Source organism: Magnolia sinica, chromosome 16 (assembly GCF_029962835.1).
Source record: "Magnolia sinica isolate HGM2019 chromosome 16, MsV1, whole genome shotgun sequence".
In the NCBI taxonomy this organism is placed as follows: Eukaryota; Viridiplantae; Streptophyta; class Magnoliopsida; order Magnoliales; family Magnoliaceae; genus Magnolia; species Magnolia sinica.
The window spans coordinates 57,514,611-57,802,968 of record NC_080588.1 but is presented as its reverse complement, the minus strand read 5'-3'; the positions used below and the strand labels follow the sequence as shown (position 1 = coordinate 57,802,968).

At 39.5% G+C, this 288,358-nt stretch overlaps 3 protein-coding genes across 4 annotated transcripts in view; 2 read left to right on the top strand and 1 right to left on the bottom strand.

Moving 5' to 3' along the window:
* Positions 1 to 90,251: 90,251 nt before the first annotated feature.
* Positions 90,252 to 197,909, bottom strand: LOC131228680 (serine/threonine-protein kinase TOR). Of its 2 annotated transcripts, XM_058224521.1 has the most exons (57): positions 197,643 to 197,900; positions 196,249 to 196,587; positions 196,104 to 196,178; positions 195,524 to 195,696; positions 193,841 to 193,939; positions 193,012 to 193,171; positions 192,658 to 192,801; positions 192,404 to 192,573; positions 192,108 to 192,312; positions 191,834 to 192,031; positions 165,808 to 165,960; positions 163,436 to 163,557; positions 163,208 to 163,307; positions 163,038 to 163,133; positions 162,509 to 162,639; positions 161,286 to 161,388; positions 161,011 to 161,193; positions 160,733 to 160,825; positions 160,597 to 160,632; positions 159,528 to 159,626; positions 159,333 to 159,431; positions 159,077 to 159,239; positions 158,854 to 158,978; positions 158,703 to 158,755; positions 157,586 to 157,709; positions 157,317 to 157,502; positions 145,924 to 146,076; positions 145,700 to 145,852; positions 145,538 to 145,609; positions 145,288 to 145,422; positions 145,087 to 145,148; positions 144,462 to 144,559; positions 132,763 to 132,872; positions 132,489 to 132,662; positions 132,313 to 132,378; positions 108,581 to 108,649; positions 108,334 to 108,444; positions 107,714 to 107,854; positions 107,471 to 107,599; positions 107,198 to 107,363; positions 106,910 to 107,124; positions 106,367 to 106,573; positions 98,016 to 98,129; positions 97,735 to 97,929; positions 97,395 to 97,475; positions 97,177 to 97,251; positions 97,019 to 97,085; positions 96,763 to 96,923; positions 96,428 to 96,601; positions 96,203 to 96,331; positions 95,981 to 96,064; positions 95,816 to 95,877; positions 95,643 to 95,715; positions 95,395 to 95,529; positions 94,813 to 94,986; positions 94,449 to 94,720; positions 90,252 to 90,385 (listed from the first exon to the last, which is right to left on the bottom strand). In XM_058224521.1, exons 1-57 carry the CDS (start codon positions 197,742 to 197,744, stop codon positions 90,367 to 90,369), a joined length of 7,407 nt encoding a protein of 2,468 aa, XP_058080504.1. In that variant the 5' UTR covers positions 197,745 to 197,900; the 3' UTR covers positions 90,252 to 90,366. The 2 variants fall into 2 exon arrangements, with proteins under 2 accessions (XP_058080504.1, XP_058080505.1); XM_058224522.1 differs by lacking the exons at positions 90,252 to 90,385; positions 94,449 to 94,720; positions 94,813 to 94,986 and adding an exon at positions 95,170 to 95,317 and having other exon boundaries at positions 197,643 to 197,909.
* A 53,818-nt stretch (positions 197,910 to 251,727) lies between these two features.
* Positions 251,728 to 266,648, top strand: LOC131229107 (small ribosomal subunit protein uS17). The gene is made up of 6 exons (XM_058224981.1): positions 251,728 to 251,870; positions 252,024 to 252,064; positions 252,799 to 252,899; positions 265,431 to 265,575; positions 266,104 to 266,193; positions 266,294 to 266,648. Exons 1-6 carry the CDS (start codon positions 251,859 to 251,861, stop codon positions 266,385 to 266,387), a joined length of 483 nt encoding a protein of 160 aa, XP_058080964.1. The 5' UTR covers positions 251,728 to 251,858; the 3' UTR covers positions 266,388 to 266,648.
* A 19,363-nt stretch (positions 266,649 to 286,011) lies between these two features.
* LOC131229219 (probable E3 ubiquitin-protein ligase RHY1A) overlaps positions 286,012 to 288,358 on the top strand; it is a 6,007-nt gene continuing 3,660 nt past the window's right edge. Inside the window, exon 1 of the mRNA XM_058225112.1 lies at positions 286,012 to 286,357. Coding sequence (XP_058081095.1) covers positions 286,151 to 286,357 — 207 coding nt within the window. The 5' untranslated portion in view covers positions 286,012 to 286,150. The remainder of the gene's footprint in view (positions 286,358 to 288,358) is intronic.

Below are 288,358 nucleotides of genomic sequence, written 5' to 3'. Positions count from 1 at the left end.
CTAGAGAGATGAGAGTATTAGACAGAGAGAGAGAGAGAGAGAGAGAGAGAGAGAGAGAGAGAGTTGTGAAAATAAGGAGGTGGGAGTGCCTATTTATAGGTAAAAAGTGAAATGATGCAAAAAAGAAAAAAGTCCCAATGGTAACAAAAAAATCTGAATGTCGGGAGGTTATGCCATCGTATTGGCTTATACAGTTGCATACTTCTCTGTGTAACCGACATAAGCTGAAACACCACAATAACATATGGTGTATGTGGTCCAATACTCCAAAATGGCATATGCAATGGCATAATCGCTTATGCAACCACATATGACAACTATATATATATGAGAAATGCTCACACACAACTAGTTGGACCATTTAAATTGGTCCAACTAGCTGTGCATTAAATGTTAAAATTTCTATTTTCATCCACATGTAATGCACCACATTTGAGGATATGTAACATTGAGTTTTACATAAGTGTGCTGGGAATTATGTATCATAAATCCAACCTGTTTATTAAATAGAGCACGCTAATGAAATTTTATGAACTAAAATTTAATAAATTTTCATCACCACTATAGCCACACATGTAACTTGAATATGGATTGTTTGGAGGGAATTTCTAACGGTTCACTTTTCTTGTAGATGATATCGTACCATTGATAATTTTTTTCTCATATTCTTACAATGGACCCTACCCAATTAACAGACCGGATTTGCAAGATATGTGGCGCATCGCCCAAATATATCATGTCTACAACTTCTATATTGTCCCCATTATTTTCTTTGTAAACACTATGCCTCCTCTTTTCTCTCTCGTCATTTAACCGCTTTTTCTTTATTTAATGCTCTCTCATTTAGCCACGGGGTCGGTGCTTTGTGGGCCCTATCATTATCTATGTGTTTCATCCATTCCATTCATTTGTTTTTATCAATCATTTTTGGGCTTTCTACCAAAAAAAAAGAGGGATATAAATCTTAGGTGGTCCACACCACATGAAAACAATAGTCATTAAATATCCACCATTCAAATCCTCCTAAGGTCCACCGTGCTGTTTATTTGACATCCAATCTGTTGATTAGCTCATACAAACCCAGATGAAGGGAAAAAACAAATATAATCTTAATTCAAAACTTTTATGGCCCCCAAAAATTTTTAATGGTCAACGCTAATTCATCACTGTTTCCTATAATGTGGTCCACTTGAGATTGGGATATACCTCATTTTTGGGTATTATACCATAAAATAATCTACAAAAATAGACATACGACATGGATGAAACACATACATCACAGTATGGCCCACAGAGCACCGACCACTAGCTGGCATGGGAGTAGACCATCCGCTTCCCTTCTCTGCAAGCATTGACGCTAGCTGATTAGCTACGGAACTTAGCGAGTCTCGCTACTGAAGTGATGTCACGTTCTGCAGGCCCACCATGACGAATGTGTTGCATCCACACCATCCATTCATTTGGAAAGATCACTTTATGACATGAGACAAAGAACTAGGCAGATCCAAAGCTCAAATGGATCCCACCACAGAAAAAGTGGGGATTGAATGCCTACCCTCAAAACACATCTTCAGGCCACATAAGTTTTTGATCAAGCTGATGTTTGTGTTTTCCTTTATTCCATGTCCGTGTTAACTTATAAACAAGTTGGATATCAAATAGACACCATAGTGGGCCCTATGAAGCTGTCAACAGTGAGTGTTATTCTCCTCACTATTTTCTGTGGTGGGGTTTGAAAAGGCCGAGCTTAAAGTCTTAGAGGGGGGTGAATAGGACTATGCCAAATTAAAAAAATAAATGTGGAATTACAAAGATAAACAAAGATAGATAGCACAATTATAAATAACCTCAAATGCACAAGCATTGAGAGGTTGATACAAACTGAGTTCTAAGGACAACCTTACTGTTCACTCCCCAAGTATAGGGTTGTGATGTAGTAATAAACTCGGTAAGACCGAGGTCGAATCCACAGGGACTGAAACTTGTACGTGATCTGAAACCAAGTAGAACTAGAACTAGACTAAGATGTGATAAAACCAAGTAGAATTTAAGAAATAATTGTGGAATAATTATCTAAAACTTTAAGGAATTCAGAGGAAGGAAACTAGGGTTTCAGAGGATCCACTTATAGAGATCAAGGAGATCTTATGCCTGCATCAAGGATTATGGAATTCAAACTGAACCTACTTGATCTAGTCTTCACAAGATGAAAGGTATATGAGTTAGAATAGATTCCATCATCTAACCATGCCCAGGAGACAAAGCAAACAACAGGATTAAACTAATTACCAACCAATCAATAATGTATGAAGATCATGAAGGTACCGTCATCTTACCATGCCCATGGGACAATGATGAACAACATGGCTTCCTGACTTCATAAATATAAAAAGGGAAAAGAAATATTCAAAGCCATTGCAAACCCATTGTAATTTCAGTCACAACAGACCATTAAAGACTAAGAAAAATATTCCTTGAATAATCAACTAGAATCACATTCAGTTTATGAATTTGAAATTACAGGAACAAAATATAATCTCCCATCTTGCTACAGGCTTCACCTCTTAGCCCCAGCTAAGAAGTTCAGCCACACATTGGCATGATGTGGATGAATCTCTTAAACAAATTAAAATGAAAGAAAAAAGAATAAACAGAGAAAAATACCAAAATCAACCACTTTTCTCATGTCCAGCAGCCCTTTCTTTTTCTTCCTTCAATCTCCGTTTTCCTCTCTTTCTGACGTGCAGCAACAGCCAACCTCCCTGTCTTCCCGTTCGTCTCTCCCCACGCTGCCAGCAGCCAACCCCAAACTCTTGCTCCCCTGTTCCCGTGCTCTCTCTCTACAGCCACGTCTAGCAGAAAGCCCAGCTCACGTCTACGCTGCCTCCCGTTTTTCCTCACTGCCAAACTAAAGGCGAGCCCCATCTCTCCTTTTCTTCTCTCCTCTTATAGAACTGTCATCGAAGAAGGACTTCCGCATTCCTTGCGGAAGTTTCACGAGCCGGAAGCAGTCAAGCAAATCCCGCTGTTGCTCTGATCTTACGCAAGGAGTGCTTGCGTTCGGCCCACGTTTGGTGCGGTTTGGCCAACCATTTTGACGATCTGACTTCTTGGGCGTGGTTATATCAGACCTTGCACAGGATTGGATGGTCTGGATCATGCATCCGACCATCATCATGGATGCATAACGGCCCGAGAAAGCCGGGCGGCTTCCAGTTTTCACAAACATACGCAAGCAGAGCAAGCGCTGGTGCTTGGTGGGGCCCACTTTACTAGTGTTTTCTGGAAATCCATGCCGTCCATTGAGTTTGCAGTCGAATTTCATTGCAGAGGGAGATGATTTTTTCTTCCGATACTGCGGCCCACTGACTCTGTTCTTCAGCCGTCCGACCGGTGTTTGGACTCCCTACATATGCACTGCTTTCGTGAAAATCGGACCGTAGATCAGTGTGCGGTCGATTTGACCTCCTGATCACATTGAACGGTGCGGATCATGAGAACGCACGCTGATATTGGCCCACCTGCAAAGCTAGTTGCGAATCAGCGTCTCCGTTTCCTTGGTAAACACGGACGTCGGGCCAGCGCCTGCTGACCGACTCCGTCCGTTTGATGCACGGCGAGTGCATGATTCCTCTGTACGCCACTCGCATACAAAGGACCCCACCTTGCTGTATATGCAAAATCCAATCCATCCATCCATTTTGTCAACTCATTTAATGCGTAGATACCAACTTTTAAGCATATCCAGATAGCAGGTGGGCCCCAATTCAAGGGTTTACGGGCTAATCTGTCCGTTAGGACACTTGCACAGGGATTGAACGGATGAAATTTGACGTGTACGGTTCATTTATGGTCTTCAGGCCACGTATGGAGTTTTGAACTGATCAGATGGTGGGAACCATATGATCTTGCATTTTGGACACTTTTCAGGCCACTTGAGCTTCAATTTCTCAATTTTCTTGGATCCCTAGCGTGCAAATCTGTCGATCTTGGTCTCCTAGGGTCCGTCCCAAGCTCTGGTGCTTTCAGACCATTAAATCCATGCTTTTAGTACCCTTTCCCAGTCCAGGCTCATGAATACGCCCTGTATCACAAACATGATTAAATCAGGCTGTTAAACCGTACTATGTTCGTAAATCCAGGCAGTAATTGGGTCTGATATGCAATATTTGACCCTCAACACTTACAATAAAAACCAAGGTTTATGGTAGGAAACCTAAATTCTAAAACGTTTGTAAGTATCAAAAACTCAAACTTAGAAGGAGGCAAAAGAAATAATCTAAATTATTACAACATTCACCACAAGTGCATAAAAGAAAATTACACCATTCACCACAAGTGCATAAAGTAAATTACAACATTCACACACATAAACAAATACTATCATCCACCACAACTCCAAGAATTATAGTGGTTCGTTTGTGTGTACACCAACTGTTAGCAAATAGCCACACAACTATTCCACTTCCAATATCCACACCCACGGGATATTGGCTTTCACTATGAAATAAGGTTTTCCAAAGTTCACCTTAAAACCTTGAAAATTGTGTCTTTCAAATGGGCTTACACAATTCCAAAAACCCCCCAATGAGTTTTTCTTGGCTGAATCTCAAAAATTACAAAATGCAGAAAATTGAATTATACTTATCTGAAGATTCTTCTTCTGATGAAATCCGGTAGAACCAATTCGATGTAAACAAAGATGCTCAATGTCTAGTCTCACAAGTGAAAGGGTTCTAAGTCTAAATTAATTTTAAATTAAATCAACCTGGACTAACTTAATTTGATTTTGATCTCAAAAGAGGGTAAATCACAATTCTCTTTTTTTAGTAAAATAGAGTTAAATGGAGATCACAAAATCAAATAATAAAAGCTATTAAAATGAATCTAAAATGAGCACAATATAACTTAACAAATGTAAGAACTTATCTCTCAGAGTGATGGCTTGATTTTACTTGGAATGAATGAAAAACTCTGAAATTCGTCCTCTATTTATAGGTGAAAATACTGATCACTCGACTGGTCTAAGGGTCGGTTCGATTGGTTGAAAGACCAATCAATTTTTAAAATTTCTGGCGTGATAAGATAAGATTGTTACTCGACTGGTCGAGTGGCCTGCTCGACTGGTCGAGTGATGTACTCGACTGATTGAGTGGGACCAAAAAAATCTTACTAGACATTGAGTCGAGCTTGCACAACTGGTCGAGCACTGCTCACTCGACTAGTCGAGAGTTCAACAAAAAATTCTAAAAATTCACAACAAATTTTGGATTAGTCGAGAAACTCTTGGATTGGTCGAGCTAGAGCTTGGACTAGTCGAAGAAATGACCTATAAACTTATGAAATGACCCACATAAAATATGCAATGAATATAACTCATCTTATGGTCAATCTAGGGTCATCCATACCTTGTTTGTGAGTTTGAATAATTGAAACATCGTTCGCTTTACTAACTCATTCACTTGGAATACTTGAAGCTTGTCTTCAAAATCTTAAACTTGAGCTTGAGCTAGGGCTTGAGTTCTTGATTAAAGTACTGAACTTGAAGATTAAACTTGAACTTGTACTTGTACTTGAGCTTGAAATCTTGAACTTTGACAATGCTCTTCAACTTGAATACGTAGAAAAGTTGGATAAAGACGTGGACAACTTTAAAATGCACGAAGTTGATCTATTCATCTCGTCAATACATGATTCTAAATGATTTGGCACAATATAGCATTTACAATCTCCTTCTCAATCCAAATTCTAAATGATTATATAGATTCTAAATGATTTACAATACAGATTCAAATTTGTGACAAAACTAAATAAAGAGTCATGCACCAGTTACCAAATAAAAAATCATGCATAATAAAGAATCATGCACCAAATGTGCAATAGTTACTCTCCCCCTTAATCCATTACTCCCCCTCAATCTAGGCAAGATGATATGTAGAACCTGTATAAATCAAATACATGTCAAATCCAAAAAAAAAATTACACCATATTTTCCACAATCACACATCTCCTACAATCATCATATAGCATTAAAATCATTCCACATTTCTCCCCCTTTTTGTCACAATATGACAAAGGAAAGAAACACAATCTGATGATATAATCAAATAGATATGAGAAGTATAAGAAATAAGAGAGAAAATAACATAAACATGTTCATAAAAATATAATTATGATAATATGTCCACATAAAGTAGCAAATAAAAACACATAAGACCAAGTACTATCCAAGCACAAATAAAGATAAGAGTTAATACATGCCCAAAATGAAAAGTCTAGTCAGAACCAGAAGGACCAAGGATGGAAGGATCAATTTGATGTAATCCCTTGTTAATGCGCCTAAGGTATTTGTGCACATACTTGAATTGAGACTCCTGTGATACAAGCAAACCTTCTACCTTATCTTCTAAGGTTCTCAACCGCTCATCAAAATCAGATGGTTAAAAGTCAGGATCAGCCTCAGAATCAGATTCTAATTCATCAAATAAATCATCAATGTTCACATCATCAGGAGGTAAAGCATCTTCCTCTCCAGCTTCTTCAGCAGCTCCTTCATCATCTGTTGAGGGTCGAATATTGTATATTAGACCCCAATTATTACCTACTTTTACGAACATGATACTGTTTAATGCCATATTTTAATCGTGTTTGTGTTGCAAGGTGGATTTACGAACGTGGACTGAAAAGAATGCTAAAGGCATGGATTTAATGCTTAAGAATTACCAAGGCAAGGGACAAACCCCAGGGGACCGAAATTGAAGAAATTATATGCTAAAAATTTGAGAAAATCAGGCCACTCACGTTAAACGGGCCCAAAAATTGTCCAGAATGCAAGATCATAGGATTCCCACCATCCGTTCGGCTCAAAACTTCATATATGGCCTGAGGACCATAAATTAACCATAAACATAAAATTTCACCCATTGGATCCTTGTGAAAGTGGCCCAAAGTGTAGATCAACCACCAAATCTCTGATTTGTGGCCCACCTGATATCTGGATATGCTTCAATTTTGGTCTCAACCCATTAAACGGGGTGCCAAAATAAATGAACGGCATGGATTTGTCATATACATCACCGTTGGACCCACCTGTGCATTACACTTGTACAGCGTGGGTGCTCCAGCCGCACACCAAGTTTCAAGAACTCGGTCAGCATGTTGACTGAGGATTTCTCAAAAATTTCCAAAGACGCAACAACGTCTAACGCACGATTGCTTTTTTGACTCGTGGGACACACCCCTCATACATCTCGATGATCCGAACCGTCCATTGTGTCTAGAAGGCGGGGTATGACCCTCGTCAAAGTGGAATTTTTGCCCCATATATCTATATGCACGAGGATCATCGAAAAATACAAGATTAATGGTGAGTTGGTTTGATATATTAGACCACACCAAAATCCGATAAAAACTACTCCTTCCCGACTGATTTTTCTATAAGAATTCAATGAATGGAGTGGATTTTTCTTAAAGAGCTTATTAGGGGCCCACCGAGCATCATAGCGTACTCTACTTATGCAGCCCCTGCGTCTGAGAAATCTGAATTTTTCGGCCGTTTGTGGCCCACTATCTTTGATCATATTGATGATCCAAACCGTCCATCGTGTAGCTCGTCTAAAAATGCCCCAAGGGAAGTTATTTTTTTGAAAACAATGTGAGGAAAATGGGGAAGCTTCTTCCCGTCATTCTGGCTATGTAAACAAGGCCTGCGTAAACCGCCTGTCGCTGCGTAGAATTCCACCGACTTCAGCATGCACCGCCGTTTGTGCGTGAAAGCTCTCCACCGCCTCACCACTCCTATAAAAGGAGAGAAAAGAGAGATGTGGGATCACTCAAGCAACCGTGGAGGCAAGGGTGGAGCGTGGGAGCACGAGAGGAGTCTTCCTCCTCTTTTTTCTTCTTTAGTTTCTTCTTTCTTTTCATGTCTTGTTGGGTCTTTATCCTGATTATGTCAGGCTAAACCTCTTAGCTAGGTCTAAGAGGTGAAGCTTGTAGTGTGATGGAGGATTTTTATGCCTTTTGATTCATGTTATGAACTGGTTTTTTTTTTTTTTTTTCTAGTTTGATTATAAGGAATGCCTTTAGTTTTTAATGGTTTGTTGTGACTTAAATTATAATAGATCTGCGATGGCTTTGAGTATTTCCTTTTCATTAATTTGATTATGAAGTTAGGAAGCCCTGTTGTTCACCATCGCCCCTTGGACATGGTTGGATGATGGAATCCTTCCTAACATTCATACATCTTTCAGCTTGGTTGTGGATTGGTTTAATTCTATTGTTTACTTTGTCTCATGGGCATGGTTTTGTGATGGGAATCTACTCTAATTCTCATACCTCTCACCCATTTGAAAACTAGATCAAAGGAAGTTCATATTGAGTTTTAGTGATATATCTTCCAACTGGATGAAGATGGGACTCAAAGTCCAGTTGAGTTTATGAATCAAGCGTAGATCTCCCAGATCTTTACAAGGGAATCCTCTGAATCCTTAGTTTCCCACCTTTGAATTCTACAAGTTTTAGAGTAATATTTCACCATTATTCCTTCATATTTACTTGATTTGGATTTTATCTTTTTCTAGTTCTAGTTCTGGTTGCTTTCAGATTACGTACAAGGTCAGTCCCTGTGGATTCGACCTCGGTCTTACCGTGATTATTACTGCATCACAACCCTATACTTGAGGTGCAAATAAGTTTTTGGCGTCGTTGCCGGAGATTGAGGGTTACATTTTCTGAGATTAATTAGTTTTAGAATTAGGTTAAGATTATATTTTTTTTTCTAATTATTAAGTTAGAATTTTTCCGTTTGATTTTTAGAAACTAACTTAACTTTCCTGTTTTGTAGGATTTTATAATAGATCTTCTAAATTGGTAATCTCTTTCTAATTTCTCTAAATTTTTTTTTTCTATTTTTAGAATTAGGGTTTTATTTTTAGAAACTTTCTAAATTTAGAAACTAACTTTCTTTCTATTTTAGGTTTAGAACTTTCCTAATTTGTTTTAGAAATTTTCTATTTTCTAGTTTTAGAAAATTTTCCCTTTTTAGAAACTAGTTTTCTTTCTATTTTTCTTTTTAGGATCTTTCTATTTTTAGACTTTCTATTTTAGAAACTAACTTGTTTTGTTTGTTTTGCAAGTTTCTAACTTAGGAACTTCCAATCTGGTAATTTCTTTCTAATTTCTCCTTTATCTAGATCTCTTATTTCTATAGGATTTTTTTCTTTTATTTTCTTTTAGGATTAGATTTTGAGTTAGGGCTTCACCATGTAAGAGTGTGAACGTGTGTATGCTGAGATAGTTAAGAAATCTTGGGAAAGGATGTATGATGATTATGATGGGAAACATCTCATGCCTCAAATATTTTTTGAAAATTACTTCAACCAATCGAAATATGATGCTCCACTGATTAAGAAGTCCTTCGGTGATTATCTGCGGGAGAATAATTGCACTCCACGAGTTAAGAAAATAGTACGTGATTATTGGAATGATGACGCGTATCAACTCCCGACCTATGACCTGTATGACTATAACCAGTGAAAACATCAACATTGGAGAGATGAATGCCAATTGATTTTAATGACTACTCCCTTGGATTCCTTATTTATGAGACTCAACCGGAAATAATTCAAGAGGAGTCAATTAAAAAATACATAGGCGCTCAAGAACAATTCAACGAATATGTCACACAAGCAATCGCAGATATGACAAAATCATTAGAGGCGATTGAAACTGCCATTCAAGAGTGTCAGTTGCATCTAAATGAGGAGGAAGAGGCTAGTTCATACCAACTTCAACCCGATCCAGAAGCACAATATGAAGAAAGTGATCATAACTCGCTTTTGGAAGAAACTGAAATTACGAGTGAGGAGTTGGATTCCATTAATAAGCATATGGTTCAATTTGTCGATGAGTCGATCTCAATGACTGTCCAAAGGAATGATCAAGAGACGTGGGTGTTTTTCAAATATAATGATAGTGACATACTTCACTCACATGACACACATGATTTTAGTAATGAGGTAGAGGTTAGTTTATTCGAACCTCAATCCAATTTAGGAATAGAATGTGAGGAAAGCAATCCCATCCCAAGTGTGTACTGCACAGAATTAGACGAAAATGAGTATTGGGATGAGGATTATGAATGTGCAGCCCAAATTTCCCTGGAATCAATCTGAAGTATGGTCCAGGTCAATGATCAAGAAGTACACGAAATGATCGGTTATAAAGATTTACTCCACTCATCTGACATGCCTGATTTAAATGTGGAGGATGATCCCCTTACAACTGACTTTTCTAACTCTTGTAAGACATATTTGGATCACTTCCCTGAATTGAATGATGATATGATTTAGAAGAGGGAAGAGTCGCTCGATATGACTCTAGAATTTGAAACCACCCAGTTGAGGCCACCATCTAAGTTGTACACTTTTGATAATTGAATGCCTCTACTGAGTAACTTCAATGAAGATAGTCCTCACATCAATACTTTATCTACTAAACCTGAATCTATCTGTGTAGGGCTAGAGCAAGAGAGCGTACCTCCATATACTGTTAAAGATGATGGAGTCCTTGAGCATTTTATTACAGATTTCAATATGGAATTTCTCAACTCTTTGGACGATTGCTTGGCGCACTTTCCAGATTCAAATGATCCTATGATTAAAGAAATAGTGGATGCCTCGCAAGAAAATATCTCGATAGTTGTTACTAACCGAGAGAACCCTTACTCTGAAGCCCCTTCTTCCCCAGATCCTGACTGTTTACCATTAAGGGAGGAAGAGCTGAAAATTGAACCGAAGTTTGAAACTTCAGAATGTGTCGAAACTATATCACTTTCTGAGAAGTTTTCTGAGTTTTATTTACTTGTAGTCTCTAATTCACCATGAGATACTAACTTTGAAACTTTTTGTCACAGGTAAATCATATATACTTTGGATACCTCAGGCAAATCAATGACAATTTTTTAATGAAGTCCATAAATTTCTCTGGACATTCGTACTCCAGGGTATCCAAGCCTATTGCAAAAAGAGCTTTTGGATGATCCTGTTGAGAAGCCTACTGAGAAATTTATCCAGATATTGGCCGAAAGAGGAACCTTGCGGCATTACTGAGTAGTTTTTCCCCTGCTTTTATAGGACTAGGACAGTTTCCTTGATGTCGTTCTAGGATAGTCGACTTTATGCCATTAGGATAGTTTACTTTTTTGTTGGTTTCACTCTTGTGCTGACCCACTCTTATGCTGCGATCTCTTTGGAAAAAGTTTCTTGATTCCTTCGTCCAGGTACTATCTTTCCATCACTTCTCCCTTATTTTCGTTGTCTTATGTGCATTACATGCTTACATCTTTTACATTGAGGATAATGTAGATTTTAGGTTGAGGATGGGAGATTAGGTTACCTAATCAGTGTTTTCTTAGTCTTGAGCAAAATTTGTGAAAATTTTTATGAATTCAAAGTGATATTGAAGGATACTCTTGATATAGAAGTATAAGATACTTGATGTTGGCGATTTACGACTCTTGGAATCAGGTAGCTGTTGGATTTCACAGTTAAGTTTTAATTATTAATCCATGATTAGAAGTTTTAAACATTGATTGAGTCATAATTTCACATTTCACATCTTGCTTACACATTAATGTTTCAATTCGATATTAAAAGGTTAACTTGGTAATCACTAAGCATGGAATGAACCAGCCTGGGAAATTTGCCCATCACGCTCAATAAGAAGATAGAAAAAAGAAAAAGAAAAAGAAATAAATACTCAACTCCAAAATAGTTGCCTATGGAAAGGGTTGGGCGAATGGTCTTCACCATAGGTTTGCTCCCTATAAGTGAAGGTTCAATTCCCCAAGGTTGACACGGCACGAAAGCCGCCAATGAAAAAGATGATCTGTAAGGAAAGTTTTGGTTTAGGTTTTGGGTGTCCTGAATGCTCTTGTTGGTTATCAATGATATCATGAAGTAGAGAATTGAATCTTTGAAGTTGATACGTCGAGGTTACACTATACACCTATGGATCTTTATGTTTAGAAGTTTTCTAATTTGTGGATTAATACTTTGAACTTGACTATGAAGTTTACCATGCGCTTGAGTCCAAAAGAAAGTAATGCCCAACATTCATGAATCTTAAAATTCTAGTATCTGAATTATTTTGCAAAATTCACTCGAGTTCGTAGAAATGATCCTGTATTCTCAACTTATTTTTCGCATACTTTGCTCGGGACTAGCAAAATGTTGGTTGGGGGTTGTGTTGAGAGTTGAATATTGCATATTATACCCCCGTTATTACCTGCTTTTATGAACATGATACTGTTTAATACCCTATTTTAATCGTGTTTATGTTGCAAGGTGGATTTACGAGCATGGACTGAAAAGAATGCTAAATGCATGGATTTAATGCTCAAGAAGCACCAAGAAAAGGGATGGACCTTAGTAGACCGAGATCAAAGAAATTACACACTAGAAATCTCAAAAAAATCAGGCCACTCACGTTAAACAGGCCCGAAAATTGTCCAGAATGCAAGATCACAGGTTTCCCACCATCTGTTCGGCTCAAAACTTCATATATAGGCTAAAGACCATAAATTAATCGTACACATCAAATTTCAGCCATTGGATCCTTGTGAAAGTGGCCCAACGGATAAATTAGATACCAAATCTTTGATTTGTGGCCCACTTAATATCTAGATATGCTTCAATTTTGGTCTTAACCCATTAAACGAGGTGTCAAAATAAATGGATGGCATGGATTTCTCTTATATGTCACCATAGGACCCAACTATGCATTGCACGAGTACAGCGTGGGTGCTCCAGCTGCGCACCGGTTTTCAAGAACTCGGTCAGCAAGCGCTGACCGAGGATTTCTCCAAAATTTCCAAAGACGCCACAACGTCTAAGGCAAGATTGCCATTTTTGGCTTGTGGGCCCCACTCCTCATACATCTATATGATCCGGACCGTCCATTGTGTCCATAGACATGTCATGACCCTCTCCTAATGGACTTTTGGCCCTATACTTGTGTATGCACGTGGATCATCGAAAAATATAAGATTAACGGTGAGTTGGTTTGATACAGTGTACAACATCATAATCTGATAAAAACCACTCTTTCCTAACTGATTTTTCGCCAGGAATTCAATGAACGGAGTGGATTTTCCTTCCAGATCTTATCACGGGCCCACCGAGCATTACAGCGTACTTTGTTTACGCAGCCCCCGTGTCCGGGAAATCTGGATTTTTCGGCCATTTGTGGCCCACTATCTTTGATCATCTTGATGATCCAAACCGTCCATCGTGTAGCTCGTCTAAAAATACCGTAAAGGACGTTATTTTTTTGGAAAAAATGTGAGGAAAGTGGGGAAGTTTCTTCCTGTCATTCTGACTGCGTAAACAGGGCCTGCGTAAAGCACTTGTCGCTACATAGAATTCCATCGACTTCAGCATGCACCGCAGTTTGTGCGTGAAAGCTCTCCACCACCTCACCACTCCTGTAAAAGGAGAGAAAAGAGAGACATGGGATCACTTAAGCTGCCGTGAAGGCAAGGGTGGAGCGTGGGAGCACGAGAGGAGTCTTCCTCCTCTTTTTTCTTCTTTAGTTTCTTCTTTCTTTTCATGTCTTGTTAGGTTTTTATCTTGATTATTTCAGGCTAAACCTAGCTAAGAGGTGAAGCTTGTAGTGTGATGGAGGATTTTTATGCCTTTTGATTCATGTTATGAACTGGTTTTTTTTTTTTTTTTTTCTAGTTTGATTATAAGGAATGCCTTTAGTTTTTAATGGTTTGTTGTGACCTAAATTGCAATAGATCTACGATGGATTTAAGTATTTCCTTTTCATTAATTTGATTATGAAGTTAGGAAGTCCTGTTGTTCACCATCGCCCCTTGGACATGGTTGGATGATGGAATCCTTCCTAACATTCATACAACTTTCAGCTTGGTTGTGGATTGGTTTAATTCTGTTGTTTACTTTGTCTCATGGGCATGGTTTTGTGATGGAATCCACTCTAATTCTCATACCTCTCACCTCTTTGAAAACTAAATCAAAAGAAGTTCAGATTGAGTTTTAGTGATATATCTTCTAACTGGATGTAGATGAGACTTGAAGTCCAATTGAGTTTATAAATCAAGCATAGATCTCCCTGATCTCTACAAGTGGGTCCTTTGAATCCCTAGTTTTCCACCTTTGAATTCTACAAGTTTTAGAGTAATATTTCACCATTATTCCTTTATATTCACTTGATTTAAATTTCATCTTTTTCTAGTTCTAGTTCTAGTTACTTTCATATTACATACAAGGTTCAGTCCCTGTGGATTTGACCTCGGTCTTACCGAGATTATTACTACATCACAACCCTATACTTGGGGTGTGAACATCATCCCTATCAACTTGGCCAGGTACCAACCTCAGATTCATCTTGTTAACGTTGGAATTGTTGAAGGGTAGATGGGAAATAAGAGCTTCTCCAACAAGCATGACCACAAGACTATGAATAGCTAGGGTGGTCATCAGATATGCAAAAGGAATATCACTATGTCCAGGATGAAGACGAAACTGAATTATGATTTAAAAAATAAGAGACGGAAGATACACTTGAATACCAGAAACAACTAAGTGAAGAATGTGCACTATGAAAGATGTTAACTCAGTTTTGTTACCAGACCGAGGATACACATTTGAAATAAAGATTTGATGAAAAATTTTGTATCTGGGTAACATATTTTTAGAACTGAGCGCAATACCGAAATTCCATTTCACATTAATGTTGCACAAAACTCTAGTTAGCATACGTTTTTCTGATTCAGATGGTCTCACAACTAATGTAGAGATAGGTATTCCTTCATCATTCACAGGAATATCCATCAAACCAGAAATCAAGTGACGGTCTACTTCAACTGGACATTCTCTAGTTGTCACGGTAAAGGTTAAGTTTTCAACAGAGAAGTCACTGATATAAGCATACATGGCTTGTGCAATGTACCGGTATGCAGAACCGCTCCAATTTAATATGTTAGCCCATCCTACAGCTTCAAGGAGGGGAATAATATTGAAAGGGCTTAAAGGGTTGGAATTAGCAGTCCGCTCAACAATAACATTGCAGAGACGAATATCCCACACATATTCAGGGTTCTCTTCCGGTGGTCGAAGAGTACGCACCGTAATTGGTGTGGAATGGGAAGAAGAAGGACCATGAGAGGATCTTTTCTTTTATCTACTTTCCATTTCACAATGCACAAAAGAAATACAAGAAAGGAATGAAGGGTTTTACCCAAATCTGCTAGAAAACCAAAGAAACCACTAGAAATCTTGAAATAAACCTCAAAATCAAGGAAATAGAAGTGCAAAGATACTAAATTCAAAAGAAAAATGAAAAAGATGCACTAACCAAGTTACAATTAAAGATGGGTTCAACCGATCGTGAAAGGGCTTGTTGGAGAAGATGAGAAAATAGACAAAAAAGTGCTTTTTTCACATTTAAAACCCCTAAACCCGAGCTACTCGACCGGTCATGCCACGACTAGTCGAGTGTGTACTCGACCGGTCGTGCCACCACTGGTCGAGTGTGTACTCGATTAGTTGTGCAACCACAAAAATTTTCATTTTTTTAACAATTTTTTATTTAAAAATTCTAAAAAAATAAAAACATGCAATATAGTACAAGAAAACACAATTAACTTAAATCACATTACACATACCAATATCTAATCTCAATTTATCAAACCTGTTTCTGTCAAGTGATTTTGTAAAAATGTCTGTAAGTTGATTTTCAGTTTGAATATAATCCAATGAAATAATCTTATCTTCCACTAATTCACGAATATAATGATATCTAATGTCAATATGCTTAGTTCCTGAATGCTAGATTGGATTTTTAGAAATGTTGATTGCACTAAAATTATCACAATACAGAACTATAGAATTTTGTGTAAATCCGTAATCATTTAGCATCCTCTTCGTCCACACAAGCTAAGTGCATGTATTACCAGCTACAATATACTCAGCTCAGCTGTGGAAAGAGATACGAAACTCTGTTTCTTACTATGCCACGAAAGTAGACAGTTTTCGACATAAAAACATCCATCGCTAGTAGACTTGCGGTCATCAATATTACCAGCCCAATCAACATCCGTATAACCGGCTAATTGAACATTAGTATCATGTGGATACCAAAGACCAAGATTGGTTGAACTTGCGACATATCTCAAAATACGCTTAACAGCAATCAGGTGGGATTCTTTAGGGTCAGATTGATACCTAGCACAGATTTCTACGTTGAATGCAATATCGGGTTGGCTCACAATTAAATATAATAAACTACTTATCATACTGCGATACAACTTAGGATCTACACTTTTACCTATCGAATCCTTAGAGAGCTTCAGAGTCATACTCATAGGAGTATCGAAATTTTTTCCACTCTTAAATCCAAACTTTTTCACCAAGTTTAGAGCATACTTGGTTTGAGAAATAAAGATCTCGTCTTCAAGTTGTTTCACTTGCTGACCTAAAAAGTAGTTCAGTTCTCCAACCATGCTCATTTCAAATTTGGACTTCATTAAATCTGCAAATTCAACAGACATGTTAAAATAGGTAGATCTATAGATAATGTCATCAATATATATCTGTACTATCAGTATGTGATCATTGTGTTTCTTTACAAATAGTGTCTTATCAACACTCCCCATTACAAAGTTATAGCTCAATAGAAACTTAGTCAATTTCTCGTGCCATGCCCTGGGAGCTTTTTTAATCCATAGAGTGCTTTTTTCTGGTGATAAACATAATCAGTATGTATAGGGTCTTAAAAACCCTTAGGCTATTTAACATATACTTCCTCCTGTAGATCACTGTTCAAGAAAGAACTCTTAACATCCATTTGATAGATTTTAAATTTTTTTTTATAACAAGCAATATATATAAATAGTCTGATAGATTCAAGATGAGCTATTGGGGCAAAGGTTTCATCATAATCAATGCCTTTTATCTGAGTGTACCCTTGTACAATCAGTCTAGCCTTGTTTCTTATAATGTTAACTAATCCATTTAGTTCTAATAATATGTTTATCATTAGATCTAGGAACTAAGTACCATACATCATTCCTTATGAATTGATTAAGTTCATCATGCATAGCCACTATCCAGTTTTCATCAGTAAGCGCTTCTTTTACATTGGCCGGCTCAATATGGGATATGAAGCACACATAATTACAAATATTTTCTAATTGTCTACGAGTGCGCACACCAGTGAGAGGGTTTCTAAGTATTTGATCAGTTGGATGGTCTTTAACTAACTGTAGTTCAGTGTTATTTTGACTAGATGAAGAGTCTGGTTTATCAAACAAAGAGACTTCATTATCTTATGAACTTGAGACAGGTATATTCAAGTGATCATCTATAACCACATTAATAGATTCCTGAATTATACCAGTCCTCTTGTTGAGAACACGATACGCTCGACTGTTTAGAGCATACCCTCGAAAAATTCCTTCGTCACTTTTAATGTCGAATTTTTCTAGATTTTTTCGGTCCTGTAGAATATAGCACTTGCTGCAAAAAACTCGAAAGTATTTGACAGTAGGCATCTTATTGAACCATAGTTCATATGTAGTCTTATTATTTGACTTTCTAGTATAAACACAGTTAATAATATAACAAGCCGTGTTCACTGCTTCAGCCTAAAGATTTTTAGGAAGTTTCATGCTATTTAACATCACATTAGCCATCTCTTGAAGCACATGATTTTTTTCTTTCAAGAACCTTATTCTGTTGAGGTGTCTTAGGAGCAGAAAATTCATGCGATATACCATGATCACTACAGTACTTCTCAAAACTGCTATTGTCAAATTCGGAACTATGATTACTACGGATTTTAGAGACATATGATTCCTGCTCAGTTTAGATACGCTTGAGTATCCTTTTCACTTCATCGAGAGTTTCAGATTTTTCTCTCATGAAAACTATTCATGTATACCTGGTAAAGTCATCTACTATTGCCAGAGTATATTTCTTACTGCATCGACTCTCCGTTCTAGTAAGTCCAACGAGATCCATGTGGACGAGTTCAAGGGGTTTGGATGTGGCACTAGATTTCACTTTCTTGTGACTACTCCTAGTTTATTTTCTAATATGACATTCACCATAAATTTTATCCATTTTCTTTAACTTGGGTCGACATCTTATTACTTCACATTTGCTTAGTCTATAAAAATTACAGTAGTGTACATGTCCTAGGCGTTTATGCATAAATTGGTCTCATCGGTCTGGACCATGTAACACGATAACTTAGACGAGCTTGAATCACTGACTATATAGCAGTTCTCAGATGTTCTAGGACTAGTTAATATCACAGAACCATTCTTATTAGAAATCTCACACCATTGGTTGGTAAATTTGACGCTATGTTTATTATCACAAATTTGAGAAATGCTTAAGAGATTATAATTAAGGCCCTCTATAAACAAAACATTCTCAAATGGAGAAAGATTAAAGAGTTGAACCGTACCTTGGCCAACAATTCTACAGTTGCTACCGTCACCGAATGTGACTGACCCATCAGTCATATCTTTGAGATTGGTGAATAAATCTTTATCACATGTCATGTGTCTAGAACAACCACTGTCTAAGTACCACTTTGATTGACTCGAAGCCTTGAAAGTGGTGTGGGCAACTAGACAACTAACCTTAGGGACCCATTTTATTACTGTTTTGGGTTTTGGAGCATAATTGGTTTTTCTATGCTTGTAGTTGTTATATATTCTACCATTCGAGTTAGATTTTAGAAGCTCCTTGAGTAAATATATAATTTTCTCAGCTAAGGGGTTATGATCCGGATTTCTATAATTGATATGGTTGCTTTTAGGTTTCATAGCTTGAAAAGTTTTAGGATTTTTGAAACAATTTTGATTCAGACTTTTTCCTTTTGAGTTAGTGGACTCCCCTTTAACAAACTTAGGAGGAGTGGACTTACTTTTAGGAGGTATATTTCTATCGTAGCCCAGACCAGATCTATCGCCACATTTTCATGATCCAGTTAGCAATCTTTCCAGTTTAGGATCACCCTGGGCATACCTCTAAGTATCCTTTAAACTCAAGAGAGAAGAGACTTCTAGTTTTAGTTTTTCATTTTCTGATTTAAGGTTTTCAACTTGGGATGTTTTGAAATCTAAATCACACTTAGTTTTTTCAAAACAATAAGAAAAATGCGATTTTTGTAAAACTAAGTTATCAAAATCTTCTTATAACTTTAAAAACTTTTCTTTTTGAAGTTTTAGTTTTACAGATATCATGCAACTTTCCACGTGTAGGGCATTATAGGCATCTTATAAATCATCATCATTTTCAGGGTCGCTTCTCAGATTTTCATCATAAGTTGAATTACAACTATCTGAAGAAGTGACTCTAGCTAGAGTCATTAAGGCCTTGACCTCATTAGTAGATCGGGTTTAGAATCATCTGACTCAGAAGAAGCTTCAGAGTAAGATGACTCATCCCATGTGGCCAACATACTTTTCTTCTTAGGTTTGTCCCTCTTTGCACATTTGCTTGCCAGATGTCCGTATTCATAGCAGTTGAAGCATTAACTATCTTTAATAGATTTTCAATTTTTAGATCTAGTCCTTTTCTTTTTATAAGGTTTTTGAAAATCTACCCTCTTTTTGCTTTTAAAAATTTAAAAAACTTCTTCGCTAATAGTGCCATATCATCTTCAGAATTTTCACAATCAGAATTACTAGCATTATCTTGAGAAATATTTTTAGAAGACTTAAAGGATACAGACTTACCTTTAGGAGCCTTAAAATTTAACTCGTAAGTCTACAAAGAACAAACAAGTTCTTCAACCCGCATATTATTCGTATCACGAAGTTCCTGAATGGGAGTGACCTTATAATTGAACCTATCAGGCAATGAGCATAATATCTTTGCACAGACTTTACTTTCTTTGACACTATCACCAAGACCCCACATAAAGTTGACTATGTCATTTAACTTAGTAAAGAAGTCCATAAAAGTTTCACTTTCTTCCATATGTATCTCCTCAAACTGAGTGGTGAGGATTTGAAGTTTAGATTTCTTGACTATAGTCGTACCCTCGTGTGTCATTTCTAGAATGTCTCAGGCTTTCTTTGTAGTATTATAAGATATAATTCTTTTGAATTCATCTGGTGATAGTGCGTAAGTGATTGCATTTAAAGCCTTTGTATTGGCATTACTCTCATTTTTCTGAAGAGTGGTCCATGAATAATAAGGTGTAACTTTAACAGATTTAGTTCCATCAGTACCTAGAACTTCAGATGTGGGTGGGTTCCATCTAGTCACTGTGGCTTGCCATAGACTCTCATCTATAGACTTTAAAAAGATCCTCATTCTGGCTTTCTAATTGGTATAATTGGAGCCATCAAAAGGTGGAGGCCTAGTAATTGAGAGGCTATCAAAATTTGACATCTTATAAGCTCATATCGGTTCGCTCAGGAAATAAATCCAAATAATAAAAACGTGTTATTAGGCTTTGATACCATTTGAAAAGGCCGAGCTTAAAGTCCTAGAGGGGGGTTGAATAGGACTATGCCAAATTAAAAAATAAATGCAGAATTATAAAGATAAACAAAGATAGATAGGACAATGATAAATAATCTCAAATGCATAAGTATTAAGAGGTTGATACAAACTGAGTTCTAAGGACAACCTTACGCCAAAAACTAAGGTTTATGATAGGACAACCTAATTTCTAGAACATTTGTAAGTATCAAAAACTCAAACTTAGAAGGAGGCAAAAAAAATTAATCTAAATTATTATAACATTCACCACAAGTGTATAAAAGGAAATTACATCATTCACCACAAGTGCATAAAGTAAATTACAACATTCACACACATAAACAAATACTATTATCCACCACAACTCTAGGAATTATAGTGGTTCGTTTGTATTGACACCAACTGTTAGCAAACAACCACACAACTACCCCACTCCCAATATCCACACCCATGGGATATTGGCTTTCACTATGAAATAAGGTTTTCCATAGTTCACCTTAAAACTTTCACAATTATGTCTTTTAAATGGGCTTACACAATTCCAAAAACCCCACAATGAGTTTTTCCTAACTAATTCTCACAAACCACAAAATGTAGAAAATTAAATTGTACTTATCTGAAGATTCTTCTTCTGATGAAGCCTGGTAGAACCAATTTGATGTAGACGAAGATGTTCAATACGCAGTCTCACAAGTGAAAAGGTTCTAGGTATAAATTAATTTTAAATTAAATCAACCTGGACTAGCTTAATTTGATTTTGATCTCAAAAGAGGGTAAATTACAATTCCCTTCTTTAATGAAATAGAGTTGAGTAGAGATCACAAAATTAAATAACAAAAGCTATTAAAATGAATATAAAATGAGCACAATATAGGTTAACAAATGCAGGAACTTATCTCTCAGAGTGATGGCTTGATTTTTTTTAGAATGAATGAAAAACTCTGAAATTCGTCCTCTATTTATAGGTGAAAATATTGTTCACTCGACTGGTCTAAGGTTCGATTCGACTGGTCGAAGGACCAATCAATTTTTAAAATTTCGGTCGCGATAAGATAAGATCGTTACTCGACTGATTGAGTGGCCTGCTCGACTGGTCGAGTGGGACTAAAAAAACCTTGTTAGACTTTGAGTCGAGCCTACACGACTGGTCGAGCAGTCTCCAGGACTGGTTAAGAGTCCAACAAAAAATTTCAAAAATTCACAACAAATTTTGGACTGGTCGAGAAACTCTTGGACTGGTCGAGCCAGAGCTTGGACTAGTCGAACAAAGACTAGTACTAGACATGGAAATGACCTATAAATTTATGAAATGACCCACATAAAATATGCAATGAATATTACTTATCCTATGGTCAATCTAGGGTCATCCATACCTTGTTTGTGAGTTTGAACAATTGAAACATCGTTCACTCTGTTAACTCATTCACTTGAAATACTTGAAGCTTGTCTTTAAAATCTTAAACTTGAGCTTGAGGTAGGGCTTGAGTTCTTGATTAAAGTACTGAACTTGAAGATTAAAATTGAACTTGAGCCTTGAACTTGTACTTGTACTTGAGCGTGAAATCTTGAACTTTGACAATGCTCTTCAACTTGAATACATAGAAAAGTTTGACGAAAACGTAGACAACTTTAAAATGCACGAAGTTGATCTATTAATCTCACCAATATATGATACAGATTCTAAATAATTTGGCACAACAAAATTTGACAACTCTGGGTGCTAGATTTACAATATAGCATTTACAGGGTTTACTTAAGCTTTGGATCTACATCATTCTTTGAATCATGCCTTAAAATGATCTCTCCAAATGTATGAACGGTAGGGATACAACACATACATCATGGTGGGCCCCACAGAACGTGTGACATCGCTTCAGGTTCAGCAGCTAATTGGCAACCCCAAGTGTTATGACTTCTGAGCATTAATTTCCGACCTTAAAATATGTGTACTATTAAGTGTTTTGGAAACACACATCTCATGGACTTCCACTCCTTTTTTTTTTATGAATATACTTAATATGTATGTAAGATCCACTCGGACCATTAGATGTATAATCAAATAATAGGCCTAGTGTCAATAAATCAAGCTAACCAGCGATTCAAATGGGCCACACCAATGAGAATAATTAGGAGAGAGACATCCACCCTTGATTTTTACAAGGCCAATCACGATGAAACTTTGAAATCTATTCCAACCATTAGATGTCATACCAAACGTAAGCCTAGGTCCCAAAAATTAGATTTATATATCATTCGTGTGAGCCACACTAGGGGAAACTGTTTCGAGGGTGAACCTTTCTATGGAATCAGCCAATAGTGTGGTCCTCTTGAACTAGGGATGGACATAAATTTTGAGAACTTACTTTAAAATGTAGTGACATATGTGATGGTCGGGGTTGATTTTACATTAACACCATGATGGCCCACCCAAGCCGTGGCCACTTTTCTATGCTAAAATGAAAGTAGTAGGTAATGAAAGCATTTACATTAATTAAGAAGAAAGTTTTCATTAAATGCACAGCTAGTGTGTGTGTGTGTGTGTGTGTGTGAAGGTATTTTATAACAGTAACGACTGTTACAGAAAAAACGCAAAACGGCCACCACTGTTACCTTTATAATATAGGTCGTAACAGCTATTACGGCCCCCGTAACAACTGTTATGGTCTCTTTTTTTATTGAAAGAAAGAACCTAAAAAACCTGTATATATATGCCCCATAACGTTGGAAGATAATCGTTGCAGAGCAATCATATGTTCATCTAGCCACTGAGTCTCGTTAAGTGAGACGGTTGTGAATGATGGACTAATCTTTGACAATCTTGAGAGAAAATTGGAGTATGGATGGGTTTCGTCGGCTTATAAATCTAAAACAATGAAAGCGAAAGATAATAACTAATGACTATCTCATTTGGAGGAAAAACGGTCATCGGACACGATCATCTGGTTCATCTCTTTGTTAGCTTTGGAGCATGATGATCATTGTGGAGCATTCGAATGTTTGTCTAGCCATTGATTCTCGTTAAGCGAGACGGTCATGAATGATGGACGAATCTTCAACAATCTTGTAAGAAAGTTGAGAGAGTGGATGATCAAGGGTTTCATGGTCTGATTCGGACCCCGTAGGCAAGACGGTCATCGTGGAATGGTCAAATATTCATGTAGCCACTAATTGAACTTCGTGGACTTGATGATTGATGAAATCTTTGAGCTTGTAAGCAAGAAAGTTAAAGCGTTGGACTGGAAAAGTAAATGTGTAAAAGTAAAGACATAAAATAAATGACAATAAAAGAAAAATAATGATATAAAGGTAAAATAAGGCATTGGCCTCAGTTGGATTGGTGAGAGCCTCGAGCTCTTCGTTCTTCCACTAAATTTATAAGCTTGAAAGGTAGTTGTAGAAGAGCGATCTTTGGCATTGTGAGAGATTAAGCTACCTAGTTGTGCGATCTTGTGCAAATCTCTTGAGCCTCCACGTAAGTGTGGCCTTTCACATTCGGCCACTGCACAGGAAGATATCTTCTTCAACCAATAATGTAATTGTGTAGACTATTTCAAGCTATATAGAATGCCTTCACCAACAAGTTATGTGATTATGCACATTTTCCTAGGCTATTACTTTAGCTATGGCCATTCTAATCTTGCCACGTGTATATGAAGATGTTGAAAGTTTCCTTGTTTGTCAATATACGTGAGTGTTGAGTCTGTCTGTCAAGCGAGCCCTAAGATGAAGACATGAAGACCAAGACTCTTCAAAGATGAAGACTCATGATAATGCTTAACAGGTAATCTATAGCCTCATCAACTCACAACAAACCTTGACAAGTATATGTCCCCATAAAAAAAATGCAACTTACTCTTATTCTGGGTAGGTTAGAGTTAAATTGCACCTTGAGTATTATTGGAAGAAAGAAACTAAACTGGAAAAAAAAAAAAATCACATGTCCCTGTTGAGTGCATCGAACTACGATCGAGGACATCTTCGATGCCATCAAACACCGTTCGATTGCATCGAATACACGTCCATACTATTCAGCAACAAAATGAAAGAAATGCTGGAATTATCAATTGCTCGAATGTTGTTCGATGGGATCAAAACCTATGTTTCGATGACATCGAATGGTATTCAATTGCATCGACCTTGGACTTGCTTCTTCCAAAATCCAAAATACTCTAAGTGCATCTCGATGCAATTGAACCTTTTCGATGGAATTAGGAGTAAGTTATCAATGACATCGAAGTCTATTCGATGGCATCGAAACTAACTCAGTTTTGTCCAATAAGCTTTTCAGAAAAATCCTATTTTCATCGAGTCCATTGAAGACCATTCAATGCCATCGAAATTCAAAATTCGATGGCTCAAAGGTCTGATTGTTGGAATCGAACAAGGGACAAAACTATCTAGTAACCTTTGTGTATTTTTAAAAAAGAAATCTCGATGCCATCAAGTGGTCCCTCGAGGGCATCGAAGTGCACATTGATGACCTCGAAGGATGCTTTATGAGAACGATCAGACTCTGAGCTACACCCATTTGAAAACAAAGTGTAGGAAGTTGATGCAATCGAAGGGTATTCGATGGAATCAAAATTCAAATTTCAATGACATCGAATACCCTTCGATGGCATCGCGAATGTCAGATTTCTACCCATTTTTTAACCATTGGGATTTCAACTTTATAAATACACTAGTGTTGCTTCTTGTAAAATGAGCTAGAATTTAAGAGAGTTTGAGAGAATTATTTTAAAAAGATTATACCCTCTTCCTCATTCCCTCTTTCTCATTAGAGTTCATCCTTCAATCTTGGCATAAGCATTATCTCATTATCTTCACTACTTATATTGAATTATGAACTCTATCATTCATTGAGTCTCCAACTGATCTCTTAGGTAAATCCTAGTGTTAAACTCTTGAATGCATAGCTCATGGGAATCTTCTTTATGCATTTCAATCATACCATTTGAATAGAGAAGAAAAATAAAAATCCTAAACCTCATAACCTCGGAGCATTGATCGAAGCATCAGAAGCAGTTGCAATTCAATGGAGCTAAAGATCCTTTATCAACATTGAAGACCTTCGGATTGCGCAAAAAGGGACTCACTCACTTATCTGTAAGTATATGAGTCCATTGAGTCTAAAGCTATTTCCTTGTGTAGGATTAGGATTCAGAGTTTGAGTGTTAAACTCGGTAAGACCTATTTGTAGGCCTCCGACGGGAGAATACGTGGTCCTTATGTAGGACAAGTTTCCTTATGTAGGCATGGGCTGTCTTATGTAAGACTAGTTGCCTTGTGTAGGCACCTAAGGCAACTTTGTGTAGGTACCTTAGTTAACCTTGTGTAGGTTATGAAGGTTTATGGTTAACTTGATTTAAAACCATTGGATAGTGAAATCTGGTACACTCTAGGAGAGAGTGCGTCCACTGAAGGTAGAGTAGGTAATTAGCTGAACCACTATACATGATTGTGTTTGGGATTGCTTATTGTGCATTATTCTAATTATGCTTATGATTATCAAATGTCTTTTATGTTGCATGATTTGGTTAATGTATAAATACTGATAGAGATCACGTCCCACACACTATCATATACACTATCCCTTATAGGCTTGTTCTTCATATAAAAATCTTGTATAAGCCTATGTGATTTAGACCCTCTATTAGCTTAGAAGCCATAGAGTTACTTTACCTTAATCTTTCGATTAAAGTTACGCATAGTTCGTTCTTAGTTGAAAATAATTTTGAAAATGTCTTATTCACCCCCCTTCAGGACATTTGGACATACTTCATAATTCAGTAATAGCGGTTCTACTACAATTTCAAATGTTGTCTCTATTACTTTACTAGAGAACGTCACTTTGTTGGACTCTTGCATTTAATGCTTTTTTGGAGATTTTACTTTTGTTGGACTCTTACATTTAATGATTTACTGAAAATTTTGCTTTTGTTGGACTCTTACATTTAATGCTTTATTGGAGTTTGCTTTTCATGGACTCTTACATTTAATGCTTTATTGGAGTTTGCTTTTCATGGACTCTTACATTTAATGCTTTATTGGAGTTTGCTTTTCATGGACTCTTACATTTAATGCATTTATTGCTCCTTTTTCTTTTGAACTTGAACTTCATCACGTGTGGGTTGTAGATACCTTCCCTCATCCATTTGGTTGACAACCAACCTAGCCTATTATTCTTTCAAATGACTATGATGGTCATGGTGGATGTAGGCTATAGCTGACCGTTACGGCTGCTAGCTATTAGCATTTTTGTTACATTTTAATAGCCAACTTTGTCATTTTAACAGCTAACTTCATTTTACTTGAGATAATTTCACCACATGGCATCTTTTGAGTTGTTTGATCTGACCGTGTCAAATCGGGTGTAAGCATTGCCCCCGCATCTCTTTATATTAAAAAAACATGTAAAGAGATGTTGAATCATGTTGTTAGCAGCTCCATGTAGCTTAGTTATCAAATTGTTGGGTATTCGACACCTTGGGCAATCCATAGGGTTGCCCATTTTTTGGAATGCCCGATGGGACACATGCTAACTTCGTTTCAACAATATATCAATATGAATTTTTTTCTAGAGAGAAAACTATTGCCTGTTAATCAAATTGCTTATACTAATCATCCAACGACATATCTGCTAGAAAGGCTAGTTGAACCCTACCCAAGGATGGGCAAACCAGATCAGTGATGCCAAGTTATGCACCCTCAAGTCGGCATAAGAAAGAACAACCCAAATGGCCATCCCAACAACCATTTAAACCAGGATTTCCCATTCAAAGGGGGCACTATGGGTTAGGGAGAATCCTGGAGCCAAATAGCTAGGGGACAACCCTCTGCTCATCCAGCCCATGATACACTGCTATAGCCGAATAGCTCAGGGAGCAAATCCCTACACCTATGGCACTGCAGTACAATGTTGGAGTTGAACAGCTTAGGGGAACCTTCCATGCCGCTGGTAGCACATCAATACTATGTCGGAGCCAAACAGCTTGAGGGGCAACTGCCCATGCTTCCAACTCCTTTCATAAATTCCACGACTTAAAAACCGTTGTTGGAAGCATAACCACGATGTTTACTCAAGCACCCTCAAAAGCAAAATGAAGAGATGAAAATCGACACAGCCATTTCCCAAAATGGCAGATGCAAACATTGTTATGACCGATCTAAAAAAATTGGAACAACAAAAAACAACAGATAATGGATCAACAATTAAAAAACGGCTTCTAGAGCAACAACTAAATAAAATGGGCAAATGAAATCCAGAGACACTTTAAGGAAAATGATTAAAGTCAATTCATGAAGAAAATCCACCGAAATATACGCCACCAAGACATGTTATGTGAACGATGTTGCCAAAAGATCTATGCAATCAACTGACGTACTGCTTCAAACAAACAATACAATGAACTGCCATGGTTACATTGCCCGCATCAAAAGCCAATTCCTTGTAATGATAATCCGCCAAAAGATGTGTCACCTAAACATGTGTTATATGAACATTGCTGCCAAAAGGTTTATGCAACCGACCGACATACCATTCCAAACAAGTTATACAATGAACAATCACCACTGCATCGCCTGCATGAAGAATCATTAATGCTAACACAGCTAAATAACAAAAATGCCACGACCACTTTAGTCAACAAGAAAATTTCCATGGCCACATAGGCCACATGAAGAATCATCGCGACCACCTTGACCGAATTTAGTCACATAATGGCCTCACGAATCGATAAGAAACCAATTAACAACCACAAAGGAATCCCTATCAACCGCCCTTAAGTGTCGAATACTCGATAATTCAATAACTAAGTTGCATGAATCCACTAACACAATTCAACATCTCTTCCCATTCTTTAAATATAAAGAGCCATGGAAGGCAATGTTTACACTTAATTAATCTAACACAGTCGAATCAAACGGCTCAAAAGATGCCACGTGACAGAATTATCTCAAGTAAGATGAAGTTGGCCATTAAAATAATGAAATTAGTTATTAAAACGTAACAAAAACAAGAACAGCTAGTAGCCGTCACGATCATAGGAAAGAACGAGAGGCTAGGTTGGTCATTAACCAAATCAATGGAAGGTAATTACAACTCACACAGGGTGAAGTTCAAGTTCAAAAGTAATAAGAGCAAAAAATGCATTTAATGCAATAATTCAACAAAAGAAAACTCCAGCAAAGCGTTAAATGCAAGAGTCCAACAAAAGCAAACTCTCCAACAAAGTATTATATGCAAGAGTCAAACAAAAGAAAAATCCCCCACCCAAGCATCAAATGCAAGAGTCCAACAAAGAGAAACACTCGAATAAAGCAATAGAGGCAATATCTTTGTCTACACATGGCGAGATCGGAAAGGCCATTGCTAATCTAATGGCCTAGGAAAATGTGCATAATCATGTAACTTGTTGGAGACGACATTCTTTATGTCTTGAAATAATATGCAAAATTATGTTATTCACTAGAAAAGATATCTTCATGTGCATGTGGCTGAATGTGAAAGGCCACACTTATGTGGAGGTCTAAGAGATTTGCACAAGATCGCACGATCAGCTAACTTAATCTCTCACAATGTCAAAGATTGTTCTTTAACAATTGCCTCTCAATCCTATAAATTTAGTGAAGAATAAAGAGATTGAAACCCTCACCAATCTAATAAAAGCCAATGCCTTATTTTACCTTTTATATCGATCCATTTATCTTTATGTTTTTACTTTTTCAATTCAATGCCTTTACCTTCCACTAGGAATAAAATAGCATAGCTTCACCCCTCGAGAAGATTTCTTAGTAGACTAACCAAAAAAAAAACTTTCTTACTTTTGAGCTTAAAGATTTCATCGATCATCGAGACACGGTTTGATCAATAGCTAAATGAACATTCGGCCATTCTATGAGGACCGTCTTGCCTACGGGGTCCTGATCAGATGATGAAACCCTTGATTATCCACACTCTATCAACTTTCTCACGAGGTTGTCAAAGATCCGTCCATTATTCATGCTCGTCTTGCTTAATGAGACTCAGCGACTAGATGAACATTCGATCATTTCGCAACGATCATCTTGCCTCCGAAGCCAACAGAGAGACGAACCAAGGGATTGTGCTTGACGACCGTTTTACTGCCGGATGAGACAGTCATTAGTTATCTTTTCCTTTCATTGTTTTACATTTATAAGTTGAGTATAGTGACATATATATGTGTGTGTGTGTGTGTGTGTGTAGTTTTATAGGTTACATGGCCAAAGTATTTCTTTTATTAATATTGAAATATAATTAAACTAAGTGAGTTATCACGGGCTAAATTAAAAGTCATTACTCAACGCAAAAAGAACTCATGATATGGATGAACCTTCCCCTTCACAAATTGCATGATCTTTTGCAATTGGTGGCTGAATAAACGACTCAGTTCAGCTGAACCTGATTTCTTGGTCTATTCGGCACCCGAGGTCACAAGACATTCAGTTCAAATTGAGTTAATATTGATTCTAGCATATCGAGCACATATGCACACATATATAACACTTGCGACCGAATTCAAAACCAACACAACCATATTCACAGATCGAGCAAAGTAAATTGTAGTTCCATGTGTTGTAGCTCTTTACTCTTGATTAGGTTGTCAATGGGCCAAGCTTAGAGTTATCTTTGGCCTAGATTTTGAATTATTTAATTTGGGCCTGTCAAGCTAGGCTTACTCGATTAGTTTAGTCAATTAAAAAATATAACTAAATGAACCTAACACCATATAGGGATGAGGTTCATTTAGAAACAGAAGGTTTTTTGCGTGTGTGCATGGGGGGGGGGGGGGTCTGGAATCTCTTTTAGTTAAATGGGCCTAGTCGTTTGGGGTAGAAGATTCTACTTGATGGAGTATTATTGCTGCCATGTATGGCCTTTCTCCTGTGGGTTGGATCAAAGAGTCTTCCTTGTATTGTGCCTCTTTTGTGTGGAAAGGGATCGCCAAAGTTGCCCCTGTTGTGGAAGAGGGTTGTAGTTTTGTAGTGGGTGATGGCTCCAAAGTAAGGTTCTAGGAAGATGTATGGTGTGGGGATCCTCACTTCGGGCATCTTTCCCTAACCTTGCAATTTTTTGTCAGGTGAGCTAATATCTCTATCGCTAGTTGTGCCTCTAGCTAGGGGGTGTGAGTTCCCCTTTGCCGTAGGAGCTTGAGCTATGCCAAATTCAATGTCTTATTGTGTTTGTTTTCTCGCCCGCTGGGTGTGGGGCTATCCCCAAGGGTTGTTGATTCTTTGATCTAGTGACATGGGAAGTTTTGCAAGTTCTCGATCAAGTCGCACTATCATCGCTTGTCCCAGAGGATGCAGGATGGAGCATGTTCTTATATAGCTTTTGTTGGGCCTACGAAACACCCCCCAAAAGTGACACCATTCACTTCATTAGTGGGGAAGAAGATCTTGGCGGTTAACGATCTTCACAAATGGAATATGATGCTACCCAATGTTTGCATTCTCTATTTGGAGGTGGAGGAGGTAGATCATTTGTTCATTCACTATCTTTCGCAAGGATTGTTTGGTCTAGAATTCTCCGAGAGGGAAACATTTTTTGGGTGTTGCCAAGGTCCATTGATATCTTATTTAGAGCTATGGGTAGGGGTGACAGATCCTTAGGACTCGTAAATGGAGCCTAGTGTTGTTGGCTCTCCTGTGGTTTATCTGGCTCGAGAGATAACCAAACTTCCAGGAATGAGAAGAACTCAACTTCAAAAGTTTTCAATTGAGTCTTGCTCTATATTTCTGATTGGGTGGGTGGGGTTGTATAGTTTTTCTTTCCTTTTATTTTCTCTCTTTTGTTTATTGTTCCTGTTTCTTTTCCGCTTTGGCCTTACTATAATTCTCTTTATTTTTAAAAAATAAAATAAAATTACATACTAATTATCAATATTTCCACTTATTATAAGGCTTTGCATAAACTTAATTTGTTTGAGTTGAAGTTCATGAACAGATGTTTGAATTTCAACATTTCATTAATTCCTTTTGCCCGCCCATTTTCTAATTTGAGAAAGAGTGATAGCCCTTAACACAGTTAAGGCACTGCAAGTTGAGTGCCTTAAGTTTTCATTTGGACATATTAAAAGTCTTACCCAATTGATTTGAACTGTCCACTCAATCCAGCAAGCTCTTCATTGGCCATCATGCAAAAAAATACACTTATATGATGTTTTAACACAACCAAAAAGCACCAGCAATGGCAAGTTGATGAAGATTCTTAGCAACACATGCAAAGATTCAAGAGACAAATGCATGGCACAGTTGCAAACATCCTAGGAGACCACACACTTTCTTCAACTTTTCTCAACATACAAGCTCTAAGGGAGAGTCACACATCTCATATGGGAATTTTTATAGCTTTTGAGAAAAAGAAAAAAAAAAAAAAACTAATGATAGATGAAAAGATAAAATAATGCCCCCACCTATGGTGTCTTTTATTGGTAATCCATAATTTGGTCTTCTTTTTTTCTTTTCTCTTTTTTTTGAAAGGCATCCATAGTTTAGTCTTTTAGTTTTATCTTCAAACGATAATTCTAAAAATATCAACTACACTAACTATTGCCACATGGGTGACTATGCGGGCCCAACACATGCGAGTGCATTATGATCATACTCCTATCCATCAGACGTATGGTTTTGTGTGGTTTTGCATGGATCCAAACCATCTAATGTTGAAGAATAAGCACATGAATTGGGGTTGGGAGTTGAAATGCAACTTAAACACAGAGCTAGCTAGTTCTCCCCAAATCACATCAAGGCATGACAGTAAATGAAAGATAAAGCACTATCTAGACGCAAGCCAACAGAGTAGTGGACCAAACCACATAGATGGAGCGGATCAATACACTACACAATTGACATAGCCAATACAAGCAATTCCCACAATAACATGTAGCCGGTGGTGGTGTGCACCAAGCCCCCCTCCAAAATTGACCTTTTTTTTTCCTCAAAAAAGCATGAGTTAGAGAAATCGGAGAACATCCAATTAACCATTTTAAAAAGAAAATAATGCAACTAGATCAAGGAAGAAACTTGCAATAAAGTTCAACATACCAGACTGAAAGTTCAAATCACACAAGAGATAAGATGTCATGGTTGTCAGCAAGCTCAACAGTCCTCAAGTCTTATACTAGATATCACCTCTCCCCTCAACAGACAATTGTTGAGAAACAAGAAAATTTGTTCGAAGAAAACATCAATCAACTGTATCTTATTACCTAGGGCTTATACCTTATTTATAATCCTCCTTGAGAAAATCCCTAGCATAATCTAAGGACCCTAATAATAGAATTCCTTGCTAGCCCAGATCTCTAAACTAAGAACACCCTTAAATATTAAAAAAGGAAATTAGAAACAAGCTAAAGAAGAAAATTGGGCCTTTTCTTGTGCACAAGTGTGGAGCGTGTGTGCATTGGATGTGACTTGATTGTATCACAAAAGCTCTCAATACAACTTCCTTTTGGGGCATTTTTCTACCATCTTCTCCCAATTTCTTATTTCCTCATTCTAGAGATAGGAAAGCCCGGGTGGACCCACAACTGCACACTGACAACCATTTAATCACAGGGGACCACTGCAGATTACGCATTGCATGAAAATCAACATGATTGTATGAACAAATCCATCTTATTGAAGGCAAGAAAAATGGACAGTAAGAGGAGTGGTGCCGACCGTCCATGTTGCAAGGCCTTAATCAGGCAGGTCCCATCATTCGATAAGGGCGATTTCAATCTAGTGCAATTCACAATGGACCCTCCTATCCAATGGTCAAACATGATCAATGGTAGGATCACTTGAGGAACACCTAGGATCAACAGAGATGGATCGATTCCAAAGAAATTTGAAGAAAAAAGAGAAGGTGAGAGGGAGGGGAAGATGGGGAACTGAAGAGAAAGGGGTACCAACCACGAGATCTAGGGCCGTAGTTCTTCGGATGAGAGTTCCAGATGTTGGTGTGTGTAATGAGCTCGGGTTTCAAGGACCGAGTAGGAACTCGGCTCCCGAATTCCTGGGTGCCACGTATGCCCTAATGAGCTCCATATTCCAAGGCATCTGGGTTTATTATTAAGCAATGACAGGTTTAGCAAACCATAAGCATGAGAATATCATAAAATATAAATACGGGTCACTAAACAGGTAAGATATCCAAAATACAGTACTAAGAAAATCCAACCGGGAACTAAACCCACCCAGATAAATATCCCATTATGACTAGGGCCCTGGCCCATGTCCCGTGACCATCCAACCATAAACTAGAAGAAACCGCCGAAGTCTGGGAGTGCGTCCGCTCGTCGTCGTCGTCTGCACCGACATCATCCAGTGCGTCCCGCTCCAAGGTGCCTGCATCTATACCAGATTCTGGTTGGTGTTTTAGAACACCGTCCCAGAGTGGGAGTGAGTAGCTAACTCAGTGGTACCATTAGCAATAGGCCACACAAATTATCATGCACAGAATACGTTTAATGAATAGTAAATAGTATAGAAACCTAGATACTGTTGTTAATGTAAATGCATGGTTACGATATGATGCATGCTCCTCACCACCAACGCTCCCTCAAGCGACAACATCTCACGTTCGCAATGATCAACACTCTCTCAATTTGTGACCTCGACTACATAATCACCACAATAAAATTTAATGTCATGAAATATGTTAACCTGGTTAGTTAATTAGGTTCATTCATTTAGTAGGTTGGGAAAATCGGAATACCCTTGGTGGAATTATTGCCCTAACCCGATCGCGCGACTCAGGAGCCGTGGTCATGCGACTCTTACAACCCTTAGCCCTATATGGGGTCATCAACTCGAAAAGAAGTATAATCACTGACGTAAATAATTGAGACTTAAATGTCTTACTCGCGATCACTATAGGGAGGTCGTCACCCCAGTATAGGCCGACAGCACGGGCATAGTGTCCCATACCACCATCCCCGCCTCACGAGTCTACGTGTTCACTAGTCACTATAGGGAGGCTCGTCACCCCAGCGTAGACCGACAACATCGGTAGTGTCCCATACCACCATCCCCGGCTCATGAGTCTTGTGGGCCGTAAATTTCAATTAATAGTAGGCGTAAAAGTCTTAAGGTACTTCGGGTTCACATAGGCGTGATAAAAAATAGTTAACATACAAGGATGGCCGATCTAAGAGTCAATATGCCCCCACAAGTTGAACTGTAAACTGAACGGCCTGAGACAATTTACAACTTAACTAGTCGGGCCAGATTTACCTGTGGGTTGATCCAATGATGGGATTTCCAAATAATTTTCGGTTATTGGCCAATTCATGAGAGGAAAAGGTCACAAATAGATAACATAAATTTAGCAAATTCAGGAATAATTTCACAAATGGTAACAAAATTCAGCATTCTAAGTATATGGATAACAATACACGAATCTTCACCAAACTACGAGGATCATGTTCAACATATTCCAAAAATTGTAATAAGATGGACAGATATGCAAAGCTCCACCTAAATTTACAAAGTATGCATATCATAACCTAGCCTATACATCACATGGGCAGTTATATAACAATACACCAAAGTTTATCTTCCATATATCAACATGAAGCACTCAATTCAGTCGCACATCGAATATTAAGGCAAGTAACTCAACCAATCAACCGATTTGCAACATTTCATGCCTTCACTCAAACATAATTAATCATATAATCAGAAATCAATCACTAATTACCAATTTATAGCAATCCATGTTATCATTTGAAGCATAGTAGTTAACACCAATTCACGAAATCAATAATCAACTAGCAACAATTTGGAAAATTTTAAATATTTGCACCTTACATGAGCATGTAAATGCATAAGTCACGTATTTGGGGTATTAGGGCCAAATTCCCTCCCATAATTTTAATAATTTCTAGTCCAATATCCTATATATGTAGTCCAAATGAAAATTCAACCACATGCACTAACAATTCACCAAACACATTCATTAAGCCTACACTAGGCGCGATAATCTGCCAGCTAAAGGTAATGGTCCACACCTATTGTCGACTGGAAGCCTTTGCGAGCGTCCTAACGTCGTCGAGTCCACAAACTCGACGTATCGGGCCCTAAGTTGTAATAAAATGATGGTAGGATGCATGCATGTGGCTGATCATTAGGAAAAAAATGGGTTGATGTCTGATTCTTACCTTAGATCGAGCGTCGCTCAGTTCTATGGCGATAGGATCGAAATTTTGGACTTACAAGGGTGATGGGTGCGGGGAGTTACGATCTTCAAGTACCAAGGTGCAATCCTTCACCCTCCCTTCTCACTCACTCTCTCTCTCTCTCTCTCTCTCTCTCTCTCTCTCTCTCCCTCTCTCTTTCTCAGAATTTTAGCTATTGAAATCTTAGCAAATGAGGGAGAGAGGGCTTATAAATACTCAAAAATTATGTCTATTGACCTCATGTTTCAAGAAATGCCTCTAATGGCCCTATGGGACACAAATCTGGCTGTAGGGGCTACCCTGATGGGCCCCTGGCCCATCTAATTCCTGGAATAGGTGCCCCATGGCCTGATGAAGGGCTGGTAAAGTTTGACAACAAACGGATGCGGGGTTTTGCCAGAATGGCCCGGTTTGCGATCAACGGTCACCGATCCTAGATCAATTGTCAGATTTTGCACACAAGTGCAAAGAAATATCTTCAACCTATGGTGCAAATTTAGGTAGAATCTGACAGCTGAAATGTCCTAATGTATTATCCTAAGCGGCGGGGCCATTTGTCTTAAAATTCAGATCTTAAGCCTGTGCTAAGGCGAGTTGCACTTTACAAGTGCTAACTTAACAACGTGAATTATCTATTTTTTGGCATTGTTTGAGTCTATCATCCATGATGGACCACAAGCCCAGTGGGATGGACATTACTCTATAATTTTGGAACTAGTGACCCCCTAACGAGATGTTTAGAGCTTGTTCGGGTAATCGGGGCATTTCTGAAATAAATTGGGTAAGGGAATTTTTTGGGCGCAGTTGTTGAGGTATGGATTAACTAAGTTTACCGTATGGCCTATTCGAAATTAGTGAAAGTGAAGATTTGCTCATGATTACTCTAAACCGTCAGTTTTAAGCTAAAAGAGTAATTAGGTTGATTTGGTCTATTAGTCAAGATCCGGGCCCTATCTGACTCGGCTTTGGGTAGATCTTTTAATTTAGTTACGATTGACTTAATTAATCAGTGGTAGGTCGATTAGATTTAGGCCCTATGTGAATATATCATGGGGATAAAGTTGATGTTTAAGTGATCAGTTAGTTCATTGGTTTTCTACAGTTGATCAATCTTATTTGTATGGTTCTTTATCGGTACCAGCCGTGTGTAAGCTCACCTTGAGCATTAATGGTCCATGAGTGGTGACGTGGTTAGTTATTAAAAAGAAAATTTAAAGGACTTTTTGACAAATCCCAAAGTAGCAAAGATTCGAGGTGTTACAATGTGGCTCATCTTTTCTCGTTGCAGTTCCAAGCCCTACCTTCGAGAGAGATGGTTCAAATGGTGAAACAAAGCAGGCCTTAAAAAACCTAATCCTAAATGCCAAAAGAGATCGCGTTTATACTCTCCATTTGAGTTTGGAGTAGTCACCGATATCGCCGAGATTTTAACAATCTCCCATAATTTCATAAAAAATATACAAAATAATATTATCGTAATATTTTCAAACTATACCAGGATTTTAAAATAAAATTTTAACCAAATAATGCCTCAAAAAAATTAAAATAGGATAAGATATCTTTCAATGGATGTAAGTGCTAGCACGTCTTTTTCTTTTCCTTTCTTTTTTCCTTTCCCTTTAATGGCTTACTTGATTTGTCATTATTTCTTACAAGGTAAAAGGAATTATATTATCATTACAGTTTTACCTCAGCTAAATCAAGTAAAGGAATGGCCGGTCAAATACAAATGTATAAAGGAGAAAAGCAAAGTAATTACTAAGATTTTGAATTGAGCTAATATTTGTATTTTCCCTTAATTCAAGAATTGTGCCACCTAATTAATATGTCCAATGGCGAATAAACATCATAGCGAGCTCCACAATATTGCCCACCTATGGTAGACCTCAGAACATATTAAGGGGGGTAGGTTTTTCAGGTCGGTTAAATACAGATGTGTTAAGGAGACAAGTAGAGTAATTACCTAGGTTTTAGATTGAGCAAATAGGTTCACTGGTGAATAAACATCACAATGGGCCCCATAATGTCACCCGCCTGTGGTGGGCCCCATAACAAATCAAGGAGAGATAAGGGGGGAGAGATGCACTCACTTAGGTTCGGGGTTTTTTGGGTTGGGTATTGAGTATACATGTAACAAGTTTCGGTTCTGATTCTAAATTCCTATTTCTTTCACTTTTCTCATTTCTCCTCCTCTCTTCTATCTTTTCTCTTTCTTTTTTCTCGTTTCCTCTCTTTTCTTTCTTTCTTTCTTTCTTCTCTCATATTTTGCCTCTTTTCTCTTTCTTTTTCTCTTTTGCTAAAATTCTCTAACAACTAAATCCTTTTGGTTAGAAACTTGACTAAGGTTATGCTTAAGTTAGTTAACTAACTAAGGTTAGGAGGTAAAATGCATATACTGGTTAAAAAGGAGGAGTGGGGTGAGTGACTAGCTAGGGGGTGAAGTGTTATGCATGGAGAATGCATGTAGGTGAGGTGTTATGCATGTGAGATGTATGTTGGATGAGTGGAAAGAGAGAGAGAGTGGGGGTGGTAGTGGAGGGTGAAGTAAGGTGAGTGGCATGTGAGGTAGGATGATTTAGTAAAAAGTTTTAGAATTGGTCATGAGCCCTATCTTACGTGGGTTTGACTAAGTCAAATCCCACCACCATGGTGGCGTGGTAATGTGGAAAGTGGAGTCAAAGGTCTATCCTTATGGTCTGTGGTCAAGGCTCTCTTAAGGGCTTGGTGCTCTTTTCACATATGGGCGGGTGCGTACTTACTCACGAGGGTTCACACGTGCACGGGATCACACGGGTGCAGGAGTATGATCACACTCGTATGAGGGGTCACTCACATACTCTTAGAGGTATAGACACGAGCATGTGGGGCACGGATGCACATGCATGGAAATACGATGCATATGCGCGAGAAGTCAGGACACAAGCACGAAGAGAGCCACCGCACATGGATGGGCATACGGAGCACGCACATGAAAAGTGTAGTTACAAGCGCATGAGAAGCCAGAGCAAGTTTGGAAGTTTGGTTTATTACAATATACCCCCTTTACAAAAAATTGTCCTTGAGATTTCAAACAAAACGTAGAAATCAAACAATTAAGGTCTTAGAAACATGACAACGCTCTAGGTCACAATTATCACATAAAAAAGGGCATTCCAAAATCCAATATCACTAAGTTCTTCAATCCGGGATTCTGAGTTTAGAGACTTTAAGTTCTCAAATCAAAAATCCCGATTCCAGCTAAGTTCGCAAGCCAAAAATCCTAGATTGATCATTTTTAAGTTCTCCAACTGGGACAATAAACTTTTTGTCTCGAAGTTTCATATCAAAATAAGAATCCTCTTTATCAATCTATGTTATCACACCAGGGATCCTAATTAAAATTTGATTAAGTTATAAAACAATGGTTTATTTCAGGATCTCCCAAAATCTTATACTCGAATACCAAGCTTATTGCCCCTCGTGTCAAAATTCTATTCCAAGTATAATAAATTGTGCTCGAGGCTTATGTCTATTCTCTAATGGGTGTGCATTTAGTATGCTCGTAGACATTACATTGCAATCATTACTCTTTTCATGTAATTAGGATAAAAACCTCCAATAAAATAACCACGTTAATTTATTTTGAATATGATGTGACATTGAAGTAATGTAAAAAGATTAACATTATGATTTTTCTCATGAATAAATCAAACATTGAAAAAAATGTCATAATTACAGTCAAAAGCAACCGATGTAAGTAACATGTAAAGTAATTTATAATCATTGTCCATTTCCTTATATTTCCTTTACATTGCAACAAATCAAATGGGCCCTACCAATAGTAAAGTGGTGAATTGTGAAGCCCATGTGGTATATGCATAACACCCTATCCATCTAACATATGAAACATACCATCGTGTTTACACCACCAAAAAATCTAACCGACTGAATCACCAAATGGCTACACATGAATTTAAATGGTTTTTAGTGGTGCATATTAGGTTGGTCTGGCACATATTATCATTTGATCTGTTAGAATTTTGGTTGTTTTGGTCATCAGGGTATGGTGCATCTATTGGACTAGTTGGATATTAGATATATACCTTGAGGATCCCATAACTCTTAAATCCACTTTTTAAGTAAAATTTCAAATAAGATAGGTGATTTCTCTTATCAAAAACATTACTTCATGTTTATAATTCACGGAATAATTATTTGGTAAAATCCAACTTTCTAATGAATTTTTCCATAAGAAAATTTTAAAAATAAATATATTCTTAAAATAGAAATTTCCTAGTTTAACTAAATGAACTATAAGTTATGGTTCACTCAGCAATTAACTTCCTACCTTTTATACTTTTACAACAACCAATTCATCCAATAGACTGACCCCACCACAGGGATCACCTTATGCGAAAATTACCTTACAGTCATTCACCAAGTGAACTAAATTTGTAATAAGTTCAATTGATTGACTATAAGTTATAGTCAACTGAGCTAATGACTTGACCTTTCATGTGTGTGTGACATCAAACTTATTGAATAGGTTGGCATTACCATGAGGATCACCTTGTACAAAAATCAGCCATATCCACTTATCAAGTGCACCGAACTTGTATTTTGTTATTTGTCAATGGCTAAATATTATTTTCTATAGTATGGCCCATGATCGGTAGATATCATTATTTTTTCTAGAAAAGTCTTTAAACAGTTTTGATTTATAACTATAGATTTTTGTCTTTTTAATTCTTTAATGGGATTAATGAGACTTCTCTTTGTATGTAGCTCGCAAAGCATGGTGGTAGAGTGATCATATAACAAAGCTTTGAAAAGATTATTGTGATGATTATATAAAATTTAGATTATACATCTGTTGTCCGAGCACATGTTAGGACGTTAGCACAAAAAAGAGACATATCTAAAGCTCATGTAGGTTATACCATAGGAAAATGTGACCATGATGCCATCCTACTAAGAGTTGTCTCTTTTTCTCTCAACTTCCCCTAACACTGGGAATATATGTATTTTCTACCTAATATGTATCATAAAATGTTACGATTTAAGGTTTGTACTCCATATTGGACTTCGAGCTTTCATTTTGTACAAATGGGATTGGAGATTTTACTATGACAGGCTTATGATGGATGAAATATGTACCAAAACTCCTCTAAATTTAAAGACTATCTATAGAATACTTGGTATTCTATTGATTGAGTGGAACCTTTATTATGTTTTTATTATTAGTCATTTCTTGGTTAGTTATTTAGGTGTATGTTAGGTAGCAATAAGGTTAGCAAAATCATCATTGGATTTTATTAAAAACGCAACAGAATTTGATTGATTTAAAAAAAAATTTTAAAAAATCTATTGTTTAGTTAACGTTAAGATCTTTATAGCACCCCACCCTAGCAAATCTTGCACTTATTTGAATCCAAATAGATGACTCAAGAGCTTGGAACCCTTAGGAAACCTACCCATTCAATCCAAAACCCAATCCACAATAAGGGCCAAGGTCCCACAAAGCCATTGAATTGCTTATAAAAATTTAAAGGAAAACTCCACCTAGGGGACAATAAAATTGTCGCCTGAGTCTATTTTGACAACCTGGGACCACAAGGGGTCATTGCGGAAATACCTCAAGTTCTTGTAATTAAATGAATAAAAGTTTGCAGGAGCAATAATAACATTGCCACCCAAGCCCATTTTAGCAACTCTGATCATACAATGAGTCACCTCAAGGGTTATTGAGCTCCAAAATGTGAAATTTATGTGAATGTGACAATAATATCGTCGCTTAAACCTTCACAAATTTAGGAATATCCTAAAGCATCACTCTCAGGATCTCCTTGAATAATTGTAAAATTACTTGTTTTATCACTTATTAAAGAAAATCGATGATGTAACGTGTCCTCCAACCAATCAGATCACTTCACATGGCGAGTTTGCCCCTCAAGTTTCACTCTTGGAGAGAGAGAGAGAGAGAGAGAGAGAGAGCATTAAAAGATAACAAAAATAACACTTATAGGACTTAAGAGTGAGTGTAGAGAAGAGTATGGAAGTAAAGACGAGAGTGATTAAAAGAGAGGGGGGGGGGGAGTCAATATCCATCCAAGCCACCTTTAAGGTTTTAAATTGACAGAGTAAGGTAAGGTTCTAAGATCTATGACTATGTCATCTTAGGAGGAGTGTCCTAGTTCTCCTTTCCTCCTCTCACATCTCCACATGCACGGGCGGCCATCCGGTTGTCCACTTTAGTCTTTGTCCTTGCATTTGCTCATCCTCCCTCTCATTCACCCACTACTTATAGTTTAAGTAACTCTTGTTGTATGCTTTACACTTTATCGAACTCCCGAATCCTGGTATATCAAAAGTTAAGTGCCGCTTGAACATCTCCTTTATCATTTACTGATCATTGCATTGTATTTGTCCTTTTTCTCTTTTGCAACTACTATCTTCCTAAATCCAACTTAGGTGAGACATCATGATTTTCTTAGTGTTAGTTTGGGTCTGTAATGGTCTACTAACTGGTTTCTGACACTGTTAATAACTGGCTAGTTAGTTAGTATGAGGCCATTTAAAACTCTGAAAATTCTTAAAATCCTAAATCCCATAAAGCAAAAACCGTACATAATTATGGGCAAAGAAGGGTGCCTAATCCTCTCCTTCTCCATCATTGAGCTCCTTATTTAGAATCCTCAATCATAAACATTGTCTAGAAGTCATGTTTAGTTCGTCCTAACCTGAAGCAATTCTACTCGTCTAACGGATCATAGATTTTAGGCATTTATCGCCCAGTAGTATCACGCCATGAAATTTGAAATCCAAATACGATGACTCTAATCTTGAGTTCCAAGGTGTGAACGAAGTTTCAATCAGTCATAAATCAATATTAATCTTCAAGTCATTATTTACTGAAACCAAGCCACATTTAAAACATCTCATCATAATATTTAAAAATTTAAGCCTTTAAAATATCTTCATGAGATCCAAAATCTAACTAATTTTTTTATTATAACTTTCCAAATACAAAAATAAACAATAACTAAATTTCTAAATTGAAATGACCATCTAGGTATTCTTAATTTCCAGCTCCTCTCTCATCTTATAAATCTGTAATTATTGTTGATTAGGTGAGTGAAAAGCCCAATGAGATTATTTTCACCATGAATTTGATACAGACTTAAGAATGAAAAGAAAGAGATGGATTAACAAAATAAACTGTCGAGATAAAATATACATAATAGAAATACAACTCAAAACAAGGATTAAAGATGTTATGAATTCAAAATGGACATAATGGAAACATGATAATCATATAACAGAATGCAATGCAGTCATGATACAATACAAACAAGATATGTAAGATGTCATGATACATGAGATATTTAACATATGCAATGCAAGTCATCCTAGGTATGATCCCTAAGGAAACCCTCACTTGTGGATCCCCTAAATCAAACACCAATATTATCCTTGCCATACAGGGCAAGGAAAACCCTCGCTCATGGATCCCCTAATCAAATATCATCATCATCCTCACCATATAGGCCAAGGGAACCCCCTGCTCATGAATCCCCTCAATCAAACATCATCGTCATAATTCTAAATCCATCATCAAAACAATTTCAATGTGTTTCATAATGAGCGAATCAAATCATTCACCAAGCACTCATTGTCTTTTTTTTTAATGCAAGTCATGCAATTCAAGAATATAGGTTCAAGCACTCACAATCATGATGCATGTAGACACAAGAATCGACATACAATGTAAATTGCATATGTCGAAATACATCAATGATTCTAGAACAACACAAGATACTAATATACAAGATAAATTTAATAAAATTCGATGATGGAAATCAAGATTTAGGAAAGATGACAGTAGATTTATCATCAACAATATAAAATCAAAAGCACATCTCAATACTTAAGAAAATAAATTATATAAAATTGAGAGGAACACCTTAGAGTTAAAATGGGAGAAAATGGTTATTCTCAATCAAGTAAATGCATGTTTAAAGCTATAAGGAATATATTCGAGGTAAGAAGGCTAAATCTAAATACATATAAGGAGTAAATAAATGAGTATCACATGAATGTAAAGTGTAAGAATAGGAAAGATCCCATACCAAGGATCGCAAAACACACAATAAATGGGGAATAACACAAAGAATATGAACTTAACTTGAATTGAAAAGTACATACTATAATTGAGAAGGATGGAACTTAAAGATGGAAATCAAATAATGAAAGATCACTTGCATGATTTGTTAAACTCCTTGACCTAAACCCGACTCAAATTGAGCTTAATTTGGTTTGACTTGGCTTGACTTAATTGTGACTCAGTGGTGAAATGATTGTGGTTTGATGCAACTCTATGTGTTCTGGATGTTTAACGATTCAGCTAGGCTCCTAGCTTCCTTTCCAAGAACTCCAACAGTGCAAGGATCAAAATTGGCCCTAATTCAACTCGACTCAGTGTGACTCAGTTGCAAATCAGTAACTTACAATATTATTACAAGGTCTTTGATCCTTCAAGGATTATTTTTGAGTTAGATAAACTCAGACTTAGCCAAAACCTAGCTTGACTCGCCCATGACTCGGTGGGTCGACTCTACCCTTATTCTTTCTCTTTTCTTCTATTTTCTTCCTTCTTCTTTCTTTTATTTAGACCTATGTCGATTACTGTACATTAAGGGCATGTTTGGATTCACGTATAGTATTGTTTTGCACTGTAAATGAGTACGGAGCCAGTATTCCACAAACTGTAGTAGCACAATGTATGTCTTAAAGGTCATAAACTACCACACTGTTTGTTTTTTACCAGAATTCGTATATGTATTAATTGCGGAATTCAGTGTCAATGTTTGGGAAGAGACTCTTCATCAGGCCCAACATGTGTAATTAACAGAGTATAAAATATATATATATATATAAGGCAACTTTGTTAATATCAGGTCCACACATTATGTGGGACCCACCATGATATGCGTGCGGGGATTCCAAACATGAACGATCTCATGTGACATGTTGCACCTGCGATTTCTAACCCTTTCAGAAGTAACATACGGTGGATATCCAATCACCGTCACTTTCGTGGTGTGGTCCACCTCTGATTTATAACCCTCTCAGGAGGTTTTCAACGATGGATATCCAATCACCGTTGAACTCATGAACGTGGTCCATATGTGTTACATAGCCCTATCCAAAGGTTTGCAATGGTGGATATCCAACCTTCCTCATTCAAGTCATGATCGTGGTCCAACTGTGATTTATGGCCCTCTCAATATCGCAGCACTATGCATATAATGATCTAGACCAAGACCCGCAGTAACTGTACATTTGAAATAAGATGACCAGTGGTGGGGTCCACACACTGGAGGGTTCATTTCTTTTGGGGAAATGAAAACAGAACTAAATTAAAAATGTAAAAACTGTTAAATGCAACTTAGTCTTACAAAACAAACAAAATAAAGTTTAAAACAAAGTAATAGTATTAGAGAAATGAAGCAAGGACAGATATCTCCTTCAATCAGTTAAAATGCTTCCATCAGCAGGCCTATTACATTTCAAACCTCCCCTATGAGATGAGGTTTGAAACAATCCATCCGACCACCACATATATTACCAACCCCCTATTAGAACTTTTGTAAGTGCTATGATTTCTTACTCCTTTGATTGTCAAATTTTGTTGTGCCAAAACCACAATATGTGTCTTGTGTAGCACGTTGATATATATATATATATATATGTTCAAGGCACTGCATCACAATGCTCCAAGTCAAGAACAATGTTCTACTTCAAGAAATGCAAGATCAAGTACATTAATTCACCTTTAAGCTTCAAAGTTCAATAATTTTAAAGTGACATCAAGACTCAAAGTGAAGTACGATTCAAGTACTACAAAGTCAAGGTTCCAAAGATCTCAAGTTCAAGCTTCATCAAGCATCGAGATCTCAAGCTTCATGAACTTCAAAGATCGTTCATCATCTGAAGAAAAGAATGTTCAATGTTCATACTTCATGGTTAAGGTATGAATGACCTTAAATTGATCTTAGATAGGTCATTTTGAATACATAATTCAAATTGAATCTTTTTATAAGTGTTTGGTCTGTTCTTTGACTAGTCTTGGACTCTGTTTGACTAATCCTAGCACTGGCTCGACCAGTCCAAGAAATTTCAAAACCAGTCCTAAGTTGTTGCAAATTTTTAGAATTTTTTGGTTAAGCTACGACCAATCTTGGAGACTGCTCGACCGATCGTGTGAACAGTGCACGACTCATTCAAGACTAGTCCAACATCTATGACTCAAACTCCAGTAATGAATTCTGGTTCCTCACGACCAGTCGTGGAGGACTCATGACCGGACGTGAAGTGCCTACGACCAGTCGTGAAATGGTTTTATCCGATCGCACTTAAAATTTAAAAATCTATTTGTCCTTCGACTAGTTGTAGTATCCACAGGACTAGTCATAAGTACGATTTCTGCAACTATAAATAGAGCACGAATTTCAAAGTTTGATATCCAATTCAAGTAAAATCAAGGCATCACTCTGAGAGATAAGTTAGTATTCATTTTAAGCTAAATTGTGCTCATTTGATATTCTCTTTTTATTAGCTTCTTATATTTGATTTTGTTTCTGCATTCCAATCTGATTTGAAAGGGGAATTGTAATATTCCACTTCTTGGAATCAAAATCAAATAGAGCTAGCCCAACTTGATTTATTTTAAAATCAATTAGAACCTAGAACCATTTCATATGTGAGTATTGGACATTAAACTTCTATATTCGAACTTCTACTCTGACTTGGTTCTTCCGGGCTGCAACAAAAGGAGAAATCCAGGTATTTTACATTTGTGTAAATCTTTTATGTTTTTGGTTTCTTTGAGATTAAGCCAGAAAAATCTCTAAGTGTTGGTTATCTGAGGAGAGCCAGAAAAATCAGAGTGTGGGGTTTTTTGAATTGTGTAAGCCCATTAGAAAGACACAATTGTGAGGGTTTTAGGTGAACCTGAGAAAAACCTATTTCATAGTGAACGCTAATATCCACTGTGTGAGGATATTAAGAGTGGAGTAGCAAGCTGTGTGGCTGTTGTTTAACAGTTGGTGAACACACAGCCGAACCACTATAATTCTTTGTGTTTGGATATGTGATTTATTTTCAATATCTTTTATCATTCAATATTGTGGGACGTATGTGTGGATGTGAATGTTGTAATATTTACATTTCAAGTATTGTGAGGAATGTTGCAATAGTTTAGATTTTCATTCTTGCTATTTCCTTTTATTCCTCTTCAGTTTGAGATATTGATACTCAAATCGTTCTATTAAGGTTGTCCTGCCATAAACCCTTGATTTTTATAGTGCAAGGTTGTCCTTAGAACAACATTTGTATCAACTTCTCAAGACTGGAATTTTGAGGTTGCTTTATATTTCCGTATTGTAATTTGTTTAAAGTGTTATCTTTCCTTTATTCATTTAAATTTTGCTGTTATAGTTTTAATTTGGCATTATCCTATTCACCCCCCCCCCCCCTCTAGGACACATCGCTGGGCCTTTTCAACTTTCAATATAGGGAAACCATCAGCCGAAGAATCGTTATCTGTTTTCACATCCGAAACGGCAGCATCGAAGAAATGCGGCCCATCAAACTGATCTTCATCTATAGCCAGAGAATGAGTACGTGAAGATTCAGTCTCAAGTCTCCTGGAAGGTCCCTCATTACGGCAATTATGACTTATAGCCTACAATAAATTTTAAGAAAAAATTATGAAAAAAAAAAGTAATCTCAGACCGATCAGATGAGTGATTTCAGTTAGAAAAAATCAGGACAAACAAACCACCGATGGTTCGTCTATCCAGATTTATCAAGTATATAACATACCTGAAAGTTAAGCCAAGCTGTTGCGGCCTCCTTGAACAATTAGTATGACTGATGTGTACATCCTGAATATCGATCCACCTACGCTTTTGCATCCTCCCATTTGTCATAAAGGCCTGGAACTCTTCCCACAAAAACCACATAATATTTCTTCATGATTTTCTGTAAAAAAAATAAGGGCCATTAAAATCGTCAAACATTCATGTTGTGAACTGACTATAGCTTATATAAATGGATCAGTATCCTAAAAGATGTTTGAAAAAATTACTATGTGGGTGATATTTTATAGAAGCAGTCATGAAAATTTTCTAGATAGTTATACATTTGAAGTCTCACCTCAATAATTCACACTCATATAATAACTCAACATTCGAATTCCATATCAATGTGGAATCTGATATTTTGCTGCTATAGTAGGATTTATACATACCCTGCTTATTGATATAAAATGTGTGTATGTTTAATAATCAAGAGAGGGCATTGTTATCATTCAGATATCATAAGAGACAAACAACAGTTAATATCAGAAACCTGGACTTTTAAACAAATATAGCACCTAGGATTGAAACAAGAAGAACATCTCAAAGCAATCAAATAACCACAACAATGTAGACATCACAAATGCAGTTTATACATTCATTCAGAGGAAAATTCCTATGTTGTACCTGCACTAATGAGCAAAATACCAACCCTAGTTTGAGTTAGATAATAGAAGAAACTGATTATCGAGATAGGTATATCAATGATGGTCCGACCATCATTAAGAAAAGTTTGCAACAAGTCCAACCAGCAGAGTGTTGGATGCTCATCGAGCCCCCAAATATCCATGTACAATCCACTTGAAAATATAAAATAAAAATAGATTTTAAAAAAGAGTTTAGTTGTTTACGTTTCTAATTTCAACAAAGCAGAACAGTTTCAGACAGGCGGGTTACGGTCTAAGAGCTTCTTGACCCACTCCTTGCGCCTCTCATGCCCCATTTTGATGAAAAAATCTGCGCTGACAATATCTTCTTGCATCAACCTACCTGCGCTAACCTGATCTTTGTGGCTCAGACCATCTACTTCCTCTAATATGTCCAACAACTTTCATAGTCGGGTCAGACTTTTGTCTTGTGCCATTGTTATGGTAAGGGTCTTGACAACCTCTATCATTTCCCCCATTCTATCACATATGTGATCACTTGGCTTTCCCTTTCTTTCTCAGGATATGCCAGTAACGGTGCTTTAGCAATTTCTAGACCCATGCGAGGTCTCCATAGGCCCTTTGTAGACCATCTTTGACTACTATTGTGATTCCTTCATTGAGATGAAATGGCATGCCACTTACATAGTCATCATCCTCATCTGAAGATAGGCGAACAGTTCCAATTCCATTGTCATCAGAATACTCATCAGATTCGAGTTCATCTCTTCCGCGATGTTGCCTGAAAGAGGAGATGAGTACGCTGTGCTGGTAAATGCACCATGAGCACAATCATTACCAAATATATGTGCCAAATCATTGTAGTGCTCGATGTGTTTGCCATGCACTCTCTCGGCGTATGGATGAGACTGCAAAATAATCATATGTGTATATAAGAAACTTTGAAGATAATTCAATATATATACATAGCAAAAACCGCACGATAAAGGTGTATTAAAGGGACATTGGGTTGAGTGAAATGCTCATGTCACTTACCAAATTATAGCCATCCTAAACATCATCTGTTACCACAACCATTTTCAGGTCCGCATCCCACCCGAAACCACTGGCATTTAGCATATTCTGGACTGGCCAATAAAAAAATTTTAAGTTCAGAGATGGTTGGAAATATGCTTATTCTCTAACTCCACCCCACATCTGTTGAATATTTCAGTGATGGTTGCCTTATAGGCTTCAGACTTAAAACCAATATCACTTTTATGACCCAGATTGACTTGCTCAACTAATACATCAACTAATGCATTATCCATTGGATCAGTCCACTGAATGCGTGATGTTTTCTTACTTTCTCTAGTTTTTCAAGTGCGGACACTCGGAGACATGGAGGACGGAGCTTTTTTAAGTGTCGTCGAGCTTGTACCTCTTCTTGGGTGAAGTTGTACATTTGGAGGGGGAGGCAGTCTCATTCTTATCTTTCCCCACCTTGTATGAGCTTCGAAGAAAATTCATCTTACCTACGCGGCAGTAATAGTCAATGGAAATACAATCTTATGATTCAAATTAAAAGACGTAAATTACAGGTTTAGATAGATCCAAGAAGATTATAATAGCACATACTGCAATAAAATTTAAACTAAGTGCTCACATATTTTAGAATCCATATAAAGAGTCAGAAAATGTAATGAAACAAACACCCCAACAAAACACATCAAAGATAAATTTATCCAAGAATACAGTACTGCTGTTAAAATAATAGCATAAAACAGTGACTTTAAAAAAAAGAAAATCAATGTCGTTGTCGTGTTCGAGGAAGGCTGTCATTCCACATCCTCTCCGCAATCTCATCCCTCTTTTTTGTCTATTTCTCTCTCACGCGGTCTGTCACAGTAGACATTGCGTGCTCCTCCTATATAATAGATACGTCTATAGGGGATGGTAAAATTTCTTCCATCTTCACCACTAAAATAGATACTATCTCTAGTATCCTCAACTGTTTCTTGAAATCCATCTTCACCACTAACACGGATGAAGTTGTGCATAATACAGCAAACTATAATAATTTTTACTTGCGTTTTAAATTTTAATTATGGTGTTATGCGTAGTATATGAAATTATCCTTTTAAAAAACTGAAACATCGTTCAATTACATTTCATAATTGAGCATGACAATAATTGAAGACTTCTTTCTAATTAGCAGGCTTCCTTCCATTACAAAATTCATTCAAATGATATCGTACACCTCGATAAGGTGCCATAAATCCTGAAGAATAGGCATATCCCGCATCAACAACATAGTATTTTCTTACAAAGTAATATATAAATATTAAGCACTAGCTAAATTGCATGCAATATATTTATATCAAACTTGCAACAGTTATTCCTTACCATGAGGCACAAGGAAACAATCAGGGCGACGAGTTAATGCATTTTGCAAACTACGAGCATCGGAGGCGAAACCATCCCAACCTGCTAGCACATATACGAATTTCATATCGAAAGTATAGGCTCCCGTTATATTCTAGGACAAGAAACCTTTTCGATTTCGAAAGGTTCTTGATGCTTCTTTCGACAAATAGGCCGGTATGTGGGTGTCATCAAGTACCCTAATGCAGTCCTACAAGAAACATTAAGCTGACTTTTAGGTTTATATTATATAAACAATAATTTAAAGGTATTATAATTGTATATTTTCGAATTATATTACCTGAAAATAAGAGCTCCACATTAGATTATCAAATATCTCTTTCGGTTTATGTAAACCAGAAAACTTTACGTATTCCGGATAAAAGCCTATTACAGCATCAAGAACTCTATTGAAATGTCGACTCACAGTTTCACCAGACCATGCGAACCAATTACCAATGACACAGTTTCGCACGTTGTGGCCAATAGTATGAAGGAACACGACGACTTATTTCTCTAAATTGTATCTCCTTGTATCAGTCAGCAAATTCCTATCTATTAACAAAGAACATAGCTCAAAGAACTTATCACGACCCATTCTTAGGTGTGTAAGACAATCTACGTCGTTCTTCTTTATGATTCCATTAATAAATCTAATTCTACTTATATGATAATCTCGAGGCAACGACTTCATACAATAACGACAATAATATTCAGCAGCTCTCATAACACATGCAGAGGCTGTAATTGCAGTTAATGTTGTTGCAATTTCTGTTTCATTCCAATCACTATTGAAGGAGTCCTCTCGCTGTGAGACCCCATGAGTGATATGGGTTCTGACCTGTTACTTTTTCAAGTTACCCTGCTTGTAATAATTTCGATAATAGAAAATTTTCAAATGTACAGCAATGTCAAAACACTGTTTATATTAATATTCTTACAAGAAGTCTATAAATAATGTATCTATTACATAATATACATTTCCATGAAGATAATAATAATTATTCATGGATCAAACATAACAGAAGTTAATTTATATGCTAGTTTATTCAAAATATGAAACAGTAATCGGGCAACGAACATAAATAATGCAATAATTACAGACGAAAATCAATATTCTCATAGCTACATCAAGTTTAGAATAAACAAACCAATATACCACGCACTTGTTAACAGTTTCAAATGAAAAGTACTGATAACTTTGAGGGTCAGCACTCTTGCAAGACTGGACTACAGGAAAGGGCTACAATTAGTCCTGTTTAAAATGTAGATTTCACGGTGCTATATGGAAATACCCACAGTATTCCTGGAGTAACTATCACTCATGATATGGATATTCATTTGAAAATAAACGAAAATATTACAAACTTCATGTTCACAGGCATAATTTCTTAGTATTAATCCCAAAGAATGTCTTCTTATATGCTGCGTACAAAACATATAAAATGAAGAATAGTGATGATCCTTTACAAATCTCATTGACGTTGAGATTGGAATCTTACCTCCACTGTCCTTCAGCACCTGCGACTTAGGGGAAACCCCAACAATATTTCAGAAGAAACGGAAGCTGGTTCTTCATCCGGTAAAGAAATTCTTATATAGTCATTCCCGATATGGTTCTGACTGCGGAGGAAGATCATAACTCCCAGTCACATTGACATGTACAAGTCATGTTAGAAGTATTTTGAGGTGAATCCATCTACGGAATTTCCTCCAGATCCGCAGAAATGTCACGGTGGTACAGCAGACTATAAAAACTATTTTAGATGTACTGCGTGGGTTGCCCGCATCATAGAGGGATTAAAAATCTTGGTCTAACACCCATAGAGATGTGACTACAACTCATAGGGTGTATCATGGTATACACAAAGATGAAGAAGACCAACATGCAAGGGATAAGATCCATCACATGGCTTTTTTAGATCCTCTCTTCCCCAAAAATGCAATGACATTCCATTACATGCAGAAGGTTTTAAAATTACCTATACGCAATACTTGGATACCACTGAATCTGTGAGAAGATTGTTGTAACAGTTGAAAGCGGGATGGAATCAGGGCAAGTTCACGGTGACTCGCCGATCTACCAATACTTAGACAAGCACATAATGTTCGTAGAGAACAAAGAGGACCACACATAACCATCCATGTCTCAGATCTTCTAGATCTGCAATAATATTCTCAAGCAAGATGATCAGTGAGGAAGAAGGGAATGGATGAGGGAGGTAGTATCTGCACCTGATGGAGTATGTGTGCTGATGGTCCACAAGACTGAAACCTTCGGTCTTTATTTTTTCGCTGCATGGCGGTGCAGTGCAATGACTGTAATGCACTGCATGATGTGTTGAACTCTGACAGGAGATAACGCGTGGTAACTGAAATCTGGTTCAGTGACGTACTCGAGTGTCTTGTCCATGACCGCTTTTAATTCGAATTCAAACATTAGATAACGTATGGCCCATGTCTAAACACAGTGTAACACCACCTGGGCCATGAATCCAAACACGCCCTAAATCGACTTAATTTAGTGCAAACACATTGAGTCAACAAGTTGTAATCAGCAGAATCTGTTTCTTCTTTCTCTTGTTTTATTTTTTTTCTTTCTCGCTTTTTCCAACAGTGCCCTGATTCTCCATAGAGGGAAGGTTTTTATTAGACTTCTTAGGCTTCTGGACTCAACCGAAATCAACTTGACTCATTCAAGTTCAATGAATCGAACTCTGCACTCGGTTTCTCACTTTTATATCTCTCTTTCCCTCTCTTTGTGTTTCATTGGTATGGCCTGATTTCTCTCATCAAAAAGGAACTTATACATCCTTCTTAGATCTTTAGAAGCTTCTAGAATTTGAGTTGCAATCAGATTGGCATTCGAGTGGTTTACACATAGAAACTTCTACATTTTCACACAATTATTGATTGGATTTTTACTCTTATGGACAAGATCTAATATATATATATATATATATATATATATATATATATATATATATATTTAATTGTTGTGATTTTTAAGGATCAGATGGGCCATTTAATGAATGAATTGAATCGTGAATCGGTGACTGATCAAAGATAGATGGATGGTGGGTTTTTGTAACACCCCATACTTTCCAATACTCAGGTGTCACCGCATAACCAGATTTGGAATAAATGAAAGTCTAGCTTAAGCACACGCTCATGTGTATTCTAGCTTAAATCTGACAGTTGAAAATCCATGATTAGGCCATCCATCCGTAAATTTTAAAGATGGACCATCACGCCATTAAAGGAACCATTTCTTTTTGGCTTTCAATTCCACTAATAGACAAATCTAACTGACCATCTCAATTTTAGAACTCTGGGCTATGAGATCTACCATACATGAGTCCACACCTTCATGTGGGATGATTTAATACTTAATCACACGACCTAACCACCTGAGCTGTGGACCTACTTCATCTATGGATTCCCATCCTAACTTGGACAGTTGAGGTTGGTGATCAGTGCAAGTTCCACATTAAATCTATAGACTCCACCCTAGGACAAGGCATGCGCACCTATGTTATGCTTTCACTTATCCGATCCGCCCATTAGCCCCATAACATATCATTAGATGGAATCCACCAAGTGATCACATACTTCAGAAACTCCTAACACCATTGATAGTAAAAAATTAGTCGATCTAACCATCGGATCATTTGAATAAGAGATCAAAGATTGTTAGGCGGCATTCATGTGGGATGGCCCACATAACAATTAACCAATGGGTGTCCTAATCACCCAAACAAACCCTTAGTGCCCTTTTGGCCATTGATAGTCAAATCAGGATCTATCCAACCATTGGGTTTATATGGGCCAACAATTTGAAACCAATAAGACAGTAGGATTTCAAAGACGTGTGATTAACTACTAGGGATTTATATGGGCCGCACCCTGCAGCAAGTGGGCCGCACGCTGCACTTATGCAGGTGGGCCGCACCCTACACAAATGATGGTAGGCCGCGCCCTGCACACACAGGTGGGCCACATCCCAGCAAACCCTGTGGGCTGCACCACACACTACTATGGGCTTCACCAAGTGCACCTCAGTGGGCCGAAATCAGCCTCAAACTTGGGCTGAGATCAGCCACTTGATCTAGGCAGAAATCAGCCCAGAATTTGGGCCGAAATCAGGTCCGATCCAGCCCCAGTTTCAGGCCATAGCTAGGCAGCTATGCTAAGCCTAAACTGAGCAAGTTCAGGCCCTGTTCGGGCCTTGTTGTGGAACAAACCCAGGCCCAGTTTTTGGGCCGCTTATTGGACCAAAAGTCTAGTGGGCCAAATCACCGGGGTGCGGGCCCAATTCCCATATTAATGGATCCTTATAATCCCCACGCAATTTCGATAATTTATATGGTCAAGAGCCTTGGTAATACTTATCTAATACAAACTCAAACTCTAGGAAATTACTTGCGTAACCTTGGGCCGCGAGATACACACGGGAATTCTGACCAAGGATGGGACTACAATTCAAGTGATGATTTTTTCCCCTTGAGCTTTCCATTTTCCAATTAGCTTAAGTAATAGTTTTTATTTTAATTTCGGTTGATAATTTATACCTTTAATTTATAATTACATGTGCTAGTTGCTGAAATTGAATTCTTGATTACATGCTAAATTTTTATCCTATATGAACGTGAATATGTTGCACTTGTATAACTTCTCATGTTTATGGATTGCTAATGTAACTTGCATTGGTATATTGTGAAAAAATCTCACTTATAAATGTACACCCATACTTAGGATATAACTCAATTGATGGTGATTGTAATGGACCTTCGACTTAGTGGTTATTGAATGGTGGTTTAAGTCGAATATTAATGTAAGCCTACCATTTAGGGGTTGTTTTGTCTAAGTGATTTTTTAAGGATGGTCTTTTATCGTATGATTTTGATATCTGCCCTATGTGGCTTAATTTCGATATTTGCCCTATGTGACTTGTTTTGTTATTTGCCCTATATGGGTTTGATATATTATTTTATGCAATCATGCAATGGTAAGCCCCATATACTAAATATGATTGGTCACTAGTCGATTGGGTTCCTTTAAACATCCTAAGGTGAAAATCTCATGAGCCGGGGATGGTAGTCATGGGACACTATGCCCGAGCTGTCAGCCTACGCTAGGCTCCGAGCTCCCCATAGTGACCTTTGAGCTTATTAAACCTGCTGGTTGTAAACGAATTAATAATGATTGGGTTAATCATGCATACATAGTATCAGGAGATAACGGGTGGTTAATTTTGTATGTTGTAGCACGTGCCTAATAGGATTTAACTGAGTATTGTTTCGCTAGCTATCAGACCATCGACTATCGACCCACTCTCAGTGAATTTGGCACTACGCATGTACTACTTACTCTCGCTAGTGACCGGCCACATTGCATGGGCTTTACCCAAAAGCCGAATGGATGAGCATCCCCAAGTCGATGTGCACTCATACATCCATGCATCTAATAAGACTGCATCATATATTGTTTTGTATGCCTTATGTGTTTCAATAACTATGCTTGCCTAGTTAATGTGACAATGTGTAATCTTGAGGAAAATTTACACTAAGTTGGCTACTCATCCATCAAATATATAACCATACAGGTAGCCCAATTGGCTTAAATGATATTCAGGTTCAGACTGCTGAAGAGTCGGGTACAAGTGTTAAGGATGCAGGGCTGTATTGCCAAGAGAAGCTGCGCGATCTTGCGGCTTAGATTTATATGCTTCTTTTTATTTCTCATGTATTAAGTCATGTAAATCTTGTATTTATTAATTTCAGAGACATTGGTTTGTATAAGACATTATAGGCAATCTCTTGTATATTTTAAATGTAAATGTAAATTTTCCTTTATGTTGATTTGTCCATTATACACAAAACTATTAACTCTGAAAGAAAAAAAATTAAATATATGGAATTTGGCTCTTTAAAGGTTAATACTTGGGTTTTTGGGAAACGAGTCAGATACTCGGGTCCTGAAAACATGGGGCATTACAGTTTTATTAAGAAAAAGACACCCTTTAATGACATATTCTATTTCGTTGGTCATTTCTTTGTTCCGCAACTGATGGATGGCCTGAATTCGTCATATGAAACTTGAGGAGACGAAATTTCAGAGGTTTTATGCTAGTTTGGTTGGTGGGTTTGAAGTTTGAAGCGTTTTGCCACCGCTCGACATCGAGGAAGACGGCGTGAAATTCGAAAAGAACACATACATAGCCCTCAAACAATCCAACCAGGATTCCATGTATTGGTCGAATATGGCAAAGGATTCTACTGTTGGATTTGATTGGTTTTTCTTGCTCAAGCCATTCAGAGATAAGAAGACTTTTTTATGAAAGAATCATTTCTCAGCAGAGACATTCACCACAACTAGTTATTGTCAAATGAGGTTAGGTTAGACGGGTGAGATTTGGTGCTTCGATGGTCTAGATAAAGTACCTGATATGAACGGTCTGGATCCTTCGCTTGGACGACTTTTTTTTTAATGAAAATCTGTTGGGTCGATTCTCTTTTGGATCACAATTGGGTTGACTTCAAAATGTGAAAATGGAAGGAGTTAGAGATGAAAGGTTATTGCCGCATGTTGTTGCAACATCTCTTTTTTATATATAGATGTGGAACCCACAGTGATGTGGCAAAATCTACTCCAGTCATCAGTTTTGCTGGATTATGTTGGGCCATTGGCCCGGATATGAGGCGGATCTGAATGTTAAGTGGGCCGCACATGGCTACAAAAATACTCACTGTTGAACACTTCCCTTAAGTCGTTAAAATAAGAGGGTGGTGTGTACACTAATTATTATAATTTTACCCTTTTTGTTGTTGATACTTCTGCCTGTGTAGAGTATGATTGCATCGTCTAATTAGGATGGAATTTTGACTGTAACTCGCTATTTGACGTGCCATTTCCAACAGTCCTAAAATGGACATTGATTAATTTCTCCTTTTGTGAGCAGGATTCATTTTGATGGTCTATGTCAGTCCATGGTCTAAAACAGTGTATATGAAAGTTCTATATGAAAACTGACCGATGGTTTTGGTGTATACCCAACAAGCTTTACAATGAATGGTTTATTTCGACATTTGGGTGGTCCAGTTGGCAGATTCGAACCTGATAGATAGTTAGATGACGGATTATGATCAAAGTAATTGGATGGTTATGACCTTAATCATGTATATGAATTGTTGTATGGTCGATTTCTTAATAAACAAGTGCAAAATAGGTTTAAAAGTAATACATGAGAAATGCATGTACACAGTTGTGTTCAAATAGCTTGTACAGGTGTGTAAATTCTTTAAATCATAATTTCAACTGTAGGCTAGGCCTATACTACGGTGATGAGTAAGATGGATGGATCAGAATCTAGATTATATATGTGTATGAGCAGATAAAAAGATCTCGGGGTTGATTTAGTGTGATCAGAGAGTCCAAAATCAATGTGGATGATCGGATGTTTTTATCTAGTGATGAATAGTTGTTTCAACGTTGGTTTGATAAATGATCGAGTGAGATGATATATAAGAGTTTGAAATTCATTACTTTGTGTACCCGAGTCTAAGAGTGTGTACATACTCATCCATTCATACATATTTACAAAATACAACATGAAATGGCATTCATGTACTACTCATATGCATAAATTTTTGGAATATTACAAGTAGTGACTCTAAGTCTTTCAAATATACTAGTCTGAGTCCATGTCATACCCATCCAAAACTAAGTCAAAACACGAGACACATTTAGTGCGTATGCCTGTACGCCCACGATACAGAGATTACAATCTTCCATCTTAATAATATTATATTTCTATAATATCTAGACTTATGTTGCATGTTTAGATCATGCATTGAAGCAATGCACATGCTTGATGTAGATTTTTTTAATTTGACAATGTCGATTATCCAAAATATGAGATATTTTCCCATTATATCCTAAATTGAGAGAGATTGAGAACCCATGTTTGCTTGAGTGTCATGCCTCAAAATCCGGTACCCGAGTTGCAACCTGAATTATAATTTAAGCACTTGCAATCATAATTTCATTATATATATATATATAACATAAATCCCATACAAAAGTTTGATTACAACGATTTTATGAGTTTTCACTATACACTTTTTTCTTCAGTACAAAGGTTATGGCTCGATAGACAGTTAAATCTTTACTCTACTTCGGTCCTTAAATGAACTTGATGCCTTGAGATAGTATTATAGTGAGGTGAGCATAACAGCCGGATGGGATCATATCTAAGTTTTGAAATATTCTGAATATATATAGAATTAACAATTTTTAATTAATTTCAAGCATAAGGACAATTTCATAATACAAGAGATGATGGCATGCCATACTATTAATACATAATAAATTAAATGAATGTCATATCACATCCTAAATACTTTTAAGGATATACTAGGGCAAAGTACTCATGATACTTTTAGGAATGTCCAGGACAGAGCACCCATGCATATACTTTTAAGACCATTTTAGGGCAAAGCACCTGTTATACTTTTAGGAATATCCCAAAGAAGAATACATATGTTACTTTTAGGGAACCTAAGGCAGAGCACTTATGAGTATACTTTTAGATAACTTAAGACAGAGCACCGATGAATTACTTTTAGGAATTCCAAGGCAAAATATCTGTGAATATACTTTTAAAGAAACATATGTAAATCACCTGTGAGTTACTTTTATGAATTCTTAAGTAGAGCACTTATGAATTACTTTTAAGAATTCAAAGGCAAAGCGCCTCTGAATATACTTTTAAGGAACCCAATGCAGAGTACCTGTGAATTACTTTTAAGAATTCAAAGGCAGAGCACCTGTGAATATACTTTTAAAGAACCCATGCAAAGCACCTGTGAATTACTATTAGGAATCCCAAGGCAGAGCATTTGTGAACATATACTTTTAGGAAAACCAAGGCATAGCACCTGTGCTTTCAATTCTTACAAAAATAACAATGCATTTGATGTAGAAATAATACATGATAAGGAGATATCAATTACAAGTCTTTATCCAACTACACATCCCTTATAGTTTAGACTGATTACAACATTACTTGGAATCAAATTTAATAAAGATTTCCGGTCTTAGGCTAGATTCATTAATTTTTATAGTCTTGACTATATTTATGCTTTTTAATCTATTTGGTTTCAATTCCAGTCTAGGTTTGGGGTGAAATTCCTACCTTATTAGACTTTTAATTATCATTACTATGTTCATATTCATAAGATAACTACATTAAAGGGATCACCTACCTGTTTGACATGAAACGGATTTGACTTCTTGCAAATCGATGTGATTTAGTTGCAACCCAATAATTAACCTTCGTGCACAAGTTCTCTCGCTAAATCTTATCCAATTATTAGAGGTTCTAGTTTTGTTGGACCCATAACTGGCTTAAACCAAATGAAAGTTTAATGAGTTGACTCAATGAGTCAATTGAATTAGAAGGAAAAACCATTCAATTTTAGACTTATAACTGAGATAGAAATTGTATTACACAACATATCCAGTATATCATCGTTGACTAACCGATTTAGCCCCAAAACTTGGACCGGCTTGAGGAGCAGCCAGCGAGTTGACTCAGTCAAGTCGACTCGCTTCTTCTCTTCTTTTTCCTTCTCCCTCTCATCTCCTCCTTTCTCCTTCTTCCTCCCTCCCTCCACGACTAGAGAAGGATTTGGATAGACCGGACCTGGACTCACTTCAAATTCAAAGTAAGTTAAATCAATGTAGACACACAACTCTCTCTCTCTCTCTCTCTCTCTCTCTCTCTCTCTCTCTCTCTCTCTCTCTCTCTCTCTCTCTCTCTCTCTCTCTCTCTCTCTCTCTCTCTCTCGTTTCAACTGTCTATGTGAAGGTTTCCACAGAGAGACAGACAGAGAGAGAGAGAGAGAGAGAGAGAGAGTCCTTTCATAGAGCTTTATAGTTCTTCTGCAGGCTTCTGGAATATGGTGGGATGACTCGACGTCGAGTCGATGCAGTTGAGCAGTTCAGGCATGGTTTTTACACGGAAAATATCCACTTCTCGGATGATACACACGCGACGGATCTTGATTTGATTAATAGCTAATTCTAAGGCCCAGTTAATGGACGCTTTGGATATAGAATTACAGATTCTCACAAGAAGCAGTGTCTGACGGTTTTAACAAGGAAGATAACCACCCTCTGATGGTGGAATCGTGATCAAGGGATATCTCTTCGAGCTGATCATGTTGGACGGTCTGGATGGGCCCCACAGAGCTTGTGGATATGAAAACTTTAATCTCCAATGGTATTTTCCTGGTGGGTTCATGGTCCGAACAGGTTCAACTATTTACCACTGCATGTGACCATGAAATCTACTATTAAGCGCTATGATGATTTTGTCTCAATTCCTTGTGCATCAACCTATGAGAATGGATGGTTCTAATCGTTTTGGAATCAAGATTTTTGAAAGAAGATCTAGAGTAGATCTTGGTCAAAGATTTCAAACGCGAACATGGTTTCCGTGTTATGTCTTGACTCGGTTTTGAATAGGGTTGAAACACATCAAATTGACAAGGTGGGGGTCCCACGTAATTTTTTGAGTAATCCACACCGTTCATCAGTTTTATCAAATCTTGTTTGGAGAACGATCCAAAAATGAAGTAGATTGAAGTTTCAGGTGGGCCACACCAGATGAAGCTGGGTAGGGAATACCTACCATTGAAACTTTCTTGGGGCCTACCTGATGAACGATTTGGATTAAAGTGGGTCCTACTGTGATGGACAATCCATGACAGAGATGGGTGTGGGCTTGTTAGATTTTTAAACGATGGAAGAGAATGGAAGAAGAAGCTGGAGACTTCTTGAGGATTGGCTTGGTCAACGTTACGGTCAACAACGCTGACTTTGTCTCACTTTTTAGACAAGATGGTCTGTGGACCCTATTTGTGATGTTTGTAAGATATCCATGCCGTCCATCTTTTTTCGCCCGTACCATATTAGGATGTGGCCAAAAATTGAGTTAGATCCAAAACCCTAAATGGGTCACACTACATCAAAATGAATAATGTAATATTCACCGTTAGAATCTTCTCATGATCCACCACGATGTTTAGAATCTTCTCATGATCCACCACGATGTTTTCATGCTATATATACCATTGATAAGGTCATACCTATTGGAACGAATTGACAACATCACAACATTATTCTGGTTGATGAATAATGATTTAAGTCTAGGTGTTGACGATTAGGTGGTTTAGATTTACAAAACGGATGGTTTTGATTGGATCAGTGTCTGGTTGATAGCGATATAAGGGTCCATCTTGAGATGTGACGGTTGGATGGTTTAATAGGTCTATCATGAGTATTCTTAATGGTCTAGATCGATGGTAGATCAAGGGAGTAAAGATATGTAAGCTCTGGATGTATAAGAGGGTGAGTAGCTCTTTCAACGGTAGGTTTAATGAATTTTTTTTTTTTTTGTTTTTAACACACGCACAGACAACCCCACACACTCACGCCATAGTGGAATTTCACCACCCATGGATACTCGAACCCTTGACCGGTTGTTGAAACTCCTGAGAGTCTACCACCCGAGTAAGTGTAAGGATCCAGGTTTAATGAATGGTTGAGACCCGGATATGTGAGGGCACAAAGCTTATTATGTTACCTGTATGTGAGCATGCATGTGTACATGTGCACACATTTACATGCATTTTCTCCGTATCAAGAATTTATATTAAAATATACACGTGGACGAGCACTCATGTTCCTACTTGGGCATGAAATTTTTTTTGTATTATTACATTGGGGATGGGACTAAGAGACGCACCATTGTCCATTGAGAAGAGGGAAATAGGATCTCTCCCTCTCTCTCTCTCTCTCTCATTCACGCCCAGGTGGTACGGACCACTAGAAACAAATGGGGACGTTAAACCTCTGACAGTTTTCTGTCTTTTTACATGTAGCGCGGACTACTTAATACATTTTCCTCCCGATCTCTCCCTTTCTCTATCCACTACACTTACCTATCCAATCTCTCCCTCATCTCTCTTTGGGGGCATTTGGATGGTAAGTTACTTATGTCATACATAGCTTATCTTGGTTTCTACTTTTTGAGCAAATAAATATGTTTGGTAAACAGCATACTTATCGGCCAAAAAGTAAAAAATTATGTTTAGTTTCCAACATCATAAGCAATATTTTTCCCTCAAGTCTATTTGGTATCCTTCACATCCACTGTCTATCATATGAGGCATCCTTTGATGTGAATTGAGTAGAAATACACAAGAGGAAGTGTAGAGAGAAAATGTGGTAGAGAGAAAAGGTGGGAGAGAGAAAAAGAGAGAGATCTGTCTAGGGCAACTCTTGTATTGTGTTAATTAGTCTAATGATAAACACACACATATGTTAACTTTGAAAGAAAGATAAAATGTTCCACAAGAGTACAAAATGTATATACATACGCACAAATAAAATTACATATATTTTCACACTCTTCTCAAGCTGAAGCATAAATATTAATCATGCCCCACTTGGAATACATATAAAGAAGATGGTAATACTCAGCATGGACCATTGCTCCCCCTCAAACACAACATGACAGGATACAAGATTTTCAATTGATGATTGTCTATAGATAGTAACTTGAACCTTCTTGGAATCTTCTCTTCAAGTAAAAGGTCATAACCAAACTCGACAACTATCAAATCACTAACTTGTCATTCACATTAAAAATTTTCTTACAAACATGTGTAACTTGCACAATAAATGAGTGAACTACATTCACCATACTTGAGAGAACACACACAATAGCATGTGGAGACATGTGTGCAATATGCACAACACAATATGAGTGAATTACACACACAACTAACAACAATGGCTTGAAAAAGGAAGAGATGATGAATTGAAAGAGAAGATCTACTACTTGTAAAAATCCCAAATGGCAAGTTGAGTCAAGCGTTATGTCAACACCTTGTATGCGCAACATACTTTTAAGCATGGAACGGGCAAATTAACTTCGCAATCACCATCAACATGATTTTACTCCGCATTTCGCCTCCCCATGACATCAGATCATGAATACATGAAGAAATTTTAGAGAAAACCAAAAGACTGAGGGTCGACAGTACCCATTTCTGACAAAAGACGTCGTAGCATACTCAAATCTCGACAAAACTTCATGACTCTTATCACGCCCCAAACTCATAAATCAGGCTCACAGAATTCCCGATCACCAAATTCGGTGCCGACAGCATCCTTAGTATCCCATTCTCGGCTCCCAACACCCATACACTACATTTCGATCCTGAGATCCTACAAGGAGGATTTTCCAACCTACATTTATCTCGTAAGAAGTATAACCACAAGTTTACCCAAATTACAAATGCAACATCATCACATATATACTAATATAAATAGTTGAATACAGTATTGAAAGGGAAATACATATATTGCATATCGAAGCTTCAGAAGACAGTTGCACGCTCTAAGCTCAACGCTGATGTGACCTAACACCACTTTCATGCATCTATCATGCATAAGCTTATAAAGAGCTTAGAGAGTGGTGTAAGTGTGTGCGCAAGGTAAGTGTCAAGTATGCAATATCAGAGCAATGTGAAAACATGCATGCTGGTAAATCCATAAATACCATCAGCCTTATCCAGGCTATGCGATGGAAAAACTTAATAAGCCAATATCATATACTGAGAAAGCAATGTAGATTAACTCTACAATGCGGAGACATAGTGAGCCAAATATCATATATTGAGGATATAATGCAATATGCAAATGCTGACGATTCCACGAATACTGTCAACCTCATTTAGGCCATATAAATAAAGAAACATAGCAACCCAAAATGTCATATGCCGTGGATGTAATGCAATATGCGATGCGAACGAAATGACCAAGCTGGAGTGTGAAGTTAGGGTGATAGTACGTAATATCGCAGGTTATGGGGTCCATCACAAGGGACTTCTATCCAAACCAGTCACATACCTAAATTTGGATAGCCATACTCAATGTGGTAGACTCTGGATCTTAGGTTGGTCGCGTGCCCCAACTGAAATCTTGGGCATTGCAAAGGTACATATAATAATTAGTTGCGCACCACCGGCCCGAGTGGATAGTGAATGAATGAATGAGTAAAATGCTGAGTATGCAACTCCTGCTCAATAAGTCCACATATCAGTACCGTACATCTCTAGGATCATCACCGGGGTCTAGTACACTCTACGCGAGCTTGTCGCCCCTATCCGAGCGCATAACTGGATAAGTAGAAGAGACCTCACTATCTGCCTGCCAATATCGGACCCGACTCGTTAATAGCGGACTCATTCCTCAAGCTGGTCAAACTCAACCTAAATATTGGCCCCTCACTCAGGCGGGTATGATCACACCCCCTTCCAACCGACCACGACACAGTGATAAATGCAGCCTACTAGTATACGGCCATCATGCGCTCATATATATCCACTCAGTCTAGACGTTGGAGCGTCTCCTGGCTACGGAGGTTTAAGAGCTTTCACCCACAGACATCTAATATGCTCAGATGTTAAAACCAAACATTTTCGTTGTCCCATCTGGCCATCCACAACATGCCTGTAGAAGCCATGGCCCTGATGTCGTTAGGGTGTATAGTAGTCATATCCCAAAATGCAAGATGCATGAGTCACACAATCCAATTATGCATTGATCCTGCACATACCGTGCACTCATGTGGGACAACTCCGCCTATCAAGGAGTCCTATAAACAACCTTCCCTATGGCATATGCAATGGTCAACCACATCTCATAACAAACATGCAGATGATGTATATGGGCATGTATCATGATGCTATGTTGTCACGTACTCATAATCGGTATCGATAACCGGCACCGATAATCGGTTTTGATAATCGGCCTCAATAATCGGCATCAATAATCGGCTTATATGCAAGGCAGGGTCCATAAATGAACAGCTGATCTAAACCATAATATAAAGATCGGCCATCGGCCGTGAATATGTCAAATCCAGTAGTACGGAGCCATCCATCTACGGCGATGATGGACCATGCAACATCAATGGGGCCTAAAGATTTAGGTTAACCCACTTAGAGAATGATGAGAATGGGCCTAAGGGAAGGTCATAATGTGGACATTTAACCATCATTGCCCATCAATGTGGACATTTAACCAACATTACTCCCAATGAGTGGCCCATATAAAGTCTAACATATAGTGGGCCCATGGCCTCACATAAGGGCCCAATACACATCACATTGGGCCATATCACATGAGCCTTAAATATATCACAATGGGCCGCATCACATGGGCCTCATTACATGGACCTCATACACATCAAGTGGGCCGCATCACATGGGCCTCATATACATCACAATGGGCCACACCACCTGACCTGGGCCTCAAATACATCATAATGGGCTGCATCTCATGGGCCGTATACACATCATAATGGACCTCATTACACGGGCCTCATACACAACAAGTGGGCCGCATCATGGGCCTGATGGGTAGCCCATAATCCAGGAAAAATGGATGGGCAGCCTGGATATACAACGCATTCATCAAGGTGGGCCGCTACCCTAAACGGTATGGGTTAGAACACATACATCTAGGCCCCATGGATGCACGGTGTGGATATACATCAAGATAGGGTCCACATCCAACTGGACTGGACGACATAGATGAAATACGTACAGCATGATGGGCCCACGTCCAGATAGGGACAGTTTGAATATAAAACAAATACATCAACGGTGGGCCGCACAAGTGGACGGCATAGATGAAACACATACAACATGGTGGGCCCTGTGATTACACAAGAAGTGGGCCCATCGATCATGGTTGGATGGTGTGGTTTACAATACATACATCAGTAAGACCATAGTCCACGTCCAAGGACTGGACGGTGTGAATGAAACACATACATTATGTGGGTCCCACGTATGGAGCCACGTGCCACCAGGGCAGGCCCCATGGATGGACCAAGTAGATAAAACACTTACATCAGTGGGAGCCACTGTCCTTTGCTGGACGGTGTGGATTTCACACATACCACATGGTGGGGTCCACGGACTGACAGTGGATAAAACACCACATCATGGTGGCATTCCACCGTCCAGGTTGCTGGATGGTGGAGATACCACACAAACATCATGGTGGGGTCCACACGTGCCATCAAGGCAGGCCCCACAGCTTGCTAACGCCAACGTCAATACAGCAGCTATATAGTTGTCATGAGGTACACCAGTCGATCAACTCCCACCGTCCAAGGGCTGGACAATGTGGATACAACACATAACCTCAAGGTGAGTCCCACTGTCCTTGCAGCTAAATGGTGTGGATGCACCACACGTACATCATGGTTGCTCCCACCGTCCACGTGGATGGTGAGGATACAACACTTACATCAGGCAAGGGCCCCACCATCCAGACCATAAAGCACATACATCACATGGGCTCCACCGTCCAAGGTCTGGACGGTGGAGGTAGCACCATCAAGGTGGGGTCCACACGTGGCCACCCCACAAGCATGGATGAAATACATGAATCGTGGTGGGGTCCACACGGACCAAGCTGGTATTTTTGTTTTCCTTGCATCCACGCCTGTTGTTGGACGCCAAGCTGGACGGTACACCTGGCCCATTTGGCCCATGATCTCTCCAAATAGACGGTGAGGATATAGTGTACATACATCAAGGTGGGGTCCATGTGAGTGGGCCACCCCACAATCCATGAGATTAAGCTGATATTTGTATTTCCCTTCATCCAGCATCCAAGATGGACGACATGGATAGAACACAAGTCAGGGCCCCACTGTCCAAAGCATTTGGACGGTTGGATGGCATGGATGAAAAGCATACATTAAGTGGGCCACAAGAAGATGGAAGGAGAAGGAGAGAGAGAGAGAGAGAGAGAGAGATAGAGAGACGGGGAGCGGATATTGTAAGACCCGTATCCTAGACTGTACCATTCCGTAGGCTTCCCCGGTCCTCCCGATCGAATTTCGGCAACCCGCGACCTGTAATCAGCGTTTGCATGATGTTAAGTCTTATCCTGTATATCTATGTCGGCTTGACCTAATACTTGTATCCTAGTGACCACGCCGTCGCCGCGGTTCCAACGTCGCATCTCTCGCGCCTATGCGATACCCAAGACAGGAGTTGTGGGCCCATATTTTTTTAAGGAAAATACCGCACATTGTGAATTTCAAGAGAATCTCTACAACCCATCAGATCAATCAATCAATCACAAGTCAAGTACACAACTCATCCCTCTTTTACCAACAAGGCATGGCTCCCATCTCTCTCATTCCTAAAGTAAACTCTCTCTCCACCCATCCCTTTCTTACAAAATCCATTCCTCCCATCCCATCTCTCTTACAATACCCTCTGCTCTCTCATTCTCTCCACCATTTCCCAAGCTTCCATGAGAGAAAAGCTCCAAGGAGAGAATAGCCAAGTGTGGCCCACTTCCTACCCTTAAATCCTCATCTCCACCCTACAATCTTCATCATCTTCCATTAAAGAAGAAGCTAAGGAGCTAAGGAAGCCATAGAACCAAGAAGATTAGCAATCGGTGGGTGTTTATAGGATTATATTTGCATTTTTTATGATGGGCCAAGTGGGGCCTACCGATCGATGGTATGGATCTTACTTTGGACCCTAGGTGTAGCCGATGGCCCACCATGACTCATGTGTTCATTCCATGATGGGGATATTCTCCATGGATCCGATCATGATGTTTATTTTCCTAGTATGGAAGGATCATCTAGACCTTGCATTTTGGTGGAGAAGGGATCTCCACCGTTGATTTTGATTGGTGGACCCACTTGATGTATGTCTTGTAATGCATGGAAGGGAGGGCCCATAGTGCCGAGGTCTCTCCCATCACATGCGTCTCTCTCTCTCTCTCTCTCTCTCTCTCTCTCTCTCTCTCTCTCTCTCCATTTGAATGGCCCACCTCGGAGCATGATATTACCCATGCCATCCATCACCCGTGTAAGTGCATCCAGGTCGTCCAAGGCCTGGACGTTGGTTTTCATTCAATAATAATAATAATAATAATAATAATAATAATAATAATAATAACACAATAAATAATATATATATATATTAATATATATATGTGTGTGTGTGTGGTATATGTATCATAAGGTGGGTCATACGTGGGACCCACCTCATATGGACGCTGATTGGCTGGTGTAACTCACACCAGCTATATAGCTGATGACGTTAGCAAGTCCCGTGGGACCCACCAGACGTATCTACAGACCATCCATCTGGACGGTGGCCTGGCCACACACCAACTATATAGCTGATGAGTTGATGTCACCAAGCTCTGACCCCCCCCCCCCCGTGGTATGTGTTATATCACAACCATCCATTTGATGGCGGACCCCATCTTGATGATTGTGTTGTATGAGCATCACCGTGATATATGTGTTTACCAATGATGCCAGCAACATGGGCCCCACCCCATGTGGAACGCCACCGTGATGTATCTATTAATCCTGGTCGTCCATTTAACGTTGGACGGCCAGCAATTGCTGTATTTTGCATCAGCAAGTTCTATAAGCTCCCGCCGATATATGTGTTACATCTAAATGGTGAGTCCGTCTTAAGGCCTGAGACTAAAAATGAGGTAGATCCATATGTCAGGTGAAAAACACTACAGAAAACAATGGAGGATTGAATGCCTACCATTAAAACCCTTTTGGGAGTACAGAAGTTTTGGATCAGTATGAAATTTATTTTTTTCCACTTAAATCAGGTCTTTGTGACCGTATGAACAATTATATGAAAAATAAACATTATGATGGGCCCTGGGAATTTTAACAGCGGAAAACTTTATCTCTACTGTTATTTGTGGTATGGTCCAGATGATCTTTCGATATGATTAAATTTTGTGGAAAACACTCTTATATGATCTCTAAAAATATATGAATGGTGTAGATGGTGTGACCCATTGTTGCGGCCCATCTTGATGTATATGAGGCCCATTGGTGCGGCCCACTTGATGTATTTGTGGCCCATCTGTGAGGCCCAATGTAATATATTTGTGGCCCATCCGTGAGGCCCAATATGATGTATTTGTAGCATATGAATGAGGCCCGATATGGTATATATGTGGTCCATGTGTGAGGCCCGATGTGTTATATATGAGGCCCATTATAATGTATATTTGGCCCAAGTAATGACGCCCATTATGATGTATGTTTGGCCCATTATGATGTATATTGGCCCACGTGATGAGGCCCGATGTGATGTATATGAGCCCCGTATGATGAGGCCCATTGAAAGTATATTAGACCCTTGTGTAAGGCCCGTTGTGATGCATTTGGGGCCCATGGGTTGAGGCCCAATGTGATGTATATAAGGACCATGAGTAAGGCCCAATGAGACGTATGTGAGACCCTTGTGTGGGGCCGAATGTAATGTATATGAGATCCATTGCGATGTGTGATTCCACCATGATGTATGTAATGGTGTTTATGGTGGGCCATGCCTTAGCAGCAATGATGGTTTAACATCCACATTGTAAGATCAATGATGGTTAAATATCCGCATTGTAACTCTCCCTAGGGCCCATTGTTAGGCCCAAACTTGTGTGTATAGGCCGTCTAGGCCATCTTCGTTATAAAGATAGTTCATTACCATATAACATGCTTAGTATAACTCCATGATTCATGCCCATACGCATCACATGTATGCTTGATATGAGGAGTGACTGATCATAGCATATGCCATTGGGCAAGTTGTTATGGGACTCACTGATAGGTGGAGATTGTCTCATATGAGTGCACGGTATGCGCAAGATTAATGCATGACTGGATTGTGTGACTCATGCATCTTATATTGTGTGTTATGATTACTGTACCCCGTAACGACATCAGGGTCGTAGCCTCCACAGGCATATCGTGGATAGCAGGATTGGACACCGAAAATACTGTTATTAGCATCGAGGCGTCATAGATGTCCCTAGGTGAAAATTATTAAACCTGATGATACCGTAAGACACTCCAGCGTCCAGACCGAGGGGATACATGAGCGCACTAGGGCCGAATACCATGAGGCCGCGTCTCCCACTGTGTCGTGGTAGGTTGGAAGGGGGTGTGGCCTTACCCGCCCAAGGGTAGGGGCATTACTAAGCTGAGTATGACCAGCTCGTAAATGGGTCCGCTATCAATGTACCAGATAGGTATTGGCAGGTTATTGACTAAGCGAATAGCGAAATTTCTTACGCTCACTTGGACTGTACGCCTGAGAAAGGGGCAATGTCATTTGGAGTGTACTAAACCCCGGTGATTATCCAGAGTGAGAACCGTACTGATATTTGATGCTCCAGTGATGAGCTGCATTGATATGTGGATTCGGATGAGGATTGGTATGCTTGAGTTGCATCGCATCGCATGGTCTTGATATGGCTGATAACATCCATGTCTTGCACTACATAGCCTAGGTACAGCTGATTACATTCATGGACTTACCAATATATTTCACATTACTCTGATATTGTATTCTGAGCATGCTTATATTGTGCACACACTTTCACCACCCTCTAAGCTTTCTATAAGCTTATACACGATTGATGCGTTCAGGTGATACTAGACAGTAGCTAAGCAGGAGTAAGAGCGTGCTGCAAAGCTTCTGGAGTTTTTTATTATTGATGTTGTATTTCCCTTTATGCACGTTGTAACTTAAAGCTTTTTATCATAGTGGATTTTATGATGGTGTCTTAGTTATTATTCGTGGGTTATGCTTATGGTTATACTTGCTACGGAATAAATTCATACTGAAAAATCCTCCTTGTAGGATCCTAGGATTGGAACCTGGTATATGGGTGTCGGGAGCTAAGAATAGGGTACTACGGAGGTTGTTGGTACCGGGAGCCGAGAATGGGGTACTACGAAGGCTGTTGGTGCCGGATTCGGCAATCGAGAATTTTATGAACCCGGTTTCTGAGTTTAGGGCTTGACAGATATGGGAGGGGCCCCGTCACTATGGGCCCCTCTTTGTTCACAACACATACATCAAAATGAGTCCCATCACAAATGGGTCTTATATCAAAATCAAGATATAAGGCTATGAACACCCACAGAGTTCTCTCCTCCTTGGCTCCTTGGAATGCTAAGCTCTTAAGCTCTCCTTTTAATTGAAGTTAATGAAGGTTGGATGGCTAGGATGAGAAATTGGGTGGTACGGAGTGGGCCATACCTAGCTTCTCCTCTCCTTAGGAATTGCTTGGACGTTTGCTCCCTTGGTAGCTTGGGAGTGAAGAGAGAAATGAGAGAGAGAGTGATGGATAGGAGAGAGGGATGGTGATGGGTGTAAGGAAGGGATGGGTGGAAAGAGAAAAGTTAACTTGGATGGGAGAGGTATGGGTTGTCATGCCTTATTGGTAAGAGAAGGATGGGTGTTGTACTTTGTTAATTGATGGGATTGATTTAATAGATTATAGAGATTCTCTTCTCGGGATTTGCAACATGCGGCCTTTTCTCGAAATAAACGCGGGCCCACAACTCCTGATATGGGTATTGCATAGGTGCGCAAGATACTGTGTTGGAACCGTAGTGACGGTGCGGTCGCTAGGGTACAAGTCTCGGGTCGAGCCTACTTAGATATAAAGGATGCGACTTAGGGTTGCACGTAAATACCGGTTACAGGTCGCGAGTCTCCCAAATTCAACGAGGAGGATCGCAAAAGTCTACAGAACGGTACGGGCTAGGATACGAGCCTTACAGCTCTCCCCTCCTAATAAAAATTTCATCCTCAAAATTTACTGACATCACAACTAGACATAACTCATAAGGGAAGGGACGAGAAATCATAACATTATATATATATATATATATATATATATATATATTGGAAACAAATACAATTGAATAGCACCTGTGAATCTCAGGATCTTGCTCCCCAGACGCCTTATCTACACTATGATGACCTCACTGATCCTCGGATCCCGGTAAAAAACGATCAAGACTGGAATACTATGCAGCCTCACAATCTCAACGGTAGGGAGTTATATAAGAAAGTTTCTAAGTTATTCGAACTCGCGGACCTAATCATTCTATGTTCTCAACAATCATAGAGTGTAGGATAGCTATCAACAGATATGTGATGTTATCCTCAGGCATTCTCAAGTTACGCTCTGATACCAACTTCTATCATGCCCCAAACTCAGAAATCGGGCTCACAGAATTCCCAATCACCGAAACTGGTGCTGACAGCATCCGTAGTAACCCATTCTCGGCTCCCAGGGCCTATACACCAGATTCCGATCTTGGGATCATACAAGGAGGATTTTTCAATGTATATTTATCTCGTAAGAAGCATAACCACAAGTTTACCCAAATCATAAAGGCAACATCATCACATATCTACTAATATAAACAACTAAATACAGTGCTAAAAGGGAAATACATATACCGAAAATCGAAGCTTCAAAAGACAGCTGCATGCTCCAAGCTCAACGCTGTTGTGACTTAACACCACCTGCACGCATCTATCGTGCATAAGCTTATAGAGAGCTTAGAGAGTGGTGTAAGTGTCACGCCCCAAACTTACAAACTGGGCTCATAAAATTTCTCATTGTCGAATTCGGTGCCGACAGCCTCCGTAGTACCCCATTCTTGGCTCCCAGCGTCCATACGCCAGATTCCAATCCTGGGATACTACAAGGAGAATTTTTCAATGTACATTTGTCTCATAAGAAGTATAACCACAAGTTTACCCAAATTACAAAGGCAATATCATCATCACATATCCACTAATATATAAATAATTGAATACAATACTGAAAGGGAAATATATATATATATATATATATATATATATATATCAAAGCTCCAGAAGACCGTTACACGCTCCAAGCTCAACGTTGCTACAACCTGACACCACCTGCACGCATCTATCGTGCATAAGCTTATAAAAAACTTAGAGGGTGGTGTAAGTGTACGCAATGCACGTGTCAAGCATATAGATATCAGAGTAAGTAGAAATACTGGCAATCCATAAATCGTATAATATCAAAGAAATGCGGAAAAATGCTGGTAAGTCCGTAAATATCATCAGCCTTACCAAGGCTATGCGATGCAAGGCATGAATGCTAACGGTCATATCAAGGCTATGCAAAAACGTAATAAGCCAATATCATATACTGATGATGCAACGCAATATGCAAATCTGCTAAGTCCATCTAGGCCATATAAGTGCTGAAACATAACAACCCAAAATGTCATATACCGCAGATGTAATGCAATATGTGATGCGAATGAAATGACCAAGCCAGAGTGTGAAGAAGGGATGATAGTACATAGTATCACAGGCTACGGGGTCCTCCACAAGGGACTTCTATCCAAACCAGTCTCATACCTAAATTTGGATAGTCAGACTCAATGTAGTAAACTTCTGATCTCAGGTTAGTTGCGCGCCCCAACTGAAATCCTGGTCATTGCGAAGGTACACATAACAATTAGTTGCAGACCACCAGCCCAAGTAGATAGTGAATGAATGAATGAATAGTTAAAATGTTGAGTATGCAACTCCTGCTCAATAAGTCCACATATCAATATTGTACATCTCTAGGATCATACACTCCAAACCAGATTGTCACCCCATCGCGCGCTACCAGTTAAGTGGAAGATACCTCACTATCCACCTGGCCAGTAGTTAGCCAATACCTACCCGGCACATCGATAGCGGACCTATTTATAAGCTGGTCAAACTCAACATAGTTTTACCCACTACGAATCAGGCGGATAAGGCCACACCCCTTTCCAACCGACCACAACACAGTGGGAGACGCCGCCTACTGGTATTCGGCACTCGGGCGCTCATGTAATCCACTCGGTCTAAATATTATAGCGTCCTCTAGTACCAAGAGGGTTTAGAGATTTTCACCTAGGGTCATCTATGGCGGCCCGATGCTAGTAACAGATTTTCGGTGTCCCATCTGGTCATCCACAACATGCCTGTAGAGGCTACGGCCATGATGTCGCTAGAGCGTACAGTAATCACAATGCAAGATGCATGAGTCATAGAATCCATTTATGCATCAATCTTGTGCATACCGTGTGCTCATGTGAGACAATCTCCGCCTATCAGGGAGTCTCATAATAACCTACCCAATGACATATGCAATGGTCAACCACATCTCATAACAAACATGCAAATGATGCGTATGGGCATTTATCATGATGCTATGTTGTCACATAATCATAATCGATAGCAACAACCGGCACCGATAATCAGCCTAACAAAGGGCCTAAGGGAAAGGTCACAATGTGAACATTTAACCATCATTGCCCATTATTGTGGACATCCAACCAACATTGCTTCCAAGGAGTGGCCACATAGAGCTTAACATATAGTAGGCCCATGACCTCACATAAGGGCCCAAACACATCTCATTGGCTGCACACAATGGCCTCATGCACAATATAATGGGCCTTACGCACGAGCTTTATATACATCACAATGGGTCTCACTCAAGGGCTTAATATAATCACGATGGGCCTCGCTCATGGGCCACATATACATCTCATTGGGCTGGACATATGGGCTATAATACACGGGCCTTAGATACATCATAATGGGCTACGACCCATGGGCGTCAATATACGACATAATGGGCCGTAACCCATGGGCCTCAATATACATCAAGTGGGCTGCATCAATGGTCGCACCAATTGGCCTCATATACAATGAGTGGGCCGCATTAATGGGCCGAACCAATGGGCCTAATGCACATCACTATGGGCCTCACCATATGGGCTGGAAATACATCTCAATGGGCCACATCATATGGGCCAGAAATACATCACGTCAGGCCTTGTCCATGAGCCTCGAATATATTACAATGGGCCACAACCCATAGGCTTCAAATACACAATAGGTGGGCCCTAAACATGAGCCTAATATACATCACAGGTGGGCCTCATATACATCAAGTCAGGTCGCATCATATGGGCCTCAAATACATCACAATGGGCCTCTTACAAGGGCCTAAAATACATCATGTTTGGCCACATAACTGGCCCTCAATTACATCACATTGGGCCACAAACATGGGCCTCAATTACATCACATTTGGGTCATGCCAATCAGCAAGTGGGCCAAAAAACTGATGGACGGCAAGGATAAATCATAAATATCATGGTGGGCCTCGAAATGATCTAGAAATGAGGTGGATGGTGTGTATATACAAAACATCAAAGTGGGCCACACGTCCAACCTGATAGACGGTGTGAATGCCACACGTGCAGGGCCCATTGTCCCATCTAGACGGTGTGGAAATAACACTTACATCATGGGGATTCCCACCGTCCAGGGACTAGACGGTGTGGATGAAGTATATACATCATGGTGGGTCCCACCGTCCACGTGTTGGATGGTGCTGGACACCACATACATCATGGTACGCCCTACACAGCACCGTCCAGATGGACGGTGCAAATATAGAATGCATACATCAAGGTGGGCCCCACCCCCACACGTGCAGCACATGTGGGGTGGGTCCCACGTCAATCTGGGTGGTTGGAATATAACAAATGCCTAATGATCTGACCCAGAGAAATAGATGAATGGTCTAGATGTATCACATACATCATGCAGACCCATAGAACTGCTGACCTCGTCAACAACTGATACGAGGTGGGGTCCACATAGATGAACGGTCTGGATCATCAAACCCCACTTGCTAATGTCAACACACCAGCTATATGCTGGTGTGAGGGTTGATGGCCCACCATCCGGATGATGGACGGTTTGGATCATATCTCATGGGATGGTGGGCCACGTGGATGGAATCCACGGATGGATGAAATGCATATAGTAAAGGTGGGTCCCACGTGAGACCCACCATAATATACTTTATATTATAATATACATATTATATACACACACACACACACACATCAGCGTCCAGGCCTGTTGGACAGCCTGGACGTGATACAACATCAAGGTGGGTTCCCAAGTGAGTGGGCCACCCCATGATCAAGCTGATATTTGTATTTTTCCTTTAATCGGGTCCGTCCAAATGGACCATCGGGTGGGCCCACTCGGTGGACTGTATGGATCAAGTGGGACACACTCCATCAAAAAAATGGAGAGAGAGAGAGAGAGATCGGAATAGCGAAGGGACCCTGCCACTATGGGTCCCTCTTTGATACAATCATACATCAAAATGGGTCCCACCATATGTGGGCCCTAAATCAAAAGAAAATGTATTATAAACACCCACCATTTTCATTTCTACTTGGTTCGATGAAATCCCTAGCTCCTCGGCTTCAATTTTAACGAAGGATGATGGAGATTGGACGGTTGGATGGTGGAGATGGGAGGTAGGAAGGTGAGCCACACAAAGCTCTCTTAAGGAACTTCGACGATTGCTTGCTTGGAGAATGAGAGAGAGAGAGATGAGAGAGAGAGGTTGTAAGAGAGAGAGAGATGGGTGAGTGATGGAGTGATGGGTGAAGTGAGTGATGGGTGTACTTGATGGGTGGAGAGAGAGAGAGAGAGTTGACTTTAGGGGTTGCTCTTGTACTTGACATGATGGGATGTGTACTTGATTAATTTGATAGAAATTCTCTTAGGTTTTGTAACACGCGGCATTTTTCTCGAACTGAACGCGGGCCCACATCTCCTAGCCCGGGTATCGCCTCGGCGGGCGATGCGGGGTGTCAGAACCTCGGCAATGACGTGGTCGCAAGAATATAAGTCTCGGGTCGAGCCGACTCTAGAATACAGGATATGACTCAGCGTTGCGCACAAATGCCGATAATAGATCACGGGTCACCGAAATTCGACCGAGAGGACCACAGAAGCCTACAGAACGGTACGGACTAGGATACGGGTCTTACAGTAAGTGTGTGCGCAAAGTAAGTGCCAAGTATGCAATATCAGAGCAATGTGGAAATATGCTCGTAAGTCCATAAATACCATCAGCTTTATCCAGGCTATGTGATGCAAAAACTTAATAAGCCAATATTATATACTGAGGAAGCAATATAGATCAACTATACAATGTGGAGAGATAGTGAGCCAAATATCATATACTAAGAATACAATGAAATATGCAAATCCTGACGAGTCCACAAATACCATCAACCTCATTTAGGCCATATAAATACAAAAATATAGCAACCCAAAATGTCATATGTGCGGATGTAATGCAATATGCAGTGCGAAGAAATGACCAAGCTGGAGTGTAAAGTCAGGGTGATAGTACATAGTATCGCAGGCTATGGGGTCCATCACAAGGGACTTCTATCTAAACCAGTCTCATACCTAAATTTGGATAACCAGACTCAATGTGGTAGACTCCTGATCTCAAGTTAGTCGCACACCCCAACCGAAATCCTAGCCATTGCAAAGGTACGCATAATAATTAGTTGCATACCACCAGCCCAAGTAGATAATGAATGAATAAATGAATAAAATGCTGAGTATGCAACTCATACTCAATAAGTCCACATTTTAGTACCGTACATCTCTAAGATCATCACCGAGGTTTAGTACACTCTACGCCAACTTGTCGCCCCTATCCAAGCGCACAACTGGGTAAGTGGAAGACACCTCACTATCCACTTGCCAATATCGGACCCGGCTCATCGATAGCGGGCCCATTCTTCAAGCTAGTCAAACTCAACCTAGATATTGCCTTCTAACTCAGGCGGGTAAGGTCAAAACCCCTTCCAACTGACTACGACACAGTGGGAGACGTGGCCTACTAGTATATAGCCCTCATGCGCTCATGTATATCCACTCAATCTATACGTTGGAGCGTCTCCTGGCCACAAAGGCTTAGAGACTTTCACCCACGTACATCTAATGTGCCCAAATGCTAGAACCAAACATTTCGGTGTCCCATCTGGTCATCCACGACAAGCCTGTGGAGGCCATGGCCCTAATGTCGTTAGAGCGTATAGTAGTCATATCCCAAAATGTAAAATGCATCAGTCACACAGTCCAATCATGTGTCGATCCTGTACATACCGTGTACTCATGAAGGATGACTCCGCCTATCAGGGAGTCCCATAAATAACCTACCTTATGGCATATACAATGGTCAACCACATCTCATAATAAATATGCAGATGATGTGTATGGGCATGTATCATGATGCTATGCTGTCACATACTTGTAATCGGTATCAATAACCGGCACCGATAATCGGTATTGATAATCGGCATCAATAATCGACCTCGATTGTTAGCCCCAAACTCGAAAACTAGGCTCACAAAATTCTTGATCGTCGAATCTGGCGCTAACAGCCTCCATAAAATCCCATTCTCAGCTCCCGGCACCCATTCACCGGGTTTCAATCTTGGGATCCTACAAGGAGGATTTTCAACATCAATTTGATTGGTAATGAGCATAACCATAAGCATAACCCACCAACAATAACCACAAGAACATCATCACAAAATCCACTATGATCAAAAACTTTAAGGTACAATGCGTATGAAGGAAAATACAAGGTAGTAATAACGGAAACTCCTAAAGCTCGACTGCATGCTCCTACTGCGACTAAGCTTCAGCTACGTCCTGGCGTCACCTACATGCATCAATCATGCATAAGCTTATAGGAAGCTTAGAGGGTGGTGTAAGTGTGTGCGTAATGTGAGCGTGCTCTGAATGTAATATCAGAGTAAAACGAAATCATACTGATGACTCGATGAATGCAATCAGCCATACCAAGGCTATGTGATGCAAGGCATGAATGCAATCAGCCACATCAAGGCCATACGATACAAGGAGTGAATGATGTCGGCCATACCAAGGTCATGCGATGTGAGATGCAACTCAAGCATATCAGTCCTCATCTAAATCCACATATCAATGCAACTCATCACTAGAGCATCAAATATCAGTACAGTTCTCACATTGGACAATCACTGAGGTCTAGTACACTCTACACCAGCTTACCACCCCTATCCGAGTGCACGATTGGGTAAGTGGAAGAGACCTCACTATCCACCTGCCAATATCAGGCTCGGCTCGTTGATAACGGACCCATTCCTCAAGCTGATCAAACTCAACCTATATATTGCCCCCTCACTCGGGCGGGTAAGGTCACACCCCTTTCCAATCGACCACAACACAATAGGAGATGTAGCCTACTGGTATACAGCCCTCGTGCGCTCATGTATTCACTCGGTCTCGACGTTGGAGTCATCCTTTGGTACCATCAGGTTTAGAAATTTTCACCCAGGGATATCTATGGCACCCCGATGCTAGTAGTAGTATTTTCAGTGTCCAATCCTACCATCCACAATATGCCTGTGGAGGCCACAACCCTGATGTCGCTAGGGCATACAGTAATCATGTCATATAAATGCGAGGTGCATGAATCACACTATCAGTCATGTAGTAATCATCCGCGTACCACACGCTCATGTGGGGCAACTCCGCCTATCAGGGAGCCCCATAAACAATTTGCCTGAAGGCATATACTATGATCAGTCACTCCTCATATCAAGCATACATATGATGCATATGGGCATGAATTATGGAGCTATACTAAGTATGTTATATGGAGACGAATTCTTTTCATAACAAAGATGGGCCTAGACGGCTTACACACTACAAGTATGGGCCTAACAATGGACCCTAGGGAGAGTTACAATGCGGACATTTAACCATCATTGCTCTTACAATGTGGACGTCAAACCATCATAGCTCCCAAGGCATGGCCGCCGCCATAAACATCATTACATATATCATGGTGGAATCTCACATCGCAATGGGCCTCATATACAACACATTTAGCCCCACACAAAGGCCTTACATACATCTCATCGGGCCTCACTTGTGGTCCTCATATACATTACATTGGGCCTCAACCCATGGGCCACAAATACATCTCAATGGGCCTCATATACATCAAGTGGGCCACATCACATGGACCACACCAATGGGCCTCACATACACTAAGTGGGCCACATCCATGGGCCACACCAATGGACCAATATACATCAAGTGGGCCGCATCATATGGGCCGCACCAATGGGCCAATATACATCAAATGGGCGGCATTATATGGGCCGCACCAATGGGCCAACATACATCAAATGGGCCGCATTATATGGGCCGCATCATTTACACCATTCTTCTATTTTAGAGATCATTTTAGTGCATTAACCAAAAAGAAAGGGATCACATCGGAAGATTATCTAGACCATACCACAAATAACATTGGAGATGATGATTTTCACCGTTTAAATTCGTGGGGCTCACCATTTTGGTTTTTTTTCCAACCCGATCATAAGGTCACAAAGACCTGGATTAAGAGGAAAAATAAATTTCGTATTGATCCAAACTTTCGTGACCCCAAAAAGGGTTTCAATGGTGGACATTCCAATCCCCTCATTGATTTTTGCGGTGTGGTCCACCTGATAATTAGATCTGCCTCATTTTTAGTCTCAGACCTTAAGATGAGCTTGCCAAATGGATGGACGGTTTGGATGGAATACATCCATTAGAGGGACCTATAGAACTTGATGTCGTCAATCCAGCAACTATTTAGCTGGTGGATGGACGGTCTGGATGGAACACATTCATCATGTGGGTCACGCTTGTCCAGATGGACGGTGTGGAATACAAAACATACAACACAGTGGGTTTCCACAGATGGATGGACGGTATGATAAACACGAACATCAAGGTGGGCCACTGCACGGATGGTGCAGATACAACATGCATCGTGGTGGGGCTGTACATGGCACCATCAAGATGGACGGTGTAGATGAGACATGCATATAAGATGGGGCCTACAAAGCACTGTCTAGCAACTGGACGGTGTGGATACAATATACATCATGGTGAGGTCCACGTGGTGGCCCACTAGAGATTTGAATCTGTTTACGGATGGACGGTTAAGATGAACACATACCTCATCATACGGGACCCACAGATCAAATAGACGTTGATACAGCAGTTATTGCTATTGTATACGTACACCAAGACAATCTACTTTCCACAGCAGGTGGGTCCCACGTGGGGCCCACATAATATACATTTATATCGTGTATATTATATACATATATATATATATTATTTTATATTATTTTATATATATATATATATATTACAAGGTAGCATCCAGGTACACACGTCCAGGATTGGATGGTGTGGATACAACACATCCAATGCAGTGGGTCCCACCATCCAAGGTCTAGACAATGTGGATCCACACGTGTGGCCTGTATAGCTGGTGTGAGATACACCAACCAACTTGCTCCGTATCAGGTGGGTCCCGTGTGCGGCTCACCACATATAATATAATATTTTATTATTTTTTTTGAATCAACACCAACGTCCAGGCCCTGGACGGTCTGGATGCACTTACATGGAGGTGGTCTTCCACCACCGGGTGATAGACGGAATGGATAATATCATGCTCTAAGGTGGGCCATTCAAACAGGGAGAGAGAGAGAGAGAGAGAGAGAGAGAGAGAGAGAAACGTGAAGGGGAGGGACCCCGCCACTATTGGGCCCTCCCTTATACAATGCATACATCAAGTGGGTCCCACAATAAGTGGGCTCTTAAAACAAAAATCAACGGTGAATCATCCACCCATTGGCCTTCTTCTTTAGCTCCTTGAACTCCTAGGCTCCTTGGCTTCGATCTTGATGGAGGATGATGAAGTTTTGATGGTGGGGATGAGAGATTGGGTGGTAGAGAAGTGAGCCATACTTGGGTTGCTTGGGAAGCTTGGATGTTGGGTGCTCTCTTGGAAGTTGCTTGGAATGAGAGAGAAATGAGAGAAAGAAGAGCGATGTAAAGAGAGAGGGATGGGTGTGTAAGAAGAGGGATAGGCTTGGTTGAATTTTGGGTAAGAGAGGGATGGGTGGAGAGAGAGAGAGAGTTGACTTTGGGTAAAGTTGTGTAGGAGAGGGATGGTTGATTGTACTTGTGATAGGGTGTGTACTTGACTTGATTGATTGATTGGATAGGTTGTAAAGATTCTCTCAAAATTCACAGGAGAAGCATTTTCCTCAAAATGAACGCAGGCCCACATCTTCTAGCCTGGGTATTGGATCAGTGCGTGAGTCACGGCGTTGGAACCGCGGCAACGGCGCAGTCGCTAGGATACAAGTTTTGAGTTGAGCCGACTCAGAATCACTAGATGCGACTTAGTGTCAAGCGTAAATGTCGATTATAGGTCGAGGGTAGCCGGAATTCGACAGGGAGGATTGCAGAAACCTACGGAACGGTACAGACTAAGATACGGGCCTTACATCGATAATCAGCCTATATGCAAGGCGGGGTCCATATATGAACAGCGGATCTAAACCATAATATGAAGATCGGCCCTCGGCCATGGATATGTCAAATCCGGTAGCACGGAGCCATCTGTCTATGGCGATGATGGACCATGCAACATCAACAGGGCCCAAAGATTTAGGTTAACCCACTTGGAGAATGATGAGAATGGGCCTAACAAGGCCTAAGGGAAGGTCGCAATGTAGACATTTAACCATCATTGCCCATCAATGTGGACATTTAACCAACATTACTCCCAAGGAGTGGCCCACATAGAGCATAATATGTAGTGAGCCCATGGCCTCACATAAGGGCCCAATACACATCCCATTGGGCTGTATCACATGGGCCTCAAATACATCACAATGGGCCGCATCACATGGTCTAATACATATCACAATGGGCCTCATTACATGGGCCTCATACACATCAAGTGGGCCGTATCACATGGGCCTCATATACATCACAATGGGCTGCACCACCTGACCTAGGCATCAAATACATCACAATGGGCTGCATCTCATGGGCCATATACACATCACAATGGGCCTCATTACATGGGCCTCATACACAACAAGTGGGCCGCATCATATAGGCCTGATGGGCAGCCCATAATCTAGGAAAAACGGATGGGCAGCTTAGATATACAACGCATTCATCAAGGTGGGCCGCTGCCCTGGATGGTGTGGGTTAGACCACATACATCTGGGACCCATGGATGCACAGTGTGGATATATATCACAATAGGGCCCACATCCAACTGGACTGGACGGCATAGATGAAATACGTAGAGCATGATGTGCCCACGTCTAGAAAGGGACGGTTTGGATATAAAACGAATACATCAACGGTGGGCCACACAAGTGGACGGCATAGATGAAATACGTACAACATGGTGGGCCCTGCAATTACACAACAGGTGGGCCCACCGATCATGGCCAAACGGTGTGGATTACAATACATACATCAGTGGGACCACAGTCCATGTCCAGGGACTGGACGGTGTGAATGAAACACATACATTATGTGGGTCCCACGTGTGGAGCCACGTGCCACCAGGGCAGGCCCCATGGATGGACTGAGTAGATAAAACACTACATCGGTGAGACCCACCGTCCTTTGCTAGACAATATGGATTTCACACATACCACGTGGTGGGGTCCACGGACTGACAGAGTGGATAAAACACTACATCATGGTGGTGTTCCACCATCCAGCTTGCTGGACGGTGGAGATACAACACAAACATTATGGTGGGGTCCACACGTGCCATCATGGCAGGCCCCACAGGTTGCTAACGTCAACGTTAATACAGCAGCTATATAGCTATCATGAGGTACACCAGCCGATCAACTCCCACCGTCCAGGGGCTGGACGATGTCGATACAACACATAACCTCAAGGTGCGTCCCACTGTCTTTGTAGCTAGACGGTGTGGATGCACCACATGTACATCATGGTTGCTCCCACCGTCCACGTGGACAGTGAGGATACAACACTTACATCAGGCAGGGGCCCCACCATCCGAACCATAAAGCACATACATCACATGGGCTCCACCATCCAAGGTCTGGACAGTGGAGGCAGCACCATCAAGGTGGGGTCCACACGTGGCCACCCCACAAGTATGGATGAAATACATGAATCATGGTGGGGTCCACACGGACCAAGTTGGTATTTGTATTTTCCTTGCGTCCAAGCCTGTTGCTGGACAGCAGGTTGGACGGTGCACCTGGCCCATCTGGCCCATGATCTCTCCAAATGGACGGTGAGGATATAGTGTATATACATCAAGGTGGGGTCCATGTGAGTGGGCCACCCCACAATCCACGAGATCAAGCTGATATTTGTATTCCCTTCATCCAGCGTCCAAGATGGACGGCATGGATAGAGCACAGGTCAGGGCCCCACCGTCCAAAGCATCTGGACGGTTGGATGGTATGGATGAAAAGCATACATCAAGTGGGCCACAAGAAGATGGAAGGAGAGGGAGAGGGGGAGAGAGAGAGAGAGAGAGAGACGAGGAGCGGATATGGGAGGGGCCCCCCGCCACTATAGGCCCCTCTTTATTCACAACACATACATCAAAATGGGTCCCATCACAAATGGGCCTTACATCAAAATCAATATCTAAGGCTATGAACACCCACCGATTTCAGTCATCCTTGCCTCCTTGGAATGCTAAGCTCCTAAGCTCTCCTTTTGATGAAAGTTGATGAAGGTTGGATGGCTAGGATGGGAGATTGGGTGGTAGGGAGTGGGCCACACCTAGCTTCTCCTCTCCTTAGGAATTGCTTGGACGTTTGCTCCCTTGGTAGCTTGGGAGTGAAGAGAGAAATGAGAGAGAGAGAGAGAGAGAGAGAGAGAGAGAGAGTGTGTGTGTGTGTGTGTGTGATGGATAGGAGAGAGGGATGGTGATGGGTGTAAGGGATGGGTGGAGAGAGAGAGAGAGTTAACTTTGGATGGGAGAGGTATGGGTTGTCATGCCTTGTTGGTAAGAGAAGGATGTTTATTATACTTGGTTGATTGATGGGATTGATTTGATAGATTGTAAAGATTCTCTTCTCAGGATTTGCAACGCGTGGTGTTTTGTCGAAATAAACGCGGGCTCACAACTCCTGGCCTGGGTATCGTATAGGTGCGCAAGATGCAGCGTTGGAACTGCGACGACGATACGGTCGCTAGGGTACAAGTCTCGGGTCGAACCGACTTAGATATATGGGATACAACTTAGGGTCACGCGCAAATGCTGGTTAGGGGTCGTGGGTCATAGGAATTCGACGGAGAGGATCGCAGAAATCTACGAAATGGTACAGGCTAGGATATGGGCCTTACAACTCTTATTTATGATGATTGCTCTTTATCAATCACGTCTACTCCACGTGAAAAAACTGCTCAAAAATACTTCAGAAAACAGCACAGCAAGAATAACGAAATTTGGACTTTTTTTCGATTTTTCTCTACTTCCGCGGAAACACCACGAAAAACCTCTCCAAACAATGTAGAAAAATCACAATCATCCCTCTGCAATCAAGATCTACCAGATCCCATATGTTCTTGCACCAAAAAAGGCTATTAGGTCATACACTACTGATGTAACCCGTATGTACGGATGACATCAACAGTGGACCTCACGATCGTAGGCTATGATGAAGACTTGACAATCATAGGCTCTGATACTGAGTAGAAATAAGTGAGAGGAAGTGTAGAGAGAAAACAAGAGAGAGAGAGAGAGAGAGAGAGAGAGAGAGAGAGAGAGACCACTATGGCAACTCTTGTGTTGTGTTAATTAGTCTAATGACTAACCCACACATACACATACACACTAACTTTGAGGGAAAGATATAGTGCTCCACAAGAGTACAAAATGTACATACACATGCACAAATAAAATTATATCTATGTCGAAAAATCATTCATTGTGTGGGTTCATTGTGTGGGTTCACCTTTGATGTGGGTCGTCCATCATGCGGGGCCCACTTTGGATGTGAGCCATTCATCATTAAGGGCTGGCCTTTAATGTGCAACATTCATTATATAGGGCCCACCTTTGATGTTGGTCTTCTATAATGTGGGGCCCACCTTCAATATCCATTGTCCCTCTTATGGAGCCCACCTTCGATGTGGACCGTCCATCATGTGGGCCCCACATCCAATGTCAGTCATCCATCGTGCAGGGCCCGCCTTGGATATTGGCCACTCATCATTAGGGATGACCTTTGATGTGGACCATCCATCACATGAAGCCCACCTTGATGTGGATCATCCATCATGTGGGGCCCACCATTATTAATTGCCCATCCTGTGGAGCCCACCTTTGAAGTGGACTGTCCATCATGTGGTCCCCACCTTCAATGTGGGTTGCCCATCATGCCGAGCTCACCTTTTTTTTTATTTTTTTTTACACATGCACACACTCACGCCACACGCACACACACCCCACACATGCATGCCATGGGATTTCACCACTGTGGGTACTCGAACCCTTGACCTGGTGTTGAAACTCCGGGGAGTCTACCACCCGGGTAAGAGCAAGGACCCCCGAGCTCACCTTGAATGTGGAACATTCATCATTAGGCACTAACCTTTGATGTGAACCATCCAGCATGTGGGGCCCAATTTCAATGTCCAATGACCATCATGTGGAGTCCAACTTTGACATGGACCATCCATTGTGTAGGCCCCACCTTTGAAGTGGGTAATCCATCATACCAGCCAGTTGAGGATGTGGGTTACTTATCATTATGAGCCGACCTTTGATGTCAACCATCCTTTTTGTGGGTCCACATTAATATGAAGCCATCCATCATGTGGGGCTCACCCTTTGATGTGGATTGTCCATTGTGTGAGACCCACCTTCGATGTGGATAGTCCATCATGTGGGACCTCCTTTGATATGGGCCGTGAGAGAAAGAAATAGAAAGTAGTGAATTAAAAAGCTTTAAAAAATGATCGGGATAAGTATCTTTTAGCACATAAGTTACTTTTTCTACTTACACATAAGTAGATAAGTAACTTTGGTTTAAGATCAATTATAAATAACTTATTTTTTACTTATAGTTAATTAATCACTTTAGCTTATTAAGTAAAAAACCAAGATAAGCTGCTTGAGGCATAAGTAGCTAACATTCAGTAATTTAAGATCCAAACGCTTCCTTAGCATAAGTAAAAACGTATCTTATTTGGTAGTATCCAAACAACCCTTCCAATCTCCATACCCATAGTATACATGGCAAAGAACTTCAGTGAAAAAAGTAACTTGATCACTTACCATAAGTTTTTCAAAAAAAAAGTTAACTTATTTAGTAGTATCCAAAGAGCCCTTCCCATCTCCATACCCGTAGCATACATGATGGAGCCATCTCCCCCAGCACACCTGGCAGGGACACGTATTATTTGGGACCTTCCATCTGGCAGAAGTACATGGATGACTAGAGCTTGAACATACAATTACCTCCGATGGTTCTAGCCCTTCGATTACTGACCTTCAAAACTACGGTAGATTACAAATTTGGTGGACAGCCGGCGATAAAGCGGATAGACAGGATTATCAGGTGGGTGTGGCTTTAGAAAGATGGTCCATCCATGGTAGGCCTGCTAGACGGACGGTCATCACCCTGCCACGTGAACTGAGTGGAAATGACCCTGCAGTTGTGCGATTTCACCGGCCCTTTAATTACCATGCCATATCCCTCATCCAAGCTATTTGCATGTGCCGTTGCATTTGTGAGAAATCCGGGGCGACCATGAACATGCCCGCCCGGACCGGAAAATCAAGTCGCTCCCTGCCGATTGGCCGGACCACAACTGTAAACTGAATGTACTATTAGTCATACAGATGTTTCCTCGTACACAAGTGGCCAACCCATATTAGGCTGGCCTGGATGTTAGGACAGCTCCAGTCCATCTTATGACTGTTTTATCTGTTGAGTGGCTCAGATTTCGCACGTCTGCCATGTTGACACATGAATTGCTAATAGTCTCCCCCACACTAATGGCTCTGGTGCTTCACATCATACAATGATCCAACCATTGAGATGGTGGACCCATTATGGATGCCCCATGTACCAAAACTCTAGATTGGAAAATGTTAGACCTGAAGGCGGACTACGTACTGACATTGCCAAGTAGCAGGTCGCCACTGGGGCCCCACCATGATGTGTTTTATCCACATCGTTCATCCATTTTGCCAGCTCATTTTAGGGCATGAGCACAAAAATGAGGAAGACCCAAATCACAGGTGAAACCACACCACAGGAGTCACTGGTGATAGAACACCCACCGTTAAAAACTTCTTGGGCGTACAAGTTTAGAATCAAGCTGATGTGTTTTCCCTTCATCCAGGTCTGTGTGGCCTAAGGAAGTTTTTAATTGTCTTTGTTCAATCACCACTGTTTTCCTGTGGTGTGGTCTACCTGAGATTTGGATCTGCATCTTTTTTGGGCTCATGCCCTAAAATAATGATCCAAAATGGATGGACAACTAAGGATAAAACGAATACATCATCGTGGGGCCCACGGCACTGTCCAATAGTGACATTGCTACCGGCAGTGGTAGGGGTGTACACGAACCGAGTTAGCTCGGTTAGCTCGCTCGACTCAAAAAAGCTCGATTCGACTCTGTTCGAAGCTGAGTTCGAGCTGATTTTTTGAGCTCAAAAATGAGTTCGCACCAAGTTCGAGCAGGCCCCAGCTCAACTCGACTTGGATCGAATCCAGCTTGAATCGAACTCGCATCGAACTAGTTCATTGACTCGGTTACTTTGCCATTGATGTTGCTCACCAATTGTTTGGTAAAATGACTCAATGAAATGTGGCTGGTGGCAACGAAGGTTTGACTGATGGCAAGGAAGGCATGTGCATGAAACAAATACCTTTTTTCTCTGTTTTTTTTTTTTGGGTTTTTATGTTATTTAGGTGTTTGAGAAAATACCTCTAAAACCATTGCCTCTGTAAAACAGTGGGATTTTGATGTTGCATTTAAGGTGTTTGTGGAAATGCCTCAATAGCGAACTCGGTTCGATATTGGCTCGAACTCAGGCCAAGCTGGCCCGAGCTGCTGACCGAACCGAGCCAAGCTGGCCAGTCAGGCTCGAGGATCAAGCTGAGCCGAGTTCAAGCTGGGGTCAGCCGCTGTTCGAGCTGAGTTGAGCTGAGGCCAGATTGACTCGGTTCAACTCGATGTACACCCCTAGGCAGTGGCAGTATACAATCAAGTCCCTCCCTCAACTGTCTATTTTCTGGCCACCGATTGATGATTCTGGCGCACGGACCATCCATAACAGGCACAGTTATCAACGGTATCGAAGCATCTCAGTTTGAAGAGGGGAGCACTTGTTTAAGCTGTCCACTGCAGGGACAATATACAAGCTAGTAGCAGAGAAACGTGAACACAGAGAGTAGATGGTGCACTTTTACATTCAACGCTTTCTTCCCCCCTAATACGTCACTTGCTTAGCATCCAATCTGTGCAAATGGTGTGCCGAAGCTTGACGATCACATGCAGCAAAAACCAGGCCAATCCACTAATTATGTGGGCCACACCTATACATTGAGCCGCACCATTGCCTTTCCATTGATTTTTATGGTGTGGACAACCTGATGAATGGATCATCCAGGTTTTTTCACCCCAGATGATCTTAACAATGTAGCTCACCTTTCGTACAGTTTGGCCATGGCTCATCAAATGGGGCCCACTCAACTAACAGTGAATACCACTTTCAGGTTACATCCAAAACCTTATTTCCATAAGAGGGTGGACAACCCATTTTCTTCATATATATATATATATATATATATATATATATATATATATATATATATATATATATATATATATAAAATCTAGAAATATTTACATATACACAGCCTTTCCCAAACAGGAGAAATTACATAAAAAATGAGGTCTTAAATCAAGATGGCTACATCACTAATCCTAATATATGTACAAGCTATGTACAAAATACAGCACCGCTTCTCTACTGCTCACCAGAAAGGACACCACCTGCAAACATGCCACACGAGCGCTCAAAGTTAAACACAACAAAACAGCTAAACTAGTCGCGTCATGAAAAAACACCTGACAACCAAATTGATCCTCCGCCAGTTTGATGATCCATACACATGCACAGAAAAATTGTACACATGGCATACATGTGCCACAATCCAAACCATTGAAACCATGGCCCTCAGTGGACGAGTCACAACAAGGAAATCGCACTGAACAGACAACCCTAGTAGGTAGATTGGCCAACATATGATCAACTTTAAATGAGAATAGTCCGCAGTTGGAACTTAACATACATCCATTAATTGGAGGTCAGAACAGTTCGATCAATCTGTGTGTCATGTGCACAACAACTCAACACGCTCGTATGGCTTATCATTCCTCCAAAACAATGTTAACAAAAGATTTGGAACCAGAGCATAAGAGCGAAACAACTATCACTAAGAAAACTTTCAATGCAGAGAATCAGCCCCTTGGTCGAGTGGAAGGATTTGCACAGATAAATAGCTTATTTATATTTAAAGTTATTTTCAATCCTACACATACTACTAATTGCAGTTCTCTTTCATGGTATAAAAGGGAATCGTCTCAGGAAATCCTACTGTACATTCTAATGTATAACAATCCACCACTCATTAGTTGGGTCACATCTGTAGAACCATCGATTGCAGTGAAATAATATGATCTCCAAGTCTTGTGATGTCAAAATTCCCTAAATGAAAGATTGCAAGTGCATTTTTGTTTACTGTTTAATGAAATGTGCCAAGAGGCCAAATGAGCCGAAAGATCCTACACAAGCTAGTCTCCCTCTCACCTTCCAAACTTACCAATCTAATCTAGGTTGGGTTGGGTCAGGTTGATTTTGAGAGGTCCCAGACCTGACCCATTTAGTTATACACATTGAACTTTTGGACCCAGACCCACTTATTGTTAGGTTGGGTCAACCCAATCCATTTGCACCCCAAAACATGCACCTATTGCAATAATGCTGTAAAAACACTAGAAAAGGGCCATTACATGGTTGAATGTCAATTTCTATCTGATAACTATGACGGTGGACCTGCTGCAGGACAATTAACCACTTGCTCTAAAAGCTCAAACTGTTAGAGTATGGAGAATTAATCCCTTTATCTCATAAGCCCAGGCCCCACATCTCATGGGTTAGGACCTCGGCCGAACCCCCTTCGTGAGCCCCAAATCACATGGGCTGCCCACCCCGAGTGGCCCCGCATCCCACGGGCTACCCCACTCGAGCCCGGCGTGAAATGCGCATTAATCACTCCTGGTAGGGAGTCTTAAACACGAGACCTCCCCAGTGGGCCCCAAATCACATGGGTCACTTACCCCAAGTGTGCCCCTGCATCCAACAGGCGGCCCCACTCGAGCCCAGTGTGAAAATGCCCCTGTATTAGGACCTGATCCCCGGGAAGATGTCAACTGGAAAACTAGAAGAGTAATGTTCACATACAACATTATATGCGGACTTATCGCATACACGCTTCTTCCTTGCCAAGCATCACTTTCAGATACCTAAATGCAATTGGATGTACTGGCTTCAATGGGTATAGGAGGAACCCTAACAACCCTCTCGATTACCAGAAATCACAAACCCTATCCTCTTCCAAAACACAAGCACAAAAAAAAAAGTTCTATTCACCATGCAAAAATGAGCTCACAAATTCAATATGAAGCCTTGGATAGGATTTACAAGAGAAGGTTAACCTAATACTGTTTGAGAGGACTACAACACCCCTGCTTTAGTTACTTTAGTAGGTGTTATAAGGGTTATTTTGGTCATTACAATAATAAAGAGACTAAAAGGAATAAAAGCAAAACATTAATGAAAGTAACCTCCACACATGTGATTACGAGGGGCCCACATGCGTAACACCTGTGATCCAATGGGGCCACTAGACCTCTTGCATGTAACACATGAGAAGAGCTTGATTGCATCAGCATCCAAGATGAGCAAAAGGTACGCAGCACCAATGTTTTAAATATCGACCAATATATCCCACGATATATCTGTATCCTACCTGTGCGATACGAAACGCATAGGTAGTGCCGATATATCCCACATGTATGATCTAGTGAGCATTTTCAATTTCCGATCCTTTTTTTTAATTACGTTAAATCAGTATCAAATGGTCATAAATCCATTGGTTCTTCATGTTTTGCACGAAAAATCATGGAGTTGGAGCTTTGATTTCGATATCCATTGGTTCTTCATGTTCTCCATGTTTTTTTCAAAACATTCATTTAACCAACTATCAATTGAGACTAATATCGAAATATTTAAGAGTATTTGATGAGACGATCATTACATACACTCTAATTTTGAAATTTGAGTGTAGGTGGTTTGATTTGGGAAAATTTTGGGAAATTTTAAATTTTCACAATTTCTCCCAAATTGCTTGCAATGTTGCACTCCAAACATGAAATTAAGCACGTGTGAGGGCTGGTCTACTGATTTGTTAAGTCCTAGTCAATTTTCGGAAAATAAAAATCATTTTAATTAAAAATTATTAAAATATCAATTTGAATATAGTTGCATTAGTTCAAGAGTGTTTAGGAGTGTTTGATGAAATGATCGTCACATAAACTCGAAATATAATGCACTCAATTTGAATTTAGTTGCATTAATTCAGTTAGACAGCGCATAGCTTAGGACCCTATACAGAGGAAACCTATTATGTGCACTTCTTTTTTGAGATGTTATGATTTAAAAGTGTGTATTAAGGTCTTTTTTAACAATCCCTGAAGTTTCATTGAAAATTCAACCATTTCCCCAATGTTTCCCCATGTTTCCCAAAAAGTGTGATAGATTACTCGATACGGACAATATATCCCGTGCGATAACCGATACGTATCTATATCCTAAGGATGCAATACATAACGTGATACCAATATTTCGAATACTAGGCAGCACCACAAAAATCACCTACGGCAGAAATCAGACTGATCTACTAATTAGGTGGGCACAATTGTACAATGCGTTAGACATCACATGTCAATGATTTTGACAGTATAGCCCACTGCCCACCCGATGAGCGGACCATTCTGGCTTTTGCCCCAGATGATCATTATGATTCAGCTCACCTTTTCATGGCTCAGATGTTCTACACAGGTCAACCATTCTATGTGGAAATTAAAATACAACATTGTATTTGAACATTTCTCAAATTAAAATACTATATTCATGTAGAGATTTTCCAAATGTTGGACACTGATGGTGAGAAGGATTTAGGGCCTTTGACAATGCTTGAGAAATCATAAATTATCAAGTTTGAAACAATAGTTTCAAATTGAAGGACAAGGTTACAGGAGTTTAGATTATTATTTCTCCCTATGAATCAGCCTCATACCACAGTTGACACAAAATTCCCAACCAAAATAAGGAAGAGATTAGAGATGAAGTTGCAATCAATAACCCAGGACTCGAGGAAGTGGTGGAACCCTGTGAAATGAAAATGGAAGTGACAACAGCAGTTAAGGGATTCGTTTCAATTTCAAATTTCAGTTCAGTGGACTAAAGACCAATCTCATATGAAAACATAAAGGCCAATACTGATTACTGACAAAGGTTCACTCGGTCAACAAAAATAGCACTTTCTCATTGAAAATTTTTCTTCTCTCCAAAGGGTGTATGGAATTCCACTGGGAGGCTGAACCAATTAGAAATCTTCTTCTTTTGAATCATGTTTTATATTATAATCAGAATTTCAGAATCAAACCAGATCCTTTTGGCACTTTCAGATGCCGATTTTTGGTTTACAAGATCTCACCAGAAGAGAAAATTGGATGCCTCTGCAATGAGTTAAAATATCCTTAGTCTCCATAGGTCCCTTGACCATCTTTCATTATCAACCATTTCTCTTATGTTTGTTTAATTAATTTTTTCTTCCACTTCATGGATTTTCTCAAAACAATAACCCTTTTTCCCAAAATGAATTATGATAAGAACTGCCAATATGATGAAAGCATCACAGAGAATCGATCTTGTGTATGGAACTTGGATGATCACAATTTGCAATAAGGGCGAAAGTTGACAGATACATACCCCACGTAGTTTTGACACAAATTTTCATGTGATGTCGCTTGTATAATCAACTTTTGAACTTGCAGTTTAACAGATAAACCATGGTCAACTTCACGCGTATCCCCAGAAATCAAGGTACCATGGTCTACCGTGTGTTGAATAGAGCTGGCAATGCTAGACATTGAAGAACCAGGAGAAAAGTCGCGTCCCGTAAGTTTGTTGCTCATCCGAGCCATAACAACAACCGCACGATCATTTAAAACCTCATTTGCATCACCAAGTTGATTGACAGCCTACAGACACCCAATTGAAATAAAAGCATATAACACACAAAACCACAAATTAAGCAATATTCTCAACGTCGACAGCATTCAGTGAAAATTACCTGAAGAAGTTCCCTTTCTCGAGCACCCCTTACAGGTTGAGTAAGCTCCTTAGCGGGTGCAGAGTCATCACTATTCACAACTGCCTGAGCATGGGTATTCGCAAAATTTGCCACTTGAGGGACCTCATTAAAATTGAATAGTCTCCAATTTATAAGAGGGTCATGTACGAAGGCCTGAAAACAGGTGAGAGCATGAGTTGGCACCTCAAGATGTCTTAAAGACTAGCTTAACTAGGACTTTGATTTTCTGATAAGTAGCCACGAGGACACGCATCATATTTGGGAGCTGTTAGAACAGAACCTTAATTTATCCTTTTCTGTATTATTAACTAATTTATTTATATCATTCTGTTCTGTTCCCATTTATCTCGATCTGTTTTATAGAACTAATATTTATTTTAAAAACACCTTTCAAGATACTACATCACTGTTCAGAAGTTTCAGTGTTCGGTATGAAATGGTTTCCATGTTCAACAGCTTGTGCGTATGTCAGACACCAAAACTCCTATCAAAATCCAAGTTACATAGTTTAAAGATACAGCAATATATGTAAAGGAAACAAAAAAATCTAGCTTCCCGTACCTCCATCATGGCCATGACACTATCCTTATTTGTTCGGAGAACTTGCATCACATTTTCACAAGTTGACCTGAAGTTCCCTTCAATGCCGCTAACCTCCATAGCCTTCACAAGCATTCTAGTCAAGCGAAAGGGAACCTGTTTTGTGAATAATGAGATTAGAGAACTTGACAACCGAAGAAATTTCAACTAAATCACATATGAAAAAGGGAAGAAAATGTACAAAACATTATTTGGCAGATGGAGAGTACTTTTTCAGGAAACTTTTCCCGGTTCATTGAAGCCTCAAAGCAATCTCCAAAATCGATATGCAAGATTTTTCCACTGCGAAACAATATAATTGGCATTTTACTTTCTGAAATCTCAAAAATAAAACTCGTAACACATAGAATTTCTAGAAAAGGACAAACAGATATGACAATACCTGTAACGGTCCAGCATAAGATTACTAGGATGCCGATCACCTAACCCAAGAAGGTAACCTACCTGGAGCAAGTGGAAGTTTCTCTATGAGCATTACCAACATGGCGTGAAGGAAATTCCGAGAAGGAAGAAGTCCTGGGACCACATATAGAGGTGAGGGACATACCATACTCATCACAGCCAGGCTTCTTGTATAGTTTGTCCGACGGTCTAGCCAAACCTCAGAAGTTTTGCTTTTTAACCAGAGTACCTGCCAATCAAGAATCAGAACTCATGAATGTAAGAATTCCCCACACATATTCTGTGAATGCTCGTAAAAGTTCTCAATCTGCACGACAAAACAAAATTGGTTATGAAAGGCATATCCAAGTTACAAGTAAGAATATACCCTAGCTAAGTCATTTCCTTCAGTATTTAGCAGTGCATGCTCAAACACTTCCACTTTAGCAATGAGTGGCAGGTGGTCATAATCAGGGGCAAAAGCCAGCATCAATCTGTGCTCTTGATTTAAGAAGATCTGAAAACCATGATCAAATATAACAATAAGTGGAGGGTTGCTGTGGTAGAGAATAACTTGTAGTCCTTGATGAATGAATGATAATAGTTGACACACCTTTCTGGCATCTCTGTATTCCCGAATTAGATGGTGCAGTGTGTCACAGTTTGGAACCCATCCTATCAATCCACTGTTTGGGGACAAGGGAATAACAGCATAACGTTGAATAGAAAGATCCTTTTCTCCAGTGTCTCTGGAGTTCTCAAGAAGAGTATTCACCAGACCAAAAAGCTAGAAAAGAAGAAGGTTAGCTCCAACAAAATATCTACCTGTAAGCAACTAAAAGAGACTGTAAAAAACCAAAGGAGATCTAAGAAAGTAAATTCAACTTAATATATTATGACTTCACTGACAAGATTCATAAGTGGCTTCTGTTAGAAAGGGAATCAGACCTGCATGACACGCTCATCTTGCCGCAAATCTTCATGACCCTTCAGCAAGAAAGCATAATCTTCTCCATCACTTCCATGAATTGTCAATTTTCGAGGTCGCTGTTTAGATGTTATGACAACAAGTTGCGGTGCAAATGTACGTATTGTCACCAGAGTTGATCCTGAATCCAAAGATTGGTGTGAATTTGAATGCAATAGAAAGACGAGGAAAAGGAAAAAAGAAACATTGGATTAAGGGAAGTCAAAGCCCATTAACCTGCACGGTATGTTCCTGGCACTGCAAGCTCCAAATTGCAACAATTGAGCAACTCTGGGGAAACAGACTGCATTCATGAAGAAAAAGAAAACTAACACTGCATCAAAACAAGTACAGGAAAAATCCATTAACTGGAAAACTGATTACATAATTCTTGCCTGCAAATCTAGGGTAGTAAGACTGGGAAGCTGCTTATCTATGCGTCTGAAAACGTGATAGTACAGATCCCAAGCCTGAAAAGATATATTCAAATCACTAGTAAGAATGAACAAACAAAACTATACTTCTCAATGAACTGAAAACAATGTATTATGAAGTACAGGGAAAAAAAAATTTCCCTTCATCCATTTGAAATAAGTAAAAGACTTTCTAATACCTGAGTAAGTTCTGCGTCTTTCCCGGTTCTCTTATACTTCAAGCAGCATTCATGAGCCTCCAGTAATTCCCGACCATATGCCTGCTTTCAAAAGAAAATCTTATGAAGGTCCAACAGCTAAAGGAAGAATAACACAGAACAAGGGGATCCATTAAATGTTTAAAGGAATGGTAAGGAAAACCTTGTTCGGTATGTTTTGATATTCAAAGGTCTAATATGTCAATTCCTCAATACAAAAGAAAGTAACATAAAAAAATTGAAGTTGCAACCTAGGCACATTAGTCTTTATGAATCAGAATACAAAATCCATGGTCAATCTTAAAAGTGATAAAGCAACCACCTGAATGAAGGTTGTCTCTTTTATGGTTCTCTCCCCGCCCTCCTCAAGCACTGCATGTAATGGCTCCAACACATTTAGCATACCCTCAATGTTATGCTCGCCAAAGTACAACCGGCTAGCCTCTTCCAATGCCTCATGCCACATCTCATGCCAGAGAATGGCAACCCTGATCAACTCCTTAGATACAAGCTGTGCCTGTATAAAATATCAAACAATAGTCATGTCACAAAATCTAGCCTGCATACAATGCAGAGAAATTCCCAGATTTATTAACATTTCACCTGATCGACGAGTACACCACTGTGCTGCCGTACTTTATCAACCACTTCCTGAGCAGCTTGTTTGCGCAATGAACTTATTGATTTGCATGCCACCAGAAGAGGGTACATAAGAGCCTGTAGAGGAATAAAGTTACTTATGTGTACATAGGCTCCACAAGAGAAAATATAGCAGGTAGCAACACAACACACAAGCAGAACAGAAATGACTGAAATGTGCTTTAACATGAAAAGACACGTAAACAGAAATTTTTTTATTGGAAACCCACAACGCTCACATAACTGAAATATAGTTGCACAAAGAGTGAAGCAAAGCAGCAACAGATTTGGGTGTGGGATTACGGAAACATTTGTTTCAAAATTTAAACGATATTAGATAGGTAGGAAGTGGAAGCAGAAGTTCAAGAGTCCGAAGGACGATTATAAGTGGGTGTGGCACCTAGTTAGAAGGATCCTGCAACTAAGAATTGAACCAGAGAAAATTGAATTAAACAAACAAGTTGCGTGAGAAAAGATTAAAGTGCGAATTGTGAATTTGTTTACTCAATATTTCCTTCTTTTTTTTCTTTTCTTTTTTTTAATAAGAATTGGCAATAAGAAGAAAGGATGAGAAGAACAGGAGCAAAAGAGAAGGATGTGATCAGATTTTTAATCATATTGTACAAGCCAATGTTCGAAATATCGGTATCGCGCAATGTATTGCACCCTTGGGATATAGATACATATTAGTTCTCGCACGGGATATATCGATTGTATCGTATAATTTATTGCACGTTTTGGGAAACATGGGGAAACATTGGGAAAATGGTTGAATTTTTCAATAAAATTTCAGGGATTGTTAAAAAAAGACCTTAATACACAATTTTAAATTATAACATTTAAAAAAAGGTGCACGTAATAGGTTTTCTTTATATAGGGTCCTAAGCTATGTGTTGTCTGACTAAATTAATGCAACTATATTCAAATTGAATGCATAGCATTTTTAAATATATCAAGACATGTATGAAACATCATGGTGGGCCCCACCACGAGCCCCACAGGACCGTTCATCTCTGGCTAGGTCTTGGTGGGATGCGGATTGCCTACTGACGTTGTCAGTTGCCAGTAGCTACTGGATGGTGGTCTATAGGCCCCACCATAATGAATGTTTTTAATCCACTATGTTCATCCATTTTGCCAGATACTTTGATACCATAATCCAAAAAATTAGGCAGATTCAAATCTCATGTGGACCACACCACAAGAAACAGTGGTATTTGAACGCTCACTTAATGTTTATTTGCCATCTAACCAGTTGATTAGGTCACACAGACCTAGATGAAGGGAAAGCACAAATATTAGCATGACCAAAACTTGTGGCCCCCAAGAAGTTTTTAAGAGTGGGCATTCAATCACCCACTATTTCATGTGGTGTGGTACACCTAAGATTTGGATCTACCTCATTTTCGGGCTAATGCCCTAAAATGAGCTAGCAAAATGGATGGACATACACATAAATCATTATGGGGCCCACAACACTGACCGGTACCAACGTTGATACTAGGGGGTCTCTCTCTCTCTCTCTCTCTCTCTCTCTCTCTAAGGCAGAGAGAACAACCAACCCATCCAAACAAAAAAATGCATTTTAATTCAAGAATATGAGATGAAAACCACGTCTTAATGCGAGCACGCATATGGTTAACCCACACCAAACTTGTTCACCTATTCCTTTGTGAAACCCATAATATCAACAATTTAGATTACTAACCAGAGCCTACTCATAAAGACCTGGGGGCCCAAGGATCATATGGTTCATCCAGTGTTCCTAGTATTGATACCACCGATATTATCACTAATACCTTGAACTATATTGTTGACTAAGGGAAACATTGGGGAAACACAAGGAAATGGTGGAATTTCTCAATGAAACTTCGAGAGTTGCTAAAATACACATATTTGCATATTTAGGAATCAAACAATTGCAAAAAAAGTCGCATACACAATAAGCTTCTCTCTTTAATGGGGGTCTAAAACCATGGAATTTTGACATAGGAAACATTATAGAAACATGGGGAAATGGTGGAAATTTTCAATGATACTTCAAGGGATGCTAAAATACACATATTTGCATATTTAAGAATCAAATAATAGCGAAAAGACTCATATTTGCATATTTAGTGTTAGAGTTCCGACTCTTATCTCACACCACTATGATGTAATCCTGAGCCACAACAAACCTAGATCAACTCTAGGTATTAGAAATTCAGATCTAACACTAATGTCAAACTGCGCACTTTGCGGAAGCACGTTCAACGAAAACGGAACAATCACAATAAACAGAATAACCAAACAATCAAGCAAACAGTCAGAGAACGCAGGATATTTTACATGGAAAACCCTTGCAGGAAAAAACCATAGCACAAAGAGACAAAGATCTACTATAATCAAAACCTTAAGAGTTTACACTACTCACCTTCTTCAATTACAGGATCACCCGATCTCCCCTTGCGATGCGCACCTGGGAAAACCCTAACCCCTTGAGAAAATCTATTCCCAAGCCTTTACAAGTGTCTAGAACCCTCTCACCTTGCAAACCCTAGCCTTTACAAAGAAAACACCCCTAGCCAACCAAGCCCTAATCGGAATTAAATACCCCAATTTGCACTAATCCGCGTAACCCGTCGGTCAGACCGAATGGAACATTCGGTCAGACCGAAACAAACCGACTCACACTATTTGACCAAACCAAAAACGTGCAAATCTTCACAGCGTGCAAACTATGAATCCATCCATAATTTGGTTAGACCGATGATATACCGGTCAAGCTGAAACATGTCTTCTCCGCACTGATAGATTGGCAGAATCTAAGGCATCCCGCACAACAATCTCCCTTGACTTGCATTTTGCCAAGTCACTCTAAATATCTCTCGTGCAACCTCCACCTTGAGCGTAGACCGCTCCCTGTATTCTTTACCTAGAATGTAGCTTCATCTGCACCCCTGTGCAAGGGTGCCCAATCTCATCAATGCTCAGAGAGATTGATCAAGCCCAAGCAATGCTTGAACTTCTCTGTGATCATCGGCTTTATCAACATGTCCACAACATTCTCATCCATATGAATCTTCTGAAACAGAATCTCTCATGAAGTAATAAGTTCCCGTATCTTATGGAACCTCACGTCGATGTGCTTGGCTCTTGCATGATACACTTGATTCATCGCTAGATGGATAACACTCTGACTATCGCAATGCAACCGAATCGCCTCTGCTTCAATCCGAGTTCTCCTATTAGACATTTCAACAATAATGCCTCCATCACAACCATATATTCCGCATTGATTGTAGACAACGTTATCATAGACTATAGTATAGATCTCCAACATATCGGTCCGCATGCTAATGTGAAAACATATCCCTTAATTGACTTCCTATTGTCCAGATCACCTGCATAATCCAAATCCACGTAGCATACAACTACACCTGAAGCTCCATATCCCTCGAACATGATTCCAGTGTCGACTGTGCTCCTAAGATACCTTAGAATCCACTTAACAACATTCTGATGCTCATTTCCTGGATTCATCATATATCTGCTAACCATACCAATTACCTGTGAAATATCCGATCTCGTGCAAACCATTGCATATATGAGACTCTCCATTGCACTCGTGTACAACACCCATGACATATATGAATCCCCTCTTCTGTACTTGGACACAAGCTACCTGACAACTTAAAGTGACCTGCTAGAGGCGTGCTAACTAGCTTAGCACCTTCCATGTGGAACCTCTCTGGCACCTTTTGCACATATCCCCTCCGAGACAGCCACAACTTCCCAGACTCTCCGTCTATATGTAGGATCTTCTTTGCAACACCCAAATCCTTCATGTCAAACTCATTGCTTAACAGATACTTAAGCAAGAGTATCTCCTTATCCCTTGTAGCAATCAACATATCATCAAAATAAAGCATCAGTAGAATATAGGACCCGTCCTCAAGCACCATGTAATATACACAACAATTGTAGTCACACATGATATACCCAATCTCCACTATGTAGGAATCAAATCGCTTGTACCACTCCTCGGAGACTGCTCCAGCCCATACGATGACTTCTTCAGCCTACAAACATAGCCTTCCTTACAAAGCTCCTGGAGTCCTTCAAGCTACCTCATGTAAATGACTTCCTCTAAGTTCCCATAGAGGAATGTCGTCTTCACATCAAGCTGCTCCAATTCCAAATTGGATTCTGCTACCATAGCCAGTAGCACCCTGATTGACGTATGTTTCACGACCGGAGAGAAAACTTCATTGTAATCTACTCCTTTCCTCTACGAGTATTCCTTTGCTACAAGTCATGCCTTGTACTTTTCATCATTTTTTCTGTTAATGCATCCTTCTTCTTGAATACCCACTTGAACCCTATAGCCCTCTGACCTTTTAGAAGTTCCACCAACTCTCATGTTTGATTCAAATATAGAGATTTCATGTCCTCTCCCATGGCCAACATCCACTTGTCGCCATCCTTTCTAGATTTTGCCTCATGAAAGGTGGAGGTATCTCCACTTCCTGTGAACAATGTAAAAGAAACCATGTCCTCGAACCCATATCAAACTGAGGCTCCAATGATTCTTTTCTCCTTATTCCTAGCTATACTCTCCTGGGTATTTTGCTGATTGTTTTGGTCATTTTCCTGCTCCTGCTAAATTTCACCTTCAGTAACATACTCAACTGGCTCCACCTGCACCGACAATTTTCCAGTTTCACCATGTTTTTACGACTTCCCTGCAACGTCCTTGTTGGCCTTTAACATTGATGCCTCATCAAGGATGACTTCTCTGCTAATGGCCACCTTCTGTAAAACTGAATCCCAAAGCTTGTAGCCCTTAACACATTTCTCATACCCGATAAAGATGCACTTCCTAGATTTGGGATCCAACTTCGTCCTTTGTCCACTCTGCACGTGGACGTATGATAGACACACAAAGATCCTCATCCCCGAGTAATCAACATCTTTACATGTCCAGACTTCCTCTGCAACCTTGGATACCAGCGTTGTAGATGGTGACCGATTTACAATATAGCATGTCATGTTAACAACTGCCCAAAAGCTTTTAGGTAGCTACGCATGCAACCCCATACTTCTCACCCTCTCCAATTGAGTTATGTTCATTCTCTCTGCCACCCCGTTCTACCGTGGGGTCCATGGAGTTGAGAAGTGCCTTGTGATGCCATGTTCCTTGCTAAATTTCATGAGTTCCGCCTCTCTGTACTCTGTACCGTTATCCGACCTAAGACACATAACCTGTCTCTCGGTTTTCTTTTCTACTTCCGCCTTCCATTTCTTGCACTTGGTGAACACCTTAGAGTTGTGCTTTAAGAAGTATACTCAAACCTTCCTCAAGTAATCGTCTATGAAACTCACTATGTATCATGCTCCTCCCTTAAACGGTACTGTCACTAGCCCGTAGACATCGGAATAAATATAATCGAGCACCCTGCTACTATTATGTGCAACAGTCTTGAACATTACCCTGCACTACTTCTTATAGATGTAATGCTCATAGAAATCCACCTTGCTCGCCTTAACTCCTTTCAACAGATTCCATTTATAGAGTTTCATCACGCCCCTCTCGCTCATATGCCCTAGTCACATATGCCACGGATCAGTGTCATCTATGACGGATTCTACGTAGGTGGTAGCGGCCTCACCTATAATCGTGCTACCAACCAACTTGTACAAATTTCTTGTTTTATATCCATTCATTAACACCATTGCACCTCTAGTGACCTCGATTACACCGCCAAATGCGGTGAACGTGCACCCATTCGTATCTAAAACCCACAAGGATATCAGATTTTTCTTCAGATCCAAGGACATGCCTGACATCACCTAGAGTTTGTATGACTCCATCAGACATCCTTACCTTGATAGTCCCTATTTTGATGGCCTTACGTGGTGTATCATTCCCCATCAAAACACTTCCACCATCAAAGGACTTGTAGGAATCAAACGAAGTCCTATCCGGGCACATATGATACGAGCATCCTGAATTGAGTATCCATGTATTTACGAGATGACTCGTACTTGAAGAGACCAAGAGGAGGTCTCCTTCTGAGCTCTCTTCCGCTACGCTAGCCAATTCACCTGTGTTCTTTTTACCCTTGCTTTCTAAGTCTTCCTTCTATTTCTGGCAATCTCTCTTAAAGTACTCATATATGCCATAATAAAAGCATTTGTCCTTAGCCTTTGATTTCGATCTAGATTTTTTCTTCCTATCAAACCGAGATCGCTCCACGGATCTCCCACGTCCCTAACCCCCTTTCACATGAAAGTACTCATCTTGTTCAAAATGAGAGCCATGATGATTTCTTGCAACTTCACTGTATTCTTCCCATACAACAGAGTAGTGACAAGATGATCGTATGATGTGGGAAGCAATGCTAGAAGTAGCACTGCTTTGTCTTCATCCTCAATCGTCACTCAGAGACCTAACAACTCACTACATACACCTTCATAAATGAATTCATGTGCGCCAGGAGATCGGATCCTTCATCCGTAGCTCGAAAAGTTGTTTATTCACAAACGACTTATTAGTGAGGGACTTCACCATGTATAAATCTTTTAGTTTCTTCCACATCTTCAAGGGAGATTCCTCATCTAAAACGTTGTACATGACTTTATCTAATAGACATAGATGGATAGTGCTCATAGCCTTCTCGTCGAGTTTGCTCTAGTCATCATTAGACATCTTCTCAGGTTTAGTCTCCAACAACGCTTTGCTCAACCCTTGTGATATAAGGATATCCTAACCTTCCGCTGCCACAAACTAAAATTATTCTTCCCATTAAATTTTTGTATCTCAAACTTCGCCCTGACATCTTCATTGAATTCCCGAACGTCCTAAAACCCGACACTCTGATACTACGTTGTTGGAGTTTCGGCTCTTATCTCACACCACTATGATGTAATCCTGAGCCATGACGAACCTAGATCAACCCTAGGTATAAGAATTTCAGATCTAAGACAAACTTCAAACTGTGCGTTTTGTGGAAGCACGTTCAACAAAGATAGAACAATCACAATAAACAGAATAACCAAACAACCAAGCAAGCAACCACAGAATACAAGATATTTTACGTGGAAAACCCTTGCAGGAAAAAACCATGGCACAAAGTGAGAGAGATCCACTATAATCAAAATCTTGGAGTTTACACCACTCACCTTCTTCGATTACAAGATCACCCGATCTCCCCTACGATGCGCATCTAGGAAAACCCTAGCCCCTTGAGAAAATTCATTCACAAGCCCTTACAAGTGTCTAGAACCCTCTTAGCTCGCAAACCCTTGCCCTTAGAGAGAAAACACTTGTAGTTAACCAAGCCCTAATGGAAAGCGAACTTAAATACCCCGATTTATGCTAATCTGTGTAACGTGTCAATCGGACCAAAACAAACCGACTCACTCTTCGGTCAAACCAAAAAATGTGCAAATCTTCACAACATGCAAACTGTGAATCCATCCCTAATTCGGTTGGACCGATGATATACCAGTCGAATCAAAACAGGGCTTCCCTGCACTGACAGATTGGCAGAATCCAAGTCATCCCGCACAACATTTAGGAATTAAATAATATTTTTCCCTTTAATGGGGCCTAAAATCATGTATCGTTGACTCGGGGAAATTTGCGAAAAATGGTGGATCCATCCAGCCACAGCCGCAGCCGCAGCCACAACTAGCCACACACACACACACACACACATCCATCCAACCATCCATCCATCCATCCATCCATGCATGCATGCATGCATATACACACATACAAACATGCATTTCATCACAAAACCATGCACCCATAAAAAACTGAAATGGAGTTTTTCTTTTAATAAACAGATTTTTTGGTGATATCAATACATTGGCGATATTATCGAAATATCGTCGATATATTGGCGATACAAGCGACACCTAGAACTTAGACGGTTGAAAACATTGGCGATACAAGCAACACCAGGAATTTACATAGTTAAAAATATGGTGGTATTGATACATCGGTGATACTTAGAGATATGTCACCGATACCTGGAATTTCTAATACTAGTGTTATCGGTATCGCCAACCTGGAGCATGAATAGTATTGAGGATATTATCGATAATGTTAGGAATACCCTGAACAAGTGGGTCATCACAATCATATTTGGGGAATCGGGGAGATCAGCTTGTTAACCAATTAAAAGCAAGCTTCAGAGGACGCACTTGACTTGCACCAAAAGCAATTGTATCAATTTCTTCATGGAAGCTAATTTAAACATATCCTAGAACTTACTTGAGGCAATGAATTGGAAAAGAAAAGCAGAGGAAACCATTCAAACAATAACCTGTGGATGAGCTCGTCCTATTCGCACCAAAAGTGACTGAATCAACTCCCTCACAGCACGATTATTTGAATGTATCCTGGCAATTATCTGAGGTAGAACAACCAGCCATGTCTCAATTTTAACATGTGAAAATCCTCTCTGCAATGCCATTTGAACCTCGGAGGTAGCTCCATGGTTGAACCACAATGTGAGAAGACGAAGAATATCCTAGGAACACAATAGCCAACCATCAGAAATGTCAAAGAGAAATGTAGTGTGATAAAAATACTCAAACAATAAATGTATTAAAGAAATGGCACTAAAAATAAAAATAGAGCATCTAAAGTAGATAATTTTTGGGTAAACTGTACTTTTGAATTAACACACATCAACCCAATAATCCAATAATATTGAGTTGATTGTTTAGAGCCTCATCATAAAACCATAGCAAGCTTTAATGAAAAAGTAACTGATGTTTCCTTCTTCTTTTTTTCTTTTTTTCTTTTTTTCCTTTTTAATAATGAACTAGAAAGCAACCTACAGGAAAAATGTTTACCACTTTACCTGCAGACTATCATCAGCTCCTTTAGAAGTGGCTGCACAAGCTATTGAATGAAAATATCCAGTAACTGCTGCGACAACATACTGTCCAGCAATAGCAGGGAAGCCTCTTAAAGTGTAATGAGACATCACTGCAGTATTAAATAAAGCCCATGTATGCCATGCTTTTGCCCAATCTGTTGCACACTGAGTGGCACTCCTAAATGCTATGAGGATTTCTACAGATCATGACAACTAATTAGTTGCAAGAATGATAGCAACACAATAGGAACAGCCAAGAAATGTTATCACCTTGTATAGTCCCATCATCCAATCCAGGGGAAAGTGCCCACTGCCAAGTTCCAAGTTTAAGATAGACACGAGCAAGAAGAGTAACACTTGAACCTGAAGCAGGGGCTGAGCCTGCTGATGTTACTGCTGAGATATTTGCCGTGCGAGCAAGATCTATTGATAAATCCTGTGTAAGGCAGACGGAAAGTAAACATTATATAAAAATATCAGGAGATAATTCAGCAAAATGAGGAGCTAGGGCATTCTATGGAGGAAGAAGAAATAGCTGCATACCTGCAACCTAGAAAAAGCTTCCTTCCGCTTCAGATCCTCCCCAAGAGACCATTGATATTCCAAGTATGCCAGCATGACTTCAGGAGGTCCATGTGATGGTGAATTTTCAGGAGATAATTCGGGGTCATACTGAATAAGAAAAAAAAATGAGGAAATTTTTTAGGTTGTCTAAACAGTAAAGCAGGAATATAACATCAGAATTAGTATGTAAGACTTTGGTGACAGTGGGCATGAACAACTGACCTGTAAAAGTTTGACCAAAGTAGATCGGGCCTGGCTAATACGACCACTTTTCCGGCAAAGCCTAGCAAATTTGAGCCAAGCCTCTGTGTCTTTTGTAGGTGGGAGAACAAGAGCTCGTACCGCCAGCAGTTCTTGCCAAACCTATATGGTATTTCCCAAAGTGACTAGTTTTTGAGGAAAATAGGATCATGTTGTGCATAAAAGTAAATGGTGCAGCACAAAATCCTGAATCCAATGCAAGACTAAAAACTTCAATCCAACAAGGAACACAAGAAAATCCAAGTCCCTGCACTCTGCAGCGCACCTCGCCAAGTGGTGGAAGTCTGCATGGAATAGTTGGTCATTTACCAAGATTTTCCACCGACTTAGTTTGTATGTGAAAATACAGTAACATGCCACAATAGCAACACGAGACTGAAATTTATATAGGGTACCAGATGCATTCCATAAACAAACACATGAATTGGAAATACATAAACATCAGCTACAAGTACTAAAATCTAAATGTAAGATGAAGCCAATAGCAGGATTATTTCCTGATTTCCATAAATAATACCACTAATTTTTCGACCGAAACAGAAAAAATCATGTGGAAGCAGAAGTGAAACAGTAATACCAACCTCAACATTTCGTTTTGCTCCTTGTATCCGATCATTCCACATATTAGGGATAAGGGCCATTCTTCCTTCAGCAACAGGGTTCCCCACAGGAAGAGTACAGTAATCAATTACCTGTGGTATGGTGGAAGACAACTTTAAGCCTGGTAGTCTTATGTCACATGTTCACATGCAGAAGACTTCTAGACTAAGCTTGCTTAGTCAAAATCAGCACAATTAACACATTTCAGAAAGCAGAGGATGAACGGACCTCTTCTAACTCTGACAGCTGCTGAACACGGACCATATTGCTGTAAGCACGCTCGTAGCTTTCCAGAACCTAAACAACAGGAGAAATTATAGTCTAAACAATTACTTATATGATGCAAGATGCAAGCTTAACCAAGCAATAAGTACAAGATTCACCTGTAAGCAGATAAAACGCAGATTTGCAGTAGAATTTGGAAAGTTGTACAGAACCTTTCAAATCACGAAATATGCAAGACATCCTAAGCAGTTTTCAAATCACCTATAGGTGACCTTTTTGCTTGCATATAGATCATTGACAACAAATTTTCAAACCATCCATTTCAAGCTAATAACAAAACTGCTTAGGAGTGTCTGGCAGGATTTTTTATTTTTTATTTTTTATTTTTTTTAATTTTTTTGCCCTGAAGATGAACAGCCTGCATGTTTGAAAGGAGGGGCCAACATTTTCAGATTTATGGGGGCTACTACGGGTTAGATGTGGCACTGCATATGAATGGCTGGAAATTAATGCCAAGCATTTTGTATTTCAATATAGCAATGGTAGCTCATACGGGCTAGTTGTTCTGCTGAATGAAGCTTTCAAGAATCAAGGCCCTTCTTGTGCCTTCTGTAGTAGCCATCTATAATGATGACATATGGCTGCAAGAAAGGCAATGAGGATTCAACAATGAGAGACCCTCACATCACTCCTCTTGCAGAGAGCCGGCAACCGCATTGGTCTCTCCAGTGATATGAATATATAGAGACGAGAAACCAACACACGGGATTCCCTGATAACAAAAGAAAGACTCCATGGTTATGAGTCCAACAAAGATAATGTACGGATGACATTCAGAGAATCTCCTTCCATCAGAGGACCCTAGATAGAAGAAAAAGGATTTAGTGAACATAGCTTCCACTGTGTTAAATTCCATGAGACTGGAGAAGGCCTACTTAATATTACCTTTATCATCAATTGATTCGTAAACACAACCCCAAAACCAGAGCGACCCACTTTTCCAGGTATGACTGTCAATGGACCGAGCCCGGGAAAAGCAAAATAAAAATTTTGAATAGGCCCAGCCTGAAAGCCCAAATAATTTAAAATCCAGGCTGAACCTGAACGAGGACCAGCCCGGACCTACCATCAAAGTTTAGCATGAGATGGCCCGGTGGAGAGGCTTGCTGCCTAGCTTCAGGCTTGACAATAGCAGAGGGACTAGTTTTCAAGCAGAATTTTTTATCTCATTGACACTTATGTTACTAACCCAATTCATGTTGAATAACTGGAAGAAATGACTCTAAACATCTCTAGCCAGTAGCCATAGCACAACAAAGAAAGAGGTGGTTGACTGATTCCTCCACATCCCAATGCATTAAGCAAATTCTTGAAAAAGCTTTATGACACTCATAGACTTCTCCGAACATTCACAACACAAGAGATTCCCACCTCATTTGCAGTCAACACCAAGGACTTCACTGAAAACTCACAACATGAGAGATTCCCCCTTGCCATATCCTAGAGCCTGAGTGCAGCCGGCTGATAAGAAGGATCCGCCCAAATGTAGGCAACTCCCAGCTGAGTACAAGAATCACAAATAAAGTAGAAAACAATATCCAGAATTTTTTATTCATTTTAAAGGTTCCTTGAGACTACTCATGTCAGGCCCTTAGATAGACTTCTTAGACATACAAAGAAGAAAGGCTCTTAATGTCATTGACAACTAATGACTTACTACAAAAATAGAAGAGTAATCAAGAAAGATGCTCAATGGATAAGAGAGATCTAAAGGGATTTTACCTCATGGCTGGCTAATTGATTTTGCATAACTAGCTACCTAATTAGGAGGATTGGGACTCCTTGATGATGGGCCAACTGTGGGGCTAGGGCTTAGGCCTGGCCCATGGATCTTGGGCACAGTTCAGCTTGCATCAGTCCTTCCCAACTTGAAAGAACTCAACTCTAATAAGTTAATGGCCTGATATTGCTCACAGAGGTTAGGATTCAGAGCTGAAAGTTTGTAGCCATGATCCACATGACATCGGAGAGAAGTTGTCCTTACCAACAGACTAAAATCTTATGGTTACAACCTCAGTGTGTGGAGATAATTTGGTCATCAAGAACTTCAATGATTATGTTAGTAGGTGACAAAATGGTCGTAAGTGTGCTAGCTTGTTCCTCGATACCATTATCAATATGGAACCCACGATAGATCGAAAGATCTTCCACATTGAAAGTACGATTGATAGGTAAATCTGGTAGGAGATCTAAAACATAAGCATTAGCACTAATCTTCTTTATGATTTTAAACGGTCCTGCACTACAAGCAGTGTTCGAGTTGTCGGTATCGCTACAAGTCTCGCTGACCGGAGATAAAGATATAATATTGTCATCGCCGATAATATCGCCGATAACCGGAAATGCAGGGGAAAAGGGGGAAACATGGAGAAAATGGTGGAATTTTTCAGTGAAACTTAAGGACATGCCTAAATACACAAATTTACATATTTAGGAATGAAAAAAATGCAAAAAGAATGCATTAAATAATAAGTTTCCATTTAATGAGGACCAAAAGGCATGTGTTGTCGTAAGAAATCACTCAAATAGTAACCAAAATAAGTTTATAATACAAATGCAAGCTTACAACAATTAAGACATGCAAAAGTAAATTAATTAAAAAAAATGCACATTTCTAGCCATATTTCATCCCCACATAGAGTAACGAGGTAGCTCTTAATCATTGTCCGGATCCCATGGCAGTTGAGAGTAGTACCATTGCCCAACATGTTGGCAATACTGTTCATAGGTCATCCTCTGGTCGTACCAATTGAAGAACTCTCTTATGTACCTCTAATAGTCATCCTCCCCAAACTGTACGAGTACGCCTAGACGTGGGTATTGCATAACATACATTGACGGAATTTGCTCAGCAGAGTGCTGAGGGAACAGATCAAGTACAACCCCGACTCCTTGATAGTATTACTGCCAGTCATACGGGTACCTTGAATATCCTCCTTTCAAATGGTCATGACTCGAAGAACTATCTTTCAGCTGCCTGTACCCATGGGTAGATGAGCGTGACTGAATGTTAGAGTTGTCATGACCATACCCGTGATATCCCCCATGAGCATAAGGTGGGACGGAGGTGGAACTCCCCTGATCTGAACTATATGTCCATAGATGACAAGCTACGTGTGAGAGCATCAGCCGCGGCGCATCCGGCTTTCTTCTTCAAACAACGTTCGAACATATATGTGGGCTCTGATGCTCTTACCCTGGATGGTGGACAAGATCCATGATCCTCGTCCTGAGTGGCATGGTCAAAGCTCTGTTCCTCAGTGAACTAGCCAATGGATCGTTGGCTCTGAGCTGTCGTGTACCCCCCACCACTGCCACCCCCACCTCTACTAGTAACACCTAAACTAGTGTCGGTGCCTCCGTCTCCTTCCTCATGACCGTCATCATCGTCGTCGTCGTCCCCAGGACCAGTGTCGAGTGGGGGTTGAGTCTCATCATCATCACTCACTACGACTTGATGATGGGAATGGGGGCGTGAAGATGCTTCCTCGCCCTCATTGGAATGTGTCGAACTCCTCACCAAAGGATTAAAGGAGTTTATATCCGTTTTCTGTTGGCTTACTACCTAATCAACATCGATACCAAGAGACATTACTCCCTCGGCTACCTGTGGAGCAGGGCCTCCCTCTGCATCATCTAAATCAACTAATTTGACCCACTCATAAAGTGGGTCCTCATCATCACCTCATATCTGTGCCATGGTATCTATAAACAACAGGTCGAGCGTGTCCACATTTTCCTCCATGTCTCGGTCTACCCACAACTGCCTCTCTCTTAACTTCATATTTTAGTGGCAGTAAACGAGCTTCTGCAACTTCTCATATGTTAGCCTGTTCCTCTTACTGGTGTGTATGAGTGATCATGTGCTCCAATTTCTCTCACACAGTGAAGAGGATACAAACTGTGCGAGAACACGAACTGCCAATAACTGCAGTGCGGGCATGTCGACTCCATACATCGCCCACCACTCACCTATATATCCATGAGGAGCTTGTTTTAGTATGAAGTTTAAACGAAAAATGCAATTACCTAATTATGTTACTATACTCACACAGCATCATCGTTTCTGTCGATGCTTTTGCTAGTGTGGATGAGAACGTACCCCTAGAATCCCTAAACCGCAATAACTGTAAACACAGATTCACGGGTTATTATTTTTAATCACCCATATTTCTAGAAACTATTAAGGATGAAAATTTATTTTATCAATTACCATTGGTGATTACCGAATTCTGCTTGCGCTGTCGATTCTGGAAACAATCGTTCGAACACCTCGCGGACAGCCATCGTCAAATCTTTGTTCTCATGGAGCCGATGTTTATAATGAAATTTGGGATTCAAGTAGTATGCTGAAACCCAAATATTAGTTACTCAATTGCATTAACATGCAAACAGAAGTGATGCTTAAAGTGCAAGTGCAAGTGATAAAAAAGATAGGTAAACATAACAAACTTACCAGCTTGGTAGAGTGGATGCTCGAGAGTCCCGATCCATCGATGATCGATGATATTGATCACCCACTGATACGAACTGGGGATTGCAGTCATTATCCCCTCCCTCATAATTCTCATAAACTCATACATTGACCCCATCGAAGGCCACACATTGACCCCACTGATATGAAATGGGGATTGCATTCATTATCCCCTCTCTTACAATTCTCATAAGCTAATACATTGACCCCATCGAAGGACACATCTCATTATCTACAGCTCGTAGGACCTTGTAGATCGGATGCAGGATAGAAACGACGTTGTGAACTTCATCCCAAAAGGAATCGAAAAGCATCATCTTCGAAACGTTCATTGCACCCTCAGTCTTCCTCTAATTCCACTCGAAGTATCTCTTAGATCTGAACAAATTCCTAAGACCCATACGGTGCCTGTATAAGCTGTCGAGTGCAATGAAGTTCGTGGCGAACTATGTCACGCCTGGTCTAACGATGTCCCCTCCACAACACTCACGCATTGCAGCCAACAACCATGAGTGATTGTATACAAAGTTTATCACTCTCCTCGCATCCTCGATGGTCCTCCTGACAGAATTCCTCTGGCCTATCCCCTCGAGCATTAAATCAATGCAGTGTGCTGCACACGGGATCCAATAGAGATTGTACCTCCTCATCAATTTCTTCCCCGCCTTAACAAACGCACTATCATTGTCCGTCACAACTTGGACAACATTCTAGGACCCAACATCTTTAATCACTCCTTTTAAGAGATCATATATGTATTCGTGATTTTTTATTTTGGCTGATGCATCAATGGATTTGAGGAAAACGGGCTGCCCGCTACAGTACACCATGAAATTGATAATGAACAATTTCGTGGGTCCCGTCCACCCATCACACATAATTGTCACACCTTATTGCTCCCAGTTCGCCTTGAGTCCACATACCCAAGCCTGCATCACTCCCGATCGAGGTAGACGCCAAGAATCTCCTGTGGTGTGGGAGGCTTCACGCCGGGCCCAGCACGCTACACTTCTTCAATCATATTTTTGAAATGAGGATTGGTTGCTGTATTTGCTGGTACATGGCTCGAGATGAACCACCTAGATATAGCGCCCCCCCACTTTCTCCCTGAGCCCCCTGTTCCACATATTGTTTAATCTCTTTTGATTAGTGCCTGCAATGGGGGCATCCATGACACGAATGCTTTACGTGCTCCCACCAGCCTCATGTCAGGACATCCAAACGACGGCCTACTCTCATCAAACCGTCTTTTTTGCCCCCTCCCACTCTGAAGCCCGAGACTCACGAATCACTTGCCTAAACTCCCTCCTATCTCGAGCCGTAACACAGTCATCAGGACATGCGATCCCTTCCTCGTTGTCGTCATCTTGCTCGTTGATAGCACCTAGGCCCCGTCCAGTGCCTCGTAGCTTCTCCCTCAGATCTCTCTCCCAATCCTTCTACTACAGCTTGTGTGACTTCGCTTCAGCCAACACTCTTCTCATCTCCTTTCTTACTGGATTTGTCACACTTGGACAATCTTTCACATTTTTGTATCCCCCTGCCAAACGTTCCTTCAGCCTAAACACTCTCCCACTCCATATCACTTGGCCACAGTAGTTGCATATGGCTCCATATTTATTCCCCTCCACTGGTCATCCATGTTTCCACCTAATGTCCCGTGCTCCTCCTTTTCCCATTCCAGATGACATTTTGCTCCCGATTGATACTATATACAAATACAATGAAACAAAATTCATAGAACTCCATAATGAAGGACGGATCAGATTGTCAAAGCTTAATTGGACCACACCACAGGAAACGTTCCTAGGGCCCACATTGATGTTTAAATTTCGTCCAACCCGTTCATAAGGTTAAAAAGATATGAAGGAAGGAAAACATAAATATCAACTTTAGCAAGTGGACCACACCACAAGAAAAGTGGCGATTGAATGTTCACCATTAAAAACTTCGTAGGGCCAATGTAATGTTTATTTGCCATCCATCCTGATGATTAGGCCGTAACTCATAAAGGCTTGGATGAAAGGAAAAAACAAATAGTAGGTGTCCTTTACGCAGGACTAGGAGAGAATTAGGAGCTACCCAGGTAACACAGTAGTGGGTGTTATCCTTACCGTGTGGGGCACACTATCATCCTTGTGATAAATCCATCCCATTCATCTGTTGGATCATATCGTTATAGGACATGATACCAAAAGGTAGATCGAAATCTCATGGACCACACCAAAGGAAACAACAATAATTGAATCCCACCGTTAAAACCTCTGATCGTGTACTGAGTAACTCATACTGAGTAAACTTTGTGGGGCCCACCGTGATTTATTTATTTTATCCACTCCGTCCATTCATTTTATCAGATAATTTTAAGGCTTCATTTAAAAAATGAATCATATCCAAAGCTCAACTGGACCACATCACAGGAAACAGTGTGAATTGAACGTGTACCATTGAAAAATTCTTAGGGGCCACGGAAGTTTTGGATCAAGCTAATTTTTTGTGTTTTATCTTCATCCATGTTTGTATGGTCTTATGAAGAAGTCTGATGACAAATAAACATCACTGTGGGGAGCCTAGAAAAGTTTCAACGGTGGAAATCATTATTCCCACTGTTTCCTATTGTATGGTCCACTTGAGCATTGGATATGCTTCAATTTTGGTCTTAACCCTTGAATGAGTTGGAAAAATGGATGGACGGCGTGGATAAACCACATACATTCACGATGGCGAGCCCAACAGAGTTTACTCGGTAGCATACTGACGCACGCAGTCCGACTTTGCACCACTTAGGTGAGTCCGAAAGCAGATTGGCTGGTGTACCACGCACTAGCAATCTAGCCAACGCGGCTTAGGCGGGGCGCACCGTGATGTTTGCGAGAAATCTACCTGTCCATCCGTTTTTTAAGCTCAATTTAGGACTTTATATCAAAAGTGAGCATGATCAAATACTCGAGTGCGCCTCACTAAAGGAAAAGGTGAGTGGGGAAATTCCTACCATTGAAACCTCCCTGGGGTCGACAGTAATGTTTAAATGCCATCCATACCGTTCATAACGTCATTCCTACTAGGATGAACTGAGAAAACCGATATTACCATGATTCAAAACTTTTATGGCTCCACGAATATTTCAACTGTGGACGTTGAATCCTCAACTTTTCGGCCCACCTGAGTATTGGATCCGGCTCACTTTTAGTCCAATGATCTAAAATGATCTTACAAAACGTATGGGCGGGGTGGGTTTCTCAAAAACATCACAGTGGCCCCACCTAGGTTTCTAGTGCAACAACTTCTTGCAACCAAGCTGGTGTAGCCGTGTAGGTATGTGTCATCTCTCCAAGTTGTACAGGAGATCAAAGTTACAGATACATCATGTGCCCCACAAATCACAATAATGTATTTATCATATCTACACCGTTCATACATTTGGCAATATCATTTTAAATATTAATCCTAAAAATTACTAATTTCCAAGGTTCAAGTGGACCACACCACAAATAGCAATAGGAACAATGATTCTCACCGTTAAAACATTCGTAGGGCCCACCTTAATGTTTAATTTCCATCCAATCTATTCATAAGGTCACACAAACCTGGATTAAGAGAAAAAACAAATACAATACTGATCTAAAATTTCTGTGAACCCCAAAAGGGTTTCAATGGCTAGCGTTCAATCCTCCACTGCTTTTTACAGTGTGGTCCACTTGATTTTTGGATCTGTCTTATTTTTCGGATCAAGACTTATGACGAGCTCACCAAGTGGAAGGACTGTTTGGATATAACTCATACCTCATGATGGGACCCACAAAACCTGGTGACGTCAACACACTGGTGTGGGGTACACCAGCCAATCCACTTTCGGTGAGTCCGGGATCTCACCATATCCCCTACGACACGCGGATTAGGTATTATACCTGCCTGTTCGGAGCTTGGGACAGGCGGAGGATCCGATGGCCACTGAGAGGCCACCGTGATGTATGAAATTTATCCACACTGTCCATTAATTTCTTCATACTATTTTAGAACATTATCCAAAAATTATAGAAGATCTAAATCTCAAATGGGCCACACAGTGGTAATTAAATTACTACCGTTGAAAAATTCTTAGGGACCACAGAAGTTTTAGATCAAGATTATATTTGTTTTTTCACTTCATCCAGGTATATATGACCATATCAAGGGGTTGGATGTAAAATAAACGATACAGTGGGCCCTATGAAGGTTTCAATGGTGGGCGTCCTTAGTATCGTTGCTTCATATGGTGTGGTCCACTTGAGCCTTTGATATTTATTTTTGGTCCAGTATTCTAGAATGATATGAAAAGATGGATGGACGGTGTGGATAAGAATCAAACATCACAATGGTCCCTCAGTGGCCCTTGGATCCTCCGCCTATCCCGAGCTCCGAACAAGCAAGGTAGTACCTAATCCGCGCCCATCCACTACACTCCAGTGGATTGCAAAGTGAGTAAATTCTGTGAGTCCACCTTGATTTATGTATTTGATTCGTTCCTTGTATCAATTTTACTAGATAATTTTAGGGCCTGACCCCAAAAATGAAACATATAGAATGTTCAAATGGACCACACCGCAGGAAACAGTTGAATTGAACATCTACCGTTGAAAAATTCTTGGGGGCCACAGAAGTTTTGGATCAAGCTTATATTTGTATTTTTCTCTTCATCCATGTCTGTATGATCTTATGAACAGGTTGGAGGACAAATAAACATCAGTGTGGGGCCTAGAAAGGTTTCAACGGTTGAAATCTTTATATCCATTGTTTCCTATGGTATGATCCACTTGATCTTTAGATATGCTTCAATTTTGGGTTCAACCCCTAAAATTAGATGGAAAAACAGATGAACGGCGTAGATAGACCACATACATTCAAGCTAGGCCCAACTGAGTTTACTCGGTACGATAAGAGCGTATTGACTAACTTAGTACGAAATGCGATTTCCCACTAAAACTCGAGAAAGTGCTAGTGCGAGAGGGATTCTTGCTCGAGGGAAAAAAAAAAAAAAAAAAACCTAAAGAGGGGTTTTGCGGGAGATTTGAAATCCCTAAATCATCCCAAATCCAAAGTAAATCTCGCTCAAATCTCTGATTTTTCGCCGAAATTGAGACATGGAGCTTTCAATTGAAACCGAAGAGGGAGATGGTGAGATTTTTCTTGCCTTTGGAGTGCGTGTACCGGCTCTGTCGATCGAAAAGCTCCTGTTCCGACTTCCGATTAACTAGGTACGAAAATCACTCTGAATTTTTTTCCCCAATTTTTACGTATTCACACAATTTCAGCCCCGATATTCCGATTTTTCTTCTGATTTTTATCTATTTATCAAAGAAAAGAGGTAGTTAGCTACAGTTTTCTCGTAATAGGTTGTGTGATTGGTGGCTAAAGTCGATATTCCGATAATATCGCCCGTATTTCGATAATATCTCCCGATATTTCGTCGATAATCTAAAAAGAAATGAAATATTCCAATAATATCGCTTGTATCAAAAAAATCGCCGATATTTCGCCGACAACTGGCAGAGAAACGAAAAAAGGGGTTTTCGGTGTTGCAGCGCTGGCAACACCGATATTATCATCGATATTATCGACTTTTCGCCAATAACTTAAACACTGACTGCAAGGTTGGAGCTTCTTTGAGGACCAAATGGGTAATTGTTCAGGACGAATATAGACCATAACTTTCATTACTCATGACGATATTGCGTTGAACTTCATCATGCAACTACTGCATATGGTGGATAAAGTCATCAACTTCTGCGCTTGGTCTCGACTCTATGGTTAGACAAACCAAATCGACAAGACGACGCGGACGTATACCCATTATTGCTTCAAAAGGTGACATCCCCGTGGACCTATTGATTGAGTTATTACAGGCAAATTCATCCGTGGGCATTAATAGATCCTACCTAGTTATATGATCGTGGACAAGACACCATAATAACTTGCCCAAGCTATGGTTGACCACTTCCGATTGACTAATGATCTAAGGGTGATGGTCGCTAAAGAACTGAAGCTTGGTCTACATTGTTGTCTAAAGAGTCTTCCAAAAATAGCTCATGAACTTAGTACCATGATATGACACGGCTGTCTTCAAAGCCCATGAAGACAAACAACCGCTTGAAAAAATAATTGAGCAATCCTGAGGGCATTTGTCATATTTGAACATGATATAAAACGAGCCATCTTTGAAAATCGATCAATTACCACAAATACTAAATCGACTTTTCAAGCGGTCTTTGGCAAACCCATAGTGAAGTTCATGTTGACATCTTCCAATGGAGCATGTGGGATCAATAGCGGTTGATACAATCCACTATTTTTCTTTTAACCCTTAGCAAGTTGGCAACCCTGCATGGCTGGCAGATCTCTATGACATACATTGTTGTCAAATAGCATAAGTGATTATATGTGACCCAAGGGGCCTGTGCGCATATGCGATCACAAAATCACACATGCCATCGCACAACCTTCCAAAAATTTTCCATTTTTTCATCGCATAAGTGATGCCATAATCGCATAAGAGATTGCATATGCCATTATGGCATATGTGATCTATGCTCCCAAATCGCATAAGCGATTATGTGATCGCATATGACAACACTGGTGTCATCCGACTTTAAATGATGCTAAAAGTATTTATCTCTAACAAGGGCTAAGGTCCTATCACGGCCTAAGTGACCACTACATCCAACGTGTAAGTCCTCACGATGTACTCATGGATAGATGAGGCGGGTAGGCAAAGTTGGGTCCCACGGAACAAGTAGCCATCATGAATGTTGACATGAGGGTATCTCATACGCTCTCCACAAAGAATGTCTAAAATCCTTATCTTCCATATAGTCATGCCGTATCTCTTCGAATCTTGGAACAATAACAGACATCTACAACAATAAATACGCATGACGGCTCAACGCATCATCAATCTGATTGTCCTTACCAACCTTATGACAGATGACAAAGGAGAACTTATGTAGGTGAGCACTCCACTTGACACGACAAGCACTCATCCTCTGCTGAGAGTTTGGATACTTGAACGCTTCATGATTAGATTATAGGACAAACTCCTTGCCAACCAAATAGTGGGAAACTCAACACTGTCGATATTGGAAGCATCGCAATCACCTCAAATATGTTCTCAAAGTCCGGAAGGCACAAAATTGGACCTTTTGTCATCTTATGTTTGATCCTATCAAACACTCTTGTTGCTACACTTGTCCATCAAAACTCTTAGTTTCATGCAATTAGTTATAAGAGCCATAATGTTGCTTAAGTTTCACATAAATTGTCTATAAAATATGAAGATGCGATGGAAACTACGAACTTCGGAGATAGTGGTAGGTGTCAGCCAATCAGCAATGACTTTCACCTCAAAGTGTCCATCTCAACACCTCATGACGAGACAATGTACCCTAAGAAGATCAGGGATATAATTATGAAGGTGCACTTTTTAAGGTTGATGTACAAGTGCTCACAGTGAAGGATTCTGAAGACAAGACCTATGTTATTGAGGTGCTCCTTCCTCAACTTATTGTAGATAAGAAAGTTGTCAAACTAGACAATGACAAACTTGTCAGTGGAGTTCAACAACTGAGTCATGAAGCGCATGAAAGTGTGAGGCACGTTTGTGAGACCGAATAACATGACTAGCCACTCGTAGAGACTACCCTTCGTTTTAAATGTCGTCTTCCATTCGTCACCAAGTCAGATGCAGATCTGGTGGTATCCACGATGAACATCAATCTTGGAGAAGACACTAGCACTCGATATCAAATCCAGCATATCATCAAACCGAGGAATGGAGAAGCAGTAGTTTACCGCGATTTTATTAATAACTCTACTGTCCACGCACACACACACACCAACTTTCATCCTTGTTAGGGGTAAGGAGGGTTGGCACAACACATGGACTTAACCTCTTTCGGATGTAGCCTTTTTTAGCAACTCATCAACTTAACGCTTCAACTCGGTCTGCTAGGTTGGACTCATTCTAAGTTACGTAAGGGTGCTATGAGAATCAAATATATGGCGTTCTAAATATCCTGCAGCGGAATAGGAATATGCGATCACACATGATCGCATATGCGATTCGACAACAATGGCCACAGTTTCAGCAAGGGAGTCCCCTAGCTTTGATGCAGGCTCCACAAAGGGTTGTTCCATCTTGATGTGATCGTTGTAAAACTCAGGGTTGTTCGGATAGTAGAGGTCCTCCTTACCACAATAATAGAGGTTCCTGGCTTGCGAAGACTTACTAGAAAAGTGTCCTCTTTGTCCGCAATGTTAGCAATGAACATCCCACCATTCCCGCCTAAGGAGAGGATTAGGATTAGAATCTCGCCCTCTAATGCCATGTCCTTACAGACCTTTGGTATGAATTTTGCAGTGGAGGGTGTTGTAAAGGTTAGGAATGCCTTACAAGCAAAGTCTGCATCTATTGGCACGGTCGAAAAGGGTAGGGAGGTGTTCGGTAGCCTTACAACATAGTCTGATTAAGATGTACATCTAGACCTTTTCTCACAGAAGGTTCTCGAGATGGATAGCCAAATCATCAGTGTCTATTGCCATAGTTAGTGTTTGCAATATTGATAATATTGGCCGACATATCGACTGATACTATAGTTATCGCAACTCAGGGATATGAAACCCCAGGGGAGTACCAAAAATCCCCGATGTCGCTCAATATATTGTTATGTATTGTGCGATATCATTGATATTGCGATATATCACAATTCCAGTGATATTGTCACAGTCCCTTTTGATTTTTTTCCTATGTATCGATGTTATCTATTGATATTGACAGATATTGTCGATAACATCAAGGAACAACAACTGTGTTCAAAGAAAACACCCAAAAAAAAAAAAAAAAACTCCATTTCTCATCTTCTTCCTTCTTTCTTCCCTCTTCTAAACATCTCTAAGGTGGATTTCAGTCCATCCTCTTGAATCTTTTGGGAGAAAAATAAAGATTTCAAGCAAAATCAAGATTAAAGTGGATTTGGGGCCGATTTGATTCGATGAGTATTTTTTGCTTTTTAATCATTTTTTTTTGTTCAAATCATATCAAATCAGTGCCCAAGGTTAGAAACGTTTGATTCATCATGTCTTGCATGGAAAATCACCGATTTGGGAGAAGTTGGGGAGAAATAAAAAAATTCCTCAATTTCTCCTAAATTGGTTGCAATATTACCCTCCAAACATGAAATCAAACATGTATGAGGCATGATCTACTGATTCATTTAGTTTTGAAGATTTTTCGGAAAAAAAATTAATTAAAATTAGTTTTATATATATTCAAATTTTCACTTCTATCAGTGGTCAATTGGGCCCAATTTTATATTATGTAGGAATGTTTAATGAAATCATCATCACATACACTCTAATTTTGGGATTTGGGGGTAGGTACAATTTAGGAGAAATTGGGAAAAATTAGAAATTTCCACAAGCTCCCAAATTGGTTGCAATCTTACCATCTTACTAGTGTTTCCATACATGTTTCCTTGCATATATAGATTGTATGAATAAACCTTGAATATACTTGCATTAGTCCAGTCAAACAGTGCATAGCTTAAGACACCATACAAAGCTTAAGGCCCCATACAAAGGAAACCTATTATTTGCACTTGTTTTTTATGATATTATGATTTAAAAATGTGTATTAATGTCCTTTTTAACAATTCCTGAATTTTCATGGAAAAATTCAACCAATTTACCAATGTTTCCCCGTGTTTCCCAGAAAGTGCGATAAATTTCACGATACAAACGATACGTCCCATGTAATAACTGATACGTATCTATATCCCAAGGGTGCGATACCAATACGATAAGCATTGGCCGCAACTATTATTCAACTCATCGAGCCTTCAGATGAACATTATCGACTAACTCAAAATCCTGCATGACCATCTCACGATGGATCACTTGGCGTCAGTGTTCAAGTTGTAAGTATCGCTACAAGTTTCACTGACCGCGGATAAAGATACAATATCGTTATCGTCGATAACCAAAAATGCGAGAGAAACAAGGAAAAACATGGAAAAACAGTGGAATTTTTTAATGAAACTTTAGGAGATGCCTAAATACACATATTTGCATATTTAGGAATTAAAAAAATGAATACATATTAGTTCTCATTTAATGGGGGCTAAAAACATGTGAGCTCTAATGCAGGGCATTTTCACAACGGGCTCGAGTGGGGTTGCTTGTGGGATGCAGGGACACATTCGGGGTGGGCGAGGCCCACGGGGGAAGTCTCGTGTTTGAGACTCCTCACCGAGGGTGATTAATGCGCATTTCACACCGGGCTCAAGTGGGGTAGCTTGTGGGATGCAGGGACACGCTCGGGGTGGGCGGCCCATGTGATTTGGGGCCCACGAAGGGGATTTGGCCGAGGTCCTAACCCATGAGATGTGCAGCCTAGGCTATGAGATAAAGGGATTAATTCGCCATACTCTAACAGTTCGAGCTTTTAGAGCAAGTGGTTAATTGTCTTGCATTAAATTGGTATCAGAGCGGGAGGTCTCGAGTTCGAGACTCCTCACCGGGGGTGATTAATACAGGGGCATTTTCACATCGGGCTCGAGTGGGGTCGTCTATGGGATGCAGGGGCACACTCGGGGTGGGCGAGGCCCACAGGGGAAGTCTCGTGTTCGAGACTCCTCACCGAGGGTGATTAATGCGCATTTCACATCGGGCTCGAGTGGGGTAGCTTATGGGATGCAAGGACACACTCGGGGTGTGCGGCCCATGTGATTTGGCGCCCATGAAGGGGGTTCGGCCAAGGTCCTAACCCATGAGATATGGGGCCTGGGCTATGAGATAAAGGTATTAATTCGTCATACTCTAACAGTTCGAGCTTTTAGAGCAAGTGGTTAATTGTCCTGCATCAAAATCACTCCAATGGTAACCAAATGAGTTACAAATACAACTACCATACAATAACTAAGACATGTAAAAATAAATGAAACTAAAAAAACACACCTGTTAGGACTCTTAACATGTTGGCAACACCATTCCCATCACAGGTCATCCTATGCTCATACCAATCCATCCAACCAACCATCACATCCATCCATCCAATCCATCCATCTCATCCATCACCCACACTGGTTACCTAATTTGGATGGTTTAATTTCGCTACTTGTATGCCACGTCTACAAATTCTAAGAAATTTCTAAGTGCTTGCGTGCCATCCATTACCTTTACCAGAGTATTAAACTTTGGCCTACAAGACATGCATGATTTTGCCCCACCATACATGCCTACTCTGTGGGCCCCACCATGATGTATATGTTTTATCCACACCATCCATCCACTTTTCCATAGAGTGTTAGGGCATGTGCTTGAAAATGAGGCATATCCAAATCTCAATTGGACCACACCAAAGGAAACAGTGATGATTGAATGTCCACCATTAAAATCTTCATGGGGGCCACAAGTTTCGGATCAAGCTAATATTTTTGTTCTCTCTTCATCCAAGTGTGACTGCCCCGATCAATAGGTTGGATGGTAAATAAACATTACAGTGGGCCTAAATAAGTTTTTTAATGGTGGGAATTTAATCATTACCGATTTCTTGAGGTGTCATCCACCTGAGATTTAGATCTACCTCATTTATGGGCTAACACCTTGACATAATGATCTAAAATGGAAGGATGGCAAAGATAAAACATATATATCATTTTGGGGCCCATGGAGCACTGTCCAGCAGCGGCATCGCTACCAACAGCATCAGTATGCAATCCATGTCCTTTACATCTGTGCTTACTTGGGCAGAGCATCGATGTGGTAGGAGCCTGACCATAGGGCCCACCTTGATGTATGTATTGTATATCCACATCGTCCATCTGTTTTGCCTGCTTATTTCAGGGCATGGTCCCAAAAAATAAGTAGATACAAATTCCAGGTGGACCACACAACAAGAAATAATGGTCATTGAATGCCCACCATTAAAAACTACCTAGGGTCCACCATAATGTTTATTGACCATCCAACCTGTTAATAAGGTCACATAAACCTGGATGAAAAGAAAAAAAAAAACAAATATCAACTTGATCCAAAACTTTTGTGTCCCACAAGGTTTTAAATGGTCAATAATCATTGTTTCCTATGGTATGGACCATGTGGTCCACCTGAAATTTGTGTCTGCTTCATCTTTGGGACCATTCCTTAAAATAAGCTGGCAAAACAGATGGATGGTGAGGATATTCAATGCATACATCGAGGTGGGCCCTACAATCAAGGTCCCACCCACATCATTAGTTCCAATGTCACTCAAGTTTACACAATCTTAAAACTATGCGCACGTGGCATGAACTTCCTAGCAAAAGGAAACTGTGCAACCCATCATGATTTTTGTGAGACATCCACCCCATCCATCCATTTTGCCAAATCATGTTAGGAGAAGGGCCAAAGATGAGGCACATCCAAAATTCAAGTGGGTCGAACAATAGGAAACAATGATGATTAAATGTCCACTATTGAAACATTAGTGAGGCCAAGTTTCCAATCATGCTAATATTTTACTTCATCCTAGTAAGAATGACCTTAGGAATGGTTGATGGCATATAAACATCACGATGTAGCCTAGAGAGGTTTCAATGGTAGGAATTTCCCTACCCGCTTTTTTCATGTCATGCGGCCCACTTGAGTTTTGGATATGCCTCATTTTTACGCCCATGTCCTAACATCAGGTGGCAAATCGGATGGATGGGGTGGATTTCTAACAAACATCACAGTGGGCCCCCCACGTCCACATCTAGCTTCCCATCCCAGAAAGTTCCTAACGAAAGGCTTCTGTAGGTCGCCCCTAACTAGCGATGTGGATGGGACCTGGCCATGGGGCCCACCACAATGTGTTGTATATCTACGTCGTCCATCAGTTTTGCCAACGTATTTCAAGGCATGGGTCGAAAAATGAAACCAATCCTAATCTCAAGTGGACGACAGACCCCACCACAAGAAACAGTGGTCAATGACCATTAAAAACTTTTTGTAGCTAGAAAAGTTTTGGATCCAACTGATATTTGTGTTTCGCCTTCGTCTAGGTCTATGTGATCTTCTGAACAGCTTAGATGGCAAATAAATATAACAGTGGACCCTAGGAAGTTTTAATGGTGGGTATTCAATGACCATTGTTTCTTGTAGTGTGATATACCTGAGATCTGGATTTGCTACATTTTTGGCCCATGCCCTAAAATGAAATGGTAAAACAAATGGATGGCATAAATAAAGTAAGCATACATCGAGGTGGACCCCACGGTCACACGCATCACACGATCACAAGTTGCAACTTAAGTTACGTCGTAAAAAGAAGGGAAAGAACGAATCCGAATTTCTTTTACCCTAAAATGCTGTTTTGCATCCATAAATAAAAGGGGAACAAAATCCCAATTTTTTAACCCTAAAATCACGTTCCAGGAAGGACAAAATAGCATGGGACAAATTTTCGGCAAAAAATCCAAACAACATTAGAAAAAGCTCGCCAAAATCCCTAGATTTTTGGGGTTATTTCATACTTTTGAAGAACGACACTGATCTGCAATGTGGGGCCTAGGCTATGAGATAAAAGGATTGATCTGCCATGCTCTATCAATTCGAGCTTTTAGAGCAAGTAGTTAATTATCCTGCATCACATCTTCATCCAATTATTCTAGTTCACATAGAAGTTGTGACTCGTGATAGACGTGCTGGGCATGGTGCTCTCTGCAGTGGCAAAGGTGGTAGATTCCCAATGGGTGTAGAGGCAGTCGTGGTGGTTGAAGATAACGTACATGTACTCATTGACGCATGAAAAATGATATTGTGAACTTTTACTGGGATATTCATGGAAAAGCCAATGTGGAGGTTACTTTTTCCAATGGTAGACCCACTACTCTTGCTTCATCTAATCCCGGTGGTGATTATATAAATGTTTCACTATTACAGGACGAAAATGCACGGTTTCTATCTTCTAGTGGCTCTACATCCAACAACGCTCCCTCCACCTCTACAACACTCTGGCTCGGTAAAGCATGTCTTTTGTCATCTTCTACCTCCTCTTGGATCAACAACTCTGGTGAATTCGACCATAACTTCGATAATCGTAGTCCATTTTCTTCCTTTAATTGTATTTCATCAAATATGTCAATTGCTTTAACTGATGTTACATTATCTTATGTCATTAGAGTTAGTACTACTTGGCCTAATGCGTCAATCTATGTGTCATCACTTGTCAGTTCTATATACATCCAAGTTTCCATTTAGCCTTTTAACTATAAGTAAATTAACAAGGTCTTTAAGTTGTTACTTGTCCTTTTTTCTTTTTCTTTTTTCATTTGTTATTGTGCGTTTCAAGACCTCAAGACAGGCGAGACGATTGGTGGAGGTCATGAGAGAAATGGTCTATACTACTTGGAGAGATAACCATTAGGTATGGCAGTGTTTCCTGCAAATTCTGCAATCTAATGGCATCGACTTTTCGCACAACGCTCTCCAGAATATACAGACTATCTTCCCATCTCTTCCCAAGATGTCAAAGTTAAAGTGTGAAGCATGCAACATATATAAACATCATAGAATTCATTTTCCATCTAGAATTGATTCAAGAAGTGATGTTCCATTTAAAGTCCACAGTGATATGTGAGGACAAACTTGAGTTCCTAGTTTGCCAAGTTTTAAATACTTTGTTCTCTTTATTGATACAACTCTAGGATAATATGGTTATATCCAGTGCTTTAAATATCGACCGAAATATCCCACGATATATCTTGTATCCCACCTGTGCGATACGAAACGCACAAGTAGTGGGATACCCCCATGTTCGATCCAATGAGCATTTTTTTTTTATTTTCAATCCTTTTTTCTATAAATCATGTTAAATCAATGTCAAATTATTACAAATCCATGAATTTTCATGTTTTATATGAAAAATCATGGATTGGGAGCTTTAATTTCGAGATTTGGAGGATAAGGACCGAGCTGTGTGTAACCTAATTTAGTGATTCTTTATTTGCCTTTGAATGTATTGCTTGTGTTTCCCAGATGCCTTCTTACATTTATAAATTATATGAATAGATTTTTAATTTACTTGCATCAATTCAATTAGACAACGCATAGATTAGGACCCCATACAAAGAAAACCTATCATTTGCATTTTTTTTTTAAATGTTTTGATTTGTAAGTGTGTATTGATGTCTTTTTTAACAATCACTGAAATTTCATTGAAAAAGTCGACCAATTTCTCATGTTTCCCCATGTTTCCAACAACAGCGATATATTACGCAATACAACCGATATATCCCATGCGATAGCCGATACGTATCCATATCCCAAGGGTGTGATACGTAACACGATACCGATATTTCGAACACTGGTTATATCTAATAAAGCTTTGGTGCATAAATCTTTCATGTGTTTCGAAATTTTATAATGAAATAAATAATCAATTTGGTGCGAGATTGTGTATGTTTAGGTCAGATAATGCCATGGAATTCGTTTCTCAAGATTTTCAAACATACAAAGTAAGGGCATCATCCATCAGACCTCTTGTGCCTATACACCCCAACATGAATAGACATTTGGTAGAAGTGACTTGAGCCTTTTTACTAAAAGTGAATGTTCTGCGGACCTTCTGAGGTGATGCAGTTCTTACTACATGTCATTTTATCAATAGGATGCCTTTATCAATTTTATATGGAAAAACATTGTTCCCTATGTTGTTTCCCAATCAACCAATTTTTTATATTAGTCCCAAAGTGTTTGGTTGTACTTGCTTTGCTCATAAACTTTTTCTGGGATTTTTTTTTAGGAATGTTCTCATTCTCAAAAGGGTTATCAATGCTATCCCCCACTCTTAAGGAGCACTTTTGTTGTTAATGTCACCTTCTCTGAAAGTGTTCCATTCCATTTAAAGATGAGTGTACTGTCAAAGCCACATCTATGGAAGCTCTCTTGCCAAAGGTATTTCTTTCAAAATTCAATTTTGAGATGCCACAACCACATCAAAAAGATTTCATGCAAACTTATTATAGAAAAAGGAGAAAAGACGGCATTACAAACTATTCCCTTTCAATTGACACAAGCAGCTATTATATCACTAGCTACAAATCATAATTGGCCTCTCTTTCAACTGGATGTGAAGAATGCATTCTTGTATGCAAATCTACACAAAGAAGTCTACATGGAACAACCTCCTATGTATGTTGCTCAGGGGAAGTCATCTAAAGTATGTAGGTGAAACAAGTTTATATATAGGTTGAAGTAATTACCACAGGCTTGGTTTAAGAATTATGGTAATGCAGTTGTATCATTTGTATTAAAAATGAGTTAGAGTAGATTACTCTATCTTCTCAAACATCTACCTCTGGGCCTCTGGCTACATAATACTTGTTGTGTATGTATATGATATTATAGTGATTGGTGATCACTTGGAGAATATTGAAAAGCTTAAGCCGTATCTACAAACTCAGTTTCAGAACAAAGACCTTAGACTTCTTCGATATTTTCTAGGCATTGAAGTGCCAAGATCAAAAGTTGAAGTAAATCTATGTTAGAAAAAATATACTTGTGACCAGTGTTTTAAATATCGATGATATCAGCCGATATATCCCACGATATATCTTGTATCGCACCTGTGCAATACGAAACGTAGAAGTAGTTGGATATATCCCACATGTTTGATCCGATGAGGATTTTTATTTCCGATCTTTTTTTTTTGTAAATTATGTTAAATTAGTGTGAAATTGTTACAAATCAATGATGAAAAATCATGGATTGGGAGCTAAGATTTCGAGATTTGGAGGAGAATGACCGAGTTGTGGAAATTTGAAAAAAATCAAATTTTTCCCAATTTCTCGCAAATCGGTTGCAATCTTTATGTCCAAACATAAAATCAAACATGTATGTAACCTGATCTAGTGATTCTTCTTTTGCTTTTGAATGTATTGCTTCAGTTTCCGCACGTCTTCTTCAATTTATAAATTATATGAGTACACTTTGAATATACTTGCATCAATTCAGTTAGACAATGTATAGATTAGGACCCCATACAAAGAAAACCTATTATGTGCACTTGTTTTTTTGTAATGTTTTGATTTGTAAGTGTGTATTGATGTCTTTTTTAACAATCACTGAAATTTCATTGAAAAATTCAACCAATTTCCAATGTTTCCCCATGTTTTCAACAACAACGATACATTACGCGATACAACCAATATATCCCATGTGATAACTAATACGTATTTGTATCCAAAGGATGCGATACGTAAAACGATACCGATATTTCGAACACTGCTTGTGACTTGTTAAAAGAGACGGGGATGTTAGGTGCCAAACCAGTTGATATACCAATGGACCCTAATCTAAAATTTGAAGCTGAAGAAGGAGAATTGTTAAAAGACCCTAGTATGTACACAGACTTGTTGGCAAACTCATCTATTTAACGGTCACAGGGCCTAATATTGCCTTTTCAATCAAGAGTGGTGAGAAAGTTCATGCAAAGTCCAAGGATACCACATCTAGCAACAATTATGAGGATCCTCAGGTATTTGAAATTTTCCCTAGGAAGGGTATCCTATACAGAGCTCATGGTCATCTTAAGGTAGCCAGTTATTCAGATGCAGATTATGTAGGGTAGAAGGTTGCGGGTTATTGCACCTTCCTAGGCAGTAATGTAGTTATCTGGAAATGAACATAACACAGTTGCCAAGTCAAGTGTTAAAGTTGAATATAGGTTAATTATACATAGAACTTGTGAACTTACATGTTGAAATCTCTTCTCAAAGAATTGGGATTCAAAGTTCAAGTCCCAATGTCATTACATTGCAGCAATCAAGTTGCGACACATATTGCAAATAATCTTGTGTTTCATAAGAGAACGAAGCCAACAGAAGTTGATTGCCATTTCATTCGAGACAAGATATCTCAAGGACAGATCCACACAGCTTATATTTCGTCTCATAATCAAATTGTAGATTTATTCACCAAGGCTCTTGGAAAATCTCAGTTCAACAAACTTGTTTCCAAGTTGGACATGCAAGATATTTATGGTTCAGGTTGAGGGGGAGTGTTAATGGTTATGGGTTTGGGCCTACAGCCCACTTATTGCTTAGTGTCTTTGGTCTTGGGAAATGCTAGACATTACGTTTATTGTATTATGGCCAATTTCGTCATATTTGCTTTTATTACCTAAAAATATAATAGTGGGGGGCGTGTAAACCTAACCCCATCTTTTCTCCTCTCTCTCTTCTTCTCTTTCTTTCTTCTTTTTCCATCTCTACACAAGTCTACAATTTCAAAAGTGTCTTGAGCCTACTCATGTTAGGCCCTTAAATAGGCTTCTTAGATGTACAAAGAATGAACGTTCTTAATGTAAGACAACTAATGACTTGTTTGAAAAATAGAAGAGTAATCAAGAAAGATGCTCAATGGATAAGAGAGATCTAATGGGATTTTACTGCATGGCTGGCTGATAAATTTTACATAGCTAGCTGCCTAATTAGGAGGCTTTGGCCTCCTTACTGATGCACCAACTTTAGGGCTTGGGCCTAACAAACATTGTCCTTGCCCATGGATCTTAGGCCCAGTTCAGCCTGCATCAGAGTCCCACCTCATCTGCAAAAACTCACCAATTACTAAAAACAACAAACTTTTTTTATTGAATGAAAATTGTTTGGGCTGTTTTCTTTATACGATTCTTTGGAGGAGTGATTCTTCTAATTGTTCTAGTGAGTTTTGCTCCCAAAAGGTTATCTGATTCATTTAAGGTCACCCACCTTTGGTTAGGAGACTATCTTTCTGTTATCAGAGTTCTAGAAACTAGTGGACAGCTGGAAATCCTTTCCATGGACTATTATCGGGTTCATTTATAGATCTTGTGCCAAACTAAGGTGAAGATTTAAAAGTCATTTGGCACAAACACTTAATTTTTCCCCTCTTTGCCACATCAAGATGCCTCAAAGCTAGAGGACAAAACAATAGAACATAGATTTCGCTAATTAGGCCCTAAAACGAGGTGCATTCTCCATCTATAAGCAAGAAGCCTTACTAAGATAGTACAACTAAGTAAGGACAAAAGTTTCTATTGTCAATTAATTTTTATGCAACCAAAAAGAATTAGAAGGGCATTAGAAAGTAAGTAAACAAAAAACAAAAAACAAAGGAGATACCAAATGAAAATGAATAAGCCTACAAGCTACGCAGTTATTGAGAAACTAACCAATGCTGCAAGCTCTGTTGCCAAACATTTCCTCGCCCTCTCTACAAATTCACGTGCTTCATCGTACTAGAGGGAAACAATATAACAACTATAATCAAAACAACTCCGAAGTCGCTATGGGAACCAAAGCAGAGAGAGAGAGAGAGAGAAGAAACAAAAAAAAAAAAAAAAGTTACCTTTCCACGACGAACTGATAGAACAGCCCTGAAGAAGGAACCATTACTACTTCCATCACCACTAGCGGCAGTGTTCCCTAAAATCCGAAACTTGGTTTCATCACCATCATCCAATCGTGAAACATACTCCGCCATCTGATCCCACTCCCCCATATTCCAGGCAGCACTAGCAGCCTAACCAACCACATCAAATATACGAATAACAGCCACAAAAATAAGAACAACATAGCATTCTGCACAGTGTGGGCGCCAGAGAGGGATAAAAAACACAAACCATTGGTGCCATTTCCAGTCGAGCTGCAGGTTCAGCTGGGGTCCAATACTCCTTGCAGAGGTTATTAAGCTCTTCCCAACGAGCCAACGCAGCAAGGCATCTCATTCGCCCTATTAAAGATATACAGCAGTATAAGAGTTAATACCACATTTCAAAGGCTATAAATGCAGCATCTTCTTTCTATCAGTAAGTATAAGCCTCGATCTATCAGATTGTGCAGCAATACCAGCATATCAGTTAACCAAATGCAAGAAGCAAGAAATAGAAACCATTCAATAAAATGTATAGCCTAAGAGGAACACGACAGATGAGGATGATGATGATGATGATGATGATGATGAAATGTGTGTGTGTGCATGCGCATGTGTGAGAAATGCTCACATCCAACTTGTTGAACAAGTTACCATCCACAATGCATAGTAGAAAATTTTCAATGTCAATAGTGTGCGACATCCAACCGGTCCAATAGGTTGGACCCACCATGAGGATCACCTTGTGTAAAAAGGCCACTTTTGAATTTTGTTATCTATCGGTGACTATACATTATTTTTATGGTGTGGCCAACCTAATGATAGATAGGGCTGATTTTGGTGTGGCCAACATATTGGACAGGGTGGAGCGCACGCTCATAGAGAGAGACAAGACTGTCCTACAGATTTGGGGGCTCAGGACAAGATGATTGTCATCACACAACCATGGGCTGAGCTAAACCATGAAGCAGATTTTATGGTTGAATTTGGCTTTGGGTGTAGGCTCAAACAACTCAATGACTCAGTTTATTTTCTATAAAAATAATAATAATAATAATAATAATAATAATAATAATCAATTAAGGAAATAGAAACACTACAACTAAGATCTAGCAAAGGAGAACTGATGTCAAGTGGAACTAACTTGCCACTGTTCATGCCAAATCAAAACACAACTTGGCACCAATCTTCTTGCAGTTTCAAAAGCAAGATGATTCGTGGACAAATAGGTTGTTAATGGGACAGGCCCAAGCCAAGGAAAATCTTAATTTTGAATAGGCACATAGCCAGTTCAAAATCCAAGCCAAATGACCTCACGACAAGCCCATTGAAAGCGATACTGACGAACCGACATGAGTTCAATTAAGTCACAAGCAAATTCATGAAGTTTTGAAGCATCAAATACATTGCCCAAAGTGAGATCGGAGTTATGTACATGGTTGATCTACCAAAAAATAATGTTGCATACATTTTACTTCCCACAAATGTTCATGCAAAATATAATAGCGAGTGTGTTTTTTTTCAAGAAAGGCAAAGAATCTGATGCAAGACAATTAACCACTTGCTCTAAAAGCTCGAACTGATAGAGCATGGCGAATTAATTCCTTTATCTCATAGCCCGGGCCCAAAATCCATGGGTTAGGTCCTCGGCCGAACCCTCCTCATGGGCCCCAAATCCATGAGATCTGCCTCACACAAGCCACCCGCCTCACATGGGCCCCAAATCCATGGGTTATGCAGGCCACCCACCCCAAGTGTTGCCCTGCATCCCACAGGCCACCCCACTCGAGCCTGATGTGAAAATGCCCCCGCATTAATCACCCCTCATAAGGAGTCTCGAACACGAGACCTCCCGCTCTGATACCAATTTGATGCAGGACAATTAACCACTTGCTCTAAAAGCTCAAACTGATAGAGCATGGCGAATTAATCCCTTTATCTCATAGCTTAAGCCTAAAATCCATGGGTTAGGTCCTCGGCCGAACCCTCCTCGTGGGCCCCAAATCCATGGTTCCACCCCCTCGTGAGCCCCAAATCAATGGGTTCCACCTCACACGGGCCCCAAATACATGGGTTATGCGGGCCACCCACCCCGAGTGTGCCCCTGCATCCCACAGGCCACCCCACTCGAGCCCGGTGTGAAAATGCCTCCGCATTAGAATCTCAAGCCAAGAGGCAAAGAAGACAACCAAGAAATAGAAAAGGGAAACTAAAAACAAAAACAGAAGACCACCCTTCAATAAGGGTCCCACTCCCTTATCAATAAAAAGACCTCGGAAACTGCTATAGAAGGAGAACCACTAATATTCCTAAAACAGTGGTTATTCCGCTCCCCCCATGTGGTCCATCATAAAGCAGCAAGGCTAATCTCCAGCTACTTCCAGCATTGCCCATAGGCATGCCACCATACCAAGAAGCAAGGAGGTTTGTTGTGGAGGAGTTAGGCGTAGCCCAGGAGATCTTAAAAAATTGCAAGATATTGGATCGCAAAAACGACACGTAGGGGTAGGAAATAAATAGATGATCAAAAGATTCTGCATCCATCTTGCATAGGGTACAAACATTTGGAAGAATCACCCTTGCTTGTGTAGATTATTGACAGTGAGGACTCTGTTGCAACCCACTAGCCATGCAAAAGTGGCAACCTTAGTCGGAGCACTTAGGACCAAATGTAACCACAGCTGTTGCTGGTCAAATTAGACCTCCTGATACAAATGGACTAATGCAACGAACTAACAATGAAGAGGCAAGAGTTGTTTCTCCGCCATCGCAAGGAGTCGGGCTCTTCCAAGTTCGAGTTTGATGCCCTAAAGAAGAGAGAGAAGTTCGGAGAGCTCTTCCAACTTGCCATCATTCAAATTATGCCTACAGGGAGGGACCCACACCCTTTCTGATTCAGAACCAGCAAAATAGTCGTTCACGAAGATATTATCCATGGGGCATAGAGCCGTGAGGCTGGGAGTGGGACAGACAGACCTTAATAGGCTCTCCCCTATCCAGAGGTCATCCCCAAAACGGATTCTGGTTCCATTACCCATAGAAAACCCACAATTCCCCAAACTTTGAGATCCAACTGCATGATAGATTTCCAAAGGAACTACACTCTATAAAGAGAAGTGTCTAGATTTCCAATCGTAGATTAAAGCCCCGTACCTGCTATGATGGATCACCATAAATTGTCTTCTTCACACACAAAATGCCAAATCCATTTGCCTAACAAGTTCAAATTCATATCCTATCTTAAGACTGCTCCCCCTTACTTTATAGGAGTGCAAACTTCATTCCAACCAAGGTGGAATTTTTTCTTGGAAACTACTCCGGACACGAGGAAATCCCTTCTCAACTTTTCTAACTTTGACAACACTGCCTTAGGACATTTAAGCAAAGAGAAATAAACACGCAGGAGGCTTGAGAGGGCTGCTTTAATCAAGGTCAGCCTACCCCCGAGGGACGGGTGTCTACTCTTCCATAGGGATAGCGTTCGCTCCAGTCTCTCCATAACTTGTCCCAAAGGTACTTAGGAGGTTTACCCATACACAAAGGCAGCCCCAGGAATGTGGAAGGAAAGGAAGCAGCCTGGCAGCAAAAACCCATAGCTAGTTGAAACACTTCAGACTTCAGAAGATGGATTCCAGAGATAACATTCAGAAAAGTTCACCTTCAAGCCAAAAAGCAACTTCAAAGCAAGTGACAATCTTGCAATGAGATGATTGTCGACCATATGATCCCTTGCCTCACAGAAAACAATCATATCATCTGCAAATTTAAGATGAGATATATGGGATTAGACGTTCTCTACCTTAAAGCCTTGGAATAGCCAACTTCCTGACCCTTAGATAGCATCTTACCAAGCGCCTCAGAAACATTGTTGTCAAAATCGTCATCATATCGCAAATCATAATAGGGGTTGAATTGTATCGAATAGCAAATCGTATTGTAAATCGTAAAAAAAAATTATGATTTTCTTTAAAATATGAAAAATATAGATAAATCAGAAAAATAAAATAAAAATAAAGTAAAAATAAAAAATAAAAACTTAGCAATCATTCTTTTGCCATCAATATGCACTAAGTAATATAATGTCATAACAATGTTAAATGATTCTTATCTTTCCTTTTCTTTTCTTTTTCATTTTTTTTTTTTTTTTTTTTTTTCGTCTTTCAAGAAATTTTCCTTAAAAATACAAGGATCCTTTAATTATTTATGCTCTTGTTACCCTTTTTTAATGTAAAATCGCATTGGAATAGCAACATTTGATTATGTAAACCGATGAAAAGAGATACTTTGATTTCTAACCATCATTCCACAATACATAAAGTCAACATGATTGTGACCATCCATAAAAAAAATTCCAAGTCATACATCAATTTGGGGTTTCGACCAATTTAGAATTAAGAAATCATTATAATAATAAAAAATCTCTATGATGTAACGTTGAAGAGAAGATATATCATTGAATCTCTTATAAAGAATAAAATAAAAATAATTTAAATTTTCTAAACGATTCTTTTTTTTATTATTTGAAAGATTTTTTCTAAATGATTCTTAAAGCACACACCAATTTAAAAACATAAAATGAAAGCCAAGTGAATCTTAAAATAGAAGAAAACAAATATACTTTGAATCGTAAATCGTGGTATTCATATAAAAAGGGATTCAAAGGTGGGATTCAAATCGGTTTGCTTAAGATTCGACCCAAATCGTCAATCATTAATCGTAAATTGTAGGATTTTAACAACACTGAGAAAGAAGAAAGGGGAAAGGAGGTCACCTTACAGGCCTTTAGGGGCTATAAAATAACCCAAGGGCGAGCCGTTAAGAAGGATTGAGAAACGGGTTGAACGTATACAGGCCTGGATCCAATTCTTCCATCTAGCCCTAGATCCAACCCTAGCCAGCAAGTAATCTAGAAATTTCCAATCAACATGGCTGTATGACTTCAACAAGTCTTGCTTGCAAACAATGCCTTGATATCCTGCTCGATGGCAAAGTCAATATACTCATGATGCACCAAGCACAATCTAAAATATGTCTTCCCGCTATAAAAAGCACTCTGGGAGAAGAGAATCTTCAGAAGGAAGGCACAAAATCATTGGGCAAGAATCTAGGCAACAATCTTATAAGGGTTGTTGATCAGGCTGATAGGCCTGAAATCCTTAAGATTTTCAGCAACTTCGATCTTATGGACCAGCATTAAAAAGGTGTGGCCCATTCCGACAGGTAAAAACCCCAAAATAAAGAAACAGAAGATCAAAGCTTTCAAGTCACTTTTAATTACCTCCAAGAAAATTTAAAAGAATGAGAGCGGGTAACTATCCAAGCCTGAAGCCTTATCTCGATCGAGAGATCGCAAAGCATCCCAGATCTCATCTTCTAATATTTCCTTCTCAAGCTACTCGTTTTCATATTTAGAAACGGAAGCGAAAGAAAGGTTGTCCAGATTTGGTCTTTCAACTTTATCCCCAAATAGAAGAGAGGCATAAAAGGATGTGGTTGCATCTAAAATCAGCACTTTATCTTTAGTTCTACGGCCGTCCACCATAAGCGAACAAATTTTGTTTGAACAAGCTCTCGCACTTGCCAAGCCATGAAAGAACTGGGTATTTTTGTCCCCCTCCTTGAGCCACGTAGCCCTCAAACGTTGATGCAACTTGATTTCATCTTCCTTCAATCAATTACTATATTTGGAAAGAAGGTGATCCTTTTTAGCTTTTCCAGATCCTGGATTTTCTACAATAAGGAATTGGTTTCCTGCTCTCAAAGACCATATAACTCCTAGCTCCATGTCCTCAGGTTCTGCTTCAACATCTTCAATTTACGGAAGAGACGAACACCTGAGGGACCCCTCTACAATGAAGGACCACCATTGGGCCACCCGATCATAAAAATTGATGAGGGCATCTAAGCACCAACAAGAGTTTATCGGAGGAGGAGAGTTGAGGCCCCAGCCCCAACTTCATTATAATTTAATGATCATTACCTGGGGCCCAATGGACCCAATTCAAGTTCTTAACCGCGTTAAAGACCTCACATGCATGGTTATGCATCTTTAAAGACCCCACACGGGGAAGATGCATGTAGGCTGCATTATTTAGAATTGATTAATACATCTTTGGACTGTTTGGACATCACTCAGTCTGACCTAGACCACATCTGGACATTACAAACGTTAGACCATGCAGTTGGATATTTAGGACACATCAGTTTAGTGATGTGAACTATTTAATATGTTCAGAGACTCGAGTTTAGGTGTAAGAAAACTTCAATCTGCACATCCGAGCCATGGACACGTTGGACCAGATTCATACAGGTCATCGATCACATGTGGACGTACATGTTGCACGTTGGAAATCATCCTTGTGTCGTGTGATACATCTTTATTTCTGCCTTATTTTACAGTTTAATTTTAATTATTAGATATTTATGTTTTAATCTTGACCGTTAATAGATTTGGACGGTCTAGAATAGTTCTAGACCTAGGGTTTGCTTAGGTTTCTTATATATATTTGTTTGAAACTTGAAATGATGAACATATTGAATGAAATTTCTCTACATTGCTTCTTGAGCAAAAAAAAAAAAAAAAAAAAAAAAAAAACTTCTTATGAATGGAATTTGGTGTGAAGCCATTGGAGTGATTCCAAGTTTTCTTATTCCTGTCCAGGTATCTCTCTCTCTCTCTCTCTCTCTCTCTCTCTCTCTCTCAAACACTCTTTTCCCATTGAATTTTTCTCTTTTTTAACAAACCCTAACTCCACCACCATCAATCCAACTGACCCAATCCCACCACACTGTCCGTATGACTATACAGACGTTCCTGTACACTACATGGATCTGTTCGTACAGCGTCCGTACAGCTGATCGGCCTTCCCCCTTATTGATCATTTCTATTCTTCTCTATTTTATAAAACCCTAACCCTAGCCTTTTATAAAAATCTAAATTCTCAGTTTCTTAATTTCCAAACTTAAACCCTAATTCATTCAAACCCTAACAAAGCGCAAGTGAATCCTCGAATCTAGAACGAATCCTATGCTAGATGGAAGTTCTACCTTCCATTGGGTCGTATTCGATCAATAGTCTTAAGGATCTATTTTGCGGGATTGTGATGTAGTCTTGAACTTGAGCTTAATTAAATATTTGACTTCTCTAAATTTATGGTAGATTGGCTTTATTTTATGCTTTGATTTACTATGGTAATTCGTTAATTGATTTATTTACATCATCCTAGCCTAAGTCATTCGTCCTGCATCAGAAACCCTCCACTTCTAACCAAGCTAGCTCGAAGTGAAAAGTTTAGGGCCTCAGTTCTCCATGTCAACTTCTAACAAGTTAGGGTTGTGATCGTATGAGGGGTTGGGGAGATTAACTCTAAATTACTAGAGGATAGCGCTCCAACCATGGAAGAGAAACTAGGAAGTGATTGATTCTGGACATAGCATGCGATTCCCAACCGTTACACCAGGCGAACCAAGCACCCGCGAGAGGAAGGTCAGCCAAGTTGTGGTTGAGATCCAATCTGAAAAATCACCCATCCTGTTGGATGTGCAATCAGCATTCAACTTCTCTTGGGGGAACCTCGCCGCATTGAAATTACCTCATATACACCAAGGGACTTTCCACCTATTAATGTCGTCTGAAAGTTCTTCCCAAAGCAAAAGTCTCTGGTTAGGCGAATTAAGTTCATAGACACTCGAGAAGAAGCCCCATCTAAGCCTAGATTCGATGTTTTTCAACAAGACTGGTGTCAAAAATTGCCAATAGCTCTAGCTTCCTTGTCCCAAATTTTTGCATCCCACATAATGACTATGCCCCTTGCTATACCTTGGGCATAAATAGAAAACCATTTAACAGTTCTTCTACCCATATAGTTTGCCACCTTTGAATCAAACAATCGAAGCTTGGATTCCTAAATAATAATCACGCTCGCTTTAAACCTTCTACGAACATCCCAAACAAGCAGCCGCTTCTACTAGCAACCTAGCCCTCTGACATTCCAAGAAAGTATCCTCATTGGAAAATTGATCTTCCCCGGCATTCCCTCTTCTCGCGCCTCGAACTGGTCTCACCTATAGAGGGGAATGACGAGTCCAAGCGTAAAACCTCTCTAAAACCTTTAGAGCTCCTGGCGTTCTTCCTATGATTGAGCAAGTGATCTAGTTGTCGACCTCCCTCTAGTCTCTAGCACAAGCTAAAACAAGGCCATGTAATCTTCGTCTCTATCATTAAAGATCATAGCCAGTCATCTGCCCACATGGCCCCTCACATCTCTGATCCAACGTTTATCTCTAATAATAGATACTAAGTTCCCATTTTCTTCAGCCAATGCATCGAGGATAGAGCAACGATGGGGCTGGTTCTGAACATCAAGCCATCCAAATCTCTTAAGGGAAGGAACAAAAATCAATTCGAAGAAAATGTCCAAGTCCATAATCTAGGGGTGCCTGACACTCTCATTCGCAAGACCTGTATACTCGGAATCAATCAAAACATCCTAAGCAATAGGAGTTGAGACCAAGGCCAAGGAGATATGATCAAGATCATTTTAGGAGAGAGGTGACGCAAGGGATGATGAGGGAGATGATGGGATAAAAGGTTGAGCAGAGAAAGATGAGGGATTGGATTGAGGTGTTGATTGGTGGGATGAGGGTTAGGAAGATATCCAAGATGATGTGCTAGGGATTTGGGTAAGGCAGTTCACACTTTGGGGGGTGTGGAAGGAGTCATCGGGACTAAGTGGAGGAATGGTCATGAGAGGGGGATGGGGGTTGCGCAGCAGGATAGTTCATGATTGAAATCGCTTACCCACAATGGGAGAAGGGAAGCCGAGGCCTTCAGGTTTGTGAAATTGACAATAGAAAGCTAGATCCATGGCAAGATCTCCAAGCGAACTAGAGATCAGAGATTCATCGCTCAGGGGAGGGTTGGGCACACCAGTTACTATGACAATGGAAGAAGAGAAGGTCTTGGGCCCAACAAGAGATAGAAAAGACTCGGGCTGAATAGGATCCATGCCTTGCACTGAATCTTTCAAAGGTCCTAAGGAATGACCCATGTCGGAAGTAGCTCGCAATAGAGTCGAAATCACAAAGGAAGCAGCTAAGGATCCAACAGCTAGACAAATGGAGTTGCCGGTAGAAGAGCATTGAGAAAAGGAGGGTTGAAGTTGCAACGCTCCACTATCATGCACCTGCTCAGAAAACAACAAGTCTCAGGCACCTCGAGGCTAGCACACATCTAACCTTCAACTAGCAACAGAACAGGGCCATTAAGAGAGGCTCATGTTTGGGCCAAAGGAGCCATCTCAGCCATAGAAGCATTTTGCACCATAGAGGGAGCAGTTGATTAGGGACACTTGTCACTTGTTGCATTCAGCAAAGGGGTCGAGATGAGCATGGGAATTAAGACGATATTTGAATTTGAAAAGAAGTGGCCACGTGTCGGCTCCTTATAATGTTGGATCCTTTCCGACCTTGACATGGTCTATCCTTTACAGACACGTAGCATGCAACTCTAACAAGTGCTAACAGAAGGACGGTGTTGACACGATGGGAATAGCTAGGTGCCCAAACCATGACATGCGCTAAAATGTGCCGCAAACGCTAACATACACCAAGTGAATCTACACACTAACATGGGTTGGACCAGTTGTCTCGATCGAATGACTGGCGATCCTACCAATGTCGCCAGTTGTTGATGATCCCCACCCTTGGAAGCTTATTGAATATGGAGAGAAGATCTCAGTCGAACACGTAGATGGCGTCGAAACTGGTGCACCACAAGAGCACCCCTGAGATACATCTTCACCTTCAATCCTCATAGAGGTAGTGGAGAAGCCACAGTTTCCAATAGCCTTTGAGAATGAAAGAAGAGGGGAATAGAAATCTGCGACCTCCTCGAAGATGTTGGCTTGGACAAAGACTTTTCCCCATTTTAATTGAAATCGTCTTCGACAAAGGGGTTGTGCTCTTCTTCTTGACCAGAGTTCTAGGGATATATTTTCTAGCCGGACATGATCCTAACGCCAACCAGTAGTCCTCAAACCAGAGCTCTAGGGAAATATTTTCCAGCCAGACCCACACAGTAGAGCTGCCAAAGGAGTGGTCTGACTGCTTGACCAGAGAGACGAGAGGACCATATTTGTGAATGTTGGTGAAGATGATTTTGTTCACGTTCTCTGACTGCTTCACGGAAACCCAGCATTCTGAAGAGGAAAGGAGTGGGACCTTATCCTCCTTCCCTAGGATAGAATAGAGCTCAAGCCACCTATACACATCAAACAAGAATGAACCGGCTTAAGAGAGCGCCAACCAAACTCCATTACAAGACTTGCCAGGCAATATCGATCGTCTGGGGATGGACCACAACCATAGGCCCCTACGAAGACGACACCTTCCAACCCCAACGCTCCACAGGAACAAATGTGGTTGGTTGATCACCCTCAGAATATGAATGGGGCTCCCTCTGCTGATTAGAGGGGGGAGAAGACTGGACAACCTCCTTATAGGATTTATGGCTCTCCCTCACACCCGACGCAAAGCAGGTTTCCCGAAGAACTCTATACACACCTTCGATGCAGCCAAATTCATCCGATGTCCAAAAACTTCTTTAGATTGCTCCTTAACAGGGTTGTTTGTAGGGCCAAAAAGAGCTTTTCGAATTTTAATCTCCCTTCCTCCGAAACTGCAGCCATCAACTCCTCTAATGACCTTTTCCAGTTCCTCCTCCAAGGTTATACGGACAAAGACAAAATCCCGTATGATTGTCAAACCCTTAATTCTAGGAATCACTACCTCTTTCACATAGCCAAAATGGCCAAAATTTTGGGAGAACTGGATATCCAACCAATCTTCAGTGAAATTGTTAACAAGGAAGGTTGAAAGTGAATGAAGGGAGCTTCAATTTATACCTGTAGAAAACTTAGATGGTTTCTTTCTTCTATGCTTCACCTTTATCCATTTCTCACCTCTACCAAAAGGTTCTTCCAAAACAGGAGAACAGATGAGGGCTTCCTCTGCTATTCCTTTACCTTTAGCATTGCAGCGCTACCTAGACAAAGATGATCTTCAAGAATGATGCTTTCCACCATCTTCCGCCTCCCCGGATACTTCATGGAGTTGCTACCATTTTGGATGAGCAAAAGGCTGGTAATGAGCATGGAAACTAGTGGATCGATAGCGGGAGACATGCTTCTAGAAGGTATTCCACAAGACGGAGAAGGAGACTCTTGCAATCCTCTTTTTACCTCGAGGGTTGGTTCTCTAATCCTTCGCAGAATCACGAGATGCCTTTCGAGACAGGCCAGAAGGAGCACCTTTTGATGCATTAACTTTATATCGTGAGCGGAGATTTCTATCTCAGGATTGAGACTGAGATCCTTACTCATCCTCTGGAGAGTTTGAGAAGAATCCTTACTCAAACAAAGGAAAATTGTTATAGGACAGATATCAAACTGACCCTGCAGTATGGGCTATGATGGGTAGTGATCGGGAACATAAGAATAGAGTTAGCATTTTATATATAAGAATGTTGAGATGGATGTGCGGGAAGACTTGGAAGGATAAGATCGAGAATGAGGTCATTTGAAGCATCATATGATAGTAGATTGGGGTGGTCCAATCATGTGCAACAAAGACAATAGACAATGCTAGCTAAAATAGTGAATGTATTCTACTTCCTACAAATGTGCAATATGTGTATATTTCATCAAAACATAAACCATGATTGCAAGTAATGAAAGCATGTGCCTATGCCTTAAAAAAATTATGATTCAAAAGCCCTTAAAAAAATTATGATTCAAGGAAAAAATATATAGGCAGTAGAACCAAGGAGTAAATGTCTTAAATTAACACTTTTAGCCTCTGATAAAGCAATCAGACTAGCACATAACTATATTCTAAGACTAAACAGATAATTAAAACACGCCAATTAAGCTGTCAAACTTGAACACTGACCTAATGTAGCATCCAAAATGAGATGTGGACTGGATGCCTGAGATGCTTTCACAGTGTAGGCCTTTAGAGCATCATCCCATCGTTGCAGTTTTTCATACCTAAAACATAGATATTATAATCTGAAATTTTATTTATTTAAAAAAAAAAAAAAAAAAATCTTTCCAGCAAGATCGCAAAGCACAATATGCTGGAAGAGGTATTCTACGCCAGGAAACACACCCTAACTCAACTATGAATAAAAAATTTTTTTTTTTTTTTTTTTTTAAAAAGGATAGGAGATCTTATAAGCCCACACACATATAAGCCAGCCCATCTGCCCACCAGCACATGTGCCAGCATGGCAGAAGGGTGAGAGATAGATCCACCCATCAGAGATGGGTTCAGCCATGTAGATGCACCAGCCTATAAAAACAGGCTACTCCACTCATCATATGGGTCGTGATTTTAGAAGTTCTTGGGCCGGGGCATCTAATTCTACACTGAGTCCCATATGTGGCCAGCTTGGATCTCAGATCCATCGCAGTGCTGACACATGTGGCGCATACATCAGCTACCTTACATACACGTCTGAGCTTAGCAAGCATTTATGAGAAGTATATTTGTTATTTGATAGCTTAAAATATACCAAGATTCCTTCAGTTGAACGTCCAAATTTTGCTGGGCATAAGTCAGTATCCCAACAGCAGCCTGAAAAGCAAATCTCAGTCAATAAACTAAGAAAATATAACATGCATCCAAAGGGGGCAAAAGGATCCTAGGTAATGAAGCATCCCCAAAACAGACAACTTGATAAAACATACTTTCAATCTCAAGATAAAAGACAGACCTCATGCTGGTGCAACTGATTATTTATATGTATGAGAGCTTCAACCACAGCAACTGGATTTGCATCCATCTTCTTGGAGTGTGCACCTTCAAACTCCATTTCTTTGTAATGTAGAGCCTTTGCAAAAGCTCGACACTGAAGAAAACGACAGCTTTAATAAATACAATGAATCATATCTTCTCCAATAGATGACAAATAGTTATATCTGCATTGTGGCAAAACCATAAGATTCCTTCAACTCTAAACTTACCTTCTCTGCAAGAGCACCAAGGAGCCGGATATCGATGGGAAGAGGTTTCTCATCATGTTCCATAAACTCTGCCTGAAAAACATCAGTTTAAAATTCATCTCTCAGTATTAAATCGTGTTACCCTTATCACAGTGAAGTAATGTATTCATTTACAAAATATACCAAGTTAAGTAGTGTTGCCAGAATTTCAGGTGGAATATTTGGTGATGAAAAGGCCATCTCCAGACTCCGAACTAACTGTTGTTGGTTAGTTTCATTTAGCTGTGTCCAGCAACTCACAAAACCAGCTGCAAATAGCTCACGCCCAACAAAAGGCTGCCAATGCTCAAAGTCAGAACCAAAAACTGAAAAAGCAGACGATAAAAGTGAAAACGGTTGTGATGCACCTGCAGTTGAGCCAGCCTTGCACAGGTACGTAAAGCTGGAGATGGAGATTCCTTTAGTAGTTCAATACTAAAATGTCTCATCCACTCTGCCCAATCTTCCTTAGTACTCCGCTGAGAAGCCTCCCACGCATTGCGTAATCGGCCATCATTAACCTATAAGAAACTCAGAAACAGTTACATATGTTTCTAGCGATAAGTTGGACTCAGCTGGTTTTAGCATAAACCTCAAGTATCAACTCATTGATTTTAATTAACCTAATTAATAGACTATTACATAGTGCCTGTGGGAGTTTTGTGCTCTCACTGCCAGTCAAAATCCCAGATAAAAGAGGTTTCAGGTTGGCAACCTGTGTGAAACTTTTGCAACATCTTTTATCATGAATCCGGAGAAGCAAAAGCAGCAGTGGCACGATCTACAACACCATCCCATGCAAATAAAATGCCAATCAGACAGCCTCTGTCATCAGCTCCTACCAAAGCCCATGAAGACCGAGACAGGTGAATCATGAAAATATGTCAGTGCCGACTCTAAACTCGAGAACAAGTTCTCTCTAAGCCAGTGGAAATCGATGCACCATAATCCGATCATCCCGTGGGAGACCACAAAGTGGTTCCAATATTTGATTGAAGATCAAGCTCATCTAAGGTCTTTATTAATTATCTAGCAAATCTAATCATCCAGATTGAAGACCTGGACCATATCAGAAGCCCAGTTTGATCTGAGCATATATTTAAAACTGAATCAATGTTCAGATTAGGCTGTAGGGTCAAGTCCATGAGGTTTATTATTTTATTAGTTACTAGAGTTGGAGCTACTCATTACTAGTTGAACACACTTCCTGTTAGTATTTTCGTCACTTAATTTGTGAGCCACAATGAGAGCAAGCCTCCAAAACATCTTCCTTTCTTATCCTACACCTCCCCCCCCGGACACGCTATGAAGAAGCCTTCAATGGATCCCGGCATTACCCACTCCATCCTAAAGCTTCCAAAGAATCCCACCCACATGCCTTTAGCGAAAAGGCAATGAATAAAAAGGTGGTCAACCGATTCACATCACACATATACATGACACAAATATTGGGAACAACCATCCTCCTCTTTTGAAGATTGTCGACCGTTCTACTCCTTTCCACCAACCATGCAAGGGCCACCACCTCTAGGATAGGCTCCAAAATGCCGGATGAATAAAATATGCCCACGTTGCATCCCATTCCCATGAGAGGCCCCATGCACCAACCTATAAAAAGACCGGGCCGAAAACTGCCCCGATCTGTCCTTATTCTATACCTACCATAAAGTCTCTCTTGCCATTCAATCTGAAGGATTTGGTCCCATTTGAAAGTACATCGGGATAGCTTTCAAACAAACCCATGATTGTGAAATTGTGTTGTCATTAGAGCGAATGATGGCCAATTTACAAAAAGCATTTATAGTTTTAATGGGATTCAGGGATATTGATCAGGACATCCGAACACCATACCAGAGGAGGAGAGTTAAGCCAGTCTCCATATGGCTAGAAAACCATTACATGGGGCCCACTTGGTCCAATTCACATTCCTAGCCACATTGAAGACCCCACGTACATGTTTGTGCATCTTTGAAGACCTCACACTGGGAAGATGCACCCGAGCTGCATATAGGAGCTTCATGGACTTGATGATCAGACTATTGGATCATCATCATCGGACATCTTGATCGTGGAACCCCATGGACCACGAAATAGTTTAGTTATTTAGATTATTTACATACTTCGTTTTTTTTTTTTATTACTTATATTTGTATTAACATTAGGGAGTTAAGAACAACTTTTAATTTATTAAGCGCCTTTATGTTGAGAATCTTATTTAAGAGCGTCTTTTTGTAAAAGGTCTTTTCTGATACTATAAAAGAGAAATATGGGTATATGAAGCCCTAATACCATTATTTTGAAGAAAAAAAAACTCCACGTTTTCTCTTCTTTATGTGATTTGAAGAACACTTCATGTGATTTGGAACTTGGGTCTGGTGTGATTCCATTCCCCATTCAACGGAGGTTCGAGGCTTCCATCTATCATCTTTCTTCTATCTTCCTTTCTATCCAAAAGAGGTATTTTCCCAAAAACTTCATGTCTCTTCTTTCTTTCCTATCCAAAACCATCCAAATCATGGAGTGTGTACTGACATGGGTGTGTACTAACAAGTTAACCCAAAAAATAAAAAAATAAAAATAAAAATGAATGGTTTCTATGGAACTTCATAAGATCTTTTATGGTTTCCAGCTTCGAAAACCCTTTTCTTCCTTTTCCTTTTAATATATCAGCAGTTACTTTAAATATTAAAAAAAAAAAAAAAAAAAACCATCCAAGTCAGCTTTTTCTTCAACTTTTCATCATCCAACTTGAACCCCAACCGAAATTAACCATTGAGGACCCCAAATCCCTAACTTCCCTTCATCCAAAACCTTAATTCCCCTTTACCAATACCCAAATCCATGAATCCCCTTTAACCAATTCACCCAATTTATTCCTAATTTCATCTTTTCCCCAAATTCATAAAAAAAATAATAATAAATATAAATCAATAACTAATTCCAAAATCCTCAATTCCCATGAACCCTAATTTTTCAAATTTCATATTTTCCCATTCCTAACCCTAATCATAGAACCTACAAGTCAGTCCCTTGAGTGTGGAACATGCCTATACTAAATTGGAAGTTTTATCCTTCCATCAGGCCTAGTTTTAATTGATTTATGTAATTTCTTAGCATGCGGGCATGTGACTTATGTTAAATCAGATTTTATTTCCTATTATTTACTCTTAATTTCACAGTAGGTTAGCATCTTTTGTTAATTGAATTACTTTATGGACTCTTTCATAATTTTTGTTGCATGCTAGGATTAAATCATGCGTCCTACATCAAATATTTTAGTCATATTTAATATATTATTGAAATAGATGGCCATGATTACAATTTACAAGTAATGAATGGTTAGGCAGATATTAGTATTTCTTTTTCTCTAAAAAAAAAGTTCTTAAACATGTAAAGACACTTTTATGAAGGATGAATTATTATTTTGATTGAATTTGATGAGTTCATTCTAGTTTCTTATTGTTTCCTGCAATGGGATTCAATACTCGTATTGGTATGAAGCCCTCTAGAGCCCAATTGGGGCAATGCAATTGGGGTTGCATTGAGCAATTTTGTGTATTTGTCCTTTTAACTTCTGTTGTTTTTAAATGGTCATTGCCGGCAGGGAGTAAAGCAAAGTGGTGGCACATTGGTGAAGCATTTGAGCGTCCACATTGGTGAATTCATTAAGGGGGTTTAACTCCAACAAAGGGGGAATCCTAGAAAAGATATTAACTTCTGATTTTTTAAGACAAGCTATATTTTTGCAAAACATAGACAGAAATTTAGGGAACAGCATAGACAAGTTATACTTTTGCAAAACATAGACAGAGAAATTTAGGGAACAGCATTCGTCCAATGTTACCTGGATCGTGGAATGCACTGGTATGTAGTACAGGAACTGGTAAGCTGAACACTACCCACGGTAGGGGTAGGATACTGTGGGTCCCTCCAGTACACATTCACAAAGTATATGCAAGTTTAATTCTCAAACAAATTGATATTGTAATTTTTGTATATAAACATCAGGGGGGGTGGAGGGGACTAATTTTATTGAACAAACAGGCCAAAGAATTACAAAGCAACCCTAGAGATATAAGAGAAATCACAAATACAATCACCAAGAGCGGTGAAGATTGAAGCCCCTTTCACTACATCCAACATTACCAAACCACCCACCCCCCCCCCCCCCCCCGGACTAATTTTTTTGAACAAACAGGCCAAAGAATTACAAGGCAACCCCAGAGATATAAGAGGAATCACAATCACCAAGAGCGGTGAAGATTGAAGGCCCTTTCACTACATCCGACTTATCCTAACTAAAAACTCCCAATACATTCCCAAAAAAAATTGCGGAAGCACTAGTTATCCACCCCCACCCCCCCAAAAAAAAAGCCAGCAAATAATGGCATCCTCCATAAACTCCTTCCTCTCTTGCCCACCTCACCCCTGTGCCACCACTAAAGGAATATCTCAATTGACTTCAGCATTAGCCAAGCCACCCCAAAAATTCCCACATCTCCCTCGTGAAAATGCAATGGACGAATAGATAGTCAACTGATTCTTCACTCCGCCAGCAAAGCAAGCAAATGTTGATGATGACCATTCCCCTCTTCCGAAGGTTATTAACTGCAAGCACCTTGCTCCACCCCACCAACCAAGCCAAAGAAAAGTGGTATGCACACCTTCCTCACACGAAGGAAACCAACTGAGCGTACTATAGAAGGACTGAGCGAAAAATCTCCTGCATTTTTCCTTGAGCCATACTGACGAATCTAGATCCAAAAAGGGCAGGATGCCCAAAAGCCACAACGATAAACTGATAAACTACTCTTCCAGCAGGTTCCTACGACAAAGGGGAGTTAAAACCACCCCGGAACAGGATGTTATAATAGCAAAGAGCTATAGGCACATCCAAGTTCAGGGCTAAGCTAGCCATTCTTGGATATTCTTCTTGCAAACTTCTCTCACTCAACCAAACATCCTTCTAAAACCTCACCCTTTACCGATCCCCCATTTAGAACCACACCCCCTCCTTGAACCGAACCCCACACTCGAAATAGCCTTCCATACCACCGTAGCCTGTATAAGGAAGACAACTTCATCCACCACCCGCTTTCTTCAATTCCAACTTCCTAAGTATTACTTCCTTCCACAGGCTTACCTCCTCCATGCCAACACCATTTGCCCAGATGTGCCATAGTCATGATCTCAAGCTTCCTAATTCCTACTCCCCCTTCTTTAATTGGCCTACAAACCTCCTGCCACTTCATAAGATGGAACTTGTTTTTCTCCTCCACTCCAAGCCATAAAAAGACATGTCTACAACTCTCCAGTTTCTTCAATACACCCTTGGGGACACTTGAACAGAGATAAGAAATAACCGGGACGTTCAATAAGGCCACTTTGATCAAGGTTATCCTTCGCCCTAAAGAAACATATCGGTGCTTCCAAGATGATAATTTCTCAAATTTCTCTATTACCTTACCCCTCAAACAAGCCCCCACTTCCATGAACAACTCTTGAACATAGAATTTCAACGACACGGTCCAGCCCACAATTGGTACCAAGCATCCTCCCAACCAAGCATTTACCAACTCTCCCACTTGCAAATCTTGGCCACCAAGCTATCCCCGAAAGACTTCCTAGGGAGGATGATCTTGTCTGCATCTACTTGAGGCTTGAGCGAGATCAACACCTCCAACTCGTTGTGGTACTTAATACTATGTACCCTCACTCCAACCAACAATTGCTTTCAAACAAGTCTCCCACCTCGTCAATAGAAGTTCCAACTCTTGTTGTTGAGACCAGACACCACTGGAACACCTGTCAGGCATTAGCAAGCAATGGAGGATGGACATTGATTGTAAACTTGCAAATTTCTAGCTTCTCCAAACCCATCTCGCCTTTCTTCAGAATTAATATGTGTGTGTGTGTGAGTGTGTTGGTCTTAAGACCAAGCAACACACGACTCTTGTTGCCCTAGCCATCTCTCCTCTTCTCCCCTTTCTTTTCTCTCCCTACTCTAGATTTCTTTTTTTTTTTCCTACTTGGTATTAGAGCGTCTGATCCGGGACCTGAACGCAACCTGAGGTAGTGGGGCCCACTATTGACATCGTCCATATGCGCGGATGATGTCAACAGTGTATGGGTGTTAGTCTTTTTGAAGCAGAAGCTTGGAATCTGGTAGATCGGGATTTTAGAGGAATAATGATGTTTTTTCGCATTTTTTTTGAGGTGTTTTTCATGGTGTTTCAGTAAAAATGAAGAAAAAGTCGGAAAAATCCAGATTTCGGACCTTTTGCTGTGGTGCTTTTCTGAAAGAGTTTTAAGCAGGTTTTCTCCAAGGGGTAGGTGTGATTGATCAAGAGAAATCACCACGAACAAGATTCGTCAAGTTTCGTCGAGGTTTGGGGGTAATACGGCGTCTTTTGTGAGAGATGGGTGTCGTAGACTCTTATTTTATGGGTTTACTTGCTAGATTTTCTTTCTTCATGATCTAATGTTTTGGGACTATAAAATGCGTGTAAAATCGTGTTGATGGTGATTGCGATGTTGATGCTCTCATCACGGTGCTTAGAAGGTTCGGCACACACAAGGTCTTCGACGTTATGCTCTGCTCAACTTTATATGAGAGTTTTCTTACAAATGGTGGATCTTTCCTTCTAAGTTCTTCTTCTCTTCCTTTATCAGGCTCTATTGTTTATTGCGTGTGTAGTTGCACGTGATGCACCCTCATTTTGTTGCACATGATGCACACAAGTCACCACACGCTATTGTGTGTATTCGCTCGAGTGTTGCACGTGATGCACACTCAATTATTGAGCAAGTTGCACTTGTTCGTGAGAGAATTTGCAGGTGGAGGACAAGTTTGTGACTCGATGTTTTTCGAGTTTAGTTGTGGTCATGTACTTGAAGAGAAGATTCAATGGATGAAGAGAGTGCAGGCTATAATTTATGTCCATGTTGTGTTTGAGGGGGAGCAATGATCCACACTTATTAACTTCATTTTCTTTATATGTATTCCAAGCTGGGCATGATCAATATACATGCTCCAGCTTGAGGGGGAATGTGGAAGTATATGTAATTGTGTGTGCATGTGTATGTTTGTTATGTACCCCAACGGAGCACTGTAACATTTCCTTCAAAATTAATATATATATGTGTGAGTGTGTTGGTCTTAAGACTAAGCAACACATGACTCTTGTTTCCCTAGCCATCTCTCCTCTTCTCCCCTTTCTTTCTTCTCTCCCTTCTCCGGATTTCTTTTTCTTTTTTTTCTACTGAACCCACTTCCCCTGCTAACCTTCCTCTCGTTGAATCCAAAGCTTCCCTTCACATCCCATTCCTTTTCTTCCCCTCTTTGTTGTTATTAGCTACTCCTTTTCCCCTTCCGAAGCTTTTGTAACCATCCCCTCTCCTTGTGTATTCCATAGTTCCTCTCTACGCACACACCACCTTACCTAGAGATCTTCCTCTTCCCCCTGCCACCATCTTCTTTCCATCTTTCCTTACGCCTCATGGCTCTCTCATCCAGCCCCCTGCGCACTTTCCAAGAGATCTCCCTTTGCACCCCCTTTTCAATACAAACCCATTGCCTCTTGAGCTTCACCCCATCAAATCTTTGATCGCCTCGCGATTCCACCCTTTTCCTTAACATTAAGGTATTCCATAACGATAATGTTGGTCATAACAACCATTACGACTTTTTTCTTTCTTTCAAAACACCTAGTTTTGCCCATGATACAAGGCTGTTACAGCCATTATGGGCAGTTATGGGATGAGTCTATTTCTTCATCAAGGGAAAACATTGTCTGGAATTTGATTTGTAAAAGAAATCTCTACAAAAGGGAGATTGCTGAGTTTACATCTCTCCTCGCCGGAATTTCTACCTTCAAGCCAAACTATTCTTCAAATGATAATATAGTTTGGACAGTCGATAAATCAGGTCTGTTCTCTGTCAGGTCTTTTTACAGCTATCTAGCTTCCGCCCCCACTTATGAAGATCAAATCTCCACTGCCCACATCTGGAAGTACGCGGCCCCTCCTAAGATTATTTTTTTGGATGGCTGGTGGGAAAGAGGAAGGTGCTCACGATAATCTGAAAAAAAAAAAAAAAAAAAAGAAAAAAGAAGGGGGGGGGGGGAGATGATCCTTCCCAATATCTGTCTCTGTTGTATGTCCGCCGAAGAAACAGTCGATCATTTATTCCTCCACTGCCCACTTATCCACCAGATCTGGTCCCTTCTCCTTAATCCCTTCAACATCTCTTGGTGCTTCCCAAATTCTTCAGCTCGTGTTTTGAAGGCCTAGCATGGGGTTCGTATTGGCAAGCTCCGAACTCCAATCTAGAGGATAGCCTTCCTGGCTATTTGGTGGTCCGTTTGGGAAGAAAGGAATGGTAGATGTTCAGAGACATCTCTAACTCAGCTGAGTTTGTTGCAAGAAGAGCTAAGAACTCTATATCTGAATGGGTTTCTTATGTTGATTCCCTGAGGGGATGTAATCTTCTATTTTTGGGCCCTTAAGTTATCAGTTTCTTGTTGGGTCAGCCTATGTTTTTCTTTTTCGGTTTTTTCTGTTCTTTTTTTTCCTTTCGAAGGCTGCTTTTCCGCTACCTCAGTTGGCCAGCTCCCTCCCCTTTCTGTATCTCCTTTTCTCTTTCAATGAATTTTGCGTTATCTCTAAAAATTTATTAAAAAAAACAATTAAAAAAAACACATAATTGTGACCACTTTTACCATTGCGTTACAACCATTATGTAACTATTTTAGGATGCCTTGCTTGAAGTCGATCTCCCCCTTGGTTCTTTCGTGCCCTCCGAACTTTCTCGCGTCGATCTCCCCCTCATCCCACTTTGATTTGTCAAATCCTACTCAAATTGTGTTTTTTTTTCATGGGAGTTGGTTTGGTAAATTAAACTTCCTAAGGGAGCATTTGGCGCAGGGTATTAGATGGGATTATGTAGGATAGAATTGCATTTGGTCCGTGCAATTCCATCCAGCATTTGGGGAAGATGGGAAGGGTTGGGATTAGGTGGGATGGAATTGTATTTAGTCCCATGGAATTGCATTTGGTCCCATGCAGGATTTTCGTGGATTTTGAAATCCATTATACATGTGGGCCCTACATTGATGCATGCATTTATCCATGTTGTCCATCCATATGCACCGTTTACACATGATATTCTGCTTATATATGTGCACAAGTGAACGACATCCATTGTCGATTTGGTCCGTTGATTACAATTCCATGGTCCACCAAACATTATTTTGCTTAATCCGTTGTTTTCCGTGGCAAAAAATTTATCCCAAACATGGGATTGGATGGCTACAATACCATGGTATTTCCAGACATGCAATCATTGTGCAATAATCATGTTAATCCTATCTAATACAATTCAATACCATCCAATTCCATGGACCAAACACGCCCTAAGGGTTTGTTTGGTCCATGGGATTAAATGGTATGGAATTGTATTAGATGGGATCAGTGTTTTAAATAGCGGTAGCGTGTTGCGTAGCGTTCAACCCTCCGTAGCGTGTAGCGAAATAGCGTAGCGTATAGCGTAAGCTACACAATACTTCTATTTTTTTATTAAAAAAAGAAAAGAAAAATATGATAAATATTAAATAGTAAGAAAAAAGCAAAATATATAAAAGTCACTCTCTTCAAAAAAAAAAAACATGCATTACAGTGGACCCCACGCATGTGGGCCATGCCATACACACACCATAGTGGACCCGCGCATGTGGGCCATGCCATACACACACAACAGTGGACCCCACGCATGTGGGCCATGCCATACACACACCACAATGGTCCCCACGCATGTGGGCCATGCCATACACACACCACAGTGGACCCCACGCATGTGGGTCATGGCATAAAACACCACAGAGGACCCCCACACGTGGGCCGTAGCATAGAACACTACAGTGGACCCCACGCATGTGTCCCACGTGATGGTTGGATGAGTCAAATCCATGCCATAGACACCACAGCCCCCATAAAAAGAAAAAAAATTTGAAAAAAAATGAAAAAATAACACAACATTTCAGTATAAATAAAAATAAAACTCATTAACAAAGATTAAAGGGCTAAAACATACCTTGAATAGAGATTTAATCAACTGAAAATTGATTTTTGGGAGTTACGTGTCCACGCGGCTGCGAAAAGAGGGATACGCGATTTCTCACTTGTTTGGGCTTCAATGCTTCTGAAATTCCTGCAAGATGATGCTCTTGTAATTCCGATTGAACTCCAAAAATCGGATTTGAGGAAGGGCTCTTCGAAATCTTGGAATCAAAGCTTCAAAAATGAGGAACCTGCGGCTGCCGCGGCACCGCGATAGGGCTGTTCGAAAGCCCTAATACGAATTGTTTTAAGTTTTAAAAACAAGTCTTATAATATGAGTCTAACACCACCTACTCAAAAAGAAGGATGGCCAGTCACCACCATTTAACAACAAGTTTTTAACTAAAATGACTTTTAGTTTAAAATTCTTACGGTAGTCCTAAGGCGTACGCTATATACGCTACACGCTTCTTATGTGTAGCGTACGCTACAGCCCTGGTAGCGCACGCTACTGCGTATTTACACTATTCCGCACGCTATGTAGTGTTTTTTGTACGCTATGCTACGTAGCGTACGCTACACGCTACGCTACCACGCTATTTAATACACTGGATTGGATTAACACCATTATTGCACAATGATTGCATGTTGGGAAATACCATGGCATTTTGGCCCATGGCAAAAACATTGGATTAAGCAAAACCCCATTTGTTGGACCATGGAATTGTAATCAACAAACCAAATTCACAATGGATGTCAGCCACTTGTACACGTATATAACTAGAATGTCACGTGTAAAGGGCATATATGGATGGACGGCATGGATAAAACACATGCTTCAATGTGGGGCCCACATGTGTAGTGGATTTCAAAATCCACCGGAAATCCCGCATGGGACCAAATGCAATTCCATCCCACCTAATCCCATCTAAGCCCACATACCAAACAGGCCCTAAATTTTATTTCGGTTAGATGTGGACCTTTTATTTTAGTTGGGGATCTTTACTGGTTTTCCTTTTTACAAATGAGGAAAAGATGGAACTCTACAAAAAGGAAATATAATTTCCAACATGTGACACACTCTTCACTCTGTGCTTAGATCCTATTTTATTTGAATTATTAGTTGAGTGTGTTTTTCTTTCGCATTCTTATAGGAAAAGGGTTGTGACATTTTAGGAGTAACTACTTTGACTAGGGTTTATTGTATAAAGTACCCTTTTTTTAACACACCCCACACACTGACGCAATAGTGGAATTTCACCACCTATGGATACTCGAACCCTTGACCGGGTGTTGAAACTCCTAAGAGTCTACCACCGAAGCAAGAGTAAGGATCCTTGTATAAAGTTCTCGAGGCATCAAATTTTTAATAAAGAACAGACTAGATGTTTAGGAATACCGTTCGGAAAAAATAAAAAAATAAAAAATGATGAGGTGTTTTAGAATGTTTCCTTGTTCCTCTTTGTAGATAATACCATAAACTTGGATTCCTGAGTTGAGCTCACTCTTCTTTTCTCTTCTCACCCTCCTTATTTTGATATCACTACTGTTCTGTGCGGATCATCTTCTCACCAGCTGCAATTTGTATGCATCATACTTTATAACATGACATCACAGCATCTAACAGTACATTGTTGACATGCTCAAGAGTATAGACACAAGGATTTACAAATAAAGGAATCCAGCATGAAAGAAAAGAAATTACTTGATGATTTCTGAGTTGCCTGTGCACCTCACTCCCTTCCTCATAAGGGTCGTTGTCCACATCATTTACGGGATCACTAATAACCTCAACAGGAAGCCGTCGAGTCAACTTTTGGACAGATATACTATCCAGAATTAAAGGCTCACGTCTCCGTAGGCGACCTTCGATTTCGTCAAAATCTTTATGCTGTAAAAGTAATCAAGTATGTATTCACATTTGCTACAGGCTAGAGATTCAGCAGATAAATACAAAAGGTGAAAGAAGAAAACCCGCAATCGATGTTTCAGCAGAAGTTTGTGGATCGATGGTATGAAAATCGTGAAGTCCTCCCCAAGAGCATGCGCCAGGCAGCAAAGAGCATCAACAGCATCCTTGCGTAGCTCATCGTTGTTTCTAGAAATTTAAAAACTTCAACAGTTAAAGAACAAATAGATTGAAACCAAATAGGGAAGGGAAAAAACCAAAAGACTACACTTTATAGGGGAAAAAAAAAACAGATTTGGCTGCATAAAAATTATCAGACATCTCTTGACCTTAAGTGATCATGGACAGTGAACAAAACAATCTTTCACAAAGGAATAATCAGCTCTAGAACATATATTTTATTGAGAAACTATGAAACAGATTTGGCTGCATAAAAATTATCAGACATCTCTTGACCTTAAGTGATCATGGACAGTGAACAAAACAACCTTTCACAAAGTAATAATCAGCTCTAGAACATATATTTTATTGAGAAACTATGAAACAGTATGTCAACTAGGATTAAAGAGCAGCAAAGGATGCATGAAATGGCACATACGTTTCACGATGAATTATATGGCACAACAGTGCAACCAAAGGAAGTTCCAGCTATCATCAGATGCACAGGTTTTCGTCACATTAAACAAAAACAAATTGCACAGAAACCTGTATATAGCTCTCTTTTTTACTTTTTCACCTCTGCCCAATCAATCAAAAGAAATTTGTCACTTTGTCCCCGTCCTTCCCATAAAAATCTCATTGAAGCTTCTCAACTCATTGAGCACCACTCCCAGCAAAGAAGACTATTCTATACTGAACCGTCAGATAAGTACGTAAAATAAATCAGGATGTATGCAAAGGCCCAAAGAGCTTCCTCAAGAAGGCTGCATTTGGACGGCATGTGGTTAGATGCATGATGTGGAATGCAGCGCTATATTGCACCAGTGCTTCTTAACCAACATGTGGTGACAGTAGCAGCAAGCTGTTCCACTAGCATAAATTCCAGTAGGAATACAAACAAACTAATAAAGTTACTGCCATGCAAATCATGCTGTAAATTAATGCATAAGAAATGAAGATGAGTCATATGTCCCATAAATATCAAAATAAAGAAACATATCAACAAAGATGGGAATAACTGACCCGTCCAAAACTAGCTTCAAATGATGCACTAGAGCAGATATGTGGCCAGTGACCTGACACAAAAATGAAAATAATGATAAAATAGGATACGATTAACACAATATAGCATTTGCTTAACACCTACTTGTGAAATCAATCAAAAGCTACCAACCTGAACCCGTGGGATCAACTTCGTAAGGGTCTTGATAGCGGCACGTCTTATATCAATGGAAGCATCAACTTTAAAAAATCGAATAAGTGCAGGAAGGAGAAGATGCATGTGTTCATCCAAGGTCCCTACATATTTATGAGAAATCAAATTGGTCAACAAACTTCAGGGAGATGGGAAAATGTGATAGATAATAAGGCAACAAGAAAGAGTCAAGGGAACCAACCGCCAAACACTTCAAGGGTATGCAGAATATCAAGAACATAGCTGTAGTCATTGCACCGCTCTGCATCACTTAATACTTGAATACAGCATGGAAGAATAACAGGAAGATAGGTTCTAAACTCATCATTCAGTGCTAAGCAAAGCTGTTCCACTAGGTGTAGAATCTGGGAAAAGGAAATCACTCTGGCATTAAAAGGAAGGTTAAACAATGTGATATCATCATACGGAAGAGAGATTCATCAGAACACCAAACTTACTGGTGAGCCTTGCACGGGACGGTTAGGGGCAGGCAAATTAAAGGAAGACCACAGTTCAGATATGAGGAAGAGCAACTCTGGCAAATACTTACGTATGTGCTGCACAGGAATCACATGATCAAATATTTTCAGAAAGAATCTCAAAAGTCAACATCTGTACAGAAGAATGACAACTATCATAAGATCAAACCATACCTGACGAACAATAGATACCAAGGTTCCAAGTTTCCAAGTTATGAACTCCTTCAGTCCATCTTCACATGTGCGAACAGTATGGAAAAGATCAGGCAAAACCTGCATACAGAAAGGAAGGATTATCTCAAATTTTCATTCAAGGGTTCAACCTGCCCAAAGCCTCAAAGTACAGTACATCAGTCCACACATTGAATACACAACATTATCAATCATGCTATCATATGTATTTCATTACATTTTTTGCAGATTTACATAACGTCTGAGCATGCCCCAAGTCCACTTGCTTGGACTTGAGGTATGTATACCACCAAAACCTGCATTACGTTTCTTTGAACAGCATGTCCAACACCAATGGCAGTGCTCCTTCAATATAACCAGCACACCTATTCACTGTATTGACCAGTAAACAGAACCTCTTCAAAATTTACCTTCATAAGACAGTGGACTGGCCACGATTACAAAATTTCATAGCCAAGATATCAGTTTCGATATGGTTCATTGTCAAGAAAACCATCCACATTCGCTATACCAGATGAGTTTAAAATATACACACACACACACACACACACACAAAATCTACAGCCATATTATACAGAGGCCACTTTCAGCTGACTGGCAAAGAAGGAGATAATAATTGTTTCACAATTAGTTACATTTCATTGTAATGAAATATATATATATATATATATATATATATTTATCTAGAGAGAGAGAGAGAGAGAGGTTAACAGACAAGGTATTCAATAATGGTGATGGTGGCCGTAACGGCAACTGTAATTACCATTACGATGTGGGTCATGGCCCCCATAACAGCCATTACAGCCTTTTTCCTTTTTCTTTTTTGAACATTAAAACTATATCAGCCCTGAAACAGACGGTTATGGGCCATTTTTTACAAAAACAGCCATTACGGCCCTGTAATGTGTAAAGGTTCCCACTATTGCCAGTACATAATGACCATAACAGCCCTTACATAACCATTTTTAATACCTTGATTACAGTAGACTGAAGGAAGAAAAGAAAAGGGGAATAAAAAACTAGAGCTCAAAAACAAAGTTAATGGTCTCACCTTTGGCAAGTAAGGGACACAGCCAAGACCCATTGACTATTTAAAGAAAAGAAAAGAAAAGAAAATTAGAACAACAAAGCAGAAAATATAGTGATACTGAATCAAAAGAGACAATATTTTACTTTGGATAGCATACCTTGAATATGAACATAAGAGAGCCTACCACCTTCTGGTGATAACTTGAAAGTGAGGCATCCCGAAGAATCCGCATAAGGGAGTTGATGGCAACCTACTCGCCATAAATCAGGTTTTAAAATAAGCAAGAGAAGACATTGAAAAAATGGCGTTTCAAAGCCAATTTAATTATAAAAATTTAAAAATTTAAAAAAAAAGTTTTTTTTTTAAAAAAAAAAAAAACAACAACAACAACGACAACAACAGAAGACAAGTGTGAACTTTTTGTTAAATACATACAGTAGCGTAATAATCCTCAGATGTTGCAAAAGATGGTCCAAGATCCATAGGCAACTCTTCCATAGACCGAATATGTTGACCAGTATCACTTGCTGCACGGGTAACTTCTCCATGGGATCCTGGCAAGCTTTGCTGATTGCGCTTATGTACATGGGGGTCCAAAGCACCCATGATCCCTAAAACCTGTCAAACACTCAAAAAGGATATAATTCAGCTGCAGTAACCATAATAAATAAGTTCAGCAGACCATCTGAAAGAAATATATATATATATACCTTCAGAACCTCCTGTCTCGTGGACCATGCCAACTCACCATTCAACAATTTCAATAGTAAACCAAGCAGTTGTGGGTACTCTTTGTATGGAGCAATCACATAACTGCCAAATGAAAGAAATCAATCCGACATTAATCGAAACTAAGGATTATTGCTACGAGTTATCTTATTTAAAGGGAAACTCAAAATGCATCCCCAGTTTAGTTAATATAAATGTTCAAGGATCAAGAAGCAGAACAGTAGAGAGTTAACCTGGGCTCGGCTTTTGTAGACACAATCATGGGGAGTTCTCATTAAAAGAAATTAGAGAGGACCAGTTTGGACCAATACTTGCAAGGAAAAATAAAATTCACAAAGGTAGAAGCCCCTTAGAGATCACTTTTTGAGAATTGAAAATCTTTTCTTTTGTTCCTCATAGCGAAAGCATATCATTTTATTTATTTAATGTCAATCAAATGGAACTTAGGGCTTGTTTGATTTTCTAGTACATTGGTAAATACCCTGCAAAGGGGTAATAATTATTTCCTTACGCATTTACAACATTTTCACCCGTACTTGATTTGACTACCTACTTTTTGGACACTAAAACCAAGAACATTGCAAAATATATGTGGGTCCCATTGTGATGCATTTCACTTATCCACACTGTTCATCCATTATGCCAGCTGAATTTATAGCATGAGCCAAAAAATGAGGCATATCCAAAACTCAAGTGGACCACGCCATACGAAAAAGGGAATCGAATACTTACCGTTAAAAATCTCTTGGGGCCAATGTTTCTTTTGGTGTGGGCCACTTGAGTGTTGGATCTGCGTCATTTTTTGTCTCATGCTTCAAAATATTGTGGTAAAACAGATAGGCGGAACGGATATATCATATACCTCACTGTTGGGTCCAAAAAATTAAACTAGCTCTTTTGAGCCGGTTTCCCATGCAGAAATTTGGATGAATTTTCAAACAGGTGAAAGGGTAATAATTATTCATTTGCAAGGTATTTACACCCGGTTTGAAAAATCAAACAGGCCCTTAAGAAAATTTCGGAATTGAATTGGTGACTGAAAGAAGAAAGAAGATGTGTCCTGAGAACTGGTTATCGAGACTCTTAGAAAGCATGCCATTTGGGGCAAGCTATTACCAATCATAGCTAAGACTGGTCAATGACCATGCAATGTCAGGTGATGTAATATTAAATTGAGAATAGCAAATCAGAGGACATAGCATACCCAGTGCTCTGTACAACTTGACCAAGAGTTGCGACAGCCACTTCACGCTTTATAACAGCAGCTCCATCCAAGAGGGCTTCAACAATTAATGGCATTAGTTCACCAAGATATTGCTTCATTCCAAAACCTCCCTATAACAAGGACCACAACAAACGAATTAAGATTACACCATTGCTAATAGAGAAAAAACATTCACATGGAAACATGACTGGTAAGTGATTATCCTCACATCATGTGGTCCCCAAAGTGTAATGCAGCAAGCAAGTATGCTAGCCTCTATGAAAGGAGGTAGATACCAAAATGACAACATGATCACTACTTGTTACAAATTAAAGTAAACAAGCAAAAACTCCTAGAGCAATGCTTCGACAATTTAGCATCAAAATAGAACTTTTTCATCAGTCCTTTTCATACCACCCACATAAAAGGCAAGCTAATTTAAAGCATCAGACTTGATGAAATTGGAACTTGTACCATAGCACACTGCATGATTCAAAATATAACCCAAAAAATAGGGAAGTAAACCCACCACCCTAGCAAGCTCCCCAACAGTTTTAAGAACTCCAGTGACAACACCAGTATTAGCATTTGGCCCGGTGCCTTCCCTTAGCTTCACCACAAGTGCCTGAAATGTGACAACCTCACTAGATGAGATGGCATACATTTAGCTTGTACTAAGGACCAAATCACTGAGTTGACCTTGTGTATCGGAGCAATGTATGGAAGTATCAGTCTTTCGCAGTTGCGAATTAGGCGGCCCAAGAGTTTAGCACTTTCTTCTCTGCATTTGCTATCAGCACTGCTTAAATAGCAAGAGAAAAGTCATGATCTGAATATTTCAAAGATAATGATGTGAAACAAATAAAAGGGCATCCATTTCCCCATAAATCAATAATATTATTGGCAAGTAGATATCTTTCAGATTACCTTTGCTCAAGATGCATCAACAATTGTATGAGATGGCGACGAAGTGCAGGCAGAACATATGCCGGATTCTTTTCAGACAATCTGCCAGCAACTGATATAGCAAAGTCTCGAACACCAAAATCCTATGACATGGAAAAGAAGGCAAAAAAAAAAAAAAAAGAAAGAAAGAAACATAGTGAACATGCCCCTATGTTCATAAACATTTTTCAAATAAAGATAACAGTTCAAATGCTCATAGAAGAGCCATTGGCAGGTTGTAAAGATTGAATTGGAGGAAAGGAGAGAATGGTCCAACAAAAAGCGAGAGAAAAAAGAAATTCAACCGTTGAATATATGGTCTTCACTTCCTAAACAATAGAATAGATCAAAGGCCTGAAATTGACTGAAGAACAGGTCCCCCAAGTCAAAATCAATGTGCATAAAAAGGTACAAACTCCACAAAAGAGAACTGATCACCAACAGCCAGCCACATGGTAACTTAGCAGGCAGCCCCATCTCAACTGCCTGCATGTCACATCAATGGGAGATTGGATCCATGCAAAATGAGACCCACCATGAAGGTCACCTGCCTCAAAAATCAGACCAATCCACTCATTACGTGGGCCACACCCGTGTTGTAGCAGACCATTGACCACCCATTGATTTCAACAGTGTGGCCTACCTGATAGGTGGATCGGCCTGATTTTAGCAGCAGGTGATCTTTGAGGTGGGACCCACTGTTTGCAAGGTTTGGACATCCTGCGCAGCAGAAGTGATGTTGAAGGGGAAGATGGGGTTGCATGCTAAGCATACAGCCAGCAGTAGGTGATCACTTCTCCTTCAGAAGATCCCTCAGGCTATTGGTATCACTACTCCTGAGCAAGTTAGGTGAAGACTAAATAAAGAGCTGGAACATAAAATGTTACAAGCAGGTGGGAAAAGGTCTGTGAATACAATTTAGAGGTCATAAAGCATACCAAAGATGTTAACTTCCTCAGAAGATAAACTCCCACATCACCATAGATGGATGGCTGCATTATGGTCAGACCTCAACTAGCAACATGGAGGTCATACTGTTTTTAATACATCAATATAGTGCGCAGGGCCCAGAACATCAAAAGGGCATCACAGACTATTATCACTTTTTCATTTTTTTTCAGAGGTGCAAGTGCAACTTGAAGACTTCGCATGAGGTCAACCCAATGTTTTAAATATCGAAAATATTTGCCGATATATCCCACGATATATCTTGCATCCCACCTATGCGATACGAAACTCACAGGTAGTGCTGATATATCTCGCATGTTCGATCCAGTGAGCATTTTCAATTTCCAATGCTTTTTTTTTTTTTAATTATGTTAAATCAGTATCAAATGGTTATAAAACCATTGGTTCTTCATGTTTTGCATGAAAAATCATGGAGTTGGAGCTTTGATTTCGATATCCATTGGTTCTTCATGTTCTCCATTTTTTTTCAAAACTTGCCTTTAACCAGCTATCAACTGAGACTAATTTAGAAATATTTAAGATTATTTGATGAAATGATCATCACATACACCCTAATTTTGAAATTTGAGTGTAGGTGGTTTGATTTGGGGAAATTTAGGGAAAATTCAAAATTTCCCCAATTTCTACCAAATTGCTTGCAATGTTGCACTCCATACATGAAATCAATCATGTATGAGGGCTGGTCTACTGATTTGTTAAGTCCTTGTCAATTTTCGAAAAATAAAGATCATTTTAATTAAAAATTATTAAAATATCAATTTGAATATAGTTGCATTAGTTCAGGAGTGTTTAGGAGTGTTTGATGAAATGATCATCACATACACTCTAAATATTATGCATTCAATTTAAATATAGTTGCATTAATTCAGCTAGACAGCACATTACTTAGGACCCTATACAAAGGAAACCTATTATGTGCACTTCTTTTTTGAGATGTTACGATTTAAAAGTGTATAGTAAGGTCTTTTTTTAACAATCCCTGAAGTTTCATTGAAAAATTCTGTCATTTTCCCAATGTTTCCCCATGTTTCCCAAAAAGTGCGATAAATTACTCGATACAGATGATATATCACGTAAGATAACCAATACGTATTTGTATCCCAAGAATGTGATATGTAACGCAATACCAATATTTCGAACACTGGGTCAACCATTCTAGTACCGCTCACCCAAGCACGATTAGCTACAGAGTTCTGATGGGATCCAGAGGTCATACTTGACGTTGCAGGTGGCATATTGTCACTTATGAACATGACAATTAAATTACTCTCAAAAAGGTAAAGGAAAAAAATTGGGGTCTGGTTTCTCTTACATCTGCTCCAACCAACACCAATTATCACATTTCCAAGTAATTGTTGAAGATTTGATTAATACAAAAATTATACCTCATCATTTAGAGCAACAAAGATAGCACTCAAACTATCAGCCTGTGCCAAAAATTCATCGAAACCTCCATTTTCATGCAGAGATAGAAAGACTGACTGACGAACACTAACATCAGCATCTGCAATGGCAGCAATTAGAAGTTTCTCCACAATCTGCAGAAAGCTCAGAGTTAATGATCAAGATGTACGAGCAAGACCATTTTGCAAATACATCAAAATTTACTTCACATAATCTTGCAAAGTTTTCATGACATCGAATAAAAAAAAAGAGATAAAAATATCACTCTGAAAAGCTCCAAAGGCTGAGACATAACAGTAAAATTAATTATCAACAACCACACATTGCCTGAAGAAAATTTGAAACCTTAAAGTAGTAACAACTGGACAATGTTTTAGGTAAATTTATTGAAATAAAAGGCACATTAAAAAAGGTGGATGATGTTACCTTATAATTCTACGAACTCCCACTTGTTTCCTATTTTCACAGGTTTCTTTGGAATGTCCCGAAGTTAAAAGGACTTAACATGATCAGTGGAGTTGTATCCAACTCAGTTTCAGCCATGGCCAAGGGCTCGAGACACGCCAATACAGAAACTTAGAACCAAGTTTTGCCACTGTAGAGCACACGTTTTCTCTTAGGCACCAATTTATCCTAGATTTTTTTTTGAAACGCGGTAATTTTATTAAGAAACAGCCAAAGCCAAAAGAATTACAAATCAAACTAAGAAAGAGGAAACAAAAAACTTTCCCCTAATACATTTCAGGCTATTGCCCACTCCATTGCATTTAATTTTGCCCTATTGAACACATCCGATACCCTCACACACTGATTCCTAAAACAGCAACTATTCCTTTCCCCCCATATGCACCACAAACTGGCCAACATCACCATTCTCCAAATTATCTTGCTGATCTTACTCACGCCACCTCCATGCCATGCTCACAAAAAACTCTCTATTGCATCCCACACCAACCACGACACCCAAGACAAATGCAAGAAGCTATCCCAATTTCCTTATGCAAATGGTAAATGGATAAAATGATGATCTACTGTATCCTCATTTTGAAGGCACATTAAGCAAACATCCAGGAGCACCATCCCTCTCTTGCGAAGATTGTCAACCATAAGCATCTTATTTCTTCCCACAAGTCATGCCAAAGCCACAACCATGAGCGGAGTGCCGAATTGAAGTTGTAGGGCGATAGTGACCTCCTCCTGAAGACCCATGGTACTCTCTAGCATGCCTTCACTGAGAAACAACCGGTTTTCCCATTGGCCCACACCATCTCATCCTTTGCTCCCGGTGACAGTTTTACACTGCACAGTAACTCCAAAAGCCTGACAAATCTTTTGTCTCTTCATCCAACAAATTCCTATGACGTGGGGTACCCAAATCACTCCTGAAAATGAGAAACAGTGAGCCACCAATATTTTCTACCTCCAATAATATTCTCGCTCGTCTTGGAAAAACTTCCTTCAGAGTCTTTTCACCCAACCAAACATCCTCCTAAAAGCGGATGTTCTTTCCAAGATGTTCCATAGCGATAGTGATGGCCATAATGGCCACCACCACTACCATTAAGTCTTCTTGTTTTTTCTTCTTTTGAAAAGGAAAAAAAAAAAAAAAAAACTGTTTCAGGACCGTTTCGAGTCATTTTTTCTGTAACGGTCATTTCGGCCTAGTAATGCACAAAAGTTATAACTGTTACTATTACGTAACCATTTTGGCATACTTACGTAAACATTTTGGCATACCATGGTTCTTTCCATCGCCCAAGGAAAATCCCCCATTCTCCATAAACTTCCACCTCAACATTGCTACTGATTTCCATACTGCTGAAGTCCTATATAAAGATATATCCCTTATCCACCACCACCATTCTTGAACCTCATACTTCCTTTCTATCACCTCTCTCCATAAGACTCCTTTTTCCAGCACCACACCTCCAGATCCATTTCCCTAAAAGAGCTCATTTGTTCTTAGCTTCCAAAGCCCCGCTCCTCCTTCCTCAATCAGCTTACATATCTCTTCCCATTTTATTAGATGATACTTACTTGCCCTCTGCCATAAGAATCCCGCCACAATTTTGCCAACCTATCAAATACTAATCTCAGACATTTGAAGAGGAACATGAAATAAATTGGAAGATTGGACATAACCGATTTTGTGAGTGTAAAACTTCCAACCATGGAAAGATCTACTTTTGCATCTCGAAAGCTAACCCTCAAATCTTTCAATTTCTTTATCGCACAGTCATTTTGCCAGCTTTCCTATTCAGGGTGGAAGCCCAAGGTAGATGGAAATGAACCAGCACAGCAGCTGAATATGCTAGCAAAATTGCTTGCGTCTTCCTTTGAAAGGCCAACATCCTAGCTGTTATTGTTCTTGACTTCTTGTAGTCTAATCTTCTTAATTTACCGATTTCCCAAAGTGAAGTTTAGGCTTAGTCAATCTTACTGGTCATTGGATGTCCATCTTCCTCTCATAGGCTCATTTGGGGGGGGGGGGGGGCACATGATCAAGCAGTAACCCAAGTCATTTAAACAATGAGGAAGTAGTAGTCAGTAAACAATTGGGCTTAGTTTATCAGGGGAGAGTGAGAAGATTCACCATATTTGAATATAAAATGACAAGCACAAGAATGAATTAGATCAATCAAGGTCAGAGATAAAGTTTTGTCTATGATTATGGATTAATTCTAGTCACATGGCCTTCATCAATATCTATGCACATTATCTTTTGCACTTAGAACATTGAATGATGAAGTATTAAATTGATCTCCAAAAATCTGAATGAGAAAACAGATTAGGCATCCAGCTAACTCATTCAAAGTCAGCAAATCGCCAAAACTGAAGCAGAGTCATCCCATTGGCTCAATTTTGTAAGAGATGAAAGAAAACTAGACTCGGCTCAGACCAACTTTGATCCATGCTCAAGGTAAGAACATCAAATATTTTCATATTGACATGGCCGACCTAGTTGAGTTTCCACACCAGCTGTCATACCAAATCGAATCAGCTTGTTCTGATAAGGCCATGTCATAACTGAGTCCGAGAAAGAATTCACGAGGTCAATCCTAGTCAACTGGAGTATGGATGTAGGCTCTCAAACCACAGGTACAACTTTAATTAAGAGGAATTCCTGCGGGCGAGTTCCAAGGGGAGCCACATCTGAGACTTGCCAACATTTTGGATAACATTCTGGACATGTTAAGCACTTTTAGACATCTCATTTTCACAAAGAGGCAAATATCTTGAAAAAACAGATAATCCAACCTATATGAGTCAAGATACATAGTTATTTAGAAACATGAAGGACCTCATATGATGTTGATGGAGTGCCTTTAATCTGGTGCAGTGTTGTTCAGTCAACCAAGGAATTCTTGGGTCGACCGAAGCACATTGTGATGTTCCCAATCGACCGAGATCTATTTTGGTTGGTTGAGAGACTTTGTTGATGTCTCGGTCAACCAAAGGTGCGACCGAGCGGAATGCGTTAGCGCAGGTTTTTGTTTCTAATTTCATATGAAAGTGTATAAATAGGCTTCTAATTACGCAATTAACGTAGAACGAAAGGAGCCTAGCATGTTTTCGAGGGTTTTGAGGAAGCTAGGGTTTCTCATCTGTAAGTTGTTCCATCTCTTGCAACTTTCTGATTATAGTGGATTGTTTGTCACTTGGTGTCGTGGTTTTTTTTTCCCTGCGAGAGTTTTTTCACGTAAAATTCATGTATTCTTTGTGGTGGCTTGAATTTTTGTTTCCCTATTGTGTCGTATGATTCCATCTGAGGTTGCTTCCACACCGGACAAGTTGTGTTAGGGCTTGTTGCGCCCCCAACAAGTGGTATCAAAGCAAACGTTGGGTTTTCAGATAGAATCTAAGACATGGCATCGAGGGGAGAGAATGTGAAGTTCGAGACAAATTCACAGGTAAAAACAATTTTGAATTATAGAGGTTGAAGATGAAAGCCCTCCTAATTCAGCAAGGGCTACAACAAGCACTCATTGGCAAAGTGAAAAACCCTAAAACGATGAAAGAAGTGGATTGGGATGAACTTTATCAGAGGGCGATTAGCACAAGTCAATTGTGATTGGCCGAAGAAGTCCTTCATAATGTCGTTAATGAGACGACTGTCACGGGCCTCTGGGCGGAAGTCGAAGAGCACCTACATGACAAAGTCGCTCTCCAATCGTCTATATCTAAAGAGACAACTGTACAATCTGAAGATGCCGGAAGGGTCGGATTTCTCTAAGCACATCAACGCCTTCAACAAGCTGATTTTAAACTAACAAGTGTAGAAGTAAAGATCGTTGAAGAAGACAAAGTCCCAATTTTATTGACCCCTACTCCGGATTCCTATCAATATCTACTAGATACTTTGTGTCATGGTACGAATACCTTGGACCTTGATATTGTTATCTCATCCCTTCAGTCGAAGGAGCTAAGAAGGAATAACGGTGGGGAAGTTACTTCTATGGTTGCACCGGTTGCCAAGGAAGGATGGTCTGAGCGAGAGATGGGGAAGTCACAATCGAGGTCCAAGTCAAAGGGCAAAGAAAGTTGAAGTGTTGGAATTGTGGCAAGACGGGACATATGAAAAAGGATTGTACGAATCCCAAAACCCATAAGGATGAGAAATAAGATGATTCGCCAAAGGAGGCCAATTTAGCAGAATCTAATGTAGGAACGAGTGGTTGTATCGTGTTGTCAGTCTCCATGGTCAATCACTTATTAAATGAATGTAAGAATGAGTGGATTTTAGATACGAAGGCATAATACCACGTGTCCTCATTGAAGTTGGTTCACCACATATAATGAGTATGACGGCGGCCTAGTTCTTATGGGCAACGATCATTCGTATAAAATTATTAGAATTAGTTCAATTCGCATCAAAATGTATGATGGGTTGGAGCATACTCTGACTGATGTGAGGCACGTTCCAGATTTAAAGAAGAATTTGATATCTCTGGGAGCTCTTAAGGCACTCGAATTTAAATTCACAGGTTATGAAAGTGTCATGAAAGTTTCAAAAGGGGCACTCTATAGCGTCTCGATTTCATATAACCAATTATACGCACACCCAGACATATATACATCCACCTCACAAGGAATATAGTGAAAAATTAAACCAAATGAATCAGTGTAACTGGTACAAGTAATTAAATTTCAGGGACGAAATTTTGTTCAGGGGGGGTAGATTGTAACACCCCGAACTTTTCAATACCCGAGTATTGAAAGTTCTCAAGTGTTACCACGAAATTTAACTTATTATGTACATGTGTACGATACCAATCTAGCTATCCTAACCTTACACCCATTCTCCAACACAAATCTGACAGTTGGGAATAATCTCCATTCATAAATCAAGTCATCTAACCGTTGATTTTGAGATAGGGTCATCATATACCCAAGTCTTCTTACTTGTCCATAATAACCAACTGTTCAGTTAACTATTCACCGCTAGGTAAAGATATCTGACCGTCCACTCTGAGTTTGGACCACCTGATCATAGTAAACTAGCTACTTGATCTCAGCATCCACTCATACACATATCAAATTGAGATTCTGATCCGTTCATCTTGTTCACCGCCTATGAATATGCTTAACCCACCATCAAAACTACGATCTGAGAAACTTATACATGTGAACAAGTCATTTGAATCTAACGGTATACATGTTCTACTTCTTGATCACTCCAAAAACTCACTTGTGATCATCCGTTTACAAAACTGACCGTACAACCACTTATATACATGATCAAAGTACTAACCATCAAGTTTTTCTATTTTTAACATGTCATATGACTATCCATTATGTTGGTTGATATATGTACATTCCCTTAATTAGTTTGGTGAATAATTCCTTATTCATAATGATTTAGATATAAGTTCTTTTGTAAAAATTACTTAGAAACGTGCCTACAACGATGTAGAACCATTAGATTTTCCAAAACTCTCATATAAGTAATAATTACAAAAATGTCATTAACCTAGACTCCTGAATTTTAAATCACATGGTTCCCATGATCGGTTTGATGTGAAATTTTATATCATGCCAATGTATCATAAATTAACCATACATGTCAAATTTCAGCCCTTATATCATCGTAAAAGTAACTCAATTAACAAATCAGCCCCTTAACCGTTGATTTTTAGTGTCCATCAAGTGAAGAAACCCCATGGGTAGTCGTAGTAAGATTTTCCCTTCATATGAACGACCTGGATTGCCATAATATGGACCAAGTGTGAAATACGAAAACCCCACTTTGATAGGCTTTTCCTTAGGTGCAAAGTTATCCTTTCAAGGCCTACCGACTCCTTATAAATCTGGATCTTTCAATTTAACCACATCCTTCTGTCCATCGCAACTCAATTTTGGACCACACTTTGGTCACATACGACTACGAGGTTATACAAAATTTAGGCCCCGATCTATAATCCTACACCATTGAAAGTTGAAGCCAGTTCCTTCATTTTGGTACAAAAGGTGAAATTTTAGATTTGGACTTTTTCCACCATCAATCAACCACCAAATTTTGTCAAACCGTTTGCTTATCCTAACTACACATTTCCCCCAAAAATTGGACCCTTACCATTCAGTGTGGACCGTTAATTGAGATCAAGTCCGTTTTGGCACCCGTTAAGAGAATTTTCAAGATAGGCCCATCTAAATTTCGGATTACCAAGAAAATCACATACCTTGGCTCTATTCGACGACCCTGACACAATGGACGAATTAGATTTAAAGAAAGATCGTTAGAAAAGAGAAAATTAGAGAAACTCAATCCAAGTGGGATGTGAAACACACCCCTCTCACACGCCCACTCCTTTTAAAAGGGGTGTGCATTCACCTCTCCACTCACGCCCAAGGATAAAGAGAGAGAGAGAGAAAGAGAAAGAGGAGAAGCCTAGACGCCCTTTTTCTTCTCCATATGTATAGTGTCTCCCTCTTGCTCAAGCGATGTCGTAATTCATGTGGATGCTTTTCATGTAGAAGCTTTACTACATGAATATCTACCTAGGGTTTAGATCTAAGACCAAGGTGGGGGATTCCTTTAAGCTTACCTTGATTTAAGTGGATATAATTCATCTTGCCTTTTACATGCTTTGCTTTCACGTTACTATGATTCTCTCCCTGCAATTATTTAATTTACCACCAACAATTATTTATCCTTTGGGAATTATGGTTAAGATGTGATTTTAATTATGTGTGATCCTTATTAATTTACGTGGGGCAATTGATACAAGCCTTGCCCTTGCCTTAACCTATTTTACTGAGTTAGCCCTTGCTACTCTCCTCTTTGTTGAGTTAGCTATTGCTACTCTCTTCTTTGTTGAGTTAGTCATTGCTACTCTCCTCCTTATTTTGTTAGCCTTGTGCCATCTACCTTTATGACTCGGGCATGTGTCTTGGAATTCCAAAACTCTCATGATTCAAAATATTTCTCTATCAATGCGAGTAATGTGTTAGAGGTATCACAACTAGTGATTCAAATATTTATCGTGGACGTAATGCGTTATGGGTAGTGGCCCTCTTAATCGACACGTAATTCCGTGAGTTGGTTGGCGTGGTGCACAATCGATGTAAGTAAATTATCATGCGTTACATCACTATTCGAGATTGGATGATGCAAATAGTCACTCCATGAACACATCGTGTTACGTAAATCCCCCAACTGCGTTGTTATATCGCCTTGAGATGTTCCATAAATCCACGTTAACGTTGGACACGCTGGTGAATCTCCGTAGTTATGGGATGCGGGGCGAGTCAGATTTTTTATGAATTGTATTCCACATTATGATGATCACTGTATATGATGAGTCGCACACACTTTGCTAGGTATGCATGCATATATATATTGGTTGCACATACTGATACCACTCGTAGTGGTGAAGTACGAGACGTATCAGAACCCTTACACTACTTTTATGAATCTTTTGAATTATTGTTAATCTTAAAAGATAAACATCACTATGAGTAGGGCATTGACTATCTCCAACCATACAGATGATGCAGGTGATGTACAGATTGAAGACCTAGAGGACCATCTCCCTATGGAAGATTATACTAAATGAATAAGAAGATAGTTTTATATTTCCGCTGCAAATTCGATAATGTAATAAGCTCCCATTGAGAGGCCATTTGGTAATTTGTTGAATTCTTTTACTCTAATGAAATAATAAATACAGTCGATTTTATTCTTGTGAATGGTTACCTTCGTGAATGTAACTGGATGTGATCTAAATGGAAGAAAAAAAAAATTTGTGCGATTTTTAAAGCATCCAATTTTTACATTATTAACACCCGAAATTCTCAAGCACGAGTATGTACTCGGGCCACAGAAATTTCGGTATGTTACACACTGTTATGAAGGCACAAATAAGTGGAAACCTTTACGGGTTGATCAAGAGCACTGTATCGAATGGAACTGCAGCTTATGTAGCAGAATCCACGTCAACACGTGTTGCATGCGAGCCTAAGCCACATGAGCGAGCACGGTATGAAGGTACTTCTTGATCGTGGTTTGATTCCTGGCTTTAAAAGTTTTGATTTAGATATATGTGAGCATTGCATATACAAGAAACAATCGAGATTATCTTTTAAAACTGAAAATTATGTTAGTAAATGACAGCTTGATTATGTGCACTCAGATGTGTAAGGGTCGTCGTCCGTTATTTCTAGAGGATCGCCATTCTTTGTTACATTCATTAACGACTTCTCTAGAAAGGTGTGGGTTTATTTTATGAAACAAATCCGATGTTTTCGCCACTTTCAAGGCATGGAAGGCAATGGTTGAAAAACAGACAACGAAATGTGAAAATTCAGAGGACCGATAACGGCGAAGAATTTACTTCTAAGGAATTTAATTAGTACTGCAAGAATGAGGGGATCGTAAGGCATACACCAAAGTAGAATAGTGTGGATGAACGTATGAATCGGACTCTTTTGGAAAGAGCTCGAAGTATGTGAGTAATGCTGTGTTAGGCAAGGAGTTATGAGTTGAGGCCATTGACACAGCTTGTTATTTAGTGAATCAATCTCCATCTACGCTGATCGATTGTAAAATTCCAAAGGAAGTATGGAGTGGTCAGGGAGTTGACTACTAAGGGTTGCACATGGTTGGTTGTCATGCTTACTCTCATGTACCATCAATTAAGAGAGACAAGCTAGACCAAAGAGCTAAAAAGTGCACTTTTGTCGGCCATGATGATGGGGTGAAAGGATACTGATTATATGATTGGGTTTCACACAAGATCATATTTAGCCGAGACATCAAGTTCGTTGAGGTTCCTTGTTTCGGAAGGATGAGCACAAGGAAATGGAAAAATCAGATGTTGATGTTGAAACGGATAAAGTTGAAACACTTGAATAAACTAAGCCGCAGACAGAGGTACAGGAAGAGGTGGTGTCACCGCCTGTCAGGAGAAATCCACCAAGAGATCATAGGGTACCGTTGAGATACGGGGATGACTCAAATGTTGAGTTTGCACTCATTAAAAACAAGGGGGGCCCGTCTACCTTCCAAAAAGCATTAGAAGACACATGCTAAGAAGTGGATGGCAATGATGGATGATAAGATAAACTCTCTGTACAAGAACGAAACGTATGAGCTGGTGGAGCTACCCATTGGGAGGAAAGCGATCGAGTGCAAGTGGATTTTCCATAAGAAACTGGATAGGTACAAGATCAGACTGGTAGCAAAGGGTTATGCACAGAAAGGTGTCGACTTCGGTGGGATATTCGCACCAGTGGTCAAGCAAGTATCTATCAGATTCGTGTTGGCATTGGTTGCCCAATACAATCTGGAATTGGAATAACTAGATGTGAAGATTGTGTTTCTACATGGGAAACTTGAAGAGCAAATCTACATGAAGCAACCTAAATGGTTCGAGGTACAAGGAGTAGATAATAATGTAAGCAGGTTAAAAAGGTTGTTGTACGGCCTGAAACAGTCACCTAAGTAGTAGTACAAAATGCTTGTTTCTTTCATGTTGAGTCAAGGCTTTATCAGAAGTGAGTTCGATAATTGTGTCTAATTAAGATCACCAAGTGATGGGGAACTCATTATTCTGGTATTGTATGTTGATGATATGCTTATTATTAGCCATAACATGTCTAAAATCAACATATTGAAGGCTCACTTATCTAGGACATTCGAGATTAGGATCCGGGGGCTGCAAAAAGGATTCTCGACATCGACTTACATAGAGATGGGGAAAGGAGCAGGCTATGGTTGTCTCAGGAAGAGAATCTCGAGAAGGTCTTGGTCAAGCTCAGGCTTGAAAAGGCTAGACCAATTAGCACTCCTCACACTGCTCGCTTTCGGCTTTCTTCGAGACAATGTCCTGCGCCAAAAGAAGAAAAGCAATATGTCTCATGTGTCCTACTCGAGCATGGTTGGCAGTCTTATGTATGTCATGGTCTGTACTAAACTAGATATTTCACATGCGGTGGGTGTTGTGAATAGATACATGTCAAACCCCAGCAAGCAACACTGGGAAATAGCGAAGTGGCTACTTCGTTACATACAAGGTACAACGGACTACGTCTTGACATTTAAAAAATTTGAGGAGAGCCTAGTAGGCTATGTGGATTCATATTATGTTGGTAATATGGACAATAGAAAGTTGACTTTCAGTTACTCATTTGTGATAGCAAGTGGAACGATTAATTGGATACCGAAGCTTTAGTCTGTGTTGCACTTTCCACAATCGAAGCGGAACATATGGTAGTGAAGGAAGCATTCGAGGAGGTTGTTTGGTTGAAAGGGATGATGAATGAGTTGGGGCTTCAGCAAGAAGTCGTGCCTATCCATTGTGATAGCAAAAGTGCAATCAATTTGACTAAGAATTCGGTATACCATTCCCGAACTAAACACGTTAATGTTCATCATCATTTTATCTGGCAGATGCTAAAGGAAGGCGGTGTTACTCTTAAAAAGATTCACATCAGTGAGAATCCGATAAACATGCTTACAAAGGTTGCTCCTATAGAGAAGTTCAGGTTTTGCTCGACTTCTCTAGGCTTAACAAAGAAGGAATTAAGGTGGAGTGTGCACAAGAAGCTGCAATGATGGATCTACTGTGAAGAAATTTAGAGATGGCGATAGTAAATTGGAATAGTGGAGTTGGAGGATTAAAGCCACGGTGGAGATTGTTGATAGTGTCTTTAATCTGGTGCAGTGTTATTCGATTCACCGAAGCACGCTGTGATGTTTCCAGTTGACTGAGATCTATTTTGGTTGACCGAGAGACTGTTAATGTCTCGGTCAACCGAAGGTGATGTAGGATAATTAATCACTTGCTCTAAAAGCTCGAACTATTAAAGCATAGCGAATTAATCCTTTTATCTCATAGCCCAGGCCTCACATCGCATCGGTTAGGACCTCGACCGAACCCCCCTCGTGGGCCCCAAATCACATGGGTACCACTTCACATGAGCTACCCACCGTGAGTGTGTCCCCGCATCCCACAAGCTACCCCACTCGAGCCCAGTGTGAAATGCACATTAATCACCCCCAGTAAGTAGTCTCGAACACAAGACCTCCCTCGTGGGCCCCAAATCATATGGGTATCGCCCACGCCAAGTGTGCCCCTGCATCCCACAGGCAACCCCACTCGAGCCCGGTGTGAAAATGCCCCTGCATTAGAAGGTGCAACCGAGCGCAATGCGTAAGTGTGGGTTTTTGTTTCTAATTTCGTGCGGAAGTGTATAAATTGGCTTCTAATTACGCAATTAGGGTGGAACGAAAGGAGCTTGGCACGTTTTCAAGGGTTTTGACAGAGAAGATATGGTTTCTCATCTGTAAGTTGTTCCATTTCTTGTAACTTTCTTATTATAGTGGATTGTTTGTCACTTGGTGTCATGGTTTTTTAGCACAAGAGTTATTCCACATAAAATTAGTGTATTCTCTGTGGTTGCTTCAATTTTTCTTTCCCTATTGCGTTGTGTGATTCCGTCTGAGGTTGCTTCTACACTGAAAAAGTCCTAATAGGGCTAGTTGCATCCCCAACATATGACACATTATTTGTTGTCTGCCCTTCTAGGCCTCTCTTTGTGTTCTGTTTATCTTTCCTAATAACAATATCAAGAACAAAACGAAAGAGAAAACAATAACACCAACAACTAGAACTTGGGGTGGTTCTTTATATGGTCAAGGAAACAAACCATTGAATGAAAGCAAAGAGGAGGCCTCTAAGTGATAAGTCAAACCTCATAGTGGATGTTTTTATGAAAGCAAAGTGGCAAGTAGCCGTTTGGGTAAAAGCCTCTAATACATTTGCCTGTTAGCCTTTGGGTGCGCTTGACAGCAAGTGGGGAGAGGAGTATTTCGTGTATTTGAGCTGACGACCTCTCGTCTCATCTTCTCTTTAATCATCCATGTTGTATTTTTGTTTTCACTTGAATACAGTAAAATTCATTCCATCAAGGAATAATAATAACAATAATAATAATAATTTTGAAAGGTAATAATAATGAATAAATAAATAATGGTAGTAATAGTAATAGATATCTTAATAGTAACACTACTAATAGTAAGACTAATAACAACAATACAAATATTAATAACAATAATAATATGAATAAGAATAACAACAACAATAATCGAAGGAGCCAAGTTGGATTGTCATGACTAGCATTGTCATGACTAGCAAGACAAGTTAGGCTGTCATGGCTTACAGAGAAAGCTGGCCAAGAACTTCAATATACAATATACATAAAAGGGTATCGGTAAACTAAAGTATTGAAACCCTAGTAAATTTCAAGTAAGGACCCATTATTTGATTGTTTCCTTGGTATCCAACAGTATCCCCATACACATGGCACATGCTTATGAGATCCAGACCATTCATCAGTTGGGCATTTCCAAGGATGGACATTGATTGGGCAATTCTAATCATCGAACTTGAAGACTTTTGACAGTTTGGATTATGTTTGCTTTGGCATTTGGTTGTTTTTCCTTCATTTCATTTACTTTAACAAAATGACTCTATTCATCAAAAACTGAATTTAAATAATAATTATAAATTAAAAAAAAAACTAGAAGGCTTTTTTTCCTAAATGATAACAGTAATTTTAGCGCGCGCGCGCACACACACACACGACATAGGCAAAATACAAACATTCTCCCTACCATTACACATACCCCATTCCATAACAAAACCCTTAGCCCTCGCTATTACCCACTTAGAACTATGGCTAACGTTGCAAAAACACCTCCCGTTTCTCTCCTCCAAGATCGCCCAGAGACCCACCATCAAACACAGCCGCCATGAAGCCTTCTTCTCCATTCCTACCTCCAAACCATGCCAAGCCATCAAAAAATTTCCAACAAAACCTAGCATCACCTAAGAAACATTGAATATGGTGAAAAAACCATTCCACACCTTGAAAGCGAAAGGGCAATGAAGGAACAAATGATTGACCGATTCAAAGTAAGCACCACACATCAAGCAAACACTGGGAAAGCATAAGGGCAATGGAGAAACAAATGATTGACAAATTCAAGGTAAGCACCGCACATCAAGTAGAAATTGGGTAAGATCATCCCCCACTTTTGAAGATTATCCACGATCAAGACCCTTTCCCTACCAACAAGCCAATCAAAAGCCGCAATCTTCAAAGGCATTGTAGGACCACACATGCTTTTTATTCATAAATACTCCCTCCAACTCGAGCTTGTGAAGCATTATCTAGAATGACCTAACTGAGAACTTCCCTTATTTATCCCTTCACCACAACATATGGTACTCTTCCCCACTAGTCAATTGATACAAATGGAGAAGATTAAGAAGCAAAGCCATTTCAATTAGACCTTCATCCGAAAGGAACAACCGGCGCGGTGGAGACCACACCACAGCATTACCACGTAGCAAGGCACATTGTGCACCATAATTATACGATTCGAAAACAATCGAGCAATCAAGCAATTTTTTGGAACAAGATTTACAACAGCGAATCTCTAACCCACACATCTTCCCAAAATCAAATCCTCTCCATCCTCAGGAATAAAATCACACCTTCATCAAATCTATGCTTTACTGAGAGGATCCCTTTCCAAATCGCCAAAGCTCTATATAAACATGATTCCTTAGTGCACCAACCTCCTACACCACAACCATATATATTTAGAAGCCATGGCCCTCCATAATGCATCTTCTTCTGACCCAAACCTCCATAACCACTTGCCCAACCACGCTCTATTCGCCACCTTCAAATCCATAATTCCAGACCCTCCCTTACCATAAGGCTTACACACCTCTTTCCAATTTAATAAATGGAACTTGGAGACCCTTTCCGCGCCTTACCAAAGGAAATCACGATGTAATATATCCAATCTCACAAATACCAACATCGAATAGTGATGAAGTGACATAAAGTAAATCCAAGTTTGGTAGTGTTGCTTAATTAGAGTTATATGACCCTCAAGGCATGGATGCCGGCACCTCCATCGAGCTAACTACCTTTCAACCCTTTCTACTGCTACTTCCAGGGAATGCCAAAACGGTTGCGTATCGGCCGTTACGGCCGATACGTAACGGTAACGGTACACACCGTTACCCGATTCGGGGCCAAAACGGGCCCAAAACGGGCGTAACGGGCGGTTCGGGCGTAACGGTCATGGGCGTAACGGTCGAAAAACGGCCATTTTTTTTTGCATTTTAAGGTCCGTTTTTGATGTTTTTTCGAAATTTCTTGCTTCCAAACTCCTCCTCACTCCTTCTACTGCTAATTTCGACCAACCTTGGGTGAATATTTGAGGAAAAAACACATTATATTGGCGGATTTTGTTGAATCAAAGCTTGGTGGGCCATTTTTCATAAATTTGTCAAAAATAGGTATTTATACTTTTTTTAATATGTTTTGCTATTTTAATTATCTCATATGCTGTGTGACTCATCGTAGAACAAGTTAATATGCCTTTTACAGATTTGGGGTGCCATTTAATATTTTTTTAATTATTTTTTTTATTTACGCATGAATTTTGCCCCTTTTTTTTCAAATTCAAAAAATCAATTTTTAATGATTGTTTTGCTGTTTTAATCACTCCATATGATGTGTTAATCATAGTAGAACATGTTAATGTGCATTTTACAGATTTGGGGACCCATTTTATATTTTTAAATATTTTTTCTATTTACGCATGAATTTTGCCCTTTTTTTTAAAATTCAAAAAATCAATTTTTAATGATTGTTTTGCTGTTTTAATCATTCCATATGATGTGTTAATCATAGTAGAACATGTTAATGTGCATTTTACAGATTTGGGGACCCATTTTATATTTTTTTAATTTTTTTATTTACGCATGAATTTTGCCCCTTTTTTTAAAATTCAAAAAATCAATTTTTAATGATTGTTTTGCTGTTTTAATCACTCCATATGATGTGTTAATCATAGTAGAACATGTTAATGTGCATTTTACAGATTTGGGGTCCCATTTTATATTTTTTAAATATTTTTTCTATTTACGCATGAATTTTGCCCCTTTTTTTAAAATTCAAAAATCAATTTTTAATTATTTTTTTGCTGTTTTAATCACTCCATATGATGTGTTAATCATAGTAGAACATGTTAATGTGCATTTTACAGATTTGGGGTCCCATTTTATATTTTTTAAATATTTTTTTCTATTTACGCATGAATTTTGCTCCTTTTTTTTAAAATTCGAAAAATCAATTTTTAATGATTGTTTTGCTGTTTTAATCACTCCATATGATGTGTTAATCATAGTAGAACATGTTAATGTGCATTTTACAGATTTGGGGTCCCATTTTATATTTTTTAAATATTTTTTCTATTTACGCATGAATTTTGTCCCTTTTTTAAAAATTCGAAAAATCAATTTTTAATGGTTGTATTACTGTTTTAATCATGCCATATGATGTGTTAATCATAGTAGAATATGTTAATGTGCATTTTACAGATTTGGGGTGCCATTTTATAATTTTTTAATATTTTTTCTATTTACGCATTAATTATGGCCCTTCTTTTTTAAATTTAAAAAATAATTTTTTAATGATTGTTTTACTATTTTAATCATGCCATGTGATATGTTAATCATAGTAGAACATGTTAATGTGTATTTTACAGATTTGGGGTGTCATTTTATAATTTTTTTCTATTTTCGAATTAGTGACTTTATGTTTTTATTTGCTTATATTGGACAGGTTTTGCCTTGGAGCTTCTTAGGGTTTAGTTAGAATATAAAACCATCTTTATTAACATAGGTCATACACTCATACTCAAATCTAATTATCTAGTGTCTACCTAAGCCTAAAGAAATGTCTGGATCTGGCCAACAACAAGTTAGTGATGATATTGGATGGCAACATTGTGAGAGGGTTGGTGGTACTAGGCACCAAATTAAGTGCAAGTATTGTGATAGACTAGTGACTGGTGGAATTACCCGTCTCAAACAACATTTGGCACATCGAAAGGGTCAAGTTGCGCCATGTAGTAGAGTACCGAAAGAGATAATGCTTTTAATGCAAGCTAGTCTGGATGAGTCGAAGGGTAAACGTGCTGCTGTACAAAAGAAGAAAGATAATGTTTTGGATGCAGCTCGACAGCAGGTGTTTGGTCCTGAATATATGGGCGTTCATGATGAAGATATTATTGATTCTGATGAAGATTCAGATCGGGAAGTAACTATAGCTAGGAGAGAGAGCTTGCGTCTAGCTCGTGAAGAGGAAGAACGTCGCCGCATGTTTGGCACGCAAGGGTCAGTGCTTGATACAGGGGGGGGGAGTGGGAGTGGGAGTGGGAGTGCGACTGGAAGTGCAACTGCTTCTGCAGGTGGGGGTGGGGGTGGGAGTGGGGGGTGTAGGTTTGGTGGGTTACGACGTGTGTTTGGGAGTCGACGACAGACATCTTCACGTGATGCCCCTATACGTTTGGATGAAGAAGTAAATGAGCCTATGAGACCCTCTATTGATCCAATCCTGTTTAGGAAAGAATCAACTAAACAAAAGAAGATAAAACAAATGTAGAGTAGAACTTCCGTTGAGAAATTAGGTAAAGCAGCAGCAAAGTTATTTATACATGCCAACATACCTCCTAACGCGGCTAATTCTCCATATTGGCAGGTGGTAATTGATGCAGCAACAGAAGTAGGTGAAGGAATAAAAGCTCCCACGGCTAAGGAGATTAGGGGAAAATGGATAGATGCAGAGTATGCGGATGTGAAAGCATACGTGGCTACCTTTAAACCTGTATGACAAGCCGGAGGATGATGATCATGTGTGATGATTGGATTGGCCCAACTAGACGCAGCATGATCAACTTCATGGTATACTGCCACTTAGAAACTATATACCACAAGTCAATTAATGCCACAGAAGTAACAAAAGATTCTAATTATATTACTAAACTAATGGATAAAGTTGTAGAAGAGATTGGAGAGGAGAATGTAGTGCAGATTGTGACAGATAATGAAGCATCATATAAGCTTGCAGGACATATGTTGATGGATAAGAGAAAACATCTTTTTTGGTCACCATGTGCTGCCCATTGTATTGATCTTATATTGGAAATGTTGGGAAGAAGAAGAATGTTAAGGAAATGGTCGAAAGGGCAAGGGAAGTGACGACGTTTATTTACAACCATAATCAAATAGTTGCAATAATGAGAAAGTTTACGAAAGGACGAGAGTTGTTGAGGCCTGCGGCGACTAGATTTGCAACAAACTTTATAGCATTAGAGAGTTTATTCCAGCATAGAGAAGAGTTGAGTGAGATGTTCGCTTCCCGAGAATGACTCAACACAAAACATGAGAAGAAGACATCAGGAATACCGGTCGAAGTTGTGAACACCATACGGGACAACAAATATTGGAAGAAGGTCAAGGCGATCCTAAAGGTGATGGAGCCACTAATGAGGGTACTCCGTCTTGTTGAATCCGATGAAGCACCTACCATGGGCTTCATATATGATGCCATGGATAAGGTAAAGCTTGCAATTCAACGTGATTGTAGAAGTTGGCAGACTTATTGGAAGATGATCGACAAGAGATGGACAAACCAACTCCATCACGATCTTCATGCAGCAGGTTACTACCTAAATCCTAGGTATAGATATGCCCAATCATTTGTTGCGGATGATGAAGTTCGTGTCGGGCTAAAAAATGTGATAAAGAGATTAGAGCAAGACTTAGATTTGCAAATAAAGGCATTAAATGAATTAGATACATTTGGAAATCGCCTTGGTAGCTTTGGAGATGATCTTGCACGAGCATGCAATATCTAGATTGCAACCGGCCGAATGGTGGATTAATTTCGGAGAGAGTACGAAGGCTCTCCAAAAAATTGTAGTAAAAGTTTTGAGCAACATCTTCCTCTAGCTGCGAAAGGAATTGGAGTTGTTTCGCGCTCATTCATTCAAAGAATAGGAATAGATTGCAGACTAGAACATTAGATAGACTTGTCTTCATGCACTACAATATAAAACTAAGAATGCGACGACATCATAGGAGCATTACAACTGCTGATGACGGAGACTACTGTCCAATAAACTTGGATAATATTTATGATGAAGATGACCCACTTCTACCTTGGTTGGAAACAAGGGAAAAACAAATTGAAGAGGATAGTGAAGAATTGGAAATTGATGACCCAGAAATACGCAGAGCGCAACAAGAGAGTCGTGCAGATGTGTTGGACCCAGTAAGAGGGGCAGCGTTTATGCCACGTACAGATACGGCTCAAGATCAACAAAAGAGTACGAGCAGTGGTAGCGTGACCGTGTCGGATGAAGACGATGACCCCCCTGCCCCTGGTGCTGGCACTTCTGGTGTTGCTCAGTGCCCTATACAGCCGTCTACAGATCATGATGTCGATGAACATAGACGAGGTGGTACACGAGGTCGGACTTATGAGTGTACCGAGTCACGATACAGCTAGCAGGAGGTGGGTACATCTACTGGTGCACCGGGTCCGAGAGGTTCGAAACATCAACAGGCTCATCGTCTTGGTTATTATGATGGATATTCTTATGGTGAATTGAATTATGATGGTTATACTGAGTCTGTTCCATCACATTCATGTTGGAGTAGTCCTCCCGATCAATATCCATATGATTATAGATATCCAGATCCAAATCCAAGTTACTCATCACAGCAGACACACTCTCAACTCAAGATTCTCAACAGCCTAAGTATGGGCACCAGTATGGCTATTCGACAGGCACTAGTGGATATCCTTACTCCGGGTCAGAGTCGTTGCCTAGTCAGGATCAGTCATCCTCTAGTTTCGTTGATCTAGTATTTCCTTCTGGCACTGGATATTATGGATATGCAGCACCTACACCTATTAGACAGCCTCAGCCTGATGGTGACGATGACGATGATGTGGAGGTCGAGCAACCACAAAAAAGCAGATTTTCATTTTGGTGGTGACTTGTGAGTATATATTTGTGTTAAGGTAAGTATTTGTTGCAGCAGACAGCTCACAACAGTATTATTGCAAGAAGCCATGCACACACTTGACACTGCCGAACTTGTATTTAAAATAGCTCCCCTGACAACCAATCAAGTAATCCTTAATCAAGTTGCAGGGGAGTATATCAGACACTACTAATTATTTTTTTTAATATTCTTGACTTGAGGATGGATGACAGGTCATAGACAGGAATTACACTATCACAGTCACGTGCATGGTGCACCACACTGCACAGGACCACAGGTATGTTCGAGAAATTCCTCAAAAATAATTGCAAACACCTGATGTAAGATATTTTCATTTTACATTCATTCTAATATATCTATCATTGATAGTAGATAGTTAGAAAATTAAATATATGATCAAATTCAGGTTATCTGGTTCATAAATTCATCAGACAGTCCGATACAACTTCTCACCAAAGAGTGGACCGTTACACCACCATAAACATGTTCCAATTTATAAATGAATGCATATTTGGAATGCTTAGAATATTCTGGATTTAATCCATATTTTTTCATATTTTTTTGGCAAAAAAAAAATTTTGCGCCGTTACGGGCCGTTACGCCCCCGTATCACCGTTACGCCCCCGTATCCGTATCGGTTTTGGAGGACACCGTTACGCCAACCGATACCGATACGGGATACCTTGGCTACTTCTAACAAATGTTTCGCCGTCTTGCCCATGCACAACAACAACCCAAGATAGGTGGAAGGGAAAGATCCCCCCTCGCACCCAAAGACACTAGCCAAATTGAAAAGATCCTCCCTAGGCAAGTGAACGCCAAACACAACACTTTTAGTAATATTCACCTTCAACCTAGAAACCACTTCAAAACGTCGAATGATTATCCTCAAATTTTTCACCTTGACCTCATCAACATCACAAAATAAAAGCGTGCCATCCGTGAACTGAAGATGAGAAATCGAAGGGTTCGTCTTATACGCAGAGAAGCCACGAAAGAGACCATTTTGTTGCCCATGTTCAAGTATTCTGCCAAGCACCTCGACTACCACCACAAACAAGAGAAGGGATAACGAATCCCCTTGCCTCAAACCTCTTGGGCTAGCAAAAAAACCTTTCGACAATCCATTAACCAATACCAAAAAACTAAGAAAGCCAATGCACTCCTCTACCCAACCCATCCACTTCCCCCGCATCCGATTCTCCCAAGCATGGAGTTCAAACAAAAAACAAAAACAATCCACATTATCGTGGGCTTTCTCAATATCTAGCTAACAAACAATGCCCTGCAATTGTTCCTTGTATCTAACATTTATACACTCATGAGCTATCAGAGCACTATCCAAAATTTCCCGAGCTTTAATGAAGGCACCTTGAAACTTGAAAATTACAACTTCCTTCTAAGTCTAATCACTAGAACCTTAGCAAGGATTTTATAGTGTTAAGAAGAAGGAGAGAATTTGAGAGAGCATATAGGGCTAGGTCCAGCCCACTCTTATTTATAACAATAGAAGAAAAGGTAAAAATTACATGTATGCCCTTATATGAAGGAAAAACTAAAAGAAGGGTAAGGGGCAAATAAGGAAAGCATGAAACAAAGATAAAAGGCGGAAAAATTAAGGATAAAGGTCCATGACATATAAGACCCATGTGTATTTACATGTAGGCCCAATCATAGGGCCACACGCACATATACCCACTCTCCCTCAAGCCGGGGTGAAGATATCAATCATGCCCAGCTTGCCAAGAACACGTCGTCCAACTTCCATTGTAAGAACCTTTGTGAAGATATCCGCCAACCACTCCGAGGATGGAACAAATGGAGTGGAAACAACATCTACAGCAACATTCTCACGAATAAAGTGGCAATCAGCCTCAACATGTTTTGGGCGTTAAGAAAAACTGGTTTAGAAGCTATATGAATAGCAACTTGATTGTCATAAAACATAGGCACAGGAGTCTTTGCAGGAAATCCCAATTCAGAAATGAAGCTTTTCAAGTACATAACTTTGCATATTGTATTCGTCATAACATGATACTCGGCCTCAACACTGGACCACGCCACAATTGTTTGCTTCTTGGTCTTCCAGGTGACTAAATTGCCACCGAAAAAAGTACAAAAACGTAGCGTAGAGTGACTATCATCTGGAGAGCCTGCCCAATCTGCATCAGAGTATTGTTCAGCATCAAGTTTATGATGACAGCTAAATAAGAGGTCATGTCTAGGAGACAATTTAATGTAGCGTAGGATGCAACGAATTGCTTCAAGGTAGCTATAACGTGGAGCAGGCGTTAACTAACCAAACTCACAGCGTGAGATAGATCCAGACGAGTAATCGTCAAATATATCAATCTCTCAACCGGAAGAATCAACAAGGGCTTCAAATCCAGCAACCCATTATTTAAAACCATAAAAAATGAAGAAACCCTAGACAAAGAAGAAGAAAGAGATTTGACAAGGGACAATTAACCGCTTGCTCTAAAAGCCGGAATTGTTTAGAAGATGGCAAATCAATCCCTTTATCTCATTAGCCCAGGCCCCACCCACATCTCATGGGTTAGGACCTCGACCGACCCCCCTCGTGGGCCCCAAATCACATGGGTACCGCCTCACACGAACCACCTGCTTCACACAGGTGGGGCCCGCCTCACACGAGCCGCCCACCTCGAATGTGCCCCTGCATCCCACAGGCAACCCCACTCGAGCCTGATGTGAAAATGCCCCTGCATTAATCACCCCCGGTGAGAAGTCTCAAACACGAGACCTCCCGCTCTAATACCAATTTGACGCGGGACAATTAACCACTTGCTTTAAAAGCTCGAACTATTTAAAGCATGTCGAATCAATCCCTTTATCTCATAGCCCATGCCCTATATCTCATGGGTCAGGACCTCGGTCGAACCCCCCTCGCGGGCCCCAAATCACAGGGGTACCGCCTCACACAATTGGGGCTCGCCTCACATGGACCGCCCACCCCAATTGTGCCCCTGCATCCCATAGGCAACCCCACTCGAGCCCGCTGTGAAAATAACCCTACATTCAGATTTGTCCATCTGTAATGGGGATCACATTGGTGGGGATATAGGTAGATACGTCTCTAGCTTGTGTTTCAATGACAGGTAACACAGTCGAGCTACCTGCACCTATCCGGTCCAATCATTTAGCGACTCTTTCTAAGAGATGAGAATGTAAATGGAACACATCCCCTAGGAAAGCCTCACGGCCTGGTGGTCCGGGTAACAATAATGACATTTGTCGATATGCCACCGCCTATTTACTAAGATCATCATAGATTATTAATGCGTGCATTCCATTATCACGTAAATATTCCCCCATGGCACACCCAGAATATGGAGCCAGAAATTGCAAAGGATCAGGATCTGAAGTGGTGGCTAGTACGAGAATGGAATAGTCCAAAGCATTGTTCCCCTAATCTCTTGCGGAAAGCGAGGCGGCCTTATCCTTATACAGGCAATGGTTTGCCCCTAGCAGCTCAAGAATTGGCTCCAGCAGAGGCGGCTCATACTACTCACCCACTTGGGGGGGATCCCGACTTGGCGTAACTTTGGGCCATTGAGACTGCAACTAGAGATTGCCCAAAATAGGGGGATGATGTAAAGCGGGTTGGAGAACCTACTTAAGATGAACCAGAGAAAGCCGATCGGAGGAGAAAACGATCCGAACCATCGGAACCTTAAATCAGTCGTATCTCACAAACCGGGATGAGTTTTTCAACATATTTTATATGATTTCGGGGTGGGAGAACCTACTTAAGCCAACCAACCCCGCTACGCAGGGTTGCCCACATCGAATTTGTGAGATTCCATCAGATCGACGGTCAAAAGTCCCATTTAGTTTCGTTTTTACTATAAATAGTAAGTTTTAGTTCAAGTATAACTTTGATCCTTTGAGTTGTAGAAGTCGTGCCCAACATGAAAAGGGCTTAGAAAAGTTAGGAGAATAACATGGTTGGGCCAAATTGGACACTTGCTATTTTTGGCCGAAACCATGAAGTCTAATAGGAATAGAGGTCGTCTATAAATAGTAAGTTTACTATTTATAGTAAGTCACGTTTTTAGGTGTTTGAGTTAGAGTCTAAGTCTAAAACTCCATCTTAGGTTTGAGTTACTTATTTAAAGAGTTGTAATTTCGTTTTTTTATGATCAATCAAGTTATTTCGAATTTATTTGGAAATACTTTTGCTTTTATCCCTCATGGATTCAAGGAAGCTTTGTGAGGAGTCTAGAGAGCTCCGTGGATTCAGAGTAGTTATCCCCTGAGGAAGACGGTGATCAACATCATCCCATCCCTCCCTGCGCCAAGGGAGTACTCCAAATATCAAAGAGGTGGAGAAATCCTAGAAGAAGAAGAAACCCTAAAAGCACTTAGGCTCTGATACCACGTTAAGAAGAATGAAAGAATTTAAGAAAAAGAGAGCGTATGGGGCTGGGATGTCCAACCCTACTTACTTATAATAATAGAAAAGGTAAAATTACATATATGCCCTTATATGAAGGAATAACTAAAGGAAGGCTAAGGGGCAAATAAGGAAAGCATAAAATAAAGATAAAAGGTTGAAAATTTAAAGATAAAGGTCCATAACATAAGACCCAAGTGTATGTACCCAAGGACCCAGTCATAGGCCCGCACACATGTACCCCCACAAGATGCTTCGGATTAAGCATATGGTGTATAATCCTTCAAATTTTTTGCTTCCTAAACCTTAGGAATCAACGCAATGAATGAGGCCCGTATTTCTTCGAAAGCTTCCCTCAATTGTGATACTCTCTCGAACTCCATCACATCCCCTTTCACACTTTCCCAGAAAAACTAGAAGAATGCCAAAGGGAATCCATCCGACCTCGGCGCTTTGTTCCCAAGGAGTCCATAGCTTTCTTAACTTCAGCTTCAGAAAACTCCACTTCAAGCAAAACCACTTCCATCCTTAAAATGCTTTGGAAATGCAAATTATCAAGAATTGACCTTTTCCACCCTTCCATTGTTAACAACTCTTAATAAAATTGCACTACCCTATCACAAATCCTTTCCTTCTCTTCCACCCTTTCATCCTTTACTACAATGCTACTCATCTTATTACATTTTACCCAAGCAGTTGCCATGCTATGAAAAAATCTTGTGCTCATACCACCCTCCTTTAGCCGAGTAGCTCCCAGTCTTTGTTTCCACTAGGGGTGATTAATGTAGGGGCATTTTCACACCGGGCTCGAGTGGGTGACCTGTGGGATGCAGGGGCATGCTCGGGGTGGGCGGCCCATGAGAGGCGGGTGGCTCATGTGAAGCGGGTAGCTCATGTGAGGCAAAACCCATGTGATGTGGGGCCCACGGGGGAGTTCGGCCGAGGACCTAACCCATGGGATGTGGGACCTAGGCTAGAAGATAAATGGATTAATTTGCCACGCTCTATCAGTTCGAGCTTTTGGAGCAAGTGGATTGTTGTCCTGCATCAAAGGTTAATTTAAGTTTGTTGATTGATCTCACACATTACTTGAGTTCATGCATTGGTCCTACATCACAAAGCCTTGAATTTGTGTTTCCTGGAACAAGATAATTTACACTTTAGTGTTCCTACAAACCTCCTGAATCTGATCCCTCGTCCTTTGAGCCCAAACCCCTCACATTCCAACTTAGGATCTTCATTTGGACAACGTTTTTGCCTTCCAAGCATCATAAGAAACGAAGGAACTGAGATGTACCAGTTTCTATTGCCTTTTAGGGAACAATGGGTCTTCTTAGGAGAAATAGACTATTCCTTTCGTCTTCAGCGAGCCTCCACAAATTGGAACAATTCACAGTAATCTTCCTCTCGGTCCCTACAACCCCGATCTGTCTACCCACATGCATTAGAGCTTCCCTAATCCACCTCTTATCTTTCACCACAGTAGCACAGCAACGTAATTAAGGATAAAAGACTTTTGACCAGTACAAATGGATAGTTGTGAGAAAAGCCCAACCAATGGTCCACTTAGAAGGGAAAGTCCCCCAATCATCATTAGGATCGTTTGGCAAATTAGATATTTGTGGTACAGCCCATCAAAGGTAGGGCTCACTAGATGAACAGAGAAGATATCATAAATGTGTGCCATGTGTACTTGGATGGTGTCAAATATCTAAGAAAGAAAATGGCAAACACTAGATGGTTTCTCGTAATTCAAATAATCACCATCGACGTCGTTGTCTTAGCATTTCTCTCAATAGTTTGTATTGTTATAATGGTAAATTAGCAAAAAGTTTTATAATTGGCTACCAGTGGACATCAACATTCCTTTTTCACACAATTCCTATAAAATAAAATAAAAAAAAAAATCAATTTTTCACCCAGTCTATATAACCGCCCATGGCATAGGTTCATAACCTTCTCATAATTCAAATCACCTTTTAAATAAGATAGTGGATCTCATCAAAATTTAGAAAAATGCCATTCTTCAAAAAAAAAATTTACAAATGCCAGCTAACATGAATAAAAGGTAAAAGGAAGCAGAAAGGCCATAGGTCATAGCATAACCAAATAATGATGGACAAAAGAATAATAAACATGCACAGATCCATCCATTCCAAACACATAATAGCAGTAGTAAATGAACTGAACCATTTCAAGACAAACCTCCTCAACAAGGCGACGACGCCTCCCTCCACCAGTTCGATTGGACCTACTTGAACTAAACTGTGTACATGCTGTTCCAGAAAATGAGTTTGCAACTAATCTGCAACAGCATAGCGCAGCATCTCTTCGCGTAGCACCATCATCGTCATCCAAATATATAACAACCGAGTCTCTTGCAAACTCGAGAAGCTCATGGCCCTAGACCATAAATTGTCGACAAGTTGGAAGTGAGTGGCAAAAGAAATGCATAAATAGAAAAATAAGATGAGACTACCTTGAAATTGAAACGAGCAAGAGTTCTCAAAGCAAGTTGCACAAGGGTTGAACCGGTAACATCTGAAACTTGCTGAGGAGTGTTCATCAAATTGCTACGAGTAACCATAACACCCGGCCTTGCCTGGGGATAAGGGGACTTGGAAAGGGCTATTGAAATGCAATCAAGCAAGCGCTCTTGTATGGTAGGCAGCAAAGATGGGATACTGAAATGTTCAAAGCCAAATCATGGGAGACCAAATAACTTCCAAATAGCTAGAGATAAGAATTGAAGACCAGCCAGGTTTTGAAGCATACCTGTCAGTTATCTGTCCCAAGGCTTCTACAAGAGTGGGAGAAAGCCCGGCAGAAAACATAGCATCCAAAAGACTACGAAGATGAGTTTCCATAGCAGGCCCCATGGCTTTCGCAAAGCTTCCAATACAAGCCAAGGCCTCAAGGGAAGGTCTACCTCTACGTGGAGCAATCTATGGATCAAATATGTGTTACAATTCAACAACCCTGCTTATAGTCAAAAGGTGAAATTTGTTAAAAACATCTACATCACATACCGCATCACGCAAATGTGACGTAATTGTCGGCAAATAATAGACGAGCTCCCCATCCAAAGCACCAGCCATCTCTCCCAAAGCAATGAACCCACTGGCACGCTCAGCTGGGATACGCAGAACAGCAAGAATATGATCCATGCAAATCTGTGCATGAAATGATGAAACAGTAAGCAAAAGATACAGGTAAGGAAACCCAGCATCGTAGTATCGACACTTCCTCCATTAACAAATCAGCAGCTAATCAACTAAAATTTAAAATATCAATAGCTTAACCCAATTTTAAAAGAAAATTCTTATGAAGTAACATTCCTAGAATTTTCAAAGCTATGATGAAGCAAAAGATAGAATGAGAACCTTTAAATAGTTAGTCACAAAACGGTCACGCAGGAAGTGTGCAATACGAGGAAGTAATGATGTTATGCTGAGGCGAACAAGACGATCTCTGTGTTCTAGGTATTTTAGAACAATGTCTGCCACTTCTCTATATCTTGACATCATGAACTCGCCCGTGTTCCTGACAAAACATATTAGGATAAGCTTCAAACTGTTTGCTGATACAATATATCTGTGTGTGATTGTTAAGAAATTTAATTCGCTCCTCGTGATCAACCCATGCAATAGACTGTTAGATAGTTCTTGATTGTAATCAACCTGTGTAACAGTCTACTACATGGCGCCAGTGGAAGTTTTGTGCTCTCATTGCCAGTCCCAAGCCCGGATAAAGGAGAGTTGCGTCAGGTTGGCAGCCAGCATCAAACTTATGCCATAACTTCCATCAGGAATCTGAATGGAACAGGATTCATATAGCCGACTCCAATTAATTGAGATAAGACTCAGATGATGATGACAGTTGTTAAGATATTTATTGTAATTATTTTATAAAAAAAACAAAAAAACAAAAAAAAAACAAATGACATTATGCACAGTGAACTCCAAATTCTGTAATTTGAGAAAGTGGACCCACGTTCCATCACTTCCATCAAAAGTCAAAGCATACATATTTAACAATAGAAATATGGAACTTAAAACGGTCACTATTCATCCCAATATTCCATGTAGTAACTATAGAAGAGGTCCAAAAGATGCTTAGTGTATGGCTAGTGAAAGCTAGAGAACCAGAAACTATCACAACAAAGAACGTGCAAATCATAAACGAGAACATAATTGGAGGCTCCCAAACAACCTCAAAAGTTCTCCAACTGCTAGTAGTGAACCATGTATGCTGTGAACAGAAGCATTTTTTCCAAGTCCATCTTGTGTAGCCTCAAACATACGATAATACCTGCAACAATAAAAGAAGGACCAATCAATAAGAAGAGAATAACAAACTTTTCATCCAAATACAGAATATCTGCAATAAGGAAAGTGCAGGAAAATAATCAATGTTTCAGAACAGCACAAATAAGCATTGACCAAATTAAGCAGTACCATTTCAATATTTCAATCAATAGCCGATGAAGATATGAAAACCAAAATAATCCACAGCAGAATTTCATAGTCAACCCAAAATGGCATGAGAGAAGATCACGTTATTCAAAAGCTCCTTTTTCATGAATTCAAGAGCACTATGCACAACCACAAATGGAATTTTCAAAGAGAGCCACATTGATGACTAATGATCATCATACAATGAAAGACCCAGGGTCGATTTCCACATGTTAGAAGGGCTTTAAAAACCGGTAAGCTTCTCTATGCCTTCAAGCTCCAGAGTTTATTTTATGAAGCTAACTTTCAATGTGCATCAAACATGATCTGGACTGTATGTTCTCCCTGATGGAGAATCGTTTAATTAGATGAGGGGCTTCTTTCTTCTTTCTGAATTGGTGAGTAAGGTATGTAATAAATGGTTGCTTTGTCAATCATTGACTTTTCCACTTCCTGAATGAACTGTTGTTATATAGTTAACTGTTAATGGGTAACAAGATTTTCATCTTATATACTTTTACAGGATCCATCATGCATATACCTAATTAGGCGGAAATGATGTAACATGGATGTGCATTTTTCTCAGAGCTTCAGTTTCTACAGCCGGTGTTAATGAAAACATGGAGTGGGTACCAAGCATTGAAGTGTTCACCACAGGTTTATCTAAAATCAAGATAAAGTTTTTTGTAAAATAAATGAAAATAATAGAAGTCAGAAAAAACAGTTTACAAAATAGTATCAATAGAGTTCCAATTAGCATCAATTAGCCAGTAACTAAATGTCAAATGCTTAGTTGCTATACAAGTTACACCTCCAGTTAATACCATGTAATCTGGAATGAGCATGCCACATGGGGCCATTCAGATACAAGCAAAAGTTTGTTCAACGTAGGACATCTAGGTCATGCTATCTTCAACTCACTATTCTATGCCATGCTTGCCAAACACCTGGAATAGGGAGCTGCATAGCACATGTGGGGAGCTTAAAATGGTTGATGGCATACGTTGCATTTATGACACGTGCAATGGTGGCACACGTGGCACATGTGGGTCACACATGTGGTACATTTAGCACATGCGATGCATAGGCATGGAACATTGTGTTCCCACACACACTAAACTAGGGATAAGCTTTCCTCATTTTTATTTCATCTTTTTGCAAAGACATGCTATCCTTTGCAAACTGTCAAATTGTGGGAATAAATTTGTCCATATTTTTATCGGCTCCTGTGTATAAATGGGTTATCTACCCCAAACAGCAAATGCCAGCCACAACCTTCCTTGCATCCAAATGGCCCCTTGGAATGTGATATAAAATGATAAGCTCCAAGGCAAAATTAGAATCAGACATGTCACAAGCAGAAGTTATTAGATGGTGTAAACCAATTTAATATTTTGATTGATGATATAGTTACATCATAAATTTGCATGGTTCCACATACCATTGCACACGCCAACGCGTCTCCCGCTTCTCAATAACTCGGAGGCAAGCGCGCAATGCTTCTACGGCCCGTTCCCGAACAGCCAATGTCGGATCCCTCAATGCAACCCAGATGGCATCAACAAACTCAGGCACATGAACATTGAAAACAGTTGATGCATTTTCTGCCATTTCCTATAACGAATATCAAACAAGTAATGAATCCATAGGATCTGCCAATGTGTGTAAAACATAATAATGGAGTGATATGTTGAGTGTTTTGCAGTAGCAACAGTCATTGGATGTTTTTTCTTTTTCTTTTTTTATTGCTAACCAAATTTATTGAAAATGAATGAAGGTAACAATGGAGGTACCATGCTGTAGGTATCCAAGATAAGTGAAGTGTCCCACACACCTTCCTTGGCATAAGATTTCAGCATTCTCAATGATTGTTAAGAGTTCGACATTCATGGGATATAAGCTAACGCTTCACAAATATCTCGAACTCAGCATGTTCCATCCAACCCACCATATGTGTGTGAGTGTGAAGGAGAGTCTGATCCAAACAAATGGAAAACAAGAAGAATAAATATAACACTCACTTTCAAGATCAAGACAGCTGCAAAACGGCGATACTCAATTCTTTCCCCACGAAGCCAATCTAATGCAATTTTAACCTAAGAAACAATAAACTTCAGAAAACTAATCCAAAAAAATACCCTCAAACAAATTGAGTAAGCAGAAAACCTGGCGCTCCACGTCGTCTGCAGTCATTGCCCCACCAGCTCTAGCTAGATGGCCCAGAACCTTACTTGCGAGAATAAGGATTTCAGGATCGCGCTTTACATCAAACACAATACGCATATAATTGGAGAACTTAGAAACCTTGGAAGCACTCTCCCCTAGTTGCACGTCTATCAGCTCGTCAATTGCTCGTAATGCTCCCAAATTTTCAGCAACATCATTGCTTTCCAAAAGGCCAAAAATACGGTCATACAACTGATCCATGAAACGAGAAAAGGCTTCTCCACTGAGATCACGAGCTTCTTCCTCAACATGTTTACGCAGAGCTAAAGCAGAGCCATCCTACAGAAAAGACAGATAAGAAACAAGTCTGGCTGACATGATAGTAACTCCAATGCGTATGATCCAATAGCCAATCTTCACTAAAACAAAGTGAAACATATGAATAGCAAACAAATTCATTAGCAGTAAGTGTTTTAATGAGACAAGTAGGTGAATGCTGATTGAAAAAAAAGACATTTCGCAGAATTGATCATGGAGACAATGTGTACAAGATCCAAACCGCTCCTCTGTCACACTCCACCATGTATCCTCAATTCGTGAAGCTAGGATCATCCAAATGGCCTGATTTCTGGGATGGTCAATAGATGGCCACAGATATTGGATGAGTGGCCATGTATATGCATGCCATGTGCTTTTGGTGTTCCCTTAAAAAATTAGTTAGATATAGTGGAGATGACTAAATCATAAATACTTAATGAAAATTAATAACCTCATCTTTGCCATTTGGATGCACTCATTGAACTGAATCGTAATAATTAGCACACGAAAGTGAAAATGACCTAATGGCAGTTACCTTCTATTATCCATAGCACATGATTAAGCTCCAAATTGCAATTCTCTTACTTTCAAGTAGGGCAACAAACAAAAGTAATGGGCGATTTAATGGCAACTCTCTTATTATAAATAACCAAGAAACATCAGTGCAATATGATCTCTTTTTTTACCGAATATTCACAACTCAATTCAAATGTGACAAGGCTACGTTTGGATGAGAATTTTCTTTATATTGCAGAAATCAAACAGGCAAAGCGCCAAAAAAAAAAAAAAAAAATCCTATCTTATGGTAGTCCCACTTCATTTAAAATGAAAATTCGGCTACAAATTGAAATGCGTTGTGATTGGAAATAGAAAAAAAAAAAAAAAAAAACCCTGCAATAACATCAAGAAACAGCCAACATTTCTGATTGAAAAATGTGTGTGTGTGTGTGTGCATTCTGATCATTTGCTTCGACTTTCTTCTACTCGGTCATCACACCCGAAATCAATAATACATCCAAACGTGCTCTAAGCTAATGGCAATGAGGGAGAAAAACTGATGAAGAAGGAGGCATCACCTTGGGATTACCACGCGTGCAGAGGTCGGCGAGGATCCGATTGAGAGCGTCAGCGCTTCCGCTGCCGCCTCCGTAGCGGATCGATGCTGAGGCAGACGCCATGGCCGTGACTCGGAAACCCTAACTCGGTGCACGCATCGAGTTGCAGGCGGAGAGAGAGAGAAAGAGAGAGGAGAGAGAGCGAGGTAAGAGTGTCTGGCTTCTGTAAAACCTTGCTCTGTCGCTCTGACTCGTTGGTTCTTTAGATGAGAGTAATTTTCTTCCTCTTCGAGGGCATTCTCTTTCCGACCTTGGACCCGCCAACGGGACGCGAGTTTCCTGTGACGCCTGGTACGGAGAGTTCCGGTAACACAGGGCTCTGTGAGGCCCACCTCAATGTCCGTGTGAAATCTATTCCGTCCATCTGTTTCACAAGCTGATGTTCGGACGGGAGAAAAAAAAATGAGGCAGATCCAGAATTAAAATGGGACACACCACGCGAAACAGTGGGAATGGAAACATCTACCGTTGAAACCTCCGCGAAGCTCACCGTGATGTTTGTATGCTATCCAACCCGTTCTTAAGATGATTCCCCGCCAGAGACAAAAAAATTCGGCCCGATGCAAAACTTCCGTGAGCCCAAGCAGGGTTTAGCGGTAGGTGTTCAATCTCCACCGTTTCCTGTGGTGTGGACCACTTTGAGTTTTGGATCTGCCCTCGTTTTAGAAATGCCATCCAGACAACTTGAGTTTCACGCGGACATTATGGTGGCCCGCAGAATTTGGGAAACTGGAACGGCACTGGTTGGGTAGATCCCCGGATCCACTTAGGTGAGTGGGAAGGTGACCATGGGACTCAAAGCGATGTATCTGCCTTAAAACGACACCGTCCAACCATTTTGACAGCTCATTTTAGGTCATGACCCCAAACATGAAGCTCACTCAAATCTTAGGTGGACCACACCATAGGAACACAGTTGTGATTGAATCCCCACCATTAAAACTTCTTGTATTCAACCAGAAAGGTTATTTGTCACCCAAGCCGTTGATAAGATCAGATGAAGAGACCACACAAATATCATCTTTATCTAACAATTTTGTGGCTTACAAGAAGTTTTTTAATGGACAAGTACTGGTCGATCTGAGATTTGAATATGCATCATTACCTAAAATGAGCTTTCAATACTAATGTAGGGCCTCGATGTAGTCACATACATCATAGTAGGCCCCACGGTCAAGTCCCACCCAACTGGACACGGATTTCATGCCAAAGCCTTTGGCAAGAAGTTCCTTCACAAGGATATTGAGTGGGGCCACCACCATTGTTTTTAGAAAATATACTCTGGTAACCTATTTTGCAAGATAATTTTAAGATAAGCTACCAAAAATGAGGTGGATCAAAGACTCATGTGGGCCACACGAGAGGAAACAGTATGGATTTAGTTAAAACGGTTGAAACATTCTTATGACCATGAAAGCTTTGTTTTTGGCTAAATTCTTGTTTTATTTTCACTTCATCCCCGTGTTAACAACCTTATAAATGGTTTGGATGGCATATAAACAATAAGGTAGATCTCGGGAAGGTTCAAATGGTAGGTATTTCTTTTCTCAATTTTCTTTCTCATGTGGCCCACTTTAGTTTTGTATCCCCCTCGTTTTTAGTAGCTTTTCCTAAAGTGACCAAACGGATGATTGGAGCACATTTCCCAAAAACATAGCGGCGGCCCATACGAGCATCCCTGCGCGGGAACTTGTCCGCATCCCACCCAACTCGGTGGATACGGGGATCCATCGAAGCCACGCCCTACTGGAACTCCCTGTAACAGTAGTTACGGAAAACTTCCGGTCCTACAGACGTGCGGGGCGCAAGTGAGATGGTGAAGGAACCACATCTCACATGTGCAAAACTATTGCACGTGTGTGAGATCTGGCTCACTTATCCGGTGAGACAATCATGAGGCATCACGTTGAAATCAGGATCATCTGCTCAAATGTTCGGTCACAATTTACATGAGAAAAATGAACGTCCTTTACAAATTTAGACCAACAGGTCATATTCAAATAAGATTGCAGATCATCTGATGAGCGGACAAGACTATTTCTATGCCCAGAACATGATCATAAACGAGAAAAATGAACGTCCTTTACAAATTTAGACCAACAGGTCTTATTCAAATAAGATTGCAGATCATCTGATGAGCGGACAAGACTATTTCTATGCCCAGAACATAATCATAAACGAAGCCTGTATGATGAACGGTCAAGATCTCGCATACATGAGCGATGTTGGCACATCTTCTGTAATGCTCTTGACCATCTCACTAGCGAAGAACCACCGGCTAACATAGCTTAACCATCTTCTTCTAGAACGCGGGTTTGGTGAGGCCGGTAAACACCGACTTCGGTGAGGCTATCACCGCGGGACACACCTTGATGGATGCTTTGTGTATCCACGCCGTCCATCCGTTTTTACAGCTCATGGGCCCGAAAATTGAAGTAGATCCAAATCTTAGGTGAACCACACCACACGAAATAGTTGTGATTGGAGAAATAGTTGTGATTGAACATCCACTGCTGAAAACCTACTAGGGCCTAACGTGTTGTTTATTTGTCATCTTGTTTTGATAAGGTTACACAGACCATGATGAAGTAAAACACAAATATCAATTTAATCCAAAACCTTCGTGATGAACATGCAGTTTTTAATGGTGGGCATTCAATCACCACTGTTTCCTATAGTGTGGTCTAACTCAGATTTAAATCAGCTTCATGTTTGAACATCATGCCTCGAGATGAGCTTAAAAAACAGATGAACGGCGTGGATATACAAGACATACATAAAGGTGAGCACCATAGTCATGGCCTCACCTAACTTGGTTATTCCCGGCCTAACCAAAACTGCGGTCCTTCTTCTATGCTCAAAGCCGTGCGAGACGCATGGGTGGATGAAATCGGATTGCTCAGTACGCTCTTATTGTACTGAGTAAACTCTGTTCAACCCACCTTAAGTGCATGACATTTATCCACACCGTTCATCCGTTTTTAAAGATCAATTTAGTCGTTGATCCCAAAATTGAAGCATATAAAAATCTCAAGGGAACAATAACAAAGGAAAGAGTAGAAGCATTGATTTCCTCCGTTGATACCTATCTAAGGCCCCAAGTGATGTTTATTTGTCATCCAAGATATTCATAAGATCACACAGACATGGATGAAGGGAAATCACAAATATCAGCTTAATCTAAAACTTTTGTGGTCCCTAAGAACTTTTCAATGGTAGAATTCAATTCACACTATCTCTGGTGGTGTGTTCCAATTGCCCTTTGGATATGCTTCAATTTTGGAATAACTCCCTAAAATTATCTGGTGAAAAGTATGGACGGAGTGGATAAAATGTATGTATGACGGTGGCCCCTAAGAGTTTACTCAGTACACTAAGCGTACTGAGTTACTCAGTACGCAATCCGCTTCCGAGGAGGATGGCATGGGGTGGGCTCCACATTTAATGAGGGTCATGAAACGGTCATAAACATCACATTAGAGGCACCGAAATTATCCCCCAGCGATCTCTAATTGAAGTAAATTTGGTTGCTCTGCTGTGCACGAGTTAGATCTATACGTGAGATTAAAGCCGTCCAATGTGGGATGGTTTTGTGCATTAGTTTTTCACTGTTTTGAAAAAATGAAGACTATTCGACGACAACATAGAGTCATCTAGACCATCCAAATCGTGTCCCATCGTGGATTGAGTATAACCAAAGAAACTCGGTGATCAAGAAGTTCTAACCATCCGATTAAGAACTATCAAATGAATGATTAACAGCAAAATAGTGAGTGGTCCAAATTCGAACCGAATACCAGATTGTTATTATTATCTTATCATCGCAGTTTTCCTGTTACTCTTTGTCCACAATTCCTGCACCCATTTAGACGGTCTGGATTTCCATATGACCACTCTATGTGTACAGCTGAAAGTAGTCGCACGTTTTCATAAGGTTATAAGGTGCAAAACATGCATTGGCAATGTAATAAATAACGGAGGTCTGCTATATTGTTTATAAATAATATGGAGTCTTTTCCCTTTCACTTGGGCCTATTTGATTTTCCATGATATACGTAAACCATGGTAAACAAGTAATTATTACTTTTTCATCTAGTTCGTAAAGGTAAGGGTAATTCCACCCAATAAGGGATACAGAAAATATTGACTTAAATATGTGCATCCCACTATAATGTATATGATATATCCACATCGTCCATTTATTTTATTATAACATTTTGATGCGTTAGATCAAAAATGAAACTGATCCAACACTCAAATGGCTCACACGAAAGAAAACAGTGATCTTAATTCTTATACCGCTGAAAGTTATTTCCTTAACTGGGCCCACATTGAGGTCTTTTCATCATCTAACCCATTCATAGGCTCACATAGACATGGATAGGGGGAAAACACAAATACCAGTGAGTTTTCAAAACTTTTAAACGCCCCAAAAAGTTTTTAATGGTAGGTGTTCCCGTTGTTTCCTATGTTGTGGTCCACTTGAGCTTTGGATCTGCCCCATTTATTTGCTCATGCCCTAAATTTAGCTAGTATAACAAATGAGCGGTGTGGATACATCACGTACATCGCGGTGGGCCATTTAGGTAAATGGATAATAAGGTTGACCTTGATGTATCAAGCGAAAAGATATGCTAATTAGTTAGGTAAATAATTATTACCCATTTACATGGTAATTACAGTTGAGCCCAAAAATCAAACAAGCCCTTAAGGCATCAACTCTAAACTATTAGATTGGAAATTTGTTATACTCTACAATATCGGATTGGGAATTTGTTCAAGATAACCTAATTAATAAGCCAAGCTTTTTGTATGGAGCAATGTCAATAAATTGCAACGAGGATGATGGTTCTAGCCTTGTTTTGGTAGGGCTACCAATGGGTGGACCTTATGTCACGCCCCAAACTCAGAAACCAGGCTCACAAAATTCCTGATTGTCGAATCCGGCACCGACAGCCTCCGTATTACCTCATTCTCGACTCCCGGCACCCATACACCAGGTTCCAATCCTGGGATTCTACAAGGAGGATTTCTAACATGATTTTGATTCGCAATGAGCATAACCATGAGCATAACCCACGAACAATAACCACAAAAACTCCATCACATGATCCACTATGATAAAAAACTTTAAGGTACAATGTGTATAAAGAAAAATACAATATAATAATAACGGAAACTCCTAAAGCTTGACTGCACCTCCTACTGCGGCGAAGCTACGGCTGCGTCCAGACGTCACCTGCACGCATCAGTCATGCATAAGCTTATAAAAAGCTTAAAGGGTGGTGTAAGTGTTTGCGTAATGTGAACGTGCTCAGAATGCAATGTCAGAGTAATCGAAATCATGCTGATGGGTACATGAATGCAATCAGCCGTACCAAGGCTATACGGTGTAAGATATGAATGCTATCGGTCATATCAAGACCATGCGATGCGAGATGTAACTCAAGCATGCCAATCCTCATCCAAATCCACATATCAATGCAGCTCATCACTAGAGCATCAAATATCAATAAAGTTCTCATTCTAGATAATCACCGAGTTTTAGTACACTCCAAATGGCACTGCCCCTTTCCCAAGCGTGCAGCCCAAGTGTGCGTAAGAAACATCAATATCCGCCTGGCCAATAGTCTGTCAATGCCTATCTGGCACATCGATAGAAGACCCATTCACGAGCTGGTCAAACTCAGCCTAACAATGCCCCCTAAGTTAGGGCGGGTAAGGCCATACTCCTTTCCAACCGACCACAACACAGTGGGAGACATGACCTCCTGGCATTCGGCCCTCGTGTGCTCATGTATCCACTTAGTCTCGACGTTAGAGTCATCATTTGGTACCATCGGGTTTAGGGGTTTTCACCCAAGGACATCCATGGCGCCCCGATATTAGAAACAGTATTTCTAGTATCTAATCCAGCCACCCACGATGTGTCTATGGAGGCCACAGCCCTGATGTCGCTAGGGCATATAGTAATCACAATAACACAAATGCAAATGTGCATGAATCACGCAGCCTAATCATGTATCAATCATGCGCATATCATGCGCTCATGTGGGGTAACTCTGCCTATCAGGGAGTCCTATAAACCACCTACACTAAGGCATGTGCAATGGTCAATCACATCTCATAACAAATATATAAATGATGCGTATGAGCATGTATCATAATGCTATGCAGTCACAAACTCATAATAGGCAACGGTAGCCGATATCGGCAATCAACATCAATAATCGGCCTCGACGCAAGGCGGGATCCATAAATGGACGGCTGATGATGGATCAATTAAAATCAATGTGGTCAAAGCGTTTAGGTTAACCCACTAGAGAATGATGAGGATGGGTCTATAGGGCCTAAGGGAAAGTCACAATGTGGACGTTCAACCATCATTGCCCATCAATGTGGTCCTTTAACCAACATTGCTCCCAAGGAGTAGCCCACATAAGGCCAAACATATAGTGGCCCCACGGCCTCGCACAAGAGCCTAATATCATCATGAGCCTTAATTACATCAAATGGGTTGATTCAAATGGGCCGGATCAATGAGCCAGATCAAATAGGCCAAGTCGAATGCGTCGATCAAATGGGTCAATTTAAATGGGCTGAATCAATGGGCCAAGTCGAATGGGCCGAGTTGAATAGGCCGATCAAATGAGTCAATTTAAATGGGCCAAGTCGAATGGGCCGAGTTGAATAGGCCGATCAAATGAGTCAATTTAAATGGGCCGAATCAATGGGCCAAGTCGAATGGGCCGAGTCAATGGGCCAAATCCAATACACCATTCATCCATCGTTAGAGATCATTATAGAGCATTATAAAAAAATATGAATCATATCCAAAGGATCATCTGGACCATACCACAAATGGCAGTGGTGATAATGATTTCCACAATTAAATTCCAGTGGGCCCACCATAGCATTTAATTTCCATCCAGTTTGTTCATAAGGTCACAAAGATCTGGATTTAGAGGAAAAACAAATATCATATTGGTTCAAGGCTTCTGTAATCCCAAAAAGGGGATTTCAATGGTAGACTATCAGCTCCACTGTTTTCTGTAGTGTGGTCCACCTGATAACTGGATCTGTCTTATTTTTCTTCTCAAGCTCGAGGACAAGCTCACCAAATGTATGGACGGTTTGGATGAATCACATACATTAAGGTGGGGTCCACATACATGGCCCACCAAAGAACTGATTCAGCTTCATTTATTATTATTATTATTTTGAAACAGTCCACCGTCCAGCCATCTAGACGGTTGGAACATTACACATACATTAAAGTGGGGCCCACTAGCATGTCAGATGGATGGACTACTTGGATGGAACACATCCTCTATAGTGGGGCCCACGAACAAGTCCAATGGATGGACGGCTTAGATAAAACATATACATCATGGGTGGACGGCTGGATGAAATCCATCCATCAGCGGTGAGTCCCACCTGCCAAACCTTTGAACGGTGAGGATTCGTCCTCACATCAGCTACTATGCAGCTAAAGTAGGTACGGTGGGTCCCACGTGGGAGTGGCCCACCATGCACATATATATATAATAAATATATTATATTATATATCATCCAGTCCAGCGTGCAGCAGCAGGGACGCTGGACGGTCTAGATACTCGATCCATTCACTATCAAGGTGGGACCGCGTGGTGGCCCACTAGATATATATTATAATATATCATATAATACAAAAGGGGAGGGTGATATGTCCAGCGTGTGGGACTTCCCACCTTCTGATGTGGACGGTGGATCTCTCCTGAAATGTGGTGGGCCGCACCGTTTGATGGACGGAGTAAATTTAACACATATCAGTGGGGCCCACTCCATCCTAGGGGGAGAAAGAGAGGGAGAGAGAGAGAGAGAGAGAGAGAGAGAGAGAGAGAGAGAGAGAAGATGACACGTGAAGGGGAGGGACCCCGCCACTATTGGGCCCTCTTAAATACAATGCATACATCAAGTGGGTCCTACAATAAGTGGGCCCTTAGGAATCGAAATCAATGGTGGATCACCCACCTATCGACCTTCTTCTTTAGCTCCTTGGACTCCTATGCTCCTTGCCTTCTATTTTAATGGAGGTTGATGGAGAATGAATGGTTGAGATGAGAGATGAGAGGGTAGGAAAGTGGGCCACACTTGTTGTTTTATGAGAGCTTGGGGAGGCTTGGACGTGGAATATTTTTTTGTTGCTTGGAAATGGATTCGAGAAATGAGAGAGGGAGAGGTGATGGATTGATAAGAGATGGAGTGATGGGTGATGGGTGATGGGTGGAGTGATGGAGTTGTAAGAAAGGGATGGGTGGAGAGAGAGAGTTGACTTTGGGAATGGAAAAGGGATGGGTTGCTTGTACCTGTGGTATGGTGTGTACTTGATTGATTGATTGATTGGATAGGTCATAGAGATTCTCTCGAAATTTGTAACGCGCGGTGTTTCTTAGAAATGAACGCGAGCCCACATCTCCTGGCCCGGGTATCGGATCGGTGCGCTAGAACCACGGCGACGGCGCAGTCCCTAGGGTACAAGTTTTAGGTCGAGTTGATTTTGGTATGCAGGACTCGGCTTAGGATTGCGTGCAAATGTCGGATTCAGGTAAAGGGTTGCCGAAATTCGACCAGGAGGACCGCGGAAGCCTACGGAATGGTACAGTCTAGGGTATGGGTCTTACACCTTATGTTTGGATTTGAATTAGTAAGGGTCAGGCTTATCAAGCCATGTCTATTCAAAATATAGATTTTTTATGTGTAGGTACGGTCCATTGCCAGCTTTACTTTATTGACCATTAATGTAAATATGATCAATGAATTCTATATTTATAAACTAACGAGTGATACATTTTTATTTTTTTTTACGATTCCTCTAGGATATGGCTAGCTTGTTGGATAGCTTAGAACCATCTAGATCAACAATAATCCAAGTAGTTTGCAAGACAATTTTCATTTGCCATAGTTATGTTTGATGCACATATGAACTAGATTGCAAATATCAATTTACGAGTGAGTGATGTTTACGTACATTCATGATAAGGAGTTGACCTCAAATTGTGATGTTGTAAAAATAAACAAAAGAATAAAAAATAATTACTCCATGAAAAATTAGAATATATATTTAGTGTTCTAACTTCTCGACTCATATAAGGAAATTTTTTAGTTTACATGATTCATTTTAATGATTTGATGGGTGTTCTACACATGGGGTGCTCTAAAATATTCATATATCAATGATCTTAATCGCATTGATTTTTTCTTGATTAGGACGGTGTTGCACGTGGATAAGCACATGCCAAGAGTAGTTTTATAGAGCCACATAAGTTTAGATCACATTAATTCCCTTATAAACAGGTTAGATGCTATATAATCATCACTGTGTGCCATATGAAGATTTTAAGTAGGTATTTTCATTCATCGTGTCTAATGTGATGTGGTCTACTTGAGTTTTGAATAGGCCTCTTTTTTATTTGGCTTGTCATGTCTTAACATGAGTAGCCAAAATTGATGGATGGGGTGGAAATCACGTGGATGTAATGATGGATCCCACAAAGCTTTTGGTTGCATGGGATCCTTCAAGCAAGGGCAGCACAGGTTGTAAGAAATTTGCATCAAAGAGAAAGAATAGAGTAACATGTATGTATATGAGTGGAATATATGTAGAGATTTGAGCCCCCCAAGTAAGATGTGTGCATATGAGTTGAATATATGTAGACCACTACCTACTTGTGTGGAATACCAACTTGTGTGGAACACTTGAATGATGCATAAGGTGGCTGTCATAATAAACTTGCTATGTAAAAATATCAAGTTCATCAAGTCGATATACTCACCCCTTAAAAAGGTTGAAAAGTGGACTTTATAAGATATTTTATGAATTGTTTATTATTTTCCTTATTGGTTGACCATCTAATGATTAGACTAAGATAATCTATGAATGTGATCATATTCAAAGGAGGTGTGAGGTTATGCACCACTTATATGTCTCACCCACAATCATGTTAACATTTGTGAATACTGTGTGTAAAGATAAACTTAGGGCTAACAAACTTACAACTTTATGCAATCATGCGTATGTATTTAATAACTTTGGACATCACTAGTAAACTTTAATATATGAAATAGATAGAAGATAAGTGTAAACATCACTAATAGATGATTTGAACTTTAAATGGAAGATTTTAAGCTTTCTAGCCTTTATTTTGAACTTTGATAAATGGTTTACCAACTCTACGACAACTTATACATCCACACACATGCAAGCACAAGTGCCAAAAGATAATACGCATATGAGATACAAGTCTTTTGATTAGATATAATACATTGTCTAGATCCTAGGGTCAAAAAAAGTAACACATGAAACCTTGTATGAGCCATGCCATATAAAAATAAATTGACAATTGCGGAAAAAAAAAGAAGAAAACCTTGTTTACTTTGTACAATATAGACAAGCGATAAATTCGTACAAATTTATAGCAAGATCATGATACTCGCAAATTAATTCAAAAGCTAAATTCTTGCACAAGTGTTCCACACATGCACGTGACCCTCACATGAATTAGCACGAGTTAGTACGCACATGGAATGGAGCAAGTAAATCTCCGCCCAAAGAGAGCATGAAGTGTTTAGGGCACATATGTTAGGAGGACCCTGCACCTAGTGGTGCTAACCGTGAACAAGTCTCATCTCATGTGTACTTCACATATGATTATTAGTGATTTTATCTTTAACCATCCATTTCTCTGGCCCAAATACCACTCACCTTGTGCTTAGATTTGTGTGATATTACATTTTATGAATAATTATAATCAATCACATCTAATGATCATGCATATGGGTGCAAAATTGATAAGGTGGAAGCCATAAAAACACCACAGTGAGCCCCACAAATTATTATTATTATTATTTATGCTCGAGCTCCATGATAACAGTTGTTGCAAGAAAGTGCTTTTCCACCATGGTATGCATGTACCAAAAAAGTTACATGTAATACAATAAGGAAGTAGGCTCTTGCAAGCTACCACATATGCTTTATAACTGCGCTCATTACAAGAAAAAAAATTGGGTACCTCCTATTAGGTACTTGGCGGGGTTACTTTCACCAACGCGATGGGAATGGATCGGCATGTATGAAATTCATGCAATTGATTATACATGCACCCCTCGTCGAGACTCGATCAAACAAATTAGGATAATTCAATACTCAATTGGGCCATCCTCAAATAATTTTATAACCAATATTACTAAGTTTACACAATACACACCACTTGAATTTTAAATTATGGTAAACTTTAGGTAACGCTTTCATCCAATGAGACACATTAATGGGGTTGTTAACATATAGCTTACGTATCTTAAATTATTTTGGACAAGTTCGGAGCCAAGCCTACTTAAATATTTACATTTGTTCGGCCTAAGTTGGCTCATTGAAAGCTCTAAATGTCAAGTAAACTAATTAAATGGCATATAAATGCTATGGTGGTTCATTAAAAAACTAATTGTTGACGTTTTATTCCAAATTGTTTCACATGGTGTGGTTTACCTAAATTGTGTGATTATTGGTTTAAAGTTCAATGGTCAGAATGAGTCAACATATCCAATGGACGAGGTGGATCTTATGAAATTTCATCCATGTGGCTCTTGGTTTGCAAAAGTAACCTCCTAGCTATCAAAAACACCCTAGCGTAGCTCTTATTAGAATGAGTAAAATATTTGTTAGTAATTTGTTATGATTCATCCACCCCACAAATAATATTAATGTGTAATTATATGGACAATAAAAATAGTTGCTCGACGAGAGATGAATAATATGTGTAAACTTATACTAACAACGAGTAATCTTAAACAATTAAATAAGGAATATCAAAAAATAGTTAAAAGTGAAATGATGAGTGATCCAAAAAAAACATCATTTGCTTAATATCATATTCCTAATGAAAGTAATTGTTATATCTATAGTTGAGTTATCCATTTGGATGGTTTGGATCATCTTACGACATTACATGTGTTGTTACGCCCCAAACCCGGAAACTAGGCTCACAAAATTTTCAATCACCGAATCCGGTGCTGACAACCTTTGTAGTACCCCATTCTCGGCTCCCAGCGCCCATACGCCAATTTCTGACCTGTGATCCTACAAGGAGGATTTTCAACGTACATTTGTTCCATAGCTAGCATAACCACAAGTTTACCCAAATCACAAAGGCAACATCATCATCATCACATATTTACTAATATAAACATTTAAATACATTGCTAAAAGGGAAATACATATATATATATACATATTTAAAAAAATCAAAGCTCCAGAAGACAGCTGCACGCTCCAAGCTCAATGCTGCTACGACCTAACGCCACCTGCACGCATTTATCTTGCATAAGCTTATAGAAAGCTTAGAGGGTGGTGTAAGTGTGTGCGATGCTCGTGTCAAGCATATGGATATCAGAATAAGCGGAAATACTGGCAATCCATAAATCGTACAATATCAGAGTATGCAATGCAGATTGTGGCAAGTCCATAATACCATCAATCTTATCTAGGCTATGCGAAGCAAAAACATAATAAGCCAATATCATATACTGAGGAAGCAATGTAGATTAACTATGCAATGCAGAGACATGGTAAGTCAAGTGTCAGATACCGAGTCCACGAATACTGTCAACCTCATTTTAGGTCATGACCCCAAAAATGAAGCTGACTCAAATCTTAGGTGGACCACACCATAGGAACACAGTTGTTATTGAATCCCCACCATTAAAAATTTCTTGTATTCAACCAGAAAGTTTATTTGTCATCCAAGCTGTTGATAAGATCACAAGGACCAAGATGAAGAGACCACACAAATATCATCTTGATCCAACGATTTTGTGGCCTACAAGAAGTTTTTTAATGGACAATTACCGGTCCATCTGAGATTTTGAATATGCATCATTACCTAAAATGAGCTTTCAATACTGATGTAGGGCCTCGATGTAGTCACATACATCATAATAGGCCCCATAGTCAGGGTCCCAACTGGACACGGATTTCCTGCGAAAGCCTTTGGCAGGAAGTTCCTTCATAAGGATATTGGGTGGGGCCACCACCATTGTTTTTAAAAAATATGCTCTGTTAATCCATTTTGCAAGATAATTTTTGTTTAAACTATATAAAAAAAACGAGGTGGATCAAAGACTCATGTGAGCCACACGAGAGGAAACTGTAGGGATTCAGTTAGAACTGTTGAAACATTCTTATGACCATAAAAGCTTTGTTTTAGGCTAAATTCTTATTGTGTTTTCACTTCATTTCTGTGTTAACCAACTTGTAAATGGTTTGGATGGCATATAAACATCAAGGTAGATCTCAGGAAGGTTTCAACAGTAGGTATTTCTTTTCTCAATTTTCCCTCTTGTGTGGCCCACTTTAGTTTAGGATCCACCACGTTTTTAGTAGCTTTTCCTGAAATGAGCTCACCAAACCGATGAATGGCACCGTTGGAGTTGAGGGAATTGCAGGAGCAGTTGGATGAGCTCCGGGAGTTAGGTTTCATTCGTCCCAGCAGTTCACCTTGGGGAGCCCCGGTATTGTTTGTGAAGAAGAATGATGGTTCAATGCGACTCTGTGTAGATTATCGTGAGCTTAACAGAGTCACCATCAAGAACCGGTACCCGCTTCCCCGTATTGATGACTTGTTCGATCAGTTGCAGGGTGCACAGTATTTTTCCAAGATAGACTTACGTTCCGGTTACCATCAGATTCGGATCCGAGAGGAGGACATTCCTAAGACGGCTTTTTGGACACGCTATGGTCACTTCAAGTTCCTGGTCATGTCGTTTGGATTGGCCAACGCACCTACCGTATTCATGCAGCTGATGAACAAGGTTTTTCGGTCGTTCCTTGATCAGTTCATGGTGGTATTCATTGATGATATTCTTATATATTCGAGGACCCGTGAGGACCATGTTGAGCACCTGCAGATTGTGCTTGAGACCCTCCGTGCCCACCACCTGTATGCGAAGCTGGAGAAGTGCAAGTTTTGACAGGAGGAGATGAAGTTCCTTAGTCACGTTATGACGAGAGAGGGTGTCGCTGTAGACCCCTCGAAGGTTGATGTAGTGCGTCAGTGGAGCCAGCTCACGAACGCGTCTGAGATTCATAGCTTCCTTGGTCTAACAGGATATTATTGACGGTTTATCGAGGGTTTCTCCCGTATTGCAGTACCGCTGACCCGGTTGACGCAGAAGGGAGTCGAGTTCGTCTGGAGTGACGCCTGTGAGAAGGCATTTACGAAGTTGAAGGACTGCCTCACATCCACTTCTGTTCTCACTCTTCTTAATGGAAGTGAGGGTTTCGTTGTTTTCACTAATGCCTCCAGAGTTGGCTTGGGTATTGTACTGATGCAGCATGGGAAGCCAGTGGCGTATGCCTCGCGCCAGCTCAAGGTCCATGAGTTGAACTACCCCACCCATGATTTGGAGCTCGCAGCAATCGTCTTCGCACTAAAGGTGTGAAGGCATTATCTATATGGGGTCAGGTTTGAGCTCTTCTCGGATCATAAGAGCTTAAAGTATCTATTTTCGCAGTCCGAGTTGAACCTGTGACAGAGGCGATGAATGGAGTTATTGAAAGACTATGATTTTGACCTTTAGTACCACCCGGGCAAGGCGAACGTGGTGGCGGACGCGCTCAGCCACCAGCCACAAGGCCTGGTGGCACAAATGATGATGCGTGAGTAGCAGATGCTCGATGATGTATCAGAGTTTGACTTTAAGTTTGGTCTGCAGTCTTCCATTGTTCAACTTTCGAGCTTGTCGATTCAACCCTCTTTGGTGACTAGGGTGATCGAGGCTCAGCAAACGGACGAGTCACTTCAGGAGTACCGAGCAGAGGCCGCATCCGTGGAGCAGTTAGACTGGCAGCTTGGTTCCGGCGGTGGATTACGCTTCAGAGGCCGGTTGTGTGTCCCGAACGTGCCAAAGTTGCGTCGTGATCTGATGATCGAGGCACACCGATCGAGACTTACTATCCACCCAGGCTCCATAAAGATGTATCGTGATATGAGGAGGCAGTACTTTTGGCAGAGGATGAAGTGCCAGATTATGAGTTTTGTGGTCGAGTGTGACACATGCCAGCGTGTCAAGGCCGATCATCAGAAACCCCCTGGTCCCTTACAGCCGTTAACCATTCCAGAGTGGAAGTGGGAGCACGTATCAATGGTCTTCATCGCAGGTTTGCCAAGGACTCACCGCGGTCACGATACCATCTGGGTTATCGTTGATCGTCTGACGAAGTTGGCTCATTTCATTCCAATGCGTGCTTCCTAGTCGATGAACCGGCTTGCAAAGGTGTTTATTGAGAAGATTGTGAGACTGCACGGTGTTCCAGTTTCGATCGTTTCAGACCGAGACTCCAGATTTATGTCTCAGTTTTGGAGGAGTTTCCAGCAGGCGCTGGGGGTCACTTTACGTCTTAGTACTGCTTATCATCCACAGACGGATGAGCAGACCGAAAGGGTCAACCGGATCCTTGAGGATATGCTCAGGGCTTATGTGATCGACTTTGTGGGTTGTTGGGATGAGCATATGCACCTCACCGAGTTCACATATAACAATAACTATCAGGCGACTATCGGCATGGCTCCTTTTAAGGAACTTTATGGTAGACCGTGCAGATCTCCTAGTTGTTGGGTCAGGGTAGGAGAGGGTCGTCTCTTAGGTCTCGAGCTTGTGCAGCAGACGTCAGAGGCTATTGATGTTATTAGGCAGAGGATGCCCACAGCTCAGAGCCGGCAGAAGAGTTTTGCTGATCATCGGCGTCGACCCCTCGAGTTTGCAGTCGGGGACATTGTGTATCTCAAAGTCTCGCCTATGAAGGGTATGGTTCGCTTTGGTGTGAAGGACAAGCTCACCCTGAGATTCATTAGACCTTTTGAGATTACCGAGCGTGTAGGCGTTGTGGCCTATAGGCTGGCCTTACCTCCTAAGTTGTCTGCAATCCACGACGTGTTCTATGTTTCTATGTGACGGAGATGTGGGTCGGACACTATTCCTATGATTGATTGGCAGACACTTGAGGTCTGTGAGGATGCTTCCTATATTGAGCAACCGATTCCTATTCTTGATCGGAAGGAGCAGATCCTCAGGACCAAGGTCGTTCCCTTGGTGAAGGTGTAATGGGGTCATCATTCAGAGGCCAAGGCGTCTTGCGAATATGAGGCTAAGATTAGAGAACGTTATCCCCATTTGTTTGATGATTGATTGATATATGATTGTTTGTATTGCCTTCCTTATATGATGATTGCTATATGATGGTGGTGTTTTATCTTTATTTTGTCCTGGATTGGTCAATTTTGAGGATGAAATTTCTTTGTTAGTGGGAAGGGTTGTGAGACCTGACTCGAGTTCACATGTATGCATGTGTGTGTGTGAGTATGCATTTCGTTCATTTTGGTCTCGCGGTCCTACCGGTTAAATCCCGGTGACCCACGACCTTCGGGTAGTGTTACGGTCATCCTTGAGTCTGGTCACGTAGACCCGACCCGGATCGATCCAAATTTAGTACCATAGCGACCGTATCGTCGCCGTGGTTCCATCGACGCGTCTTGTGCCTTCATCTGACTTATAGATCAAAAGTTATGAGCATTTCATCATGTGGCCCACTTTTGTACAAAAAAATATGTGGACCACTTGTATGACACAACTTTTCATGCACACCACCCACACAAACTACACAATTGCATGAAATTTTTACCACCCATTCTAGACACCACCCAAACCTAGCCTAAGTATAACAACTTTGTTATTGTCACCATAGGCCATCATTTGCTTTCTTACAACATAATCATTACTCCCCTACAAATCCTCTCTCTCTCTTTCTTCTCATTTTCTCTTCCATTTGCAAAATTTCAGCAATCTTCTCCTCATCTTCCCTCAATTTTCCAGCCCCTTTCTTCCTTAATCCCCTACCATCTAACCTTTGAAACCCCAGCTCCACCATTGATCCATTTTCCTTGGTGTTGGAGGATCTTAGTGTGGAAGTTTGGTGATCATCTTTGAGGTGGGTGACTATGCTTTTGCTAAATTCCTTTCTTTTCTTTAATCTCATTATTTCTTCATTGATGGATCACATGGAACCCACCAATCCATGGTGGGGATCCAATTTGATCCCATGGATGTGGCCCTTTGGCCCATCCTACATGCATGTCATGATCCATGATGAGGCCAGTCTCCATGGATCCCATCATGATGTATTTAATGATCCACTCCATCTCAAGGTCATCTAGACCCTAAGGATCATGTTGGGAGGACATCCCAACCATCCATAGTAATTATAAATCATGCAAGTAGTGATTTTATGTTGCATGTACAATCAATGTAGTTGTATGGGTATGATTCATTCTTGGGAGGGCCCATTAGTGGTGGGGCCCTACTCCATGACTGAATTATATTTCTTCTCCATCTTTTCTTTCCTGTCTGTATAGTAAATCTGATGTATGTGTGGCCCACTTGATGTGCCATGCAACTAGGCCCAAGTGGTTAGAGGTCCAAGCCCACCTTGTTGCCCCATATTGTTGGCATGTTTTGGACAGCCTTTGGGTTTGATTTTATGGATGATCTTGGAAGGGGCTTGGGTCTGAGAGTTGTGTGACCCATCCAGGTGGACCCCACCTTGAGGAAATGATGATTTATTTCCCTTTTAATTATCTTTTGGGGTAGTTTGGACAGCAACATGTTGCTGTCCAAATCTGTCTGAACATATTTTGGGCCAACTTGAGGCCAGGATTTGGGGCTTCTGGTGGAAAATTTTATACCAAGTAAAATATAATTTTTGAAGATGTATATCTTACCTATAATCATGCCAAATTCTAACCCCAATTGACCTCATTTGGATCCCCAAAAAAGTAGGCCAATATGGGTACTTGATGAAATTTTTGCTGTAATTCCAGCAAAGTTGCAATTTGGAAATGTAAGATTATAAAATAGTTTCTGATCAGGTGGGCCATTTTGGTGGACCCTACCTTATACTACATATATGTGGAGAGGTTTAAATTCAATTTGTCTAATTTTTGGACATCCAGGGCCCACCCCGTTGGATGTACAAGATGGGATCAACAACTTTTCTTTTAGCAGCAGATTTTTTTAGGGATACCTTGTTGTTCATGAATTGCAAGTGTTAAATAAAATATTTTTACTATTCCAAAAATTCTAAAATTTTGCAGAGAAATGTCCCACCCATGGTAAGACCTAGCTAAAAAATTTTAGAACCAATGGGCCCCATTTGGTCATCCAAAAGGGCGGGCCAACATACTAGACTGCCAGAAATTTCTGCTGTGCAGTCCAGCAGCATAGTCCCGTAAATATAAAATTTTACAAATACTTTCTAAGAAGGTGGGCCATATTTCTGAGTCCCACCTTATTTTAGACTTTATGAGGGACCTTGGGTCCAAATTGCAGAAATTTTGGAGGCCCAGAACCCACCCATTGGATGGCCCAAATTCAGCACAGTTATATTCTAGCAATATTCCACCCGGTACAGATTATATTCTTCAAATTAATTAAAATACTTATGGGAATCCTAAAATCATAAAAATTTACAGGTAGGTGGTCCACCCATGGTGGGACCCACCTACTAAATTTCAGGGCCAATGGACCCCTGTGCACATCGTGGCAAGGGCCGGACTGGCCCACCACGTTGGGACGTCCAGGTTAGTCCGATTATCTGGACAGATTGTTTTGTTTAAATTAATTAAAATAATTAGAAATACTCGAAAATTCTGAAATTTTGTGGCAGTGTGACCCACTCATGGAAGTATCACCCTAAAAAATTTCAGGCTTAATGGACATTCGAGCTGACCGTGGTGCAGCCTGCAAATTTGGGACATTTTTTGGGCCAAAAACCCTGGGCCCATAGGGCTGCCTACACATGGGACATCCCTGCCTTAGGCTACTGCTGGGCCTGCATTCCAACAGCCTGACCCATTTGATATATGTGTCGCATATCCTCTCTCATATGGTGGGGCCCACAGTGATGTGTGTGGGCCATCAGAGATTAATTATACTAAGAAATACTTCTATTGTTGACTCCAACCAACCCAGAAATTTGGGTGGGCTGGAATTTGGCATTGAGCCAAATAATTGTTGCCTATAGATGTTCTTTTGGGGCAATATGGCCCACTAGATTTGAGGAGGATTTAAGTCAGTATCTTACCATCTTAATTATATATATGGGCTTAATTAATTAGTGCATGATTAAAGGCCCATCCTAAATAGGATTCTTCTTGGGCTAGTCTCTTAGTTAAGTATGGGCCTTATAGCCTTGGTTGGGCTGGAACTTTTGATAGGCCCATTGAACCCTTGGGTCCTATATTTACCATGTGATTGTGATGAGTCTTATGGGCCAAATACTCAAGTAGTTGCGCCCTTGTTTGGCCACTATAATAAATCCATATTTGGGCCGAGATGTGAGGCCCAACTTACTTGTGTTAAAAATATAAGGATTTTCCATATGTTGAGATGATGGGCTGCCCATTAGGCCCACCACAATGAGTGAACCCATGACCCTTATGGTTGGGCCCTAACCTTACTTAAGGGCCCACTAGGTTGCTTATATTTTGGGCTTAGTATATGGCCCACTAGGTCATGGATTAATTGTGCCTTAGACCTTTCTTCGCATACGTAGCAGGCTACCTTTTGGGACCCAGTTGAGGTTGGATGTCCTCCTTAGATGCCCTAAGGTAGGCCCATAGAGGCCCTTATAGGTGGTTGAAGGCCCACCTTGGGCCTGGCTAGGACCGTTCCTCCTTAAGATTTTGACTCTCTTAGTTTGTGGGTCATCCTAAAGTATTGGGCTCTTACTAGAGAATTTTTCTTCTTCTTAGAATACCTGTCTATGTTCTTAAACCTTAACCCTCTTTAGGACAGAGGAATACATTTTGCAGGTAGCATACTTACATCGTTGTGACCCATATGCATCATCTATATGAATTGATTGCATTGTATGGTGGTCATTGAGGGATGGAGTTTCTCCCCTTGTGCACATTGAGTGCCAGAAACTCATGCATGATCTGTGTGTGCGACTCATGCATTGGCATCGCATTTCATGATGATAGTGCCCTTGTTTCATTAGAGCCTTGCCTCTACAGGGACATTTGTGGATGACCGCATGTGTGGACACCAGAAATATTACTTGAGCATACCAGGTGCATAGGATGCCCATGGGTGAAATTTCCAAAACTTCCATGGTACCAAGGATCTGCTCCAACGTCGTGACCGAGTGGAATATATGAGCGCACGAGGGCCTTATACCGTTAGGCCGCGACTCCCACTATCGTGTAATAGGTTGGATAGGGGTGTGGCCTCACCTGCCGGTGTGAGGAGGCATTGCTAAGCTGAGTCTGACCAACTCTTAAATGGGTCCGCTACCATCAGGCCTTCCTGGTGATTGGTTGTCCACAGGCGGGTAGTGAGGTCCCTTACGCTTGTTTGATTGTGCGGGGTCTGTAGAGCGACAGTCATTCAGCAGTGTAATGGACCCCGGTGATTTCCTTATGATTGGAAATATACTTGACATATGGTTTAGTTATGAGCACTGGCATTACTTGAATCGTATTAGTATTGGCTGTGCAAGCCCCTTCATGCATTGCCTTGGTATGGCTCTCAGTACTCATTGCATGATATTCATGATAAGGCTTAGTAAGGATAGTGATATTCCCATTGAGCATGTTCTTTCCTCCTATCTCCTATTATTCTTCTGTGCACCATTGTCACACACTTTCACCACCCTCTAAGCTTCTATAAGCTTATGCACGATTGATGCGTGTAGGAGACTCTAGGCAGGCGTCGTAGCAGCAGAGCGTGGAGTAAAGTTGAGCAGTAAGGACTCCAATGTTGCTGATTTATCTCTCTTTTCTTATTACCTTATGTATGTTCTTTTGAACCTGATATAAACTTGTAAAAGTTCAAATTCATAGTGGATTTTGCGATGTGTGCCTTTGTTATTCTCAGATGTACTTACTGTGATCTTGGGTATGCTCATATTAAAAAATGATTATACTATTATGAAAATCCTCCTTATAGGATCCCAAGATCGGAACCTGCCTCAGGAGCCGATAATGGGGTACTACAGAGGTTGTTGCAGCCAGAACCGGCCATCAGGTTCCTTATGAGTCCGGTTATCGAGTCTAGGGCGTGACAGGCGTCCCACCAGGGGGTGGGCCCTGTCCAGGTGGGCCACAAAATGGATGATTGACATGGTTAAAACATATATATCATGTCGGGGTGGGCCGGCAGCTGGACGTCTGGCCCACTTGTGGCTAGCAGTCTGCTGGGCGTCCAGCAGATGGATAGCCCAGATGAAATGCATAAGAGGTGGCCCCACTGCAGACGGTCCACCAAGGAGTGGGACACGTCCAAGTGGGCCACATGTCATCATAAGAGAGAGAGAAAGAGAGGGATCCCACCACTATGGGCCCCTCTATGCTTACAACCACACACATAAAAATGGGTTTCACCATAAATGATGTAAAGATCTAAGGCTATGAACACCCATCTTAGATCTCTTCTTCTTGGATCAATGACAAGCTAAGCTCCTCGGCTTCGACTTTGATGGAGGTTGATGAAGTTTGGATGGTGGGATTGGATAGTAGGGAGTGGGCCACACCTAGCTTTCTCTCTTCCTCCGTGGAAAGGCTTAGACGTTGGTTGCTTGGGAGTGAAGAAAAAAAGAGGGAGAGAGGGAGGAGATGGGATGGAGTGATGGATGGGAGAGAGGGATGGGTGAAGTGATGGAAACTTTGACTTTTGGGGTTGCTTTTATACTTGGGGATGAGATAGTAATGGGTTGAGTGATGGATGTACTTTGATAAGTGAGGTGATTGATGTGATGTTTTGGCTAGAGATTCTCTTAGGTTTACAAAGTACGGTGTTTCTTTGAAATATGTGCGGGCCCACATCTCCTGGCCCGGGTATCGCATTGGAGCGCGAGACGCAGCGTCGGAACCGCAGTGATGGCGCGGTCACAAGGGTATAAGTCTGGGGTCAAGCTGACTCTAGAATACAGGATACGACTTAAGGTCACGCGTAACTGCTATCTACACATCGCGGGTCACCAAAATTCGACCGAGTGGATCGAGGAAGTCTACAGAAGGTTACGAGTTAGGATACGGGTCTCACATGTGTGCTATTGAAGAATTGTCATATTCTTTAAATGGTGCATAAATAAAATAGTAGCTCAGCTCGAGCTAGGTTCAATGATTGATTTTGCATGGAATAGTCTATCATGGCATGTGAAAGCTTAGTGGAGATAAATATTAAATAGTTGTCTTGAGAAGGGTGATTAAGACCAATTAAAATTCATATCATTTAACACAGTTATTTACTTAAACGAGTATGTCAATTTAAACTAAGTGAGACAATTAACTCTAAGGCTTTCAAGTTAATAGAGAGTTTAATTATATAGATTGCATGAAATATACCAATTAGACAACTAATATTTAAACGATAGTATACATGTGTGTGAAATGTGTCAATCATATCATTTATCCAATCATGCTACATATAATTCAAATAAACAATCATACAAGCATAAATAGTAATGTGCTCAATCAATCTTAAACATAATCATATATAATGGCTCGGTTTTCTTACTCTACTTACAGCGGAAGCATTTTCTTTAAGTGAACCGGATCTCACTATCAGGGCCTGTTTGGCCGCATGAATTAAGATGAATTATAAGGGATGGAATTATGGTCGAGCCTGCATTTATGAGCTATAGTGGATTGTCGATTGCATATGGTGTACACCTCTATCCCATGTGCAGTCGGTGAAGTGTTTGGGTTTTGTGAGATTGCAACCATCCCATGAGTTATCTCATATGGGGTTGTTTGGATTTCCCATGACTCAATTGGATTTCAGAAATAGCGTCACTCCCTGCAACTTCACCCACTATACGGATGTCATGTGGGACCCACCGTGATTTATATGTTTTATCCGCTGTCCATCCATTTCATTAGATAATTTTATGTGTTCAATCGAAAATTGAAGCACACCCAAAGATCAAGTGGACCACACCACAGAAAGCGGTATGAATTGAACTTCTCATCAGCAACAATCCTCATCAGGTATGGATGTTGAAAAGGCCAAGCTATATGTCCTAGAGGGGGGGTGAATAGGACAATGCCAAATAAAAACTTATAACAGCGGAATAATAAAGAAAATGATAGCCAAATTAAATCACAATGCAGGAAAGAAAAACAACCTCAAAATTCAGATCTTGAGAAGTTGATACAAACGTTATTCTAAGGACAACCTTACACCAAAAACAGAGTTTATGGTAGGACAACCTTATTTCTAGAAAGGTCTTTGTATCAAGTCTCAAATCGAAGAGGAATACAAAAATAAATATAAACTGAATTGAAATAACTTGTAATTAAAGATGTATTGTTCTAGGGACAGCCATACACCATAAAAATGGCAGGGCAACCTTACTGGAACAACTTTCAAATGAAATTGAAAATCAAGCTTATAAAGGAATAGCAGAAAGTAAATTCTAAGCTATTACAACATTCTCACAAAGCTTGAAATAATTACAACATTCACCACCATACATACATCCCACAAAAAGAATAAAAAACTAGAAGAATAAAACAATCAACCACAACTCAAGGGATTATAGTGGTTCGCCTGTGTGTTCACCAACTGTTAAACAACAGCCACACAAAATGCTACTCTACTCCTAATATCCTCACACAGGGGATATTAGCGTTCACTAAAAATAGGTTTTTCCAGGTTCACCCAAAACCCTTACAATTGTGTATTTGTATGTGGGCTTACACAATTAAAAAAACCCCACTTTCTGAGTTTTCCTGGCTTTCCTCAGATAACCAAAATAACAAGATTTTTCTGGCAAATCTTGAAAGAAACCAAAATAATAGAAAGGAATTTACAATATGTAAAATACCTGAAAATCTCCTTCGTTGTAGCAGCCCGGTAGAACCAAATCAAAGTAGATAATTGAATGTCCAAGTTCAACATCCAGTACTCGATTACAATGGTTCTAATTCTAATAGATTTTAAATTAAACCAAATAGGGCTTGCCTTAATTGATTTTGATTCCAAAGAAAGGGAATAATAATTCCCCTTTATCAAATCAGATTGGAATATAAGAAATAAAATCAATTAAAATAAAGCTAAGGAAAGGGAATATTAAATAAGCATACTTAACTTAGATGGAGCACAGAATTATCTCTCAGAAGTTCGACGAAGATTGACTTAAATACTTTAATTAAATCGATAATTTCTTCTGATATTCGTGCACTATTTATAGGTGAGAAGATCGGGTCTTCGACTGGTCAAGAGTGCTCTTCGACTAGTCGAAGCAACAACAGATATTTGAAAAATCCGGCGGGATATGCTCTGACCGTTCTATGACTGGTCGTAGCTCTCATACGACTGGTCGTAGGTTTCCTTCGACTGGTCGTAGGTCCTGTAAACCTTCGCTGGACTTCGAGTCGAAGGTTTTACGACTGGTCGAAGATCAGTCAACACTGTTCCTACGACTGGTCGAACAGATTCCTGGACTAGTTGAAGGCTAACAGATTTTATCCGGAATATGTAACAAACTTACGACTGGTCGAGGAATATCTTAGACTGGTCGAAGCAAGTCTAGGACTAGTCGAAGAAGACCTAAGACTGGTCGAAGAACAGACCAATCACATGAAAAATAAACATTCGGTTTATTTATTCGAAATGACCTACTTCTAAGGTCAACCTATGGTCAATCAAACCTCAAACATGAAGTATGGACATTGAAACATTCGGAACTTGAGACCTTGAAGTATGAGCCTTGTAATCTTGATGTAGATTAAACCTTGATGTAGCTCAATCATGAAAGTGTACAAACTGCTTTGAACTCTTCTTGAAGTCTTGCAGCTTGAGTCTTGTCTTGTGAGCTTTGCTTGTTGTGAGCTTAGCTTGGTCATGGAGTCAAGAATGTTGATCCTTGAGAGAGCTTCACTTAAGTAGGTTATATATAACATAGTATAATAGTGATTTTGGCACTACAAATTTGACAACAAAGAGGGATAGAAACTATAGCACTTACAGATGTTCAGCGGGGTGAGTTGAATTGCACTCCTGAACAATTGTTGTCTTGCTTTCTCAATCTCAATTGGGAGAGTTTGATGGACCAGAGCGTACCGTTTGAATTTGCTTTAAGCTCGATTGTCTCATCGCATGCGGCATCGAATGTTGTCGTTCTTGTTGAGAGTGTTGTCATTTGGAAACTGATAGAGCGGTTGGGGAGCATATGTGTCTCTGGCAAGATCTCGCCACAGTCACAGACAATGGGTGCCACCAGCCATGCTTCTTACATTGGAGGAAATAACAGTACTAACACCTCATGTTACAGCACGCCTCTAAATTCCCCACTTAAGCTCAATCTCTCCACGATGGATCATCAGGCCAGGGGAATTTTGCCTGTTCCGGGGGGTTCAATAGCGGGCCACCTGAGTCTAAACCCTTTCTCTGTTGATCCTGGCTTTGTAGACAAGGTTGTCAAGTTCTCCTCCTTCGACTAAAGCTAACGCTGGAATCGGATTCGACGGGATAGGGAAATCTCTCGAGGAAGAAGGGATGGGACATCACAGTTTCCTAGGCATCTAGCAAAATTCCTCACTTGAACCAAGGGTTATGGCAGTACGACGCATTTCATATTATCCAAACACGCGCATGGATTACGGACAGTGGATAGCCTCATCCCATCCCACCTAATCTCATCCAAAACATTTGTCCAAACAGGCCCTCAGAGGTTTTAAATCAGATTCGCCTATAACATTTATAACCCTATAAAAGGACCGCGGTCCTACATAATAACCTAGCATACACTTCCACCGGAGGCTCCCACAAGAGACTTTAGTTGGTTTTCTAGCCGCTAACCAATAATCATGTTTCTAATCTAAGGACCTAAATTTACTCCCATCAAAGGCTCCCATGGAGACTAACATATATACACTCATATTTATAGATTTCGACCCTACACAAGTGCCTATATCCTATGCAATAATCATTTGAGTTTAGGTCACAAACTCTTACCTTCAATCATATATAAGGAATGAGAGTATTGACTCATACATGAAACTTGTTTGTCGAATTGAGCCGAGTTGATGCGTCGTTTTTGAGTCGCTTATTTAAATATCTCTCGTACTTGAATTCGCTCCTTAATTGCTCTTCTGATCGTTGATGTCGATGCTTGTCAGTGCCTTGGCTCAAATATCAAATATCTTACATATGATGCTCTATTTGAGGTGACTGAGATGATGAGAGGGTGGTAGAATCTCCTATAACTAATGGGGTAGTTGAAATTATAGGGGATTCACCTATAAGGTTCTTATAAAGAATACATATAAATAATATAGCAATAAGACAATGTTTGATCTCTATAAAACAGTGGAGTTCAAGTTCATCTTCTCATAAGAAGTTTGAATCCTCATTATATTGCTAAAGCTTATGAAGATGACTTGAAACTCATGAAATTATAGGTACAGAATGTGAGATATCAATGTTGAATAGCCCAACATTCTATTGTATAAAAAAACTCTTCATTTTGCCTAAGAATATAACGCCCTTTTATAAGAAACCGATTTGCAATGACTAGTTAACAGAACTGTCTATCCGATCGAGAGGCCATTTGATGAGATCAAAGGTCCTTCGATAGGATTAAACGGTCCATTGATCATATTAAAAAGATTAAAAAATTTATCCATTGGGTTGTTAGATTGATTCTTCGATCGGATCGAGTGGTCCTTTGATTTCATTGAGTCTCATCAACGGCCTATCAATGGGATTGAGAACCACTCGAAAACTATTATTTTGGTCATACGGTTTCACAGTAGCTTCACATCCCTCATAGCAGTACTTATCATATTCTAATTAAGCTTATAAGACTAAAAGATTGTCAATAAAACTTACCTATTAAAGTTATAATTATTTACAAGTTCAAGGGTTGTTTTAGGTCAAGGTTAAGTTCACCAAGACACCTTATACATATGTTCTTCTTTCCCTTGATGCTTCAGTCTTCATGTTTCTTCAATCTTCAACTTTCAATGACTCAATTGACTCCCTGACATATAAATGCACGTAATTGACAAACAATGTGTATAAGTAAGTGCACTAATAAGCAAACAATGTACATGCCCAAGCTGCATGCATAAGTTGTAAAATCCAGACTGTCTATCCAGTAAGTCCTACTACCAACTAAGCATTGAAAATTTGTAAAATTTACACTCATAAAGTGGTTGATATTTTTTTAAAATAGGCGTATGGCTACGAACAACATAAGTCAAGTTTATATTAATATCATGTATTAGCTTTCTATCTAATCAACAATTCAAATCATTTATACATGTGAGTCTTTTATGCATGTGCTCATAGGTTAAATAATAACTTCAACGAGAGTGCACTTTCAAGATAGTTTTTATATTTTAACCTCAGAGAGTAACAATGGACATGGTAATATAGTATAATTATTCTACTTGTAGGTATTGATTAGAGAGTTAATGCCTTCAAATATCATAATATTTATGAAAATATCACCCGTGCGAAACCCCTTAGAGTGGTGGTATTAATTACTAAATGATAAATATACTTATATAAAATAGTTGTCAATATAACGTTACATTCTCATGCATTTACTTGTAATTCTTAGAAAGTTAAAATCCAACCTTAGCAAAATTCGGGTACTATAAATTATTATTAATGAATAAGACATAGCATGGAAGTTACATTATTTTAAAGTCTTGTTTATGAAATTAGTTTCTTGTTAAATAAATAATACATAAAAATATTATAAAATTAAAAATCAACAAATAAAAATAAATTTTAATTGGGGTTGTTAGATCAAAACATTTTTAGGGCACAATCTACTCACAATAAAGCTTATGATTTAAAATATCCAGAACGACATGTATGAAAATTATGTTAACCAAGGTAGTAGTAGAAAATTAGTATGTACTGATTGATATAAATAAATCATTTGTATCCATTAATTTTACAACGGTGCTAGCTTTATATAATCAAACATAAGCTGGCTTAAGTAGCAGATGATATGATGAATTAAACTGATGCCAACATGTATGAGATATTCGGTTATGCATAGAGTTTTTTATCATCATAAAGATGGATAACTGAAAAATCAATGCAGCTTATTAAGCAAACAATGAAGTTATAAGCATGAGCATACATGTCACTTATAAATATATACTATTTCGTAATTTATTAGTGGAGTATTTCAAAAAAGTAAAATAAATAAAAATAAAAATCTTATTGATTATATGTGGCCCACTTTTCTTTCGTCCATTTACAAGTGTGAACCATCTTTTTTTATGCATGATAGGTACACATGGCACTATTGCATGACAGGTACGCATAGCATAATAGTGCCATTGTGGGATTCAGTCTCTCTCTTGTATTTATAAAAAGAGTGATTATCTTTTGAGTCTTTATGCAACGTTTTTTCTCGCTTTTTAAAAATTATTATTTTTCTCATTCTTCCTGAACATACAAAAATGTATAGTGGTGCTTTTGGTATTAGATTTCGCTCAACATGTACATATTCACAAGATTGAATATTGAATCACTGTATCTTTGAGATAGCGCATTGTAAACATTTTACAACGGAGAAAATCTATAAATGGGCATAAACTATTTTGAAATGAGTAACCTAGTTAGATCTAATCTAACAAGAAAATAACACATACATCGACCATATTACTGCATTCGTGATCATCCAGACAGATGTCATATTTTATTTTATTTTATTTGTCTTAATTTAAGTATTTTTTTGTACAAATTTTTCAACTTTCATTGGACATGACAAAATCATGGATGAAATAATAAATGACATTTAAAATTTTAATTTTTCAACTTTCATTAGACATGACAAAATCATGGACGAAATAATAAATGACATTTAAAATCATGAAAGCGAAACACGTAACATGCATTGTGGACAATTTTATCTTATTTACAAATTTTTTGAATTTCAAGTATAAAGAAAGTAAATAATTTTATTTGATTATGCATCTTTTATTTCTTATGTTGGTTTTTTATAATTATTATCCCTACAAGCACTAATAATTTTATGTATATATAGCATTTGCGGAATAATTCTCCATTTAATTATGATTTTCCATCTTCTTACTTACATTATATTGATGCATAACAAAATTTGGGTCATTTGTTATATAAAAAGTCGTTTACACTTTCTACACATCCTATAAAAATTAATAGTGACATGTTAATCATGCATGAAACTAGTAATAGCCTGTTTCATCTTCAATCACCTATCTAAACTAATATTTTGATAATGTCTAGCTAAGCATGATTGATTGCTTGCAAGTCTGCGCATCAAATGTTTATACACTTAAATGTAATATTCATTTGCCTATTTATTGACATTGAGCATAGTTTACTATAAACATGATTGATTAAAACAACTTCAACAAATAATAAACATTTAAATTTAAACATAGATATTTCTCATAGACATTTATAGCAAAACTTACTATTTGTTCAACATGGTGACTTAGATAAAGTTTTCAATATATTTTTCTTTGTTAATATATGATCATAGTCTATCATCCTTTGTCTCAATGACCTTACTCTAATTTAACACTTTTCTATTATACTTTTAATTTTATAATGTTTGTTCATTCTGATCATTATAAATACATATTTTACTCATACCATAATAATATTGTGTAATATAATAATAATGGAGTCACACATATGATTGACAGATTTACAATGATGTAAAAGAAAAACTTTAATTGTTTACGGAGAATTGTTTATATGAGATGTGAGTCGCATGTCGTGATAAATCCGATAAATGCATATGAGACTATTATGCGAAAGATTTTCTTAATTATTTGTTCGCTTATAATGCTAACATGATTAGAGTTAAGAAATTTTACTAAGCATGGAGCCATTCATACCAAATTTGTTGACATATACAATTGTACGTGATTTGCGTATATGGTTTTTCAAATGACAAAAATAAATATATAAAAAAGTTCATTTTTTTCATATATATACATATACAATGAATAAATAATTTCATACAATACTTTAAAAACAAACATCCTCTAGTCCTCCAATCAATTCATGGGGTGCCTTCCATGAGCACCCTTCTCTTGGTCATCCTCCCCCAAAATCAAGTATCCCCCCTACTCTAATACTTCAATCATCTTACTAAAATGCTCTTCCTCTCCTTGTAGGTATTAAAAGCCTCCTCGACCACAAAGTAATCCCATATGCTGGCTCAAGCGAAGATTGAATGAAGATTGAATCGTCTATAAAAAATGTTAAAAATATATTTCAGTAAAATCCAATCTCAATGACAACCATTGATTTGAAAAGCACCAAACTTAATCATCTTTCAAAATTTTGCAAATATATTTTAACAATAACTGGGGCTAATCATTATCACTAATAATATTATCAATAACCATAAATATAAGGAAATATGAAGATAATTGTAAAATTTTTCTATGAAACTTTAGAAGATGCTTAAATACACATATTTACATATTTATTAATAATATTTATTAAAAAAATACATAAATAATAAATATTTATTTAATGCGGACCTAGAAATACATGTTGCCCTAAGAAATCAATCTAATAGTAACACAATATTCACATAAATTTTATTAAAATAATTAACAAGCAAAAAAAATGCATAATTCATCAATACATATATGAGCACATAAACATAATACACATGCGTGATGATCCAACTACTCATCCACCTAACCATTTATTCCATTAAGCATTCCACTAATCCATTCATCCAACCAAACATCAAACTATCCCATCCATCCATCCAACCATCCATCTATCTAAATCAACCATGCATCCAATCATTCCATTCATTCAACCATCCATCCATCCATTAATTTAAACATCCAACCATTCATCCTATATATTCATCCAAACATCCATCTATCTTATTTATCAATCCATCCAACCATTACATTCATCAATCCTTCTAATCATCTAAACATCTATCCAATTCATCAAAACATCCATCCATCCATCCACCCATCCCATCAAATCATCCAAACATCCATCCATCCCATCTATCCATCCATCCACCCATCCCATCAAATCATCCAAACATCCATCCATCCCATCTATCCATCCATCCACCCATCCCATCAAATCATCCAAACATCCATCCATCCCATCTATCCATCCAATCATCCATCTAACTATCCCATCCAATTATCCAAACATCCATCCAACTATCCCATCCATCCATCCATCCCATCTATCCATCCAACCATTCATCCAATCATCCATCCAAACATCCATCCATCCCATCTATCCATCCAACTATCCCATCTAATTATCCAAACATCCATCCAACTATCCCATCCAATTATCCAAACATCCCATCCATTCTATCATCCCACCGTCCATCCATTCCATCCATCCAACCATCAATCCAGTCCCATCATTCAAAGATCCATCAATCCATCCCATCTATCCATTCAAGCATCAAATACATCAATCCATCTATCATATCCAAGCATCAAATACATTAATCTATCCATCATATCCAATAATCTAAATAGTCATATATACATCCATCCCACTAAAGAGAATGGCACGCACAAAGGAGGAGGAAGAAGTGGAAAAATAAAAGGAAGAGCCGGAAGAGCTTCTGGAAGTTTTTTTTTTTTTAATTGTGACTAATTCACGTACACAATCAATATTTCTAGCGATAACTGGTGAAAATGAGAGCCTTTTATCAAAATTTTCTCTTGTGTGGTTGTGTACTCAGTGAAAAATTATAATAGTTTGCGATATTTTGACGATATTTTTGTATATTATCGTTTTTGGTGAAAAAACGCCAACTCATAATATTCTTAAAAGATACGAGAAAATGAGATTTCAGTGTTGTCGAACCAGTGACATCGAAATTATCGATGATAATATCAAAATTTCACTGAAATTAAGAACGCTGATCGCGGCCTTTGCGTTGCGAAATGATGGACTGAATCTCTATTCCTAAACACAAAAAATATCTTTCGCGGAGTTTTAACAGTGATCACGATAACTAGATCGTGAAGCACAGACTAGATCACCATCCCCAACAAGCTTGACTAAGCCTTGATACAATGGATTTAATCAATCATCCATCGATAAATCAAAATCGTGATCATGGCTGCTGACCAAGTCCATATTAATCCCAATAAAGTCAGTCCTGGGGGCAAATATTTGTATGCAAGATGATGGACCAAGTCATCATACCTAAATCCCTCCCGGGGGGCTTGAATATGATCGTCCATCCATCCAACCATCCAATCATCAAAACATCCATCCATCCATCCACCCATCTCATCTATCCATCCAACCGTCCATTCAACTATATCATCCAATCATCCCATCCATCCAATCATCTTATCATCCATCCATCCATCGCATCCCATCATCCAAAGATCCATCGACCCATCCCATCTATCCATCCAGGCATCCAATATATCCATCAATCGTATCTAATCATCCAAATAGCCATCCATAATCCATCCACTCATCCATCCAATATATCCATCAATCATATCTAATCATCCAAATAGCCATCCATAATCCATCCACTCATCCATCCAACCAATCATCTAATCTATCCATCCAACCATCCAACATATTTTTATTTTGGTTGAAAAAATAAGCTAAACATATTTTATTTCTATATTTTTTTTGACAAATAGCTGTCCACAAATCACAAGTTAATATATATACCGCGTGTACAATTTCTAAGTGTTGACATCTCAGGTATCATACACTGTCATAGTATTATATTACTCATTTATTAAAAGAAGCATCTCGTTTGATAAAAATGACAAAGAAACAATACATTTTTCAGCCTCTCATGTATTAAAAATGAATAGAAAAGAGTGCCTTTGCAGCCTCTCATTTATTACGGAACAAAGCCTTTTTAAGGCTTATTGATTGGGAGAGAGAAATAGAGAGAATGACACTCACAAAGGAGGAGGAAAAAGAAGTAGAAGAAAAAGAAAATGAGCAGGAAGAGATTTCGAAAGTTTTTCTCATTAATATTTTTTGTTTTGGAATTTGTGACTGATTCATGAACACAATCGAAACTTCTAATGATAAGTGGTGAAAATGAGAGACTTTTATCAAAATTTTCTCTTGCGTGGTTGTTTGCTAAGTGAAAAATCACGATAGTTTGTGATATTTCGATAATATTTTCGTATATTATCGTTTTCGACAAAATTCCACCAACAACTCACGATATTCTAAAAAGATACGAGAAAATGGGTTTCAGTGTTGCCGAACCAGCGATGCCAAAATTTTTATCGATATTATCAAATTTTCACCAAAATTAAGAACATTGATCATTGTCATCACGTTGCAAAAATGATGGCCCGGATCTCCATTCCTAAGCATAAAAAATATCCCTAGCAAAATTTTGACGGTGATCATCATAACTGGATCGTGAAGCACGAACCAGATCACCATCCCCAACAAGCTTGACCAAGCATTGAGATGATGGACCTGATCAACCATCCACCGATGAATCAAAATTATGATAATGGCTGCTGACCATGTCCATATTAATCCGAATAAAGTCAGTCCTAATCGCAACTACTAGGGTGCAAGATGATGGACCAAGTCATCATACCCAAACACCTCTCTCCCAGGGGGCCGATCTTGATTGTGATCATTCATCCATCCAACCATCCAATCATTCATCGAAACATCCATCCACCTTATTTATCAATCTATCCAACCATCTCGTTCATCCATCCATCCAAACCATCAAAACATCTATCCATCCATTTAACCCATCAAAACATCCATCAACCCCATTAAATCATCCAACTATCCCAATCAAATCATCCATCCAACCATTCATCCTACCATCTCAATCCAATCATCCATCCAACCATTCATACTACTATCCCAATCCAATCATCCATCCAACCATTTATCCAACTATCCCATCCAATCATCCAATCATCTAAACATCTCATCCATCCAATCATCCAACCATCTAAACATCTCATTCATCCAATCATTCAAACATCCCATCCATCCAATCATTCCACCGTCCATCCAACCAACCATCCCATCTATCCATCTAAATATCTAATACATCCATCCATCGTATCCAATCATTCAAATAGCCATCCATCTCACCTATCCATCTAATATATCTATCCAACATTTTTTTATTCTGATTATTAAAAAAATATATTTAAACATATTTTATTTTTGTATTTTTTAACAAATAAGTGTCCACAAATCATAAGTTAATATATATAACATGTGCACAATTTCTAAGTGACGGTGTATCGAGTATCATACAATGTCATAGTCATATTACTCATTTATTAAAAGAAGCCTCTCATTTAATGAAAGGGACGTAGAAACAATGTCTGTTTTAGCCTCTCATTTATTAAAAATGAATAAAAAGTTCCATTTATTAAAAAGGAATAGAAAGAGTGCTTTTGTAGTTTTTCATTTATTATAAAACAGAGCCTTGTTTAGGCTAGTTGCTTGGGGGGGGGGGGGGGCATGTACACAAGAGGAGGGAGAAACAAAAAAAAATGAGTGGGAGGAGCTTCCAAAAGTTTTTCTCCTTTTTTTTTCTTGAATTTATGATTGATTTACACACGTAATTGATATTTTAAGTGATAACTAGTGAAAATGGGAGCCTTTTATCAAATTTCTCTTGCGATTTATTTGATCTGTGGAAAATCACGGTAGTTTGTGATATTTCAACGAGGTGGATGGTGGTGATGTCTTAACCGCATCATAATTTGATTACCTTAGTAACGATTAGATTTTAGATTTTGGGACCTCATACCACATGATTTATCACAGGGATTGGTTCAACACATACAATGAGTATAACTGTAGACAAGTTTTTATGGGAAATGATATTGCCTATAAAGTTGTTAGAATTAGTTCTATGTGCATCAAAATGTTCAATGGGGTAGTGTGTATTCTAACAAATGTTCGACATGTTTTGAATCTCATGATGAATTTGATATCTCTAGGGGCTCTTTAAGGCAGTTACAATGTTTACAGGATAATCCACATCAGTACGATTGTGGCATGCGTGCTCAGGCCACATGAGCTATCGTGACATGAAGGTGCTTTCCGATCGTTACTTGATTCCTAGTTTTAAAAGTATTAAACTTTATATATGTGAGAATTGTATATATGGTAAACAATCAAGGCTAATATTTTAAATTGGAAAGCATATTTGTAAAGATGTGCTTAAGTATGTGTATTTAGATGTATGAGGCTCATCGCCTATTTGTTTCTACTGGGGGGTCATCGTATTTTGTCTCATTCATCAATGACTATTTAAGAAATGTATGGGTTTATTTTCTTAAAAATAAATTCGATGTTTTTAACACCTTTAAAGTATGAAAGACGATAATTGAAAATCATACATGACATATACTGAAGGTATTAAGAATTGATAACGAATGTAAATTCACTTCAAAGGAATTTAACCAAATTTGCAAGTATGAGGGGATCGTGAGGTATAAAATAATGAGGCACACTCCTGAGTAGAATTGAGTGGCAGAGCAAATGAATCAAACTCTTTTAGAGATAAACCAAAGCATGCTAGGAAATGTTGGATTAGGCAAGGAGTTATGGACAAATGCCATAAACACAACTCGTAATAAGGAGAATTGGTCCCCGTCTACGCCGATAGACTGCAAGATTCCTGACGATGTGTAGGGTGGTCATGAGGTAGACCACTCACAGTTGTGGATATTTAATTGTGACGCTTACTCTTATGCACCGTCAGTTGAGAGATATAAGCTATAATAAATGGGTAAGAAGTGTATTTTTATAAGCTATAGTGATGGTGTGAAAAGGTGCATGCTATATGACCAAGTCATACGGAAGATCATAATTAGCTGAGATGTCAGGTTTAATGAAAATTTATTGTTCTGTTGGGATAAATGCGATGAATTGGAAAAATCAATTGTCATTAATATCGAGATTAAAAAAAAAGATTCATAAGCAGAGCCTGAGTTGTGGGCAGAGGTATATGAATAGGTGGAGCAGTTGCCCCTCAGAAGAATTCTGTCAAAAGATTGCAGATTGCCAGTTAGATACGGGGATAACTTGAATATTGCATTCGCCCTTATTACGGATAAGGGGGATCCATTTACCTTTCAGGAAGCATTACATGGTCCTGATGTTAAGAAGCGAATAACGCCTATGCATAAAGACATGGATTTCCTGCATAAGAATTAGACATAAGAGTTGGTGGAGATTTTAGTGAAACGTAAAGTGATTGAATGTATGTGAATTTACAAGATATACACGAGACAAAATTGGTCGTGAAAAGGATATACGCAGAAGGAGGGTATCGACTTCAGCGAGATTTCTACACCAGTAATCAAGTAGGTGTCTATTATATTTGTATTGACGTTGGTTGCCCAATATAACCTGAAATTAGAACAGGTGGATATAAAGACTGTTTTCTTTCATAAGGAGTTGGAGGAGCAGCTTTCTTGAAGCCACCAGAAGGATTCGAAGTGAAAGGGGAAGAGGATAAAGTTTACAAATTAAGGAGGTCGTTATAGGCCAGAAACAGTTTCCCATGCAGTGGTACAAAAGTTTGATGCTTTCATTATGAGTCAATAATTTACCAGGAGTGAGTATGATCATTGTATCCATTACAAGACACAAAATGATGGATAGTTCACCGTAATGGTATTATACGTAGATGATATGTTTTTTTTTCAGCCATGGCATAAATGAGATCGAGACGTTGAAGACTCAGTTGTTAGTGACATTCAAAATGAAATTTCGGGGGTGCAAAGAAGATTCTCGGTATAGATATTCACAGAGACATACAAAGGAGCAGGCTATGATTATTACATGCAAAATATTTTGAGAATGTATTGGTTAAGTTTGATATGGACAAGGGAAAACCGGTTAACATAACCCATACTGCTCATTTTAGGCTTTCTTTTGACTAATGCCCTACACATATGAAGAAAAGTAAGTGATGTCTTATGTCCCTTATTCGAGCGTTGTTGGTAGTTTGATGTATGTTATAGTCTCTACGAGACCTGATATTTCACATGCAGTGGGTATTATGAGCAAATATATGGCTACCCCTGGTAAGCAACTGTTCACACCCCAAGTATAGGGTTGTGATGTAGCAATAATCTCGGTAAGACCGAGGTCGAATCCATAGGGACTGAACCTTGTATGTAATCTGAAAGTAACTTGAACTATAACTAGGCGAAGATGTAATCTAAATCAAGTAAAAGGAAATGAATAATTGTGAATTATTAGACTAAAACTTATAAAATTCAAAGGTGGGAAACTAGGGTGCCAAGGATCCACCTGTAGAGATCAAGAAAATCTACGCTTGATTCACGAACACAACTGGATTTAGATTCCCATCTTCATCCAGTTAGAAGATATCACATTAAAAACCAAATTTGAACTTCCTTTGATCCACTTTTCAAGAGATGAGAGGTATGAAAATTAGAATTTATTCCATCACAAAACCATGCCCATGAGACAAAGCATATAACAGAATTTAATCAATCCATATCCAATCCGAGAGATGTATTGTCACGCCCCAGACTCGGTAACCGGACTCACAAGGAACTCGATGGCCAGTTATGGCCGCAACAGCCTCCGTAGTACCCCATTCTCGGCTCCTGAGGCAGGTTCCGATCCTAGGATCCTATAAGGAGGATTTCCATAATATTATAATCATTTTTCAATATGAGCATACCCAAGATCACAGCAAGTACATTTGATAATAACAAAAGGCACACATCACAAAATCTACTAAGAATTTAAACTTTTACAAGTTTACATCATGTTCAAAAGAACATACATAAGGTAATAAGAAAATAAAGAGAAATCAGCAACATTGGAGTCCTCACTGCTCAACTCTACTCCACGCTCTGCTGCTACGACTCCTGCCTAAAGTCTCCTGCACGCATCAATCGTGCATAAGCTTATAGAAGTTTAGAGGGTGGTGAAAGTTTTTGTCAATAGTGCACAGAAGAATAGTAGGAAGTACTAGGAAAGAACATGCTCAATGAGAATATTACTATCCTTACCAAGGCTTATCATGAATACCATGCAATGAGTACTGGGAGCCATACTAAGGCAATGCATGAAGGGGCTTACACAGCCAATGCTAATGCGATGCAAGTAATGTCAATGCTCATAACCCAACCATATGTCGAGTATATTTCCAATCATAAGAAAATCACCGGGGTCCATTACACTGCTAAATGACTGCTGCTCTACAGACCCCGCACAGTCAAACGAACGTAAGAGACCTCACTACCCGCCTGTGGACAGCCAATCACTAACAAGGCCTGAAGATAGCGGACTCATAAACGAGCTGGTCAGACTCAACCTAGTAATGCCTCCTCACACCAGGCAGGTAAGGCCATACCCCTATCCAACCGACTACACGATAGTGAGAGTCGCGGCCTAACGGTATAAGACCCTCATGCGCTCATAGTTTCCACTCGGTCACGGCGTTGGAGCAGATCCCTGGTACTATGGAAGTTTTGAAAATTTCACCCATAGGCATCCTATGCACCCGATATGCTCAAGTAATATTTTCGGTGTCCACTCATACGGCCATCCACGAATATCCCTGTGGAGGCGAGGCCCTGATGAAGCAAGGGCGGTATCATCATGAAATGTTATGTCAATGCATGAGTCACACAAACAGATTATGCACTAGCTGCAGGCACACAATGTGCATAAGAGGAGAAACTCCATCCCTCAATGACCACCACACAATGCAATCAATTCATACAGATGATGCATATGGGTTATAAAAATGTAAGTGTGCTATCTGTGGAATATGGAATCTTACATTCTAAGGAGGGTTAAGGTCTAGGCACATAGACAGGTATTCTAAGAAGAAGAGAAGTCCTCTAGTGGGAGCCCAGTACTTTGGGATAACCCACAAACTAAGAGAGTCAAAAATCCTAATGAGGAACGGTCCTAGCCAGGCCCAAGGTGGGCCTTCAACCACCTATAAGGGCCTCTATGGGCCTACCTTAGGGCCACCAAGGAGGACGTCTAACCTCAACTAGATCCTAAAAGGTAGCCTGTTACGTACACAAAGAAAGGTCCAAGGCATAATCAATCCACGGCTTAGTGGGCCATACACTAAGCCCAAAACAAAGGCAACCCGGTCGGCTCTTAAGCAAGGTTAGAGCCCAACCATAAGGGTCATGGGTTCACTCATTGTGGTGGGCCTAATGGGCAGCCCATTATCCCAATATACGAGAAATCCTTATATTTTTAACACAAGTTGGGCCTCACATCTCGACCCAAGTATGGATTTATTATAGTGGGCAAACAAGGGCCCAAGTACTTGAGTATTTGGCCCATAAGACCCATCACAATGACATGGTAAATATAGGACCTAAGGATTCAATGGGCCTATCAAAAGTTCCAGCCCAACCAAGGCTATAAGGCCCATACTTAACTAAGAGATTAGCCCAAGAAGAATCCCATTTGGGATGGGCCTTTAACCATGCACTAATTAAGCCCATATATATATAAAATTAAGATGGTAAGATAGTAACTTAAATCCTCCTCAAATCTAGTAGGCCATATTGCCCCAAAAGAACATCTATAAGCAACAATTATTGGGCTCAATGCCAAATTCCAGCCCACCCAAATTTCTGGGTTGGTTGGAGTTCAACAATAGAAGTATTTCTTAGTATAATTAATTCCTGATAGCCCACACATATCACTGTGGGCTCCACCAGATAAGAGAGGATATGTAACACATATATCAAATGGGTCAGGCCGTTGGAATGCAGGCCCAGCAGTAGCCTAAGGCAGGGATGTCCCATGTGTAGGCAGCCCTATGGGCCTGAGGTGTCTTGCCCAAAAATCCACCCAATGCACCCCAATTGAATAAAAAAGGAGAGGATGATCAATCCCTTAAGGACCCCATATGGATGGGTGGTGGGATATACAACGCATCAAGGTGGGCCCACAAAGCAAGCTGGACGCCCCAGCCTGGGCATCCCTGCCTAGCATGCCACTTCTAGCTATACCACGGCCAGCTCAAATGTCTGTTGGGTCTGAAATTTTGTAGGGTGACACTTCCATAGGTGGCTCACACCCCCACAAAATTGCAGAATTTTTAGACACTTAGAAATATTTTAATTTATTTAAATGAAACAGACTGTCCAGAAAATCAGACTGACTTGGACATCCCAACGTGGTTGGCCAGTCCGGCCCTTTCCACGGTGTACCCAGGGGTCTATTGGACCTGAAATTTGGTAGGTGGGTCCTAACATAAGTGGACCACACCTACACAAAATTTCATAATTTTTAGACTTATAGAAATATTTTAATTTATTTAAAGAAATCAATCTGTCCTGAAAATTGGACTGATCTGGACACCATATTGTAATGGGCTGATCCAGCCACCATCATGGTGTGTACAGGTGTCCATTGGCCCTAAAATTTTATAGGTGGGTCCTACCATGAGTGTACCACCTCTCTGAAAAATTTTATGATTTTTGGATACTCATAAATATTTTAATTAAATTAGGAATTTCAATCTATCCAGGAAGAGATGTTGTTGTCCATGCATTGTTTACCCAATAAGGTGGGCCCGAACTTCATCCAGGAGGGAGAAAATGGAGGTGTAGTATTTTCTTCATAAAATACAGTAAGGTGGGGTCTACAAAAGTGGCCCATCCCTCAAAAAACCAAGCTGAAGTGTGTGTTTTCCCTCCATACATGTGGGATGGACAACCCAACAAGGTGGACCGCCCACCCCTATGGGCCTCCTTTTTGGGTACCATTTCATGGGCCATCTGAGGTATGACCCACCACACCTCAAGGTGGGATCCACACTTTCTCATTACACCCCATAATTATAAAGAAAATAATGAAAATCATGATCCAAAATCCATGTCAAAGATTAAACATGACAGTCCATGCAACAGTCCAGATTTTTTGACAGCAATACATAGCCGGACACATCAGCCTATATCTCAATAATCTCAGCCATAAAAATGGTGTGTGACCTTCCTCAGTAGGCCCCACATACATCCAGATCACAAACCAATACTAGGATACTTGCATGCATTAATTAAGGTGTCCAAGGATCATGGAGTTGGGTGGTAAGGGCATCCCACCTTGCTGGATTTTTATTTATATTTATTTTGAGACATCCTAGGCCCACTAAATGGGCCACACACACATTATCATCCACACATCAGAGAAAAGAGAAGAAGAAAAGAGAGTAATCCGGCCATAGGGTAGGGCCCCGCCACTAATGGGCCCTCCCAAGAGTCAATCTCAACCATACAACAATTTTACTTGAACATGTAACATTATACTAATGCATGCATGATCTATGACTAGAATGGGTGGTTGGGATGTTATCCCAACATGGCTTCTAGAGTCTAGATGCCCTTAAAATAAAGTGGATGATACAATACATCATGATGGGGTCCATGGAGAATGGCCCCATCATGTTTCATGATATGCATGTAAGATGGGCCAAAAGGCCTCATCCATGAGGTCAAATGGGGTCCCCACCATGGATTGGTGGGTCCCATATGATCCATCTAGGAAGGAAAATAAAATCAAAAATTATAATCACCCACTTGCAAATCAAGCCTCCAAACTCCTATACCATGAAGGTCTTGAGCCTAGGAAGAAGTTTTAATAGTGGAGATCTACTTTTGATGGAGGGATTGTGAGTATTTTGAGGATTAGGGGGCTGGAGAAGAGAGGTAGATGAAAGGAAAGTTACTGAAAATTCTAGCAATGGAGGAAAATGAGAGGGAGGGAGATAATAAAGAGAGAGAAAAGTGTCATCATTATTTTGTAAGAGAAGTCATCATTATCATAGGGAGGAGCTTACAATGCTTAGGCTTTTAGGCTAGGCTTTGGCAGTATTTGTTGAGATGGGTGGTGTTTCTATAGGATTTGTTCGGTGTGTGTGTGGTGTGTATGAGGACTTGTGCCATGGAGGTGGTCCTCATGCATTTGCACAAAAGTGAGCCATATGATCAAGGGTCATATCATGTAATGCTCATAACTTTTGATCTATAAGTTAGATGGATGCACGATACACGTCATCGGAATCGCAACGACGATGCGAACAAGATTACATAGGTCTCGGGTCGATCCGAGTCGGGTCTACGTGACCGGACTTAAGAATGACCGCAAACACAATTCGAGGGTCGCGGGTTGCCGGAATTCGACCGATAGGACCGCGAGACCATGATAAACAAGATGCATACTCACACACATACATGCACACATGAGAACTAGGGTCGGGTCTCATATGTATGAATATTATGAAGGATTCCATCATCCAACAATGCTTAGGAGACGATGGTGAACAACAAGAACTCCTAAATTCACAATCCCTATAATGCTAAGAACATGGTCAAAGCTATCACAAATCCATTGTAATTTAAGTCACAACAAACCATTAAAAACTGAAAGCATTCCTTAATATCAAACTATAATCAAAATCACTTCAATGTAACACAAATCAAAGCAATAGCAATAGAAGACCACCCATCACGCTACAAGCTTCACCTCTTAGCCCTAACTAAGAGGTTTAGCTAATCATGGCATGATTAAACTAAACTCTTAATAATCATCATCAATAAGAAAAAAACAAAAGGAATAAGAAATAGAGATGCCAGCTGCACTCCACGTCTAAGGCCTCCACGACTGCCCGAGATTGGATGATCACGTCCAAAGATGAATCATTCCTTGCTCCATGCTCTCTCTCTTTTATTGAAGTCTAGAGGCGGTCGAGTGGAGCCAGTGGCTGGGAGTGCGTAAGGAGTTACACATTCCGCAGCGGAACCGGTTGGACTTTACACAGCTTGGTTGATTTTTACAGGCCAGTGGGGTCCACTTATGGTGATTCTTTGAGAAATCCATCCCGTTCATTGGGTTGGTAGGATTATGTTAAGTCAGGGGTCAAAATATGGGGTGGATCCGAGTATTGGGCGGGCCACACCATCAATCGAGAGTAAAAATCGTTGTCACGCTCAGTGTTGTCGTCTGCTGTTACAGCGGACGAGTGCCTTTTTGAGAATGTTGTTGAAAATAGGTGGGGTCCACTATGATGTCCATCCTAGAAATCCACTCCCTCCATCGGCTCCTATATGTCGTGTTGGCCCATGGCCTCAAGTATCAAACGGATCCGATTTGTAAGTGGACCACATGCTCAACCGATGTGCGAACAACACAAACCATTGAAAACACAATCTACTTCCCACGTCTGCTTGGTGCCATGCAGGGCACATCTACTTATAAATTTGCCTTTCTCTTTTGTTATAACTTCTGTCTCCGTATTTCCTGACTGCACCGTGCAAATGAGACGAAATTTTACCATTACTTGTTATTTTTCACGCTCTTTCTAACGCCTAAGTTTGTGCCTTGATCGCGTATGGATTACTAAGATGCTCTTTAATGGCTAGCGGCCTTTGATATCTTTGTTGGGCCACTTTCACAAAGATCCAATGGTTAAATTTCGACGTGTATGGTTAATTTATGGTCCTCAGGCTAGATATAAAGTTTCGAGTTGAACGGATGGTGGGAACCCTGTGATCTTGCATTCTGGACGATTTTCAGGCCTGTTTAACATGAGTGGCGTAATTTTCTCGGATCTCTGGCGATCTTGGTCCCCTGGGGTTCGTCTCTTGCCTTGGTGATTTTATGAGCGTTAAATACATGCTTTTAGTACCATTTTTAGTCCAGGCTCCTAAATATACCTTGCAACACAAACTCGATTAAAACAAGCTATTAAACAGTATCATATTCGTAAAATCAGGTAATAACTGGGGTCTAATATTCAATATTTGGCCCTCAACACAATCTCCAACCAACATTTTGCTAGTCCCGAGCAAAGTATGCGAAAAATAATTTAAGAATTACGGGACAATTTTTATAAACCCGTGTGATTTTTGAATGACGATCCGGTCAATAGAATTCTAAGATTCATGAATGTTGGGCATTACTTTCTCCTAGACTCATGCGCACAGTAAACTTTATAGTCAAGTTCAAGGTATTAATCCATCAATTAGAACAATTTAAACATTGAGTTCCATGAGTGCAGAGTGAAACCTAACTTATTACAATTAAAGGTTCAATTCTCTATTTTAATGATAACATTGATAATCAAAATAGCATTCAGGATAACCATGACCTAAACCAAAATTTGCCTTATAGTTTAACTTTTCATTCTTTCAACTTTTGATTTTTTCATCGATGGCTTTCATGCTATGTCAGCCCTTTAAAGGTAAAGCCAAGAAGAGGAATTGAACCCTCACTTATAGGGAGCAAACCCACGGTGATGACCATTCACCCAACCCTCTCCAAAGACAATTATTTTTTTGCTGGATTTTCTCTTCTTCTTTTTTTTTTTCCCTTTTTTTCAATGAACATGATGGACAAATTTCCCGGGTTGGTTTCTTTCATGCTTAATGATCACCAAGTTAATAATTCAATATCAAATTATAACCTTAATGTGTAAGCGAGATGTGACATGTGAAATCATGACTCAATCAATGTTTAAAACTTCTAATAATGGATTAACAATTCGAACTTAACTGTGAAATCTAAATAGCTGAATCCAAGAGTCATAAATTACCAACATTACGTATCTTATACTTATAAAATTAATGATGGCCTTCAAAATCACTTCGACTTCGTAAGAATTTCTAGAAATTTTTTAAAAAAAAAATCACAATTTTTGCTCAAGATCAAGAAAATACTGATTAGGTTACCTAATCTCCCATCCCCTACCTAAAATCTACATTGTCCTTAATGTAAAAGATATAAGTATGTAATGCACTTAGGACAACGAAAGTAAATGAGAAGTGATGGAAGGATAGTACCTAATGACGGAGTTAAGCGGCTTTTTCCAAAGAGGTTTCAGTGTGACGGTGGCTCGGCACAAGACTCCATCCAACAAAAGCAAACTATCCTAAAACAACTGGCAAGCAAACTATCCTAACGGCATAAAGCCGACTATCCTAGAACGGTATAAATCAAACTACCCTAGTCCTATGAAAGTAGGGGAAAAACTACTTAGTCATGCTGCAAGGTTCCTCTTTTGGCCAATATCTATATAAATTTCTCAGTAGGTTTCTCAACAAGATCATCCAAAAGCCTTTTTTGCAATAGGCTTGGATACCTCGGAGCATGAATGTCCAGAGAAATTTATGGACCTCATCAAAAATTTGTCGTTGATTCGCCTGAGGTATCTAAAGTATATATGATTCACCCATGCTAGAAAAAGTTTCAAAGTTAGTATCCTATGGTGAATCAGAGACTACAAGTAAATAAAACTCAAAAAACTTCTCAGAAAGTGATGTAGTCTCGATATATTCCGAAGTTTCAGACTTTGATTCAATTTTCAGCTCCTTCTTTAATGGTAAACAGTCAAGATATGGGGAAGAATGGGCTTCAAAGTATGGGTTCTCTCGATTAGTAACAACTACTGAGATATTCTCTTGCGAGACATCCATTATTTTTTTAATCATAGGATCGTTTGAATCTGGAAAGTGTGTCAAGTAATCGTCCAAAGAGTTGAGAAATTCAACTGAGAGTGACTTATTTTCCACATTGACATCTGTAATGAAATGCTTAAGGACTCCGTCGTCTTTAGAAGTGGATGGAGGTATGCTCTCTTGCTCTTGCCCTGCACAGACAAATTGAGGATCAATTAGTGACGAATTAATGTGAAAACTCTATTCATCGGTACTACTTTGTAAAGGCATTGTATTGTCAAGGGTTGAAAACTAAGATGGTGACCTTAACTGGCTGGTTTCAATTCCCATAATCATATCGAACTACTTGTCCATCTCCTGAATCATATCATCATTCAATTCAGGGGAGTGGTCTAAACATGTCTCACAAGAGTTAGAAAGGTTAGCTGAAAGAGGCTCATTCTCCATATTTAAATCAGTCATGTCAGATGGGTGGAGTAAATCATTATGGTCAACCACTTCCTATACCTCTTGATCATTGACTGGACCAAACTCGAGATTGATTCCAAAGGAATTTGGGCTGCACATTCATAATCGTCATCCCAATACTCATCATCTTCCAATTCAGTGCAGTACATACTTGGGATGTGATTGCTTCTCTCACATTTTACTCCTAAATTGGGTTGAGGTTCGAATAAACTAACCTCTACCTCATCATTGAAACCAAAGGTGTCATGTGAGTGAAGTGTGTCATCATCATTATATTTAAAAGACACCCGCGTCTCTTGGTCATTCTTTTGAACCGTCATCGAGATCAACTCTTTAGGAAATTGAACCATGTGCTCATTAATATAATCTAACTATTTATTCTAAATTCCAAAGTTATTTAAAAATGAGTTAGGATCACTTTCCTCGCATTGTATTTCTAGAATGAATTGTGGTTGATACGAACGACCCTCCAATTTCTTATTGATGCGCAATGCGAGCACTTCTATCATTTTTCTAAGGTCCGAACAATCTTTTAATAATTTTCTCATATTCGTAGAAGAGTTTGTATCTCTTCGAAGTGACTCCTCTTGGATCGATTCTGGTTAGATTTCAAAGGTAGGGGATCCAAGAGAATAATCTTTATAACATATTGTTGGTTCATATTTCCAATTTTGATGTTTCCACCGATTATTGTCATTCAGATCATAGGTGGGAGAATTTGATGGTTGTCGATACATATTATCACTCATGATATAATCTCTCATTGTTTTCTTCTTGTCTGGTAGGTGATAATAATTCTCACTCTCATAGTTATGATAACCCCAATACTCACGTACTGTCCATGGGGTGTAATTGTTCTCTCGTATATGATCACGTAAGGACTTCTTAACCGGCGGAGTGTTATATTCTGGTCGGTTCTTGATGATGGTTTCAGACAAATTTTGAGACATAGGTTGTTTCCTAACATAATCATCTAACAACCCTGCTTTCTCAGCATATTGACGTCCCACTCTTGCATATACATGGTAAAAACCCTAATCCTTAACCTAATCTTAAAAGAGAATAAAAGAAAATTCCTATAGCAATATGGAAAGTAAGTAGAGTGAAGAAGTTAGAAAGAAGTTACCAAATTAGAAGTTCCTATGTTAAGATCCTACAAAAGAAAAAAAAAATAGTTTCTAAAAATAGAAATTCTAAAGTTAGAAAGTTTCTAAAAAGGAAAGTTTTCAACCTAGAAATAGAAAACTAAGTTAGTTTATAAAAAATAAAAGAAATTATAGAATTGGAAAATTTTTAGAAAAACAAAACCTAATCCTAAAAATAGAAAACAAAAAAACTAAAAAATTAGAAAGAGATTACCAATTTAGAACGTCTATGTCAAGGTCCTACAAAACAGGAAAGTTAGGTTTGTTTCTAGAAATCAAATAGAAAAACCCTATCATAAAATTAAGAACTAGAAAAACCCTAATCTTAACCTAATTCTAAAACGATTAATCTCAAAAAAACATAAACGTCAATCCCCGACAACGGCTCCAAAAACTTGTTCACACCCCAAGTATAAGGTTGTGATGTAGTAATAATCTCGGTAAGACCGAGGTTGAAGCCACAGTGATTGAACCTTGTACGTAATCTGAAAGTAACTTGAACTATAACTAGGCGAAGATGTAATCTAAATCAGGTAAAAGGAAGGGAATAAATGTGAATTATTAGACTAAAACTTGTAAAATTCAAAGGTGGGAAACTAGGGTGCCAAGGATCCACTTGCAGAGATCAGGGAGATCTACGCTTGATTCACAAACGCAACTGGATTTAGAGTCACATCTTCATTCAGTTGAAATATATCACATTAAAAACCAAATCCGAACTTCCTTTGATCCACTTTTCAAAAGATGAGAGGTATGAGAATTAGAATTGATTCCATCACAAAACCATGCCCATAAGACAAAGCATACAATAGAATTTAACCAATCCACATCCAATCTGAGAGATGTACGAATATTATGAAGGATTCCATCATCCAACTATGCCTAGGAGACGATGGTGAACAACAGGGACTCCTAAATTCACAATCCTTACAAGGCTTAGAACATACTCAAAGCTATCATAGATCCATTGTAATTTAAGTCACAACAAATCATTAAAAACTGAAAGCATTCCTTAATATCAAACTATAATCAAAGTTAGTTCAATGTAACATAAATCAAAGCAATAGCAATAGAAGACCACCCATCACACTACAAGCTTCACCTCTTAGCCCTAGCTAAGAGGTTTAGCTAATCATGACATGATTAAACTAAACTCTTAATAATCATCATCAAGAAAAAAAACAAAAGGAAGAAGAAATAGGGATGCTGGCTGCACTCCACGTCTAAGGCCTCCACGGCTGCCCCAAGATTGGATGATCACATCTAAAGATGAATCATTCCTTGCTCCATGCTCTCTCTTTTATAGAAGTATGGAGGCGGTCGAGTGGAGTCGATGGCTGGGAGTGCGTAAGGAGTTACGCATCCGCAGCGGAATTGGTTGGACTTTACGCAGCTTGGTTGATTTTTCCAGGCCAGTGGGGTCAACTTGTGGTGATTCTTTGAGAAATCCATCCTGTTCATTGGGTTGGTAGGATTATGTTAAGCCAGGGGTCAAAATATGGGGTGGATCCGAGTATTAGGTGGGCCACACCATCAATCGAGAGTAAAAATCGTTGTCACGCTCAGTGTTGTCGTCCATTGTTATAGCATGCGGACGAGTGCCTTTTTTAGAATGTTGTTCAAAATAGGTGGGGTCCACTGCAATGTCCATCCTAAAAATCCGCTCCCTCCATCGGCTCCTGTATGTCGTGTTGGCCCATGGCCTCAAGTATCAAATGGATTCGATTTGTAAGTAGACCACACGCTCAATCAATGTGCAGACAACACTCACCATTGAAAACACAATTTACTTCCCACGTCTGCTTGGTGCCATGCAGGGCACATCTACTTATAAATTTGCCATTCCCTTTTGTTATAACTTCTGTCGTTCGTATCTCTCGACTGTCCCGTGCAAATGAGACAAAGTTTCAACAGTACTTGTTATTTTTCACGCTATTTCTAACGCCTAAGTTTGAGCATTGATCGCTTATGGATTACCAAGATATTTTTTAATGGTTAGTGCCCTCTGATCTCTCCGTTGATCCACTTTCACAAAGATCCAAGGGCTGAATTTCGACGTGTACAGTTAATCTATGGTCCTCAGGCCAGATACAAAGTTTCGAGTCGAACGGATGATGAGAACTTTGTGATTTTGCATTCTGGACGATTTTCAGGCCCGTTTAACGTGAGTAGCGTGATTTTCTCGGATCTTTGGCATGTAAATTCTTTGATCTTGGTCCCCTGGGGTCCATCACTTGCCTCGGTGATTTATGAACGTTAAATCCATGCTTTTAGTACCATTTTTCAGTTCAAGCTCCTAGATACACCTTGTAACACAAACACGATTAAAACAGGCCGTTAAAGAGTATCATGTTCGTAAAATCAGGTAATAACTGGGATTTTATATGCAATACAATAATTAAAATTTTGCATTCGAACAAATCCAACTAGAGACCACGATAACAATGTTAAAACATGCATACAGTACATAATTAATGAAATTATTTTTACTTAATGGAGGAAAAACACATCGGGATCACTCACCTTGATGTGGTAGAGATGATTCCATAAACTAATAGTTTGATTTTAAATAAAATTTCTTAAAATCATATAAATGGAAATTATGTTATAATCTCACTAGTTTAGTGATGAGGCTCACATTTGATCGATTTAAATCCATTTAAATAATAAGATATCTCATTTAAATGAATTTATAGATTAAGAAACAATATTACAAAATTAAGGTGCTGTTAGAATTAGTCCCCTGAAATTTTTTTTAGATTCGGGATATTTTTAGTAACAGTCCTCAATGTTGATTTTTTGAAAGTTCAAGTAGTGTTCTGTAGCATTATGAAATTTTATGTCAGAACCCACTAACTTTGTGAAGAACTCTATTTTAGTCATAAAATTTCATTTTTGTATGCATTTCGTGGTGATTTACATAAAATTTCAAGGATTTATCTGCTTTACTAATTTAAAGTTTGAATCACATTTGATAGATGGATCAAGGCCAACCATTGATTTTCACTTGATCAATTTCAATGGACAACTAGTGATCGTCTTGATCCGACCATTCATACATTAATTTATTATAATTATCATGATCATATTGATTGGTCAATGCAGCCCATTAGATGGTTAGATCGATTATCAAATCTTGATGTTATCATCATCTGATGTCTGGATTTTGACAATCAATCCAAATCAAGTTATATCTTAATTATCTAATAGTTCCACATAATAAATCAACGTATGATTCATTGTCTACAATTTCCTCAATTTGATATGGCCTATCCAATTGTTTGATCAGTTTGGAATTTATGATTTTAATTTTTTTTTTATTAAGAATCTAATGAATAGTAATGATTTAATTATATGTTTCATATTAGGTCATATAATTTTATGTTATAAGTTATAGCTTATGCAGAGAATTACTCTTCAAGTATTAATTCAAATTCTTTAAATTAAGGAAGAACCTTGGTAAATTTATGATCGGTACGGTCAATTGAAGTGTTGAATATGCCTGATTATTGAAATCATCACATAATTGAGTCTAAAAAACTCGTAAACTACATAAATCATATCAATCGTTGTCTATTATGGGAAAATCCCACCTTATGCACATCGGCCCTAAAGCCATGTGCATCAGTGTACCTTTATATGTGGATGAGTTAGACGTATACAGTGGATGCTTGATTGATCAAATTTGTCAAATGTGTAGATCAATGCTGAATTAAACTACCATTATACCAATCTAAATAGGCGAATTCCAAAACCCTCTTTCCTACTTTCTCTCTCATTTTTTATACGGTTTTCTTTATTTGATTATTTGAGTATTAGTAAGAATGTCGCTCGTATATGCTCCCTCTTTAAGGGCCTGTTTGATTTTGAGGGAGTAGGGAAATACCCTTAAAAAGGTCATTATTACCTTTTCATCATTTTTGAAATTTCAGATGCATTTTCGTCTCGAAAATTGGTCCAAAAAAGCTGACTTGCATTTGTGGACCCCACTATGATGTGCATGACATATCCACACCGTTTATCTATTTTATTAGAAGATTTTAGGGCCTGCGTCCATAATTGAGACAAATGCAATGCTCAAGTGGCCCATATCACGGGAAACAATGGCCTTAAACGTCCGCCATTAAAAGTTATTTTGTTTATTGGGCCCACATTAATGTTTATTTGTCATCTAACCTATTCACGAGGTCACAAAAACAATAATAAGGGGTGAACACAAATATCAGCTTCAGCCAAAACTTCCAAGGGCCACATAAATTTTTATACAACAAGCATTTAATTTTCACTGTTTCATGTGGTGTGGTCCACTGAAGCTTTGGATCTATCTCATTTTTGGGTTCATGGCCAAAATGAGGCTGATGTATAGGATGAACGGTGTTGATACATCACGTACATCACAGTGGGCCCTATATTCATTTGGTAGCCATCCTCGATTTTAATGCCGAAAAGCTAAGCTGTCAACATAGGCGCAGGAAACGATGGGGTAATTCCCTGGTAAGTAATTATTACTTATTTACCAGGTAATTATCATTTACTTCAAAAATCATACAGGCCCTAAGAGAGAGGATTTGTTGAGAGATAACGAGATACGAGAGAGAGTTGGGATAATGAGAGATAAGATGAGAGATGAGATGATATCGGCAGATATCTCCCTCTAGCTTAACTTTTTCTTTTTTCTTTTTAATTTACATTAAATTTATTATTAAACAATAAAACTGGGCATTATAAGGTCTTACTTTTGGGGTCTCACTCTAATATTTTTTATTTGTTAAAGAAAAAGAATAAGAAGTTGAAGGTATTTTCTTAAAAAAAGAAAAAAGGAAAAAAAAAGAAATAAGAAAAAGAATAAGAACGAGAATGAGCAATTATATTTTTATTCGTCAAAAATACTTGAAGTTGTCTACAGAAGGAGAAGAAGAAAATATTAAAGGTGTATTTTTCTTAATTTATTTTTCCCTTTTTAAAACATGAAGAAAAAAGAAAAGCGAAAGAAGAAGGACAAGAAGGAGCAAAGACATTTTTAGAAAAAAATAAGAATGAAAAGGAAGAATGAGAAGAAGAAAAAAGGAAAAAAGATGATGATTTTATTTTATTTTTTTCTTCTTTTTCAGATTCACTATTTTTTTTCCATTAAAAAAAAAAAGAAAAAGAAAAAAAAAGAAGAAATACAATGAGTAAGGGCATAATCTTTTGAAAAAATCTCAATGTTAAAGGTAAAAAAACAAATAAATAAAAAAACATGCATAATTATATAGTTATATGACATATCAATGGTCTGTTTTGTTAATAAATTCAAACGAACATATGCCTTATATAAAACATTACTATGTAAATTAATGGACACCACCACTCTACCTAATTTGCTTCTAGGGCCTACTTGGATTACCACTTGCTATGATATTGTATTGTAAATAAGCAATCACGACTTATTCATTATATTTGTTACATTGGTCGTGGTTGTTAGTGTATCTTGAATGTATCTGTTCAAATAAAAATGTATTTTATTGGATTTTCTACTGATTTGACTAGTCATATATTTGGAAATGAGGTAATTAGGCATGTGGGGCTACATTAATGTACGAACAACTTAGGTATACAATGCATACATAAATGTGGACCCTGTGATTAGGGTGGTACCCAAATCACTTGTTGTGGGTACCAACCAAGTGACACTATAATGAGATATATTTCTTATTGGATATCTTTGATTACAATGACATGATGTAAATGGAAATTCATGGGTTTGAATTTTAGTTTCTCTATTTTCACCAAGCACATGTAAGATAAAATGAAGTATTTTCTGCCATGTAATTGTATATATACTGGCCTTGATCGGTCTAGAGTGGCAAATGATTTTTAATCAGGTTAAGACGGTCGATCCGTAGCTAAAGGTGGGCATCGAGTCGAGTCGGCCTGGATTAGGTCAGACTCGACTCGATCCGATTTTTTCAAGAACCTGACCCGAACTTGATCCGATCCGGGACCGAGTCCAACAGGACCGACTCGATCCGATTTGAATCCTTGCTGGCTTGACCCGAACTGAGTCCGACTCTGTTAGGGAAACCGAGTCAGATCGAGTTGAGTCTGTCCAGTCGATTCGGACTGGGTGAAGTCAACCCGAGCTGGAGACTCTCGTACTAGGAATGAAATAACAGAAATTGGGAGAGAGAGGGAGAGAAAGGAGGAGAGAGAGAAGGAGAGGAGGGAAATTGGGAGAGAAAGAACGAGAGAAGGGAAATCGGGAGAGAAAGAGGGAGAGAAAGGAGGAGAGCCAGGGTCGGACGCTGCAACCGAGCCAGCGAGGTCCCGACCTCGGCCAGACCACAAGTGAGCTAGGGCAAAATACATAGAGAAATAAAAAAATAAAATAAAATAAAAATGAAACCTACCAGATGAATGGAGGAGGATAAACGGTGACTATGGGTTGCTGGGCCGTTGAGTAGCCTGGATTCAGATCGAGATGGGTGCGACGCCACTTAGGTAGGGATGGGTTAGGTTTCGCCGTTCGGGTAGAAAAGATGGGTAAAAGTTAAAAAAAGATTAAAAAGCTACTTTATACTACTTGACCAGATCGAATCGGATCCAATCGGATCGGATTCTGGATCAGATCGGATCGGATTGGATACTGACCCGAACTTAACTCGTTTTGCTGTTGTATCTGAGTGAGTCTACTCGATCCGACATGACCTTAGCTTTCGGTTCGGGTCAGATCAGATCCGATCAGTTTGATCGAGTGGAATCTGATGAGTCTGGTTGGATCCTGCCCACCTCTACCCGTAGCTAAGCTGAATGCTCAATTGGTATGAGAAATTGGATACGGGCACATCTGAAATCGGGTCGGGTCCATCGGGTAACCGTGGACTCCCTATCCGTACACATGTACGGCGCTAGCACGTGCTGGCGCGTCCGGATTTGGCGCTTCCGCATACCATATATCATCGCAACCCGCTAAACCTTACAATTTCCCGAAACTAGGGTTTCGCTGCACTCTCTTTCCACCGCCTCTTCTACCCTCCGTATCGAGTCTATCGACCATGGCCGAACAGGTCAGATCTGAAATCTCGATCGTGGCCGACTTCCTTCCATTCATTTCTACACTTTCTTCCTCAGTTTTCAGTTCTTTTGCTGTATTTTCTTCTATAACCTTATATCAGAGTCTTATCACTGATGTATTTATTCCATGCATCTCTTTGTTGCAGACGGAGAAGGCGTTCTTGAAGCAACCCAAGGTCTTCTTAAGGTAAGAACCTATACTATGAGGTCGACGTCATGGGAGATTCCCATAAGGTCGAGTTATGTGGGCCCCACCGCGATGTATGCCGGTCGTCTGAGTCGTCCAGTAAATGCACCCTCTTATGGTGGGTATGGGCCCAAAAAATCAGGCCAATCCATGACTTAGGTGGTCCTCACCACAGGAAATACCTTCTTGATTGTTCGTGGAGCCCACCAAAATGTGCTTCAGATATCTCACCCATCCACTATGTTTCTGCCACCAGGATGAGGCGTCATACCAAATTTCAGCCCATTCCAAAATTTAGGTGGGCCGCACCATGTGAATTTAGATGTTTGAAGCATGATTTCACATGATTCCAGATGATGTGGCCCACCTGATTTCCGGATACGGCTGATGTTTGAAAATCCCATAAACTGGAGGGGATCACAATAGATGCACGGTTCAGATGCCCAACACACATCATGGTGGAGCCCACAAAGCTCCCATGAGGTCGTTCTCATAGTACCTGTTCCTAAATAGGTATGCATGCATGCATGCATGGAATTACTATTTACACCCACCATTTGTTTACAGCTACATCCTATTCACTTCTGTTAATCAGCAGCAGAGAGTTGCATTAATTTATTACCAAAAGGGTGAAAGGAAAAAGGTTTATCAAACAGGGTGGGTTTAAATAACAATTCCCATATTATTCATTTGCTGTTGCTTTATGGTTCTCAAATGTTGAACAATTGCTGCAGCTCAAAGAAAACTGGAAAGGGAAAGAGACCTGGGAAGGGAGGGAACCGCTACTGGAAAAGCATTGGTCTGGGCTTCAAGACGCCTAGAGATGCGATTGAAGGTTTGGTCGATGCGTCTTATATATGCAATTTTTGCTTTTTTTTCATATTATGTTATGGTCCGTGCATGTATGGTTTTCATCAATGCTTTGACATTAGATGCTGGATTTGGGTACTCATGGAGTAAGATTTGGGGATCTGGAGATCATATGTTTCCAATGATTAATATGGGTATTTTTTTTTTTTGGGTTATATCTAATTTGGACTTTCAGTTGGTTATAGTGGCTGTCTTTGCTTCTTGCAAGATCATGCATGGTTTTCAAATCTTAGGTTTGTTTTAGAGACATTTGATGGCCGCTGCTTGATGCAACCAAATGACCACATAAGTTGATTGATCAAGATTTGAAGAATTCACTTGTTCAAATTGTCTCGATGATTTGGATTAAATATGTGGTATGGGTATGATGATCAATCTAATGGGATCGACGGTTAGATTACATCACTGGGTTGGGAGGAGCAATTGGACGGTCATTATATTTTAAAATTTATTTCTTTTATTTTGTTTTTAGGGTTTAATTGAGTATTTAATAAAATTTCCTTTTTTTTTTTTGTATATTCTTCTCTTTATGGGGGGCACTTTTGGGGTACCAAATGATGTCTGAATGATAATAAATTGGTTATGTTTGATAGCCCATGGAGTTGGCTTTCAAATGAGCCCAAAATTATGTAATTCTACCTCGATTTGAGTGAGTTATGGCCCATTTACATAAGGCCTGTATCGTAGTCATGGGATTCAGGGGCATTTTGGTAATTTTCTGTTGATTGTTGTGTTCTTTCACACTATCTTTCTTTTCTTTGATCTAGTTGCATTCCCTTTTAGGGTCTGCATTATTTGGTATTAGAGCAAGTTCGTTACTTGGAAAAAAAAAAACTGAAATAAGGTATTTTCCCCATCTTAATCAGGTCCTTTCATCCGTCCATTTCTTTCTTAATCTTCTCCCTTTTATTTTCTTTTCCTTTCCCTTTTTCTGTCTCTCAAACCACCAAACCTTAACTGGACCTTCTCCAATCTCCCCCTTTTCCCAAACTCTTCGAACCCTAATTGTACCCAGTAAAAACAAAACCCATCAAACCCATCAAACCTTGACTGTATCCATTTCCAACCCTATGAAATCCTAATCTCATTCCAACCCATCAATTCTCTTGTCCCTTTTTTTCAACCTACATTCTTTCATGTTCTTTTTTAGAGATCTTGTGGATAAGAAGATGTTCATATGGCCCATACAATTATCCCTATTCGAACTCCTATGTCCGTCCACATCCATTGTGTATTCTTATCCCAGTTACTTTGCTGATCAATGTCGTCCTTCATATCACCCTGAACTATATCCATCTTCATATGTGCCTTATGGTGATTCCTTTCAGCACTCCTCTCAATGCTATGAATGATGATGGCGACATGTTGGTTATTCAAACCAACCCCCCCCCCCCCCCCCAATTGCACGAAAATGTAAGCAATCGCTAAGAATGTTCAAGACATGTTGGAGGGGAATCTTTGGGAACTTAAGAAGGAGATTAGAACGTTCAAGGAAGATATTGCAAAAGAATTTAAATAATTCAAGGATGCGATAAAAAGCCTGCTTCGAGCCCTTGATTGAACAAGAAAAACGTTATAGACTTTACTCCATTGTCTTTGGAGTTCCTTAGAATGACATGTTTGAAGCAAGTGTGACAACTCAAGAGGAATCCATTGTTGGCTTGCTCGATGGATTCATGGATACCCTTATTGATGGATCAACAACTTGATTGAAGGAGGCGCCAATGAAAATGCATGATCAACCATTAAATGACGTGATAGTGGAGATTGAATGATTAATGACAATTCGATGGTTTAAAAGATGGATAGTTTCACGATCACAGTGTTGCGATTTTGATGTCAATCAAGGCCCATAGATTGAAAGCTGGTCGTGATGAAGGGGCCATAATCAACGTCTAGAACATGGAGTACTAGTAAGAAGCGAAAGAAATGATGGCGGTATTTCAATGCTGTGTTATGCACAAACTGCTTGTTAGGCGTGTAGGTCTCCAATATCAACAGCTAGCAAAGCCGAAAAAGACGTGCCACAAACGAGGATTTTTGTAGAAGGTTATGATCACCAATGTAAACTCGAGGGCAAGTATTTTTCAAAGTTGGGTGGAATTGATGCAACTAAATGGCTACATAAGTTGATTGATCAAGATTTGAAGAATACACATTCAAACTAGTAAGAAGCGAAAGAAATGATGGCGATATTTCAACGCTGTGTTATGCATGAACTGCTTGTTAGGCGTGTAGGTCTCCAATATCAATTGTAGCAAAGCCGAAAAAGACGTGCCACGAACAAGGATTTTTGTAGAAGGTTATGATCACCAATGTAAACTCGAGGGCAAGTTTTTTCCGAAGTTGGGTGGAATTAATGCAACTGAATGGCTACATAAGTTGATTGATCAAGATTTGAAGAATACACATTCAAATTGTCTTAATTGAGAACTTAGACCAAATTCATGGTATGGTGATCAGTTTGATGGGGTCGACGGTTTGATTACATTTTGGTGCTGGGGGGAGCAATCAGATGGTCATTATATTTCTAAGATTTGTTTGTTTTAGTTAGTTATTAGCGTTTGATTAAGCATTTAATAACTTTTCCTTTTTTGTATTTTGTCAGTTTGTTGGTGGGCTACTTTGGGGTACCAAATGATGTCCAAATGATATGAAAGTGGTCTCGTTTGACATCAATTGAGTTAGCTTTTAGATGAGACCAATATCATGCAAATTTGACTCCATTTGAGTGAGTTATGGCCCATTTGCATGAGGCCCATATGGTAGTGACATGATTCAGGGGCATTTTGGTAAATTTCTATTATTGGGGCTTCTTTACTTAGTTTAAGTCTATATAAAGCTATGTTATGGAGGTGTAATGCATTACTATGATGATTTGAATAAAATTTCTTCGATTTGATGTTTCTTTATTCAGTAGAAGATTTGGAGGGTTTTTTTCTTGCGGTCTCTAGTATTTGGCTAGAGGATTGTTGGGTTCTTTCCCACAACCTTTCTACTTTTCTTCCGTCTTTTTGCATCCCCTTTTGGGGCTTGCATTACCACTCGTTGTATTAGGAACTTAAATCCTGCTCTTCCCACTCTTGAGAACATATGAGGTTTGGGGTCACTCACCAGGTGGCCCCCATTTTTCATGCATGTAGTATGTTCTTTATTCAGTATGAATTCAGGCATGTCTTGTCATTTGGTGGACAATGCATGTACGAGGAAAATATGGATGGTTAAAAATGATTAACCAATACCAGCTGTCCACATTCAATGGCACGTGTGAGCTGCTTCACGATAAGGTTTTGAAATCTTAGGTTTTCTTTTAGAGACGCGATGGCTGCCACTCGTTGGAGTAGGAGAGTAGGAATTGGAATCTTGCTCTCACCACTCTTGAGACCATGTGAGGTTTGGGGCCTCTCACTAAGTCGGCCTCACTGTGCATGCATGTGGTATGATCTTTATTCGTTTTGAATTTGGGCATGTCTTGTCATCTGGCGGGTAATGCATGTATGAGAAAAATATGGATGGTTAGAAATGATTAAACTTGCCTTAGCTGTCCACATTCAACTGCACATTTGGGCTGCTTCATGATCAGGTTTTGAAATCTTGAGTTTGTTTAGGGATGTGATGGTCACCATAGTTCAAAAACTCAAAAACTTGACTTGACGTTTGGCCGGGTTGGGTTAACCTGAAGACTCAAGCCAGTCTTTAATTGATATGACTCGACATTTTAATAATTAAATTTATGATATTTAATGCATTTCAAACTGTTGAAAAAGGGTAGATTAGTTAAAATACCTAAAAAACAACCACAATTGGCAGTTTGTTCCAGTGGTGGCATGTTGGTTTGATAGATTTAGGTTGGCCCTTCGAAACTTGTCTATGCATTTTTTTTACTTAAAAAACAAAAGCTGGCTGATTGGGCTAGTGCCTTTGAACAGCCTGGATTTCATACACACGTGCACCCCCCGGGGGGGGGGGGGGGGGGGGGGTGTCTATTCCGTCATTGGTTATTGGGTGGGTTTGGTGATTCTTGAGTTTATTAGGTTGTCAATTGCGTCCTTGTGGAAGGAGTGGGAGGCTCAATTTTTTTTGGGTTGATTTCCATTTGGTTAGCTCCTTATTTGCCATGACTTGAGTTTTTTTTTTTTCTCTGTTTCCTAATTGCTTTTGCTTTGATTACGGTTGTTGAGCTAAGAGGGTGACAAAAGGGGTCATGTTCAGCCCTTGTCCTCACCTCTTGCATCTTTGCTTTTTGGAAGTGTTTAATGAATTGATCATTTTCTAAAAAGAAAAACAAGAAGCTAGGCTCATGCTGATAGATAATACTCTTGCTGCTCGTCTTGGGATCTTGGAGTAACATTGAGGATTATTAACTTTCATGATTTCTGGTCAGGATATGAAATCATGAATTTGCTCTTCCCATTCCATAGTACATTTTCCCTGAAGAGTTTGGATAGCGATTTGGTAATGGGTTGGTTCTTTTTTAATGTTCTGACTTGGTTGTTATATGTCAAATGAATGTCAGGATGCATTAGGAAATATAATGGTCCATCTTTTAGTAGTGCGTTCTCTGATGCATAGCATGTTAATTGCATAATAGAACATTTTATAGTCGAGTTTAGGGCGCTGCCCTGGTTTGATTCTTTTCCATCTGTATCTATTGTAGGAATATTTTAGCTCCCAGCTGAAAAGTATCTAACTGGGACTGGGTTGGAGGTGTTGAAATTGTCACCTGCCTGATTCAATTTCAGTTTTTTCATGCTATGCTGAAGTACGGGTGAAATAGATTTCTATCCTATCCATGGACAATTGCCATTCTCCAAGCCTTGCAAAAGGAAAAAATGGTGCTATGGAGGTGGAATGTGTAGTTCAAAATCACATTACAACAAGGGCGGTGAAGTGGTCAAGGGATTACATGCTAGAGGAAGTTCTATCTTATTCGTTGAATGCTCCCAAAGGATTGGATGAAAGATGGAGTTTGTGTTGTTCTTTGGCAAGTTTGGCAAAGTCGAGGTCGTCTCACTGTTGGTGGGAGTTTGTTGAAATAAGGCTGTCTTCTATTTGATACAATTCCAAAATGGAAGTAGAGATTTCCATTGAAGCGCTCAATGGTAACTTTCTCGTGGAAAGAGATTCATGTCCATATTCGTATGCTCCCTTCCTAGAAAATACCTGAGATTGCCATTGAAACGCTCAATGGTAACTTGTTTGTGGAAAGAGACTCGCATGTCCATATTGCTAAATATGTAACAGAGTTTGTACACTCCCTTCCCAAAAAATGCCTTATTTTCTAGTTGTGACACTTTCAGGTACAATTGATGGAAAGACCACTAATTGGCCCTGTGGAGCTAGTTGGTGAGAGGCATGGTTGGTCAGTGGGTTCCCTGCGGGACTTTGTTGCTAATCCTGGGTCCTAACTGTGGGAGTTCATTACTCAAATAAGACTCCCTAAACGTAAAGGATCATAATCGATCTAGAGAGAGGATTGCTGTACCGATAAATAATCTCCCTATGGTTACGAAGGAAATGCTACTAGTTATCTGGTGGTGGAGAACATGACTATGGTGGAGTGGTTATTTTGTCTTGCAAGGTCTGGTGGGTATGGCTGACTTGGACATCTTTAGCATCAAGACTTGGAGTAGTGGGTCTAATACTGGTAGTTATCTGGTGGTGGAGAACATGCTTATAGAGGACTAGAGGAGCAATTATGTTGTTATGCAAGGTATTGGTGGGTATGGCCAACTTAGGTGTCTTTATTATAAAGACTTGGAGCAGTGGGTTAATGTAAAATGGGCCTAATAGAGAAAACAATGAAAAGAATCATGTTCTAAAGAAACTACGTTCATCCCTCAAGTGAGGACATCAAGACTGTGCTTTTCAATGGCAATCCTCTGAGGGTGCCAGTAGGTCCTTCAAGGGTATGTAAAATTTTTGTACGTTGTGGAATGAGAGGGCTTTTGATATAGGGTTGTCAATAGGTTGTGTTTTGGTGTCAAATGCTGATACCAATACCCATGCCTACTAACGAGTACTGCACTCATACTCATACTTGTACCCATGTTGGGCCTGAAATGGGCGCCCATACCCGTACCTATGATGGTTTAGAGTACTTATTAAGGTATCGGGTACCCATTTATGATTTGAAATTAGAAAAATTCACCATTAATTCAAAAGATTAGATCTTAGTAGAAATGAAAAACTACGGTTTTTCTTGTCAAGAATATAAAAACAGCATGTAAGGGTTAGGGTTGTCAATGAGCTGGGTAGGCCCAATGGGTTTGTGAGCCCGGTCCTACATGGACTGGGTATAGGTATCCATTTGAGCCTGATTAATAAACGGGCTGGGTTTGGGTATATCCCTCTCCAGACTCAAACCTGACTTGAACCCTATCATGTAAGGAATTCTCACGCGATATTTCTAATCCATATATTTTTTAACGAGTAGGATCCACTGATCTAAAGATAAGAGACTTCAATTTTGGGAGAAGTAAATCATCAAGGCTCTAGATCAACAAACTACGGGCTCCACTTGTTCAAACTCTTAGCTGAGGAACATAATAACATTCGTAAAAAAGTGAACATTACTGTGCAGTCCTTACCAATCTATTGGTAGTTATCAACAACTTTTCGGGCAGGTCAATATGCTTGTTGAGATTAAGCCATCGGAACTTTTCTGAACCAACTATTTTCATACATCTAAAGATGTGAGTTTGGAGGGCCTTTTGGGAAATGTAATCTAAATGAGGAATCTGCATGATGCATGACTTGAGTGTCTCAGAAACTTTCTGAGTTACCATGCATGTTTACATGTGGGCTAAGCATATCGGCACGACCGAATTAAGTTGGGTTAGGTTTCCAACGATACTATTGTTGGTTAGGTTTCTAACAATGCTATTGTTAGAAACCCAAGTATTGTAGATTTTAAAAGCAGTAGTTTCTCATGCTATAAAATTTAATCTCTTAATATAATGGTGGGTTTGTTTTTTGAAAAATTCAAATCATAAATGGGTACCCGATACCCTAATGGGTACGGGTATGGGTGTCCATTTCAGGCCTGGTGTGGGTATGGCTATGGGTGCAATACTCATTAGCAGGTATGCGTATGGGTTCCCATGTATTGATCTGAACCTATTTGTTGACACCCTCAGCGACGGTCTGGTTCTAAGGTCTCTTCTTGGTTGTTAAGTGCGTGGGTAAAATCTTTCATCCTTCCAATTTAAGAACATCCCTTTCTAATTGGAGTTGGACGTTGGGGGAAAGTGTTAGTGTGTGAGCCTCTCCATGCACATGCACATGGGAGGGTGTTCTGTTTTGGGTATGGGTAGGGTGTATACCCATCCTCTACCCAGTTATTAGTTGGGCTTAAAAATAATACCCGCATCCACATCCACATGCATACCTGGGCCTGGCTCTGGTAGTCATTTTGTACACTAACCAGTTGTCACCCGAATTTGGATAACCTTGCATGCATGGAGAGAACATGGTTACTGCAAGGTGGGAATGGGATCATCAGTGGGCTAGGTAATGGAGATTGATGTGCACTCACTTGATGGGAGTGGGTGATATTCTTTTGGCTTGGATGTTGGTTAAGGATTCTATGTTCATTGCCACTACCATCGAACTCAAAAGTGATTGGATGAATATTTGTGGCATCGACAACGATGAAACTCATCTTGGCAAAATGATCCTCCAGATTAGCATCCAAGTTTGATACCTTTTTGTTTTTTTTTGGTTTTTGTTTTTGTTTTGTTTTTTTGTTTTTTTTTTTGTTTTGAGAGAGAGAGAGAGAGAGAGAGAGAGAGAGAGAGAGCAGTTTGAAATATTTCTCAGAGGGAAACATAAATCTATAATTTAATTTTGGTTTTGGCATGTACTCAATGGTCTATCAGACCACCCTTTAGTAAGAATGTTTTTTGATGGCTTGACTAGTTGAAAATTGAGTCATTGAATCTCTGACCTCAAAATTTGATGTTTTATGCATTTGGGAAGGAGAAATGCATTTGATGTTATTTACTATCTTCTTCATGTCACCATGTATGGACCATAGTGCAGCTATGGTTCCAAAATCGATTTTGGAGGGCATCTTCTGCCGACCAAAGAAAAGATGTGATAGAGAGGCATATTGGACTGTATCGGTGTGATTTTTTAATATGAAAATATATCGGAAAAAGGGGAAAAAGGAGGGGGGGGGGGGGGGGGGGGTTATAACATATGTGTTTTTGGCATGTGCTTATTGGTGTAGGACCAATTTTTGATAAGAATGCTGTCTGTTGATCCAACCTGTTGAAAACTGAGTTTATGAGTCGCTGACCTCTAATTTTGGTGTTAAAGCATTTAGGAATGGGGAATTTTAAACTTCTGATTGTTCTTATCAACTGATATGATGTTATTGACTATGATCTTCTTATATAGACTATAGACTACAGTACAATAGTTAGTAGTGCACCTGACTAATGGTCGCTGCTATAATTTAGAATATAGTAGAACTTCAAACATATAGACATAGGTTCAAATATTTTAACTATGAATATCATTATAATCATTTGTGTTGTTGATGTCAATACTGCATGGATGCACAAGGGGACACTAAATCTCTATGTTGATAGTGAGGAAGATAGCCAAACAAATAAATGAATCTGTCGGATCTCTAGGATCCTCTCGCAGAGTGATTATGAATGATATTGGGTCAGGGACATGTGTGCAAGCTTGAAAATGCATACTGCATTTGATAGCCAACAAGAGCTCTGTATGGACCACAAAATCCATAACCAACATGTTCAGCACCCCACCATCATCTCCAATGGATTACAGTTTTGGACATGATTAGAAATTAGGTGGCTGATGCAGCCCCGGTTGAAACGAATTGCATTTATGGGTGTGGAATGGACCCTACAACCATGCTGGTGTTGATTAGTGATTTTGATATCCCCCCAATCTTCTACTAAGAAGGAAAGAACAAGCTGAAATTTGTCTTTCTCAAAAGCACAATGACTTGACACGTCTAACAAGTGGTTATATCTAGAAGAAAGGCCCAAGGAACCCTAACAGCTGAGTTGTCCAAAATGCCTTTATTGTTCTGTTCTTTCACGGACTCAAAAAATTTCATCTTGTGAGTTTCCTCATTAGAGCCATGAAAATTGAGTCTTCTATTCAATGAGAGTCATGTGCTTGTTCCTGGCTAAATATTTAATTTTCCTAGGCTGGCAATGGGTCAGGTCAACCCGCATGTCAACTGGCCTAGCCTGCCTTTGAGGTGGATCCGGGCCAAGCTAAATGGGTAGCTGGTCGTGCTCGGGCTGGAACCTGTTTAAGTAAATGAGGTGGCTTGTGTTGAACCTGGCCGTACATATGGATTATTAATGAGTTGAGCAGATTACTGGACCTGACCCAAATCTCAAAACAAAATAAAGAAGAAAGGTACAGATGTTTTTTTTTTTTTTTTTAAATTTTTTATTTTTAAAATGTATGTACATATCTACTGTCTGGCTAGGTTTGTGCATAGCCTTGGTGTCATATTCCATTCTTAGTGAGAGAGAGAGAGACCCAACATCAAATTTTTCTCATGCACGTGGCCCAACCATTAATTTTTCTCATGCACGCGACCCACCTGATGAATAGAACAAGGCTATGGCATATTCGGATTCACTCCCAATCTTACCCAAGGTGTCCTGTATCCGTTACGATACGGCCGTATCGGCCGATACGTAATGGTAACGACTGACACCGTTATGCGATACAGGGTCGAAACGGGCACCCCCCCGATTCTGTGACAGTAACGGCCGTTACGGGGCCGTAACGCCTGTGCCAAAAGAAAAAAATAGGAAAAAAAAACATACATTTTTTTTAATTTCTTTTCTTCTCCTCCTCCTCCTCCCCCTCCTCCTCCTTCTCGCCGTACTGCGGCTGCGGCTACGGGCCTCCTCTTCCTTCTTCTTCTTCTTCTTCTTCTCTCTCTCTCTCTCTCTCTCTCTCTCTCTCTCTCTCTCTTCTTTCCCTCTTTTGATTTTCGGTTTCCCTCTCTCTCCCATCTTTTTTGTCACACCAGCTATAGCTATATAGCTACTGTAGGTACGTGTCATACTAAAACGAGCACTGACACTCCTTGAGCTCTGAGTTGTACGGACGATTCAAAGGAGATCAAAGTTACATGGGCTCCACAGTGATGTATTTGTTATATCTACACCGTTCATCTGTTTTTAGATATTATTTTAGAGCATTACCCAAAAAATGAATCATATCCAAAGATCTTTTGGACCACACCAAAAATAGCATCGGAGATAATGATTTTCACCGTTAAACAATTCGTAGGCCCACCATAATGTTTATTTTCCATCCAATCTGTTCATAAGGTCAAAAAGACCTGAATGAAGAGGAAAATCAAATTTCATATTGCTCCAAAACTTCTGTGATTCCAAAAAGGGTTTCAATGGTAGACGTTCAATCCCCCACTGGTTTTTGCAGTGTGGTCCACTTGATAATTAGATCTGTATTATTTTTAGTGTCAAGCCTTGAGACGAGCTCATCAAATGAATGGACGGTTTAGATATAATACATACGTCATGATTAGACCCATAGGACTTACTGGCGTTAATACAAGTATGTCATTGAGGTACACAACGTAATCCGCTTTTAAAGAAATGTGCGTGGTAGGCTTTTGTACACGTGTTGCGTGGCCCCACCATGATGTATATATTTTATCCATACCGTCCATCCATTTTGCCACATTATTTTAGGTCATGATCGAAAAAATTAGTAAGATCCAAATCTCAGGTGGACCACACCATAGGAAATGGTGGTTATAGAATGCTCACCATTAAAATTTTCTTATGGTCTACTGTAATGTTTACTTTTCATAACCTGTTAATTGGGTCACATTGACGTGGATGAAGGGAAAACACACATGTCAGCTTGATTTAAAACTTTTGTAGCCCCCAATAAAATTTTAATGGTGGACGTTTAATTATTGTTGTTTCTTATGGTGCAGTCCACCTGAACTTTGGATCTGCCTCATTTTTGGGCTCATGCCTTAAAATTATTTGGCAAAATGGATGGACGGTGTGGATATATCACATTCATCACGGGTGGGGCCAAAAAAACTTTGACACTCGTGTGCGTCACTTCACAATTCGGGTCCCGCCTAATTCGGGCTCTTAAAAAATTGTACACGAGACATGTATTAACTTAAAATTTACCAATTAAATTATGGATTGTAATTGCTAATTCACCATGCCAAAATCAAATTGTTTGAATAGTTTTAATTGTTAATTTGTGGACGCTTATTTTTTTAAATAGGGCCTTTTGATTTTTTTCATGATTTACTATCCAATAAATGTCCACCAATTCATTAGTGGGATAATGCCAATAAATCGCATGAATTTGAGATTGATTTGGGGCATGGATTGTTCCTCCAAGTCAGCCCCAAATTGGCAACGCCATCTACCTGAATTTAATTTCATTTTTTTAAAGAACTATTGGGAGAAATGATATCAAATTGTTAAATATATAAATTAGATATTTATAAAATTAAATATATGATTTTTGTAGTCAAATTCAAGTTATCTGGTTCATAAATTCATCAACAGTCCGATATAACTTCTCACCAAAGAGTGGACAGTTACACCACCATAAACATGTTCCAATTTATAAATGAATGCATATTTATAATGCTTAGAATATTCCGGATTTAATCCATATTTTTTCATATTTTTTTGGCAAAAAAAAAGCACCGTTACAGGCCGTTATGCCCCGTATTGCCGTTACCACCCCGTATCCGTATCGGTATCGGAGGGCACCGTTACGCCAACGGATACCAATACGGGATACCTTAGTCTCACCTGATGCATGGCCTGGGTCTCATGCATGCTGCGAATCGCCTGTTCTGATATCTTCTTGTGCAAGTTGCCGTGGCATTTCTTATCACTTTATGTTCCACTTCTTCGGAATTGTGTTCATACAGAAACTCCTCCATTCTCTTATGATGCAATTGCCATCCCATATCGCACACTCCGCACATGTGGATGAGAAAAGGCCCACTTTCACTTTTTTTAGCCTATCTCTAATTTCCTTTTATTTCATATCTGTACATTGGTTCCTTTTCTTTCATGTCTTTATATTACACAATAAGTAATCTTAGATTTTTCTTATTTAAGTGCTTTCTTAATTAAAGTGCTGCTTATTTTTGGAGTTTCTCATTTAAGTGGTTTCTTATTTAGGTACTTCAGCTTAGTTAGGAATTCTATCATTAGATTCCATAGGTTTTATTAAAGATTGTAACCACTCATTATAATTAAGTCTTAGGTCCATGGAATAAGACACAGTCGAGCTTGCTCAGTTTTGCATTATTTTTTCTTGTGGTTCGAATTTAAATCCGGTAGGTTGAATCTTATTGCAATTAGTTTTTTCCTCAATCTAGTTGCATCTTCTTACCTTAGCAAGAGATGCTGTGGAACTTTGAGGTGAATTTGTGAAGTATGTTCTGAAGGGATTTCTCTGTTTTTACTTGCAGGGACATATATCGACAAGAAATGCCCCTTCACTGGTACTGTTTCCATTAGGGGTCGTATCCTTGCTGGCACATGCCACAGTGCCAAGATGATGAGAACTATCATTGTCCGCCGCAACTACCTTCACTATGTGAAGAAATACCAGAGGCAAGCCAGAGATACTTCCTAGTCCACCTTATATTTTCTAGGGTTCCTTTAAGAGGAGATACACAGATCTCTGATGGAGAGTTTTGTTCGCCTACTCTATGAACTTGTTTGTTTTGGTGATCAAAATCAATCATATAACGAGCTCCTTGATACCCCACATTTTCCCTGATCAGATGATCTTAAATGTCAGATTTGGCTGCCATTAAAATATGCAACTGGTGATGATTGCCCATTTTCATTGCATGGCCATATGATCATCTGATAGGCGAGATCCCAAAAGTCTCCCCGAGCAGATGATCTTAACTGTCAGATTTGTCTGCCACTAAATTGGACGGATGTGAATGCCCATTTTCTGTTGATGGGCTGGATCATCTGATAGGGAAGATGGGCCAGCATTTCAGTTAACCGAAAGGTGGTCCACCTTTACCGTTGCGTGGTGTAGAAGCAAACCATTATTTCATTGGAACAGTGTAATAGCTCCTGGTTTTCGATGTGGGTGGAGTTTAATATCTTGCATGTGAACTTCAGATATGAAAAAAGGCACTCGAACATTCCGGCACATGTATCCCCATGTTTCCGTGTGAAGGAGGGCGACCATGTTATCATTGGCCAGTGCAGGTAAATCCTAGCTGAAGGACTTTCAGTTCCTATGGGTAATTTGCTGCGCATTCATGTCCATGGATTTCATGACACAATTATAATGATGCTTTCTATTCAGGCCCTTGTCGAAGACGGTGAGGTTCAATGTGCTGAAGGTCATCCCAGCTGGATCCTCTGGTGGTGGCGGGAAGAAGGCTTTTGCAGCAATCTAAGGCCATTCTTTTCCAATTTCTTTTTTTTCCTGAATGAGTTGGGTTTCTCGGATTCCCAGTTTTCTTTCAAAATTTAAGATGCTTGTGTGTCAATTTAGCTTATCTGAATTTTGTGATTCTGGATCAGATAGACTTTTAAGATTACTATAGAGGTTGGTTAGTGATTCGGTTAAAAATGTTAGATGGCCTCTGTTGTTTGTTTTGGTCCATCAATATATTTGCTTCATATAAATATAGGCTGAGATGATCCAAATTGAACTATGGGCCCCGGCTGCCATATGCTTAATTTTGTAATGGGTTTATGAGCTTTGCTAAGCTAACCGTACGGGTCCACGCCAACACATGCGTCAGCATGGCAGGCCATTGCAATATCCAAGCCATTCGTCAGGTGGGTCGAAAAAATGTATATGCTGTCGCAGAAAAAAAAATGCCAACTCAGCAGGCGAGCACTTGTTGGAAAACGGTGGAAAAGCTGTGCATTTGCTTTTGAAATGGTGGCCCACCTTACAAGAGGACTTGCACGAGTCTTGAGCCTGACGCGTTGGTGTAGTGGTATCCTTCCCTCTTGATGGCTGGTTTGAACCATACACTCATGTGGGGCGTTTAGATAGTGCTTCAATCTAGGGACTTTCGGTGCATTCTGTCATGCAATGTGTTGATCGCTTCAACCATGGGATGCAAGCCTCCAACATGTCCCTTATATGTAACTAGTTCGCCTGAACATGTTTACTGTACATAACCAGTGAAATTCAACCAACAGAAGCTTATTAGGGCTCGTTTATGAGCTCACAGTTACAGTTGAATCAAGGTGATTCCGAATACTCAATTATAATTCTTTTGGCTAAGGAGCTTGTATTTGGAATGCACTGGAATTCCTTAGTATGACGACATGGACTGAATTTGATTAACTAAAGCAGTTTTAGTATACCAAATTATTAAAAATATCTAAAACATGTGATATTTGATTATATGACTGTTGGTAAACCCATTGAATTATAGTCTGACAAAAAAATGAATTATATCGGGAAATTCTGAGCCTCAGGTGGGCCACAAATGTAAGGATCACACATGAGAGACTTACTAATGTTTTTTAACCGTCTGATTTAAATGCCTATCGTTTGGGCAGTTTTGGATATTCTATTTATGTGATTTTAGTGTTGCAGCAGGTAATTAGATTGTTTTGGGGGTATCATCAGTGTGCCTTTGTTACAGGTGTGTACCTCAAAATACATGACATCAAATGATGGATTTGGTGCAAAATCCCCTTCAATCCCTTTGAACACACTCAAATACAAGGAGCCGGATTGTTGAAGTGGGCCTACGAGGACTTTGATGGCTATCAAATGGATGGTTAGAAGTAAAAGATTGAGTTGTTAAATTCCAAGATGATTAATTTGTCTTCATATCTGGGGGCTCCATCCACATTTGGGTCAGTGATTTGGAAGGTCGGGACTGCACAACCACGCAATGTACATATGTTGGAGAATCACCACCGTACTTTTAAAATGGCTGAACCATCCCAAGAGTGCAACCCAGAATATATTGACAAAGGCTTCAATGGACTGGTTTTGCATCTTTCAACGCACAATATCCTGACTTATTGTCTATTCAAGCTTCAAAACAAGGCGGGTGAGATTATATTATGCATTACCAAAACATCTGTTGGACAATCCATGCATTTCCTTTTGTGACCAAAGATTAGGTACGGCCTCATTAACATAAGCTTACTTGTGCCTCTTTTCTTGCCAATGTGTTGTATTGTGGGACATCTGATCCGTGCAAATGGTTGGCCTCACTAAGAAGATCATATGGCCTGAAAAATCATGCCTAGCCAATCATTAAGCGGGCCAAACTGGTACGTTGGGTCATATCTATGGTGTGGATCAGCTCATTAATGGGTTGGCCCAAATTTCACTCCAGTTGATCTTTCTGGTGGGGTCGACTTAATGTGCTGTACATAGGACAACTTGGCTGGAATAAAAGGCGTCTAATGCAATAAGCAATGGCACCAAAGGAACGTGGGTTGCATACGGAGTAACGCATGCTGAGTAAACTCTGTTGGCCCGCCGTAGTGTATGTATCTTATCCATGCTGTCCATCCGTTTTTTCAGCTCTTTTTAGGGCATGAGCCCAATAATTGACTTATATCCAAAGCTCAAGTGGACCACACCACAGGAAACAGTAAGATACTGCGGTGGTGTGGTTCACTTGAGACTTGAATATGGTTCGATTTTGGGCTAATACCTGAAATGAGCTGGGAAAGTGGATGGACGACATGGATAAGAGGCATTCACTATAGTGGGATCCACAAAGTTTACTCAACATATATTGTGGCAGTGAGGCCGGTACCTGATCATATACCGTTACATAATTTGGCTAGAAATAGTGTGGTCAACAATCAAGGATTGAAAATTGGTTGTGGCATACCATAACTGGTCACCACCGAAATCAGTTCATACCATAAATAAGACTGTTTCAGTTTATATGATCCGATGCAACAGTATTATTTATGGATGAAACCGGTACGACTTGTATGGATGACGGATGTAACTTTAAAGCTTAAATCTTGTCAGTACTTGATGTTCCAGAGTCTTTATAGTTAAGCAGGTCAGCACAAAGTGTAGAGTATATCCTAATTTTGATTTCAGTGGTCCCTATCCCACCTGAAAGAAGCTTTCTCCAAACAAAGTTGTGAAATTAGGGTTTTAATTTTTTAATTTTATAAATAATTGATTTTTACTACAAAATTCCTCCGAAATCAACTCTTTACCTACTGATGCCTACACAACTGGAATTCTAGTCTTTATAGTTAACCTGGTTAGCACAAAGCAGAGAGCATGCCCTAATTTTGATTTTGGTGGTCCCCATCCCACCTAAAAGAAGCTTTCTTCAAACTAAGTCGTGAAGTTCGTGGGATTTTTTAAAATTGATTTTTACTACAAAATTCCTTCGAAATCAACGTTTTACCAAATAATGCCTACACAACTTGAATTCTAGAAAATTTTAATTTAAGCAGGTCAGCACAAAGGGTACAGTATGCCCTAATTTTGATTTTGGTGGTCCCTACCCCTCCTAAAAGAAGCTTTCTTTAGACTAAGTCATGAAATTTGTGTTATTTTTTTAAAAAAATATTTTTTACTACAAAAATTCAAAATTCCTCCGAAATCAACATTTTACCAAATAATGAGTTAAATTACCACTGTAGACCCCACCTTTTATCTAGTGTCTTTTATGAAGAATCCAAAACTTACCTTCCCAACTTAGACCTTGCACGTACGAACATTTGACAACGAAAATACCACTGCTACGCTACCTGTAGCTACGGTTATAATCCGTAGCATAGGTCTTTAGAAACGTAAAGTCACTTTAAAAAGCGGGGGTATTTTCGTCCTCAAATGCTTTGTCTGTACGTGCAAGGTCCAAGTTGGGAAGGTAAGTTTTGAATGCTCCATAAAAGACACTGGATAAAAGGTGGCAGTCTACAATGGTAGTTTTCTCCCAAATAATGCCTACACAACTTAAAATGACAGAGGTGCTTTTAGAGAAAAAATGTCGTTATCGATTTTTTTTTTCTTTAAAAAATAATGAAAGTTGAGACTTGTGGGGCACACACGGTGCATGTGAAACAACCAACCTATCCAACACATGGACTTTGCCATGTTGATCACAAGATCAAATAATCAGGCTAATCAAATCATCAAATGGATTGCAATTGATTCTAAATGTTTTGAGCGGTGTATATTATTTTTTATAGATTGGCCTACTTATGATTGGATCCTCCATAATTTTATTTATCTAATAATAATGTTGGATCGCATCCGTTGACAAGTTTGTAAAGAAAATACAAAACAAGGGAGTAGCTTAAATTCACTTGTGAAAAAGCACTTCCTGTAATATTGGTCATGAAGGCACTATTTGGTAAAATACCATTTTGGGAAGAATGTTGTGTTAATTTTTTTTCTTTGTTTTAAAACTTCACATAATCATGATATGTTAGTGCACTAATTTGTATATCTTGTTTGTCAATCATATGAGTCGATTGTGTCATGTAGTCGATTGAGCTATTGGAAGCTAAAGACCGAAGATACAAGATGACATGAGCACCAAGGAGTAAAAAATATGTAAATGAGGTACAATGGTGACTTTAACCCTTAACCCAAAACAACCACTTGAACCTCTACATGATCCTTAGCCTTATAGATAAACATTGTTGATTATCCATTATCCTTAGAAACATAATTGGAACATGATTAGTAAGGCTAGAGATGTGCGAAGTTGCTATGAGATCATATGCTCAAAGCAACAGAGTAGTGCTCGATCTCATCGAGTAAACATCTAAAGATTTTTGATGGCATCGAAGATCACTTGATAGAATCCAGTAGGTAATTTAGATATGTCTAGTGAGTTTTGATATTTTGATATGAGTTTCTCGATGGAAACGAAGGGTCCCCTCGATCCCATCGAAGACCACTTGATGACATCGGATAACAGCGTGAAAAATGTCCACTAATAATTTAACTGAAAATTCGATTTTCTCGATGCCATCGACAAAGTCATTATCTTCCCAATTTTTTACCCTTGAGCTCGATCTCCTTATAAAGGGCATTTGGATCTTATGTATTTGGATGAATTTTTGGTGCAATATATGCTTAGGTGATTCCATGATCATATTTCTCATTCCAATCCTCTAAACTAATGAGTTATAAGTCATCTTTCATGAGATTAACACTTTAATGATGATTCAAACCTTCACCTTGAAGATGAACTTAAACGCCACTTTCTAGAGATTAGACTTGATTCTATTGTTAAATTTTTGTCTAAATCCTTTAAAAGACCAATATAAATGAATCCCCTAAAATTACAACCTTACATTAGTTTTATCACATATCTTTAAAAAAGAAAAGCCTTTTACAAACTCTTGATTTGCTATTATTTTCAACTTATCATTGTAACATAACTAAGCTATGAATGCCATAAAATTGTCACTATGACAATCTATATTGACATATACTATCTCAATCTATATTGACAATCGATAGCACACACATTTGCTCTAACCAGTTCCCATGTATAACTAAATCACCGACAATCTTTACTTTTTTGCATAACCCTACATTATTTGTCTTAAATAAGATTTAATTACCAACTTGGAACTATGAGTTGTAGTGTTGATAAAAGATATTTTGCCACTTCTAAAATATGGTATGCATTTATTAAGCTATTTTCTTAATTACGATATTACATTTCCTACATTTGTGATCGTGTGAATATAATTGTTTGTATGATCATTGCATGATTTCCATTGAATTTTGGCACTTAAAACAAATTTACATTGATAAACGTTCATGTGGTGCGGAAACTTGGAATGAATCGACTAATCAATCATAGTCAATCACACGTTTTGTAAGTCTAGAGACACATTCATCGATCTGGCCTTCTAAATGCTTTAACATTGGATCATTGGTTATAACTAGCTCCCCTCATGACAAGCCTTTAAAGTGTTGAAATTTTGGTTTTTAAAAAAATTAAAATATTTCAAATTTTCATTTTCCTATTAAAACGGTTTGAAAATTTCAAATGAAAAGTACGGTTTTCTTTAGTCCTACATTGGAAAGGAGAAAAGATGTTTTGTACTTTATATGTAGAGATGTGTGTAATATTCTTACTTAGAGATTTGGAGGTTGAGATGTTTGGGTTGCGTGTTCCAGCGCGCGCGTGGGCATGAGTAGTGTAGCTGTAATGACATACTTCGCATGTGCGCATCGTGTCGTAGAGTGGTCGCTCCCTTGCGAATTGTCGCGAGACGGTGCAATCACGGTGCAAGAGGTGTGAGATAAGCTTGAGTTTTATAGGCTACAAAGAACGGTTGGATCTAAGGATCCAAAACGGTTCCAACGATTAGATCTTTTGATCCAACGATTTGAAAGAACCCAAATTTAATATCAACAGTCAGAAACATTTTTCAAATATTTTGAACCGTTGATGACCACCTAACAACGGTCCACTCTCCTAGTGCCTATATAAACTAGACCATTCCGGTTCAAAACAATCAACTCCAATAGATCTCATCCAAACCATATTATCTCACTAAAATCCTTCTCATTGCAAGAATATTGCTTGACGTCCGCTAATTAAGTGTTCTAGACGATTAACTGCGTTGAAAAGTTTCTAAGTAGATCCTTCGTAATTGCTGCACGCAGTATCTAGATAGAAGGCTTGTCTTATCTTGAAAGCGATTCGCCTGTAACTCATTAGCAATTGATAAGGGGGTGAATTATGCTCTAAGGATAGTGTATTCATACGTGATTCAACCTAGTGCTAAAAAGAAATAATTTTGTTTAATTTTTATTTTTTTGTTTTCCAAAATATTTCACAATAAAAAGTAGGGCTGTTTAGCATGAAATTTGTGCATATGATGCTTGCATATCTTACTCGTCTTCATTGCTATGACTTTTTTTCTTCGATATTGCCTTCAATAATATCATTATTGTTTCTGTCATTTGGCATTATTCCACACTTTCTTCCAATGTGACCTGATTTCTCACAAGGACTCTTTTATTATGATCTTCATTTTGAGACATACTATCATAAATATCGTGATCATCTTGTTTATGTGACTCACCTTTCTTATTAAAATTAATTTTTTTAGAGTACTAATCCAAATGCTTGTTAGCCGTCATAGAGGCTTGTTAATTATCCTTCAATGAAATTTCAACTATTTGCTTAGCTAAAATTTCTTGATATTGATAACGAAAGGAAAGATTTGGAGAATTCTCTAGCTTTTTGATCTATAACTTTATTCTATGAGGATTTATATAGAGATATATACTGATTATACATGAAGAGAAATTAATAGATGTATATGGAAGGAAAATCAATCAAGATAATTAAGGAGAAGTTGATTCTCCACTCTACAAAAAATAAATTATCACAAGTATTGGTTGCACGGGCCATCTTACTATTTCTGTAAAATCTACTAAACTCAAGTTGGAGTCCACCAACAATCAACTTGCACATCCAACCTTCATTACTGATTTAGGACTTGGCAAGTACTAAGACCATATGGATAGGTCCCCAATCAATGACTGATGTGGTTTGCTACTTTGAATGGCTATTGATTGAAAAATTAAGATTACATGATCAAAGTGATTTTGTAAGGAGACCTTCAATGGAAGGTGGGTCCCACACAATGGATGATTTATATAAATGATTAGACCTTTTCTATCATAATCGTTATGAACCGTCCATTTTATTAGCCATTAGTTGAATGGACAAGACCATCTAATCAAGTTGACTTTTAATAGAGACAGTAAACCAAAGGTGGGCCACATGATGGATGGTTTACATCAATGATTAGACATTCTCTATTAAAATAAATACATGCCATCTTTTTTCCTAGCCACTAATTGGACGTATAGGATCAATTAAAGAGAATTTTGGGATGAACATGCAATTAAAGGTGGCCCACATGATAGGCTAGCTAGACAACTGAATGTATCTTTTCTAGTAAACTACAATTGCTCTATTAATTTTTTATCCATTCATCAAATTGTCGGGATCATCTTGTCAAAGTGACTTTTAAGAATTATCAACAATCAAAAGTGACTTCCACAAGGTGGATGGTCCAGATCAATGAAGAACCTTTTCTAGTATAAAAGATATGGACCATGCACTTTCTATCCATTAATTCAACAGTCATGATCATTTGATCACTAGTTCAATGTAAGCTCCATCACTAGTTTCCCGTGACTATCAATAGTCAATTTCGCCAGCTGATTCTCCTATTCTACTAAGAAAAATGAATAGTTTCAAGTTGCCAGAGAAATGGTCAAATCATTGATTTGAATTCTTTCACCAGCTTTATTTGTTACACATCTAATTAGTGAATCAGGATCTTCTGCTGGTCACGAACAGGAAATTTAAGCCACACGAAACTGCAGGGTGCGGCGGTTTGAGAAATTTCCCAGGAAATTTCACTTTTAACCTACTAGTTTTTTTAAACATTTAAAAGTTTATTTTCCATTTTTAAGCTTATGCTACGCTGTTAACTATTTTAACTCAAGCCTTACCAATAACTTTCCAAATTTATATACAGTTTGAATATAACAGATACATCATCAGATCATTTTATGGCTTGATCCCAAAAATTAGAGGGATATAAATATAAGGTGGACCACACCACAAGAAAACAATAGTGATTGGATATCGACCATTAAAAACCTCCTAAGGCCCACTCTACTGTTTATTTGACATCCAATCTCTTGATTAGGTCATACAGAGCTAGATGAAGGGAAAAAACAAGGATTAGCTTGATCCAAAACTTTTATGACCCAAAAAGTTTTTAATGGTTGACTCATTCAAGACTGTTTCCTGTAATGTGGTCTCCTTGAGATTCTGATATAACTAATTTTTGGTCTCATACACTAAAATGATATATAAAAATAGATGAACGATATGGATGAAACACATACATCATGGTGGGGCCTACAGAGCACCGACCACCAGCCATTGGCTGGTTGTGGGGGAGTATCCAATCTGTTTCTAGGTGGTACACCAGCCAATCCTCTTCCGGGGAAGTGGATTGGCTGGTGCACTATACACCAACTATATAGCTGCTGTAGGTATGTGTCGTGCGAAGACGAAGATGAGCACTGATGCTCCTCGAGCTTCGAGTTGTAAGAATGGTTCAAAGGAGATCAAAGTTACATGGCCCCACAGTAATGTATTTATCATATCTACACTGTTTATCTATTTTTAGAGATCATTTTAGAGCATTATCCAAAAAATGAATCATATCCAAAGATCATCTTGACCACACCACAAATAGCAGCAGAGATAATAATTTTCACCGTTAAACAATTCATAGGGCCCACCATAATGCTTACTTTCCATCCAATCTGTTCATAAGGTCACAAAGAGCTGAATGAAGAGGAAAAAAAATTTCATATTGATCCCAAAAAGGGTTTCAATGGTAGACATTCAATTCTCCACCGCTTTTTGCAATGTGGTCCACTTGATAGTTAGATCTGTCTTATTTTTCGTCTCAAGCCTTAAGATGAGCTCGCCAAATGAATGGACGGTTTGGATATAACACATACCTCATGATTAGACCCACAGAACTTGCTGACGTCAATACAACACCTATATAGCTGGTGTGAGGTACACCAGCCAATTCGCTTCCTCTTCCGGTAAGAAGATAGGGACGTGGATTGCGTCCTAACCTTGCCCGTGTCCAGCTGAGAATGGGCAGCAGATTTGAGTGGTCACCGTGATGTATGGGTCTAATCCACACCATCCATCCATTTTTTCATATCATTTTAGGATATAAACCCAAAAGTGAGACAAATCCAAGGCTTAAGTGGACTTCACAATGGGGATTAAACTCTTATCGTTGAAAACTTCTCAGGGGCCACAAAATTTTTGGATGAAGCTAATATTTGTGTTTTCTCTACATCTAGGTCTATGGTCTATGTAACTTTAATAGGTTGGATGGAAAATAAACATCACGGTGGGCCCTAGAAAAGGTTCAATGGTGAGAATCATTATCACCAAAGCTTCATGTGGTGTGGTCCACTTGAGCCTTGGATCTGCCTCATTTTTGGGCTTATGCCCTAAAATGATACAAAAAAAATAAAAATGGATGGGCGGTGTGGATGAGACCTATAGAGCATAGTGGCTACTCAAATCTGCTGCCCATTCCCAGTTATCAATCCACGTCCGAAGCTAGGGTCCAACAGTGAGTCTTTTAATCTTAAGTATGTCATGGACGCAAATTTCCTGCAAATAGAGCTGGGCATTGGACCAAGTCGGATCATATTGGGTCCAACTCGATTCGGTCCGAAATCTACATGGGCTGACCCAAACTCGATCTGATCTGGGACTGAGTCCGGGACATCTGTCTCGAACCAATCCGATGCACGGTTGGCTTGACCCGAACCGAGTCCAACTCAGTTAGGGAAACCGAGTCGGATCGAGTTGGGTACGGTTTGGATCGGGTTGGGTCTGTGGGTCAAACTAAGAGGTATGTGTTATATCCAAACCGTCCGTCCATTTGGAGAGTTCGTCTTAAGGCTTGAGCCAAAAAATAAGACAGATCTAAAGATCAGTTGGACCACACTGCAAAAAACAGTGGGGGATTGAACGTTTACCATTGAAACCCTTTTGAAGATCACGAAAGTTTCAGATTAATATGAAATTTGTTTTTCCTCTTCAGCCATGTATTTTTAACCTTATTAACAGATTAGATGGAAAATAAACGTTATGGTGGGCCCTACGAATTTTTTAACGGTGAAAATCATTATCCTCACTGCTATTCTCGGTGTGGTCCATTTGGGCTTTAGATATGATTCATTTTTTTTTTCAAATGCTCTAAAATAATCACGAAAAATGGATAAAAATATGGATATAATAAATACATCATTATGGGGCCCATGTACTTTTGTTCTCATTTGAGCCATTCGTACAACTCGGAGCTCGAGGCGCGTCTCCGCTCGTCTTTATACGACATGTATCTATACACCAGCTGTAACTTATAGGCTATAGCTTGTATGCTACTGGAATGCGTACTAAGTTACTCGGTAGTCAGTATGCTCTCATTGTACTGAGTAAACTCAGTTGGGCCCACCTTGAATGTATGTAGTCTATCCACGACGTCCATTCGTTTTTCCATCTAATTTAAGGGGTTGATCCCAAAATTGAAGCATATCCAATGATCAAGTGGATCATACCACTGGAAACAGTGGAGATAATGATTTCCACCATTGAAACCTTTCTAGGCCCACAGTAATGTTTATTCATCATCCAACCTATTCATAATATCATAAATACATGGATGAAGGGAAAACACAAATATAAGCATGATCCAAAACTTCTGTGGCCCCTAAGAATTTTTCAATGGTAGATGTTCAATTCAATTATTTACTGTGGTGTGGTCCATTTGAATATTGGATATCTCTAATTTTTGGGCTCAAGCCCTGAAATTATTTGGTAAAATGAATGGACGGAGCAGATAAAATACATAAATCATGGTGGACCCTACTTCACTCAGTACGCTAAGCGTAGTGAGTTACTCACTGCGCAATCAGCTTCCAAGCTGCTGGCTGCTGTGTTGACATGCACATCACGAAATTTCTCAGTGGGCTCTTATTGTATTGAGTAAACTCGGTTGGGGCCCACCATGAATGCATGTGGTTTATCCACGCTGTCCATTCGTTTTTCCAGATCATTTTAGTGGTTGAACCCAAAATTGATGCATATCCAAAGCTCAAGTGGACTATACCTCAGGAAAAAGTAAAAGTATTGATTTCCACCGTTGAAAAATTTATAAGGTCCCAGTGATGTTTATTTGTCATCCAACCTGTTCATAAGATAAATATTCATAAGAATCATTTCGGATCAGATCCATTTGGTTCGGATCGGTTCGGATTGATCACGATCCGAACTCAATTCGGTGAACGGTCGGATCTGACTGATCCAACTCGAACCGCATAGATCCAGGCCTTTGGATCGATTCGGATCCGCTGGATCGGGTTGGTTTGTGCCCAGCTCTACTTGCGAAAGCCTACGGGAAGCTCCTGCATAAGGATGTTAGATGAGACATGAGATGTTTGTGAGAAATCTACTCTGTCTATTCGTATTTAGATCTAGTTTAGTAAAATGGATAAAAATTGAGATGGATACAAAACTCAAGTGGGTCAAACTAGAGAAAATAGTGGGATTTAGTGAGCACCATTGAAACAATCTTATGGCGATGAAAGATTTGTACCAGGCTTCTTCTTCTTCTTCTGCCCCCTCCACACACCCCCCCCCCCCTTTTGTGGGTTTTTTCACTTCACGTCAGTAGAATTGACCTTATAAACGGTTTATATGGCATAAAAACATAAGGTAGAGCTTAGGAAGGTTTTAACCCTAGAAATTTCTTTTCTCAATTTTTCCTCTAACGTTGCACATTTGAGTTTTGAATCCAAGTCATTTTTAATATCATTTTCTAAAATGAGCTCCAAAACAGATGAATAGAATGGATTTCTCACAAACATCATGATGAGCCCTGTCGAATATCTCCATTAAACTTCCTACCAAAGGAGTTTGCACACATGTTTGGACATGGATTTCCTCAAAGCCTTTCCAAAAAGTCCTGGGATGGAAACTTAAGTGGGGCCACCGTGAAGGTTTTCGAGAAATTCATATGAAAATTTCCATTATTGAAACCTATATGAGTTGATAGTGATGTTTGCATGTCATTTATACAGTTCATAATGTTATTCCTGCTCAAATGAACTGAAGACACAAATATTAGCATAATTCAAAACTTTTATGGCCGTAAATATTTCAACTGTGGATTAAGTTTTCGGCATGCTTGAGAAGTGGATCCGGCTAATTTTTGGCCTCATGTATTAAAATTAACTCACAAAATGAATGGATGGATGTAGTTAACACTTGTAGGTCTCACTTGGGTTCCAAGCGCAGGCCTTTCGCAGGAAATCCGCATACCTCATGTTTAGGCTTATCTATAAAATGAGCCATGTTTAAGCTTATGTGTTATAAAATATTAATTTTATAAAATATATTTAAAATAAAATATAATATAATATATTAAAAAGTTTTGTAAAAAGCTTTTTTGGAGTTTTGAGAATAGTCCCATATGGAAAAAGGAAGAGAAGATTTCTTGATTTAAATGAAAACACTGAAATACTTTATTATTTGCCTACATAGTCCATGGACCATTGAACTTGCGTGTTCTAGTGTGTAGCACTGGAACACCCGCGCCCGAGCGCTTGTGCTTGAGCTTGCGTACGAGCATGGCCTCGGTGTGAGGGCGTGGGCATGTGAGGCAGTATGGTTGTTGCAGCAGATGTGTAACGGTTGTGCCATTAGTATAGAGACTATGCTGTAACTGTTGCATGGCTAGCCCAATAGCTAGAAAATGGCTAGCCAGCTCTCACAACAGTCAGCATGCAGTTGCTGTTATGAGCCATGCACAACAGTCAGAAAACGACTAGTTTTCCAACAGCTAGAATTGATTTAATGAGAGTTATTTCCCTGGACCATAACCCCCAGCCACAAATGCCTATATAAACAGGGCCTGGATGAGTTTTCAAACCATCTCTTAACCCACTCCAGTAGACCCATTCGAACTGAGTTATAGCCACTCCTCTCATATACTCCAGTGACTCTAGCAAGATAGAAAGGTTGAACAATTGCTTGAAGATTAGACCAGCAGTGTGGTCTAAAACTATTCAACTGAACCAGTAGCTGAAGAACAGACCAGTGCAGTGGTCTAAATCACAAATCTTCTTCTCTTTTCTTTCTAGGATTTTTCCTTTTTGTATTTTCGCCATATTGTGTAATAGAGTTCTAATAGTGGGCCTTCGTATTTGCTGAACGCATACCCACATCAGGCTTGTCGTATCCTAGAAGCTGTTTGCTGTAACCTTTTAACATACTCAATTCACTTGAGTAGGGGCAAATTACGCTTTAAGGACAGCGTCCTAGACGTGCTTCAGCCTGTCCTTATTCCATATCACTTGGATTTTCGGTTTTCTTATTTTACAGAAGAATCTATTCTGTAAACTTTTATAACAATCTTAAAGCGTTATTTTCTGATGGAAGCCGATAATGTATCATCCATCAAGTTGATGAATTAGGACTTGATTCGTCTTGACCGGTTCGATGAGACCAATTTCACGAGATGGCAAGACAAACTGAAATTTCTTCTAACGGCGCTAAAGATTTTCTGCATCCTAGATCCTAATAATCAGCCATTACCTGATGCAACTAAAGCTGACACACTTGAACAGATAGTTGCCCGCACCAAACGAGTTGAAAACGAACTTTTGTGTCGAGGACATATTCTGAACGCGCTCTCCGACCGCCTGTACGATCTGTATACACAGACATTATCATTAAAGGAAATCTGGGCCGCTCTGGAGTTCAAATACAAGGCTGAAGAAGAAGGTACCAATAAATTCCTCATCGCCAGGTATTTTGACTTCAACATGGTAGATAACAAACCGCTGTTAGCTCAAATCCAGGAACTGCAGTTTATTGTAAACAAAATCAAAGCCATCAAAATTGATATTCCTGAATCATTCTAAGTCGGGGCTATAATTGGTAAATTGCCACCGATGTGGAAAGACTATAGAAAGAAGTTGCTGCATAAGACTGATGACTATACACTAGAACAAATCCAGAAACATCTTCGAATTGAGGAAGAATCCCGTAATCACGACAAAAAGAATGACAATGAGAACACCTCGTCCAAGGTATATGCAGTAGAGAACACTAATAACAAGAATCTCGAAAAGGATGATTCCTTGAAACCCAATAAAGGAAAATTCAAGAAAACCGTCCAAAAGAAGAACGAAAAGTTCAAAGGCCCATGCCATGTTTGTGGAAAAATCGGGCACTATCCTTGAGTATGCTGATATCGCAAGTCTAAAAAAGAAGCAAGTGCAGTAGAAGAAGGCAATATTGTGGCTATGATCACTGAAGTGAATACTATCCAAGGAAAGGTTCCTGGTTGGTGACATGATACTGCTGCCACCATACATGTGTGCTACGACAGATCGGCCTTTAAAACCTATGAGGAATTGACCGATGGTTAAGAAGTCCAAATGGGTGATGAAGTTCGATCGAAGGTTGTTAGCAAAGGAACCATCGAACTAATATTCACCTCTGGAAAGAAATTGATTCTGACAAATGTCCTGTATGTCCCAGACATGAGGCGAAACTTAGTTTCTGGGGACCTTCTGGGTAAACCAGGAATAGGGGTGGTGTACGAGTTAGGAAAATTGATTCTGTTGAAGAATGTAAACTTTGTTGAAAAGGGATATGCTTGTAACGGTATGATTAAGTTTTCTCTGAATGAAAGTAGCACTTCTGCATATATGGTTGAATTCGTTGGACTATGGCATGATAGACTAGCCCATATAAGGTATAGTACCTTGAAGTTCATGACTAAGAATGGTTTAATCTCATACACAGATAATGAAACCGATAAGTGTGAAGTGTGCATACGATTCAAAATGACAAAGAAACCTTTTCCAAGTGTTGAAAGATCGTCTCAGGTATTGGATCTTGTGCATAGTGATATCTGTGAGTTAAACGACATTCTTACTCGTAGAGGCAAAATGTATTTCATAACCTTTATTGATGTTTGCTTTAGATATGTGTATGTATACCTATTAAAGAACAAAGATGAAGCATTGAACATGTTTAAAATATATAAAGCAGAAGTAAAGAATCAACTAAATAAGAAGATAAAAATTCTCCGTAGCGATAGAGGTGGAGAATACTTCTCTAATGAATTCGATAACTTCTGTAAAGAACATGGACTAATACATCAATGTACTGCGCCATACACACCTCAACAAAACGGAATAGCTGAAGGAAAGAATAGAACATTAGTAGAGATGGTCAACTCAATGCTAATAAGAGCAAAGTTGCCACTAAGTCTATGGGGTGAGGCGCTGCTTGCAGCGTGTCATATACTAAACAAAATTCCGTCTAAAAAATATAAAATATCTTCATATGAAACATGGAGAGGTAGAAAACCTAACCTATGATATCTTAAAGTGTGGGGGTGTCTTACATACTGCAGAACTCCTGATCCAAAAAGAACAAAGTTAGGACCCAGAGCTATTAAGTGCGCCTTCGTAGGGTATGCATAAAATAGTAAAGCTTATAGACTTCTAGATATAGAGTCTAATACAATAATAGAATCAAGAGACATTGAGTTCTTTGAGAACTCACTATTCTTGGAGTCAAAGGATAATGAAGTCCAAACTCCTGATAGAAAATAAGATAACATAGTTTCACAGATAGTGGAAGCTCCTGTTGAACCTCGTAGGAGTCAAAGGACAAGAATAAAGAAGAGTCTAGGAGATGACTACATAGACTCGCATCGAATCTTTTTCCATATTGTAGAAGGAGATAGAGAATGTGTTATAAGAAAAATATCTATAGTAATGACTATAGAAGATGATCCTAAAACATATAAAGAGGCTGTATCCTCTAAAGACTCAGTTTTCTGGAAAAAAGCTATAAACGATAAAATGGAATCTATGATGTTAAATCAAACATGAGAACTAGTTAACTTATCTCCAGGTTCTAGACCCATAAGTTGCAAGTCGGTATTTAGACAAAAAGAAGGGATAAATTATTTTGACACACTCTCCTGTAGCTAGGATAACATCCATTAGTATATTATTTGCGTTACCTTCCATACATAATCTTCACATCTGTCAAATAGATGTAAAGACCGCATTTCTGAATGGTGACCTCAATGAGGAAGTATATATGGAATAACCTGAAGGATTCGTTATACCAAGAAATGAAAATAAAGTACGTATATTAATTAAATCTTTTTATTGACTAAAATAAGCACCAAAACAATGGCATGAGGAGTTTGATTCAAAAATACTATCTCATGGTTTCATGCATAATATAGCTGATAAATGCATATATTCTAAAGTAGATGGTAGCTGCATGATTATTATTTGTCTGTATGTTGATGACATGTTAATAATAAGTAATAAAATGAAAGGTGTGACTGAAACGAAGAAGTTTCTATCTTCTGTATTTAAAATGAAGGATTTTGGATAAGTTGATACCATCCTAGGTATCAAAGTTAAAAAATACTGTGGGGGTTATGCTTTGTGTTAATCTCATTATATTAAGAAGATACTAAACAAGTTTAATCATCTAAATATAAAGGAAGCAAAAACCCCATTTGATCCAAGTATTAAGTTAAAAGAGAATAACGGAAGAATAATTGCACAATTGAAATATGCAAGTGCTATAGGGAGTCTTATGTATGCTATGCAATGCACTAGACCTTATATCGCATATGCTGTAAGTAAACTTAGTAGGTTTACTAGTAACCCCAGTACTGAACACTGGAATGCTATCAGTGAGTCCTTTGTTACTTAAAAGCAACAAAAAACTTAAGACTATTTTATTCAGAGTTTCCTGCCGTATTGGAAGGATATACCAATGCGAGCTAGATATCAAGTGCGGTGGACAACAAGTCTACTACAGGGTGGGTATTCACCATAGGAGGTGCAGTTGTATCTTGAGGATCCAAGAAACAAACTTGTATAATGCACTCAACTATGGAGTCTGAATTCATAGCCCTGCCTGTAACAGGCAAAGAAGCCGAGTGGTTAAGGGATCTCTTATTAGAAATTCATTTCTGTGTAAAGCCTATATCGGTTGTGTTACTACATTGTGATGATGAAGTCATATTAGATAGAGCCTATGGCTGCACATATAATGGTAAGTCTAGACATATAAGTCTTTGACATGATTATGTCAGATAGTTGATTCGAGATGGAATCATTGCTATTTCCTATGTGAAATAAAGCAATAACTTAGCAGATCATTTTACTAAACCTCTACTGAGAGAGGTAGTAAAGGCTATATCTAGAGGGATGAGGTTGAAACTCTTCAACCAAAATTCCACCAGTGATGGTAACCTAACCTAAAGTTAGAAAATCTCTAAATTCGGGTTTAATGGGTAAGAACAAGTCACTGATATGTGAAAAGTTTTCAGTACTAAATTTTATATAACCTTATCCGTAATAGATAAGTGCTGAGCGTTACGAAAGAGAGTTAAGTCTTAGAACTTTTAATGGAATCCAGTCTAAAAGACAAGTGTCTTAAAGTAACGAAAACACTGGAATGATTTCACCTATATGAACGTAGAGATGGTGCCGTCTCTCATGAGAGTTACGTGTTTTCTCTCGGGATTGTTCACGAAATAGGATAAGCACATGACCATTAATTGTGCTGAGCAAGATTGTGGGAACTCTAATTAATACATAACAAATATGTGTGTGGTTTCTCCGACTCTGTTATATAGGAATAACTGGTTTAATGCTTCGGATACTAGTCATTTCGATAGAGTTTTGAGATACTTACACTAAGGGAAGATTAAAATCAAAAGATATATTTCTTTATGCATATAAGCTGATTATTCTGACAAAAATGTTTAATTGAGAAAAAATATATTTTTAAAAATCAGTGGGGGATTGTTATAAAATATTGATTTTATAATAATATATTAAAAAGTTTTGTAAAAAGCTTTTTTGGAGTTTTAAGAATAGTCCCACATGGAAAAGGGAAGAGAAGATTTCTCGATTTAAATAAAAACAGTGGAGTACCTTATTATTTGCCTGTATAGTCCATGGACCATGGAACTTGCGTGCACTGGAACACCCGCGCGCCGCTCGAACTCGGGCTCAGGCTCGGTCACGGACTCAGTGCGAGAGCGTGGGCGTGGGCATGTGAGGCAGTGTGGCTGTAGAGGCGCATCGTGTCGAAAAGGGTCGTTCCTTCACGACCTTACGCGAATCGGAGCGAGACTTGTGCAGAGACCATGCTGTAACTGCAGTATGGCTAGCCCAACGCTAGAAAATGGCTAGCCAGCTCTCACAACAGTCAACAGGAGCCTAGATGGGTTTCCAAACCATCTCTCAACCTACTCCAGCAGACCCATACGAACTGAGCTATAGCCACTCCTCTCATATACTCCAGTGACTCCAGCAAGATAGAAAAGTTGAACAATTGCTTGAAGATTAGACCAACGGTGTGGTCTAAAACTTTTCAACTGAACCAGTAGCTGAAGAATAGACCAGTGCAGTGGTCTAAATCACAAATCTTCTTCTCTCTTTTCTTTTTGGGATTATTCTTTTTTGTATTTCTGCCATATTGTGTAACAGAGTTCCAATAGTGGGCATTCATGTTTGCTGAATGCAGACCTACATTAGGCTCGTCATATTCTAGAAATTGTTTACCTATAACCTTTCAGCATACTCAATTCACTTGAGCACGGGTAAATAACGCTTTAAGGACGCCTGTCCTTGTTACAAATCAGTTAAATTTTCAGTTTTCATATTTTGCAAAAAAAACTATTCTATCAATTTTTATAACATTACGTCCTTGAGTAAGGAGCATGGACGGAGTGGACATGACACACGTCACGATGTGGCCGGCCTTGCAGCCAAGTCGAATTTGGGCGATTGGGTAGTATCCCCGCCAACATCAAGCTAGAGACTAGCGGCCTGTCAAGTGCTCCGTGGGGCCCACCGTGGCATATGCTTTTTATCCGAGCCACTCAGCCACTCATCCATTTTGAAATATCATTTCAGAGCATGATCCAAAAAATAGACCGATCACACGTTTGAATAATCCGAACGGCATTACAAGCAGTGGTGATAGTGAACCACTGTTGAAACCTTCCTGTGGCTCACCGTGATGTTTATTTTCCATCCAGCCAGTTCATAAGGTCACATGGCCTTGGATGAAGGGAAAACATAAATATCAGCTTAAGATAAAACTTGTGGGCCCCAAAAGGTTTTCAGCGGCAGGCATTCAATCCCCACTGTTTCCTGTGGTGTGGTCGACTTGAGAATTCGATATGACTCAATTTTAGTCTTGTTATCTAAAATAATTTTTCAAAATGGACGGACGGCGTGGATAAAACACATACATCACGTTGGGCCCCACAAAACCCCTGACAGGACCGTCATCTCCAGCCAGGTCCTGGTGGGGTAGTACCCTATCCCCACCCTTCGAGTTCCTCCCTACAACAACAAGTGTTGTAGTCTTGGAGATGATTCGTCCCAACTCTTTCCGTCTCTTCCAAGACAAAGGCAAAGGAAGGTCCGTGCTACCTTCATTTCCATTTCCTTTTCATTTCCCCCCTCTATCTATAAAAGTAGGCCCTTTTCTTTCTGTATAATTACAAAGGAAACCTCGGTTGCATGACGAGCGCTTCGGAGCTTTTCCACACGAGGAGATCTCGTATCGGCCGAAACACTGAACTAGGGTTTGGCCCGTCTATAGATCGCGTCCCCCACCACCGCCATCATCGCTACCATCGTCATGAGGAGGATTGCGATCCCGTCCGTCGATCTTCCCACGGCCCGTCTCTCAATGCTCGGTATCTCTGCAACCGCGTATCTCAAGCGGTACGGAAACAGATCTCTTCGATTCCCTCGAATTTTGATTTCGTTCATGTTCTAATCTCATGTGAAAAGCCTAGGTAGAGGAAAATTGAAGAACATACACGAAAACGTACGGTGTATATAGAACCTTCAGAGATTAGGCTTCTTTCTTTGTTTCTAGTTCGATTCGTAATGTGTTTCCCGACGTAGAAATGAGATGTGTTGGGATTTTGAGAAGAATGGAGGCAGATTAAGATTCTCACTTGAAGTTGGAATGATTCGAATTAAATGGTTTTGATCAACCTAAAATATGTTAAAAATTCCTCCTTTTTTTTTTTTTTTTGCCGAAATTTATCGCATATGAATCATCCTGACATTCATGGAACATAATCTGTCGCGTGTCTACGGTCTATTCCTCACAATCCATTTAGAAATGGAAAGAACTTAATCTGTTGGGTTGCGCATCTATGGAGCAGTCAGAACAGCGCGCGCGCGCGCACACACACAAAATCTGGGACGTTTCACCCTTCCAACCCCCCACAAATATGTGTGGGTGTGGGTGGGTGGGTGTGCTTGAATAAGAAAGTTCATTGGCTGTGCATGAGTTTGCCTGTGTTTGAATAAGAATAGCATTCATGAAATTCAAAGAACCTCATCTATTTGGCGTCAGCTGAGTAGTCCAAGCACTGGAGAGTTTTTTATTTCCCTTTTTTTTTTTTTTTTGTTTTTTCCAAAGGAAGTAGATGCAAAACTCAATCTTAGTAAGTGAAAGTTGATCAATCTTGGAATTGAGATGCATGGAATTGCAAGTGAAAGTTTGGTTTGCCACCCTCACTTTTTTGTCAATAAGACAGTCGGTATCTTATTCTTTCCTTTCTATTAGTAATTTCAGGCCTTCTTTTTTCCCTTATCAATCTTAGCAATTTTGTCATGCCTTGTTTCAGTTCTATTGGTAATTTCAGTCTTTCTTTCCCTTTTTTTCTGAGCAATTTTGTCATGCATTGTTTCTGCACATTATCCAGGAAATCCTAACTATGCTTGCTATCTAGAAACACTGTATCTTTCACATGTAATTTAATACAGATTAGCTTACGTTGAGACACAGGAGTCTATCATTCACTTCATCTAGCTTAGAAGAATCAGTTATTTATTCCTTTTTTCCCTGATACGTTGTGTCGAAGTATTTATTGCATGTAGAGTGATTGATGTAGGGGCATAGTTGTGTGGTGGGACTGGTATTTTCACCAGCCAGCAACCCATTGCTGAACTGTGGGAAATAGGATTCTTGCTAGTCAGCAATCCACCCCTGACCATTGAGAATAGTATTCCCACCAGCCAGGAGCAGCCTGCAGGGTGTCCCGTTTTGATAGGTTTTATCTACATTTGGAATTTGGGAATATGTGAAAGGTAGTTTGGTCTTTTCCTTGTATAATTGGTTAGGGAATTGGGTGATTAGTTGAGATTAGTTGAGGATTAGTTGTAATGACCACTCTAATCACCAAGACTGGATAAAAGATGGTATAAATACTCCATACTTCTATAATTGAGATAGGTTCGAGTCTTGAGGACTGAATTGAAGAAAAAAGAGAGATTTGAGAGGGTGCTTGGAAACCCTTCTCTTTCTTGGGTGGGTTTTGAGAAGGAGGATTTCTCCCCCAATTCCTTTGAAGTTTTCCCTTGTTTCCCTTCTCCTCTTCAATTCCTTGCTTGTTTGACTGGTTTTCATCGAGTGTTCGATCACAAATCACATCATAGAGGAGCATTAAAGACTTTCCCCATAATATCTATAGCATTATTATGCACAAAGCCTCCAGGAGCTCCTGTTTCTGGGCTCCCCTCCTAAAGCACACCTTTCCTGCTCTCAAACTCAAATTTGCTCCTAGAATTTATGGTAACTTGTTGCAACCATTAACTACATTCAATCTTAGCATCATGCTGAGTGCTGTTTGGCAGATTAGATGGAAATAAATTTCCAATTTCCATAAAGGACACTTCCTCTCCTTTCAATTCTCATTTCTAGGCAAT

Coding starts and splice junctions, on each gene's coding strand:
- LOC131228680 (XM_058224521.1), bottom strand. CDS start 197,744: ATGGCGTCTGCCTCAGCATCGATCCGCTACGGAGGCGGCAGCGGAAGC. Junction 165,961..191,833: donor GTCGTCGCCTTGTTGAGGAG/GTTTGTCTTGAA, acceptor AGCTTTCTGCAG/ATTGTGGAGAAACTTCTAAT. Junction 159,240..159,332: donor GTCCCGTGCAAGGCTCACCA/GTAAGTTTGGTG, acceptor TCCTTTTCCCAG/ATTCTACACCTAGTGGAACA.
- LOC131229107 (XM_058224981.1), top strand. Junction 252,900..265,430: donor GCCTAGAGATGCGATTGAAG/GTTTGGTCGATG, acceptor TTTTACTTGCAG/GGACATATATCGACAAGAAA. Junction 265,576..266,103: donor TATGTGAAGAAATACCAGAG/GCAAGCCAGAGA, acceptor TGTGAACTTCAG/ATATGAAAAAAGGCACTCGA.